Source organism: Thunnus albacares, chromosome 3 (assembly GCF_914725855.1).
Source record: "Thunnus albacares chromosome 3, fThuAlb1.1, whole genome shotgun sequence".
Taxonomy (NCBI): Eukaryota; Metazoa; Chordata; class Actinopteri; order Scombriformes; family Scombridae; genus Thunnus; species Thunnus albacares.
Genome location: NC_058108.1, coordinates 21,636,265 through 21,920,884, shown reverse-complemented (window position 1 = coordinate 21,920,884; position 284,620 = coordinate 21,636,265). Strand labels below are relative to the sequence as shown.

At 37.9% G+C, this 284,620-nt stretch overlaps 25 protein-coding genes, 1 long non-coding RNA gene and 1 other non-coding gene across 34 annotated transcripts in view; 14 read left to right on the top strand and 13 right to left on the bottom strand.

Annotated features, from left to right (window-relative positions):
- The window catches only part of gucy1b1 (guanylate cyclase 1 soluble subunit beta 1), an 18,321-nt gene extending 2,389 nt beyond the window's left edge, over positions 1–15,932 (top strand). The window contains exons 3-13 of the mRNA XM_044346990.1: positions 1,737–1,837; positions 2,112–2,230; positions 3,243–3,440; positions 4,611–4,841; positions 4,993–5,109; positions 5,909–6,042; positions 7,913–8,110; positions 10,234–10,471; positions 11,164–11,304; positions 13,738–13,892; positions 14,228–15,932. Coding sequence (XP_044202925.1) covers positions 1,737–1,837; positions 2,112–2,230; positions 3,243–3,440; positions 4,611–4,841; positions 4,993–5,109; positions 5,909–6,042; positions 7,913–8,110; positions 10,234–10,471; positions 11,164–11,304; positions 13,738–13,892; positions 14,228–14,366 — 1,771 coding nt within the window. The 3' untranslated portion in view covers positions 14,367–15,932. The remainder of the gene's footprint in view (positions 1–1,736; positions 1,838–2,111; positions 2,231–3,242; positions 3,441–4,610; positions 4,842–4,992; positions 5,110–5,908; positions 6,043–7,912; positions 8,111–10,233; positions 10,472–11,163; positions 11,305–13,737; positions 13,893–14,227) is intronic.
- Positions 15,933–21,574: 5,642 nt separating this feature from the next.
- Positions 21,575–23,443, top strand: fabp2 (fatty acid binding protein 2, intestinal). Its single transcript, XM_044345616.1, has 4 exons — positions 21,575–21,692; positions 22,293–22,465; positions 22,772–22,879; positions 23,194–23,443. Exons 1-4 carry the CDS (start codon positions 21,626–21,628, stop codon positions 23,242–23,244), a joined length of 399 nt encoding a protein of 132 aa, XP_044201551.1. The 5' UTR covers positions 21,575–21,625; the 3' UTR covers positions 23,245–23,443.
- Positions 23,444–24,039: 596 nt separating this feature from the next.
- usp53b (ubiquitin specific peptidase 53b) lies at positions 24,040–45,967 on the bottom strand. 2 transcript variants are annotated; one of them, XM_044346988.1, is made up of 17 exons: positions 45,535–45,967; positions 43,060–43,256; positions 42,629–42,789; positions 42,054–42,146; positions 41,825–41,959; positions 40,984–41,097; positions 40,637–40,719; positions 39,586–39,691; positions 38,066–38,212; positions 37,606–37,755; positions 37,336–37,504; positions 33,011–33,133; positions 32,132–32,858; positions 29,853–29,914; positions 28,130–28,208; positions 27,183–28,012; positions 24,040–27,037 (listed from the first exon to the last, which is right to left on the bottom strand). In XM_044346988.1, the coding sequence occupies exons 2-17, from the start codon at positions 43,151–43,153 to the stop codon at positions 26,961–26,963; spliced, it is 3,150 nt and encodes a 1,049-aa protein (XP_044202923.1). In that variant the 5' UTR covers positions 43,154–43,256; positions 45,535–45,967; the 3' UTR covers positions 24,040–26,960. The 2 variants fall into 2 exon arrangements, with proteins under 2 accessions (XP_044202923.1, XP_044202924.1); XM_044346989.1 differs by lacking the exons at positions 41,825–41,959; positions 42,054–42,146; positions 42,629–42,789; positions 43,060–43,256; positions 45,535–45,967 and having other exon boundaries at positions 39,586–39,710; positions 40,984–41,076.
- Positions 27,896–35,585, top strand: LOC122979497. The gene is made up of 2 exons (XR_006402872.1): positions 27,896–27,985; positions 33,885–35,585. It is a non-coding gene; the product is annotated as an uncharacterized LOC122979497 (long non-coding RNA).
- Positions 45,968–50,741: 4,774 nt separating the features above from the next.
- Positions 50,742–55,847, bottom strand: myoz2b (myozenin 2b). 2 transcript variants are annotated; one of them, XM_044346986.1, is made up of 6 exons: positions 55,701–55,846; positions 54,427–54,543; positions 52,684–52,850; positions 52,161–52,254; positions 51,235–51,382; positions 50,742–51,154 (listed from the first exon to the last, which is right to left on the bottom strand). In XM_044346986.1, exons 2-6 carry the CDS (start codon positions 54,506–54,508, stop codon positions 50,923–50,925), a joined length of 723 nt encoding a protein of 240 aa, XP_044202921.1. In that variant the 5' UTR covers positions 54,509–54,543; positions 55,701–55,846; the 3' UTR covers positions 50,742–50,922. The 2 variants fall into 2 exon arrangements, with proteins under 2 accessions (XP_044202921.1, XP_044202922.1); XM_044346987.1 differs by lacking the exon at positions 54,427–54,543 and having other exon boundaries at positions 55,701–55,847.
- Positions 55,848–60,546: 4,699 nt separating this feature from the next.
- synpo2b (synaptopodin 2b) lies at positions 60,547–65,530 on the bottom strand. The gene is made up of 2 exons (XM_044346985.1): positions 64,828–65,530; positions 60,547–63,899 (listed from the first exon to the last, which is right to left on the bottom strand). Exons 1-2 carry the CDS (start codon positions 65,513–65,515, stop codon positions 61,558–61,560), a joined length of 3,030 nt encoding a protein of 1,009 aa, XP_044202920.1. The 5' UTR covers positions 65,516–65,530; the 3' UTR covers positions 60,547–61,557.
- Positions 65,531–70,551: 5,021 nt separating this feature from the next.
- On the top strand, positions 70,552–77,074 carry LOC122979839 (solute carrier family 22 member 7-like). Its single transcript, XM_044347606.1, has 10 exons — positions 70,552–71,023; positions 71,332–71,435; positions 72,810–72,964; positions 73,137–73,305; positions 73,394–73,517; positions 73,624–73,733; positions 75,630–75,844; positions 75,951–76,059; positions 76,174–76,380; positions 76,652–77,074. The coding sequence occupies exons 1-10, from the start codon at positions 70,643–70,645 to the stop codon at positions 76,683–76,685; spliced, it is 1,608 nt and encodes a 535-aa protein (XP_044203541.1). The 5' UTR covers positions 70,552–70,642; the 3' UTR covers positions 76,686–77,074.
- Positions 77,075–79,547: 2,473 nt separating this feature from the next.
- LOC122979490 (solute carrier family 22 member 7-like) lies at positions 79,548–85,534 on the top strand. 2 transcript variants are annotated; one of them, XM_044346981.1, is made up of 10 exons: positions 79,548–80,115; positions 80,202–80,305; positions 81,002–81,156; positions 81,550–81,718; positions 81,969–82,092; positions 82,187–82,296; positions 82,747–82,961; positions 83,226–83,334; positions 83,507–83,713; positions 83,796–85,534. In XM_044346981.1, the coding sequence occupies exons 1-10, from the start codon at positions 79,729–79,731 to the stop codon at positions 83,833–83,835; spliced, it is 1,620 nt and encodes a 539-aa protein (XP_044202916.1). In that variant the 5' UTR covers positions 79,548–79,728; the 3' UTR covers positions 83,836–85,534. The 2 variants fall into 2 exon arrangements, with proteins under 2 accessions (XP_044202916.1, XP_044202915.1); XM_044346980.1 differs by having other exon boundaries at positions 79,551–80,115; positions 83,793–85,534.
- A 3,125-nt stretch (positions 85,535–88,659) lies between these two features.
- Positions 88,660–93,915, top strand: LOC122979492 (solute carrier family 22 member 7-like). Its single transcript, XM_044346982.1, has 9 exons — positions 88,660–89,208; positions 89,316–89,419; positions 89,512–89,666; positions 89,839–90,007; positions 90,509–90,632; positions 90,762–90,871; positions 90,966–91,180; positions 91,357–91,465; positions 93,363–93,915. The coding sequence occupies exons 1-9, from the start codon at positions 88,828–88,830 to the stop codon at positions 93,577–93,579; spliced, it is 1,584 nt and encodes a 527-aa protein (XP_044202917.1). The 5' UTR covers positions 88,660–88,827; the 3' UTR covers positions 93,580–93,915.
- A 633-nt stretch (positions 93,916–94,548) lies between these two features.
- LOC122979489 (pre-mRNA-splicing factor ATP-dependent RNA helicase DHX15-like) lies at positions 94,549–103,016 on the bottom strand. Its single transcript, XM_044346979.1, has 14 exons — positions 102,831–103,016; positions 101,121–101,463; positions 100,799–100,992; positions 100,518–100,677; positions 99,846–100,064; positions 99,580–99,747; positions 99,349–99,435; positions 98,156–98,305; positions 97,886–97,994; positions 97,584–97,775; positions 96,180–96,302; positions 95,406–95,596; positions 95,101–95,270; positions 94,549–95,004 (listed from the first exon to the last, which is right to left on the bottom strand). Exons 1-14 carry the CDS (start codon positions 102,893–102,895, stop codon positions 94,887–94,889), a joined length of 2,289 nt encoding a protein of 762 aa, XP_044202914.1. The 5' UTR covers positions 102,896–103,016; the 3' UTR covers positions 94,549–94,886.
- Positions 103,017–109,238: 6,222 nt separating this feature from the next.
- On the top strand, positions 109,239–112,973 carry LOC122979532 (extracellular superoxide dismutase [Cu-Zn]-like). The gene is made up of 2 exons (XM_044347048.1): positions 109,239–109,365; positions 111,859–112,973. The coding sequence occupies exons 1-2, from the start codon at positions 109,244–109,246 to the stop codon at positions 112,490–112,492; spliced, it is 756 nt and encodes a 251-aa protein (XP_044202983.1). The 5' UTR covers positions 109,239–109,243; the 3' UTR covers positions 112,493–112,973.
- Positions 112,974–114,963: 1,990 nt separating this feature from the next.
- LOC122979487 (coiled-coil domain-containing protein 149-like) lies at positions 114,964–124,309 on the bottom strand. Of its 2 annotated transcripts, XM_044346976.1 has the most exons (13): positions 124,086–124,309; positions 122,262–122,423; positions 122,099–122,137; positions 120,799–120,906; positions 120,456–120,572; positions 119,311–119,483; positions 118,921–118,993; positions 118,146–118,230; positions 117,889–118,036; positions 117,131–117,207; positions 116,588–116,623; positions 116,339–116,404; positions 114,964–116,247 (listed from the first exon to the last, which is right to left on the bottom strand). In XM_044346976.1, exons 1-13 carry the CDS (start codon positions 124,134–124,136, stop codon positions 115,694–115,696), a joined length of 1,689 nt encoding a protein of 562 aa, XP_044202911.1. In that variant the 5' UTR covers positions 124,137–124,309; the 3' UTR covers positions 114,964–115,693. The 2 variants fall into 2 exon arrangements, with proteins under 2 accessions (XP_044202911.1, XP_044202912.1); XM_044346977.1 differs by lacking the exon at positions 116,588–116,623 and having other exon boundaries at positions 124,086–124,308.
- Positions 124,310–125,662: 1,353 nt separating this feature from the next.
- On the bottom strand, positions 125,663–133,924 carry LOC122979488 (leucine-rich repeat LGI family member 2-like). Its single transcript, XM_044346978.1, has 8 exons — positions 133,424–133,924; positions 133,153–133,224; positions 132,877–132,948; positions 132,492–132,563; positions 132,255–132,326; positions 131,186–131,355; positions 129,907–130,071; positions 125,663–128,157 (listed from the first exon to the last, which is right to left on the bottom strand). Exons 1-8 carry the CDS (start codon positions 133,597–133,599, stop codon positions 127,322–127,324), a joined length of 1,635 nt encoding a protein of 544 aa, XP_044202913.1. The 5' UTR covers positions 133,600–133,924; the 3' UTR covers positions 125,663–127,321.
- A 9,083-nt stretch (positions 133,925–143,007) lies between these two features.
- Positions 143,008–161,912, top strand: LOC122979486 (uncharacterized protein C4orf54-like). The gene is made up of 2 exons (XM_044346975.1): positions 143,008–147,523; positions 152,139–161,912. Exon 1 carries the CDS (start codon positions 143,117–143,119, stop codon positions 147,497–147,499), a length of 4,383 nt encoding a protein of 1,460 aa, XP_044202910.1. The 5' UTR covers positions 143,008–143,116; the 3' UTR covers positions 147,500–147,523; positions 152,139–161,912.
- A 2,210-nt stretch (positions 161,913–164,122) lies between these two features.
- Positions 164,123–180,851, bottom strand: LOC122979485 (microsomal triglyceride transfer protein). 3 transcript variants are annotated; one of them, XM_044346974.1, is made up of 19 exons: positions 180,576–180,851; positions 180,011–180,085; positions 177,656–177,855; positions 177,239–177,382; positions 174,511–174,618; positions 174,306–174,422; positions 174,076–174,215; positions 173,843–173,993; positions 172,848–173,005; positions 172,533–172,701; positions 171,707–171,814; positions 171,279–171,491; positions 170,968–171,179; positions 170,718–170,815; positions 170,276–170,397; positions 169,908–170,135; positions 168,471–168,595; positions 165,209–165,379; positions 164,123–165,120 (listed from the first exon to the last, which is right to left on the bottom strand). In XM_044346974.1, the coding sequence occupies exons 2-19, from the start codon at positions 180,069–180,071 to the stop codon at positions 164,973–164,975; spliced, it is 2,673 nt and encodes an 890-aa protein (XP_044202909.1). In that variant the 5' UTR covers positions 180,072–180,085; positions 180,576–180,851; the 3' UTR covers positions 164,123–164,972. The 3 variants fall into 3 exon arrangements, with proteins under 3 accessions (XP_044202909.1, XP_044202908.1, XP_044202906.1); XM_044346973.1 differs by lacking the exon at positions 180,576–180,851 and having other exon boundaries at positions 177,656–177,843; positions 180,011–180,361; XM_044346971.1 differs by lacking the exon at positions 180,576–180,851 and having other exon boundaries at positions 180,011–180,360.
- A 4,518-nt stretch (positions 180,852–185,369) lies between these two features.
- On the bottom strand, positions 185,370–201,123 carry LOC122979484 (tetraspanin-5). Its single transcript, XM_044346970.1, has 10 exons — positions 200,690–201,123; positions 195,379–195,429; positions 193,940–194,086; positions 193,656–193,826; positions 193,388–193,513; positions 189,734–189,781; positions 188,903–189,019; positions 188,751–188,812; positions 187,332–187,384; positions 185,370–187,223 (listed from the first exon to the last, which is right to left on the bottom strand). The coding sequence occupies exons 1-9, from the start codon at positions 200,771–200,773 to the stop codon at positions 187,372–187,374; spliced, it is 819 nt and encodes a 272-aa protein (XP_044202905.1). The 5' UTR covers positions 200,774–201,123; the 3' UTR covers positions 185,370–187,223; positions 187,332–187,371.
- Positions 201,124–203,383: 2,260 nt separating this feature from the next.
- Positions 203,384–219,773, bottom strand: acer2 (alkaline ceramidase 2). The gene is made up of 6 exons (XM_044346969.1): positions 219,377–219,773; positions 218,882–218,996; positions 215,273–215,414; positions 214,575–214,712; positions 205,530–205,667; positions 203,384–204,999 (listed from the first exon to the last, which is right to left on the bottom strand). Exons 1-6 carry the CDS (start codon positions 219,488–219,490, stop codon positions 204,813–204,815), a joined length of 834 nt encoding a protein of 277 aa, XP_044202904.1. The 5' UTR covers positions 219,491–219,773; the 3' UTR covers positions 203,384–204,812.
- Positions 219,774–221,866: 2,093 nt separating this feature from the next.
- rps6 (ribosomal protein S6) lies at positions 221,867–227,165 on the top strand. The gene is made up of 6 exons (XM_044346968.1): positions 221,867–221,973; positions 222,604–222,735; positions 223,475–223,685; positions 224,252–224,398; positions 226,500–226,657; positions 227,033–227,165. Exons 1-6 carry the CDS (start codon positions 221,968–221,970, stop codon positions 227,126–227,128), a joined length of 750 nt encoding a protein of 249 aa, XP_044202903.1. The 5' UTR covers positions 221,867–221,967; the 3' UTR covers positions 227,129–227,165.
- An 801-nt stretch (positions 227,166–227,966) lies between these two features.
- LOC122979480 (perilipin-2-like) lies at positions 227,967–231,760 on the bottom strand. Of its 2 annotated transcripts, none has more exons than XM_044346965.1 (7): positions 231,661–231,760; positions 231,517–231,547; positions 230,984–231,188; positions 229,970–230,052; positions 229,578–229,827; positions 229,324–229,493; positions 227,967–228,416 (listed from the first exon to the last, which is right to left on the bottom strand). In XM_044346965.1, exons 2-7 carry the CDS (start codon positions 231,535–231,537, stop codon positions 228,084–228,086), a joined length of 1,062 nt encoding a protein of 353 aa, XP_044202900.1. In that variant the 5' UTR covers positions 231,538–231,547; positions 231,661–231,760; the 3' UTR covers positions 227,967–228,083. The 2 variants fall into 2 exon arrangements, with proteins under 2 accessions (XP_044202900.1, XP_044202901.1); XM_044346966.1 differs by having other exon boundaries at positions 229,360–229,493.
- Positions 231,761–231,848: 88 nt separating this feature from the next.
- On the top strand, positions 231,849–246,279 carry LOC122979478 (WD40 repeat-containing protein SMU1-like). The gene is made up of 12 exons (XM_044346962.1): positions 231,849–233,362; positions 234,618–234,828; positions 234,912–235,064; positions 235,149–235,265; positions 236,161–236,283; positions 236,860–236,979; positions 237,138–237,254; positions 238,140–238,267; positions 240,660–240,786; positions 241,736–241,897; positions 242,266–242,418; positions 242,682–246,279. Exons 1-12 carry the CDS (start codon positions 233,337–233,339, stop codon positions 242,778–242,780), a joined length of 1,536 nt encoding a protein of 511 aa, XP_044202897.1. The 5' UTR covers positions 231,849–233,336; the 3' UTR covers positions 242,781–246,279.
- Positions 244,669–253,307, bottom strand: dnaja1 (DnaJ heat shock protein family (Hsp40) member A1). The gene is made up of 9 exons (XM_044346963.1): positions 253,208–253,307; positions 249,889–250,040; positions 249,534–249,723; positions 248,772–248,876; positions 248,303–248,530; positions 248,079–248,193; positions 247,625–247,740; positions 246,696–246,796; positions 244,669–246,589 (listed from the first exon to the last, which is right to left on the bottom strand). Exons 2-9 carry the CDS (start codon positions 250,018–250,020, stop codon positions 246,353–246,355), a joined length of 1,224 nt encoding a protein of 407 aa, XP_044202898.1. The 5' UTR covers positions 250,021–250,040; positions 253,208–253,307; the 3' UTR covers positions 244,669–246,352.
- A 4-nt stretch (positions 253,308–253,311) lies between these two features.
- aptx (aprataxin) lies at positions 253,312–258,118 on the top strand. The gene is made up of 7 exons (XM_044346967.1): positions 253,312–253,541; positions 254,976–255,022; positions 255,223–255,507; positions 255,665–255,724; positions 255,825–256,051; positions 257,042–257,145; positions 257,531–258,118. Exons 1-7 carry the CDS (start codon positions 253,412–253,414, stop codon positions 257,683–257,685), a joined length of 1,008 nt encoding a protein of 335 aa, XP_044202902.1. The 5' UTR covers positions 253,312–253,411; the 3' UTR covers positions 257,686–258,118.
- Positions 258,119–259,297: 1,179 nt separating this feature from the next.
- On the bottom strand, positions 259,298–259,371 carry trnai-aau. Its single transcript has one exon. It is a non-coding gene; the product is annotated as a tRNA-Ile (tRNA).
- A 601-nt stretch (positions 259,372–259,972) lies between these two features.
- On the bottom strand, positions 259,973–263,077 carry scpp1 (secretory calcium-binding phosphoprotein 1). Its single transcript, XM_044346423.1, has 9 exons — positions 262,938–263,077; positions 262,514–262,568; positions 262,015–262,062; positions 261,585–261,638; positions 261,429–261,455; positions 261,257–261,298; positions 260,888–260,920; positions 260,722–260,781; positions 259,973–260,625 (listed from the first exon to the last, which is right to left on the bottom strand). Exons 2-9 carry the CDS (start codon positions 262,565–262,567, stop codon positions 260,053–260,055), a joined length of 891 nt encoding a protein of 296 aa, XP_044202358.1. The 5' UTR covers position 262,568; positions 262,938–263,077; the 3' UTR covers positions 259,973–260,052.
- A 3,245-nt stretch (positions 263,078–266,322) lies between these two features.
- sparcl1 (SPARC-like 1) lies at positions 266,323–274,706 on the top strand. Its single transcript, XM_044346961.1, has 11 exons — positions 266,323–266,476; positions 267,500–267,555; positions 267,748–267,813; positions 267,912–269,090; positions 269,707–269,815; positions 270,170–270,291; positions 270,379–270,499; positions 270,601–270,737; positions 271,178–271,326; positions 272,211–272,359; positions 272,830–274,706. The coding sequence occupies exons 1-11, from the start codon at positions 266,341–266,343 to the stop codon at positions 272,856–272,858; spliced, it is 2,253 nt and encodes a 750-aa protein (XP_044202896.1). The 5' UTR covers positions 266,323–266,340; the 3' UTR covers positions 272,859–274,706.
- A 1,408-nt stretch (positions 274,707–276,114) lies between these two features.
- On the top strand, positions 276,115–278,255 carry scpp9 (secretory calcium-binding phosphoprotein 9). The gene is made up of 9 exons (XM_044346656.1): positions 276,115–276,141; positions 276,294–276,346; positions 276,483–276,497; positions 276,588–276,797; positions 277,296–277,364; positions 277,472–277,534; positions 277,649–277,705; positions 277,804–277,854; positions 278,015–278,255. Exons 2-9 carry the CDS (start codon positions 276,302–276,304, stop codon positions 278,069–278,071), a joined length of 567 nt encoding a protein of 188 aa, XP_044202591.1. The 5' UTR covers positions 276,115–276,141; positions 276,294–276,301; the 3' UTR covers positions 278,072–278,255.
- A 1,120-nt stretch (positions 278,256–279,375) lies between these two features.
- Positions 279,376–284,079, top strand: odam (odontogenic, ameloblast associated). Its single transcript, XM_044346221.1, has 11 exons — positions 279,376–279,742; positions 280,630–280,709; positions 280,872–280,937; positions 281,024–281,059; positions 281,159–281,206; positions 281,390–281,641; positions 281,752–281,808; positions 281,900–282,031; positions 283,474–283,506; positions 283,632–283,715; positions 283,857–284,079. The coding sequence occupies exons 1-11, from the start codon at positions 279,625–279,627 to the stop codon at positions 283,890–283,892; spliced, it is 942 nt and encodes a 313-aa protein (XP_044202156.1). The 5' UTR covers positions 279,376–279,624; the 3' UTR covers positions 283,893–284,079.
- Positions 284,080–284,620: the final 541 nt, after the last annotated feature.

Genomic DNA, 284,620 nt, shown 5'->3' with positions numbered 1-284,620 from the left:
GACGATTAATTTTCTGTCAATTGACTAATTGATTAATTGACTAATCATTGCAGCTCTAAAATTTACTTCATTATCTTTCTACAGTTGTAGGTTATATCTTAATGGCAATCTGCCAGCCAGTGGAGCCTACTGTATAGTTGCTGTCCAGTGAAAACCATACATGTCCATATTTGGTGATTTTGAATCTTTCAGATAAAGGGTAACGTGTGTCTTTATGTGTTGAGGAAATTCCTCTATTTCCTATTTAAGAACCACTTTGATTATCTGAAAAATGAATTATCATAAATATGAAAAAAGGGCAGTTTATCTGAGCTCATGAGATTGAGTTTTGGAGATATGTGGTTTTCACAGGACAGTGATGCTATGTATCAGAGCTTCAACAATTAATCAATTACTCGATCAACAGAAAATTAATTGGCAGCTATTTTGATAATCTAATAATTCTTTTAATCTTTTTTTTTAAGCAAAAATGCCAAAGTGATGAGTTTCAGCCTCTCAGATGTGATGATTTAATGATTTTCTTTGTCATACAAGTGATTATCTTTTGGTTTTGGACTGTTAGTCAGACAAAATAAGATATATGGAGATGTCAGCTTTAACTCTGGGAAAATGGGCATTTTTCACTATTTTCTGACATTTTATAGACAAAGTGACTGATTAATTGAGAAAATTATCGTCAGATTAATCGATAATGAAAATAATCATTAGTTAAAGCCCTATTATGTATCATTAAACAATCCTTTTAAAGCAGATCAGCCTTATTCTTAGGTAACTCGAAAGATTTCTCTCTGTTACAACACATAAGATGAATGTAATTCCAATCATCCAGTATAATGTTAACATGCCATTTTTTCAGCATGTTGAAATATTTGGCTCAATCTTAGTTTATTTTTCATCTGTAGTCTTAACTGCCCTACTCCTGACCCGACCTAAAAGAAAAAGAAAAAAAAGAAAAGAAAGAAAAACAAAAGCGAAGCAGCTGCCTTGTGTAAATGTTTTCTAAGTGGTCATTCTCCAGCCTTAAAAAAAAACCCCAAAAAACCTTATTGTGCTCTGGTGCGTCTTATCTTCGCAAATGTAACTCATTGTTAGTTAATGCACAATTTATCACGTTTGTTCTGTTTTTAGACTTTGATGAGTTGAGTCATTTTAAAATGAATTCTTATTTTCTTTGCAAAACCTTTCATGGCTTGGTATGTTTCTTCAGCTGCTACACGTTCTGTTAAAACGCTGATTGCTGATCAGCACTGTAAATCATTTTTTGTTTTCTCAGTTAAACAGTAGTAATCAGAACCTCATTAAGTTCAAATACGGTTTTGTAACAATTGGACTGTCAAATTTATAAATAGCAAAGTGCACTCTGAGCTTGGAGCTGTGCTTTTTTACCAAAGGACCTGCATTACGTACATCTAAACCTGCGTCATTTAAACCCTTCACCAGTGCATGTTTGAAACCACACAAATCACTTCAAAGAAATGTGGAAGCCGTTTTTTTATATTACTGTAATAAAAATCAAGACAGCTCACAATGGCTGGCCATGAATAAAACCCAGCAGTTGTTATTACATTGTTCATGTAAACAGAAGTCCCTCTGTGATTTAAGCAACAATAGAAAAGCAATTCCAAAAAGACAAAGCCACTGTATTGGTTGCCTGAACATGTTGTCCACAGTGGCTGTTTACTCGCTGCTGTGACATTTACAGTGGCTCATGAATAACAGCTTCACTTTGTTTTCAGGAGGGAGGCCCAGCTTGATATTGAGGGTCAGTTCCTCGTTAGAATCATATATGAAGACGGCAAAACGTATGATCTTGTCGCCGCTGCAAGTAAAGTTCTCAGTAAGTGTTTGTTTTTCTTTATTATTATTATTATTATTGGAAATAAAAAAAATCATATGTGGTAAAATATATGATACAAATACACCTTAATAAAACAATTACAACTTTATATTGACAGTTCATTCTTGACCTATCTGGAGCTTTCAATCATATCACACAGTCCTTTTCAACAGATTTGCAGATGTTTAAAATGAAATATTTCTGAGCAGTTAAAGGATTTATTTGCTTAAAAGTCAGAATCTAATAATTACAATTGTTCCTTTCTGTATTTTAGAGATTAATGCAGGAGAAATCTTGCAGATGTTTGGGAAGATGTTTTTCGAATTTTGCCAAGAGTCCGGATATGACACCATCTTGCGAGTGCTGGGATCGAATGTTCGTGAATTCCTGCAGGTAAGCTCTCTCTTCTTTGCATGTAAGTGAGCTGGATTATATATTAACCAAAACCAACCTTAAAGTGGACATATCATGCACATTTTGCAGGTCTTTATTTTAAATCTGGGGCTCTACTGGAATGATTTACAGTTAAAAAAAAATTAGTTATCTTATACAGGCCTTTCATGCAGCCTCTCAGTTCAGCCTCTGTCTGAAACAGGCTGTTTTAGCTCCTGTCTGTTTAAGGCCCCCCTCCAAATGAGCCCACTCTGCTTTGATTGGTTAGCTTCCAGTAGCTACATCACACTCAACTTCCAGCGGCCGCTGAGGCTATGTCAGCAAATCATGCAAAAAACTATAGTAGCAGGATTTCACCACTTTCCCCATTCTTTGCTCGAAATGTCAACTTTTCAAATACATTTGTACATGTTTGAGCTGAAGTCTGACCCGAAATATTAGAGTGGACAACGTGAACCATACAAACCAATGCACGACGAGCTGATGTCAGCTCATCAGCAAGATAGAATAGCATAGATATCAGACATCATAACAGAAAACCAGAAAAAGCACATGTCCCCTTTAAAATTGAAATGTTTAAAAGGCACACAGAGGTCAGTTTACTCATCACAAAGAGCACTAATACTCAGTCTGTGAAAACAGTTGTCTTCAGTAGCTCGGGAGGAGGTTTGTTAAGTCTGAGACATTAACCCTGGTGATGTCATCAGGTCATCTCAGCTTTGAGTTGGAGACTTGAAAGTTTTCACAGAAAGCCTCTGTTACAAACTGGGGTTAGATTTATGGAAAGTCAGGAAATCTCGGCCTCTGCTGCTTCAATCTTTAACATTCATCTTATAATCTGCCTCTCAAAAGCTCCATAATTATGGAAGTGCAATACTAAACATCTGGAGTACCTCTTTAATGTTTAATGTATAATGTACAGTGCCGTCATATCATTTATTACACCTCAGCAGGATTTAATTAGTTTGCTGTTAGTGGATGTTGCATATTTCATATTTACTCTCACTTTCAGAATTTGGATGCTCTCCATGACCACCTGGGTACCATTTATCCCGGGATGAGGGCTCCTTCGTTTCGCTGCACCGATGCAGAGAAGGGGAACAATCTGATTCTTCACTACTACTCAGAGAGAGAGGGCCTGCAAGACATTGTGATTGGCATCATTAAAACAGTCGCTCAGCAAATCCACGGAACAGAGATAGAGATGAAGGTCTGCTTTGCTGTTTTGTTCCCCTTTTTTCTGCGCAGCTCTAAACGCTCAGTCTACTGCTGATGATGAATGAAGATGACTTCACGGTTTTCCAGTTCCTCTCAAATTTATGGCAACAACATTCAGTGAAGTGTTTAAATCCCTGTTATGCTTTGTGTCAGACTGTGTGTGTGTGTGTGTGTCAGGATATAATTGAAGAGGTTATAATTTGAAGAATAAACAACAGAGTTACAAAGTTACGAAATACCCAAATGGGATCAGTGCCGCGCCGTGACGACTGCAGTTCAGCAGTGAGTTTTTGGCTAATGTCTGTGACTCAGAGGATATTTTTAGATCTAAGTTATAGAGTCTCTAGCTTGGAGATGTCGGGAATCTTTCAGGGTGTTTTTTTTTTTTTTCTGTCTTCCACAGTTTTATTTTAACTTCATCTAACTGTGGCTGATTTTAAATTGGCTGCACGTTTATTAGATAATACATCCTGAGAGTGGATCCATAATTGTATATACCGGCTCATTTAATGACCACACTAATCACATTTTGACTCAACTTATATGAAGAATAGCTACATATCATAAACTGTCTGTCATTTGTATTTTTATTTATATGTTAATGTTCAGTCCACAGTTCACAGCCTGTAATCAATACCAATAACTGCAGCATGTTATTCTCCTATAAGACGTCCACTGTACTTTGGCTGGAGTTTGCTCTTCATTTCTTAAGCGAGCGACACACCCCCACCCCTCCCCCACCCCACAGACCTAATCATATTGTACAGACAGGATAATATTTTTCAGCAATTGTGTGTGTAATGAAAGAACAGAAAATGGCAGACACTCCAAATGTGACACCCAATTTCTGGAAATATTAGCCACGGTTGCTGTGGCAACAGGGTGCAGAGACAGCTGCCTGACGTCAGCATGCCTTATGCCCATAAACCCACTGAATAATGTCATTTTATACTCTCCTAATTCTAATAATAGACCTGACATTAATAATATTATTATTGCAATATTATTAATGACACTAATATTGCGACGATAAAATATCTTATTAAGGATGTCTTATTGTTGCAGCTTATGCCACAAAACAGGAATGTTTAACCTAATTTTGGTCAGTTTCAGTAACAATATCATGAATACTCCTTCAATTATTTAACTTCATCTAATACAGATGATCCAACCGAAAAGCGAGGAGTGCGACCACATCAAGTTCCTGATTGAGGAGAAGGACTCGGAGGAAGAGGCGTTCTACGAGGATCTGGACGGCTTTGAGGAGAACGGCACGCAGGAGACTCGGATCAGCCCGTACACGTTTTGCAAGGCCTTTCCGTTCCACCTCATGTTTGACAAAGACCTGATGCTGACACAGTGCGGGAATGCCATTTATAGAGTCCTGCCCCAGGTGTGGATACACATGCATTCATGCCCAAGTCTGTTTTATATGCAGCAAACACTGTTTCATGGGATTTGTAATTATATGCTGCATACATAGTTAATAAAGGAATAATTTCTAATGTTTTGTAACTAAATGCTGCATATTTTGGCCTCCACAGCTCCAGCCTGGCGCCTGCATCCTCCCTTCAGTTTTTTCTTTGGTCCGTCCTCACATTGACTTCAGTTTTCATGGTATCCTTTCCCACATCAACACTGTCTTCGTTCTGCGAAGCAAGGTAGATATTACATTTATTACATTTAATTTACAGCACTGTTGGCTACATTACTACTTTTCTTATATTAGCAGAGATTTCCAGGAGGCAAAAAAGCACTAAAACAGAAGATGATGATATGATCAAAACATGTTTTGATTGTACATGACAGAATGTGTTTATAGTCATATATTAATATTGATGAGCTCACGTATATTTTTAGAAGCTGCATAATAATTTGACTGGATATTGGATTCATTAGCACAGTTGACGAGAATGAAACTGTTCACAGTCATCTGCACAGTAATCTGTGTATGTAAAACAAGTCATTTATGCATTAAAGAGATTGAGATGTAACATTTTGCAGTTTGCAGCAGAGAGTGCAAGAGGTCTGAAAAAAATAAAAACAGTAATTGTGCCATATAGTCAAAAAGTGCTTGGAGAATAAAGAAACTGATAAAAAACTGAGAATAAAGAAAGGTGAAGCAAATAGTTAGAAATCAACTGGAAACTTTGGGACAGTAAATGCTTAAGTGTAAAATAATAGCTGCAATGCCTTGAAAAAGCATTCAAGTACATCTGAGATGCTACGTAAGCCATGCAACAAGAAAAAAAGTTGATTTAATCTTAATTTTTCCTTACACACATACACTCTGAACTAATTATTCCTGATGGCAGATGATGCATTCAAGACTTAAAGCAAAAAAACAACATACAGAATTAGGAATAAAGAGTGAGCTGAACTGGTGCCGATGCAGTTTTGAAGCAGATTTAGAGGAGAACATATAATGAAATATTCATAAATGTGATGTAATTCTTACAGGAGGGCCTGCTGAATGTGGAGACTGTAGAGAATGAGGATGAGCTCACGGGGGTGGAGATCAGCTGTTTGAGATTGAAAGGACAGATGATTTACTTGCCAGAGGCGGAGAACATCCTTTTTCTTTGCTCACCCAGGTAAACCTAAAGTCTGTGCCGTCTGTCCTGAGAGAAACACTGACTGGATATTTACACCAAAACCCAGAACTAGTGACTGACCTGAATGGGAACTCTCAAATTTCTGGTGAAGATAAAAGTCCCAAAATTCTGAATGTGTTAATTTACTTTGATAAATGAAATTGAGCAACAATTTCTATATTTATTTATATGGAAATGAAATATCTGATAATAATATACATATAGGCCACAATATACATAAACCATAATTTTAAGTACATTTTTGGACTTTTTATAATTTGCTACATTTGCTCAAAACATCTTAATAGTTTTTATAGTTGTTTTTGTTTACTGTTCCTTCAGTTCCACTATACTGATGACATTTAGACATGTCACTCAGTGCAACTTTATTTATGTGTTTTTAAAGGGGCAGTACAGCTATTTAGGATTGCACTTTGATGAAGTTAGTATGTCTTAAGCTCCAAAAACATTGGATCCTGCAATTCCACTAATGCAACTCGATAACATGTTCTTCAAATTCAACCTGAGATAACACTGATGACATCATCTGTGTTATTTTTAAGACTTATAAAAAAGCTCCTCCAGAGCCAAAGAACACATTATACAACTGTTTTCACAGGCTGACTATTCCAGTGGTTCTCAAGCTTTTTCACGTCAAGGACCCCTAAACTGACACAAATTAGACCTCTGACCCCTATTTGAACATTTTGTCCCAGGGTCCCCATCTGATAAGATTTTTGCTTTTAGATGTATTACAGAAAGTGTATGAAACCCATAAAATACATTCTGTCATTGTGTTACTTATGGATGGAATTATAGTGAAAATAAATCATTCCCCTTTTGGCTGGGGTCTGAGGACCACTGGACTAGTAAAATGATCTTTATGTGTAAAATTGGTGGAGTGCCCCTTTAATGGAGGTCTGTGACTCAGAGAAATTGGCTATGTCAGACTTTGGCTACACAGATAATACTTGTAGGATAAATTCATTGTTGGTTTTGGTCTTTTAAACAGATTTTTCCTTCAACATCCTTCAACAGTATATTTATCTTCTATGCATGAAAACATCTTTTAAAGGAAAGAATATACAATATTCTGTCCATGTAAATATTGCAACTGCTGTTAATGACAGCAAGAAAATGATGAACTGTTGGAAACATTTTAACATGAAACTATTTCACTGTTTTGCTTTTAATTCAAATATGTTCATAATCACAGTCAAGCCAATACGATTATTCATTTTATGTTGTCATCACACAGTCATTTAATCAAGCAATTAACTAACTAGCAAGCTCAAATGTATTTTGCTTTCAGCTTTTTATAAACAAAACATTTGTAGTTACATGGACGGAGAGAAAAAAAAAAACACAGAGAAGCAAAGGAACCTTCAAGCTGGTAATTACCTTCATTCTTCTGTTGTGACCTCCATTAGCCTCTGTGACCGTTGTGTAACCAGTCATACATATCTAGTGAAATATCGGATGCAGGAAAGCAGGGCTCAAGAGATCTTGTCCTTTCAGATTGAAGGCACTTTGCAGAGGACAAGATCAGTATTTTCACAAAAGGTTACTGCCTAGCAGGAAATAACAGGGGCTGAAACAGAGAAGCATGTTCATTCACCTGACCAGAGAGGACTCACACAGACAACATGACCTCACCACACCAGAGGAACATTTATCTGGAGACAGTAGGCTCAACCTTGAAAGGAGGATGGTGATCTCACTACTGGTGGTTTATACTTTATGGTCTGTTTAATTTATTCTTCCTGACATGAGCAAGAACAAGTCTTCAGTTTTCCTCATACCCACAGACACAAATCACTGTACACACTGTAACACAGGCATTATCAAATACCTTTTGTTTCTTTTACAGTGTGATGAACCTGGATGATCTTACACGAAGGGGGCTGTACCTGAGCGACATCCCGCTACATGATGCCACACGTGACCTGGTGCTGCTGGGTGAGCAGTTTCGTGAGGAGTACAAGTTGACCCAAGAGCTGGAAATCTTGACAGATCGTCTGCAGCATACGCTCCGGGCCCTGGAGGACGAGAAGAAGAAGACTGACAGGTGGGACCCTTTTTCTTAGATTTTTTATTAATTGTTCATTCAGCCTTAAACCCATGTATGATCTGTACCTTCAACTTTTAGTTATTGAGGAGTTAACACTGCTTTATGACAATGACAGTAAAGTAGAGATATTAATCAATATCCTAAGAAATAATCCTAAAATTTACAAGATATTTATTTGACCCAACCTCAGCAATGTGAGTATTTTAAAGTCCCCCTCCAGTCAAAAATGTGTTCTGCTTATTGTCGCTGCACTTGGATGTTTGAGCTTCAATGTGCAGAACGATGAATGTTTGACACTAGAAGGCTGTTTTCACATTCATCTGTTGAAAGGGCAAAGTTTCTCTGAGCTCAATGAAAATCTCAGTTTAAGGGGCGGGACTACAAACATGATTTGTGACATCACAACTAGCTTGGAGGCTAATCGTGCTCTTGTATCAGCATTTAAACTTTTGAAATGAACAATATTTGCATTCTGCATTCTGAATTTTTTTAATGAGCGTGAAGGATTAAATGTAATTTCAAGGTTTTTAATGAGATAATTGCACTTTTACACTTAAACACATATTAGATACTTTTTATTATTCCAAGCATAGTATTTTTATATATCTCACAACATGCCTGGAGGGGATCTTTAAATAACCTTCAAGTTGAACTTTTACATCACTCAAACTATGGCATTTATACAACTACTAATATGTCAAAGTGAGCTTTTTAGTGGTTTCAAAACTTTTTGGCTTGTGACTTCTTTAAACAAAGCAAAAGCAATTTTCAAACCCTCATCAAAGTGGAGTGATAAACAAGTAAAAAGATAAGATAAAAGAAATGTTACAGTGTTAATTACCAGAAATATGTTTTTTTCTTTTTTCCTAATTTATTAATTATCTTGTAACCCCCTTAGATTTATCATGTGACCCCTTGGAGGCATCCCGACCCACAACCACTGCTTTTTATTCACATCCAAATTTAGCTGTATTTACAAGCTTTTCCCTCTAATAAGTTACTGTGAAAAACTCAATTAATTTGTATTACAGTTTTAATTATGTATAATTATATATCAGGGCCCTGTAATTGTCAGTATGTTCTCACTAAAAAATGTATCATAACATTGCTGACATTCTGCAAAATCAGTGGCAAAGATTGTTCATTATTTTAAGACTCTTCAAGTATTCCCTTTTAAGGACGGGCTCGAGACAAGAAACACCAAATATACAGCAGGACATAGACGCCAACAGTCCCATACAGTCATGTTGAGGTTACATGACAGTGGGACCACTGAGGGTCAGAATCTATCGTTATACCACAGCTGATATTTGCCTAAGCTACTCTTCAGCCCCTGTTATGGTGAAAACACTCAGTTAGTCTTGACTGCGGCTTTCAGAAAAGGGCCTGTCATAGTAATTTGGCACAGCAGTGGGTGACAGCTGGAGAGGACCACGGAGGTGGAGCATGGTCTTTATTAAGGCTCTGCTGTAGCGGTCCTATCCTCTCATAGGAAAAGACTTTCACTCTGCTGTTGGATCCCTATATTATTATTCTCACCATTCTCCAGTCAGAGAGCGCCTCGGGCTCCCAGCATTGATTAGAATTCACAGCTCCTCTCTAAATATTTAAGAGAACGGCTGCTTCTCTGTCGTTGAGTTTTCAGATCCATACAACACCGTGTTTTCTGATAATGAAAAGATACATGAATTAACTTTATGCTGTTTTTGCTGCTGTTCAGGTGTGTATCTCACTGAGAGAAAAACACCCTTGTATGTGAATCATTAAAGATATACATATATTCTATATATGTCACCTGGGTAAATATACTCTATTTGTATGTATGGATTCTTGTGTGCTGGTCGCTATCTGTATGTATCGTGTCCTCAAATTATGATGCATCATGGAAGGTATTTTGCTTTTAACAGACAGCCATGATCTAACCAGTTACCATAGAAACACCACCCTCCCATCTGAGAGCAGCTTGCATAGAGAAATGGCCAAAAGGTGGTGGATGAGCAAATAAAACGCTCATCCACCGGATGGACTTCAGTCTGGCAGCCCCAGTCCAGCACTCTGCTGCTCCAGTACAACATAACTACACTTTTGCTCAAAATGTTCGTTCCTCTTGTTCCTTTCAGATTGCTCTATTCCGTTCTGCCGCCATCTGTCGCCAATGAGCTGCGCCACAAACGGCCCGTCCCAGCAAAACGCTACGACAACTTGACCATCCTCTTCAGTGGCATCGTCGGATTCAACGCCTTCTGCAGCAAGCACGCCTCTGCCGAGGGAGCCATCAAGATAGTCAACCTGCTCAATGATGTTTACACACGTTTTGACATCTTGACAGACTCTCGGAAGAACCCTTATGTATACAAGGTTGGAAGCAAGAATTTCACCATGACAGTATATCATGCATTTGTGTAAACAAATAAAAAAGGAGGGGATCCAAGCAGCAGTTTGATAACGATCAAAGTGTAAAAAAGACCACATCTGTATGATCTAAAATGAAGAATTTGAGTGCTTTTAACTACCAAGTTCTCTGCTGGTTGAATGCACCAGTGACTCTCTGGTGAATAATGTTATGCAATTATGCACATACAAGTCAGTTAGAGAGTATTTATATCAATTGAGTTTTTCACCATAAGAAGAGCAGCACTGAGTTCTAAACACAGTGTAGTTTTACAGAGGGACTGCACTATTTTATAGGCCTCATGCAGCAGATTTACACTCCAGGCTTTCAGACAAGAATGCACTTTAAGAAGTCAAACAGACCTCGGCACTTCCAGGGGATCGACTTCAGGCACTGGGTCACCAAAAGAAGTAATATTTACTCTATAAGCTGAATGGCTAGGTGGTCCCAGGGTTTTAGCAGGCCTCAAAGAGGCCCTGAATGCCTTAAAGCTGATGTAAGTGTTTAAGTGTTTATCTCGGGGTGTTTCAGTTTATTTCTGGCTGCACGGTGTATTTAAAAAAAAAGACTTTGTTGCACAGTGGGATCGCATGATTTTACATGAATCAAAAACAAAATGGGTTATGGTGTTGCTCATGTGATGCTTTTCTTTATACAGGTGGAAACAGTTGGTGATAAGTACATGACAGTGAGCGGCCTGCCAGAGCCATGCACACACCACGCCAAGTCAATCTGCCACCTCGCTCTTGATATGATGGAGATTGCTGGACAAGTCAAAGTGGATGGTGAACCTGTACAGGTGTGATATGAATCTGTGGCCTTAGAAAATATTTTCAGTTATTCATAGCAAAAAATAATAAAAATATTGTATGATAAATGATGTGCAACATCAAGCTGTAAAGCTAAATTCTTACATTTTTATTTGTAGATTAGATTGATTGTTCAAATCTGATCTTAACTGACTAACAAACCTAAAAGAGATTTTCTAGCATATTATGCTGCATCTAAAAAAGCCCGACCAATACTGAAGTTTGAGTTAAATACAGATAATGAAAATCTGTATATATTGGCTGATATTGATTTTTCACATAAATACATAACTTAAACAAACATTTTTGATAAGAATTTATTAAATTTAGTTATTAAAGAATTGTGACCAAGACATATATATTTAGAGAGACATTTGACAGTTGAAAAATAAACTTGTCAATGCTCTCTGTTGGAAAACTGTGTAATATCAGTCATATGTTTGACATGTCTGCAATTTCCTCTTCATTACCAGCAGACATACATACAGCAGTACTAAGATATCTGCAATAAGCTAATATTGGCATTTTTATTGGTAGGGCTTAAATATATAATAGTTCAGTATTTTGTCATTGTAGAAATAACTGATAACTAACTTGAGGGAAAGTTGCTTCAATATTCTGGATTCTGGATTGAGTGGAGCTTGCAGTACTGTTGTCTCCTCAACATAACCCCCAGTGAAGAGAATTTGGTCCTAAGTGTGATTAGTTGAGTTTCGAAAAGGGTGCTGACAGTGACACGGGTTCATTGGTCTATAGCAGGACGTCTGGCTTGTTCATAGATTCCAAAAGTGTTTGTAGGTGAGAACACGGTGAAGGTTCTCGTCCTCATTGCTGCACCAGCTACTGCTACCGGTTGGTCGGGGCACCTTCATAATCGGGGCTGATTAGCATGAACATCCCACGCTTTATGTTCTGTCAGTGAAGTTCATCGCTAGCAGGTGATAAAGCGCAGCTGGTGATATCATATATTAATGATGCCCAAAAATAAGAATAAAAAATGAGAAATAAAAAGGGTGGCTGAAAATTATGAATGTAAAATGAACTGAGGCAGCAAAAGTCTGCAACATCACAAAATTAACTACAAGTTTCAGTAATTATATGAATAATCTCAAAGAAAAAAAACACACAATGAAATCTTCTAATATAGTGCACAATCTTTGTGCACTATACTATATGGAGGTCATATCAGTCAAAGTTTTGTGTATATTATATGAGTTTTTTTTATCCCTGTTGCCTAGTTTATGTTGGGTGATGCTGTTTGTGTGTGTTTGGCACATGCAGTCATGATTTTCAGACTGTTCCTCTTCACATATTTAATTATTTTGCTTTTTAGGGATGTGTCTGTTATTTTGGCACAGACGTTTTTTTATTTTTTAGCTAGCTTAGTTAGTTTTCTAATATTGTTTTGTAAATACACAAGTCAAAGTGTTGAGTCTCAGACCTCTGCTGCAGTTGAAAAATATTGCTAACCTAATATAATCTGCTAATTGATTATATAATTGATTATATCTGTGCATATGGACATATTTCCACACTGAAGTCATATGCAGTGAAAAGTTGGATAAAAGACAGCAGACATTTGTTTGACTGACTGTTGGAGATTGTTATTGTATCAATGACTGTTGAGCCTTAACTTTGGAAAATCATGTCTGGTTAACAAAAGGCTGTTTATTTTGGGACATGGCATGGGCTGAAGAGGAGTCCGGTTTAGTAGCAGAAACAGACTCAAATCATCTCACGATCCTGCAGCTAAAAATAGATTCTCATTTGTCCCAGACACTCACAGCGTGTTCATGCCCTGAAGACAACAAGCGCTGAAGAGCCTGCAAGATCAAGTCTAAATATTAGTCTGTAGATTGCTCAGGACTCCTTTTGGAATTGTTACTTTATTGCAAACCTAAAAAAAACATATATATCTAATTTTGTGCATGATGTGATTTCTGGCAAACTTAACTTTATATCCACCCACCATAAGTTACACCTTTCCAGTCGATAGCTGTAAGATTTTGTGCCAACACACTAAGAAAAGCATTCAGCTGGATAGCTGCTTGCAATTTTTTATCCCTCTCTCTGTAGAGCACAAATCATCACCCAGTCCTTGATTTAACATGTAAACAAGATTTTCTTTTCAGACTCAAACTTATTGCCAACATAATTTTGTAATGGATAAATCATAGAGGCTGTCCAGGTGTCATCATTTGCTGCTTTCAGTAATTCATTTACAGCAGATGTGTGTGTTTGAAAAATGATCAGAGTTGTGGAGATCTGTTTGATAATAAATATTCAAACTTGGTTTGCCAGTAATGAGCAAGAAGTGGGAAAATATTGATTATATTTATTTGCAGTTGAGTTAAGTGATAAGCAGAGTGGAATCACAGTGGATTGTGTAAGGGGTGTCCTTTTTTATCCTCCTTTCTTTCCAGATTACTATTGGGATCCACACAGGAGAGGTGGTGACTGGAGTGATTGGCCAGAGGATGCCCAGATACTGCCTCTTTGGAAATACAGTCAACCTCACAAGTCGTACAGAAACTACTGGTGAAAAGGGGAAAATAAATGTCTCAGAGTATACTTACCGGTAAGTACAAGTGCCTCCTTATTTGATTTCTTTGCTATACTTGATTCTTTTGAAGTTATGTTTGGATTTTTATCACTGGCAGTAAAGAAACAAGGCGGGTTTGAAAGGAGCTTTGCAACTTGGTTAAACGGTATTAAAAAGGATTTGTAAGATGATAAGAAAATACCAGAAATAGACATGAAGGACGAGTTGGAATCCATTTATAGCATAAACCAGGAGGTCTATACAAGGACAGAAAGATATACTTATTTATGGTTCTTTCTTACCAAAGATGTAGTGAAAATAAGATAAAAGATTATACAAGCCAAGTGATCTGTGTTGACGTTGTGTTCCAGGTGTTTGCAGTCAGCTGAGAACGCCGACCCTCAGTTTCATCTGCAGTATCGAGGCCCCGTCACCATGAAAGGAAAGAAGGAACCGATGAAGGTGTGGTTTCTGTCCAGGAAGCCCACTGACACAGTCAACCTCAGTTAAAGCTTAACTATCCCGATTCAACTCTAAAACACCACAAGTGTCATCTAGCGGAAGTTCAGTATTTTGACACAGGGATGAGGAGGATCAAGTGGAATAAAAAAAGTGATTATCTATCCACAAACATGCAGATATTTTTAATATGATGAACCACATGAACTCGATTCAAAGTGTATCTGAATCTGTTGTATTAATCTTTGTTTCTGGCCTCACTATATATTTTTTTAGCACACACACAAAGTGCAGTGTTTCATGAATAGTTGAGGTTAGTGATATACTGTAAGGTACACTTAAATTTGATACATTTTTTGACAAATTATTCTCACGTAGTTATTTTATATAACATCGCTGAACAGATTTAGATGATTAGAACATTTTCCGTTTAACTTCAGTGTTTTTAGTTGCTATTTTTGTCGTATATACTGTGTACCTGCCAAAAATGCTGAGAATTGATAGTCTTCACTCTGTGTGCCAAAAAATACTAATGTAGGTTTAGATAAATGAGATATGTTTTAATAATTGTCATTTTCACTTTTAGTGAGTAACGATAAAATTAAATCAAACAGATTTGGGTAAAATCCCTACTGTCTTTATATCATGTTTCTGTCCAAATCATTACTGTCACTATTTTTGTGGGACCCATTTTTGTTCATTGGATATGAGAGTTAAGAGGTTTTACACTGAATATGTTACACTGGCATCAAGGTGACATCATAAAATATTGAATTCAGCTGCACCAGAGCGAACGCAGCTCTGCCGGCTCCCTCCAGTGATTGTGCGGATTGTATTAGTCCTACAGATCCCTTTAGAAAAATGAATTTAAATATTATACCTATGTGTATTTATATAGATCACCATGTTCATCAGCTCTTTGGCACGAAAGTTACTGTGCTAACTAGTTTGATCTATTTCAATTCAAAGATGTATTTGATGTTCAGTTATTTTTTAAAAAGTCACAAGTGATGTAGTGTTTGAGCCATAAGCAAATCTCTTTCATCACATATGTCACTGAAATATTAAAGCAGTCCCACTATAGAGCACTATACATGACTTTATTTAATATACACACCGCACCTCTCTACTTATTATCCATGAAAATAACATTGAATACTGTTTTGAATTCTACTGTTAAATGCTGAGATATTCTTAAAAAATGACATATTTATTGTTATTTGGTATTTATTTTGTGATAAGACCTCTATATTATAAAATGTAGCTATGACCTTTAGAAAACAGAATATACAGTGAAAAATAAATTTTATTATGGATGAAACTAATGTATGTGCCTCCATCATGTTTATAACTAAACTAAAACATGTATTGTATGCGTTGGATTCATTTCTCATGAGTATACTGTATGTATTGTCCTTTTTTTTCACCATATTTTTCCATATTCACTATTGTTACACCTCAGATAACAACCTAGCAATCAATCCAGATCCATGCAGACATAAACAGGTGCCTCTTGTCCCGTAGGAGTGCATTTCTGTGCTTGTAAGACATGATTGTTTTTATTTGAATAATGTTTCTGTTTTGGAGGTCAACTAATAAAAAGTCTTGAGAAGTGTTGGATGCCTGGTATTTACTTTGCACAGCGTAACCTTTGCTTTCAGCCTGTGTATTGTCGCTCTGGACAAGACTTTGCAGATGAACAGAAACAAGGACAGTGTGCTCTTTACTGACTCCAAACTGTAGTTTGTTTTGCGAAGGGCTCTCTCTAGTGGCTAGTAAGAGGACTACAATGTCTAAATCAGGAAGTTGAGAACATGTCACTTAATGATTTAACTGTGCCCTGCTGTCTGTTGTTAGGGCGTGGAACTCTTTTCCCATGATGCAAGACAGTATTTCTCATCAAAGTAACATTTTGTCATATTTACATGCATGTGAGCTACAGAAGTTGCTTGAGTTACATAGTCCATTACAGTGATCTGTCTACTTGAATTCCTCTTGTCAAAGTTATGTTATAGTTGCACTGCAGTAAAAACAATCTGGAAAGTCTGCACTGTTTTACCATAGAACGATAACATAACTGTGACAGAATACCTGTCTCATGCAAGAGTTGATAAAAGAGTTGATTTTAAGCCAAAGCTGCTCTTGAAAAAAACCCTAAAGAAAGAACTCAGAGCAAAATCTCTACAAAAAGAAGCTCTGAAGGATCGAAAAGCAAAGGATGCTCTTGTATGTGGATGCTGACTCCCAGCAGACAAAGGGAGCAGAGAAACTGGGTCTTCTTACTCTTGAAAACCAACAACTGGCTTCTGAGAACACAAGACTACAAAGTAATCTTGAGGCCACTCTAAATGAGAGGCAGGTTGCTCTAAAATGGCTACAGGAGGCCAGAGAAGCTTGCAGCGGACATGAGGAGGCCATTAGGGAGGAAAAGGTCTGGTTCCAGAGAGCATATAGAAAGCTACAGATGCTAGATAAAGAGCTCTCTGAGAAGATTGTGGATTTAGAAGAGAGTCTAACCACTGACAAATGAGATCTTTCCTTAAAAATGAGGACAAGCGCCTCAACCAGATGGTTTTACAAAGGGAGGCTGAAGTCAATCTTCCTCAGTAACCAACTAAGAGAAGCATCTGCATCCTCAGAGCGCCTGATGTACGACATCCAGGCACTGAGGATGGAGAATGCAGACACCATGGAGACACAATATGACAGATTAATATCTAATCACAGCTCTTTCTCTGACTGCCATGATGAACTGATGTTAAATAAAAATGACAACATCTCTGAGAATCAAGCTGCCATTGCTGGGCTCCAGAACACGGTAGATGAACTCAAAGTGCATCAGTCAGACAGAAAGACAAGACAGGCAGAACTTAAAGACGCTCTGACAGAGAAGACAAGAAACTCCGAGCTGCAGCAGAGGGCTGAAACTGTTTTTTGGCTCAAACTGCCAACGGTCTCGAAAAGGAAAAGACCACATGTGAGAAGCATTGTGTTGAGCTCAAGGAAATTTTGACCAAGCGGATAGAGGCACCAGAAACTGGCTGTGGTTCAAGATGGCTACTCCAGGCTCCAGGAACAACAGCTGGTAGAAGCAACGTTTCAGTTCAGTTTTTCTGCTGGTTTAGCTCGAGCTCACTCACACTGAGCTTGAGCTAAACCAGCAGAAAATCATGCTAGATGAGAGCAGAAAGGCTTTACAAGAACTGTAAAAGGATTACACAAATGTAGAAAGGAGGCACAGTGACATTAATTCTGATGATTGTGAGCTCATAAACAGTCACAATGCCCTCCAAGTTAGATATGAGAGGCTCAGCTACAGCTCAAGGTGTTTATTGTTTGTGTATGATGTATGTGTCATACTTTGTAAACACTGTAATTATGCTTACAGTGTATTATCATGAATAAATACTGTATGAATACTTCCTGACTACTTTGTGGACACAGGAGTACCATAGTTTTTTAGGCACATTTTCACGACTGGAAGAAGTATTCAGCTAATTTACTGAAGTGAAAGTAGAAAAACCACACTGTGAAAAGAGTCCTGCATTTAAAATTCAACTTCAGTAAAAGTACAGAAGTATTTGAAATAATGTGTACTCGAAGTAAAAATCTAAAGTCCATATAAAGTGAAAGTACTCATTGGACAGAGTGGTCCCTTGTGAAGTAAAGGTTTAGACCAGTGGTAGGCAAATGGAGGGTCAAACAAGGCTCATGTAAATTCCAATAAATACAAACTTGTAATATCTTAAACTTAGGAGATGTATGACCCAGGTACATAACATAATTTGGCTTATCAGACTAGAACAGATTTGTGTCAATAGCAGCACATTGCTTTAACCATAAATGAAGCAGGCTGCTCTTTATTGTTTGTGGATAAAATATAATTTGCCTTGTAGTGTAACACAGAAGATATGTTTATGTATGAGTCATTTTTTTGCCAAATCATTAACACACGCTGCTGTCACTCTGTTTGCCCTCACTTACTAATGGGAATTATGGCATCTGCCCTCACATACAACCCTAAAACAGGTTATAAATGTTATTCTTGAATTTAACAATGTAATTAAACAAACAAAATATATTAAAACATTTTTTGGTGGTTTCACCACACCTGTGCAATGTCGGCCCCCAATAAGCAGTTCTGAGAAAAACTGTATACATTAGTTTCAAATGTCTCATATGACAGTTCTGTATATACTGTACATTAAATGATGTCCTATAACTACAACTAATGACCTGCCGCACTGCCCACCTAGGCCCGAATTTGAGCCTTAAATCAGCCTGTATTTAATCCTTTTGGAAAGAGTCCCACTGTGGTAGGTTTCCTGATGCAGGCCAGTGATGAAATTATCAAGTGAGCTCGTGACAAACTGTGGCCTACATGATTAAGATCTGTGGAAGTTAATGTTTAATGCAATAAATTATATCCCACAAGGTTTGATGCAAGTTGTATTATCAGTTGTAGCAGTATATTCAAAAGATAAGATCATGAATTAAAGGACAGATATGAAGTTGTAATGACTTAAACTCTTCTTAAAGTAAATGCTGTTAAGAAAACAAATTAAGAGATGAGCAAATAAAAAGTTAATAGATATTTAAGGTAACACTGATACATCAGAATACCTGCCATTAACTATAACTAATGACCTGCTGCACCGCCTACCCAGGCCTGAATTTGAGCCATAAAATCAGCCCGTATTTAATCCTGTTGGAAAAGCCAGTGGCACACTGTGGTAGGTGCCTGATGCAGGCCAGAAACTCACCCCCCAACCTCTCCCAGAGCCAGCCAAAATGAGACGTTTTGGCGCCAAAATCAAGAGGAATGATGCAGCTTTAAGTCCTTTTTACATTTGGAGCATTTTACCATTTTTAAGCCTCTTTTGACCCCTAGTTATGGTTTTACAGACACACATTTCCTCTGTGGTTGAGTCTTTGCTGCTGTTATCAACTGCTGCTGGAAACTGTTCCAAGGAAACAAGCTCAGATGAACCCAAGCTAACAAGCCTCTTAGCATCAAATGGCTAATGAAGTTAAGGGGCCAATATACTCCGTCAGAACTGTCCATCAGCTGGTTGAATAGCTTTGGAAACTCCCACCCCCTCACACCTTTCTGACATTGGATTAGGTGTACATTTCTGTAACCTTCTGATACTGACGATCCAACATCAGATGTCAGCTATGTGGAGGTGAGAAAGCAGCCAGGGTTTGAGCTTCTCTTATCTAGCTCTCTTTTTTCATTCTTTACACAACTTTTCTGTCACTTTTCATGTGAACAACCAAGTGCAACACTATGAATAGACTGTCTGAAAGTATGCACCACAATGCCCATATTTAAACAATATCATGTCTCCCCCCTTTTCTCATGACTTTACACTCTGTCTTCGAATGTAGCTGTTGAGAACAACTATAAGCAGCACATAGTTCGAGGTAGTTCTGATTGAGTAGAAACTGATACTTAGTGAGTGGTTGGTGAAGAACTTTGAACATCTAGTAGCAAATGTTTTTGTCAGGAGTTGGTGAGAACAAACTAGATAAAATGAGAGCTAATATTAGAGGTGGACAGGAAAAACTGCTCAAAGGGAATGCTATTTTTGCTCCAAGTTGGCTGTATGTGCTACCAACTTAGCATCAAATACAGTAGTTAAGGTGGCCAGAAAACAAACTACAAATGAATGCTATTGTTGCTTTGTTGGCTGGTTGAGTAAGTACAAATTGTTTGCTAAATATGAGCCAGAATAACTTTTTAACCGGCTATTTAATGGCAGGTATTCTGACGTGTCAGTATTACCTTAAATATCTGTTAACTTTTTACTCTCTCATCTCTTCATTTGTTTTCTTAACAACGTTTACTTTACATCATTGCAGCTTCATACCTGTCCTTTAATTCGTGATCTTATCTTTTGAATATACTGCTACAACTGATAATACAACTTGCATCAAACCTTGTGGGATATAATTTATTGCATGAAACATTAACCTCCACAGATCCTAATCATGTAGGCTACAGTTTGTCACAAGCTCACTTGATAATTTCATCACTGCGGTGACATTAGAAAGTTCTTTTGTGTGATAAGAGGAAGATAAGATCAGGCAAAGGTCTCTCATGCCACATAGTGAGCTGAGGAGAAACTGATAAAAAAGAAAAAAAGTTGATATGGTGTGAATGTTTTGCTCCATCCTTTGTCAAACTTGACGGGGATATTTAAGAGATGCAGTACTTTGAATAGAAAGTCTAGATGTAATTTGTTTTTATTTGAATTTTTGTTGCTTTCCTTTCCTGCCTGCTAAAGAGAAATACTTTGACATTGACATTCTCAGATAGTTGAGTTAGTTTGTCATAAGTAAATTATGTCTTATATCATTCTTTGTTTGTTTTTTTTCTGTATCCCAAATCGACCTTAAGTGGAGATACATTTTTTTTTCTCCAACAACCAAACTCAAAAGCACAGATTCCCTACAAAAAACATTTTCTCGCTCACATCCAATCATTTTTTATTGCTTTGAGTTTGCAGAGAGAGACTATAAAAGACAAATCATAATCATAATCATCTTATCTTAATGACATGACACACATTGACTAGCAAATAATTACTATGTACACAAGCATTTGTTTGATACTAACTTCAAATATCAAAGGTCTCATTTATCAACAATGGCCAGATGCAGGTCAAAGGTATCTTTGGAAATGCAAAATCACCCACTCTGATCACAACTGTGTTTGAACAATGCAGTTACATTCAGTACAGCAGTATCCAGGCTGAGAGATAAGAGGTTGAGCAAAATTACCCCAGAGACGTCAAGTAGTGCAGAAACTGTACATCCCATATGCTACTTATGCAACAGGCCCGTGCAGAGTAACTTTTTTGTCCCAGGCTGACATACAGGCACAAAGAAATTAGAGCATATGCATTGAAAATACATATTAGTCTTATTTTCTGTAACAAATGCTGCATGCTCAGTTAGCAGAATCCTGCACTGAATACTGTTGATGTGGTTAAACAAGGACCAATGCCCTTTGTAAACACAGGTAGAGGTTAAACCAGGATACCAACCATTATATTACTCAGAAAGTATACAGCATCGTGTGGCATGTTTTATTGGATATGCCATGGCATCTATCCAGAACCATTGGCATTGCCCAATCAACTGCAGCTGTGGATATTTCCTTGAGAAAATATGAACTTTAAACAGCCACATCAGCATTCAGACAGATGACGAGATAGGAGGGTGGACGATTTAAAAGGAGCGGCACAGGCTTTGAGAAAGACACTCCTTACTGCAGAGTTGACCAGTCCTCCTTCACAGCCATCATGACTTTCAACGGCTCCTGGAAAATTGAGCGCAATGACAACTATGACAAGTTCATGGAACAAATGGGTAAGTAATCAAACTATAGAATCCTGATAAAGAAGTTCTTGCATTCAATGCAATTTTAGAAAAATCACCATACCTTGTTTACTCTTTGTGTAATATGATGACCATAATGCAATCAATACTTGATAAGGCAAATGATAAAGAGCTGATAAGGTGCAGCAGTTCATGTTTGTAACATTTTATGAGGGTAATTTGTTTTTAATTCAAAATGTAATTTATGCAGCAAATGTTTTATTTGATCAAATGTATGAACATGTTTTTAATTTGTGCACTCATCAGATAAGTTAATACCCTTTAAGTCTTTTAAATACTTTTAAATAGAAAACAGAACCAAATACTAGAGATAAGGCTTCAACTGAAAACACTTGGTGGCATGGAGAATCAGAATCTGTTTATAAGCCAAGTATGCAAGTAGACAAAGAATGTATGCCGATGACCTACAGCACAGTTGCGATTTAACTTTTGTACCTACTTATCCCCTATGAATACACAAACAAAGGAACTACCTTTGTACCACATGTGCATGAAAAGTGATTAAATCCTGAGAAACTTCCTCTGATTGTTACGAGTCTGTTAAACATATTTTGGCTTGTCTGTTGATAGGCATTAACATGGTGAAGAGGAAGCTGGCTGCTCACGACAATCTCAAGATAACCATCGAACAAACTGGAGACAAGTTTCATGTCAAGGAGAGCAGCAATTTCCGCACCCTGGAAATAGACTTCACCCTGGGGGTCACCTTTGACTACAGCCTTGCAGATGGAACAGAAGTATCAGTAAGCCAAACTGAAATCCTAAAAACTGTCCTTTAGAAGACAAGACTCAAGTTTGTCTAAATTCAAGTCATTATTTTAACCTCTAAATACTTAAAATGAACCTTTGAGCTCCAAGAAAGAGTTCCTTTGATAGTTGAGAAAAAACTCAAATGAAAGCAGGGCTTGTATTGTGTGCCCAGTTGATTTCTACTCACTAGCACAGTCACAGCCATAAAACTGTCAATCAGCCCAACCTGCCTTTGCATTTCTGTGTTTGCAGATATTTTTCCACCTATGTCATGAGTAGTTTCATGTTTCACCCCACAGGGCTCATGGACTATGGAGGGAGACATGTTAAAGGGTGCTTTCACCAGAAAGGACAATGGAAAGCAACTGACAACAACCAGAATCGTCCAGGGAGACGAACTTGTGCAGGTAGGGTGAATTTACAGTATATAAGGGCACCAAAAATCCCCATTTTATCTGAAAAAGAAATCTGAGATAAGGAATAGTTAGATGATGATTGTTAAATATTGTGTATTTGATGCTCCTGCTGTCACTCTTCATCTCAGATAATATACTTTATATAGACTTTATATACTTTATATATATATACACCTGTCACAATGTGATTTACATAGAATGGTCTATGTTAAAGTAACTAAGAAATCAAAACTTCTCAAATATTCAACATTACATGACTATGAAGTAATATAATAAGTGTATCTTACATCTTCTTTCTCCGACAGAGCTACAACTACGAAGGTGTGGATGCAAAGAGGATTTTCAAGAGGGCTTAGAATAAACTGATCCACAACTCCTCAACGTGAGATGTTTGACTTCAGGATTACAAACAGTATTGTGTTGAATTATCCATTTGCTTATATCTGCTTATTCAAATGTAACCCGTAAAATGTGCACTACTTGTAATATACAGTACATAAAACAGTTTTGAATTGCCCTGATTTTTACAATGGCGGTAATAAAGTTATAACTGTCTGTTTTTTGTGTTTTCTATTTGTTCAATTTACAGTGAGAATGTACTCACTGACTGTGGAGATTAGTGCGAATTTAAAGGAGTTACACAGTAAAGCGAAACATTTTAGAGTGATACAATAATTCAACTTTATTCAACAATGAATAAAAATAAATATATATTATCTACAAAAATATAAAGTGTAGACAGATTTTACATGTTTCTTTAGATTGATCTGTACTTACACAAGTCATGAAGCATTCACTGAAGCACCAACAACTCAATTCAGCAGTAACGTCAGGCCAAATCCTAACCATCGACAGGATTGAGTGAGGCATACAGATCCTACACATCAGCCAGTAACTTATCAGATAAAACCAGTGACACAATGTGGAAGATGAGTGTTGATGCAATACAGTGTGATTAGATTATGTCCCCGTAGATTTAGAGCAAGATAAAAGATACGGATTAACGCAATGCCAACTGTGATGTTATGTGACACGGGACAAAAAGACCATTCGTCACACAGGCCTCCAGATTATATGAAGCCTGTACTGAAGGCTATTGATCATGGGTGCAAGAGGAAAACCAATTATCAGCTTCCTTTTTTCAAGCACGCACACTGACAGACACACAGGCATGCACGTTTAATAACCCAATTTTAGCAATGAAAAAAAACTGTTATTATACATTGAAGCTCTTTCAAACTGGGAAGTGCCAAGCTTTTCAACCCAGGAGGTGGTATGAATTTACAAGAAAAGATTTTTCCCATTTTCTGCCAGTGACATTTGAACATGTCAAACTTTTGCCAAATGCAGCTGAAAGCAGAGCGAACTGCTGAGTTTGCTGCTTGCTGCTGTGGTTGTAGTTTCTAAGTCTGAAAAGGCTTTTAGGAATAGTGGACCTGGCACAAATCCCTTCCCCCACCACTCCCACACACACACACACACACATACAATAGCGCACACAGAGGAGTGTCATCAGATATGTTACAATTAGATTAGCACTGCATATTCAAAAGTTTTGCATGACATCCTCCTTTCCCTTTCATTCATCTCCCTCATTTCTTAAACATGGTTTTACTCGCACTGAAAATGTCAAGGCACTCTTGATACAACTGAAGACACAAAAGATCAGGATGAAAAATAAAACTTCTGTAAAAACAATAGATTTGCTTTTTTGTCAGAAAATAATTAAATAACAGAAAAAAAACAGGAAAAATACTGTAAATAATTAAATAGCCACATAATAAACCACAAAAAACACTTGACAGGTGAGAAAACATTGACATAATCTGGTTGATATACTCTAACTGAGATTTATCTAATCCAATAATTCAGTAATTTTGACTTCTTTATCCAATGAATATATTAAATATTATAATTAACAGTAAAAATCTGTCATTTATAATAACTACAGCACAATCAACTTGTTGAAAAGGCATCCTTGTATTATGTGTCATATACTGTCACTGTGTATCAGTGAGAGATTAGACAAGACTGCTCAATTAAAGAAATTCTTAATACCTCAGTTACATTATGTACCGTATTTTTCTTAAATTTAAACAGTACCAATAAATAAACCATGAAAAATGCAAGTAGACTCTGCAATGACAAGTTTAGGTGTGATTTCACACACAAATCTCTAAAACACCATCCTTTTGATGTCAGACAACACAAACACAACACGCACAAACAGCAAATTTAGTGACTAAATATGTGCAGTGAGAATAGTTGAGTAATACCTGGATAAAGGTTATTGTGGATAGAAAAAATGTAAGCGACTGAAAAAATAATATATTTAATGGCTGGATGTTTAGGAAAAGACTTGGCAATCTAGTGAGCACAAACAAATTAGTACAGTACTCATTTTTTAAAAATTGAAAAACTCTGATATCTATGTGTTCTCGGGAATGTTGGATGTTGAATACAAAGCTTTAAAAAGCTTTTAAAGTAATCTTAAAGTGATTTTTAATGAATGCATAGTATGTCTTGGACAGTCTGTTGTTTTGCAGAGCATTGTTTGCATTATACTTTCATATTTACAACTGATGCATAACCAAAAGTGTGTCCTTGCATAAACAAGAAAAGAGAACAACATTCAGGTGTTAAAATGTTTTCAAATCAATTGAAATGACAAATTTAATGAATTAATTTTATTACAATTAAATAAAACCCAATAGAATTTATGTTTGCTGGACTCACAGTCTGGTATTTTCATGCTCATGCTTATGCTGTACACCCAGCTGGTAAGACTTCGTAAAAAAAGGCCACATGCAGGTTTCAGAACATTATTCTAATGAACAAGAGTAATCGTTATGTGTTGTGTTGTATGGTTAATTATAATGTCAGATAGGCGTATTAACTTAATTGGCATCGTTTTGAAAATACCTGCACATACAGACCTGTTTAAATCTGTCTACTTGAAGAGGAAGACTGAAAAAATATGATTTGACATCAGTGTGAATTACAAAACAGGATTACAAGAACCAGCACAATCGAAGGTAAAACACACAAGGTTGCATGATCATATATAGCGACCTACTGAATAACCTGAGGGCTGCCCCATCTATAGATCGCTGTAGTCAACAAATGTTATAATTTGTAGACTGCAGTCATGCAAAATTACATTTATGAGAAACTGTGTCTCTCCAAGATATGTACATATTTATGAGTAATGGCATGAAATCTACTTCTGAATTTTACAAACTGACAATAATCTTTGTCAACAGCTTTTTACAGCCAAACAGGCTGACAGCCCTCAGTCACTCATTAACATATAAATGTTATAAAATAACTGATATATGATAACGGCTGAAACAAATCAGTAACCTAATGTAAATGTTGCAATATCTGTGTCTGGTGACCCGGAAACCCTCAATATAAAGTTGGTGAGCTGCCCAGATATGAATTAAAAATGTTTCTAATCTTAAACAAGTGTATCCTCTGTTGACAGGTGCAAACAAATAAGATATATTTAACCTGATGTTGATGATGCAAACCTTCAGTCTCAAAGTTTTATATTGTTGTGTAGAATGACATCATATTCCCATTAAGTACTATCAAACATGCTGTGATTTGTCAACACAATTCATTCCTTCCTCTTTGTATAATTGCCAAGCACAGTATACTGAGGCTCAGCACAATCTTTCACGCCTTATCTTTAAAATATAGGTATATCTTCAATTCTGCAGCATTTCTGCAGAACTGTAGCACAAATAAAAAAATAACCATTTAAACTTAACATCAGGTGAGTAAAAGAAGACTCAAAAACCTTTTGTGCAAACTTTAAAACAGCCCAGATTTTGGTTCAAACACAGTGGACAGTGGAAGACGGTATATGTGATAGTTGATAATCCATCAAACAATACGTAACAACATTTCAAAATAGGTTTTACTTATGTGACAAGCTTGCATAAATAAATTCCACTCAATTTGGAGGTGTCAGGCTTCAGGCTTCCATTCTGTAAACTCTTTGGCATCCAGTTAGTTCTCTATTGACCTCTGTCCATCTGTGTAAACAGAACTTACCAAGTAACACTCATAAAAAACCACGTTCATCCAGTCCTTTGGCTGTCACTGGGTTCCATTTTGCTGTGGGTTTATTGCTATTATGGCCTGTAAAGAAAAAAAAAAACAGAAGAACAATCTTGTTTTATGAAACTACTCTGTACAGTGACACACCAACAAAGAAAACTGGACATTGTCATTTTGTCCTTTTCCGATAACTTTCAGGTCTTTAATCGTATCTAGAGGGGCTTACTTGTTTCAGGTCTGGCTTTTGGCACATCTTGTGAGTGTGTGTCTGTGGTGAGTGTGTGGCTGGTATCTCTGCGCTCAGTCGCAACTGCTGTCCGTGGCACCGTGGCCGAGAGGACAAGAGGCCTCTGGTTGTGGTACTTGAGACGGTATGTTTCCGTCATACAGTTATCCACATTGAAGTACGTTGTCAGAGAAACCTCTTGAGCTTGTTCAATTCTGCACCCAGTCAGTCTTTCCTCACTTTCACATGATGAAGGGGTACTCCTCTCCGGGTCAGAGCCCGACTTGGAGCTTGCATCTGAGAAGGTTCGGAGGCCTGACATGTCAGGCTTCCTGTGTGGACTTACGTAGGATGCAGTTGAAAGACGGGGACTGGATTGGAAGGGTTCTTGAAGCATTCTTGGGCGAAACACAGCATGACTTGTTTCACCCGGGTGAGGAGAGACCCGCTGGGCAGGTCGGAGGTGAGGCGACCCTGTCGTGCCAATCTGACGCTGATTGTTCAGTTGGAGAGGTTCTGCAGTCACATTGCTGGGAGGGTGGTATGGCAGGGTGATATGAGGACACTGGGAATCGGAGGTGACGGCCTCGCTGTTGCAGGAGCGGTAAGTGCCGTCTCTGTCCTCGGGTTCCGAGAGAGCAAGATCGTCGGAGCTGTTCCATTCTGAGCTGCTGGTTTTTGTAATGTGCCGCAGGGCTGTACTTTCTCCAGTTTGCCCTCTACAGTTTGTCAGCTCCTGCTGCTCACTCTGCCTGTTATCTGAACCAGCGGAGTCCCTCTCTGAAGATACTGCCTTTCTGGAGGTACTAGAAGTGTACTTTGATTTCCGTCTACAAGAGATAAGTGTTGTAGAGAATAATTATTAAATATTATAGACATCCAATTTACAAGTCCTTACATGTGCATATTAGAACAAGTTATAAATAATTTATGATAAAGGGCACTACCTTGAACTTGGACTGCACTTAAGATGTGAATGTGAAACTTGTTCGTAGTTCTTTCCCTGAGGTTTGGGTTGATGTTTACCTATAAGATATGAAATACAGGTGATCAAAGACAAAGACACAATAAAAAATATGAAAATGTAATAACATTACATACTGTAACTGTATTGATTTAATACTCTCTTGATTTAAATTATGCAGAGCAAATGTGCATCACTCCTATTTTGCACAACAGGTAAGCTGATCACAACATAATTAGAAGATACAAATCTTCTGAACTCTGTTTGAAAATAGAAATCTCTAAGAATATTAACGAATGTGAAGATATTCATCATTTAAAAAACAATAAGAGAAAAAGCATTAGAGCTTCATGAAGAAAAAGACTGGAATGCAGAGATTAACAATTTTTTCTCAGAATTTTATGATTAAATTCAGAATCCTGAGAATAAAGTCAGAAATATTTGAGATTTTAGTCTCATAATTCAGATTGATTTTTCTGGGAATTCAGATATTAATGTCAGATACTTTTTCACTTTCCCTTAATCTTCTTCTTGCATACAATAATTAAAGCAAAGTTAATCAAAAGTAGAAATGAAGCACACACAACATGATCAACATAGCCTACAGTACAAGTCTGACTATGAACCTGTTGTCCTCTTCAAACACAAGGTGGCAGCAGCAGAGTGTTAATCTCACTAGACTATATCACAGCTGGATGAACCACTCTGCACGCTCACTCATACACCAGCGCAGCGAGAGGGAGCGTGGTGCTGAATTCCTTCCCTTTAAAAATAGATGTGTTATTTTTTTCGTTGCTGTTGCCCTGGAGAGGTCCGTGCAAGGATAAAAGCGTTAGCTGTTGGTTGGAAACATTGGCTCTAGATGCTCATAGCCTCGATAAAGTATCAAGTGCAGCACACTCAGAGCACTGCATGAAACAGAAAGATATTTATGACAATGCCAGCAGTCATGCCCAGCTGTGCTATCTCAATGAGCTTTGTGGGATTATCATCAGATTAATGCCTGTGCAGGGCTGACCGGGTGAAGAGGTTAAAGAAGCCAGTCCAAGCTCAGAAATCAACCCAGACATTCATCAATGTTTAATTACTCTCACATTATCAGTATGAGAAGCGGATCACACCTTATCCGTTTTGTAACATGAAATGTAATATGAAATAAAGAAAAAGAGAGAAAAACGTGAAAGAAAGAACTACATATATAGAGCAAAAAGTAATAACCTGTCTTCCTGAAATTAAGTAGGACATGCAAAAATGCTCCAATTTAGCACTGAAAGCAACTTTTCAAACACCCCAGTGTGTACGTGTAGTTAATGTGTATAAATATTTACTGAAAATTTGTACTTCTATTTTATATTCATGTATTATAACTACTGGAAGACTAAATTCATATTGCAGATTAGATGTAGTTGAGCGTATGCAGTGACAAGTTCTCTTATGTTCTACATCATGTTTTTGTTAAATCTTGTTTTTGATTCTCTCCTTTACTTATTTTTTTTTGTTTTGTGTTTTTAAAGCGCTACATAAAAAAACACACAATGTTAGGCTACTATAAGATAACTGTAAATTTACTAGACTTATTTGAATTTAATCAAACATCACTGATAGACACTAGACCTTTTGGTTGTTGTTATTCCACATATTGCATTTATTAAGACTTTTACTGTGCCAGGAAAACCTGAGGAGGCCCTTTAAATCTTGGAACTTACCATTGTGTGAAGGTGAGGACATTATACTTGATTTTACATCGCCTCCCTTTTGGTGCAGCAGGCTGAAAACAAAAGTAAAATTATTCTCAGCATGTTAAAAAGAATCTGCACATGAACAAACAAACAAACAAATACACAGTGAAATATTTTGTGTAAGACAGACAAAACACACAGAACTGGCAGAATGACTCAAACAAATACCTTTCCAAATTTACTGTCTGCTCAGGTCCATCTGGATTCTAAGATCCCAAAAATGTGATTTTCTGAGTTTAACCCACATGCAGTACTGAACACTGAGATATTTTATAGAATTGACTTTGCTGTTGTTGTTTTAAAAGGCCTTATCTACAAACCACATACAGTATCAATCAAAAGTTTGGACACACTTTCTCATTCGAGTATATGGGAAGGTGTGTCCAAACTCTTGGTACTGTACACTGTAACTTCTCACTGTAAATGAACTTTACTCAACAAAAGATTCAGTTTTTTAAATTTTATGGCAAGAAGCTACTGATGAAATTAAATCATTTCAAAGATAACAACTAACAATTTTACATATTTTGCAAACATAATGTCCTTAAATTCCCATGCATAGCACTAGAGGAAGACTTCCATTGAACTTTTAAATTCGATACCTGATTGTGCAACATACACACTTTAGGGGGATATGACATGACGAAAAAGTATACAAATAAGTGGAGACCTCAATATCAACAGTAGTTCCTGGTACCCTTTCTATTAACAGACCCCTAAAGTGCATTTTCTTCTGATAAACATAGATTAGTAAAGTTAATTACCAAGTAATACTTTCATATGACATTAATTATTAATGTTCAGCACATTTGAGGAACTCTTTTGTAGTTAAATGTTTCAATTTACCTTTTTAACTACTTTAATATATGATCTAATTAGACAGTTTAGTGAACATGCAGTGTTTTCATAAAAATCTATTCTTACAAATTTTAGATTCAGTTCACAGTAGCAAACAAGGAGAAATGTTTTCTTTGATAAGGCTTTAGGAATCTAATAAAACCATATGCAGTTGAGGTTTGTTTCAACATTTGATATTATATATACTGAATATCTGAATTGTAATCTCTCAGAACGAGCCATGTGTCCTTTTTCAAGCTAAGTTTATCTTTGTTTCCAGGCAAATCAAAGGTATTTCTGAGTGATGATGCATACATTGTAGCTATGCAGCAGACATGAAGCTCAGAATAGCAAACTGGTGCAACACTGCAAGAACGGACTCAGTATGTAAGAAAATGTACCGAGAAATAAATGAAAAGCATGTGGTCTGTCGGTGGACATTGTTAATAAAATCCCCTCAATTGTGTAAAAGCAGTCTGATTGTTTCCATGTGGTGGCCCAATGAGTAATTACTAAATAAGAAAAGTTATTTATAGGAAAGTATTTAAGATCCTCAATTAACTGTCCACAACTGGACCGATTTCTCCATGAATTAATGAGTTATAGGAAAACAGCTCTTACTTAATGTCAATGGAATTAGCCTGTTAAAAACTGGCTGTTGCAGTACTTGAGTTTTAAAACAATTCACTACATACAGCTATAATTAATTGTGATTTATTTAAAGGGAGCATATCATGCTGTTCGTAATTTTCTGTTATTTTTTCTGTTATAATGTCAGATGTCTATATTAAACATAGTCAAAGGTTCAAAACTTGAGGTGAACATACCGTATATGTAAAATGTATAATGTAAAATGTCAGATTGTTTGTGCATGCCCACAAACAGCTGTCAGCTCTGTAGCCTTTTTTGCTAAGATTCTTGCTAAGGTTGGTACATGGGTTGTTCATGTTGTCTACTCACATGTTTTGGATCAGATTTGGGCTCAAACGTGTATGGATGTATTTGAGAAGCTTCCATTTTGCTTAAAGAACAAGAAAAAGAAGTGAAAGCCTACTACTACTGTTTGTTGACATAGCCTCCAGAACTGCCGCAAGTTGGCTGAAACGCAGCTACTGGAAGCTAATCAATCAGAAAAGAGTGGGCTCATTGAGAGGGGAGCCTTAAAGAGACAAGAGCTGAAACGGCCTGTTTCAGACAGAGGCTGAACTGAGGAGCTGCATAAAGGGCCGGTGTAAGTTAAATAAGGAGTTTTTGAACTGTAAATCAAGCAAAGATAGTCAAGTAGAGCAGCAGAATATAAATATAGACCAAGAAATGTGCATGATATGTCCCCTTTATCTCGTAGTTTTTACACTTCTTGAATTTGAAACCTCAGTTTGTCTTTATACAAGAGTGCAGTTGTTTCTTACCTTTGCAACTGTGCCTCTGGTGTTGATCTCTGGTCTTTAACAACAAAGCCATCAACGCCAGGTGAGTCGGGATTGGTGGAGCCACTGCTGAGTCGGTCACTGCTCTCATAGCCCGACTCTGTCCTCTGAATGGTCCAGGTATCACTACGCAGCAGCGTCTTGGGGCCACCTTTAAGTCTGCTGCCCCTCTGTTGGTTGGCCCTGCTCTCTGACTCTACAGAGCTGTGGCTCTCAGTCTCATGCCGCTGGTCATCCTCATAAATTGTCATTAAACACTTCTGCTTCCGATCTTCTCTGTTGCGTACACATTCACGCTCGCGGTCTCGACTTTGCTCTGCGTGCACCCTTTCCTGGGATGAAGGCTTGCTGCGCCGGGGGCTGTCATGTTGCTGTTGACGGCGTTGCTCCAGTTCATTCAGCACACTGTCCACATTTAACACCTCCCGAATGGGTCTCCAAGTGGACTTGGATTTATTGCGGCTTCCTCCGCTCCCACCTTTTTCCCATTGCTCTTGGCAGCTATCCTGATCATAACGACTCGGGGACGTGTTGTTTTTCTTGCTATGCCCACCACCCTGCGTGGTGAGAGACTGTCCACGTGGCTCCTGAGATCCTCTGCTTGAATGGTTTGTTGACTTCTCAGAACGTGGATGGCTTTTACATTTTTGGTCTGCAGGATGCCTCGGTCCATTCTCTGGAGGAGATGAAGATCTTGCATGTGCCATCTCTAAAGAAAGTGGACATGGATCATTTGTAGAGTGACTATTTCAATCTTGTTCTGCTGGACAATAGTTACCTACACTGACTTGACTGATTTGTATGTCTTTGTTTTTAATGTTCCCCTCAAACCTACAGTATGATGCAGACACAATGCTCTACCTTTGTGTTGGGATGGGTCAGTCCTTCGATGCCCTCTGTCCTTTTTTGATGTTTCACCTGGTCTCTGCAAACTCTCCGTGAAAGGTTCTTGAAATTTGTTTGGACTGCCAAGGGGATTTTTCACTGAGGAAAAAAAGAAATTGAAATGGCAGATGAGTGACTCCTCTACAATTCAGAAAATTGTACTTGATGTTTTTTAAATTGTGATTTTTTTTAGCTGTTAAGTAACCTTTTCTGAGTGCTGTTGATATCAGTGAAGCAAACAGTAAATAATTTTTAGTTGGATCTAAATTCCCTTTATCTGCATAATGTATCATAGGACTTTAAAAACCAATCAGTGTGTGACATGAGATGTGCATATCAATGACTATTAATAATTAATAATTAATAATAATGCATTAAAACATGCAATTCTTTCATATGTTGTTACTAGAAGTTTTAAGAGTGTCGCTCTGCATCTTGTGCATCTTCTGCTGGGAAATGAATTTTCACTGTTGTGCACTGGTACTACTGATATTGAGCTTCAGATACTCAAACAGGTCATTACTTGCTCTTTCCTGTTTATTCATTACAAATTTCAGTGCAGCACACAATAGTTGCTTTTGCAATGCAATTCCACCTTTCTTTTGCTGCAGAACGGGCGATAGGAAAACAAAAATGCCACTGCATCATTAACCTTGTTAAAAATACACTACTGCTGCCACTGTTGCCAGCCCTGTGATGTGTTTATTTCCCTCTGTAGTGAGTAGGCCTATATGACAAACAGCAATGATGTGAACTGCAAACAGAAATGGCAAAATGGTAAATGGCTGCATTTACTTGGTGCTTTTATCCAAAGCGATTTACAATGTTTCTGCTGCTCATTTACCCACAGATGGCAGCAAGCTACCAAGCAGGGTGCTGGCACAGCCATCAGGAGCAATTTGGGGTTCAGTGTCTTGCTCAAGGACACTTCGACATGCTGACAGGAGGAGTCGGAGATTGAACCACCAACACTTAGTGGGCGACCTGCTCTACCTCCTGAGCCACAGCTGCCCTAAACATCTGCCCCCAAATCAGCACAGCTGCAACTTTTTCAGTTTTTTTGTTCTTCTAAAAGACACTGCTAATAAAACATGTTTAACAAAAACATGCTGCTATAATAAATGGACAAAGACAAAAACTCCTTTCTGCATGTTAAACCACTTTCTACCAAAATGTTTCCTTCTTTATATTTGATTTTCTTCTGTTAGTGAGTACAGTACTTAAAAAAAGATGCTTAATATTTTAAAGATCTCGAGTAAAACAACAGTACAACACTATAAATAGGAAACAGATGAGTGAAATGCTCAAACAAATAAAGGCATAACACTCTGTGCATCTGCACGGCTGCTGGATGTTACAACAGCGGTGAGTAAGCAGTGAGTAAGCTGTAGTATTATGGATTTTCAGATTTGTTCATGTAGCCTAATGCTGACATTTGAGTGGTTCAACTGCAAAAGGATACTAGATTTGATTAAAGTACACTTAACACAACTGCTGACTAATTAAGCAAAACACACTTCATGATGAAGTTATCAAGAAACTCACAGGCTTAGTAATGCAAGTATGACACTGCAAGGAAGCTGTCCTAGTTAGTCAGAGTTGTCATGTAGACATGAGACAGTAAAAAGCTCCTACCACTACGTACTGCAGGGTAAATCAGTATTACTTAAATAATCTGTCTACATCAGTAAACTTCAATAAAATCTAATTTTAGAAAGATCATAACAGTAAATAATGCAGAAAATACATAGAATATTAAAAAAAACTAAACCTATATTTGACTCTTGAGACAAAAACAAAGAATCAATTACTTACACTTATTTTCACAAACACAAATCTCCAGTCCCATGCCAGTCAAAGTGTCTGGACACCACACTAAAGCAAAACAATCCATCTAAATCGGCGAGGCCGCATTGCCAAAAAACCAAGCAGATAAATTGATGGAGGCAAACAACGGAAATGTCTAGGGGAGGAGTGAGAACTGTACAGCAGGAGCATGGGTGCGCTTGGCCACAGGAGCAGGGATTAGGGAGGGAGGCGTGGGTGGTAATCTGCGTGCAACAGAGGCATCATCCTCATGTCAAGTTCAAGCCAGCACACAGGGCAGGGCAATCTTTCTGCCTGCGGTTTAACAGCACTCTCTCTCTCAATCCCAATGCAAACCATAACTGTAATTTGTGGAGTGAAATCATTGTTGTCAAAGGTAATGGCACTGCTTTATGTTTAATGTCAATCAACGATACTTTCAGAAAAAAATGCTCAGATGCTAAAAGAGATTTTTTCGAAATTAAATTATTAGACAAATTGAAATTGTTCTTCATTCTGATCCCTATCATGGCGTCTTATTAATTGTTACTGCTTAATATCACTATGTTGCTGTTTCATTTCATTTCCCTGACACATCAAAAAAGGATCATCACAATTTTCATGATGACTTTCTGGCAGCAACGAACATCTGTTATCGGAAAAATTCAGACCTACTGTATATAGATATGTATACAATGATATGTTTTGTTGTCCATTTTAATAAATTTGTGGTTTGGAATCAGTGTGAAGCTGTTTCATCTAAATTGATTTCCAGTAGCCTTGCACCTGCATGTGATGTGAGTATCACTACACTAACTCTCATGCTTTTCACATCATCATCTGTGTTACAGTGAGGAAATATCAAAGTCTGCTCTCTATTTTTAGAAAACTTAAACTTGGGCTAGTTTTTAAATACTTAACTAAGTACACTTAATTCACTTAAGATACTACAAAGATTAAGATATTATTAAAGTATACATGAAACATACATTCAATTATGAATTCATAATAGCTTTGCAGGAACACACAAATATTATGCATGCATGTATAATAATATTATTATTTAGTATTCAGTTGGGTAATCTGGACCACACTATTATTATGATTCAGTTATGGTGCTGGTGGGATTTACTTTACTGTTGGTTTATAAAGTCCATGCTGGGTGATCACTTTTTTTTTCTGAACAGCTGGAGGATGCAGCTTTTCTACTACTAGTTAGAGTAGTAAGATAATATTTATTCCAAAGTTCTCAAAGATTGACACAAAGTCTTCATTAAGAAAGCACTTTGCCTCAAAAATAAATAAATTAATAATAATAAATACATTTTGATAGCAGGCAAATAGCCATGCTAATAATCCTCTTCAATACATGTGCTTATGAATAATAACAAACTTAAAAAATGTTCAACAGAATGTGAAGAAATAACAGTTTTGACATTATGTCAAAGACATCTATCTATTGTGCTATGGCGATATCTACTGAAGTTAGCATGCTAACCAGCTAGCCCTGGCCTGTCCTGACTCATAATACCGCTTGTACCTTGAGAGGCAATAGTGAGTCACTGTTGCGTCCAGCCTGCCCTCAGTCAAACATGTGAGGATGAAGAAGTTGCACTTTGTTTTTTAGGTTATATTTATTCAAGCAAACGTTAGCTCAACATTAGCACTAAGTTGATATTCTTATCATACTTAGTCAAAGTCCTACTTACCAATCTGCTAGCTAGCAGAGTACTGATAATACACTATTGATTCAGTGCTAATGTAGTGTAAAGTAACGGTGATATGATATGCTGCCTCCAATTGGTTTGGAGTGTGGAGCATGACTTCGCCAATTCTTACATATTGCACCTTTAATAATCAACTAACAGTTTATGTGATTTTTCAAGCAAAACCAACTTCTCAAATGTGAGTATTTGCTGCTTTTCTTAGTTTGATATCATTAGAAACTGATTATCTTTGAGGTCTGGACTGTTGGTCAGACAAAACAAGACAACTGAAGATGTCCTCTTGGGTTTTGGGAAATTTTTTCATTACATTTTGACATTTTACAGACTACACGATTAATCACAAAAATGAATCAAAATCAAAATTAAGCAGATTAATTGATAATGACAAAAACTGTTAGTCAGCTCTAATTCAACTAACCGACTCATTGACTTCTTTGATTGTGCTTGCAGGTGTTGTCATGTTATGCATGCAAAACTTTCAACAAATATAAGAAAATAATTTACTTAATTCTTTTTGGCGACTGACTGTGGTCTGTGCATGCATGTCTAGGTTTGTGTTTACAGTAGTAAGCAGTAATTTATTGAAGGTGTCCTGATGTAATACTGGATGAGCTGGAGGCAAAGTCCAATGTTTCTCTATATTTGGTTTCAACACCTATATTTTGAGTGCGTTATTACTCCTTCTATGTTATATTTATTTTTAAAAAATGTCTAAATATCTTGAATGTCAATGAGGAGTTACATGTTTAGGGTTACAACTTGTCTTACCTGTCACATCACCATTTACTTGGGCTTTGTACCGGGGACACATAGTGGTTTGTCTTGGTGCATCTTCATTAGACACCGGAGTTCCCTCAGGATTGGTATAAAACAAAAGAAGTGGTTGGAAATGTCCCCTGATACATTTAGAGGCAACATCTTTCCATTTGGATCCAATCTGTGAAAATGAAAAGAGTGATATAAGAGTGTGTAACATGCAGTAACAGGTAGCAGACTTTTGGAAGGGGGATAAAGCAGATTAATAGCAGAGGTCCTAACCTCCTTTACAGTAGCATCGTCAAAAAACATCCATTTTGAAGATTTGGTGTGATAGGCAAAGGCTGAGTAATGTTTACTCGAAAAACAGATCATCCCCACCAGATGCAGCTCACTCCGTTTGGCATTTTCATCAGTGACTCGGTTAAAAAGCTGAAAGAGAGCAAATTGAGACAAGTTTGATCTCCACATATTGCTCTTTGGCAGATGCTAAATCCTATAAGAATAAAATCTATGTGTGTTTTTTTGGATAGCCTGTTGATTTTTTTTTATGAAAGATTACATCACTCTGACCTTCATAGTGTATTAAAGACAAAAGTCAGAAAATAGCTAAGAACTGTGATAGCTGTTCTTTTTCAAGAGTACATGAGTGATTATTAACAGCACAAATGTTCATTCACTCCATAGAAAGTGTCACATAAGATGATGCAGATGATGATACCGCTGTCAAGTCAGCTCTTACCCCACACAGGTTCAAACGTGGGCCAAGTGACCTGATGACATCGTCCGTAAGATCAGACTGCTCGGCATCCCACACAAATCCAATAGTGACAATCTCTGGGCAGTTCATGAGCACACGACGGATCTTGATACTCTGACCACAGTCGCTCTGCAAAATATGAATAAAAATACATGTAGGCCCATATTAATAAATATGTAAACACAAGAAAAAAGGCAATAAGGCAAAAAATATACAGTATGTAGTTTGCAATTTAATATTACAAGAAGCACGGGGCACCATTTTCTTTTAAAGATATGTACTTTTTTGGGAAACATTCTTATTTGCTGTCTTACAGAGGGATAATTAATTGATGATTGATGATGATTTCAATATTATTTTAATATATGTTTAAGACAGAGGTAGTTGACAGTATTTTGCATAGTTTAGCACAATGGCTGGAAGCACGGAGAAACCGCAAGCCAACAATTTAATACTTCCAAAGCTGATATCTGGAAATAAAAAAATGAGACATTTCAATGAGCAGTTAGCTTACCTGCTGTTTCTATTTATGTCTTGACAAACAACAGCTTGTTAAATTCACGCTAAATCTCTCATACTGTAAGTGGAAGTTGTCGGCTTTTTGCAGTTTCATAACTCTGATCAAAACCCATAAGATTCTTTGATGTATTTGTGATAAGTTTGTTCCCGAACAAGATAAAATGTGTAAACAACAGAATAATAGAGTTGTTGGAAGGTGTATTTTTTTCACTTTTGGCAGTGGCTAACTGTCCCTCTGCCTAAAGTCTTCCTGCTTAGGTAGGCTAATCCCCCAGTGGACCAGTCTCACTACCAAAAACACTGAGATAACTGTGAAACTGATCTTTTAAGTCTCAGTAATAAATAAATGACAAATTTCCCCCAAATTTCAGAGTATTTCTTATGGTTGTGGCTTTATCTCGCTCTCCCTCATTCTCTTTCCCTCACACACACCTCGTCAAAACTAAAATAAAACCTCTGACTTAACACTTCAAAATGCCATAACGAAGATAAAAAAAGAGTCGGAGAGCATGTATCATCTGCACATCACAGTGTCATTAAATCAGTACTGCAGCTTGGAATTTTCTGGAAGAATAATTTGTTGAGGGAACAGAGGACTCAGCTTCACCAAACTGATGCATACTGAAGAGGAAGACAGCAGCAAATACAGATGAGAGAAAAACACTGGATAAGCCCTTATTGCTATTTATATCCTAACACTAGTCTGGCACCATCTCCTTCCGGCCGCTTCAAGTGCAGTGTCACGGCAGAAAGCACGGAGTGTACTCTGCATAGTTGCAAGAATCATTTTTGTGTCCATTTTACAGTACCATGATAACTGTTCAGCTGAATGGTTAAATTATTCATTAATAGATGCCTGTAATGAATCATCTGGTTGAATTTAGACAGATGTTTTTGGAAAAAAAGACAGGGAAAGGTATTGGGCCGCCACTTTGTAAGGAAATAATCACCATTAAAATGAAGAATGACATTAAATCACATACCGGGCAGCTTCGGAGGTCACCTGTGTTGTTTGCTGCCTGCAGCAATTCTCCGAACATATCTGACCTGAGCCGCTCGTTCTTCCCCAACATGCGATCAACCTGTTGGCTGTGCATAAACACAGAGACTGTATGGATAGTAGATGGTTGGCATTTTATTGAAAAAGTCAAGACACATTAGCACACTCAGTGAACACATTCCATCACCACAACTTCTATATATTTAATGTACTACATGCCAAGACAAGAACTGTGTTCTAGTAGTCAATATAAACAGATTGTAATTGGGCTTTACTGTATATTTGGTTATATTAAATCATGTATTGCAATGTATAATTCCTCAATTAATTAGAATAATCCAATTTAATAATTATTATTTAATATTTAGCAGTATAAGATTTAATATTTCACATTATCTTGTCTCTATCCAATTTAATTCCTTTGAAAATTTAGAATTACAATAAGAATTAATAAAAGTGTTCCTGTAAACAATCCTCCACTAACAGTTTTGATACCAGTGAATGCAAACACACAATTAAATTCAATTTTTTAGATTTTTTTTATTTACTCCTTATTTTGACCAAATAATTGTATGGCATCTTCAGTCCAACCTTAGTCAAGAGTTAAAATCCACTGATAATTATCAGGTTGTTTTGTAGGTGTTTTTTGTTGAGCTGAATAAATCAGGAAGCATCGAAAAATCGAGCAAGACAAGCGACTGATGGTCATACCAAACTTCCCCTCAAATACAAATGTCATTGATAAGTTTTTGTGCATTAATATATCCATCAGATTCCTTCTCAGAGTCACGTTTCTGACTACAAACATACAAATGTAAGACTACAGTAACAGGGAAAACACTCACATTTACTTTGAGCCTTTAGCTACAGCTGTTGAATGACAGGAAAGAATTTGTAAATTGATCTGAGATGCTTAAAATTCAAATCATTTTTAGTAACCTTATTTAATACTTTGACATTTAAATCAGGATTAGTACTCTGGCCTGATTTTTGTAGCCCATTTTTAAAGCCATGGCAGTAAATCAAGTACTCACCATAAAGCAGTGGTTGACACATAATGTACGAATTCTGTGAATGGGTGGGGGTCTGAAGATGCACCGCAACAACGACACACAAACTTCAGAAAAAAAAGAAAGAAAAAAGTTAACTTTATTTTACAGATTTACAGTTTTAATAAATGGGACGTGCATATTCATTTACTCTTACATTTAGTTATAGCAGCTGTGGGAGTCTTTCTTTATTGTTATTATTATTCATATCTTTTTATTTATTACTATTTCATGTGCTTAACATTAATACATATCTTAGTACAATACTGTGTTGCTTTTCAATAACATTTAGCAGCTAGAATGTGAGTGAATGTATTGAGATGATTAGTTACCTGCTCATAAAGCATCATCGCAAACTTCTGATGGGTGATGCAGGATTTGGATGAACAAGCATCAGTTGCAGCGTCTGAAACTATGTGCAAATGAATTCGCTCCAAGATGTTCTCCTAATATGTGAGAAATAATAGCAGATACAATGCAAACATTGAATATATGCAACAACACAGCAGAGTGCAAAGCAAATGAAGGATTACAGTACACAGTATAACCTTTAAATTCAGCTTCTCTGTGTTTGCTCACTGACTGTGAAGTAATCGTACTCACATGTACGTAAAACATGTAAAAAATTCACATCTTTTTTCGCTAATGAAAAAATTATTTGTGACGACAAAGCTGCCGCTGAGTAGCACTTGCATTAGAACGATTAGCAGAATTACAAAGGATTAAAACTTGCTGCAGATAATACATTTTTAAATATTCTGCACTCATAGCTTGTGATTTTACTGGGATTCACACTTTTTTTTTTCCTATTGACTAGTGGACACAACATGAACAGCTGTGAACAAGTATTTTTTTGATGGTCTAGTGCACAGAGAAACAGCCAGTAATGAAAACAGACAAACTCAATTAAATCTGATTCACAGTTCTAACAGGGTTTTCATATGCTAAAAGGCAAGAGACCAAAATGCACCTTCACACACAGTAGATATAACTGCTGATGACACAGAGCCGAAACAGTTTGTCAGTGTCCTCTGCTTCTCTTTATAGCCATTAAGTGTCACAGAGGAGGAAGCACCATGACATTATTTTAAATCACATTTACTGTGGGGAGGTCTTCCACTAAATATTAATTCTGATTAAAAAGCCAAAACCAAAGGCGCAGTGTCAACATACAAAGCACTCAGCAGCATCATCCATCAGGCCCAGTTGGAAGCGTTGCTCATCTTTAAAAGTTTCAGCGAGGGCGTTACGCAGGCTGTCGGAGGGGAGCACACGCTCTCTGCTCTGCTGAAACTGGCTGAATATACTCTGAAAAAGAAAAATAATCAGCAGTTAATGACTGAACCAAATTACTATTGTATTACCAGATTATTAATTATATATAATTCGTGACCAATTTTACCTTTAATGCACAGAAAATGCAGGCATCACCGAGACAAAAGTGACCTGAGAGCTGCCTCAAACTTCTCCTGAAAATGTCCAGCTGCCAAAGCACCTATAAATATTTAACGACAGCATATTTATCACAGTGCTGACATGAAAGTGATCTTATAGACAATATTTTTTTTATATTACAATTCATTCGAATTAATTCATCTAGTACTGCCAATCCCACTGAGAATGAACACCCAACTCTGCAGTTTTTCTCAGCTTTTAGTCACTTTCAGCTCATTATTTGTGGTTTGGTCCATATGGCGGAGTCCCGACGGCTCTCACTAACCCACCCAAACACAACCATGTCCAGGTCACACAAACCGCTGAAACACTACTAGTGAAAAATAAAAATCTAACTACCAAGTAAGAAGTTGTTCAGGAAACCAAACAAGAGCTAAAACACAACAGATTTTTGGCAGATGGCAAGTCTGTGGAAGTGTTAGAAGAATGTTTTTTTAAGCACTGAGACAGTTTTGTAATTCTTTCAGTGGAGTAAAGTATCTGTTTTTCAGTCATTAAGAGCTGATAGAAAATGGTTCTCACCTGGACAGCACTGTTTAGGAAGCAGCTGTTCTGCCCAGGCTCATTCAGCAGGCCTTTGGTGAGAGCTAGAGACAACATGCTGCCAGGCTGGTAAGATTTCTTCAGGCCTCCTCCAGGTTTTTTGAACATCTTCACCCATGCCATGGAGTTAGAGCCTGCAGCTGATGAAAAAAAATCTTTTAACATGTGTCCTCTGTTTCATATTTTACTGAAGGTCGTTTAAAGCCATTTACATTCAATGTGTCACCGTAAAAAGGTACATTATATCATATAATATGATGTTTCACTGCATTCTCATTTAAGGAAAGTGTAGTGATTATTTTTTCATGGCACTATAGAGGCCCTTTCAGTTCGTTTTGGACCCAATTTTCATTATATCACTAATCCAAATGAGTGATTTGGTCCGATGCCAGATAAATAATATCATCTACCTTCTCCAGAACTGGGGGGAGACTTGCTGCAGCTGGACATGCTGGGAGGTGGGAGCTGGTGCGGTGGTCTGGCCATGGGCTCCATCCATTTCATCCCCACGCACCTCCAGAGCGGTTGGTTGAAAGCATTGTCAGGATCAGCCACAGGGCAGCCTCAGACATGTGCTACTAGACATTGAATGGCAAGTGGACAAAATCTGGGAGAAGAGAGGAAGAAGTAAACCATAAATGTACCGACACAACAGTGCAGCTATAAGCTCAATAGCAGAATAACCACAGAAGTAATGCTTAAAAAGGAGTGCTGTAGCCAATTCCTGCATCCTAACATTAATTAACACAAAAAGTGTGACATGAAAACACACACTTCTGAAAATAAATGCTGAATATACAAGATTAAAGCTCATTTAAGTTATTCTGACACCGTGAATATAAACACTGTCTGTCATCTGTACAGCTCAGAAAAATAGGCTTAAAGACCTGAACTATGAGTCAGTGTCACTTCTATGATTTGCAGCCTTCATAACCCGTCAATCTGTTGCTGAAGCAGGAACAAAACAACATTTATCTGTTTATAATCATTTTGAAAAAAAGACAAACCCTCACTATCTTTGAATGTGAAACCATAATTCCATCGTAATGAAACTCGAGACTTACAGATATTCTGTTGTTATTTGTATGCTGTATTGTACTGCTGAAATTAGCAATTATTTTCATTATTGATTAATCTGTTGATCACCTTCTGGCTTAATCGATTACCAGTTTGATCTATAAAATGTCAGAAAATGGTGAAAAATGTCAATCAACGATTCTCAAAGCCCAAGATGTAACCTAAAATGTCTGGTTTTGTCCTGACCAACAGTCCACAAGAAGATATTCAGTTTACTGTCGTAGAGGACTAAAGGAACCAGAAAATGTTCACAGTTAAGAAGCTGGAACCAGAGAATTTTAGCATCAGTTCTTAAAAAAATACTCAAAAAGTTAACAGATTATCAAAATAGTGATTCATTTTGTGTTGATCAACTAATTAACTAATAGCTGAGATCATTGCTTGTCATTGCTTCACCACTACTGGATTCTTTTGTATTGTTGCTTCTACTGTTTGCAGAAAAAAAATATTAAAAATACAGGCATAGTATAACAGAATAATAATGACAAAAAAATACAATAAAAAAAGATACTGTATACATTTTAATCATTATTAATTATATAAAACCTAAAATGGTCCTGTTTTGCTCAAATTCAAATTTACAGTGAATCAGTTTGGCTTTTTATCATTATTATTATTATTATAACATTTATTTAATCAGGTAATCTAATTGAGATCAAGATCTCTTTTGAAAGAGAAACCTAAGTGAAGTAGAAGAAATAAGACACAACAAAACACAGCAGGTCACACACAAGCAAACTGCATCAGAAACAATCACTGACATCTCTAAAAAGTTCAAGTTTAAATTCTTCCAATCGGACTTACGGGTTTCAAAGTCTTTTGTAATACTGTGCAAAGTACTTCTTCAGTTCAGTATTTACATGTAGGGTATCAATAGTGTGCCAGTCCTGTGATCTGATGAACAGCAGTGTCAAATGTGAGGTTTGATCTAGAACATTGTATTTTCTTATGGATATGATTAATTGCCATTATGCTGCATGATGGTGCTCACATCAACATGAAGTCCTATTTGAAATTCCATTAAAATACATTTTAAGCTTTTGTAAACTTAAACAAAGGGCTCATCCAGATGTAAAAAAAAACAGGATGCAGGTGCTTTAATACAAAGTTTAACACAGCTAAATCAAAGTTTTGATCTTGATCTGTTGCTATACTGATTTGTTTACATTAGTTGTTTTTTAAAATACTGCAGTAAACAAGTATTAAAATCAATATTTTAGATCATTATATGATAAATAGGCAAGATAAAATAGTCCAACGGGATCAAACTTGTACAGACATATAGTAGCTATGTTTTATATTATAATGTGTGAATGTCTATGATTATGGTGAAAAGATGACTGATTACTAGCCTTTCATTTCTTATCAAAATCACTATTTTTGGTCACACAACCACAATTTTTGGAAATATTGTTTCTTTATGTAAAATCATATTTTAAGCCAACATTAGGTGTCAATGCCCACATGTGTTTCTGCACCAACCTCTCTTGACACCATGTGATGCCATTATAGGCCTATACGGTCTGACATAAGCGCCCATCTTTGCTGTAGGATTCATAAAGAAGACATAAATCTAAATACTGAACGTGTTTTTTTTTAATGACCATCCTGCGTTTTTCTGCGTTAAAAAAAAAACAACAACCCAAAGCTCTGTCTAGCGCGCTCCCACAGCAGGAGACATGCTGCCAGCGGCTCCACGGTGAACTGTGTATCTGGGAACAGCGCCCGGTCAGCTACTGTAGCAGAAATATGCCGCAACTTGCATTCAAGGCTCGGAGAGAAAAAAAACAAGCGCTCTGCAGACTCACCTTAAAGGAAGCGCGGAGACTTGACTGCTCGCCTCCAATGAAGGCGCAGGGCGGTCCAGCTGTCAACGCGCAAATCCCCCACGACTTCTCGCCGAATCCTGCGAATATAAAACTGGCTAGAAACGACTGCAGATACGACCAGACGCGTGTAACGCACTATCTGTCATAGTGCAACATTGCCAATCCCTCCGACACGCACACAGGCTGCAGCCCGAGCCTCTGTTTGATGCCACTCACACACAGACACACACAGACACACACAGCCGCTCCGGGACAGTGTTATTTCGGTGGAAATTCGTCCCTTTTCTGTGTACAAACGGGGCCGGTGATGGCCTGTGTCAGAATGTCCGACGCGGATTAGTGATGTTTTGAGACTTGAGGGGTCAAACTCCGCCCCTAGTGTAGCCTCAAGTGCACTGCTGCTGTATTGCAATCTTCAATCCCTGCATGGCAAACTGTGTGCTGGCGGAAGGTCAGACTTCCAACTTCATGATGATGATGATGATGAGAGAAGACATCACATGACTGCACTGGTTTCATAATCATGCAGCACTGTGGGGACTAAACCCTGCCTGTTCTTTGTAAAAGCTCTCACTTAAATGTCAAGTAAGAGAACAGAATATTGTTTTATATTTAGGGAAATATCAAATGTGTAAATATGCCCCGTTTGTTATCACGAGCCACACTGGATAAAGAGGTTTTATGCTTTTTTCCCCCTCTCTTATCATGTGATACCCAAATAAAAAAGCATTTTCAAACACTAGAAAGGTACATTTATTTAATAACAATTATAAATCTAATATTTTTCTCTTTGTGATCCCGGTGCTGCTGTAAACAGGACATAGATTTCACAAAATTGGGGCAGATGGAGGGCCTGGCAGGGGAAAGCCTGCAGAGCTGAGCAGGTTTTAAGTGTAGACAGGACGACTAAAAGGAGCTGACGGTGCATGCAAGCCAGAGTCTGCAGAAATGGCACGCAATCTCTCTTCCAGTTCTTTTATACATAAATTTAAAAAAGAAATGTCAAAATAAGCAAAAAAAATCAAATAAATAATAACATGACATGATGGCGCAGTGGACCTAACATAATGTTTATCATCGTCATATCGTTCATCAGTTGCTGCTTCTCTTTGCTTAAATACAGTTTATCAGTGGGCACTAGTAGATTATTGACAGTACTCTCTCTCTCTCTCTGTGTGTGTGTGTGTGTGTGTGTGTGTGTGTGTGTGTGTGTGTCTACAGTATGTGGGCCAGCCTGTGAAAAATAGTGTAAAATCCTCATCATGAGTTGCTACATTGATTGGTCTTCACTGATTTTGAGACCAAGAGTGAAATCTGTTCAGGAATATTAATCAAGCACTTGTTAGCTCACTATTATTGAGAAAACAATCTCAATTATATACTGAGGTTGACTACAGGAAGTTGTATATATATTCATCACTATATATTTAAGTAAACAAATAGAAATGTATAGACTATGTACAGTCTGGGATGAACATGTGTTTATGGTATATAGCTATTGTCTGGTGAAAAACAACTGCAGTGTGGAGCCTTATGTGAAGCAGAATTTATCCAAAAGTCAATGATCTCTGTGTGCACAGTTATGTTCAGGTACATTACCATGAACTATAGAAACAGGCAGGTTTACTGCTCTGCCTGAAGAGGAAAGACTTTGTTTGCTGTGTGATTTAGGTGAGACTGAAGACAAAGTCCATTTTATGTTTATTATGTTTATTTATTAATGTATATGATGATTTAAGAGTTACACTTTTTAGTAAAATGTCATCAATGTCTGATGAGTATTTTTCTGGATGAATGATTATAAGAAACTTGAGATGTGTTTCAGGAAGGAAACTTTTTGTGTGGCTGATTTAATATGTAGAACTTGGTACAGATGAAAGTTTTTTGTTTGCAATGTAATGTAAGTCTTGTTCTTGTATATGTTTGACTAATGTTCCACCACTGCAATTATATTTGAGTGTATTTTAAGTCCCTGTGGGCTGAGCACATGTATGTGCAGGACTAACTAACTAACTATTGCTTTTCTCTGTTCTTTTCTGAAGGACTTTACAGGGATTTGTCCAGTGCACTACATTTTGCTCCGCTCCAGTGATAGCACTGAAACCTCCCCAGAGACACATGAAGACTTCCTGGTATTATTTATATAAAGTTTGGAAAGAATTAGATGTCTCTCTTCCACAGTTGAGTTCCTTTTGTATGAGCTGTCGAACTCAACATTTTTTTTATCGTATGTTTCCTCCTTGTCCAGTTTCCCATGTGTGTAGTAATGTAGACCCCTGAAGAAAAGTGACTTACATCTTCTGTATTCTGTATGAACAATATTTACATGTTGATGTTAGTATCAGATACTATCCTTGACACGGGGTTAACCCGGGGTTATGCACGCTCGCACGCACACAGGCTGCATAGCCACTTCCATTAATAATTAAATCAAGCTGGCTTGGAGGTGTCTGTGTTGTAGTGTTAGTGTTGCATGATTTCACATCTGTTTGTTAATGTCAGGACCATGGATGTATTATAGGAGTTGGCTCAGCCTTGGAGCCAATTTTTCCCAGTGGCCACTTGCAGTATTGCAGCAAGAAATCCTCCTGCGGCCCAAAGAGCATTTTCCCAATAGACACCACTGTAAAAGAGACATCTGAAAACTGTTGACAGGACACCAAGAACTGCAAACAAGGTCAATTATGACTCTTTCTGTTATGGATTTTTGATCCATGGTAGTTTTATATTTGTAAAACTTTCCTCGAGCTGAGAAAAGCAATTTAAAAATCCATAATGTCACCACGATGTTAAGTGTTTGGGACAAGCGGGAACTTGAGGGTGGGGCCAGCGGGAGAAACACTACTATGCTTATTCAGTGGGCCACATACCCCCAGAAGTAAACCTGGAAGCTAGAAACTTTTTTATCTGCCAGGCAATTTTTATTGGACTGTATAGGCACCATTTTCGGTCTGGTATCTAGCTCTTATAATGTTGAAGATGATATGTTGATAACGTTGAAGAGTTTTTTTTTTCTACTGTGTGTCATGGTGTAACAAAACACACAGAAAGTATTTTTAAATAAGACACAGGGACAAGTCTTTGTACTAAACATTTCTATTTATTGTTAAAAGTGTTTAGCAAGGAAATCCAATTGTTTGTCAGCTGTTTCTCCTCTGCTGTACTTGTGCTCCTTTATTTAGACCCTGAACTGCCAAAACTGTACAGGACGCTGCCATTGGCTTATGAAAAGGGAGTCCCGGGGGAAGGCGCCAAGTATGGTAGAGCTGGAGGGGTGTTGATGTGTTTGTCAGTGAGCAATACTATTTAAATTGCTTTTTGGATAAGTACTTGCCTAAAATGTGTTTTAGTAATATGTTTTTGTAATTCAATTGTAGATGTTTGGATATTTTATGGACCAGGTGTTAATCTCCTGTGGGATAATTGATTATCAAACAGTAATCAATGTTTCTTAGTAGGACCCAGCTGATAAAAAGGAGGCTGGAGTTCCTGGGGGTTCAGATGTGGTCATACCTCAAAACAGAGATAAACCAGCATGGAGAGCTTGTGAGGGAACGAGAGTTAAAGGGGCATTGTCTAGTGCAGAGCGGAGTCTTTTTTTCCCCCACAGTTTTTGCATTTAGTTATTTCTTCTATTTTTTGTCTTTTTTTCTTGCAAATGTTGTTTTTCTTCAGTTATTTTTTTGCCAGGCCTGCACTGTACATAATGCTGCATGGGATTGTCATTTTCCATTGGTAGATAAATACACCTGCATTGCATAACTGGGTTTTGTCTCAGTATTAGTGTCTCGGCCAACCCTTTCAATCCTCTATACACATACTCTGCCGTGTTATATTTTACCATAAAACTCAGTGACCAACTAAGTCAGATTCTCTCACAATTATGTCTCAATACATTTAACAACTCTTTTTGGGGATGAGTCAGAACAGCTATAAAAATGCACAGTTACTATCTCATTAAATCAAAATTAAGTAAAGTGACAATTCTTATCAGGATATCAATAAACAGCTGAAAAAGCAAAACAAAAGTTGGTTCATCTGACTTGATGGATGACTATTGCCTACATACTGTACAGGACTGGTGAGCACACTGGTGTGAATGGTATGCAAATTCTTTGCATTACTGCGGTTTTAAAGAAATGATAGTCATGCAATAAGTTTGTTCATGAAATCCTGCCAGAACTCTCTGTTCTCCAGCTGTCTGAAAGGCAGAGTTTTTAAATTGTTTCCTCATCCAGTGTGAATGTGCAGTTACAGAAGTAGCACAAAATGATGTGTGATAAGTTAGTTATTAAACATATACAGTTTGATATATACAGTGTGTATGAGTGTGTACAAGAAGTCAGATCCACTTAAACTGTATTAGAAGTTAAATACATGAAAGTACAGAGGAGTAAAATCAAGCAGCTTCAACTCTCCAGAAACACAGAAAGCATCAACATCACTCACAGACATTCAGTGTACTTATACACAATATTTCCACTGTAGTTGAGAAAGTGTAAAGTTACAACTTTTCAGTTCATCGACCAGAAACAACAAAGCAAACATTTATTTTATATCTTTCGTGTTATTCCACTCTAGACAAGGCAGGTGTGACTGTATCCATTTTGTATTAATCTGTGTAGAGTATGATTATGTTTGTGAAATACTGTATATTTGCATATAAAGTATTTTGAAGTCCATGAATATGCCTGTAAGCCCAGGATCCTTCATCTTCCCTCTCGAGTGATGTGACCTCTCTTATTTTCTTGAGATGAAATGTTTCATAGTTTCAGTGAGAAATTATCTCTTCTTCTTTTCAACACTCAACAATAAAGCCTCTGTGGAGGATGCAGGACCTGCACATAAAACAGAGCTCTCACTTTTATTTTATTTTCATATTTCTTAGTCTAACACAATTTTTATTTAGATTAGATCTTTATATATGATGATAAATAAATAGCAATGAACATACAATCTGTCTATTTGTGTGTTTTTCTGTAATATTATTCTTTACTGTGGATATAATTGAAGTACTACTACTAAGTATAACTTATTGTATGTTCCAGTTTTGATTGTGTGACATCAATAGATAAGTTGTCTTTATTTACATCACATATTCATCAATTCATTTGAACATTTATAAAATTTACAGTTTTTTGTCAGTGTCAGTGGAAACTCTTGAGTTATATGTAGCACATTCCTTCTGTTATTTACATAATTTTGTTTGGATACAGTTTTTTTTTTTTTTTCAGTGTACAGCAAACATACTGGCCAACTGCAGAATAGATGCGTGACACATTTTGTTGTCCATTGCATGGGAAACTGTAACTGCGCTGCTAATCGACTGCTCAGCCAACATCATGTTTCCAGGTCAGATACGACCCTCTACAGGTCATCAGACTCTGGGACTGGGACTGTGATGGGCTCAAGTGTAATGGTGGGTAGGATCAGATGGGTGCCCTCGGATATCCATCCCTGGGCTGTCCTGTTGAAGGTGGGGCGCTTCATCCCCAGCTCCTGGAGCTCTGGGTATGCTGGTGGGTTCAGGTCCAACTCAGGGAGTTTGAATGTGATTCCTCTGGGAGCTTTGTCAAAGCCACCATATGGAGTGGCAACCCTGTAATTTAGATCAAGGTGTGAATCATATTCTTTCTGAACTCTGCACTAATAGATAGACTCATACAGTAGTTTTCTCACCGGTTAAAGGATTTGTACTCAGGGAGATCTGGTCGTGGGTCCAGTTCAGGCATTCTCAGTTTGAGAGTTTCAGCGAGGTCTGGATCACTGAGCATGGCCAACTCCCATGGAGAGTGATAGGATTTAGGCATCTTCTCTGGAGTCGCATCTGTCAAGGAGCAGACAAAAGCAAAGAGGCACACGAAGGACAAATATCACCATGAGTTCATGTTGTGCAGGAGTGTCTCATCGCATTATAATGATCTGACAGTTTGGTTTGCAGTTCTGCTAAAGATTTAGAGCAGATAGGATTATGAATAGAGACAGTGCTTAGAGAACACTTAACACAGGCAGACTGAGTTGTCCATCATTACGATGGGAAGCCTTAAAATAGCACATACTTGAAGTGTGCACTCATCATATAATGTGTCGACATGGGATGGCACATAGATATAGAAACAGGATGGAACACCACAGGAGTGTTTTAGAATAAGTACAGGGCTTTGTTGGCTATTCAAATAAAAAAAGGAAATGAAAAAATACTAAAAAATAAAGCATTTAAAGCTGCATTTCATAATTTTTAATAATTAGATATACACTGTAGTATATGATATACATACTATTGTATCATGCTGCTGAAATCAGTTGCTATAAAACCAGCTGTTATGACTGGTTTGTCATCTATATTATGACAGAATGACATAATCAGTTGCTCTTATTTGACTGTGCAGCAGTAAGACTTATTTTTAGCATAATGAAGTCATCCATCAACAGTTTGATGGTTGGATTTTCAATGACCAAATATTCACAGTGCTAATGTTAGCACATTTAATTTACAACTATGATTGATTTCTGAAAATATTTAAATCTTTGCTAATGGTGTAAATTTTAATGTTCCATTTTGGACTCGACACTCAAAAGCCTCAACTACCGAACGGCATCATTACCTGAAACTGTGCTGTCTGGGTTAACAGTGTTTTCATCGGCTGGTGCGTCCACTTTAATTTCAACAGGGTGAATGTTCTCGGATAAAATATCACTCTGCAAAACAGAATAAAGAACAGTACATGTATTCAGTTTTGGTTAAAACATCAATTGTGCAACAAAATGTTAAGTTTAGCTGCTCTTGTCTTTCATGCACTCAGATACATGTGCACAGAAAGGACAATGCACTCACACACACACACACACACACACACACACACACACACACACACACACACACACACAATCATATCAACAGACACTGATAAACAGGGAGCAGCTCCTCAGCAAAGTGCCCGAACAGCCTCTTAGATTATTTGGCAGCAGGATGTCAAAGGCACGAGGCACATGTCTCTGTTATCATCCATGTGTTGTAGCACTTTTTTCCAAGAGCACATTTTCTGATAGATTTGAAGCGTCATTTCATGCGTCTGAAGTCATTCAGACGCATGAAATGACTAAATAACATCATACAAGCTTACTTACATTTAGCTGTGCGTTTGCCTCGTTTTGGATACTTTCAAATGTGTATTTGTCAGATCTCCTCTGGCGCATTTTGAAAAGTCGGGAGCCTCTGTTGGAAAGCAACGATAACTCCTCAAACATAATGTCTTTAGGAGTGCTGAGCTTCTTTCCTAGATCCATGGTGTCCCCTGTCAGACAACAACAACAACAAAAATAAGTGGAAGAAAAAACATCTATAAAAGTTGCAGCTTTTGTAGACAGTCATCAATATCAGTATATTGGATGTTCCATAACAACATTTTGCAAAACATGTACTTGTGCCAACATGTATCATTCTGTAAAGACACATTTTCTAAAAAGAATAACCAAACAAAAAACTTGATGTTATAGACTCGGCAAAGTTGGCCCAGGTTTATGGTTTGGCTGTTATGGTAATTTAATTAATTGCAGATGTGTTTGGTGATATACTGGAAGCATATAAAGTGAAATGGTGAGTGTCTTAAGGTGGCTTCTGCTTTTTAACACAATGTTTAGTGATGGGAGAGTAGTAGCGCATTAGTTTTATAACTTTCATTCTTCATTTATACACTGTTGATATGATATGATATGATATGTGTATCATCTAATAATACTCCAACATGAAGAGAGGCATGCAAAGCATACAGTGAATCTCAAATTACAAATACAGGTGGCAGGTGGTGGCAATAATTTTCTGAGGAAAGAACAACAACAACAACAACAACAACAACAACAATAACAACAACAACAACAACAACAACAGTATTTTCATTCAACTATTATTGAAACCTGACACTTTTTTATCATGTCTGGAAAATCTACATGAGTCATTTTTTGCTAAATGATGACTATGATGATTATTATGAATAACAGCTGCTTAAGCAATTAAAAACAAATAAAAATAAATAAATAAATTTGACTCTAAAATGAATTGAAAGAAATAAACTTTGAAAACATACATGCCTGCATTTCTACTGTGCCTGTACAAACTTATCCACCCAATCAACAATGTTGAATGAAACTGGCCCGTGGTTGAACCTGAATGCTGACCCCTGGCCATCTTTTAGAGAGGCCATGTGTCAAAATCTTGTTTTAATGCCTTAAATGCATCCGTTAATATTATATTTACATGGTGCATATTCTTTAAAAAAAAAAAAAAAGTGCATAATCGAATTAGAACTAACTAACTTGGGACGTGGATGGGGGGACAGAGTCTGACAGCTTGTTTTATTTCCAGCGGTCCCCTGGTGGGTTAATCCAGGCTTGCTTTTAGCGCCGGCTAAACAATATAAATATAAACTCAGAAATGTCCCCCATTTTGTCAGCTCAGCATGCATAGGGAGGGTCCGTAGATGACATCAAAGGTCTCACAAAATTCATATTTTCCATTTTGTAATCCCTGTCATGGAAAATGAGTTATCATTGTACTTGAGAATTAGTTTTGGATGTACATGATGCTTCCTCATCCGCCAGTAGTGACGGAATGTACCCCAGCTGTCACAGACCTTCACATTATCCAAACAGCTACATAGTTGGCCCGCACAACTTCCCTCCCCTCTCCCGCCCACCTACCCACCCAGAAATAGCCTTTTGAAAAGGACAACTACAAAGGATTAGCCACTATAGGTAGTAAATCATCCCATTAGCTTATTTATGGCAAGTGCTGGAGAGCAGCCCTGACATTTTGAACTCAGATCAGAATGGATATTCTCTTGCAGCAGTGTGTTTGTCCGCTCTACATCATACCATTGGTACCGTGGACCTCTCGACAAATAGCTGCTGCACGCTTCTTCCTCTCTCCAGCTGGCATTGTACAGAATTGTGACATTGTGGCTTTGGCAAGGTTGGCAGAACGCAGGAGTACTGGAAACACATACAGGACACAGGATGTAGTTGTTCTGCCCAACTCATTTTCCAATCACTGTGAGCCCATTAAAGCAGTGCTCGCCCATCACTTGATAAAGCTAAACATGAAGAGTTTGGTGTTTGTTGAATGTAAGTGTCAGGCTGTCTTTCGTCAGTTGTCAGAGAAAAAGCCCTGAATCTGTAATATTGTGTTACTGTCAATATGAAACAGAGAATATTGAAAAGATGACAAGGACAGAATTCAATATACAGGATATCAGGATACACTTTCTCTTGATAGTATTTATTGCCTTATTTTTTGTTACATAATATACATAATATACAATACACATACTGCTTTTGAGTCTATAAAGTCTCCCGTTTTCTGTCTGCATGTATTAGAATTTGAAGATGAACTGGTAGGTGCCCCCTTAAACCAATCTGCAATGTTAGTGTTTGTCGTGTTATAATCGTCTCTGTAGAGGTTTTATTTAACAGATTACAATGTGTTGCATAATCCCAAGGCCCCATTGTACCAACGATTGAACAGCACACGTAATTCTTAAATCTCTGCTTGTCACTGGACCAGTTTTTGAGTATGTGAGCTAATGTTAGTGGTATCTCCCTTAATGTTGCCACTAGATAAATCGCCTGCGTAAAGGTCAAGGGTGAATATTGTGTCCTGAGCTTTTATTCGTAGCCGGACACAACAAATGTCAGGCAGCCCACACAAAGAGCTCAAACAAATAACTTTCTTACGTTTGTAGTAGCCAGCACAATCACATTTGTATTTTTTACTTTTTTGTCAAATGAACAACAAGAAATCAGACAGTAAGATTATGAATATACCTCTTTTAAAAGAGAAAAAAAATGTCAATCTATTGTGAACATCTGCTGACTTTGCAGCAATGATATTGTGACAATTTTAAAATAATTTATATGCAAAACAAAGAGAAAGCAAAGCAATACAATTATGAAGATAGAAAAATATCAAATTAACCGATAATTTGTCATATATTGAATATCAATTTGATCAAAATGACTCCTATGATATTAACGTAGAGTTTGATGCAGCCGAAAATATTTTATCATAGTACGGTTCTGATGCAACATAAATTAAATTTAAATATACCAAAATTATTCACAAAACACACTCTGACAAGGCTTGTCCATACCTGTGATGGTGTCCCTGGGGTGCAACCTGTATCCTTGAGGGGAAGCACGGAGGCTCAGGGGTCAACCTACAGTAGGTAGTTTGATCTTCCCTGATCTTCACACTCCCAGACACTAAAGCCAAACTGTGAGCGTGTGTCTCTGTGTCTGTTGTGAATGGAATGCAGCTTACATCAATAGGCTAAATTTAACCTGCCAAACACTCAAAACCCCTCTCAAACACCATGGGGCAAGGATAGCTAGCAGAGAGAGAGAGAGAGAGGGGAGAGAAAGAGGGGAGAGGATGGACAACACACGTGCCCAGTGATGTTCTTTGGGGCAGAGACATATTCCTTTCCTTGTGTCTAAATCTTCAAAGTCAACATGTCTCTGTGGGTTAAACCTCCAGGGCACTGTGCCTTCTTCAAGTTTGGAAGGTTGTTCATACTGGGCACAGCTGCGACTTGTGTACTTGTCTCTTCGAACTGAGTTGTATTATTGTCATTACCGTATGTGTGATTACTGAGTTTAGATAATGATATACAGATCAAGGAGGGGAGTTAAAAGTGTGGCCTCAACCTTTAGATGGTGGTCCACCAATTATTTGATTTTATTTTTTTATAAAGCAACATGAAGGTTGAGCCTGTTGTTATACTTGTCAGACATACTATACATTTAATATATTTTGTAATACATGGAACTAAAAGGAAATATACTGTTAAAATGAGAGCAGCTTCTGCGTGAAAGTTAGATTTGTACATTTAACATAATCTTAACTTTGATTTTGAATTTACTGTCATTATTTTATACCAGTATTAACTGCATGTGCGATTTTTCTATAACATCAATGCACCTTCTTCTTGAGTAAACAAAGAAATTTAACACAATCACAGAATGAAACAAAACCATTTTCATCTTCAATAAATATATACACTTCTCAGTTCACAAAATGATGTAAATCCACCTCAAACATAGAAATAAAGCCAAAAAACTCCACTTTTTAAGACAATGAAGCATTTTCATATCTTTTAATTTTTAGTTTGTGTTTTAAAAGTGCAAAAATTTAAAATTTTACTTAAGAAAACTGTCAAACATGGTAACAGCCCATAAAAAAGCCTTGAAGGCTAAAAACATACATCAGTCATATTAAAACACTGACACTAAAATCTGTGATCACCACTCAGTGCAATAGGAAAGATAATTAATGTACACATGCATACAACATTTTTTAGTCTTAACTTGAATATATACATTACATTAATAGCTAAAGATGCTTGTATCCATTTTTGAAATATTGCATTGTTAAAATTTAACTATCATATCCCAACACTGGCAATCAGTGCTGTTATACAGAAAGATAGAAATACGTAAAATATGTGTAACCTGCAGGCACTAGAAACTGCTAGACGTTCATTAAAATGTTCCCACTTTCAATATACCTGCTATCACCACAGCAACAAGAGAGAGAAAAGACAGCTTTATACAGGGCGAGTAACATCCGTAATGGTTATCTCTGTATAAAATATTGAGATATCAATGAATTAGCATAATGTCAACTTAAAAAAAGTGAACACAAAGTCAGTTTTATAGCTAAATATACATGAGTGAAAAGCCTCACATGCCACACGTGCCTCATTTCTCACCAACTTTCCCTAACCAACATTGTCAAAATTACAAGGATTTTCAGTGAGCAACACCCAACTGCATTTTGAAAAATCAACCTATCAAACTTATACCAAATCAGTGTTTCGTCCATATACCTCTTAGATCTATTACACGTTCAGTTTAACTTCTAAATCTCATCACTACTTTGACTTAAATCACTTATGTAGCAGTCACCTTCTGTCCTAAATAAGTCTGTATAACCTACAAAAACATAATTATTCTGAAATCATCACTGGACACAATAGCAAACTCATCCATTAATACTTAGCAGGGTTATATCTCATCAGCAACACAGCACAATAGCTATAGTAGGTTGTTGTGCTTTTCAAACCAAGTGACCACACATAACATGAAGATAGCAATGTTTTTTTTGTGTGAGACCCATCACTCCAATTAAAAGTTGAACACAAATAATGTATTGTCTAAAATAAATCTCTGACCTATTGGATAAGTTTGAACCAACACATGTCAACAACCTTCTTTTTCATTGCTGTGACTTGAACACAAGGTTAATTTTGTGTCCCCCAAGTTCACTATAATTTACATTACCATCATATACCATTTATGTCGATGTATATTTCTCTTTAACTGACGTATTTCTGACTTAATCAGTGGTATTAACTTCTCTGGACTGCACTATACATGGGAGAGTACTGTGTAGAACTGGGGCCTTGTCTCATGTATCCAATACTGGCCCTACGGGCAGGCCCTAAAGGCTGGGCAGGTTTGAAGGGAGGCCCATAGAAGGCTGGTGTCTCAGGTGAAAATGTCCTGCTCATGGACGGTGCCTGGAAAGCTGGGGCCGCATGATAATAACCCTTACTGACAGATGCAGGATCAAGAGACACCCTACGCTTCCATTCATCCGGAGGCTCTGGCAGAGACCTGCGGTGCCCTGCGGATTTGACATTAGAGGCAACCGATGACGGGAGGCTCTGGAAGAAAAAGGCCTCGTCCACTGAACCAATGGGGCTTCTGGATGCTGCCTCCCAGGGTGTCAGCGACTTGTAGGCTCTTTCTTGAAAGGATGTTTGCCGTTGTGGAGGTAAATAAGATGGTTGGCCTCCAGGTGTGCTCAAAGGTGACATATGTCCAGGAAAAGACACAGAACTCAGTTGCCTGGGCAGGCTCAGGGAGCGGCTTCTGCCAAGTCCCTGAAACAAAAGCACATATTAGTTGACTAGAGTGAGAGCAGTGTTGCAGACTTTGCTGCCACCCACTGGATCCGTGGACAACTGGACAACTAGTAATTCTATATTTTTATTACAGTAATGTTTTATTTAGAACTGAATGATAAGTTTTAGTGAAAAAAGGGTTGCAAACAAATGCAGGATAACTGTTTTTAAATAACTTAAAAATGTTCATATTTGTAGTCCAATTAGTGGACTGGGTTATGTTTGATTGATATAAATGTATGTGGTAACCACAATTTATGACATTACAAAATATTTATAATAACTGATGAAGATTTCAGAACTTACCTGCTGTTGGTTCATGAAATGTAAAATAAGCACAGTATTCATCAAATACATAAAAATAATGGTTACAGTTAGCTTGGAACTATAGCTTTACCACCATGTCTTTGTTTTCTCTCCTTAAAGGGAAATACCAGCCAAAAATAGAATTCACATAATTTTGTCAATGTGAACAAGTCTCCTTAAAGGGTTGCTTCACAAAATTTCAACCTGGATTGAAACATTTTTAACACCCACACAGTTTTTTTTTTCACTTATTCTAGCTGATTAGACCTCTTCTCAGGTCAAAGTTGGGTGAATCTATTCTGAGAATTATATGAGGTTGGTCACCAAACCCCCCTCCAAAAAAACAAGCTAACAGGAGGGAGAGGGAGATGTCAATCAAACACAGTCTTGAGAAGACCTCTAATCAGCCAAAAGAAGAGAAATCATGTGGGTGGGTTTACCATCCATCTGGAGGACCTTTACTATTGGAACTATGTATGAAAATCTGACCAAAAAATGCTCTCTACATTATTTATCTGAAGTTGTCAGCTCAAAAACCACTTGTTGTATGTCGTATCTGACCTGAAGTGCAACCTAAACTCTCAAATCTCATGGGCCACTGTTATCTACAGACTAGTTTCACTTGAAACATTGACCATCACATTATTACCTCCTCTACATAGCTCTTTGTAATGGTAATGGTGTGATACAAACTTTTATCATATCACCACAGGAACTGCTGCAGTCCTGTTAGCAGTAGTTGTTTCTTTTGGGTTTAAAAGAACAAATGTGTGTGACAACAGCAGGCAAACAAATTCTCAATTGAGAATTTGTTTAAAGCTAACCTGAAGATAAACCCAGATGTAAGATGTAATTTTTAAAAATACATTTATATGTAATTCAAGAATGACATACTGTACCCTCTACATAAGTGAATTGCTCTTAAAGCTGAACCACTGAGAGACCACCCTGAAGTGATGATATTATTCAGACGCAAACCTCAAAGCTGCTCCATTAACAGCAAATATCAGAACAACTCTGAGGACACTGAGACACCACTAATGGTGATTTTACTGTGATATAGGGACATTTCACAACTGGAAGCCTTAGATAAACCTAATCTGGAAGTAATACTGCCAACAAAAACTCTGTAAAGCCATGTTACCAATCATTATAGGTCCTCATTTAATGCCAGTGAACACAAAAACTAGTCACCCGATGACATAACTTCACTTCTTGATGCTCTGATTTCCAGCTTATGGAGAGAGTTATCTGTCATAATGACTTCTTGTCCACAGTCATTAGAAACAACAAAAATGTAAATTCTGATTTGGGGTGGCTTTTCCCTTTAATTGGCAACCAGCACCTTGAAACAAATGCATGTAGAAAATCTTTTTGGGGTCAAGTTCATAGTTCCAAACTTTTCACATTCAGACTGATGGATATGTTGTGAAAACAAACATACTCATCAGGTCAGTGAAGTTGAAAGATATAGGTCAGTGACAGTGTAGACTTTCAGCAATATAATATTTTATATTAATATTAACTATAAGTTATTGAAAATAGCCAATAATGTGGTGGGTCTTGGAAGACTGATACTGCTGAAGGTGCAACAAATATGAATAAATTGTGTGTATAAAAGCATTTAAGTGTGAGGCAGTGAGCAAGATGGAGGAAAAAGTCGTGATACAGTCGTTCAGGAAAAGAGAAAAGAAGCTCATGACACACATAGGAAGTACACAGGTAGGAGGAAAGAGAAATTTAATAGCATGACTGTGCTGCGTACAAGATGTGCAGAAAAGACAGAGACATAGAGGCAAACAAAACAATTGTTTCCTATTTTCATTTTGAGTTGCTATTGTTAATATGTCAATGTCAATAGCAGAATACTCAAATCTCAGTGATAACTTTCTCATGTTTTACATCAAAGATGAGGATACAGAATGCCTGATGACGTTACTGACAGTTAAATAACTGACCATAACTGAAAAGAAAATATATCCATATAAAAACACAGTTAAAGTAATCAGGGTTAAATTATCACAACTACCATTAATGCTTTTAGCTGTTGTGAGGAATGAGACTGAAGGAATTGCAAATTGTATGCATCCAAAAAAAGAAGTGCATATACAGTTTCTCCCCAAACACAATAAATTATTTGAATTGTATGAGTTACTGTTATCCCAGAGGACATAATTATGAAGTTTATTTATATATTTGATTTAAATGTAATAAATGTTATAGTTTTTTATAGTCTTTGAGTTGATGTGATAAATATGCAAGTGATGCATGTGATCTTATTAAAAAAAACAAAAAAACAAAACTAGATTAAAACTAGATACCTTAGTTGAACAAGGCTCCCTACACACATTATTGCACATATAATAGCACTTCCTGAGAATCACTACACATTATTTTGTCTCACATTTCTTGTTTCAAGCACACCTGCACCTCCCAAGTTTCAGGAAGATGATGTAATGTGCTAAATTACTTATTTATATTTTTAAAGCTACAGTAGCTTTGCTGTACATTCAACTGTCTTCTTATGTTTTCCCTGCATTGCCAGCTAAATATATCCATATAGCTGCATGCTGTAAATGATTTTGGATGTGGCCTACATTTAGACAGTGCAAAAGTCTCTCTACATTTCTCTTGTCAAGTAAGACATTTTGAATGCTGCTAAGTTGCAGATGTAATTGTAGTCTAATGTCCCAGTGTTGACTACACCAGAGCATGACCATATACAGTATTATAACTAATGAATCATAGCAACATGCTTCCAGTGTTTGCCTGTCACTACTGGCTTCTTAGCAGAAAACTTTGGCCGAGGAGCCATTTGAAGTGCGCCCCTAGCAATAAGAGATGCAGGAGAATAAGCTGAAGCTATGCTGTCACCAGTAGATGAATGCTGCGAGGTCGAACTTGCGGGTCGAACGCTCGGTGCTTGCTTGTTGGTTATGTGATGGGCAGCAGGTGTGACAGTGTGCTTTTCATCCAAATGCTTGTCAGTTGCAAAGGGCTCAGCTGATATGGCATTTTGGCGGGCAGAAAGATTTTTGGAACTTACCGATCCAGAGGGCTTAGCAGAGGCTTCTGACTTGCTTTCAACATCAAGCTCAGAGGCAGTATAGGAAGAATGAGAGGGGGCAGATCTATATTTAAGGTTTTTGATGACCTCAAACTTTGATGCTGGAGTTGGTTTAGGGCTGGGGCTTTTATCGTACGTGAACAGTGATGAGTCCAACTGATAAGGCTGATGTTTCATAATATCTAAGGCATTGAGGTGCTTTGGGGCTGCTTTAGGTTTTGCTTTGGTCTTAGGCTTAATTTTGGGGCTTGTGGAAGGGGCTTGTTTTACTGCTGATGGAGGGTAGAAAGGGGCAAGAATGGGATTGTATGATAAAGGGGGTGGAGCACGAACATTGGAAGAATACCTCCAGGAGTTAGGTAGGGACGGCGTGGGAGAATGGGATCTTGTTTTGTTAGCTTGCACTGTTTCAGCATCAACAACAAACTTCTCCATACGGGACTGTCTTTTGGCAAACAATTCTGCACCTTTTCCCGCCATGGTTGGCCCATCACCAGCCCGACTAATACCTCTGTCTGAGTATTGACCCTTTGGAGAATCCTGTGATGTTTTTGATGGGTGGACATAAGACTTCCCTACTTGTGGTGGACAAGAGGCGACTGAGTTTAGAATGCTGTCTGATTTACTCCTTGTGGGTGACGGTGGGTGATGTGGGCTGTAAGTAGGACTGCGGGCCTGCATACTCACAGGGGATCGTGACGGCTGTTGACTCCAGCTATTTGTGGTTGGCTGAAGATGAGGCTGAGAAGAGGAGTTGACTGGTGCCCAAGAACTGGCAGGTGTTTGAAGTGTTGCCTGAGCTTGATCTGATGCCCATCGGCTGGCCATCTCTTGAGGCTGAGCCCAATCTTGCTGTTGTAAGTAATGCTGATTATGAGGCCCCACAGGACTGCGAGAGGGTTGTGAAATCGGACTTCTTGGTGGGATATAAGGCTCACCAGAAGGACCTCTCATCCAAGGTGGGCATTTTGGGTTGATGATAGGTTTTGGGGCTACTGGAGGGGGATTCTTGAGTTTTATTGTTCTGGGTTGCATGAAGTTACAAGCTTCAGCACCTAGACTAAAACAGTCTTCCTCTGCCTCAATATAAGATCTCCTTTCCCCTTTGTTTTGAAGGTGATCTGATGCTTGTTGTTTATTAATGCCTTTCCGTTTTGACTCTGGAAGGATGCCGGTCTTAATTGCTGGCACAGATATTCGCTCATCTCTTGAGGCTATGATGTCACCAGTTGGGGACCACACTTGCGGACTAGTGTTAACAGGCACAGGTACTTTGAATCTTGGTTCTTGCTTCCTTTGCACTGGAGTAACGGCACCAGGCATGGCAGCAGCAGTTGTCCTGTCTTGAAATCCTAGGAAGGGCCTTGCAGTTCTGTTTGGCACCAACGGTCTTGGCACATTGGATAGGTGGTTTGTCTGTTGAATATTTTCTTGGTATTCTACTTGCTGCTTGACATTTGCATCCATGTAGGTGCCTTGATCAGTATGCACATACATTTCCCTATTGTCGTAAATATTCCGTACTTCTGTGTGCTCAGGCTCTGTTAATGCCTCCACAGGTAATCCTTTACTCCTGAGTTCTTCTTGCTCTGACACAATGTCATCCATCCGTTTGCGGCGCTGGGCAAACATCAAAACTCCCTTCCCTTGTGTCTCTGGTAGGGCTTCCATTTCTCGAACACTTCCCCAATTCAGACTTAAATTATGCTGCTGGTGATAAACAGCGTACTCCTCCTCTAACTCAGAGTCACTTTTCGCCACAAAGTTATACTCAGCTGCTCTGACTTCTTCAGCTTCTTCTTCAATTTGGTCTTCACTGTCAAGCTTGTTATCACCAGTCCCGTAACTCACAAGTGTGTACTTCTTGACCCTTTGGCGACGTTTTTTAAACAGCAAGGCTCCCTTATTTTGAGGGTTGGGTGCATCAGTTAGAAGCCGTGCAATTCGCTTACATTTAGACTTTGTCTCCTTGACGTGTCTTTCTGATTGGCTCTCGTTGTGACTGAGCCCTGAGACAAAGGAAGAGAGAGAAAAAGAGAGAGAGAGAGAGAAGGGAGGGGTGAGGAAGATGAAAGCATAAAAAAAACTGTAAATAAACAGTAAGCAAATATTATTTTATTTTGGTATTACGTCTGTCAAACTAAGCTTAAGAAGGTTCAATGTTTGACTGGTTAATATTCAGTAGAGTAAAACAACTATAAGACAAATAGGAAATTACATTTTGGGTTTTTGTTTAAGTTTCATACAATACTTTGATATTATTTCAGCTCAGTTTTTAAATGAAACCAACCTTATCATTATCATTATTTTATCATTGTTATTATATGAAGCAAGCACACTAATAACAAGTAAGAGTAATTTTAAAGCTGCCCCTGGTGAAGCAAGCACACTAATAAAAGCATCATATTTACTTACACCTAACTTAGGGGGGTCCATGAGGCAAGGAAAGTGAGGAGCTCAGTTTCCATTGCAGTCAAGTCTTACGATTGGAAAAGGGATCGGGTGTCAGGCCAGGGTGACACATGCTGTTGTCTGTCAAATCCATTTTTGCCAAGCTCATCATATGGTCATATTTTATTCTTATCCTGCTCTGACTATTAAAGCCATGGGAATTCTCCCTGTAAGTCCACCTCAAATAGACCCCACGTTACAGCATGAAAATAACCATCACCCATAGTGCTTTGCACAAATGATTTATTGATTAAATTAAGCATTTTGCTTCATATAAAATCGAAACAAAAAATAGAGCAAAAATTTAATTTTGTGGCTCTGCAGCTGCATTTAAAGCAACCACAAAATTATATCTTATCTATTAATAAATCATACATAATTTAAATTAAGAAATAAGCAGTCACTAAATGCTGTATATTTTGCACACAAGCTTCAAATGTCCACTGGAATAGAAGATAGATATGAGGACAGAAGATAGATACTTACGTGTGTACCTTGCCCAGTGCCTGTCCCGTCTGCACAGATCTGTGTCAGACTCTGAGTTCCACCTCTCTGCCTGCTCAGCACCCTCGTCTGAAATTCCAAAGAAGACAGAAGCAGGAGGTGCTTCACTACTCCCTCCTTCCTCTGAAGATTCAACCCTCCTGTTCCCAGACTCTGGGCCCTGCCTATTACTGGCTCCCAGTGGCTGCTCTGTGGTCAAGGTCAAGGCCAGGGTCATATCAGCAGCACAGCCGAGAGAGGAGGAAGATGACTGAGAGTGCAGTCGTGATATCTGGCCAGTGTGAGGTTCAGGATCAGGGTGCTCTGGTTGTGAGGAGAGTGATGTTGGTGAAGTTTGGATGTGAGGAGACTCTGTAATTGACTCTCTTGATTCACTAAGGTAGATGTTATCCTCTTCTCGGTATGAAACCTCCTCTTCGCTTCCACTAAGTTCAGGCAGGGACTGTTGCTCATATGCAGACTCCCAGTCTTGTGATTGAAGGCGCTCTGGGGACTCTGGGTCAGACTTTGGGACTTGGGCAGGCTGTGGGTCAAAGGGGTACTCTGCGTCACTGACATCTTCTTCATTGTAGGACTCTGCCAAGGACTCAGAGATGCAAAGTTCTTGGGAACCCTCTGAACCTGACCAAGGGACCAAGTTATCATTGTTTTCTTCGGCTTCTGGTTCCATCTCTAATTTCACTTTTACAATGTCCCGGGTGTCACCAATGATACCTTCATTTAGACAAAGACAAAAAGCTTCAGGCAAAGAGCCCTTTCACCTTGAAAGCATTCTGTAACTATCACATGTTACCTATAAAAACACGAAATACCTCCACCTACTGCCAGTGATCTCCATAAACTGACAGGAGTGTAAATAATAGATTTAATGACTCAAAAATCTCAAAATGTGGTAAAATTCAAATTCTAACAATTATTAGCATTCCATTGATGTGTTTACTGCTCAGATCAAGACATTTCAGCATTAGTACACTACCATGTAACTGTCTAAAATGATTCCTTTCCCCAATAGGAAGTACAGCCTTGCTTTGGCAGTTTCATCAGGGCTGCCATCTCTCTAAATGGAATGGTATGTAATATCATGGGGGAAGCGGCATTCACATCCAAGAGTATAAACAAAACAATTGGGTGGCTGTTTTCCGAACTCCTGTTTATATAGTGAGGTTTCCTTGTCTCCACTGCTTTCATCTATCACTACAACAAACGGTGGTCAGCATTTCCATTTAAGAACTAAATCTGAGAGAGAATTTATTTTATACATAGTAGAAATACTAGGCCTCCTACTACCTCACCTAAAGTCAGTGTTTGTTTTGTCACTGATGTTAACTACATCAACAATAAAGTTTCAGTTTTGCTCATATTAGTAGATCGATATGTGAACTGAAAACTATATCTTCATAAACTAGTAGGACAGTGTAAAATGCAATACTGGCATCCAGTTGAAATTGTTCCTGTTAATGCATACACTGTGGATTTATAGACCTTGGCTCAGAACAGAGGAGCAACCCTCAACTGCTGGGAAGGCCAGAAATTACTCCACAGGACCACAACATTTCCTAAAATCCACCAGAAGGTGTCGCCATAATACTGCAGGCCAAAATGGTTACACTTAAATGAATCCACTTCCTGATTGTTCAATTTAAAAAAAAAAGTGTTATATTCTGTGGAAGCTTCATATTTTGTAGTTTCATACTCATTTATCTTTTGTCCTTTTGGTATTTTTAACATGTCAAATTTCAGCTGTGCGGCAGACATGGACTATATGAGACAAAAAGGTCAGAGGCTACAACATACAAGTAGATCAGTTCTTCACTTGGCAGGTTTACCTCAGTTTAAAAGCTATTGAGGTTCAGGGTAATTTAGTAAATTGGAGTAATTTGGAGATTAGACTGTTAACTGTTGACTGTAAACTTTCTTCAACAGAGTCCTTTCCCAGACCCATAGCAGCCAAAGACTTAGTTTTGCTGATGCCAATACTGTGCTGTGGTACTGTGGTGTACTAAAATATTACAAAAGTTGTTTTTTCCCCACACCTCGGCAAACACATACAAACAATTAAACAATTTAGTAGGACTTTTAAAAGAGCTAAATTGCTAAAGAAATAAACAACCCAATATCATCTTTTGAAGTGTCTTGGCATCATAACCATCGGCAATGTCTTTACTAGCTGTCTAGACCAAATGTCATTTAACTAAAAAGGTACTCAGTGAAAGTATGTTTGCCTAATATATAGTAGAATTAAATAATCAGGATTCAAAGTCTAAAGCCCTGCTAGACACTTTTATAGGCTGGAAAGTTGATTAGGTTACATGACAAAAACATATCAACCTACTCATGGTTTTTCTATTATTAGAACCTCTCCAGTACTGTGGATATTAGTTGAGTGTGACGCGAGGGGAGACGCTATACAGTTATAACAATCAGTAGATTTGATCCCAGTGGGAGCATTAATGTGGTCAGCAATCTGGCAGATTATGAGTTGACATTTTGGCCCGTGTAGCGCTAGAGAGAGGCATGTAGTGTCCTAAATTAACATACATTTCATGTCCATCAGCCCCTATCTATTATTCTATTCTATTACTTATTGCATACCACTAAATATTGTGGCCCTATGGAGGCAGTAGATGAAAGACCAGGGGATGATATACAGTAAGTCCAGTATACATCCATTGCTGAATCATCATCATCATCATCATCATCATCATCATCATCATCATGAATATCCAACTAAATATCACAGCAATCAACAGTTGTGTTGGACAGAAGGAAAGATAAACTCACAGACTGACACTTATTCTTTGTTCCTGCTGCTAACAGAAACATCAGTTGAATATTTAGGTTAGTAACTAGGTAAAAATGTATTATTTCACACCTGAATACATCTGCATTTCACAAAACTAGCCCAGTTTTTTAGAGGAACACAATGAGATAAAGTATGTGGAATAGAAAACATACCTTTCCTTAAAAAATGTATATTTAATAGCCTGCATGCCCCCTTCAAATTTGTTCAAAGCTCTCACCGACTTTATTTAATTTTAATCAAATTAAAGTTTTCTTTAGTTCATGCAAGATCTGTCTTGTGTAAGAAGGACAAAGAAACACAACATGTTTTCCAGAGGGCAATCATTGTCATTTGCAAATTTAACAAATTTGAATTTCATAGTGTGTCCTGTCACGTAGTTACACGAGCACTTGCACTGGGCTGGTGGGGTCAGTAAAGCAGCACAGTGACATAAAAAGAGTGCTTCTGTCTGTTTGAATATGATTATAGGATGCTGTTCCAGAACTTCATTCAAAAGGAACATCAGTGTTCTTAGTATTAAAATTGCAGTTAAAATTACATTGAAACTAGTATGTATCACTGTACACATACATTAACACACATGGATTGTGGCATGTGGCAAACATCACTGGATTGAACATTTAGAAAGCTGTTGAAACCTTAAATAAGTTACATTAGATTACATGACTGTTGTATTTTTACTTTACAGATGCCCCGTGACACACAGGATTACTAAAAGTCATGGACTCTGTGTCCCATGCAGACCTTTCTTCACACTTGGTTCCACTTCATTTTAACACTTCACCATCATCAAGCATTACTTTGGTGCTGCAGGAATTTCTGTTTCCTAGTAAGGCAGTGAGCTCAGTGTGTTTGCTCATTGTCATGGAAACGGAGAGTCAGCATCCCTGACAAATGAGTGAACTCTTGCTCTGAAGCATGACCCCCTTGAGCACTAAGCTCCAGCAGATTAGATGTTTCCATGTTCTTACATAATTACACACTAATGAGAAGCATTGTAATAGAACAAAAAACTATTGCATATACAGCTAACATTTTAACTTATTATTAAATTATTATTATTAAATTGAGCTTAAAACAGATTTTCATCAATTAAATTTACACTATCATTTAAATTAGTGAATCAGAAATTAGAGATTAGCCTACTATTTAAGGTTTTGCTGTAAAGGAAAGAACCACAGTCATGCTAATTACACAGGTTTCAATTAAAAGAACAAAACACTCAGTGTCACTGAGATGATTCTGAATATAGCCCATTCCTATATTATTATTCAAAGAGATGTCAATCAGATGTATATTTAGTAGACTTATTTGGTAAATTAAAAACTCAATGAAATCCACAACAGTAGGGATGAATGAATCATTTAAATATGGCTTCACCAATAAAATATTGTAACTGCTGTCAAGAGGAGAAATTAATCAAGGAATCACTTGCCAGACATCATCCACTACTTACAGTATTCATCCCTGAAGAAACTGTAAAAGACAAAAGTTTGTCCAGAAATCACCTCATCAATTGATATCCAGCATTGTTGTCTTCACATCCAGACTGTTGCAGTGCATGCAGATGGCAAGGAGAATATTAGGACCTGTCATGAATTGCAGATGTTCAGGTTATCTACCAACTTGCTCATAGTGCAGCTGTGTTCATGTAAGTGTGCTATTGTATTTAAAGAGAGAGAAGAAGAGGTGGTCCTGCCCCCAGCACCCCTCAGACACAGCTCAGTTAGCATCATGCAGCTGTAGCAAGTTGACATAATGAACCTGTAGGGATATTTTTGGAGTGATTTGAAATGTGCCTTTAGCTTGGTATCTGTGCAGGTATTATACTTCTGATAATAATTTCACATGTTAACTACTAAGAGAAATACAGAAAAAAAATAACTATACAAAATGAACACAGATTTACTGTATGTTGTTTTTCAGCCACTACAGAAGTTGCATAAACAATCATTTGCTCATTGCTGTCAAAATGGACTTTAAATAGGGTAAATCAAATTATGGGTGAAATTATAAAGCTGCTGTATAGTAAATAGATGAGGTAAGACTTCTGTTCTTGTTGACAGGATGCCTAACATGGAACCAACTTGCAAAAGCAAAATGGAGAAGCTACCCTGCAGCTACAGACATTGATATTCACAGTGTTACTTTTTTCCAAGACTTAAATTCATAGCCTACTAATGTGTTTTTTTAATTTAATAATTATTTTCTCTCCACAAAATACCCTGCTTGTTGAGTTATGATGAGCTAATTGTTGTGAATCTTTATGAAAAGCAATTCCACCTGAAAATTGTTCTTTTTATGCTCATTTCCTCATTGCTTAATTATCCCAGGGGGCAGAAGTATTTCTCTTCAATGACACCACAACATTTTCTGTAGCCCCATCTTCAGGTAAACTTTATATTTTAATCATTTTGCTAGTACGGCTCCACAAATACAAATATCAGTATGACTCACTTTGTTCAATCTTTTATATGGTGGAGTTGAATGAACATCTCGCAGTATAAAAGTGTCATCATCATCAAGAGATCTTCTCAAATGCAACATTATGCATGGAAGAACTACTTGCCCGGAGTCATTTACCAGGCACAAAGTTAAATTTTAAAAGGTGTTAACTGTATTTTGTAGCATATCAAAATGTTACCACTTTCAAAACAACAATTTTATGTTGTTACTTGGAGAAGCCAGAGGCATTTTTTCCATGCACCACTGTTTTTTGCACAGCTGTTTGTGTAAGAGACCAGTATATGACTGACTAAGAAAATAATGATTTATCATCACATACCTCTGATTGTATATTCAATCTCACGCCAATTTGTGTGCTGGTTTTTGTCACAATAGAGCCCCTTTACATTGACAGAGCATCACTTGGGTACAGTGAAATGCAATGATTAACTTAGCGTCAGTAAATGTGTCTTGCTCAGTACTCTGTCACCTTACTTATCCTCACTGTTTCGACATTTATCTTTCTGTCGACTCTGGAGGCACAGCAAAATGAAATTTGACAACATACTTTCAGAAATTAATGGATTTGGAAAATTCCAAATTCGGTTAGTCCTGATTCAGATCCTCGCTCGAATTACTATGCCAGGTCACTTCCTGCTGAATAACTTCATGGCGGCTGTTCCCTCTCACCACTGCAACATTAGTGCTCTGGATGATGGAGGTTTCTTCGGGAATTTGACTCAGGAGCAGAAACTGGCTGTTGGTATTCCAGCAGAGCAGGATGGGACTCCGAGCTCCTGCCTGATGTTTTCAGAGCCTCAATATCAATATCTGTCAGCCTCAAACAGCAGTGAGGATGCATCCATTGTTCAGTGTCAGAATGGATGGGTGTATGACAACAGCACCTTTAAATCTACTTTGGCAACAGAGGTAAGAGTCATTCATTATTCATTATTACTTATTAAAAAGTAAGTTGTATATTACTAATATAAAAATACATATTTCTTGTTATCAGACAATATTTGGCATTCTTTGATGTTGAAATTGTTACTAAGTAAATGTTGTTTATTTATTTTAAAGGACCATGTACAATATTAAACATAAATTTTGCCATTTGATGTATTTTACCAAAGTTAGCTTAACACTAATTTTCATCTGCAGTAAATATAATGTGTGCAAAAGTAAGAAATATTTTGTTATGACCAAGTAAAATTTTGTAATGTTTTCAATGGTTTTAGTGGGATCTCGTGTGCAGCAGGAAAGCGATGAACAGAGCAACGGCCACCATTTTCTTCATTGGTGTTATGTGTGGAGCCCCTTTATTTGGGTTTCTAAGTGACAGGTAGGGGAAGAAAAAACATATGCCTTCCATATTTCAAAAATGCCCCTAAATATTTGTTACAAATGTTATATAATATCAAGTCCTAAAAATTCCAGAAAAAAAGTTGTTTTTGTATTGGTACATACACAACTAGATACAGCAGGTTTAATGTTCACAATGTTCAACATCTTGTAGTTCAAGGAGTTAGCATTCTAATTGGCTAATTAGCACAAAACACAAAGTACAGACATTGTCGAGATATTTCACTCAAAAGCTTGAACTATTAGTCGATTAATCATTTAGTCAATCGACAGGAAATGAATAGGCAACTATTTTGATAATTGATTAACTATTCAAGTCATGTTTTATGTAAAAATACCCCAAATTCTTTGATTCCAGCTTCTCCAATGTGAAAGCCTATTTGTGTTTTTCCTCTATGATATCATACTGGATATCAATAAAACAAGACATTTTTTGTCAATGTCTCCTTGGACTCTGAAAAACCATCTCAGGTGGAAATATTTCACTTTTTTATCAATATTTGGACCCAACAATTGATTAATTGAGAAAATAATCTACAGATTCATTGATAATGAAAATAATTGTTAGTTAGATAGAAAGCAGCCATGACAGATGACAAAAATACATGAAAACACAATAAATAAGACATTAAAACACCAGTAAGGCACTAAAACACGATAAAGACACAACTGATACAAACACAAAGGCTATGGTGATTAAAAAATCAGGTGACTGAGTGAATAAATAAATAAATACTCGTCAGGTTAAGAGTTAAGAGTTAAGAGTCAGGTTAAAGTTAATCCACAGACGGTGTGATGTCACTGGGCCTGTGACCCACACAGGCACAAAGAGCTGCTACAACAGGCTGCCACTTGTACGGCGCCATTTTTTTTTTTTTTTTAGTTGCAGCCCTACTCAAAACTAAAATGTCAATTTTATGGTGGCGCTAAACATAAAGTCAGGGTATATCACAGTCATTAAGATACGTCATCTAGGAACCATGAATGTCTGTACAAAATTTTGTGCCAATCCAGCCAGTAGACATTTGTGAACTTTGTCCTGGTGGTGGTGCTGGGGGGAAAGTCAGGGGATCACCAAATTCAGTATCCACTCTCTTGGGACCATGAACTTCATGTACAAAATTTCAAGGAAATCCACCCATTAGCTGTTGAGATATTTTGGTCTGAACCAAAGTGGTGGACCCTCCATTGGCATCCCTATGGGGCATCCCTACTGGCATTTCCTATAAAATATTATACATAAAATACATTTTCAAAATATCTCCTATGCTGTGAATTTTGAATATACATGCAGAATATTTAACCCAAAGTTTTAAGAAAAATAATTACTCATTCTTATTCTTTTCCTGACCAGGTTTGGCAGACGGCCGCTGTTGTTGGTGTCTTATCTGTCATCCATGATGTTTGCAGTCTTCAGTGCATTCTCCCCATCATATGTGATGTTTACAATCATGAGATTTTTTACTGGGATGACACTCGCAGGAATAAGTATCATCTCTATTGTTTTAAGTAAGTAGACTGATGATACAACAACGTTGACCTTTGATTGAGAGAGTGTAAATAATATGTTCAGGCTTTGTTCATATTGGTCTTACAGAAACATACATTTTGTTTTATATTTCAGAAATCAAATGTGCCATTTTTTTGATCTGAGTTTTCATCTGTGCTGACATTTCTACAGATGTTGAATGGTTTGGCATTGAACACAGGACCTTCTCTGGTATAATTATAAGCCTGGATTGGACAGTTGGGAACTGGATGCTGGCTGGATTAGCATACTGGATAAAGGATTGGAGGATGCTCATTCTGGTAGTGACCTCGCCTCTGATAATGGCCGTCTTTACTTGGAGGTATTCAAGTTTCATATTTTACACTTTGCAGCCTAAAATGCTGAATCTTGTGAGGTGTTGATGAGATGCTGAATGTTTGTCACTTTAGGTGGCTTCCAGAGTCTGCTCGGTGGCTTTTGGCAAATGGGAAGGCCGACACTGCTCATCATTACATTGTGAAATGTGCCGAGATGAACAACAGATCAAAGTGTATGGCCAATATCACACCAGAGGTACATTTCAACATTATTTTTGCTTTTAGATAACTGACAATAAAGAAGAAAATACTGTACAGTAAATACAGATATATTATGAATGAACAGTTTGTTTGCTTTGCAGATGTTACTGGAATCTACTGAAACTAAAACTGATGGCAGGAAGTACACTTTTTTAGATCTCTTCAGGACCCCAAATACTAGGAAAATTGCTATATGCTCAGGGATAGTATGGTAAGTGTCAATTTCATGGGATGTGTTAAAGTAACTGTTTAGGAAATTTGCTTACTCTCTGTCTCTCTGAGAGAGAGAGAGAGATGAGACAATTGACACCACTCTCACATCTGTGTGTTAAATACAGAGCTGTATGGATCCAGGAGGCGATTAGCTCAGCATAGTATTAAAGGATTTGGCTTGCAATTTTCGATTTTTCTTAATGTCAACAAATCTCATGTACAGAGCTAAACCAACAATGACTTTATCTACTTACAAGTATTGTGTGTGTATCCAAGGCCTGATAAATCTTATTTCTCAGTGTCGTAGACCTCCATTGTTGTCCAAAAACTATTAAAAACACATCAATGAGCCACACCGCTACACCTGGTATCATGTTTCTTTGCCCCAGAGATGACTGTCATGTTAGTTACACAGACGCCACTGTGCATGTTCCATAGACTGTATATAAAAATGGACGTAGCGAGGTGTGATTTTGCTCACTGATTTGCATTGGAGCCGGTTTGAAGCCCAGAGTTGCTGCTTACAGTCGGCGCCATCTTCACCTTTTGGAGTCAGGACCTTCCAAATAAAGAGTGCGGGGTGTTGGCTCATATGTTCTGGAAACACACCTTGCTACCTTGGACCAGAGCTAACACTAGCTTACTGGGAACACCAAGCCCTGCTCACTTGGGCAAACATTAGCTAACTAACACAGCAGGTATCATAATCAAGTAATATTAAACTTACCAAAATGTTGCAACAGTGGTCAGACTGAGCAAGTCCCGGAGCCAGAGAGAGCAGGTGAGCCAACTGTCAATGACAACTGTCAATGCCATGTGGCAGACATTAAAACTACTAAATGGCTTTGAATCTTATTAACAGAGCAATAATTTCAAAAATGACTGCCAGCACACCTATTAGAGGGCCAGAGTCTATTGGAACCAAGGATTTTTTTGGTGTGACCATTAGTGGTATTGCACTTTGGGACTTCCGTATTGGCTTCAATTTCAAGCCTTCTTCGTCATTTACAGAGCTTCGCTAGTATGTGCTACATAACACAACCTCTTGACTTTGTACTACATTGTACATTGTAAATAATTTTTGTATAAAGTCAAGAGGTAGAAAAACAAATTTTTGGTTTGGCTATGCACATGAGATTTGCTGACAACAAGAAAACTATGTAAAATTGCCAGCCATATCCTTTAAGGGATAGAAGGGGATACAGCGAGCCTTGCTCATTCCAAAGTTAAAAAATATGCCTACCAGCACCCTCTGAACTTCCTCTAAAACTATAATTTGATGGCTTTACATTTCTCTTTGTTCATGGATTACAGAAACTAGTGAACAATGTGTTAATAAGTGAGCCTCAGAAGTGTTGGTGGGTGGATTTTTGGACTTTGAACAGGACCAGATTAGCTGATTTCACCTGTGTCTGGTCTTTATGCTAAGCTAATAATTGCCTGACCAAGCATACAGACATGTGTGTGTTACACATCTGCTCATCTAACTCTCAGACAGAAAGTTATTAAGTTTATTTGTCAAACTGTTGAGCTATTTCTTTAACATAGTTTAAGTCATATAAATCAAATACTAGGAAATATTGATTATTTATAGATAATATCTTTCTTTCTATCAATTATACAGTATAATATCAATAAGTACTTTTAATACAATATTCTATTTTCATATAATATGCAATGTTAATATTATTTAAATTGAGGCTACAAAAATAGCTTTCAGCAACATTGTCGTATACTGCTATTGCTCACTGGCTTATTCATTATCAGTAATGTGTATCATCTTATCATATTTTATGTCATATTTTTACTGTTAGAGCTTTGTATGTATTCACTGTTCACTCAAGTTAAAATAAACAAGTTGGTACAAGTTTACACGCTTTTTTCCATTTTCTAGGTATGGGGTCGCATTTACATATTATGGGATAAGTCTGAATATCACAGGGTTTGGACTAAACCCATACCTCACACAACTTGTATTTGCATCCATTGAAATGCCAATGAAGATTGGTGTGTATTTCTTCCTGGAGAAAATTGGTAGAAAGCAGGGTGAGACCTGGGCCATGCTGTTGACGGGGCTCTGTCTCCTCATCAACATGTTTGTTGCACAAGGTAATTTTTTGTTTCCATTGAATCTAATTGTAGTTATGTTTTACTTTATTTAATTTGCTGCATTTTCATTTTTTGAGAATTCTCTTGATCAAACATTTTCCCTCAGATAAGGAGATCATTCGTACGGCTGTGGGAGTCCTTGGAAAAGCCTTGTCAGAAGCATCATTCACCATCATGTTCCTCTACACAACTGAACTCTATCCTACAGTCATACGGTTAGTCAGCAGCAAACAGAATGTAACTGGTTTGCCCACAGGCAATGATCTTCTACTCTGTTGTGACTACATGTATTACAGGTTCACATTAACCTCAGTGCTTTGATTTTGCAGACAGAATGGGTTAGGCTATACCGCATTTCTGGCACGTCTGGGTGTGTCCATATCCCCGCTCATCATGCTATTGGAGGATGTGTGGCATCTCCTCCCTTCACTGATTTACTGTGCAGTGGCAGTTGGGTCTGGTTTAGTGGCTTTACTCCTGCCTGAAACATTAAACACCCGATTGCCAGAGTTCATCGAGGATATTGAGAAACCAAGGTAAAGAGAACACTGGAAGATTAATGTAATTTCAATATTAAAGCAACAGTAAATGATTAGCCACCTCACTAAATGCCACTGCTAAAGAATAATCCAGTCAACTCTGCAAAAGCTAGTGGGATATGGGTAACCACAATTTATACAGTTTACATGATATCTTCATGAATACTGTTTTAATCATTTGCCTCAAAAATAAAAATGTGTTCTTGTCCTTTCCTGAACTCAGTAATCCATGCATGATTAAACCACTAAAGTTGTATCTATATTGCAGGGTACAATCAACAAGGAGGAAGGAGATCCAATAAAAAAATCACCCTTATTGATAATGAGTGTGAAAATGAGCCTATCCACTGTTTGTACTGTGCATAAGAGAATAGAAGAAGCCAAGAAAAGTGTAACTGCAAATTTACCTGTAGTTGGCAATAAAACACCAAATGAGAATTTGACTATTGGTTTTATTGGAATAAGACATTTAATGAATGTTAAATGCTTGTTAAAGGACCAGTGTGTATGATTTAGGGTGATCTATTGGCATATTGGAATATAATATTCATAAGCATGTTTTCATACGTGTATAATCACATGAAACTAATAATTGTTGTATTTTCACTACCTTAGAATGAGCCCTTTATATATACATAGGGAGCAAGTCCTCTTCTACGGAGCCCGCCATGTCTAGTAGCCCAGAATGGCCAAACCAGACACTGGCTCTAGAGAGGGCCTTTCACATTTTTTCACGGGTTTTCACAGCAACCGTACATGCTTGAAAGGGGAGGGTGAGGGCGAGGGGCATTCAGTTGGTTGCAATCTGCAATCTCACCACTAGATGCCACTAAATCCCACACACTGGTCCTTTAAAGTGTCAAGTGTTTATTATTTATTATGTCCTGCTGTCATGGTACAGGGTATATGGGCCATTTCATTATCAGGTGTCAGCCCAGTGACAGACAGACTTGTGACCTGCAAAGTTCAAGCGGCTATAGATAATGGCTGGATTGATGGGGTGGTGTCATTTGCCTGCTTGTCTGTTTGTTGGTGTTGACACATTCTCTATACAATGACTCAAGACAAATACTTGACAGAAATTGTACGGTCTACGGTCTTTGCTTATATATTTTTTAGTTGGAATAGGTTCCGAAGTATCTTTAGATCATATTTTACAGGGGATATACTATGCACATTTACAGGTCTGAATGTTTAATCTGGGACTCTACTGGAATATCTTTGCATGAATTACAGTTCATAAAAAACTCCATATTTTTACGGAGATTTTAGGCCGTTGTAGCTCCTGTCTCGTTGTAGCTCTGTATGCTACGCCAACAAATTGAAACAAACTACAGTTGTAGGATTTCACTATTTTCATCATAACAGTATATAAATAACAGAAAATCACAAAAATCATAATATGTCCCCTTTAATGTGGTCTCTGTGACTTAGGCTCATTTAACAGCCTGACAGCAGTATAGAGATATTCCCCTCTCAAGTTTTAAGTGAGCCTCTACCCTCCTAACCAATCAGAGGAGGCCAAAGTCAGGGGTGGGAGCTCATGGCTGTCAATCAATATGTGAATGTACTTCTGGCCTACTACTTCTTGGGAGACTCTTGATGGACAACTATGAAACTGTGATTGGAACAATGTAAAACATTTACAAATGTTTAAACGATGAAGAACAAACTAAACACTTATAGCAGCTAATTAACCTTCCTCCAAAATATGACAAATTAATTATGAATATTCATGTGAATATAACATCTAATTTATCAGATTTTGAAAACCACATTTAAGGATCCTTATGTTTACTCTCCAGTTTCTGTATCATAATTCTACGAATAGAAGTTTCCTGTGGATGGGTCTGTCCAGCAAAACACTTCCATCAGAATGTTTGTTCATAGAAATATCAGATAATAATGAAGACGCTGCTCAATGCCAATGAAGTAATAACACAACAAATATAATTTTTAACAATAAATTCCTACTAAGATGTGTCAGTTGTAACATTTTTATCATAAACGTATCAGCTCACAGTGTTCAGTCAGTAATACAACAAGCTAGTAGATTAGCTCGCTTGCAGAAGCGCTATCTTGACTACCCTCGCTGGTCACATGACCCTCTCCTTGCAGATCATAGTTGTCTGTTGGGAGCAGGGCTGTAGTTGTAAATAAAAAACAGCCACATTAAGACAATTACAAAGTCAGCCTACTATCACCTAAAGAATATATCAAGGATTAAAGGACTTATGTCCCAGCAGGATTTGGAAAAATTTGTCCATGCAAGCATCTACAGTAGACTCGACTACTGTAATGGTGTCTTTACAGGTCTCCTTAAAAAATCAATCAGACAGTTGCAGCTGATTCAGAATGCTGCTGTTTCTGTCCTCACTAAGGCTAAGAAAGTGGCTCATATCACTCCAGTTCTCAGATCTTTACACTGGCTTCCTATCTGTCAGAGAATTGATTTTAAAATACAACTGTTGGTTTGTAAAGCACTGAATGGTTTAGGGCCAAAATACATTTATGATCTGCTGCTACGTTATGAACCATTCAGACCTCTCAGATTGTCTGGGACAGGTCTGCTGTCTGTCCCCAGAATCAAAACTAAACATGGACAAGCAGAGTTCAGTTTTAATGCTCCACATATCTGGAACAAAATCCCAGAAAACTGCGGGTCTGCTGCAACTCTCAGCTCTTTTAAATCAAGGCTGAAGACTTTTTTGTTTGCCGCTGCCCTTTATTAAATCAAATAATTATTAATTTCTTACATTGCACTGTAACTTTTACTCTTGTATTTTATCTGTCTTTTTCTATTTTGACTTTTTAAATTTTCTATTCTCTCAGCTCTTTAATGACCGTTTTTAATTGCATTTAAATGTCCTTTTATGGTGCGTTTCTTTTGTACTTTTTCTCAATGCTTTTAATGTTTTATGTAAAGCACGTTGAATTGACTTGTTGCTGAAATGTGCTATACAAATAATTGAGAATTTGGGAGGGAACTTGTACTAAAAACTAACCATTTAATGGTGCTCCATCTAATATTTGAAGGGAGTATTGCAATGCTTACAGATACATACAGTATCAACTGGCATGTATTTTAGTATTATGTCATTAGCAAATGATTAATTCTAAAAAATGTGTTACTTGTCAGATTACTTATGTACAGTTGAGTGAGCGCACTGTGTCTGTCAGCATTATCTTTCACACAGTCAGACTGTCATACTGTAGCTGACCATTAACCAACAGCTTTTATCAATAGGCAAAAGGCTAGTGGCTCACTTTCAAACTAACATCTAGTGTGCTTTGGTGTATATTCCCCAAGTTTCACTCCCAATTGAAACCTTTGCTTGTTTCAAGATGAAGTTTGAGAATGTGCTGGCAGAAGTGGACGGCTTTGGGAGATACCAATTAAGAATGATCTTCTTGATAGTAATTCCTCGTATAACTTTGCCTTTTCACTTTCTGCTTAATAATTTCATTGCGGTTATTCCCTCTCACCACTGCGACATTAGCTCTCTGGATGATGGAGGTATTTTTAGTAATTTATCCCTGCAGGAGAGGCTCGCCGTTAGTATCCCAGTCCAGGAGGATGGGACTCTGAGCTCCTGTCGGATGTTTGCAGAGCCTCAGTATCATCTGCTGTTCAACTCTTCCTACATTACTGACCTACCTAGTCTTACAGTGTTGTGCCAGAGTGGATGGGTGTATGATAACTCCACCTTCAAGTCTACACTGGCCACGGAGGTGAGTTTTATTTCAATTTACAAAGCATCAAACTTATACAAAGCTACTTTATTCTTCATTTATTGTCTCTGTTTTTCACCCCACAGTGGGATCTGGTCTGTGAGAAGAGAAGAGTGAACAGAGCGACGGCCACTATCTTTTTCATGGGGGTCATGCTTGGAGCAGCAGTATTTGGCTATCTTAGTGACAGGTGTTTGTACCTTCAGCTATGAAATTAGTGTGGTTAGATTACACTGCTTTATCATATCTGTTTTTAGAACAAAAGAGAAATTAACTAATTGCAACTGAGTTTTTACTGCAGTACAATACTTATAATTTTAGGTTGCATTAACCTCTGTGCTGTTTGTAGTATCAGCTGTTTCAGATATCAATTTTGCCATTGCCAAATTTAACTTACGCCTGTATGGAGTCAAGAACTGAGTCATGCATCATTATGCATAAGACAGTCATAAATATAGGCAGCGCAGCTGCACTACAGCCCATGATCTGATGAGCCTCGCCTGTACTGCAGGGTCAGCACTCTAAAAATTAATTTACAATGCAGATAGTGTGCTAATGGACAATCTGATCAGAACATAGATGCACCAAAGAAATAAGCAAATCTCATACTTCTTATTTGGAAAGTGGTTAAATTAGTTAATACTTAACTATTAGCATGTACAGCATAGTGTTACTGAGTGGATCTCCACAGGGTAAAAATAAAACTCTTGACCTGACCTGACTCTATTTCTCTCCTTTACTCCAGCCATTACATTAACACTAACCACACAATGAACATCTATATTTCATTTTACACACTGTAGCCACTTTATAAGACTTCTTAGACAACTAACTAAGGTTTTTACATGACAACCCTGAGTTAATCTCTATTATTTTTGTCTCCCAGGTTTGGCAGGAAAAATGCACTGCTGGTGTCTTATATGACAACCACCCTCTTTGGATTTGCAAGTGCTTTTTCATATAATTTCATCATGTTTGCTGTCATGAGGTTCTTTACAGGATTTGGAATTGCTGGAATCAGTATAATCACCATTGTCCTTTGTGAGTGTTATAATTATAATTATAATTTTTATGCAATTCGAACCATGGTAATACACACATACACACACACACACACACACACACACACACACATATACTTATAGATAGATAGATAGATAGATAGATAAGTGACTTTGGCATTTAAAGTCTTAAACTAACAAAACTCTAAACCAAAAAACTTTTCTTCACACAAAATACCACCACAGGCAGTACTGAACATCACTCCTTAACACTAACCTTTTTATCAACAACACAATAAATATTATAAAATAAGGTAATATAATAAAATACATTTAAAAAAAATATGACATGTTGCATCTGACTAGTCAGTAAACTAGTCATTTATTCTATCATAGTCATGTCTGTTTTAATAGATTTCATTGGTCATCATAGGTATTGAGTGGGTGGACATCAAGCATCGGACTGCAGTGGGTGTTTTAATGAGCATGGATTGGAGTGTTTGTACAGCTCTGCTACCTGTTGTGGCCTATTTTGTGAATGACTGGAGGTACCTGACCGCCACAGCAACCAGCCCACTGTTTCTGGCAATGATCTGCTGGTGGTGAGGAAACATTAATAACTGAGATTTCAGCCATAACCAGCAATTTCCTACCTATCCATTTTAACAATATGAAGCTGCCGTAACATCAGCATGTCATGTGTAATTGAGTGTTTAATACATTTTTTTACAAGCATAAACAATGCTTTTTGCAGTGTTTAAATCTCCTTACTCCCATTTACAGAATGACTTCTACTTTTGAAGTGGCAGATGTGTGACTTAATAACCTTTTTCAAATCAAACTTTGTCACAGGTGGCTCCCAGAGTCTGCTAGATGGCTGATAAGCAATGGAAAGGTCAATACTGCTCATTTTTATCTGAGCAAGTGTGCAAAGGTCAATGGCAGAGAGCAGTTCATGGCTGACCTAAAGCCTGAGGTACAACATTTCACCTAATCTGTTCATTTCTAGTCAGAAATTGATACCCAGTGTGACTCCTTTATCTGACTAAAGTTTCCTTCTTACTCTCCAGATTTTGTCCAAAGTAATACTTGTAGAAAATCAAAACAGAAAATATTCTTGTTTGGACCTTGTGAGGACACCCAGAATGAGGAGACTGGCTCTATTTATTGGCATTGTGTGGTACTGTACATACTTAATTTTTGCCTTTAAACAACTTTTAAATGTGTTTACCTTCTAAATCTTGCAAAAATGTATAATGTGTTGACTCCACTGTCCATATATGATTGCTTAAACTGAGAACAACAAACTTTGTTTAAAAATGGATGAAAAATTTAAACACAGCATGTCCGTAAGTCAGTGGTAAGTGGCTGTGGACACTGAGTCTGTTTCACCATGTAGTGAGTATTGACTTATAGTATATCACAAAGCAGAAGTACTGTTGCTATGGTTACCTGCAGCTTAATATACCATACACACTAATTTAGAACAGTGGTTTGATTTATTAAGATGTCCTCTTATATGATTTTTACAGATACCTGCCAGCCAATCAGAAACTAGTATTGCATTTAAAGTTGAAAACACATATAAATATACACTGATAACATATATTTTCTCCTCTTCTGTTCATAGGTTCGGGGTGGCCTGTACTTATTACGGGATCAGCTTGAATGTCACTGGATTTGGTGTGAATATTTATCTCACACAGTTCCTGTACGGTGTGATTGAACTTCCAGCAAAAGCATTCGTCCTTTTCACTCTGAACAGAATAGGCCGAAGGTTGAGTCAGGCTGGAGCACTTGTTCTGACTGGATTCTGTATATTCTGCAGCATGCTTATTCCTGAAGGTAAATGATAAATAAATGATCAAGTGTGTGTCTCTTTCAAACTGTAAGGTTATTGTGAGACTACTGTAGCTACTGAAACAATAACAGATGACAACAACAACTGAAAAAGCAAAACTTGGAATAAAAGTAAAATTTGCATTTTTGATTTTCTAAAGGAAGAGTATATAAGTAAAGAAACAACCACTGGAGGACGCCAGAGTCATGAATAGCTAAATTCTACATATAGTGGTGTTTAAATGTCCTTCCACAACTTTTTCTTTTCAGATATGGGGTTGTTTCGGACAGCTGTGGGTGCTTTGGGCAAGATGTTCGCAGAAGCATCTTTTACAACTGTATTTCTGTACACAACAGAGCTCTACCCAACAGTAATGAGGTCAGTGAATTAAAAAGAGTTTATTTTACACATTCAGAAACAGCATCTAAATCTATCTGGAGGCAATTTCCAAGTTATTTATGCATGAGTAAGTGTTCCAAATTTTAGGGAATTGTGGTTCCTGAAACAGGCTCCTGATTGTTACAAGCTTGTTGTATTTTTGGTTTCACAGGCAAAACGGATTGGGCTACAGCTCCTTCTTGGCCCGTATAGGTGTGTCTGTATCCCCCCTGATCATGCTCCTTGAGGAAGTGTGGGTCAGTTTACCAAATACTGTTTTCTCCCTGGTGGCCATTGGTGCAGGCCTGTCAGCTTCTTTTCTCCCTGAGACACGAAACGTCCGCCTACCAGAGACTATTGAGGATGTGGAGCAGACAAGGTAATGGGCTTTATTTTTGACTGCAACATTCACCATAAGAGTTACATGTTATAAAATGAAAATGTCTTTTGTTTTTCAGAAGAAGATCAATCTCCACAGCTGATGAGAAATCTCCGCCTTAAATGTTTTCTTCAGTGCAACCAGAATGCCATAAAACTCTGACTTCCAATGATTGGTTGCAGTGAGTTGCAATGAATGTCAGTGGTGGTAGTATGTTTGAATATTAAAAGAGTAAAGATTTAAGTGTTTCTTAAACCTGCATCAATTGGCCACTTGATAGCAGAGTCAAGCATTTATATATTATCATCTTATATGGCAGGTTTGTTAACAAACAGTTGCCTATTTAGGCACCCAGCAGATAAGTAGTAACATTAGCGTTCATTTGGAGTTATGTTTCTGGTGAATGCAAGTCCAATATTCACTGTCTTTTAAGCTCAATTTTTGGTCTTCATTAACTCCAGAGGGAAATCTGGCTCTTCAGCAGATAAATGATCCACTATGTTCACCAGCTATTCGCTAACTTTGTCTGGCCTTTGCTGCTCATCTGCTCACTGTGTCTGGAAACAATGCTGATGAGATCAGCGGAGCCATTGAGAGGGCTGTAAAACCAAAATAATGAGCTGAAAGATGCTGAAATGCTCTGTAGAGCTCAGGGGATTACTACAAGCAACACTGTTCACCTACACTTAATGTGGTCCATTGTTGACGTAGAAATAATGAGTATAGCTGCTTTAAATAAGCACAATAGTATAACTTTCTACAATATAGTATTTTAATAAATGTGATCAAATTTATTACAGAAGGACAAACTGATTAATTAAAATTTCTGTCGTTACACTTCACTAAAAAGAGGAAAATGCATCTTTCAGCATTTTGAGGGTCATACTTTTGGTTTAGCTACTAGACTGATTAATATTTAACATAGCAGACAATCAAACAGCAGTGGCTTCACTTCCACCTAAAAAATTAAGCACCTGACGGCCAGAGTTCGTCAAGAAATCTGAGCTTTCAAGGTAAAGAGAAAGTGTTGTTAAAGGATGATTCAGTGTTTTAATATGTAACAGTAAACTATTATCAATCATCTGGAGGTCAAGATCACAAACTTGGAAATATACAGAAAAACTAAAAGCAAGGCCATCACAGAAATGAGGCAGACTGCAAAGGCTGGACCATATGTGCTCTGAAGGTTTGCTAAGACAGATTCCTCGGGCAAAAGAAAACCATGGAAGACCAGAAGTGACCTGGCAGATGAGCAAGCCAAGATGAACTTAATTTAAACTGAGGCTCAACATGTCGACAAGGATAGGGAACAATGGAGGGAGCTCATCATGGCCTTATGTTGCACAGGAGACAAAGAGGATGAAGTAAACTATGAGCCACTGAACTCCACTGCTAAAGAATAATCTAATAATTCCACTTATTATAAAATTTACAGAATATATTCCTAAATAATTTACATCTGAGTTTATCAAAGATTTTGTTTGAATTATTTGCCAGTGTAAAAATAACAATCTATACTGTAATTTATGTTGATATCTTTTTCTAAACTAAGTAATGTGCACATGATAAAATGATGAATAATAAAAAATAATAATAACAACATTTTGATAATGAAAGGCGGGATGCTGAGTCTGTCATAACTGTAACATGTATTTCCATGTCTTCATGAAGTGGTAGATTAAGTGATTTTGTATTTTGCTCTAAACAAGTAATATGAGTCACATGTTTTTTTCCCTCTTGATTGATTTCACAACAATAATGTGTTTTGTAAAATTTGTTTAAAAAGCGCAGATTCCAATAAATGCTTGAACCAACAGTCAACCACTATTTATGTGTTTGAGGCAATGATCCTACAGTATGTGCATAATTTAGATAGTAAAGAGATACACAGTTTACGCTGTTACATTCAAATCAGTATAAAACTACAGTAGGTCTATTCAGTACTGTCAGTTCAAGATTCTCCTGGGTGTGTGCGTATGTGTGTGTGTGCACGCGCGCGCGTGTGTGTGTGTGTCAAAGTCACAGTCAAAGTCAAAGTATCTTTATTGTGCCTTGAAGGGAAATTTGGTTTACGGCCAGGATATACAGCAACAAACAACAGGACGTAGTGAGCAGAGTGAAGGAGTTAAAGGAGTACAGTCAGCATTAAGGTCAAAGTGCAGAAGTCAAGTAGGCAGTGTGCAAATAAGCAATATCTAGACAACAATAAAATACTATCTACCATTTAACAATTGAATGGCAACAGGGACAAAGGAAACCTTATATCTCTTAGTCCTCATAACGGGCACCCTCAACCGACAACCTGAGGGTAACAGTTCAGACTCTGTCCAAAGGGGGTGATCTTGGCACTCCAGAAGGAAGTAGCCTTTCTGAACACCTGCCTATTATAAAGGTTGGTGATTTTGATGATGCTACCAAGCCTATTTTTATTGGCCAGAGTCAAATTACCCTACCAAGCAACAATGCAGAACATTAAAACTGATTCAATAAAACTTCTATAAAAGAGAGTCATCATCTCAGGAGACATTAAGAGAACACATTTTCCTCAGGACAAAAAGTCACTTTTGGGCCTTTTTTGTCTTGGAAACAACATGAGATTCAAAAAACTGTTGTTGAGAAGAACACCCAAGTATCTATAGCTGTCCACCAGCTCAATGTTAGCACCTTTAATGCTGGTTAGTACAGGACTAGGGAGGGTCTTCATGAATCTGATTATGATGTCTTTAGTTTTAGACACATTTAGTTGGAGAAAGGACTCATCACATCAAGATACAAAATCATCTACCACAGGCCCATGATGTTACTCCTCCCGTTCAAGAAGACTAATAATCACAGAGTCATCCACAAATCTGATAATGAGTCTTTTAGTGTGGTTGCTGCAACAGTCATTGCTGTACAAGATGTAGAGTAGTGGAGAGAGAGACAGCAGCCTTGAGGAGAACCAGTGGAGGAGTGCAGCTGATTGGAAAAAGAGCCATTTACCCTCACACACTGGGACCTATCAGTCAAGAAGTCCAGTATCCAGCCAACTAGATTAAAATCCAGTTTAAAAAGTTGAATTAGCTTTTCTGCCAACAGATGTGGCTGGATAGTGTTAAAAGCTGTGGAGAAATCTATAAACAGTAGCCTGGCATGAGCTTTTGTCCCTTCAGGGTGGCGATACAGAAAATGTAGTAGTGTGATAGTAGCAAATTGCAGGGGATCAAGGGATTTCTCCACCTGTAATAAAACCTCATTTTTAATGAGCTTCTCTAGTGTCTTCATAATTAAAGATGTCAGCGCTACTGGTCTGAAGTCATTTAATATTGCTTAATGTGTGTGTGTGTGTGTGTGTGTGTGTGTGTGAGAGAGAGAGAGAGAGAGAGAGAGAGAGAGAGACAGAGAGAGACAGAGAGAGAGAGAGAGAGAGAGAGAGAGAGAAATTGCATGCATCCAAACCTGAGCGTCATTATTTCATTATTTGTCTGTTTTGGTATATTTAACCTGCCTGCCTGTATGCATAAATCCACATTACAGAGGTACAGTACATGTGTTTGTGTACACCTCTGTGCAGGTGTAAAATTTGTAAAATGTCATTAAATGCACATTTACAGTGGTCTCTTTTTGTATAGTGTGTGTTTATTATAAATTAAACAACAATAATAAACATTATATAATGTACCTTTATTATTATTATTATTATTATTATTATTTTATTATTATTTACTATAAAAGTGAGGCAGTGAGACAGGAAATAACCCAGTGTACAGGGAATATTTAACCCAGCAATAGAGTTAACTTCACTCACTAGTTAGGGTCAAATGAACAACTCAGCATTCTAGGCTAAATGGTAAAACCCAGCAATTGTGTCAAACCAGCCCAGTGTGTGCTCTGTCCCATAGTTACCCAGAAGTTGGGTTACTTTTTAGCCCAGCAGTTTTTTGAGTTCTTCTACTGGCCAGTATGAGCAGGAGGAATGATTCTGGCCAGAACAACCTATTTTAATATTCAATTGGACATCTGACAGTTGTTTTAAGACAGACATTAAAAATTGTGAACCTTTAAAGGCAATGCCTGGGCTGGGCTTAATCAGTTGCCTATTGTATTGTATAACATTTCTCAGAAAATGACTGACAGTCACTAGAAATCCCTCTATTACATAGGAAATCATTTACAGTCAAGTACTGTATCTTTGTGAAAATGTCTTGCTGTTTTTTTAACTCCTCAGTGCTCAAAGACATGGAATTCATAACACCTACATATATGATAAGACATGCATGTCGACATATTTGCTGTTTAAGGCAGTTAATGACCTACACATCATTTGGGCCTGACCCTTTTCACATTGATGCATTTAGGTGTGTAGGGGGGAGCTATACATGACAAATCTTCCACTGTTGGACATGACACAGCTTTGTGTCATACAGTTTAAGTGTCTAATGGTATGCCAGTGACAATAGTTGGGGTAAGACATTTCGTCTGGGGATTCAAACTGACTCTCTAACCTTAACCCCTGAGCAAGCATTGTCAGTTTGTCTTTGTTATACAGTCTCATTGCTGACCATTAACCCACTGCATTTAACAATATGTAAAACTTTCAAACTTACATTGTGTGTGTTTTGTGTTTGGGAATAATTCCTCTCCTCTCTAATGTATTAAGATCAGAGTTTTATAACCTTTGCTGCAGTCATAATGCTGTTTATATATGATTGTAAAACAAAAAATGCTGCGTTCCAGTGTAACAATGCTGAATTTTGCATCCAAAAGTACAAATTCATGGCTTCTTTTGTTTGCTGTAATGCAATAAAGAGATGATATTTAGTAAGGAAATGTAAACTAAATAAAATGATGACTCATTTCACTACATACCGAAGATCCTACTTTAACCATTACCATGAACGCACATTGTCCTGCACAGCTTCATAGACAAAAGTTAGTTTAGTGGTTAAGTGAGGTAAAATATTCACTCATTTCAACTGTAATCCAGCAGCCCTTGGGATAGTCAAGGGTTGTCTCGTTTGGTGGCAAGTTGTCAGTCTACTTCTTCTTCTACTTCTTCTGCTGTCATTGGCGTATGAAGATTATATTTTTTTCAGTTTCAAAGGAAGGTATTTTACACACATTGGGAGGCCACAATGAGGTTTGAGAACATTCTTTCTGATATTAATGGATTTGGAAGATTTCAGAAAATGATCATTGTAATCAACTTCATTGGCCGCTTCACTATGCCCTGCCACTTCATGCTGAACAACTTCATAGCGGCTGTTCCTTCTCACCACTGCGACATCAGCTTTCTGGATGATGGAGGTATTTTTAGCAGTTTATCCCTGTCGGAGAGGCTCGCTGTTAGTATTCCAGTCCAGGAGGATGGGACTCTGAGCTCCTGTGAGATGTTTGCAGAGCCTCAGTATCATCTCCTGTTAAACTCTTCCAACATTACTGACCTACCTACAGTGTCCTGCCAGCATGGATGGGTGTACGACAACAGAACTTTCAAGTCTACTCTGACCTCACAGGTGACTTACATTTCTTTTTATTTGTACAATATCAAACAAACATAAAAGTACCCCTTCTGCCAAAGAACATCATGAACTTGTCCTTTTTCTTTATTTTTTTGTACAAGTGGGACCTGGTGTGTGATAAAAGAGGGAAAAACAAAGCCACTGCTACCATCTTCTTTGTTGGAGTGATGTTTGGAGCCATGTCCTTTGGGAGTTTGAGTGACAGGTATTGCAGCTTGGCTGTCAACTGAAAGATGTAATTACCGAGTGTTTCAACCACTCAATAAATTACATTGGAGACTACGTGACTTTCCACAGGTTTGGCCGAAGGATCATGCTGCTGGTGTCATATGTGTCAGGAATGCTGTTTGCTGTTGCGAGTGCTTTTTCTTCATCTTACGTGATGTTTGCGGTGCTGAGGTTCTTCACTGGGTTCTGCATCAATGGCATTGTCATTGTCTCAACAGTCCTCAGTAATTATATATTTTATTCTCTGGGTTGTTTAATTTCTAAACTAATTCTTAAACACATCCTACATTATGTTGTGTTGATTTCAGAAGTCAAGGTTACCAAATGCAGGTCTATAAAACATAAAAGAAGTGTATTGTGATCCTTGCAAAGCGACAAGCTTCTTGTTCTTTGCAGGTGTGGAGTGGGTCGACATCGAGCACAGGAAACTGGTAGGAGTGATCGACAGCTTATCCTGGACATTTGGGAATGCAGTATTTCCACTTATTGCTTACTATGTGACTGATTGGCGGTGGCTGATTGTTAGTGTCACCTCACCTCTAACCTTGGCCATTATCACCTGGAGGTATGACTCAAAATATCAAAACTTTAAGTCCAACAGAGGCATTTGCAATAAGCCCTTATCTGGAGGGTTTGTGCTTTGGTTGTTTGGTTAACATTTGAGAACCAAGATTTAAGATAAATATAGGAAAAGGAGATAGTTTGCACACTAATATTGCAATTTCAAAATTTGAGTAGTTTCAACCATCAAGGTCTTTGTCTGACAGGCATCGATAGGAAAGTAGGTAGTATATACAGACAAAAATGAAAGCCCCATCTACAATTAGTTATATGATACACTAAGAAAAACATTCAAAAACAACCTACAAAGACAATTTGATAAGGACCTCGATGATAGAAATGTTGCCTCATTAAACTTTGGGATCTTGCAGTATTCAGTGTGTGGACAACAACAACATTCTTCTTTTGCATTCTATCTTTGTCTTGTTGATATGCACAAAATCAACCACATTTGTTGGTGATGTATCCCAAGCATTAAGTAAAAAACATCTTTCCTTTACATTAGGTGGATGCCAGAATCAGCCAGGTGGCTCATTGCCAACGGAAAGCTGGAACAAGCTCAGACCTATTTGAAAAAATGTGCCAAGATGAATCAAACAGAGGAGTTAACCAACACACTTAAAACAGAGGTTAGCGTATTCCAGATGATGGTGAAGTCAAGTAATAAGAGTCAACAACATAATCTTGGACCTGTAAATTATTCTTTACATTTTCAAACATCAAATGTTTTAAGAATAATGTTGCTCGTATTCTTTCAGACACTGTCCACTATTGTTGTGACAGAGAAAAGAGATCGGGCTTTCTCCTACCTCGATCTGATACGAACACCTAGAATGAGGAAACTGGCTCTATGTACTGGTATAGTTTGGTATGTATGCTTTATGATTTTAGGTTGTAAAATATCTGTGTTCATTTTTTGATTACAGCCATTTTAAAAAGGTTTCCACTTTCTCTGTCTTTAGGTTTTGCGTGGCAACCTCATTTTATGGCATCAGTTTCAACATCACAGGCTTCGGGGTCGATATCTATCTCACTCAGTTTATCTATGGTGTAGTTGAGTTCCCAGCCAAGATATCAGTTTACTACTTACTGGATAAAATAGGCAGGAGAAGCACTGAGATGGGAGCTTTGCTGATTGTTGGAGTGTGTCTCGGAATCAACATTGTGGTACCTAAAGGTGGATATTCATTTATTTCCAGACTTGCATCTAAACCTTTTGGTCATTTTGTTGTTTTATGTGATTGTTTCAGGAATTACAATGTCGTTTGTATAATCTTTTTAGGATTATACAAACTTCTGTAACAATGCATTATTGCATAATTTGTTTTTGTCCTCTCAAATTTCTTTTCTTAGATATGTCTGTTGTAAGAACAGTGGTAGCAGTCATTGGCAAAGGGTTTTCTTCTGCATCCTTTGCAACTGTTGTGCTCTACAGTTCTGAGCTATATCCCACTGTAGTGAGGTAACTATGCACGCCTTTCTTTCCACCATTATTCTGTCAGCCTAAAAACTTTTCATGGATTTGTTTTAGTCAGAAAACTATGAAATGACTACACTCTGTACAGAACTCAGCTGCCAGGCTTTTAACCAGAACTAAGATACACGATCACATCACACCTGTTTTAGCCTTTTTACACTGGCTACCTGTTTGTTTTAGGATTGTTTTTTAGATCTTATTGATTAACTTTAAGGCTGTTCATGACCTGGCTCCAGATTATATTTTAGACCTTTAATTCCTCATGAACCTTTGCGAGTTTGAGATCCTTGGGCAGAGGTCTTCTGTCTCTTCCAGAGTCCAGGCTGAAAACTAAAGGGGACAGAGCCTTTGCCATCAGGGCCCGAGGCTCTAGAACGACCTGCTCGAGGAATAAGGCTGTCTGAGTCAGTGTCTTCTTTCAAGTCTCATCTTAAAACATACTTTTACTGGAAAGCATTTCCTAATTTTACCTGAGCTGCCTGCTTATATATTTTTTTTTATTTGATTTTATTTGTTGCTAATGTCATGTTTAATAGTGTTCAAACCCTGAAGAGGTAGAGCCCTTCCTTGTGTTGGTTTATTATTATTTGTCTTCTGCCACGGCTCAAATTGCTGTGAGCTGGAATGAGCTAAAATCATGAAACTTGGCACAATAACTGGAAATGATGTGCATGCGCTTCTCAAGAAATATGAGCCCAATCAGCCAGATGGTGGCGCTGTAATTAACTCAATTTTTGAAAGGCCACGCCCCTCACACTGTAAGTCTAACTGACTTGAAATTCCAGCTCAATGTGCTCTACAAAAAAGCCTGTCCTGATGGACAAAGTCTGCCATGATGGACTTTTTGCTAATTTGCATAAACTGAAAAACAATGAAATGAATAGAACTTTTTGAATTTTGACTGTATCAACATCAAATTTGGTATACAGCCTTGTGGGACTGAGATACAAATTTCTTTAAAAATGAGCAAGATCAGTTGAAAAACATGGCCACCATCAACCAAAACATCATTGCAAATATTGGCCATAACTCATTAACTGATTGTCTAGTCATCATAAATTTTGATACATAACTTAAGTCTGTGATTGGGAACAGGTCTACCAAAGCATTTTGAGCCCGGCCCATAGAGGGCGCCAAAAATACCACAAACGCGTACCTGAAAACCCAGTGGACAGAATTTCACCTAAATTGGTGCGCTTATTCTGGGGGCGAGTATTAACCAAAATGTGAAGCGCCATATTGATCTATGCAAGTGGTTGTGGCCTATCACATATTTGCTCATAACTCAAGATGCCTTTGAGCAATCCTGATTAAAATCACTGGAGATATCCGGCACTATCTCCTGAACATACACACTGAACATACAACTTTGAGTGTGCAATTATTGAAATGCTGCATGCTTTCTGATGATGAAACAAGTCTGAATTGGTCTCACTCCTTCTTTAAACAGAAATAAACTAGCTGAAGTGACTTTGCTCACCTTTGTGAAGCCAGAAACCTGATCATTTTTGCTCACAGCTTTGATTTTGGAAGATTGAGCTGCTCTCTTCAGTTGACTGCAAGAGGGTTTGAACCCAGGAATTGCTGCTTGCAGCTATATTTATTTTTAATTTTGTTTTGTACTCCCTTTGTGTTTTATGTGTGGATTTTTTATGGCTTTTAGTTTGTTGTAATCTCTGTGTTTTAAATGTGATCTGTTTTACTGTAGAGCACTTTGTAACTGTGTTTCAAAAGCTATATAAATAAAGTGCATTATTTATTATATACAGTTTATCAACAGTGTGAGACATGGCATAGATCTGATGTACTTTCTATGTGAAGTAAAATCATATGTCACAAGAGTAGAACCTGAAATTAGTCTCCTGTTTATAATGTCTTTTAGGCAGAATGGTATGGGCTACAACTCCTTCATGGCTCGACTCGGTGTAGCAGTGGCTCCTTTGATCCTTCTGCTGGATGATGTGTGGAAGGACCTGCCACAGGTTGTCCTGTGCTCTGCAGCTGTACTGGGGGGAATGGTAGCAAGAGCACTGCCAGAGACACGCAACAGGTGCCTGCCGGAGACCATAGAGGATATTGAAGAGCAGTCAGTGGCATGAGTGCATATTCAGCTAAGCAAAGCTTTTAGTAAAACAAAAACAGCGATGACAATATGTAGCCAGCAGTGTGTTTTGTGTGATTTTATGTGTTTATGCTTGAAGTAGAAAAACCTTCCAGTTTTATGTAGCTTAGTAGGTTGGAAGGATACTTAGGCAGGTGGGAGGAAAACCCATCAGTAGTACTACTACTAACTTAAATCATATGAACAAAGTTGTTTTATCTTGTGGCCCCTTGGAGGGTCCTGACCACCAAGTTGGAAAACACTGGTATAAGGTGGTGGTATAATATGAATTGTATACAATAGTTACATCTGTGATCAAATAAAGTGTTTTAATGACAAGTGCATTTGACCTGATTTTGTTACCTGAACATTGAACTAAGACAGTGCCAATATTTTATCTTTACAGCAGACTGTTTAATAAACTGGGATTCTTAGGTAACACATAAAAGTCAAGTTGAACTGTAACAAGCTGACTGCTGAGAATTTCTCAAGAATTCAAAAGAACAAATGTGTTATGTATTAAAATTCTACAAAGGAAAAAAAGGAGGGGAGCCCTTGAATGCAGAAGTGTGAAAGTTTAATACACTAAAGATGTGCATAAATGATCTGGATTGCAACAATATTTGGTGCGTTGCAACCCGGAGGAGCTGCTGGTCCAACCCTTCTTTATTTGTATTATCACTGACCCTTTTGGGAAGCTTTTTCAGTTGTTTTTGTAGATTTGTGAAGACATTACGCACACTGAAAAAGTAATATCATCTACTTTTAACAATTTTCATTGGCTGTATTAACCTGTGAATTGATTCATTTATTTTAAATTTACAAACACATTTAATCTAGCAAAATTGTTAATTCTGCCAAATTAGCAAATACTTGATCAGTATCTCAACACAGAAACAAAAACTCCACTGGGGACCAAACTACTTTTGCAATAACAGGCTTTACTAATTAATATATACACAGAAACTAAGTCAAAGCTCCTTTATTAAAGAAACAAAGCAAGCACAAATCTTTTTATGACTCAGTCCCCTAAAGGAAAGTCAACCACATCTAAATGACATGTTACTGATATTCCTTTTGAAAATATTTATAGCCAGGTCTAATATTTGCCGCTGATATTTCATCTGACATTACACTTAGTTACAGAATTAACATTGATGGGAGAAAGAAAAAAACAAAACAAAACAAAAAGCAAACAAAATATAAAAATCAAAATGCCAAATTTTAAACATTAAGATACAATGATACAGAAAGATCTAAAACTATAGTACGCGGCTGTTGTCCAGGACACTTCTTGGCTATTGTTCAGTACTGGGAATACTCCTTGCTCTCTAGTTTGGCAATGATTCGCTCCAGCTGTCTTTTAGCTTCACATTGTGGGAAGTTACTCATTTCATAGTACTGGGGTGCAATCTTCACCAACCTGAAATACAAGAGAATTAAAAATTAAAATTAAAGCTCACCAACACAGATTTATCTGCCTCTGAATTACTCAAATTTTAACTCTCTGCACTCTTACCACTCTGGTTTGATGTCTGTGCAAGTGCGTATGTAGTTCTTGGTGGTGAGGACAAATTCATTGTAGAGCACCCATTCGGGCTTGTGGTCCAGGACTGTAGACGGGTGCAGTTGGACCACTTGGTTGTCTTTGACTGTGAGGTAATGACCTGTGCGCTCCAAGTGAGCCACCTGCAGGATGGAAAACAAGAAAAACAGATGAACTTCAACGAGGCACAGATGGAAGTGGGTCCACAGATATCTCTGGTGCAAACTTAAGATACTTCCTGACATGATGGAGGAATGAAGAACTGAGTGTGTGTTTACCTGCATGAAGAAGCCGGTGCAGAGCGCTCTGCGGATGTTGATGTAGTAATCTCTGCTGGTAAACTCTGTGCTTCGGCGGGGCAGGTTGAAGCGGTCCATGATCCTGGACAGCTGCTGCCGCACGTTGTCAGCAGACATCAGTGAACGGTAGTTGACAAAGTTGTCATAGCACCACTGGTTAGACTCGTGGTCTGGAACGGGGACAAGAAGGATTAATTTGGTTAATTATCATGTCTCTACACTCTTATCTGGCATGAGTAAACACTAATTTCATAACAGATTTAAAGCTGCACTAATCAATAACAATGGATCAAGTTGCTATGTGTAATGTGTATGGGGACGCATGTAAAAATGAACGCCTTAGCACTAAAGAGCTTTTTAGTTTATTAGTTTTTAGTTTGGATTTCTGGCCAGAAACTCAGCTTTAATCAATCTGGTTTACAGCTGCAGCCGTTTTCAGCAAAAAAGCTCTAAAAATCCACTGTACGCAATAACGGCCTAGCACCAAATGTCACACACACACACAAAGTTAGCGACTAGCCAATGAACACAGTGGAACATATGCAAAGCTAAGGACACACCTTGTTGAAGACCAAAGCGTCAGGTGGCCAGAAACATGCTAATGTGGCTCAAACTCTGCAAAATGTGTTAATAAGCAATTGTTTGCACTCCCCCTCAGTTAATGCAGCTTTAACATTCTCAACGCAAGCATTTCAGTGCTACCATATGATGATGAATAAAATAGGGGAACGACGCAGAACTTGTGATGCTCACTTTGTTTGAAGGCGTGGTAGACGTTGAGCAGCGTCAAGTGGTCTCCGTCGATGTGAGCAAACCTCATCTTGGACTCGTCTGCTGCCTTCTTAGCCTCCGTGGGGCGGACAAAACACTGTGGGACTAAACAAGGTTGGTATGGGCCCCAACAAAGCCGCCCATAGGGATGAGTCAAACATTCACAGAAAAATGGAGCAAAGCCTATGATGCTAGGGCACTCGACACAGCGTTGGGAGAGGGCAGGACCACAAGCTCTATCAAAGGGGGCTGCAGTCTTTTCTCATGGTCATTCCAACTGTTTTGGTTATTAGCTCGTAGAGTGGGGGGGTCATTTAACCACATCTGTAAAACAAGAGTTTTCACACAACTACAAAGTGTTAGGGACACCAGCAATATTTAACTTTAAGGTTCAGAAATAACTGTTAGGACTCAAAGAGATGAGATAATTAAAACAGGCTACCCATAATAATAGATAGTTTTAACTGAATGCCTTATTTAAATTATTTAAATGAAAAGAAAATTCTGGTAAATATGAGAAATATGAAAAAATGTATACGTGGTGCCTGCCCTATCCACTTGCTATGGTGATGAAACACTTGTGATAAAGCTCACTTGCTAATCATTTAACATCTACATTACAGCTTTAATAAATTTAAACCTAAGATTAAAACTGTCTGTAAATCTAAAAAGAGCTTTAACATTTATGGAAAGCTGCCCAGAGACAAAGGCTTTCCAACCAAAACTGAATTTGTGGACTACTAATGTTTTTGGTCATATGAAATATGAGTTCACATTGATAAAGTAATAATCATGATTATTTGTGAATACAGAGTATTCTCTGTATATTTCCTTAAATTGAAGGACTATCTGTTTAAAACACTGTCTTACTGCTACTGTGGCCCTTTATTGATATAACTTGTATTTTCCACTTTGTCACTTCTGGGTGTAACTACAATTCTGAGCGTAGCTTCATATACAATCTGTACACGTTTGTCGACATCTGGGTTTAACAAAACTAACATTTTCTTATAACATTGAACCAATACTTTGTTACAACATATACGATAAAGATGAAATCATAAGGTTTTATAGAGGCATCTGCTTCTCCATCTTAAAAAGTTCAAAGGCTTTGACTGCCCACAAGTGCTTGAGATACCACATCAAAACTTTAAAAAGGAAAATAAAAATATTGAACAAATTTAAAATAATTCAAATTAAATCTGAAATTATCTATGATGATTAAAAGTGACATCCTAATTCTATTTTGTACCAAGATGATGTCCACAAACTGGATTTTATAAAGGACGCTTTTTCCAACACCATCAGTGAGATGTGGTGTTTTTAACCAGCGGGAACTTGGCCTACTGAAGGCAAGAAAGATGTCAGCCCAGTCCTGGGCATTACCTGACAGCATGGCAGTAATGGAAAGGATCTCGTTAGAGCAGTTGAACTCGCAGCTAGCAATAACCATCTTCGCCAGCTGGGGGTCCAAAGGAAATTCTGCCATCATGGAGCCCAGCTCCGTCAGGTCGCCATCATCATTGAGGGCTGCCAGGTAGTTCAGCAGCTCGAGGGCCCTCATTAGTGTCTCAGGAGCTGTGGCGGGAAGGAGGGAGGAGACAGACAGAAAGGTCAGAGGGTCTTGCCTGACTAGAGAACAATAGTGGTTTTACTATTAGTTATCAAACTAATCCAGACTGACTCACCTGGTGGATCCATGAAGTCAAAGTGCACAAGGTCATCAATACCAAGCTTTTTCAACTGTAGCACAACAGATCCCAAGTTGGACCGCAGAATCTCAGGGTATGTGTTATCCTGGAGAGAGGGTGCATACAATGTTAAATGTATCTCATAATATAATTCTGAGAGGTTAAACTACGATGCACACAAGAATAAAGACAACAAAACACAAGTACAAGTTTTTGAGCCTGGCTCCAATTCTCAATAAGTGAGGAGGAGAGGATGTGGTCTCTTACCTGCATCTCTGTTTTGTAGGCCTTTTCTGTGTAGAGACGGAAACATTTCCCTGGACGTGTTCTGCCAGCTCGTCCCGCCCTCTGCTGGGCAGAAGCTTTACTGATGGCTGTGACGAGCAACGACTCAACTCTGATACGAGGATTGTACACCTGAACACACATTTGAAAGCACATTTAAGCAACACAGATGACCTGGGATGTACATGTTTTTACAATGTGACCAAGAGAAAAGGGACCACTGGACTAGAACCCTGCCCTGTTTTCTTAATCCCACTCCCGCTGGATTTTATGACCATTACTGCCCGCTCCCACAATGTGCATGTCCACTCCCACCCACAAGTTCCTTGGATTTTGTGTCTTTGCCCGTCCCACAGGGAAAACACATTATTTTATTGTATAGTATTAATTAAAAGATGCATACCTATTGGTAATAACATAGTGAAATGATGTTCTAGTGCAAAATTATATTCATACTATGCAATAATTAGTTATTCTAGTGCAATAAATACACCTATTCTACAGCAAAACTACATTGTATTTTTTTTACTTATTATTTTAGAACATGTTGTTGGCTGTGGTTGTCTATTTTGCTGAGGCTGTTTGATTTTGTTTTGTTTCCCTGTGTCTTTTAACACACTGATCAGGAGTCTACAGCAAAGAGCGACACATTTCTCAATAGTATCCTGTTTAGTATTTGCAGGAAGAAGTGCTTTGTCTTCAAAGGAGAGCTTACTTTGACCGGGGAGAACAGAGCAGGTATGTCGCCTAAACCCAGAGGTGCCAGATTCGTGTCCATTGTAGATCAATACTTTTGCACATTTGTCGCAACTAACAAAGTCCAGTTCATTTCCATCTTTGTCAGTAACAACTGAGACATTTGTCCAAATGTCAGATTTGCCTTGCTTTGGCAATGTAATAACCTGATCTTATCTTCTTTTTAACTTCATTTGTTGACTCCATCCTTCTGGTTAGCGCTAGCTAAATCCAGAGACTTGCAGTTTATTTCTTGACTGGCCGCGCTCCCACCAGCAGCAAAGCTAAAACGGCCTGCTCCCGCAAGATTTGCGCTGGGTCCTGCGGGATCCAAATGCCAATGCAGCCCTCTACACTTGACCCTAATGGAACATGTATGCATCTGTAATACTGATGCAGATTTTACAGGATTACCCAAGATTTGACTGAGCTTTGCCCACCTTTTGTTTGGCAAATCCAGGATCGATGACAAACACCACACCATCAATTGTCAGAGAAGTCTCAGCAATGTTTGTCGACACGACAACCTAAAGAAGAAGCAACAAGCTGTCAGACATCTATAATCAAAATCTTATTACTGGGTGCAGTTGTATAATTTAACTTGTTGCGATATTCCTTTTAGTTTAACTGATATCTCTATAATCTAAACTGGTGAATTATTTAAGATGTACCTTTCTTCCTATTGCACCATTGGGCTTCCTTGGAGGAGGAGGCTCAAAGATCCTTTGCTGCTGCTGTGGTGGCAATGTGGAATACAGTGGAATGATTTTAATGTCTCCAACTTCAGGTCCAAGGTCATCAACCTCACGCTTGATCCGTTTGCAGGCCTCGTCAATTTCCTGACAGAAAAAGAATTAGATTTAGTTTTATGTGTTGAGGAAAAACAACATAATAAGAATTTCCACTGTACCAACAATGCAAGCATCATGTTTCTCACCTCTTGACCAGTGAGAAAGAGAAGGCAGTCACCTTCATCTTCCTCACACATATGAATCTGGATGACAGTGCGGATCGCTGCCTCAAGGTAGTCTCGCTCTGGCTCAGGGGTGTAGAAGATCTCCACAGGGTGTGTACGACCAGGAATAGTTAGCAGAGGACAGTTGTCGAAGTACACCTGGAACTTCCCAGCATCTAGCGTGGCACTCATGACGATCACCTGTGCAGGAGGGAAACGTTGTTCAACATGTTTTCTTTCTACTCATATCTGTTCAATTTAACTTAAAACGCTGCACATGTATGTATAACCAGCTTCCAAGCCCTCTTATTGAGATCACCAAATGAAAGTCTTGGTAAATGAGGAAAATGTGATTTGCAATGTTTATGGGGAGAAACTTATACAGCGTGTCTAATTTAAACATAATTTAATAAACATATTCAATAGCCACACTTACTTTTAAAATTGTTTTTTTTTTTATTTCTGTAATACTGTCTGAGTGGATATTGGGTTAGAAATTTTAAACAGTATTTCAAAGTGATGTGAGTCCTCAGGAGGCAAAAAGATTGATACATTTTCTTATTGTAAAGTACTCGGTTGTAGCAAAACTTCAGATAAACCAAAATAATCGCAAGCAAATCATTTGTCACTGTTATTCCCAAGGTGAACAAATACCTTCAGATCTGGTCTTTGTCGCACCACCTCCTTCAGTACTCCCATCAGGATGTCTGTGGCCAGAGTTCGCTCGTGGGCCTCGTCCAGAATAATCACACCATATCGCTCCAGCAGCGGGTCATTCATAGCCTCTCTTAGCAACATACCGTCTGTCATGTACCTGAAGGAATAGCAGTTGTGCTTCGTTAGACTGAAAAGTTCTAGATTACAGCAAATAAGACTGACTGCTTCTGTGCCTTTAAACAGCAGTTATTGAACATCAGCAGACCTCAATTACTTACTTCAGTATAGTCTTGGCAGAGCTACAGTCCTCAAATCTGATGGAGTAGCCGACTTCCTGTCCAAGCATGACGTCCATCTCATCTGCCACTCTTTGAGCCACACTCATGGCTGCCACTCTCCTGGGCTGAGTACAGGCCACTGCCCGCTTAGGACCAGGCAAGCCCCTAACCATGTCCACACACCACTGTGGGATCTGAAGATCAAAGCAAAGGATGCAATGAATTCAGATAAAAATCAAGAGTATCAAATCACTGTGGTTATTTGAATAGCTTGCATCTCATGCATCACATAAGAGACTGACTGATTTATTGCATTTCAGACCTGTGTTGTCTTCCCAGAGCCAGTCTCTCCAACGAGGACAAAGCTCTGTTGACGCGTGATGATATCATTGAAGCTTTCCTTGTACTCCCACACTGGTAGCTGTAACCTCTTCTTCAGGATCTCGTAGAAGCGCGGTGTGTGCGGCAGGTTGGTGAATGGATTGATCTGCTGCTGCACGGCCATCTGCTTGAGGGGTGGTAAGCCTGACACAACTGGTGTGCTGTTAGATGGCACACTAGATGGCTTCGGGTCTCTGTCCCGGTCTCTGTCCCTGTCCCGATCCCGATCTCGGTCCCTGTCCCTGGAGCGATCCTCACGGTCTCTGTCACGGTCCCTGTCTCTCCTGTTGACATCAGGACAGTAAATTATTACAGATATTTACATTGTAAAGAATCATTATGAAGCTATTTGGCAATTTTCTACCTAAGATACTGTCAAAAACTGCAAATGATAAGTAATAGTGCTTCATCATCAGACAACTTACGATGATTGTGTGACATAACTATGATTTGGATGTTGACGTATACTCCGTATACATTTCCAATATCACAGCATTAACCTGCTCTAATGTGCACTCAGTTATCTGTTTATTTGCCACACAAAATGAAAAACAAATGCTATCTAATACAACAGCCTTGAAGGAAATCCTACCTGCATGAAGATTATAATGTTGTTTTTATTGAAACTGTTTTAGAGAGGCGCTGATTCAACTTCACTGAGTTTTTGCTGTTGAATTGAATTGTCTTATATTAAGGTGTTTCTAATGTTTGTTTGTTTTTTTACACTGTATTGCACTTTCTTAAGAGTTTACACTGGTTTACACTTGCTTAGATATGATGGTATTCATCATTGTAGCACTCACAATGAGGGGGTAATGACAATATCAGCCAGAGAAAAATAGATAAATAAAATATATAAACTTAAAATTTGTTTTGATTTATAAACTGTTGGCCAGATAATATGTTATGCTTTCACCGATGAATCTTCTGTGAACTTTGCGTGGGTAATATTTACACCACAATATTAAAGCAATACAAATGAACGGCACCTCATGCATTACAGCATCAAAAGTTAATAATTGAAGAAAGTTGAACACTAGTTTATGACCGTCATGACATAAAAGCGGGATATATTGCGAGCCTGTTGTATTAAACAGCATCAGTTTGAGCGAAGTGGACAGTGTCTCACTAAGCTAAATAGCTTAAAATTTGTCAGTAAATGTAGATAAAAATATCCTGAAAGTTTCCGTTAGCAAACATGCTAGCACACCCCTTTACTTAGGTACCGTTAACACAATGATTTATTATATTACTGATAACTATTTTGAGAATTAAATCACAGTATTATATTTTGTAGCTTGTTAGCCTGCTAGTCGCTAGCTAGCAACACGCACAACTTAGCTAAGCTACACATACACGTGCCTCAATTGTGAAGGTAACGAATACTTCGTTAGTTAGCTGAAGCTACCTTCAGCAGCTAGTTTCATTATCTTATTTAGCAGCTGGACACAATACATTTAATAATCTGTATCAGAGGAGCATCCACAAGCCGTTAAAGAACCCCAGAGCTACAATGTTAGCTTTATTATCTTGATTCTCATAATACATCCATGGTGGCTATTAGCCAAGTTCACTAACGTTAGCATCAGCTAGCAGTTAGCTACAACCTCAGTGGTTAAATCAGACATGTTGACTGTGGAGTTTCACTTACCCCTCAGATCTCTTCTTACTGGAGGAGTAGTCATCACCCAAATCCAGACGATGTCTTTTGGACATCTTTAGGAGCGAATATAGCTTATCGTTTAATCAATTAACGCGAACACAATCCCACCGGGCTGAATGCAACTACCTCGGTTTCCTGATTCCTGTGCTTCACTGTTTTCTTCTTTTCAAATTTCTTTCACACGCTATTTTTTTCCAGTCCGCATTCTGCGGAGACCCGCCCCTACTCTGCCTCTGATTGGCTCTGACCTTGATATTCTTACCCTAAGCCAATCATCTCACTCCTTATGCATAAATCTGACCAACCTAACCAACGAGGGCAACGAGTACTAGCCAATCAGAGGCAGAGAAAGGCGGGTCTTCACGGAATGCGGGTGGGAAAAAAATAAGGCTGTTTAACAGCAGCTGTGCAGATTTTTTTGTTTGTTTTTCATTACCGCCACCTGCTGGTCTGGAGTTTGGATTGGCGTTTACAGCACCTACAGATGGCGGGACGATTTACTCCGACAATTTCACGAGTCTGGATTTTGGGGGTTTTCGAAGCTGTTTTACAATTAATCTGCAATTGTTGTCGTAGCAACAAATCGTGTGTTTCTATTGTACACCGTATACTTATAATTATATCAAATATTCTATCTATATTTCATTATATACTATGTCATTGCATAATGGATAATAACATTTTTTGTCTATCTCACTACTATGGTGTTCCTCAGCCTTGGTATTGATTCTACAAGTCTCTGAACTCTTCTGGAGGGATGCACACCATTTTTTAAAAAGATATTCCCTCATTTGGTGTTTTTGATGGTGGTGGAGAGCGCTATCTAACACGTCAGTCCAAAATCTCCCATAGGTTCAATTGGGTTGAGATCTGGTGACTGCAAAGGCCATGGAATATGATTCACATCATTTTCATACTCATCAAACCATTCAGTAACCCCTCGTGCCCTGTGAATTGGGGCATTGTCATCCTGGAAGAGACCACTCCCATCAGGATAGAGATGTTTCATCATAGGATAAAGTTGATCAATCAAAACAACTTTGTATTGATTTGCAGTGACCTTGCCCTCTAAGGGGACAAGTGGACCCAAACCATGCCAGCAAAATGCCCCCCAGAGCATAATAGAGCTACCAGATCCCCTCACTGTAGGGGTCAAGCATTCAGACCTGTACTGGTTTTTCCTTTAATTTGTCACCCATCTGTAATTGGTCAACAGTGATAAAAGTGTGGAAACAGTAGAAACATTGTCATGTCCATTAATCTATTACCCCAGTGCATGCTGTGAGGGTTCCCTGCACACCGACCTCATTTAACTGCAATCACATGATCAGCACTCAGCCAATCATATGAAGATCATGGTTTCAACTCTGAACTCATTTTACCTTTGTTATTCAAGATAACTGCATCCAGGATTAGCAAATCAATCCTCATACTGCTCTCAAAGAACCAAATTAGCCAAATGAGAATTCACAGGATTATTTTAGTCTGATACAGCATGTTAGCCTGAATTAGTCAAGCCACATTTGAAGGACAGGGCCCTGGTTTGTGGTTATCTAATTGTTTATGATAATGCACCATTAAATATCATCATGGATATCCTTAAATAGCCACTGACATGATAATAATAGTAATAATAACAATAATAACAATAATAATAATAATAATAATCTTTATTTATATAGCACTTTTCAACAAAATAAATGTTAAGTGCTTCACAAGGAAGTAAAAATAGGACAGATTAAATAAAAGTAAAGAAAGTAAAATAACTATTAAGACAGAACAGCACTAAGGTAGATCAAGAACAAGAATATCACAGAGATAAAAAAAAGGTATCAAAAAAAAATTGTGCACACATGGATATATATCTCACAAGAACATTAATATATGTGTATATAGATGCATACACACACGAACATCAGTACATCACAAGAATGCCATCCTCCCGTAGTAGGTTTTTAAATGTTGACACAGCTGTCAACAGTCTAATCTCTATAGGAAGTGCATTCCAGAGATTGGGAGCCCTGAGAGCGAAAGCCTAATCCCCTCTGGTCACAAATTGGGACCTGGGAACAGTAAGAAGCAACTGGTTAGATAATCTAAGACCACATTCAGGCTCATAAAATGTTAAGAGGTCTATTATACAGTTATGCTTGACAGTTTGAACCCTTTAGAATTTTTTCTACTACTGCATAAATATGACCTAAAACTTGATCAGATTTTTACACAAGTCCTAAAACTAGATAAATGAACCCAATTAAACAAACAAGACAAAAACATTAAACTTATTCATTTATTTATTGTGGAAATTTATCTAATCTTACATATTTGTGTGAGACAAAAGTAATGACCCCTTGCTTTCACTAACTAGTGTGACCCCCTTTCTCAGCAATAACTTCAACTATTCCTTTCCGGTAACTGCTTATCAGCCCTGCAGACCAGCTTAGAGGAATTCTAGCCCGTTCTTCCTTACAGAACAGTCTCACCTTGGGGATGTTGTTCAGCATCCTTGCGTGAACTGCCCACTTCAGGTCCTCCCACAGCAAGTGTAGGATTAAGGTCAGGACTTTCTGCTGCTTTACCCATTCTTTGGTAGAACAACTTGTGTGTTTAGTGTCGTTTTCATGCTGCATGACCCACTTTCTGTTGAGTTTCAGTTCACAGATGGATACCGTGACATTTTTCTGTAGAATCTGCTGCTACAACTCAGAATTCATAGTTCTATCAATGATTGCAAGCTGTCCTGGTCCAGAGGCAGCAAAGAAGCCCAAACCATGATACTGTCACCACCATGTTTCACAGATGGTGAAACATGGTGGTCTTGAGCGAACCATAGATGAGTGGCAATGTTTTTGTTGAAGAGTAGTGGCTTTCTCCTTGCAACTCTGCCATGCACACCATTGATATTCAGTGCTCTCCTATGGTGGACTCATGAACGTTGATATTAGCCACTGTAAGAGAGGCCTTTAGATTCCTAGACGTTGCCCTGGGGTCCCTTTTGGCCTCCTGGACTATTACACGCTTGCTCTTGGTGTGATCTTTGTTGTTCAACCACTCCTGGGGAGGGTAACAATGGTGGTGGATGTCTTCCATTTATACACGATCTGCCTCAGTCGACTGGTCGAGTCCAAACTCTTAAGAAATGGTTTTGTAACCCTTTCCAGCCTGGTGAGCATCAACAACTCTTCTTTTAAGATCCTCAGAAATCTCCTTTGTTCGAACCATGACACACTTCCAAAAACCTGTGTTGTGAAGCTCAGACTTTGATAGTGAAAACCCAGATTTCTCTTCTAATCAAATGAATTGATAATACTAGAGGTTCGCATACTTTTGCCACGCACAAATATGTAACATTGGATGCATGAATGCATTAATGACCATAATCCAGTAATGTAACAATATATAACAATATAACTACTACAAGGCTTTCTTGGCTAATCTACCATTATTACCTCACTCTCTGATTACATCTACTCTGAATACAGTGCAATGTCAAATCACAGGACACTTTGACTTAAGCTATGCTTGCATGTTCAAGTTGAGCTTGAAAAAAACAGGTTTTATAAACTCCTTACAGATGGAATGAGTTGAAAAAAACATCTTATTACATATGAATGTTACGTGTGGCATGTGGGTGCAATACTGCACACTGCCTGTGGGAGTGTTTTCTCTCTCTCTCTCTCTCTCTCTCTCTCTCTCTCTCTCTCTCTCTCTCCCGCTCTCTTGTTCTCTCTCTCGCTCTCTCTCTGCGGTGCTCTTCCTCTCTCTCCCTCTGCTTTCCTTTGTAGGAATGAAGCACCTAGAGCCAATTATTCCATGAGAGAAAAGGGGAGACCTGAGGGGTGGTGTGGACACACACCTGATACCTGATAGCAGGTATCAGTAGGACACAGGTACCGGTATGTTATATAGGCCACAACCTGGTAACACATATGACGGTGATCAGATAATCATGGTCCACCGTTAGGTTATACATACTATAAATACCCACTCCCTGTTGTTACCATGTATTTATAGGGTAACTAGTCTGTACATACAGAGTGAGGACTCGGGAACAGTGTGAATTTAATAATCCAGCCCGCTCCCTGTTGTTACCATGTACTTATGGGGTAAGTAGTCTGTACCTACAGAGTAAGACTGAGAGAACAGCAGGTACGTTGTGGTTTATGTGTAATCAAAGAATAAAATCATTTTTCATAACTTCCTGCGTGCCTTATTATTATGTAATTAAAGATATACTATGTATATTATTACATTACTGTATTGTTATTTTTTCATCCTCGGATGACAATATAAGCCTTTCATAGCTGTGTACTGGAGAGAGGTAAATTTGCCTGTTATGAGCTGCTGCAGTGCTGGACCAACATGGCTGCTAGGAACTAATTTTCAAAAGTATAGACCCATTTCTCGACTTGTTCTATTCAAATTCATACAATGAAGTAGAAGACATAAACATGATAAATCTTTTGAGTGTGGGTGAAGCTTGCCTGTCAAACACACATGCATAAAAAATGATTATCATAACTGCCATGAGCAAAAACATTTGATTTTAGTACACATATACACATGTAACATACTGATTCATACGAGGAAGTTACACCATAAGTTCCGGGAAGTTACATGGTAAATGTTGGGAAGTTACACTTTAAAACCCCAATTTTTATTCCCTTGTTTCTCGTTGTTTGTTTTCTTCCGCTGTACCTACATTTAAGTACCAGTAAGAACCGGAAAGTATTCTATATGTACGGATTCATACGAGGAAGTTACATCGTAAGTTCCGGGAAATTACATGGTAAGTGATGGGAAGTCACACCGTAAAAAGCGGGCTGTATTATAAAGTGTTGCCACAATTCTTTGGTTAAGTATATTCAAAGACGTTAAAAATACATTTATTTTGAATAGATTTCTAATAGATATACAGAAAAATTTAAACCTCAGCTCTAGATGATCATAAACAACTTAATCTAAATACCCAATAAATAGAGGTACATTACAGAAAACACTTCATCATCTATATTCAGTCCAAGAGGTGATAGGGTTCTCAGACGGTGGATCCAATACTGTTCCCTCCTGGAAAGTGTAAAATCCAAATTACCGCCTCTTGGAGGAAGTGATACCTTCTCAATACCAATATATCTTAGAGAGGAAGTAGGATGATTACATTCAACGACATGTGCTGCTACTGGATAATTCATGTTTTTGCATCTAATACTTCTGTGTTCAGCAACAGAAGTTTTCAGTGTTCTGCTCATCTTTCCAACATATGACTTTCCACAGGGGCAAGTGATAAGATAAATGACTGACTTGACATGACATAACTCCTTTACCTGCATGACGATGTTTAAAACTGTTGGTAAGTATAACAGTAAGTTACAACAGTAAGTATAATTACACTAACAACAACAACCACATTGACAGCTGCCCTCGGGGATAGAGGTGCTAACTCGGGCTGGTACTGATTGAGCAGGAGGTAAATATGATTATTCTAGGTGATCTCTGAGGTTTTCACCTTTTTTATATACAATGAGAAGTCGTTGTTTGAATACACCATTGAGTTGAGAATCAGATTCAAGCATCTGCCAATGTTTTATTATGATTTCCTTTATCTGTTCTGCACCCTTAAAATACTCTGTTGTAAATATTATACAGTCATTTGATTTCACTGTTGGTTTATTTTTGAGAGATCAGACCAAGATTTGTCTTTTATTTCAGTGGCAGCATCATTAAGGACAGATTTCTTGTATCCTCTTTGTTGAAAGTTGTTTTTCATTTTATTCATGTTCCTATCAAAATAATGTAATCTGAAAAAACTGACTAAACATGAGGCTATTTTTTTTACCGTAAGGGATGATTGGAGCCCGTAGAAAAGTATGTCTAGCAGTAGGTTTTCTGAACAGATCTGTATACAAGTGATTATTCTCTCTAATGATCCATAAATCTATTAAAAAGGTGTGTTTGTTGTCATAATCCATACTAAATGACAGAAATTCATAACATGAGTTGAGGTATGTCAAAAACGACTAGCTGGGTCTTAGATCCTTTGAACAAACAAGTGTTAGTTGTCGTGCACATATACAACGTTTGTCTCTCCATTTTTCTCTACAATAAGAACAAATTTAAACTTTATGTTGCAATTACGGATCAAACTGACTACAACCACATAATAAAATGTAACATGTCCCATTCTCTCTAACACAGACAACCTTTTAGATGTTACTTTTATGGGTTGCTAAGAGAGGAGCAAAAGGCTGTGGTGGCATGCCCGCTGAAAAAGCTTCAAAAGAACAACAAATACCACCAGGAGTGTCATATAAAACAAACAAACTGACATCAGCGGTGTCGTATGGAGATCTGCTCCACCCTCAGCTAGCAACGCCCACTGACACGCTTATACAAGACTTTTTATGAAACATTTATTTTGCTTCGTCAGAGGATTTACACCGAACGGCAGGAGAGACACAAGACAGAGAACTGCAAACTTCCAGATTTTGCTGCGATTTGTTTTGGCGACCATGCGTCTATACGGGTGGGTGAACTTTGCTCATGTAACGGTGTGTGATGTCTGTGCGTTTGTTCCTGCTGATTATCATTGTATTTGCAGGATATCACTGCGACATCAGGTTTGGCATGTGATGGGAACAGGGAGCTGTTACATTACTGGGGCCAAAGTCAAATACTCAGCATGTTGTCATTATCTGTAGTTTGGTAAAGGATAATTCACAATAAGGGCCAATTTTAACCATTCGTGAGTTTTAACACGATGACAACATACTTGAAAAGTAATAAAATATAATCACTGAAGCAATTTTGAGGTACCTAATTATAAAGCATGTGGAGAAATATACCTTTTACTAAACTGCATCCACAGTGGTAGGAGGTACATTTACTCAAGTACTGTATAAAGTTTAATCTTGAGGAATTCAATTAGGTATTTCCATTTTTTGATACCCCATTTTGTTTATACCACTATGTTTACTCCACTACATTTATTTAACGGCTATAGTTTGCAGATTATGATTTTACACAAACATATTATTATAAAATATTATAAAATGATGCATCATAAGGAACTACCCAACAATATAGCTAAAGAGTAGCTAAAATTAATCTCCACTAGCTACAACATTAAATATCTTCTTACATGATATAATGTAGGTCCATAATATTTATCCCATAATATAATATATTATATAATAATATAACACACTTACTTTTAATTAAACTACACTTTTGATATGTTAAGTGTACTTTGTTGTCAATATTGCTGTACTTTTGCATAAGTGTATTTTTGAATGCAGGACCTTTATACCTTTAATCTGTTTAACTCCTCTGTTTTTTTGGTTATATTTTACATAGTAGTTGAAACATGTAATCAGGTATCTTGGCATGGGTTATCAGTTCCTATTTACCAGTAAGTACTAATCAAACAGGCATTATTATGGATCGCACTGCTTTTCTTGGTAAAACATGGTCTACTCTGCCTCTGATTGGTTTACCCCAATATTGTAATCCAACCCAACGAAGGCAACAGGTTCTAGCCAGTCAGAGGCAGAGTAAAGCAGTTGGATCCATAATAACACATCAAGGTAGGGCCAGTCAAAGTTTACACACAATAACCGCGTCAGTTAGTTCCCTCTGGAGTTTATCAGTCAAAGGACCAGTGTGTAAGATTCAGTGGCATCTAGTAAAGATGTTGCGGATTGCAACCAAATGAATACACCTTCCCCCACCCTCCCCTTTATGGATGTATTATAAGAGCTGGATACGGCACCTCAGCCTTGCTTCCAATTTTTTCCCAGTGGCCACTCACGGTATTGCAGTGAAAAATCCCCTTGCTGCCCAAAAAGCATTTTCCCCACAGACCACCACTGTAAAAGAGATGTCTGTACGACTGTTGACAGGACACCTTGAATTGCAAACAAAATCAATTATGACTCTTTCTATTATGAATTTTTGATCCATGGAGGTTTTATATTTGTAAAACTTTTCTTGAGTTGAGAAAAGCTATTTAAAAATCTGTAACGTCATCACAATGTTAAGTCTATGGGCTAAGTGGGAGAAACTATTGCGCATATTCAGTGGGCCGCATACCCCCAGAAGTAAACCCAGCAGCTAGAAACTTTTTTAGTGTATGCGCCAGGCAAGCAATTCTTATTGGACTGAATAGACGCTATTTTCGGTCATGGATGTATTATAATACATCCATGCTCCCCTTCCAAGCATGCAGGAGAACCTATGGTGGCCACGAAACTCACAAAAAATACCAAAGGCCCTCTCAACAGCCAGTGTTTCGTTTGTACGTTCTGGGCTACTGTAGAAACATGGTGGTGTAACGTGGCGCCTCCATGGAAGAGGACCTGCTCCGTATGTAGATGTAAAGGGTTCTTATTTTCATGGGATAATTCACTATTTAAAACATACTTATAAATATTATATTCCACACACACACTGGACCCCAGAGGAATGTCCATAGTTGGAAACAAGTCTGTTCTCAGTATTTAATACTTAGCTACAAGGCACATCCAGTCATCTAACCCCATATCGACAGTTTTGAAGTAATAGCATCACCTTTAGTTATTGCTGCTTGAATTTTGTTTTTGTTTTCATAGATTTAGTTTTCTCTTTACGTCGTGTTGTTACATGTTGTCTATTATCTCTGGTGCTGTCTATTATGGTGGTGTTACAACATGTGAATTTCCCTCAGGATAAATAAAGAATCTATCTATCTATCTATCTATCTATCTATCTATCTATCTATCTATCTATCTATCTATCTATCTATCTATCTATCACTCTATCTATCTATCTATCTATCTATCTATCTATCTATCTATCTATCTATTTATCTATCTATCTATTGATTATTTTTAAAGTCTGGTATTGCTACTTTTACTGAAGTAAAGGATCTGATTACCTCTTTCATCTGTACAATTATTTATTTAGCCTACATAAAAATTGTGCCTGCAAAGTTTATGATGTTATGAATATGATAAATTGTCCTATTATTTTTGTCTTCCAGGTCAGTAAGTATATGGGTCACAATACTGGTGATGGTTCTGTTGGCAGGCCATCAACTACGTGTCTCAGCTGACAGTGACACTTTGGCTCCACCGGAGGTCTCGCAGCACAATGGCAGTCTGTATGCAGCCTGTAAAATGAGACCCAGCACCTCACTAGCTGAGGGTCTGCCCAAAGTGTACGGTCAAGTGCTGTTTAAGCAGGATTATCCTCAGGGAAAGCTCAAAGTCCTTCTCCGGTTCAGTGGCTTCCCCAGAGGGAGCGATCCACAGCCCAGAGCAGTGCATATTCATCAGTATGGAGACCTGAGTCGGGGGTGTGACTCTACTGGTGGCCACTACAATCCATATGACGTAAATCACCCCAACCACCCTGGAGACTTTGGTAACTTTGAGCCCCAACAAGGAAAAATCTTAAGGGTGATAGAATCCGAGGCAACATTGTTCGGAAGGATGTCTGTGATTGGAAGAGCAGTGGTGATCCATGAAAAGAAAGATGACTTGGGGCGTGGTGGGGACGCTGGGAGCCTGCAGCATGGAAACGCGGGCCGGAGGCTTGGCTGCTGCATTATTGGGATTTCCTCCCCCAATCTCTGGAATGTGCACTATAATAATATGCGGCTGAGGAGAAAATAATCCCACAGTAATGGCAAACACTTACAGATTTTGCCTTTGTTGTTCATTCATCCCTTGTCTGACAATGACTAAATCAACCCTTGTTCTTTAAAGCAGTGGTTCTCAAACTTTTTCACATCAAGGACCCCTAGACTGACACTAATTAGACTTCAGACCCCCATTTGATAATATTTTGTCCCAGGATCCCCCATCTGATAAGATTTTTGCTTTTAAATGTTTTATTATAGAAAGTGTATGAAACCCATGACCATTATTCTGTCATTATGTTACTTTATGTTACTTACCCATTTTGCTGGGGACTCCTGGGGGTCCTCAGACCCCACTTTGAGAAACACTGCTCTGAACATTTAAACAGTAACTAGATTTTGGAAAGAGGAAAAGCATGACAATCACAGCTTGTCATAGTCTGTTGAAGCTACTTGCAACCACACCTAGCTGTGATGTAGCGTGGTGTAACGCAACGCCACATCACTGCTGTGCAGAGTCTGGAAAAAGCATGCCATTGCATGTTGTCACTAAACAGCAGGGCAGGTAGGTTAATGAGACTGGCTGCAGTTACCCTTTAAACGCCGTGAAAATGTATTTTCTCAATCAGGTTCTTCATGCGAGTGATGAGGTCTCACAAATCAGTATTGGGAGAGAGATATCTGTGTTTGAGTTTTGCTTGGCTTTTCTCATTGAAATAATCAAAAGATCTCTTTTTCTTTTTAATTGTTGCTTATTTAGTCATGAATATTTAATGTTATAGAGAAATACTTAAGTTCTCAGGGGCCCCAGGAGACCCAGCACCTCACTAGCTGAGGGTCTGCCCAAAGTGTACGGTCAAGTGCTGTTTAAGCACCTGAGAAACGTTCTCAGGGGCTTTAAACTGAGGCTCATCAAAAGTAGCAGAAACATAAAATGCCTTAAGAATTGGTTTAAAAGTGGTCTGTCACCCTTGGCCAACTTAAAATATTTTATATTATTATTATTTTCTCAAACTAAAACAAATTAAATGTCATAATTATGATATTACATATTATTTGACAATGCTAAATGCCAACGTCAGTATGCTAAACGCATCCATGACACTGACATGCTGATCCTAAGCAGGTGTAATATTAACCACAAACACCAAGTTTTGCATCTTAGCATGCTAACATAATTAGCATTAAACACAAAGGGATCCCCAAGATGCTTACAATTCATTCTGTGGGGAATATAAATAATACTCAAATTTGGCAATATGGCAGTCCATCTCATAGTTGTGAAGACATTTCACTTAAAATCACAAATGTCATGCTGCTGTTGGCGCTAGAGGAAAAGTCAGGTGATCATCAAAGTCAGTAGGATACATCAAATCCTGATGGACATGGTCTATTTTATCTAACATCTTGTACTTAAAACAGTCACAGCAAACCAGTTCATGAAAATGTATTTATTTTGCACAAATAAATCAATTTTATACACATTCAACATAGACAGTTTACACATATGGCTTTATGGAATTTCTACATATCTGGTGAATTAATATTTTTCACCACAAAAACAAGATCAGGACATCAGTGCTGGTAATCTAGATATTGCGGCTTCATTGTGTTACAAACTAAGAAGTTCAGTAGATATATTCTTTAACAGGTGTGCTGAGATCTCTGTGGATGGATTTAAAAAGAAAACACAATTATCTTGAATTAATTAATAGTACAGCAATTGTGTGCAGCTTTTGTTTTCATGATTAATCTGTTAGCAAAAACGGTGGAGGAGTAAATGTCCTCCAATATATCTTATGACAATAATAAGAACTGAAACTGTTTGGTGTGTTTATATTGTTTTAAGAACAAAATAAATTTGCTCAATTAGTTCAAACACTGTTAACAATCGTGTGATGTCTCTTTGTTGATTTAATGATCAATAAGAAATAGTAGGTTTCCTTTAACACCAAGGTGGAAGTGTGGACAGAGGTAGAAAGGTGAAAGAGAAGTTCTGACAAGCAATTTCCTTTCGAGGCAACACCAACCCGTCTCTGTAGATAGTCAACTGACAGCAGAGCCAAATGAATTCGAGGTTTTAATTGTGCTTTATGCCTCTTAGTTTTTCATCCATTTTCCATGTGAGACAAAATCTGAATCATAATCGTATCAGCCACATAGCTGAAGACTTTCCATAGCCCTTGTTTGCTACTTTTTATCACCATATATCACAGTTTCTCTTTCTAAACCTTCAATACCTCAACTACACACAACTTGTTTGGAAATGGTCCTCTTCAGTTTCAACATGGCAACATCCCTGTGCACAAAGCCAGGTATATAAAGAAATGGTTATCATAGTTTGACTACAGCTAAGCAATATATCGATATTATATTGATATCGTGATATAAGATTAGATACCGTCTTAGATTTTGGATATCGTAATATTGTGATATGGAATAAGTGTTTTCTTTTCCTGGTTTTAAAGGCTGCCTTACAGTACAGTGATGTAATTTTCTGAACTCTATTATTACATCCAAATTACTGATGATTATTTATCAAAAATCTCATTGTAAATATTTTGTGAAAGCACCAATAGTCAGTCCTACAGTACTGTTGCAATATCGATATCGATATCAAGGTATTTGGTCATAAATATCATGATATTTGATTTTGTCTGTATCACCCAGCCCTAAGTTTGGCTGGATGGTAGCGAGACAGGCCTTCTCGCCCAACATCTGTGCCTGAAACCCTGTGAAAAGCCATTATAGCAGCATATTAATGTCCATGGTTTTGGAATCAGATGTTCAACAATCACATATGGTTGTAATGTTGGTGGTGTCCAGATACTTTTGGCCATGTAGTGAAAATGGTCATTCAAAAAAGTGGGACCAAGTCAAATAATCAGTTAACAATGACCGGTAACACTAAGATGTCTTCAGGTTTGTTATCAACCTTACCAATTTCTCAGGCGTGTATTTATTAAAAAATTGCCAAATAATTGGCACAAAATTTTTAAATACTTTTTTGGGATTCTCAGTAAGAAGCAGACTGTGTGATCATATAATCATGTAGTGATCATTACAATACGATATCACGCCATTTCTCAATCGTAACAGATACATTTTGTGTCTCCTGATATTTCTTAATTATTCATAAAAATAAATAAAGTAGCATTGTATTATATCTCAGTTTTTTAGATTTTCTCCTGATGCTCTGCAACGTGTGAGAGGCATCTGGAAGACTTCATATTTCCTAACTAACACAAACATCTGTCCCGTCAGAAAGCTCTGTCTCCTGGTTTGACTGGACGTCCTCCTGCTCCTCAGCAGTGGGAGCGGAAGCAGCGGTGGTGGAAGACATACTACTGATGTTTTCCTCAATTATAACACACTCAGTTTCAACAGTTTCCACTCCCTCAGTGCATGTATCATCCTCTCTTCCTCCCATGGGGTCAGAGTTCTCTGAAGCTTGCTCTGAGTGGCTGGTATTTGATGGACAGAGTGTGTTCTCATCGATCACCGTGGGAAGGGAAACGCTCAGACACCCCTCGTCTGTTGACTGGTGACTTGTTAAAGCCGTTAAATCCATTGTGATCGGTGACTGGTTGCTGTCATGACACTCTTCACCGTTTGGCGTTTCTGTTTGAGGCTGGGATGTGGGGTTCTGTTGGTACGTGTCTTCGCTGGACGGTGACTCCTCGTTAAGTTCCTCTTGACAAGCCGACACAGCCGGTGTTTCACTCTCTTGGTTTACAACTCCTGGGGAGCTCTGCTGATCAACAGGTATACTTTCAAACCCCTCTTTACCTGTAAGAAGATTCAACAAACGTAAACAGAGCAGCATACAAAACAATAGATAACGCACTTTGACAGGAGTAGAGCCAAACTGAATATTCACCTTCCTGTGCATCAGAACCTGGTGAGTCAGCCTGCTGAGAGCTCAGAATGATGGTGTCTTTTCCTCCTATTATGACAAAATGTTAGTAAAAGTAAGCAGTTTATAAAAGTGGTAAAAGTTCAGTTACTGTATCTCTATGCCATTACTTAATACTGTTGGATTGGACAGAGAGGAATAAATGTAATGTGGGGAGATATTAGAAGTAGAAAATGATGAAGTTCAAAGTTTGAAAGCAGTAGAGAAACATACTTCCATATATTCCCAAAGACACATTATAAGTCAGGCCTCCAGGTAGCAAGAAGCAAAAGGACAGAAGAAAAGATAAGAGGGGTAAATTATTGTCAGCGGTATGTTGAATAAAGGTTACAATGATTACACTTAATAATACATTTTATTTATAGAGTGCTTTTCAAAATACTCAAAATCGCTTTACACAACAAGTTAAAAGGATCCTAAACTACAAAAACACACTAAAAGCATTTCTAAAAAGGTGAGTTTTATTTTCATTGATTAATCTACCGATCATTTTTTCAATTAATTGTTTCAGTCTGAGGTAACTTCTTCAAATGTCTTATATTTTCCAAACCCAAAGATATTCAAATTACAATGATATAAAACAGAGAAAAGCAGCAAATCCTCACATCTGAGAAGCTGGAACCAACACATTTTTGGCATTTTTGCTTGAAAAATGACTGAAATGATTAATCGATTCTCAAAATGCTAATTAATTTTCTTTCAATCAATCACTAATCAACTGATCATTGCCACTCTAATTAAGATAGTTATATCCACCTGGCAGGCTCCATAATCCAGACATTTCTAGTGTTTTTAGTTTCTTCTCCAGTTCTCCTACTCGATTTCCAAGAATCCTAAAGACAAAAGACACATGTTTTGTAAACAATGTAAAATAATTCATAGGTTCTGCCCAGCATTAATGTCATTTATCTGTACAAATCTGAATTTTGCTCTTAGATCAGTGTAATTCAAGTTAGACCGTTTCACAAAAACAAAGACTTGCTTATTTTAAGCCTAAAAACTTAGCTACCTGCCCCCAGTCTGACTCCATGGTAACAACCACACACCAAATGACAGAAATAGAGCAAAACATGGCTTATAATTTGTGGTTATAACAATGTTGTGGAGAAAGTCCTGAGAGGGGAAAGAGTTTTTACAGACTGCAGTAACCTGTTGGAAATCATGAGTCATTTCCGTTTTTTTACCAAGGAAATTATCCTTACTGTAGGAGTGAAGCCACAGCATCAAAGCTCTACCACTGGTCTGCACTGCACTAAGATTTTATGTTATTGGAAGCTTTTAACTTCATACACTCTTCACTGAATTTTCACAGTAAAAAGTCTTTGAAACTTTTGAATTTTTCCTGAAAGCAAACATTTTCTGCTGGAGTGAATGGAGCTGGGGGAGGTGTGTGTGTCTTAATTTACCCAGCACTCATGGATAATTAGTCCTAGCATAGATGTCTATCTGAAGTCTGACTATTAGTTTGATCTAACCCACAGTGTTAAGACAGTGTTAAGGATGAGATTCAGTACTTGTTGATTTGGCGTTGGTGCTGAATCACCATGTTCTTCTCATGGATGGTTTCCAGCAGAGCAGTGGCCAGAGACTTGAGGTCTGAGATGGACTGAGGAGTCACTGGCAAGCTGCAGCCATTTTCTTCAGACAATAACAGTTCCTTCACTGCACACACATATCACCATATCTTCAATGTAATGGTTTACAAAAACACACATGCCTTTTCTTCACCATCATCATCATATGAGGGTTTTAAAAATATGATCTCTCTAACCTTGTTTAGCGGAGAGCACGCCGGTGAGTGCACTGCTGTTGGGTTTCCCACTGATCTTGGAGTTCTTCCTGCACTCCAGGGCACTCTGAAATCAGTTAAAAGCATTAGTAATGGGTCTCTGTTTCAGAGGGAACAAGAAACTGTTGTCTTTTTTAATAAATACATATCCTTTAACATGGATCTGGGATCTTTAATTGGCCCTGATTTCATGGTGCTGAGAAAATAAACTATCAAAAAATAATTTTATCGAAGAAACAGACATTAAAAAGAGGCACCTGCTACAGCTATGGAACCAGTGTAATAATTTACTGACTACTGACATGAAAGGAGATTTTGTGCCAGTAGTCCACAGGCTGTTGGTCCGGACTGGTTTTCCGCGCTGACAGTAGTTTTTTTCCATTGGTACATACATTGTTTCCAGAATTTATTGCCGGACCTCTTTTAGACCACTAATTGTGCAATTTTTACCATCACATCAGGCATTTTAGTGCCGTTAAAACGGGATATTTTTACTGCATTTTACTGTTTTAACCCAAACCATGATCTTACCCTAACCAAATGGTTTTTGTGCCTAAACCTAACCATTTCAACCCAAACCATGGGAAGGACTGGAATATCACCTGCAAGCAAAAACGTCCCTCCATTGTGAAACAATCTGAATTTGATCACGTGATCTTGCGCAATCAATACCAATACACATGTCTAATAAAAATAGACGGACTATTGATATGGAGGAATCGGTACCAATGGGCACTTCTTTAAAAAATGTAGTTACCTTGTACTTCAACAGATTTGTTTTCAGCAAGTTGACCTCTTCTTGAAGTTGACTGAGCCGTTCATGCAAATACCTAAAAAAACATTTTTGATCAAAAGCCCTGATTCAGAAATCATCAATCTGTTTACATGGAAAAGAAGCCTTCAACTTATGACTAAGTCAAATCCAAAAGTCATTATGTTACAATCTCTTATTTTACAGCTAAGTACACATGAATACATTAATAATATAACAAGACATTCTGTCATTGAACTAGTAAAGTAGGATAACAGTGTTTCAAACAGAATGCTAAACTTAGAGATTCTTCCTTTAACTTTGGAAATTTCTGATATTTCTAACAGTGAGGCACAGAAGCACCAATAAAAATCATTTTAATAAACACAAACAAACCTGTTCTCCATGCAGAGTGCATCTATGTCTAAAATCCGAATCTCATCATTCCCCACAATGTGGTTCATTTCCATGTTGAGACGATGAGCCTTCTGCTGAAACACGTCCCGCTCCGCTCGCACGTCCTGAAGCTCGTCTGTGAGAGATTTCACACTGTGCTCCAGCACCTCGTTCTACAGCAGCACAAATCACACAAAGTAAATATATGAACTGTGACTGTGTTTTGGTTGTTAACAGGAATAATATTTAATCTGTTCATACTTCTCTATAATTTTGACTATTTTAAGAAAACAGCGGTTCCAGACACACTATGTGCAGCCTGTTTTATTCCTTTATGCAGAAAACATATATCTTCAGGCCATATTTGACATATTTTTCTATTATTAAGACATCTTATGCTGAATTATCATGGCCACAAATCTGTCATAAATACATGACATGGCGCTCTTGTGTGTCTGAAATTAAAATAAGAGAAGACAGAGTTAATATCACTGCTTGTCTTGCTAATCAAAAAATACATTTTAATTGTTGTCTTTTAACTACATTAACATTAACATTGTTACTATATTTCTGCTTAGAAATGCTAATTAGGGCCACTTAATGTAAAGTGTTACCATACCACAGATATGTTAAAGTTGTGTTGCCAATCAGCTGTAACAATGGGAGGTTTAATTAATTAAAGTTCAGCTCATGACATGCAACAGTTATCATTTAGAAAAGAATAAAATGGATCTCTCATGTCTCAAACACTAACATAAAGATGCAGAGTACATGTGTTTGTCATAGTAGCTGTAATGATGTCACATCTTGTACATGTAGTCAAGTTTCCAGTATGAATATGCATTCATACAATATTTTCGTACTGGTTGCGTGATATCCAGTACCTCAAATAACCGCCTGTATGAGGCACATGTTATCTTGTATTGGGAGGAAGTGGAAGCTCTTACTGTAAAGACACAGGATGTGTTGTTGTTGTGCATGAAGCGTGTTGTGAAAATGGCCATCCCTGATTTTTAGTTAACAAGATCTAAAACGTCATACTGTTGTCCACTGACTACGAGCCATTAACTGGATGTCACCTGAACAACCTGAATTATTGCATTTAAAGACAAAAGACAGAAACCTGAACAGCGGCCAGTCCTCACCTGTTCTCTGGCTCTTTCTAACTGTTTGACCAGATCCTCTCGCTCGTGTGCTGGAAAGTGTCGAGCACCAACCTCCTCGTCTCCCAGCCTCTGTTTGGTGATGGTCATTCGTAGGAGCTGTGGGAACACAGATCCGCCAGTAGTAAGGTAACTTTTTGGATAATTTCTGTTTGTATGTGTTAAATATATTGTTTTGATCCTGGTTTATTTAATGTTATAATCTATGATTTATAACTGGCAAACATTTGATGTGCTGGAGATATATTCAAGATGTAAAAGACATAAAGTGAAATAAACATACATCATAACCATATTTGATATTAAAGGAAGAATGACCTGGTACCTTGTTATCACCCTGAGCTTCCACCAGTCGTTGTTTCAGCTCCTTCACCTCTTCAGAAAGTTGGTTACTTTTTTCTCTGGAGTCTGTCAGTAGCTGAGCTAAATTCACCTGAATAAGACATGAACTTGATGAGCCAGATCACGTTGATTTAAGTCACTTTAGGGCTGTAAAAAACAACAAGGGTTTTATATAACAAGAACATCAGCATACTAACATGCTCACAATTATGCTAACATCATGATATTCAGCAGTTACAATATTGACCATGTTCACCATTTTAGATTAGCGTTTTAGCATGCTAACATTTGCTAATTAGCACTAAACACAAAGGACAGCTAAGGCTGATGGGAATGTCATTAGTTCAGCAGGTATTTGGTCATAAACCAAAGTATTTGATACGAATGATGGCGCAAGAGGAAAAGACAGAGGATCACCAAGTTATTATAATTCACCCTGAGGGGGGCGTGAATATCCGTAGAAAATTTTTAGGCAATCCATCTAATAGTTATTGAAACAATTCTCCCAAAAACAAAAACACAAATGCCAGCTTCATGGTGGTGATGTGTGTTGTTGAGATATTTCTGTCTGGACCAAAGTGGTGGACTGACTGACACTGCATGACAACAAATTCCCCATCTTTTAACCTAAAATCATAAATGGGGCTGCAGTCGTGAGGAGCGTCCCATCAGCCCTGGTGAATTGTTACTGTTTGCCTAAATGAAACACAGAGTTGTTACAGACACTGGCAGGAACTGTCTACTGTCCACAACAAACAACAAACAGTACCACCCAGACACAGCTGGACTCACTGGCATAAGTATGCTGAGTGAGTCTTGTTTCATGATTTCTGGGTATTAAAGTCGAGATGAAAAGAAAAATGCTTTTTAAACCCTCTCAGATCACATCCCCGGTCATATTTTGCACCTATTTAATAATATATGCCAAAAACAATACAAAAAAACAATGTCTTTTTATTCTTATATCAAAATCCAATCATGTGTTCTTCCTGTAAAACAAAATATGACGTGTGCTTACGTGGGCTTAAACCAACTAATTTCAACCAATAATATCATAAAATCCACACATCAATCAATCTTCAAGTTTTAGTGGCACAGAGCTGAGATTCATTATGTAACGCCCTCTTTTCAACGTTCAAATCAAATTCCTCCCAACATTATGTCCCACCGGTCAAACCCGTTTCACTTGGAAATACGTCAAGATACGGAAGTAAAATACACTCAAAATGTCATTTCATCTGGACTTTAAAGTAAAAGAACATCAGCAAGTGAAAGTCACTTACTTGATTTCGTTTCTCTGGAGGCAGAGACAGATCTCCATCCTATTGATTATTGAATAAAAACATAGGAAATCACCATTAAACACAATATCTACAATATTCTCCATTTTGATGTTTATGTTGTATTTTCAGATCTGTAGACGTTCAGCACACACAGAGGTCTTACAATGAGCTCCCTGTACTTCTTCTTGAGTCCTTGGTGCCGCTCGCGAAGCTGGTTGGCCATCAGTTTGTACTGATCTCTCTCCTGCTGGCAGGTGTCCAGCTCTTTAGACAGAATCAGAAGAGCTTCTTTCTTGCTCTCCAACTTCCGCTTACAAATCAGGAACTGCACGTAGTAAAAAAAATAAATAAATGTTTTGAATGATTGATAAAAGAAGATTATGAATATGAAAATATGAAAAACAAAAAATATCACAATAAGCAGATGAGACCTCTTCTGATGTTAATATATGACATCTGTTAAGGTAGGAAAATCTACCCATCTATTACCACCTTTAAATCCCGGCTGAAGACCCACCTTCAATTGCCTTTGAGTCCCCTTAATTTTAGTATCATGATATAGCTAATTGTTTTAATTTTGTCTGTTACACTTACTTACTTAGTATTTATTTTTGTTTTGTTTAAATTATTTAACTATTCGATTGCCCAAATTAAAGTCTCCAAAGAAGCTGTGATTAAAAAAAGAAAATTAGTTTTTGTCGTATATATGAAAGTCTTGGTCTCAGGTAAGGCACAACACATTTCATTAATTTAAACATTAGCTTCATACATGACTATCATGCTTTACTGTACACATCAGAAGATATCTTTATTAATATTGTGATAGTGATTTCAAACATACTGCCCAGCCTTACATGATATTATGGGAGCTGCAACAAATGATTATTTTCATCATCATTTAAAAGGTGCAGTGTGCAGAATTTAGTGGCATCTAGCAGAACGTACTTGGCAGAAATGGAATATAATATTCATAAGTACGTTATAATTAGTTTATAATCACCTGAAAATAATAATCGTGTTTTCGTTACCTTAGAATGAGCCCTTTATATGTACATAGGGAGCAAGTCCTCTTCCACGGAGCCTGCCATGTTACACCGCCATGTTTCTACAGTACCCCAGAACAGACAAACCAAATACTGACAGTTTTGTGGCCACCATAGGTTCTCCTACATGCTTGGACTGGGAGGGTGAAGTGTATTCATTTGGTTGCAATCTGCAACCTCACCACTAGATGCCACTAAATCTTACACACTGATGCTTTAATCTGTTGATTATTTTCTTGATTAATCAATTAGTTATTTGGTCCATAAAATGTAAGAAAATGTTGAAAAATGTCAATTAGTGTTTCCAAGAGCCCAAGGTGACGTTCTCAAATATTTTGTTTTTGTCCTCAACCCAAAGATATTAAGTTTACTGTCATAGGAAACTAAAGAAACCAGAAAATATTCACATTTGAGAAGCTGGACTCAGAGAACTTCGACATTTTTTCTTAAAATAAAACAATAACTCAATCAAAATAGTTGCTTATTAATTTAAGAGCTGGCAACCAATCGATCAATCGAATTGCAGCTCTACATATTATACTGGATCTGTGTAATATATGAATATGGGGGTGATCATAGACCTTGAAGTGTCATCTACAGTTATTGATTGTAACTGATTATCTGTAATAACCTATGAAAACTAAAACACCTGCAGTGTGCAGCTTGCTGTTTTACATGTCAGTAACTTTGTAAGATAATGGGCTCTGCAGGTACAAGGAAAAGGACAGAAAAAAATCCACTTCCTCATCTACTCTACAAGCCCTGCAGGCTCTGAGACAACGCAGCTGATTTAATCCTGTTTACTCTCTTTAATCTGAACTGTCCGTGAGTCAAAACAGGAGGCGACAAACTGAATTCACAGACACATTTTACTGTTGAGATTATAGTGCAGTAGTTACTCCAACATCAGTGCAGGTTGGTGGGCAATTTCAAAGCTCTCTCACCTCGCTGATCATCCCTTGCCAGTCACTCTCGCTCCTCCTGCTCGGATCCATCTCTCTCTGAGCTGCAGACAAAAGCTACTGACGCCGGCTGAGGTTCAAACAAGCATCACCGAGCTGTGTTGGTCCTGTTGGACACATTCAGAGACATTTTGCATCATCAAGACGGATTAGATGATCCAGGAACGCGAACTACATCATTTCCGTTCGTCAGACGTCAGAGTAGCGTCACGACGCGTTTGCAGACCCTCGTAAAACTGGGAACAGAGTTTAAGTTCATGATATGAACATAAATTTTGTTTTAGAAATACTACAGCTGATGGCTCAGCTGTAAATACTTTTGACAATAGACTATTCTTCTTAGACATAAATGTTATTAAGAAGAAATGCCTACATAAATATATAAGGAATATACATGGATCAGGATTCTACTTGTTCCTGGCCACCCTTTTAGGAACAACTGAACTGGCATGAAATATGGTTGACTGATGATAAATATTGTGTTAATAATAATTTAAAAGAGATACTTTTTTTTTTTTTTTTTTTTTTTTTTTTTAGGATTTTTTAATAGCCATCAGGACTGTGATCATCAAAAATGTCTTGAAAACCTGTTTTAACTCAAATATCTGTACTGCATGTGCGCCTGCTCTTTTTTTTTTTTTTTTTTCTGTTTACTTGTTTATCTTTCATGGTTTTGTAGGACTTTGTACAAACCAAATAACGTTGGAAAAATGGAAATCTCCTGATATAATACTGAGCTGCCAGAGGTGCTTTATGCTTAAAAGTTTATACCGTAAAAATTAGCTCAGCCGCATTTTTATGCATGATGTAATTTAGCGTGGATCCTTAAAAACATACTGCGCAAAGTATGTGAAGGTTGGTGCATTAAGAATGACTGCATAGACTTAACACAGTGATGAAAAATGTCACATCAAAAGGAGCCACATACTGACACATTTGGTAATTTCATTCATTGTGTTGATTTTGGACAGGGTTTACAATTATCATGTTTGTGCATGAGATACTGTGACCAGATTGATCAGTACATAGGCTACTATTAATAGTAATGGACAGGAGGCATCTGTACTTGGCAGCAGAGTGTTGTGCAAAATAGCTCCAGAAATTCTGCGGAGCAGGTGAGGAGAAATTTGTGTCTACCCCAAGAGACTTTTTCCATTAGAATCAAATCCTGTCCCCAATCAACACTGAATGACAGTAGTAACAAATGATAATGTCATCTGATTGATTAAATACATCCTCAAATAGGCCATGTGATTTTGAACATTAGCATCTTCCTCGAGAGACTAAATAACAAATAAATGTACTTAAACAAATTGTAATAGGCCAGTAAAACACTTTTTAATTCCACCGTTCTTGTTCTCTAAAATAAACCAAGTGATGACATCATTTGTCCTCTGCTGCAACTGCAACAAAATGCTGTCTCAGACACCAGATGCTGTCAGCACTATCAGTTTCAAACATGCTGTCTGAAGTACTTTGCCTTTGCTATACGGCCATATTTCACTGTTTGTACCTCTGCCACAAATAGAGCACTGAGTGAAAAACAAATTAAGACCATTCATATGGTTAAATGTTCTTTAATGCATTTTCATTCTCATTCTTACATAAGACTTCAGATTGTAGATGTGAAGGTGTGTAAAAGATCAGTTTTTAATCAGTAAAGTGGAAAAAATTAAATTAAATTAAATTGTATTTAATTTAGCTTTTTCAAGAAATCTCAAAATGCTAACAAAACATATTGCTAATAGATTTTCTTAGCATTTTGTAGTTTTCATTTAATTAATTTCAAAGATTAACACAGGCCTTAATGTATTTAAAGACTGTGGCCTAATTTACACACCATTATTATGCATGTGAAAAAGATTTCTGCTCTAAATCAAATGGACTGTAATTAAATCTGTACAATACATGAAAAATATCAAAAGATCATTAAAGAGAAGGTCAAACATTTGTGTCTCCCAGAAAGCATTTCAAGTCAAACAGCAGGACACAATTTACCTTGTAATTGCAATTCAGAGCAACACTTACATTTTGCATAGGTATTAGGAATAAATTATATGATATTTTGTTTTGCTATTAATCAGGCACTCTCTTCATACAGTAGCTTGCTATAAATGTTGTGCAGTTAGTCTTAAGCTTGTGATATCTAGCGAATACATTCTGCTTTGTTTTTGGTGATTAAGAAAACCTCAGCGTCGTGCACATTAGAAATCAGCAGTCATGACAGTTACTGGGATGAGATGGCATCGGACTTCCTACTATAATTGGCTGCTCAGACAGACAAAATTGCCAAGAAAACAACATCAAGTAGAGTTATGCTTTAGGGTAACTTCAGTCACAGAGATCAGTGTCTGGTTCAGTTTTGTTCCCAGTAGAGTGACAGAATCACTATTTCAGGTTTCTGCTGAATGATCATCAGGTTTACAAGAACACCATTAAAATCATATGTAATGGGCTTTAAATTGTATGTAAACCTTAAAGGATTTTTTAAAAGTCTGTCTTAAAACAATATGCACTTTGAAACAGTTTTTGCTTGGTGTAATCATTCCCCCTGTTCATCCTGACTGTTGACAGCCCTTCTTTTAAAAAAGTGAACATACCCTTTAATAAATAGAAGTCTACCTGTGTCAGTGGTCAGTGGGTTTATGTTAACTACTGACCGCCAATAGCCTGGCTAACAATGGCTAGGCTGCCTGTTTTTCTAATGTTGAGCCAACAATTTTAATGTGAAACTGTTATAAACAAACTACTTGAATATTTATTTCCAACTTTCAGAGCAGAGATCACAGTTCACATCAACTCTTCCAGAATAATCTTCTAACTCACTACCATGGGCAAAAATCTAATGCCATGCTGTAGTTTATGGGACCATTGCCACCCTTTGGCTCAGCCATTGTTTACTTGATAGAATTATGGTAAAAGACACCATTTTAGATAATATCTAGCATGCCATTCTGTTCATGCTGTTTACACTTCAAAAGTTGACATTGTTTTACATTTCTATCACCCTTCTGGTCAATCATTAATCGTACCTCAACAGCTGCTAAATATGCATATGAGTTGCAGAAACTTGCCAGACAAAAATGTCTCAAACCAGGAAAGATGAATCTAGTTGCATAAGGAAGCCATACAGCATTTGAGACTCCTTTGTAGCGTACACACAATATCAGTATTGGGAGACCAACACATAATGTTATTAGTGGTTATTTTGCTTAGAATTACAAGCTTAAATCTACAATAATATGCTCAAAAACCATTGATTTTCCCTTAAAGCTGGATGAGAAGATGAAATTCCTCCTGTCAGTGGTCATCGCAGTAAATGACCGTGGCGACTGCACATAAATGTCCTTGAACTTGTGAAAGGTTTTGGTCTCCACATCCCAGAGGTAGATTTGTGTGAAAGAGTAATCGCTGCCGAGGGCAAGGTAGTGTCTGTCTGTAAAGGTGAAAGGCTGGAGGATCATTGCTCCTCGAGAGGGCAGAGGTTGCACCTCAGTGAACTGCTTATTGGTCCACCTGAGGACTTTGGAGTCACCAATGTAGCAGGTCAAAGCTAGATACAGCTCATCTTCTAACCGGAAAGCTTTCACTGCCACCACGTCATCAGCATTTGGGATTTCCCCATGAAGTATGAACTTCTGGGTGCTCTTGTTCCAGAGGTAGATGACAGGTGACTGAGAGCGACTGGCTAAAATAATGTAGGACTTCCCATCTTCCTCGACAAACTCAGCATCTGTATCGCGGAACCATTCGTGGAGAAACTGATATGAAAAGAAACCAGTTTCGTTGTGGTCAGGTTGGTCGTTCCACTTGTACAGAGTAGACAGGCCTGCTTTGGAGCTGTCCACAATCATAAAGTACCACCCACCGTCCATTTGGAACACCTCAATGTCATTTGGCTTTGAGATGTTGAAGACCTCAATAGTTTGAAATTTTGTGAACTTGTTTTGTTGATCGTCAAACTTGTAAATGTGGGAACCACCAAATAGCTGGGTAACAATTATCAAGACATGGTTTTCAACCAGAACTGACCTGCACCCAACAACAGACTTCCCTGTGAAGAAAAAAAGTTGTCAGTGGTAATAAAACACGGAAAATTACATTTAAAGGAAAGGGCTGGTGATTTTCTATAATTTCTTATTGTCAACAAATCTCATGTCCAGAGCCAAACTAACGATGAACTGATCTGTACTGTAACACATCAATGAGCAACACTGTTGGATTGGTTGTTCCTTCATCATGAAGAGTTTGGGCACAGCAATTTGTTTAGGAATGGCTCCAAAGACTAATAAAAGCGATCATGTTTTCAGTCTCAGGAGAGTAGTTGCATGTAAGGCAGACACCACTGTGCATGTGTGGAACCGTGGTTCCCTTTACAGCGCTTCACGAGCTTGTTGTGCTACATATCACAACCTCTTGACTGTGTATGTGCTGTGATATGTTGCAGGGATATGCATGTCCATCACAAAACACACTTTGACCTTTCACAAACAGGCCTTTTCACAAGTCCTTTGTAGAGTATTGTTCTCAGTCTCATATTTACATGCATAGGCTCCATGACCCAAACAATTACTGTCAAAATAGTTTAAAATCCACTTACTCTGAAGTGCGGCACAATAATTCTAGAGCACAAGTTCCTCCTGGAACGTTTCGGCATCGCACCACTTAGCTGTAGCATGCTAGCATGCTTGAGAAACAGTTAAGAGAGGAGGAATCAGTCTAAATATCAAATTATTGGTCACAAATTATTGGTTACATTTCTAAATAATAAAGGCATAGGGCCTACTAATAATTATATATACATAAATTGGATTTTACCCATGCAAAGATGTTAGAAACGATGCATCGCGAGTGTATCCCAAATTGTATCTGCTGCACACTTTTTTAATTGGGGCAATTGCAACATGAACGTTTATGCCAGTGCACCAATGCAAATCGGTGAATCTTCCCAACCCCACTGTGTCACATAACAAGTTAGCGAAGCTATCTTCATACTCTTTGTGATCAAAGGAACATGTCACCCAGTGCTGTGGTGTGACTCTCTGACACGTTTTTAATACTTTTGGACAACAACATGGGTCTACGGCACAGAGGATTATGGTAAATCAGGCTTTGGATACACATACAATACTTGTAAGTAGGATCAATTCATTGTTGATTTGGCTCTGCACATGAGATTTGTTGACAATAAGAAAATTATAGAAAATCGCTTTATCCTTTTAGTGGATCAATAACTGACACTAAAACAATAATTTCATTAGTTATGTAAACAAAAAAAGGCTGGTTACAAATTTAACTTTATTATGACAATACTCAAAATTTTTATTGTCAATACATCCTTTGAAAAGTCTAAAACTGTCAATATATTGATCTGTCTAAATGTGGAAATCTTTAAAAACAGGTCACAAACAGATGATTACATTTTTCAAAAAGTGCAAATCAAACTGTAGTTTAACAAGGTTAGCAGTTACTCACACGAGTGAATAGTGTATTTGTCTCTGCTGCTGATGGTGCTCTATACTGAGTACTTCCAGCAGCAGGACGGTGTTTGTGGGATTGACTCAAAATAAACTACAATGCTCTTGTTCATTGTATTGACGGAGCATGTCACCCTGTGCAACAGTGTGGCTTACTGATGTGATTGTTGTTGTTTCTGAACAACAATTGAGCTCTGTGGCACAGAGGAATAAGATATATCAGGCTTTGGCTACAGAGATAATACTAGTAGTTGGTTCGGGTCTTTTCATGGGATTTGTTGACAATAAGAATATCACAGACTTATCCTTAAAAAAATATTTCAAACCTGTTATATTATCAAATTTTCTGAAATTCATTTCAATGTGATCCCACTCCATGACCACACAGCTGTTGGAGTTGGGTGCTGCCATGGCCACATAGATGTCCTCTTTAAAGGAGAAGATGTCCGCTGACATGGACTGAATGGGAATAGACTGATGACGCACAAAGTCTGTGAGATGCAGAAAAAAGTGAGAGAGTTAACATTTAGATCCTCACCGCTTAAATCACTTTTTTATCCTACCAATTCTGCCAAAGACTACAAGACAAGCACAAAAATGAAATTAATGTGATTTTTGTGATAATAACATTTAAAATTTAAAAAATTACATATGCTGTAATATATTTTCTATGGATGTCCTTTTTTTAAACAAAACAGCTGAAAGTACTGAAAAAAATATTTTTGATAACTAATAGTTTAACAACATAGAGACATTAGGCATATAAATGGATGGATTGTGTATGAAAATCAATTTACATATACAATATATAACAACTTAACCACAATATTATAGTTAAGACTTATTTTAACCTACATTAACTGAGTTTTTGGTTTTTGGTCACTTTGGGGCAGGACAACAAGCACAAAACACAACATTGACATCTTATCACCTTCTAATGGGCAACTTTATTATAAGTGTGTTTACATACCCTGCAGATGAGAAACAACATAACCATTCATTTGGAGTCATGTTTCTGGCCCCTTGATGGATGTAAGTGCAAAAGTCACTCTCCTATTTGTTTTGGCCTCCACCAACTCCTGATACTAAATGCTCCATTTACATGCTTAATATCTCTGATGCACTATGCTCACCAGCTGGTTGCTAATTTTGTCTCTCCGCCATTTGGTGCTGGACAGTTTGTGCACAGTGGGTTTAACAGTGCTTTTTTGCTGAAAATAGCTGCCTGCTGCAGCCGAAAACAACGCTATGAGAGCAGTGAGAGTGAACCAACCGGTGATTTGTGCAGCTTCGAAAATATAGAAAATAGACTTTTTTTTCATTTTCATATTTGTTTATGTTTTTGATTATATGAGGACATGTGTGCATTGATGCTACTGTGTTTGTGTGCATACATGCTGCATGTTAGCATACACATGTTAGCAGGCTGGGAGTCTATTTGTTTTTAAGTACAGAATAGTGCATGGTTGTGTCCTGTTGAATTATTGAACAGTTTTATTGATTTCTTTCTCTCTTTCTTTTTTTCCATTTCTTTTTATACATTACATCTTTAGCTGAGCCTGTAAGTATTCATAAATGCTTATGATAATGCACTCATCACTTTACCTGTAGAGATGCACTCGCCCGGTGGAATAGGAAGGTCATTGAGCCGCTTGCCCTTCATGTCACTGGGGCCTGCGCAGAAGACATCTGACACTGTGGCGTTTGTGTTTTTCAGCCATGTCATCAGCCACTTGTTCTCGCAACTGCACTGGAAAACGTTGCCTCGCAGATCCCTGATGTATGACAAGAGGAATCAACAAATTCTAAAAAATCAGCATTGACTGGCAGAAATATTAAGATTCAGTATATTTTATATTGATAAGAGGAAAGAGTTGAGAAAGTTGAGAAGCTACAAAGACTCAATACACTTCACATAATGTGCAATAGGTAACAAAACTACTGATGGCCTGGTAGTTATAAATGCATTACAATATCTTATATCTTCAAGATTGAACTTTGCAGAGGCAGTTTTAGCTTCATGATCAGGCAAATTTGATGTACCAGGTTTTTAAAAAGGTTTCATAAACACAGGTATTACAAAAGTTTCTGAACAGACACTATAGCTTGTTTGATTCTTTCACAATTTTAACGTGTTAAAACATGAAAAGTCAGCAATGACGCACTGCAATTGAGGAGGAGAGAGAGACAGATTTAATATTTGCACCGTCCGTATCATTTTTGTGGGATTTAATGCTGCCAAACACAAAGCACAAAGCACACACTGAGTCAGCTTCACTTTGGAACACAGTGTGAAATAAAAGAGAACACACACACAGAGACACACACACACAAGTTTGTGCAGCTATCCTTGTTAGGACATTGCACTGACTTCCATTCATTGTGGACAACCTAACACAAACGCCCTTAGCTTAACCATAACCAATTCATGCCTAACTCTAACCTTAACCTAACCTCAATTCACACCTTACCCCTAAGAAAGGACATTTTGCCTCATTAGGACCAGGCTTTGGTCCCCATGAGGACTACTGGTCCCAACAAGGCCACTGTTTATACCGGGAATGGTCTCAATGAGGTAACAAAAATGCACACACACACACACACACACACACACACACACACACACACACACACACACACACACACACTGCTGACACCACAAGTGCTTACTCACAGTTCCAGCAATGAATCCAAGTCAAAAAAGAGATCTCTTGGCAGAAATCTCATCTTGTTATTGGCAAGTGAACTAAACCAAAGCCACAGGGAGACAAGAGAAAAATGCACATTTTTGTCATTTGCAAGTCTTTTGTTTGAGTTCTAACATCAGCTTTTTCATTGTAATAGTAAGATATGCTGCATACAGTAAGTCTGAAGTGGAACTCTTTTCTGATTTGTAGAGAGAGACACTTACAGATGAGTCAAATCTCGCAGACCACGTAAGGCATTTTTGGTGATGGTTTCAATTTTGTTTCCTTCAATGAATCTGTTCAGCAAATGACATAATAGTAGAGGTGTGTCAGTGTGGACAGGCAGAGAATATGAAATTATTTAATATATTATGTATTATATAATATATTATTATAGACGTCTGATAGGGGGGTATTTGGAGATTGGGATGAGTAAACTGGGGGATCTGCAGTTGTATTTACAGCATTATGTAATACAGTCCTCCAATTGTGCTTATGTGGTATGTTCAAGTTAACTATGATCATACTCATGCCAAATTGTATTTAAAATCATTATTTAATGTAATATGTTACACTGAGGAAGCAGTGGGTTTGTTGAATAATACTTACAAATATTCTAGATGTGGAAGGCCAGAGAAAGCATCATCTTTGATTGTGGTCAAAGAATTTGCATTTAGAAGCCTGTTAAATTAAAAGAAAACAAGACAAATCAGTGAAGTGAAAATCAAAACTGTCACTTTGTCACTTTTGCTTCTTTTCTGACTCCAGGTGAACACAATAGACAGAAAATGTTTGCTTTGTTGATACTACATTTAGTCTTGTGTATGCTGCATTGTCTGTACAACTAAGCTCCTTTAAATGTCAATAATCAATAGAAGCACTTACAACAACTGAAGAGAAGGCATAAGTGCAAACATTCCCTCTGTGATTTCAGCAATGGATCCATTCACTATGCTCCTGTTGGAAAAACAAAAAAACAAAAAACAAAGTCAAAGTCGGATTGGGGCGTTTTAACACTCTGTACCAGACACATCAAGTGCCAACCCTGCAGGGAAGCTCAGAATAACAAATTGCCTCATTGAATGCAGTATTGATTGTCCTCGAGGAGATAATCCTTCTCTTGTTATAGGCTAAAGAAAGACAATTTGTTACTTACAGCGAGTTAAACTCAGCCGGTATAGTCCGTGGGATCTGTGAGGTGCCGACGCAGATGATTGTCTCCTTGGAGCAGGAGCATCCTGAAGGACATTTGAAATTCCTTTTAGATTCAGCTGCTCCATAAATGCACAGTAGCGCAAAACCGACCAGCAGCCACCGCTTAGTAGACGTCATGTTGCCTCTTGAGCATTAATGATAATAATATCAGTAATAAATGAGACTGAGGTCGGTGCTAGCAGCAGCAGCTTTTATGCGCCTGGGCGACATCAAAGTGCAGCACTAGTGAAAAGCCCTGACACAGGCTGATACTGCTGCATCTGCGTCCCGGAAGGCTGCTTCAGTTTCGGACAGGGCAAAAAAAAAAAAAAAAAAAAAAAAAACGTCATCTGGCCAGTAATCACAATGGTAATTTGTTAAGGGGAAAATACACTAAAATTAGAGTTATAGGTATTAAGGAATTATTTGAATTAATGTGACAAAAGGTAATTGTAAAGTGTTATTCAAGGGGAGGAAATCAACACTCAAATGCCCCCAAAAGTGTTTAGTTCAGTACCACGGAGCGCGTTAAAATGTGTTAGCAGCACGTTTTAGTGATGCGAGTTTATCACGTGACACATCTGCACACCAGCACACTTTGACTTCATTAACACATAAAGAAGAAAATACACTAACAAGTAACACAGCAAACAGACTGCAGGTCATACAGTATATTATCTCTCTTTTACATGTATCATAAACATCTCCAGGCTACAGTCACATGACTGCTGTTCACTTCAGTTTAGTTGGGATAGATGTTATTGATATTTTGATTTTCTATAAAGAAATAGAAATCAAATCTCTGCATTCAAATACTGGATCAAACAAGAGCACCATGTGCATGTCTTTACATGAATAAACCACTAGAGGGAAGCTCCTGATAAAGAAACTCCACACAGTCTTTCAACACAGCAGGTCATTTTACTGCTCTGAGAACTCGAGAACATTTTCTGTTCACATTTTCACATGAATGTTTTTATGTGATTATACCATCATTCAAATTATTATTAAGTTTTGTTTGTAGAAAAAATGTTCAAAACTCTTCTTCTAATAGAAAAATTGTTCATTGTTAAATTATCAAATAATTAAAATTTATTATTAAGTTTTGTTTGTAGAAAGATAGTCAACTCTATTTCTAATTCTTATTGAAAAATTGGAAATAATTAAATAATTTAAAATTATTATAAAGATTTGATTGTAGATAAATAATCAAAACTAATTTTCTAATTTTTTTTAGAAAAAAATTAAATAATTATTAAATAATTTAAAAAAATATTTTTGTTTGTAGGGAAATGCTCTCTCAGAACTAATTTTCTAACTTTTGAAGAAAAATGAGAAAATGCTGAGAAAATAGGTGCAAAACATGCAGTATTTTGATTTTAGTCTCATGTCACCTTGCTCAGATCCAGAGTCCTGTATTAGCAAATCCTTCACATGGAGGCTTTAAAAGATGTAATTTGGGAGCATTATATCTTGAGACATTAGATCACCTTAAAATTTGTTATTGCCCCTTTTGTTCCTTTCTTTAAAAACTACACAAACATACATTAACTTCTTCTCTAATTAAATATATGTGCTATATATAGTCTATAATATATAATCACTTCTTTCTTTCACTTTTGTATTCTACTGTATTTTTATAATTATTTTCAATTTTACCATTAGAATTTGCACTATTATATCTACAACTGTAAATACATGATGCATTGTGGGAGTTATGACACCAGCAATTAAATTAAATTAAAATTACAGTTTAGTAATCTAGTAAAGTGATGATGAAGTATTAAAAAACTGAATTAATAATAAAGTACTGAAAACTAAAAACATAGAAACAGATTATGAAGACAGCAGGATCCCTCAGTTCCGGCATCAGGTTGTGTGATTATTTTTTAATAAAAATGGCTGATGATACATTTTATTTATACATTTATTTATTTGGCAGATGATTTTGTTTTTCATGTTTTTCCCACATAAACACCGGAGAAAATTGAGTTTTAGTGCTTGAGGAAAATTGAAGCGCTAACAGCTCTCACGCTTGAACTGAGCCCCGAAGTAGCTGAAATTATCTGTATTTTATCAAAACCATCATCATTTGTCTGTTAAATAATCCCATCTGTGTTATATTGGTCACATCCTGTAAGTCAGGTTTCCAGTCTGGTTAACAGCTTTCACAGTTACACTTTGTTTCACTTCATTCTTTCCATTTCCAAATCACAATCATGCGCTTAAATCTATGAAATGAACTTATTTACTCTGCTTTAAATGCAACATATATCACATTCATAGAAAGACACATTATACAAACAATAGGGTTATTAGTTGTCCCAGCAGGCCCTAACAAGGTGCTGACCTTTGCTGGAGGACCAGTAGTCTATGAGCATGAGTGAAACCAAATACCCATTGCCAGAAGGGAGCAACCGTACATGTCTGCCATTGCTGGCATAATTCATGACAGCTCTGCATCTAGCATTGCTGTTTTTAGGCTAGAGTATCCCTGAAACACTCACGACACGTGCAAGCTGAAACCAGATGATGCCACAGAAAACATCTCTTTGCTATTTCTTTCTAGACAAACATCAAGATGAAATTAAGGATCAGGAAATACCTGCATGGAAAAAAAATTACACTTGTTTTCTGTAAAATGCTGTTAAGTCTTTTCATAAACATTGAAGAGATGTCTGTCACTCCTGACCTCTGACAGTGAATGTCATATTAGTACATTTTGCTCATGTCTTGGATGTCTGCACCACTTTATGAACACAATAAAAAAAGTGATTTGTTTACTTTTGGTTATTCACACCAACTCAAAATGCAACATCTGACAGTGATGGGCTGCCTCTGCAAATGGTGATGTCCAAAATAAAAACAAGAGACACTGTAAAAAAAAAAGTTGAGACACTGAAAACTGTGGAGTAAACCTACAAAAAGAGTCAGTTATTTTTGCAGAATGAATACATTTAATGTTTTTAGTAGAAAAAAAATGTCAGAAGCTTCTTTTGTTCTTCTTGTTCATGTGTAATAAAACAAAGCTCCCAGTAATCGAATATATAATAATTGTAAGATCACTTGTATATTTACACTAAGCAAACTAAACTCATCCTAAAGTATCTCTGAGCATAACATTACTGGAAAGCATGAAATATTCTAAAGAGGCAAAGAATAATTTAGTAAGTGAATAGGCAGACAACCCGTACACTTAAATTTAGGAAGCTTGTATGTGGTGATTCTATCCAATGCTAATCAATAAATAGTAACTCAATTATATTCTATTAAAGCAACATGTGAAGATGTTTTGTCGCCTTTCAATGATTGTATGACGAATGACACTGAAATGCTGCACTTTTAACTCTTATGAAGAAAATTTAAACCATTTCTAATAAGGCACACTTTGTAGAAAATGGTGTAATTAATAGTTAATAAATAATTTACTGATGATTTATAGATCAGTCATAAGCTATTAATAAGAAAAACATTTGGATTGCAGGGTTGTGAAAATCCCTTTTTATAGTGTTAATCGTTTCTATTTGGCAGTACTGCAGCCATAGATATTTGTAATGCATTCATAAATACATGTTTTGTTTTGTTTTTTACTTTCCAATAAGCTGACAATTTTGTAGGTAAAATGTGAATAGGTTGTAGAGTTAGTGGTTGAATGGTCCACTGGAGTTGTTTTTTTTTTTGTTTGTTTGTTTTTTTGTTTTGTTTTTTGTTAAATATAGGAGCTAGATTTAAAAAAAAAAGACAGTCATGCTGGAGGACTGTAAGATTTTTCACAACCCAAAAATTGTGAATGGCTTATTAATGATCTAAAAAGCACAACTGAAAGATTTACGAGCCATGAAGTTTTACAGTGACTCTCTACTGCAAACTCACATGTGACAGTTTGAAATTCAAACATAACTTTTCACACTTTTGACAGCTGGAACAAATCAAACATACTCAGAGGTTTAAGGTCAGATGGGTGTAAATGTTGTGCAGATTTCAAAGCTCTTTGAGACACATTTGAAATTTTTAGATTTATTTTGGACTATATAATTGGTAAAATACCAGATCTCAGCTGAGCACATAGAGACAGAAATACAAATTATCTACGTCATTCTCATATTAATTTTTTTTAACATCCTAAATACACACAGTTTCATTGTAGTCCACATAGCATCAGCCAAATGCCCTTTATACTCTGAGCAAACACAGATTCTCTGAACAAATGTTGAGCTTTTATTGCATATCATCAAACCAGAGTTGTAGAACAATGTGCACATCTTTTAACCAAGAACCAATTATTTGTTTATCCCAAGTAAATATCTGTCTTGTCAGCCTGCTTTCTTCCATATCAAGTAATCATTTCCATAACTGAGCTATACATATCTTCCAACAAGCCTCACATGATTCCCATTGCATGTATACATAAAAATGATTTTACTTAACATGAAACAATATGGCAGGTTCTCCTCAAACTTGTAAACAAATGTTTCTGCTGCATTTTGCTATGAATGTATTGCATCTTCACATCTGTGATATTAAAAACTTGATAAACCTGCTGAACCTTTCACCAGGAGGTCAGTAAAAGTGACCTAAATACTCACAGAGATCATTTATCCTCCTTAAGTGAATTGTCATTATCAGAGGTTTAGGGTAACGCTCTAATCCCTAACATCCACTAAACTAGCTCATATACACTTTCAAATCCAAAGACGACCTTTTACCCTTTGAACCATGAAGCCTTGAGGGTTTGGGGTGGGAGGAGGGTAACCTGGAGAAGAGCAGCGTCTGGCTGCTGGTGACTGCTCCACAGCAGGTGTTCAAGCGCTCAAACTTCTCCAGTTCCCACTCAGGAGCTGTATGAGGCTCAGCAGTCGGTATCAAGAAACTCCGGTAGATGCTAGATGGCACGATCTCCCAAGAAACATCAATATATTATACAGGTACTGTATGCTGCTTACAATGAACCAGTCTGCTAATCTACATTCAACTTCTGGGCAAATTCTCACATCTCAAACTGTTTGGGTTTTTTTCTCTTCATTATACAGCGATACAGTAAAAATTAATTTTAATTGACAAAAAAAAATTCCACTTAAGTGGCCTTAAGGTTTGAAAAATCTTTGACAATATCAGATATATTCTTAAACAGCTTGGTTGAGCTCTAATCGAAGTTATACGTTTACACTGACTGAAAGACTTGTTCATATATTTTGTGTATTTTGTACTGTAGTAAGTGTCATAACTTCTGTTTTTACTGTTTACTGTTTTACTGTTGTCAGTTTTAAACTATAATTTATTATTTTAAATTAAAGACCAAAAAAAAAATATATATATATATCTCAATTAATGATTTTTGTGGCTGTAATGTTACATTGTATGTAAATATTTTACATACCTAGAAATTTGGTATTTTTACCAACATATTCATCAACATTTTATTGAACATATTTGGTATCTTTATAAACTTTCAGATCTCTACTAGATTTCAAAATTAAGTTTTGTAGGTTTGAACAATTTCTGGTTGCATAGTAAATGTGTGAGTTTGCAAGAGTTTGTAATGACTGACCAACCAACAGGTCAGTGAGTTTGAAAAGAAAAAAAAATGCATAGAAATGATTCATGGATATTAGTCATTATAAAATGTATATTTATGTTGAACTTATCAAACTCAGAGATTACAAATTGCTCTCAGTTACATTAGTTAAATACAGTGGTGGAAAGCAACTAAGGACATTTACTGAAGTACTGTACTTAAGTACAGTTTTGAGGTACTTTTACTTTACATGAGTATTTCCATTTTACACTACCTTGTACTTCCACTCTACTACATTTCAGAGGGAAATATTATATGTTCTACTCCTATATTTATTTGACAGCTTTAGTTACTTTTCAGATCAATATTTTACATGTAAAACAGATGATGTATTTTATATTTTTTTTGTATTTATAATTCATTTAGATCACTTTGTGGACATCTCTTTTCATCTTTACATTCAGATTGTTTATTTATTTTTATTTTGAACATGTTAAAATAACATTCATGTTAAAATAACATTCAAGTATTCAAGTATTTTCTTCTGTTGATCAGTGTAAAAAAAAATCCATATTAAACCCTTTTTGATTCAATGTTTTAAAACAAAACATGACAAATCCAAGAGTGGTGAATACTTTTTACAGCCACTTTATATCTGTATACAGTATATATAATAAATAGAACACTGAGTGAGGACATTTTGCATAATGGGTTCCAAAATTTCATAATTTTACTTTAAATACTTTAAGTAAATTTTTGTATCTAATAATTTTATACATTTACTTAAGTGATATTTGTAATACAGGACTTGTAATGTCCTACATTTTTACTTGTAATGGAGTATTTCTATGCTGTGGTATTGTTACTTTTACTTAAGTAAATGATCAACAATACTCTAAACTAAATTGACATTTAATTACAACTGTAATCATTTTGATGTAATTTAATGGTGGAAATCCAGTTTCAGGAATCCAAAATGGTTTTGCATACATATATTACATATATGATGGTATGTATAATGTAATACATCAAGGTAAGGATTTCTTTTTACTTATAATAGTAATAATAATGTAATATATGTGTGTATCCTGTATGCAGCTATCAGGGTTAATCAAACACTTTTCGAATAGACCCTTGTCAGCTCTGTGAGCAGACATACAACTGTCTGACCAACACATGTCAACTCTGAAAATCTGTCACTGTGAAATTAACACTTGTTAACACTGTAAGATTTGCTGTGTTACTGTTCGACTCATGCCACACACTCTAACAGTTATTTTTAGAGCAGGTACATATTGTGTATCAATTCTCAGTGGCGACCCTGTTCTGTATCAACATCTGATGTGTGAGCGAGGGTTGAAAAGGTCTTCACGTGGACTATTCATGGCGTTGATTAATGGTGCTCATGATTTAACACCTGCTGTTTTAATGTAGCCACTGTAAGAAACTGATCTCAACATGCTTGCGTGAGCGGTGTCCCCATTTTAAATAGCTACCTAAATTTATCATCTTTGTGGAGGTCAGTTGAACCTGTGTGTGTTCACATTTGGGCACAGATAGAGAAAATGTAATCTTTAATAGCTCAGCCCTTTAGAAAAGACGATATATGACAATATATTCAGTTGTATGAAGTGTAATGGAGGTGTTTAATTTTCATTTTAAAGTTTATTTTCAGTTGTTTTACCACAATCAACTAAGAGGTTTAACTGCAAACTGAAAGAAAGATTTTTATAGTATTTAAGCACTGTTATGTCATTCAATAGGAATTATAGGCTTGAGTCATGTCATTTAGTAGTTACTTCTGTTTGTATTTGCAAGACAGTAGAGGCACTCATACATGGCAGATATCAGGCTTCACCATTTGGATTAATACTTCAAAAACAGCTTATATCTAAGAGGCGACACCCCATTAATGACACAGAGGGTAAAGTGGGATTTGAGGGTGACAAAGGCTTTATACTGGTGGCCTTTGTCCTTGATATTGCTATCAATGTGCCCTCCACATGGAGCAACTGTTGGCCCAGCCCCTCCCTGCTGCATACCACCAATCTGGGGCCCTGTCCAGAAACCACACTTGTGTCTTCAACACTTAGACATGCATAGCTTTAATAACTGGATCATTATTATGCGCGAAAGAGCAAACATCATTATCAAACACACATAACCTCCATTTACTATTGTCCAGCCTTTGAACTAGCAGTTCAGGGTGCAAAGTTGGAATTAACTCTCAACAGAAAAGTCGTTCTCATTCTACATCTGCAGATGAATGGATGAACTTATAGTAAATTCTTTTCACTGACTGTCACCAGCTGCTGTTGAGTATTTTTCTCCATAAAGGGTAGGCAGCTGTTTCAATGAGAGGGCAGAGCACTGATGGCATTCTCATATCCGCAAATATTATCAGTGCCAATATCATATGTGCCGTTATTTCATCAATATTTTTCAGCTGTCTAGTTGTGGAGAGTTTCACACATTTCAAATAATGTACTTACAGAGTACAGAGGTAGAATTTACTCAAGTTCTATAGTTAAGTACAATTTTGAGTTACTTGTACTTAGGCATTTCCACTTTAAACTTCTACTCTACTATATTTCTGAGGGACATATTTCACTTTTTACTCCACTACATTTATCTGACAGTTATTACTTTCAGATTAAGATTTTACATTAAAACATACAGTATATAACAAGTTTATAAAATACAGTGCATTCTTAAAGATTAAACTACTGGATCCCAGCCTTTTTGGGCTGTGACCCCTTACAAAACAAGTGTCTGGTTGGGGCTCCTTGTTACATTTCAGATGTTTATGAGTATTTTGACATTTCCCCTCTAAACTTCTCAGATGGTTTTATTTAAATAATAGTTTGAGGCCCCATTAATCATCTCACAACCTCTCAGATTTATTTTGTGACCCTTAGAAAGGTACCAGACCTCTTGGTTGGGAAGACCAAACTACCGAACTTTATACAGCAATTAAAACTATATCTCCACCTCAACCAGCAGTTAAATGCATTAGTATTAGAAATCTATTAATGTTATATTTAATGATTGATTAGTCACAGAGGCTTTTTGTGAGTAAGTTTACTTTCAATAGTAAATGTTGCTAATAGCACTATTTGAATCCAGGACTTTTACTTGTATTTTTACATTAATGTATTGATACTTGTACCTTAATAAATGGTCCGAATTTGGACTGCAACAAACAGTTATTTTCATTATTGATTAATTTACTTTCAAGATTTATTGTTTAGTTGGTTTATCTATTAAATGTCAGAAAATAGTGAAAAATGCCAATTTCCCAAAGCCCAAACATATCCAGGTCACTATGTATGACAAAGTAAAGTAGGCTATAAAATAGATTCACATTTAAGAAGCTAGAGCAAGGAAATGTTTGACATTTTTATGTAAAAAATGACTAAAATGATTAATCGACCATCCAAATGATTCATTGTCTGTCTATCGATTAATTGACTGATCAACTAATAATTTCAATTCTAGTCTGAGTACATCTTCACTGAAAGAGTATAGGCTAAGTATTGTCAGTATTAGCAATCATCTGGTTTTACATTCTGCACTTTCTGCATTTTTACATTGATAATATTGAGTAACTTTTGCTCTGATCACATTTTAATTGTACCACTTTTTTAACGTTTGCTCAAGTAGATTGTAAAATTTAAACATTTTAAGTAAAATAACTGCTAATTCTACTTAATGAGGATATTATAGCTTTCTATCCACCACTACTTATGAGTGTATGTATAATGTAAGCCATTTTATTGGACTCATGGAGAGGAGCTGTTCTTCCAAGAAAGGTGCTGAATCTCGACTTTTTGGAGGTTAGTTTCATAGGACCACGTGCTTCTTGTAGCACAGCGTTACAAAGACTTTTTTACTTTGTAAAATTTGGAGAGACTGAGACTCACATTAGAGAGAAATCATCATGGGATTTTCCTCGGGACTCCCCCCCACCCCCACCCCATATCTATAACCTCCCTCCCTCTCTCTCCCTCCCTCTCTCACTCACTCTCCCTCCTCTCTCTCTCTCTCTCCGTCCTCCCGTCTCTCCAGCCTGCAGAGTTTTCCGTCCAGTGTCAGGATAACATCGTAAACGAGGACCACCTGACGGTAAGACCGGACTAAATGGAAGCAGCGGAGGAAACTCTCACTTACCGAGATGACACCGGACTTCACAGGAAGCTGCTCCGAGAGGACAAGCATAAGGACAACACGGACAGTAAGGGACACGCCGAGACTAAAAGCGACGAGTCCAACTATGTGGATCTGGACATGAAACCGGACGGCACAAAAACAGTGAAAGTCACTTTCACTGGCGAGGGAAACCAGCTGTCAGTTATCAAATGCGACAGTGCGAGGCAGGGGGAGCATGGCACGGAGGGTAAAATCATTTCAGAGGACTTTGTTGAAGAGCAATCAGAGGACAAGCGGGCCACCGGCTGCGGCCCTCTTTCGGGTGAGTCTCTCTTGGAAACTCTGACCAAACTTCCCAACACTGATCCGGACTCAGAGAATGAGAAGCAGCGCCAGCAGGCCGAGCTCGACGCGAGTGACTGCAGTGAACATGTGTGCAGTGAGAGTGATGAGCTCCAGTACACGGACATGTATCTGAACAGCAAAACGGAGTCGGATGACGGTGCCAGCGCGGTGCTGTCCGACCACTGCGGCTCCGACACCTTGGAAGACGAATCTCACTATATCACAACGCACGAAATCCAGCTGACCGAGCTCGACCACGACGTAGATTACGACCTGGGGCGTGGGACCTGTTGGGATTTTGAAGACGATAACTTGGTTTATTCCTTTGTGGATTATGCCTCGTTTGAAAGCGATGAAACACAGGAGGGGACTTTGATACTGGAGGGCAGGAGCCAAGCGAAACTGCAGTCTAATCTTGGTGGAGCAGTTGTCAGCACTGAGCAGGAGGAGAGTGATCTTTGTGACTCGGACAAAGGCGCCAGCTCAGATGAAAGCGTATGTAAAAACGAAAGCGGAGACGCCGGTGCGGGGAAAATTCATTTATCAATAAAAACCTCCTCCAGGGCAGTGAACGAACCTGGCAATATCTTTGACAACAGCACGTGTGGATACACAAAACACTTTGGGGACGGGAGCCACTTCTCCTTTGTGAGCTCTGGCGCCAGAGCGGGGCCCTTGTGCGACAGAGCCCAGTATTTCATCCCTGCTCCGGGCCGTCAGCACCTTGCAACCAAACTAAGGCGGAAAGATATTAATGAGTATTCCAGTGGAGCGTCCAGCTCCATCAGTGAGCTGGATGACGCCGATAAAGAGGTGCGTAATTTAACCGCCAAGTCTTTCCGGAGCTTGGCATGTCCATACTTTGATGCCATTAATCTTAGCACCTCCAGTGAGTCCTCTATGTCGGAATATGGGCTAAACAAGTGGTCAGCCTATGTGGACTGGAATTATGGAAACATATCGCGGGGAAAAGAGCGAAGCGTAATTGCGCACAAGACTTCCAGCGCAACATTGGAAATGAATAAGACTGTGGACAGTAAGAGGCATGGTAAGACCATCGCCAGCTCGAAAGCATCACAAACTAAAACGTACGCGCCGAATAAGAGAACAAATTCTCAACAAGCTTCATCATCTAGCAAAAAGATTGAACTGAAAGATCCTGTTCATCCAAAGCAGCGCGGAGTCACGCTGAATTTCCGCTGTAATGTTGCACCTGAAGGAGCGAAGCGTCCAAAGTCCTCCAAGAACGCACGGTCCGGTGAGGTTACTGGGGCCGTGTTGGCCAGGTCAGGGTGTAAGATGCAATATCATCACACAGACAACACGGGGGATACACAGAAAAGAGCAAGTTTTGCATCAAGTCTACTGAAAAATGTGATTTCCAAAAAGATGCAATTTGAACAGGAGCGCAAAATGGAGAGGGGTGAAGTTTGCGACAGATACCCGATGAAAGACAGGAGTGTGGGAAGAGGCTTGCAAAGGCAAACCTCAGAATCAGGCTCAGGATTCACTGTGAATTCTGCTGATGATGAATATTTGGAGGGCAGCCGGGCTAGTTCCTGTGAGCCTGCAGAGGAGCAGAAAAGCAACAAAGCGCCGGATGATTCAGAAAAGGGACAATATGAGAAGAAGGAATCTTGTGATCCTCCAAAAGCACAGCTCAGCCACAGTCAAAGTAGTGCATTTAATTCATGGAAAGAGGATGAGCTAGATCTTGTAAAGGAGGCTGAAGTCTCCACAGCTGTAAGCGATACAAAGGAAACCACTGCAAAGGATGAATTAGATACCAGCAGCATGCTAACAAAACTCCTTTTTGTTCCAAGCTGCCAGCTTCTTTCAAAGGAGAAGGAATTTACACAAGACTTGTCAAGAAATACACCTGCCACAGGCATGCCTGCTGGCCCACAGAAATGTGAGAAAGTGTTCAAAACGGGCAATAATGGAAACATAGTAGGCAAAGAAGAAAACGAGCAGGGTGGGAAAACACCTGAGATAAAAATATGCCTGAGAAGTGTGAAAGAAAATAAAGGGTGCACACTGAATATTGCTAACCTGTTAACGCCTAAAATAAGTTACAACACTGTTAACACATTTAGAGCAGCAGGTGAAACCAAATGTCACATTTTGTCTGCGTCAGATAAGATCCCAAACTTTACTGTTAGAGACATAAGAGACACCAAATGCAAGTTTCAAACTCCAATATATCATGTCAGAGATGTGCGTAAATTAGTAAAAAGTTCATATCGCTTTGTTTCTTTGGATAATAGTTCCACTGGGCCTTCAGCAGCAGGGGATAAACTTGATGAGAAGGCCAAAAAGGAGCCTGTAAAGCATTCATTACCATCTCCTATTGTGATTAAATGCCACTCTGTAAAAACAAATGTCAAACCAGAGATAAACGAGGCATCACAGAAACAGACAGAGGGAGATGTCCCGTCTGAAACACCTCAAAGTGAAAATACACCTTCACATTGCACAACTAACAGGGTGCCAACTGTTGTAGCCAAGCAGCTAAATCCTGACCAATCAGAAATTCAAACGAATACTGACAGCAAAGTGACAAAACAGAGGCAGGAAAAGTTTTCAGGTGAGACAGCTGAAAGGAGAAATGAGCCTAAAATACCAAAACAGGCGGCGTTAGAGAAACTTAAAGCTGCAGTAAAAACAATGGAGCAGCTTTATGTTTTTGACAGAAATGAATGGAAGCGCAAAACTCAAGCTCCACAACCCATCACCGACAGCCATGTGCTTTCACTTATTGCCCGTGAGGAGCAGGGAGCAGAGGAGCTGGAGGCAACAGCAGGGAGACTAACAGAGCCCGACACACACACTGACAGGATCCCTCAGTCTTTGATAAATGCCACAGAGACAGGCAAATCACAAGAAGTTAAAAGGTCTCTGAATATCATACACGTTCCATATAACGATGACACGTTTAAAACACAGCAAAGTAAAACATTCAGTAACAAAAGTGTCCTTCATTTTGGCAATGGTAATAAGGCACGTGTATGCATAACTTCAGTTAGTAACCCTGTTCCTCAAAGCTCTGTGCTGCAAACATCAGCGACTATGAAAAGCTCCAAGACACCGGTGGCTCCCCTGTCAGTGAAAATAGAGCCCCAGAAACACGGGCAGGTGGAGCAGAGAAAGGTCAAAATCAGCCCCACTAATCCCACAGTCACACAGGGCAGCTTGGACTCTGAGAACTATTTAACCATGCCCGGGCTGGGGTACACGAATGAAATCAAACTACTGAATCGAGAGCCGGTTTCCAAGGAGGCGAATTCAAACAGTAGCCAAACACACACAGGTGACAGCAAGAAGTCTCCATTAATCATGGAGTACCCAGCTTCAACCGTGTACCACCACCCAGCAGCAGCAGCAACAGCAGGCTCACAAACACAGCAGGTGTTGTGTTTTTCTCCCACTGTCACTACTGTGTCACCCACACCTTCAACTGGAGAGACAATTTCAACATCACAGCGCAAGATGCTTTTGGACCCAACTACAGGACATTATTACCTGGTGGACACTCCGATACAGCCAACCACAAAGCGACTGTTTGACCCCGAGACAGGCCATTATGTGGATGTACCCATGCCCCATTCACCTGCAGCACCTGTCACCCCTGTGCCTCTCCCTTTGTCCCCAGTGGCACTGAACCCAGGAGCATACGCCCCCACATACATGATCTACCCAGGGTTCATCCCCTCACCGACTCTGCCAGCTCAGGCGGTGTTGCCACAGTCAGCATGTCACTCTGAGGATGCAGGTGGGGAAAAGGTGAAAAACGCCAGAAGCACTAAGCATGAAAGTAACGCAACAGGCGGCGAGAGCGTTTATTACAGCGCAACAGGAGAGGCTCCACTGCAGCTACCTGTGAGTTTGGGACATGTGAGCGCCAGAGGAAGTGCAGCGAGCACTGACAGGAAGCCAGTTATCAGCATCACAACACAACAAGGTCCAAGAATCATCGCCCCTCCTTCCTTTGATGGAACAACAATGAGCTTTGTAGTGGAGCATCGGTGACCAAGAAAACATCTCATTATACATGTAAGTTGATACATTTTTCACATGCTCAGTCAGAGTGGCAGCCCAGCCCTCCCCAAACCCCCGTCTAACCTGATGAAAGGATAGGTTCATTTTTTCAAGTCTGTCTTAAAACTATACGCACATTCCCGTGAGTTCCCATGCATGAAACAGTTTTTGCATACTGTAATCATTCATCCTGTTCAAACTGGCCATGAAAAGATCTCATTTTAATGTGCTTCCAGTGTAAATTATAGAAGACAAAATCCTTAGGCCTCAATCTGTGCAAAAATGTATTTTCAAAAATTGAAAAATTGTGAACCTACACTTTAATTACACCAGATAAAGTGTGTCTGTGAATTTGTGTGAATGTGCTTTCATCTGTTCAACATTTGCATACACACTATTAAAAGCAGATAACTAAAACTATCCATCCATTCAAAATTCAAGATGCATTCAAATGCACAAATAAGGTTTGCAGTTCAGTTTAGTTCAATTTAATTGTCTGACTTATTGTGAAACACTGGTGGAGTGAAAAGACTTAAATGTTACTCAAGCAGAAATAAGTAACTTTATTTGAAGATATGTCTTCTTCCTTTATTTTTCTGTGTATCACCATGAAAATATAATTGTTATTTAAGCGCCAATTCAGTATCTTAATATGATATTCAGTACCTAAACTTTAATGAAAACATACACACACATTTTTTTTTAATTATTTTTTATTGTTTATCAATAAATTGTTTTTCTGGCCTGGACAGGGTTAAGGTTAGGGTTAGTTAGTTAGTTGTTATTCTTATTCTCGTCTCTCCAAATATACATGTATCTTCAAATTTGTTCATTTAGAGTAATTCAGATAAACGAAATGATGAAATGCAAAGTCTTTGGATTATCTAAAAAAAAAAAAGGGGGCCAAAGGATATACTGGATATACATGAAAAAATAATTTACAATTACACGATTAAGAATAAATGTAATAGGCTTTTGTTAAGGAAGACATTTTGACTCAGTAGCAAAAGCACAGAGGTAAATAATAAAATTATTGTTCAATTTCAGCTTCCTGGTATTGTGGTCTTATTGGGACATGAAGAGAACAGAGCTATCGTTAATGTTATTAGATACATCTGTGCTTTTCCTACCATAGTCCCATTTCATAAAAACATTACCCGCACACTGAGGAGTAGAGGAGGCTCTTGAGATGCAAAAGAACATTTCGTAAAAAGATTACCCATACACTGAAGAGCAGAAGAGGCTCTTGAGATGCAAAAGAACAAATTTATTTCATGTGCAAAAAGTGAACATTTCAGTCAAATGACCATCGTCAGCACACAACAGCATCTTCTACTCTTTTATTTGTTTGTGTTTGTTTTTGACTACATATACCTGACACTACCTTTTGAAAAGCCTGAGTTCAAGAGCACAAACCTTGATACTATTCTGAACTTTTGCTACAGTGACAAGTCAGAATGTCTGCTGTGAAAAAGGAGTGTTTGTCACTTTCCTTGAAATTAATAGTTTATGTTCCCAGTGGACGTCAGGCATCATTTACACAGTTAAATATTGAGGATATTGTTGCTAAAGCATGTGGTCTCTGGGTACAGTTGCATAACATGTACAGAGAGACATGTGAACCTGTGTGGAGGTCTTGATGGGACCTACACGACTTTTTACATCATTTTTGTGTCATAAATGTTGCTAAAGCAGCAGTCCAGCTTGGCTGCCTTAGCACTGGCATGTCAGTGTTAATAGACATGCAGTAGCTTCATGACAGGTAACCCAACTCCACTGAGCTCTGGCTGGGATTGCTGGGAGATTGGATTTTCAGCCACAGTCCTGGAGCGAGTCGGTTGAGTTCCCTTTTCTCTGCATTACACATCGTCGGGCTATTTTGATAGTGTGAGACGAGTTTGTTTACATGGTTTATTCTCAGGGTTGGAAAGTGTCACAGGAAACTATTTCTCGATGGAAGGTGTCCAGTCAGTGACACCTTCCATCGAGTTATTCTTAATCAGTGTTATAAATGCTTTAATTACTCGGATAACATTACAGTTCATTAATGTGTTCGTTCCTTGTTCGTGACATTTCATGAAACTTTCTCCCTGCTGAATGAGTTGGAGCAGTCCTTCCTGTACTACATACAGGTTGATGATTTTAGACTACTTAACTATGCATTCACACCAAAATAATCAAATAAAACAATGAGATTCCTAATGAAAAAGAAGCTAAATATCAACACCTCTTTCAAAGAACAAAGTCGTGTACAGAACAAAACTAGAAATAGTAAATCTGTCCAAAGTGAAACCTGTGGACCATCCTGGGTAATTGTTTTTGAAAAGTGACGCCGCTATTGTGTTTTTCAGATGAATTTTAAATACTTTAAGCAGTGGTGAAAGAAGTATTTACAGTAGATCCATTACTTAAATACAAGTCCTAATACAACAATATAAAAGTACTTCTTTACGAATCCTGCATTTAAAATTTTACATATGCAAAGGTATGCATAAAGTATGAATTATCAGTAAAATATAAAGTATAAGTACTCACTAGGTGGATTATCCCCTTTAAAAAGATTGACATTATTACTATTACTAACACAATAATGTGTAAGCAGCATTATAATATTGCAGCTTGTTGACTACTATACAATTGGATAGTTTAACTGATAATAATGCTTCATAAATTTATATGTCTTTGAAGATAACTAGTAATTATAGGCTAGTTGTTGAACACATATTGTGAAGTAAAGAATTACCTCCTGCTAAAATGAAAGTAGAAGTACTTCAGAATTGTACATTTACCTTGGTATGTTTACTTGCTCTCCGCCGCTGGCTTTGGGGACCACAAGTCAAATGCAATTCAGCTTCTTTGCTTTTGTTTGGTGGCATACGTAAGTGTCAGTGGCAGCGATCTCAAAACCTCAGTAAATATAACGTACAGTGGCCATTTTAGGACATCTTAGACTAAGCTTGTCAAGCTCAGCTCTATGTTTTTACACTTAGCTCATGTTTTCTTGGTCTAAGATGCACTTTGTCAGATTAGTTGCGCTTTGTGAGTGTAAGCTTGAGCATGAAGCAATTATTCTAGCATTCTAATGCTTAATCTTGTTGTTTTTTCCATAACTCTAGCATGCTGTGAAAGCGGAACCAGTCTAACAGACGTTATATTTATCACTATAAAAAACATGCATTATTTGCATGAAAAGTGCTGTTTTAAAGGTACATATTCAAATGCCCTGCAGAGCCACACCAGTGCTTCACTTGTGACTGATGAGACCTCTGCTCAGGTTGAAGTTGGGCTGTATACTGGGGATAACATGACATCACTAAACTCCATATACTAACAAGAAATATTTAAGTGTAGATTTTTCTGCCTACACTTTGTTAACTATTTAAGTTAATTAAATTATGTATATATCCACACAGTCCTGAAAAGTCTTTGCAGGCAAAAATGTTACATCACCAGTGTGGATGGACCACGTCATGGCTCACATGGATTCGTGTGTAGGAACTTTAATACTAACTCAGAACGTCAAGTGAAGTGGAACTCGCACAAATTTTGAAACCAGAATTTGGTTTATTCTTTTCTCTTTAGCTATCACCTCTTAACTCTTTGCTGTCACAAGGAAAACTAAGTGTTATTTTCCAGTTTTCAATGTCAGGTTTACAAATGTATTCACTTGTATTCACACTTTATTAATTTTTAAATCAAACTCTCATCACTGAAATTATTCTTTTAAGACATTGAGTGATTTTGTTAACTAGCAGCCACACTTGAAAACCTGTGAAACTACTCGAAAATCAGTGTAAATCTGCTGATTTTTGTCAGATTTCTATCCTCTCATTTGATTCCATCTCTCTTTATTCTGTAACATCCACTTTCATATAGAGTTGTCTATAAAATTTGTCTATAAAGTTCTTAAATTAATTTAATCTTTCTCATACACTAGATACACACTTACAACCAGTCACAGTCCATTCTCAGCTAATGTGTCAGAGTAATAATACAACTCCATGAGCATGAGGGATACATGTCAGCTGGGTGCGTGGCAGGCAGGGGCCTAGCATGGGGTTGAGTAGTGGTGTGAAGGGGAACACAGGATGTGTGTGTGTGTGTGTGTGTGTGTGTGTGTGTGTGTGTGTGTGTGTGTGTGTGTACGTGTGTGTAGCTGATGGTGTTGGTGGCAGCGGGGGTGTTTGGGGCGGAGGGACGCAGGGGCATGGCTGGGATAGTGATGCAGGAGGAAAAGGTCAGGCAATGTAAAGTATTTGTTGTGCTGATGCAGGGAGAGGACAGCTGCTCGGAGAGATCAGATGCTGCTGCTGCTCCAGCTTGGAAGCGAGTCTGCGGGGCTGAGATGGGGTCAACTTTTTATAGCCCCCTCCCCCTCTGCTTTTTCCTAAACAGGGAGAAGGAGGTGGAGAGCGGTGCCGACCTCCAGCACTCCTACGTAAACAAATCAAGTAGCGTGCCCCCGGTAGTGATCTGACTGAATCTGGTCAGCTGGTTCAGAACCAGGAACTGCAGCCTGAAAAGTCAATGGCTTATAACAGTTGCTTAAAATCTCATTTTGTGTGTATGGCATTCATCTTTGTTGAACACTTTTATTTCTCATTTTTCATTTCGTCTTTTTCACTTCTAGAAATCCCCACTGAGGAATCTGCCTTCATCCACTGTAAGTGCAGTTTTCATCCCCATCACCCCACCCTGTGATCTACTCCCCCGGACAACTTCCACCATCAACAACTTCTCCCCCATTCTGTTGTGTTGTTTACCCTTGCAGCAGACATTACTGTATTTTGTATGCATTGCAGCACTTTGTAGGGTAAACGCATATAGCCACGTCCGCTGGCTGATGCTCTGCCATGTCGACGCCTTAGAATTATGAGGTTCTATCTGCATTCCGAGTGGTTTTGAGTGATTGAGGTTCAAAGTTTGACATCCTAGTTAGCAAAACTGATATACAGTAGAGTTCTAGTTTATTTGTCAAAATAACAGACACCCTTAATGTTCTCTAAATACAGTGTTGTGCATGAATGCGCTAAAAGAGCGTGTTGATTGATGTTTTTGGTGAATGGTGAACTAAACATATCCGTTTGCAACTAATGAACGTGAACGTGAGCATGAGCATCATTAACTCTTGTGGGAGTTAACGACGCTCACGCACGCACTGTGTTGTACGGCACCCGGGGATTTATGGCACCCGGCATGGCTAGTGCAACTGGCAATTCAGACGCAGCTACAGTACCAGTACTGCTGAAGCCAGTTCATGTGAATATTTGAAGGAGTTTTATGAATAAATCCGTACAGAGTCCAAATGGAAAAATGTCACATTTTCATGCAAATTTTGCCCTCCGAGAATGAAAAAACAAGAGCCTGGTCTTTTTTGCCATTATTGCTTTCTCTAAATTGTGTGTTCTGCAGAACTGAAATCATAGCGCATCTTTCAGCTCACGACTGTAATGAAGCCAGTGGTGGCTCGCTTGGAAGCATATGAATCTATTTTTTTGTTCTTGAACTGCTGCATAATTTGGTTCATGCAGGCTAAATAAAATTTCCATTGCATCTACAGTATACCTTTACTGCACCTCTTTTTTGACTTTCTGCATAATATGACACATTGTTTAACTGGTAAAACATATATTCACATTGGTTTTTCTTGGCTTTTAAAAGTAATCTCTGTCTGTGATTCTATAGTAGTATACAGTAATTCATTTAGATTGGGAAGTAGGCAGTGGTAGTGATTGGGGCTGGGGATGGATGAGCAGGAGGAGGTTCTATTGAAAAAGAATAGCTCGAAGCAGTTTGTTTAAAAAAAAACGGAAGAAATGAATGTGAACTAATCTGTGTGATCTGAACTTTGAGCTAGCTCTTGTGAAGTGTGAACTTGCACAACACTGTCTAAACATATGATGTCAAAATCCTATCACATTTTTAAATGGGGTTTTTATGTTCAGGTGATTTTCAGATAGAACCTTCTAACTCTGAGAACTCACTTTTCATGTGGGATTATAAACTTCTATCTGCTTAGGCTTCACAGAAAGCTGTAATTTTGATGAAAAAAGTAAACAGATTAGTCTTATTTTGTTTTAATACACACGATCAATGTATGAACTGAAGGGAGTTATGATTTAAGATAATTGGGCACAGACAACAATTCACCTGCATGTTTTAAATTTAGACATAACTACACTTTAACTGATAATACAGTTCATAAAGTTTTTCCACCAACAAAATTCAAGACAATTAGAAAAAACATTTTTAAATTTGCTGATATTTTCTTTCCTTGCTCTGCTTTGTTTTGTTGGATTTTTGCTGCTCTCCCTTTCATAACTCTTCTTGTCTGTTTGTGCTCCCAAAGTTACTTTTTTTGCTTCTTTCTTGACAGACTGGGATCTCTGTCAGTGTCTGAGCTCTGAATGTTCCTCTGTCATCACTGTCTGCTGCAGGGCTCAAGTTATAATGTTAAAGACACACAAACCCAGTTAGCAACAGGCAGCATTAGCATTAGCATCAGCAACTAGCAGCCTGAAATTATCTCATATTCTTACATATTAACATTTTGGCTTTTATTAGTAGTCAGATTAATTTAAGTCACTAATAATACCATTAATAATTGATAGCAAGTGTGCTAACTGGGTAATTAAACTCAGCAAACCAGCTGACTATCATGCTAGATAAAAGTAAAAATTAAAAAAGACTAAAAACTGACTTTCAGCTCAGTTGGTTTTTGTATTAGTGTAATACATAATTATTTTTGAAAAAATAATCAATTTAGAGGTTTCAAAAATTAAGATTGAGCAACATTTCATGATCTTTTCAGCTCCTTTAACCACAGTCACAGAGCAGTGAGGTCACATGGTAAAGAGGTGGAACCTGATTGGTCCTCCTGTCTACATTCCCAGCACTGATTGGTGCTTTGCAGATGGAACCTTATAGCACAAAGTTTGAGATTGTTTTTTGAGATAGAACCCTTTCTTCAGATTTTAAGGGCCAATAATGCAGAAATCAAAAAATAAACCTACACCAAATGTCAGTAACTTGCAAAGAATAGTTTCATGTGAATAACTAATTTTTGACAAAAATGTGAGATAGAACCTTATTAATTCTAAAGTCACAGTGTTGCTTTATGAATCTGCTTTGTAATGCTTTCAATTCAGCTGCTGTCTTGATCTCTGTTGAAATGCTGTTTCACTGCAACTCTATTCAAAAGGAAACAAGGCAGGTTTTCTATTAAGAGTTCTGTGTAAGTCATTATTGGCAATGACTTGTTTTATTAATATGAATTTAATTTTATCATACATTTTATCATACATTTAAAGCAAAACTATGTAACTTCTGAAAGAGATAACACAACCCTCAGTTATCCACAATACACTTTGCTGCTACAACCTTTCTTGTTCTGGTATGACCATGTTAGCTAATGTTAGTAAACTTCAGATAGATCTTAGTGTGTAAATGACTTGATAGAGTCAGTTTACTGACATTATGACTATCATCTACATGTGCTACTGTTGCGTTCCTGCTTCTGGTCCCGCTACTCTTAGATACATCACAGCGAGTTGGGCTTGCAGCCAGTTTATCTCATTGGCCAAACGTGGTACAGCAGCAAAAAAAAAAAATCCCCCCAAAGAAGAGTATTCCAACAAACATGATTACAAAAGAAATAGAAGATTTTTTCCAGCATCCCGAGGGAGGATGGGGACATGGAATCCATGTGAACATGTTCAAGGCCTCCATTGCAGAAACAACTGCTTGGAGTTGTGGCCAGAAGGTTTCTGTGCTTGTCATATGCGGCAATTAAAGAATGCACTGGTGTACACCAGCAGTGAAGGAGGCCTTCAAGCTGGAAAAGGAGTCCTTTCAGGCTTGCTTGGCCCAGGGGACTCCTGAAGCAGCAGAAAGGTATCAGGAGGCCAGAGGGACTGCAGCTTCTGTGGTTGTGGAAGCAAAACTCAAAGGAGGACTGCTGACCAGGGGCTTCATTTATAAAACAGTTTGTAAGATCCAAACCAAAAGTGTACATGCACACAAAAAGCCAAAAATAGCGTGCGCCAAATAATAATTGGATTTATAAAACTTTGTGCATGCACAAATGCACATATTTTTCCCTTTATAAATCACAATTAACTTCAAAATGTGCACACGAGGAAGAACCTCATATCCCACCCCTTTCACTCCCACAATTAACCATAAATGCAATCAATGTCAATGTCAATGCAAAAACCCTCATGAATATTGATAAACATGCTGTTCCTGTGGAGAACAGCAGCAGTATAGCCAGGCATATTTGCGAATTACTCTTTCAGACCAAAAGACATACAACCAATCAGAGCAAAAAAAAACGTGCGATGTGTGACCTTTCAGATCTGGACCGGTGATGCTCCTCTGTACAGTCAGCGTATCAAACCCACCCCATATTAGATAAATGGTTGTGATTGGCCCGACCGGGGCCAGATCGACTGGAAATCTGTCTGAACTGGAGGGTGGCCAGATGTATCTGCCAGAGCAAATAAAACATGAGCTCGCAGATTTGTCTGGCTCCCAGGCTGGCAGCAGTACTAAAAACAGAAGAAAGTTTGAGAGGCTGATGGCTGCAACAGCTGATAATGCAGTCGGTGCAACAAACAAAACAATTCGTGAAATTGAACAAAGTGGTCAGACATGGAGGTGCCAAGAGGCACATTGCTGCACACTGTCAGGGTATGGACTAGTGGAGGCACAGGGACACCGAAGCTCACCTCCTGGTGTTTGTTAAGCATCTACTGTATATAGACACATGCATGACTGATGAGACCACGCACTCAACATCTAAAATACAATAAACACTGCATCCATTTATATTTACTCCAAAATCCAGAAAAAAAAAATCCATACAGGTGTTTCTCTAATTTACACAATCCATGTATGAGTGCAGATGGTGAAGATGTGAGATGAGGTGACTGGAGAAGGCAAAATGTGTGTGGCAGCCACTGCAGTGTCTTCAGTGCACTCTGTGTGCCTGACAACACAGTCACGTGTTCACTGCTGCGATTTTACACATAAAACATTATATGAAAACTAAAATCGTACTTGGTGATTTATGCACAGTATTAGAAGATATTATTAGAAAGCTATCAGTGCTCCGTTCTGCAATTCTTTACAGTTATTTGACGTCATCTTGGATTTCTATAACAGATGATGATAATTTAATCACTTAGTTAACGTGATTGAGGTGAGGATCAATATATTTACGCTTAATATCGGGGAAAGGCAAGTCAGACTTTCCTGAATCTTGCCACTTGCCACATTCTGGCATCATCATGGCATGTCAGCAGCGTTGTGCTGCTCCACAACTGGCCAGGAGTGTGAGCAACATACAGCCCTCTCCTCTGCACTCCGGGGGTTGGGAATGTGATGGTAAGACCGCATTGAGCTCAATGTTTCAGTGATAGTTCAACAATAAATTACAGATGTAATTGGTTATCATTTGAGTTGGCTTGCGTCAAAGTTGAAAGGTGCTCATGGAATAGTTATGACTCACTAGCACAAGCAGAAGTAACATTGCTGGCTTGAATGTTTATGATAAAGCGGATCTACAATTAACATTTGGTATTAAGTGAAATTAAATGTGTGAGAGGAATCATTATACAAAGCTTCAATTCACCACTTCACCATCTGCGTTGCCAATTTCACCTGTCTCCAAAATGTTCGTATGCATGGGTCAGAGTTTCCGTACAGGTGCGCATATTCTCCCATCAAGTTTATTTTTATAAATCTCAACTTTTTCGTGGGAAATGACATACGTATCTTTCAGGCCCCGTTTTGTGCAACACAACAGTTACAAATGAGGCCCCTGGACTAAGAATGTTGTTGGACAGTGGAAGGAAAACTTTGAGGAACTCCTGAACCTGACTGACATGTCCTCCATAGAGGAGGTGGAACTGGAGGGTTTGGGGTAACCAAGTCCATTTCTCTAGTGGAGGTCACCGAGGTAGTCCAAAAGCTCTGCAAAAGCCAGATGAATGAGATTCACCCTGAGATGTGGAGGTCTTTGGACATTGTGGCATTGGTTTGGTCAGCATGCTTCCTCAGTGTTCTGTGGAGGTTGGGGACAGTGCCTGTGGACTGAAAGACCTTGGTGGTGGTTTCAACTTTTAAAAAAGTGGACCAAAGGGTGTGATTCAATTATCAGGGGTGACACCCTTAGCCTCCTTGAGAAAGCTCATTTCAGGTTCTGGACAAGAGACTTTATTCAATTGACCGACCTAGGATTCAAGAGGAGTAACGCGGATTCCATCCTGGTTGTGGAACAGTGAACAGCGGAGAGGTCACAGCCCATCAACTGTTTTGTGGACTTGGAGAAGGCTTATGACTTCTGTTGGATAGTGCAGGAGTTTGGGGTACTGGAAGCCAATCGATCCTTGTATAACCAAAGTAAAAGCTATGTTTGCATTCTCAGCAGGAGGTCAAGTGCATTCTTAGTGGGCGTTGAGCTCCACCAGGGTAGTGCCTTGTCACCAGTTATGTTTGTGATTTTCACGGACAGAATCTCAAGGTGCAACCAAGGTATGGTGAGTGTCCGGTATGGTGGCCTCAGGATTACTTCTGTTTTTTTATGGATGATGTGGTTCTGCTGGCTTCATCACACTGTGACTACCAGTGTTTACTGGGACAGTTTGCGGTCAAGTATGAAGGGCAGGAAGAAGGGTCAGCACTTCCAAGTATGAGAACAAGGTAATCTGTAATGTAATGGTAGATTGCTGACCTCGGGCTATGAGTGAATCACTGCCTCCAAGTATCTTGTGGTGTAGAGAGCATGAGATTGACAGGTGGATTGGTGCTTTGTCAGCAGTAATGTGGACACTGTACCAGACTGTTGTGGTGAAGAGGCAGCTGAGCCTGAAGGCGAAGATTTACCAGTTGACCTCTGCTCCAACCCTCATCTATAGTCATTAGGTTTGGATAATACAGAAAGAATAAGATCACAGACACAAGCTGCTGAGGTTAGTTTCCTTTCCAGGGTGGCTGGTCTCCCGAGGAGCTCAAATGTTCAATAAGGCTGAGTTGGAGTTGAACAGATGCTCCTTTGTGTCGAAATGCATCACTTGACGAGGTTTTGGCATCTCATTTGGACACCTCCCTTTGGAGGTATTCTAGCACATCCACTTGGGAGGAGACCACAAGGCGGACCCAGAACATGCTGGAGGGATTACATATCCCATTTTGACTGGAAATGCTTTGGGATCCCAATAGGAGGGGCTGGAGAACATAGCTAGGGAGAAGGATGTACGGGCTACCTTGCTTAGCATGATGAAACAGTGACCTGGATGCAGATAAATGAAGGAAAACGAATGGATGGGTGGATATCTGTAAAACAATTAACAGGGCACCACAAAGTCTAAACAAAAGGAGTCAATTCATCTTTGTATTATAAATGTTTAACCCATGCAGGCATCACTTTTGTAAAACTTTCAGAGAGCCAAAAGAAGCTGTTTTAAAGGTCTATATGGGGTGGGCCCGCACAGTAAGAGAAAGAAATGATTATGTTCATGTGTTATGGGCTTCACAATGCAGATACAAATCAAAAAGAGAGAAGCCTTTTTTCCCACAGTATGCACTGGATTAGCAGCTTTCACTGAAAGAATGGCTAGCAGCTTGGAGTCCAATATGTAATTCTCATGATAAATCTATGGCTCAGAGTCAGATTGCTAATGTCTTTAAGGAGCCTTGTAATTATCACTTATTGCCAAAATGGCCGCTGTTCAGCAAAAGTTACATAGTCTTGCTTTAACTCACACAATGAGGTAATAACTTACAACAAATAAAACCTATATTATACACAGATTCATAAGGACCATTTGTATGCACTGAATTTCAAAAACTCACAGATTCACAGATGATGAGGTAATGTTAATTCACCTCATCCATTTCTTCAGTAAGCTCTGTCAGAAGAGAAATTAAAATTACAGTATGTATTTTTAAATAATATGTTTCAGAGCTGTCCCAATTTACAGTAATTAAAAATATTGACATTGCTGTATATCGTATTACTACCCTCCAACACTATTTGTCCACCTTCACAACATCTTTTCCATATTTTCCATAAGTCTCATGTTCTACTTGAAGTATATACATCCTGCATGTCATGAGTCACAAAATGCTGCTAATACCTGCATAACTGATGTGCTGTATGTCGTGGTGTATTTTTATATTTTGAAAGCACGCACCTTGACTGTTATATTGAGAAGAAAAGAGAAACACTCACAAGAGTGTTGCTCAGATGAAGCAGAGCTGGGACTCTGGTTCAACAGTGTACTTAGGTCAGTGTTTCCTAAGTAGTGTTGGGCCTAATGAGTCAGTACCAGCTGGGATGTTTAGGGGATAACTTCCTCTATCAGCGTTTATTTTACACTTTTGTGTAATGAGATGGGAGTTGCGTGTGCATCTGAATGTGTCTGTGTCTGTGGCTGTAAGTTATGCACAGCATTTCGGGATTTTGTGAGCATACAACAAGGAGTCATGTTACTTCACAGTAGACAGGAGCAGACAATACATGTGTTGGGTGTGTCTTTACTCTTTACAACGCAGCAGTGTCAGTTTCTCTTGTTAAAACACCCTTTTTTCTGCTTAAATGTGTATTAATTGAAGCTTGCATAAAAATTCTATATTAACTGATCACATCCAGACTTGGATTGGTTCATTACTGCCTTTTGTGTAGTGAAGTTCTAGTGTTATTCACTTTTCTCTGTCCTGTCTCTTGTTTCCTTTTGGATATGCAGTGAGGCACCATGGGTCGTTGTGCTTTACCTGGCTCAGTAATACCAGCATCTTATGTAGAAGTTATGCAGATAATAGGCTGCTGTTTTAGCATGTTTCAAAACTAAACACAATATTAAAGGTATTTGGAGCTGCTGGTCAGTCTATGTACCTTCATTCTGTAAAATATGTGTTATTGTGCCTCTTTATGATGATTTAGACTTTATGTAAATTGCCCTATGAGTTGATTTCATTATAAATGATGTGAATTCATGCAGTGATTTGGAAGATTTGTTTTTGACTGTGCAGTATATTGGACATGGTTTGCTCTTTAGAGCAACTTGATGTTGCATCATTTAATGCATTTTGAGGTGAAATGTAAGATAAAATTTGTACATGTAATTCACGACACATTGTATTTCTTAAAATTAGCATTTTAATTCATAATTTTAAGGTAATTTGCCCTTGAGGCATTTGAGAGCAGAGCGAGTAAAACAATTATTTATTTAAAAATTTCAAAATCTGTTGAAAAGAAATTACTTTTCAGACATTTTTGGAAAAAAATGTTTAGCATCTAAATATTAAATATCAAACTAGTTACTGAGAAACTTAGTAACTACTGATAGGTCCAAATTATGAGCTGTAATATGCTACCTCCTGCTATAGAATATTAAAATATGAAGTGTTATGGTTCAAGAGCCCCAAAACATTACTCACCAGAAGTGAAATCTCCCCACAGCTTTTCCTTTTTCTCTTTGGTTCTGGTGAAAATGGGGCAAGTGTGTGTTTGACCAGCAAGTTGTGCAAAGGACGCACGTAATAAAACACAGATCCATTTCTATCTTAATTTCAGATTATTTATATTAGCACATAGATTATTTAGTCTACCTATCATTTTTAAACCCTGTGAAGAATAATATAAATCACAACTCTACTTCAGTTTGTATGCTCCAGTAAAACTACTATTCTAATGTTGTCACAAACATGATGCTCATAAATACCATTTTATCCTACATGCATATTTTCAGTCTCTTGTATCACTTTTATCTGTGAATAATTATGTACTTAATGCACTTGGATCGTCATTATTTGGTCACCAACACTGACAGCAATGAATGGCTGTAAACATTGATTGGTGATAGCAGGAGCACTATGTGGACTTGTTAATTGTAAATTTAAATAACTGTAATTGTTCTGGTGAATTTTGCCCAAAAATGCAATGTTACATAGATAATATCATTTATTGAAAAACATTCTTCAAGATGTCCCTCAACAAACCTGCTGACTTTGAGGTTAAATATGATAAACTGACTGTATCAATGCTTGCTTTTGTATAAAGAAAGAGTGTCAGCTGAAGGTGAGATGGTTTGAGATAAGTGCAAATGTGAATGTTCAAAGAAAAAGGGCGTCTATTGTTTTTGAATGAAATGCCTAATGGTCGTGAAAAAAGTCAAAAGTCAAATAATGGCACTGTATATGTTTTATGCATAATGTCAACTGTGTTACGTGGCTGCCCCAGAAAAAGACAGAGGTCAGGATGACAGCGGAGAGATACTTTGAAAGGAGAAGTAAGTGCTGTGTTATCACTTACAAGCTTGAAAGTAATGAACATGATGAATGAGTGTAATGTAGACTGACAAGCCTACATATGTTTGCAATAAATTCAAAATGCAAGCTACTGAATATGTTTGTGTCTATTTGCATCAGTTTAAGGTCTAGTTATGTTTGAATGAAACACTTTTACTGCTGTCCATATCAAATGTGACTCCCCAGAACAGGTGGGCCTTTCATTAAAGACATTAAAAAGTATCTGTATCATCAAGATACAGAAAAGTAATCAAAATATAATGGAATATCAGACTTGTGCAGCCACCTCCTGGTGCAGAATAGCAAAAACTGTTATATTTTCTAATAAATAATTTATCAAAAAGTGATACCAATAAATAAATAAATAAATAGATATCATTTACTCTTTGAAAATCAATTCAATTTAAAACAGCACTACACATTGAGGTGTCCCCCAGTGAAGCTAAAATAACAACCTGTGACCAATCATGCAATTGATGTGTCCATACCATAGGCTACTTACTGTGCATTTGCTGATTTTCCTTATCTAACATTTTTCTACACATTGATTATGACTATTTGATAGATTGTTTCTGAACATTGAGGACCTTCTTTTGATACTTTGATTCTGTGCTGCCCATATTTGCATCTTATTCAAGTCTATCTCCCTGTCCTGATTATTTCAGCAATCTGCAGTCTGACACGTGGCTGATAAAGTTTCACCACTGAAAACATACAAAAAAGAAATGACAAGGGTCAAAGGGAATCAAACAGATTTATGCCAACAGAAGTACACATTTGGCATCTGCCAGCATGCAAGGTTAGCTTTCTGGTGACACTGAAACATCACCCGGGCTGAGGCTTAAGTTTAACCTGACAGTTTGCTGCTGTGTTTACTTGGTTGCCGTGGATGCAGCAAGACTGGCAGACACTGGTTTGCCCCCAGCTGCTCTCAGTGGTTTCTAAAGAATCTACATTAAGGCCCAGTTGTTGTGTTTGGATGCCAGTAGGGGCTCTGATGTCACAGCTGTGACACAAGAAAAGTCAAGATTTATTGCCTCACCTGGATCAACAAGTGCGCATTGCATTTAGGACACTACAGTACATTTTTGTCTCCTCACACATACTTGCACATACAACAAACTAATGAGGGCTATGGGTTAATTAAACTGTGCAGCTAACAAAAAAACATGTTAATGTGAACACAAACTACATAGTATAGAGTGGAAAGAAAACCTTATCTTACAAAATCCACTCTGGTAGATAAAGATTCAAACTTAGGAGAACACTAATGGCTCTATGAGGCAATTAGATACAGTGGTGCTTTGAGGAGAAACGCTAAACACAGCATGCTAGCATGCTCATCATGACATGCTAACATGCTGATGGTTAGCAGGTATAATGTTTAATCTGCACTGTCTTAGCTTAGTGTATTATCATGCTAACATTTGGTAATTCGCTTTAAACACAAAGTCAAACTGAGGCTGCTGGGAAAGTATTTGGTCATAAAGCAAGTACTCTGACAAAAAAATGAAATATTGACCTGATGATGGTAAGGTGATCACCAAAGTTATTGAGATACATCTTCAAGAAATGTTCATGAAAGTCTGTGCACAGTTTCATGGCAATCCATCCAACAGTTGTTGAAATATTTCAGTTTGGACCAAAGCGGTGGGCCGACCAACAGACTTACATCGCCATCCCCAGAGCCATGGCGCCAGCATGGCTAAAACGGAACAAATACTGAATTTGCAATTTTTTTTTTCTCTGCTGGTTAATATGCCAATAGACATACCGCAGTATGGATATTCAGCTATTGTTTTCCAAAGAGTTGTCAAAATGAAGTATGTTTGAGATCATTTTCCCATTTCCCACCATCTTTATATCAAGGTTGCGTTACCAACTGGGAATTGACCAGGCCTTCGGGATCCCTGAAAACCTCAAGCTCATTGTATGCCACTTAGTTTGTGGTTATTTGATTAATTGCTAGTTAGGAACATGCACAACCAAAGCACATAAACTGAGATGGGAAGGGCCTGAAGGTACCACACTTTTTTTCAGCTAATTATGAAGCCCTGACTTGTGGTATTTATGTTAATAGTGGTGCAAATTACTAAATCAATTTATACTTAATCAAATTACCACAAACTAATTGACATACAGCAAACCTGCTGCAGATTAGTATTCCAGTGTAGGAAAAGTATGGCTCTGGGCAAAATATTATCATCACACAGCTTAATTTTGCCCAGTGGCCTCCAGAGGGTTGATCATATTGTACAATTGTTTTGGTGAATCTGAATCCACAAACTAAGTCAAAAGGCAAAGTGTTTCCAGTGCACATTTATTGCCAGTCAATTACATATCCAACAAAAAATTATCTGTAAATATGGAAACACGAGTTCAGAGTCTTGAAACTCCCCAAACATTTTCAGACATACAGAGCAATTATGGCCAGTACAAAAAAATATATTCAAGTGTTGATGGTTTCACTTTTGTAGATTTGATTGTCACCTCAAATCTTGCAAGTACAAAGTAAAAAGACAATGCACACGCATCGTTTCTGTAGGAACAATTTAAAAATTACCAATATTATCATGAAAAATGGAACTGATCAATATCATTACTCTGGTACATAAGTTATTTCAAGTGTGTGACCAGTGATACAGTGACATACAGTTAAAAAAAATGCTCCTCTTAAGAAAACATATTTAATTAAACAACAAAGGGATTTTGAAAGAAAAGAGCGTTTATATTCATGGGAAAAGTTAATTCACGCTCTCCAGTGTGATATTTACATGTACATCTTTACTGCAACTGTGTTGGGGGAAAATTACAGAGATACTACTCATGTTGAGTATTACCCATCAAACAAAACATCCATACTGTATGTGCCCACCATAAATACATTTTCAAAGAAATCCATAAAAAGATAATGCAAGAATTCCCAATTGCAAACAAAATGTCAAATTGAAATGACTTAAATACTCACAGGAATGTAAACATTGCATGTGTTGTTAAAAAAAAAAATACATTCGCTACTTTCCTCTCTTGCAGTCTTTCACTGCTTAATGCTGAGATTTGATAGCTGGTCCCTGAATGCAATGAACATTGAGTGACAATAACCTGCCCAAAAGAATGAAGACTTCCTCCTGGAAGTTCATGACGTCTCCTTTTACCAACTGGAGTCAAAAACCTTCTTGCACATGTTTGAATTCTCCTGGTGAAGAGGGAATTCAGAGCCGGGGACGAGCTGCTTCCTGCTCTTTTGCAACCTAACACTCTTCCCAGATGACAGGCTCTCATACTTCCTCAGGTATTCACTGAAAGCAGAACATAAGGAATAGAAAATTAGGTTTTTGTATAAGCTGATTCAACAATACAATCCAAAAGTCAGGGGTCTCACATTACCTGACAGGGAAGGTAGTTTTGTCCATCTGCATGCACACCAGGAAGGGATAATTGGAGAACTGGACAGTGGTGATGAAGTCCAGTGAGGCCTCTGTTTCGAAGCTGACCTCTACACCCGTTCTCATAAAGTCCAGATCCACAGTAACATTACCAGTGACCACTAACGCTCCCCTGTAAACGACAACAAAGAGAAAACCAAGTGAAAATGTGTTTAACAGACAAAGCTCAATACACCTGATTTCATCCAAGAAAATAAAAAGCATGGGCGGCCTCGTAGCCAAATGTTTAAGGTGCATACTACATAACCACAACATCCTCAGTTTGATTCATGTGCAATTCTCTCTCTATCCTCATGTTTCCTGTCTATCTCCACACTGTCAACTATCAAATGAGGGAGAGAAATTTGATAATAGAATAGTCCTTGTAGTCATTTTGTAAGTAAAAATGACAAAAAATTAGCTGGTTGAAGCTTCTCAAATGTGATTTTTTTTTGTGTCATACGTGATTGTAAACTGAATATCTGGATTTTGAACAGTTGACTGGACAAAACATGACATCAAAGACGTCACATTTTATAGACAAAACGATTATTAATTGAGAAAATAATCATCAGATTAATCGATAATGAAAATAATCATTAGTTGCAGCCCTAATGTGAAATTTATGTTTTCACATATGAAGTATGATGTCCCAGAATGTGAATACGTTACATGCAAAAAGCAATTTCACATCTTATCACATGTAATATCATGTGACACGTGATACTACAGGTGATTTTTTTTCACATATGAAATATCTAAAAATAACAGGTGCATTTATCATTGTAATTAATAATGTTAAAAACCTTATGTGTCTACAATTAAATATCAAACATTTTTAATCATGTTCCACATGTCATAAACATTTTTGTAAGGCCAATGTGGATGTCAAGACTGTCCATTATTATTATTATTATTTTAAGAGTCCCTTATTTTCTATAAGTCCATGTATCAGAGTTCAGTTGCTATTTCTATTTCTCTTTCTATATCTATTACCAGAGCCACCAAAAAAAAAAGGAATACCATTCATAAAAAATGTGTAGTTGCTTTAACGCACAATTATTCAAGGTCTTAAGTTAACAATTACAGGTGTGGCAGTCATGGCTGGCAATGAAATGCTTGGAAAAAACAAAAGTTAGATTCATCAATAAACTGTTAGCATACAACCATTTACAACCATTGCTATGGTTACCAAAGTTTAGTATACATGTGTCAGAGACATCCAAGCTTGGTAACGACTGCAGCATAATATGGGGCTTGTTTTTAACCATGTATTTGCCAGTTTGTTAGTGGCTCTAACGACAGGTAAAGCTCAGCCACTAACGTGGAGTTTAACTACTGTATAACCACTTCCCCTTATGATTCAAAGTGTGTGCCAACCAGCTGAAAATCTGACGTCTGTAACTTTGCCCGTGGAGACATGCCTTGGCAAAGATGCCAGTGTGGTTTGTTCTGCGGCTATAGATAGCCTGCCAGTCTATTATCAGAGTGGAAGAGGTACAGCTATGCTGATCCATTCACCTGCCTCTGCCATTCCCCTGCACTCGCAGGTCAAATCATCCATTTACGATGTTACTCTTAACAGTGGTCTATCAAAATCAGAAATAAAGCAGTTCTCAGATTTAAACAGTATTCTTTCTTCATGATGATATCCAAGGGAAGCATTAAATGCACAGAATCATGTGTTTTTTGCACCCCAATCTAAATCCCCATGAATTCCTGTTTTAATCTTTTCTGAGTCGCTCTGAGAGGAGCTGGACTGTGCATCAGTATGTTACTAATGTGAGCTTAAGTATATGACATTTAGGCTGGTAACTGTTTAAAAAGTGACAGTATGAGAAATTTTTGTATCGATACCAAAACTATACTTTTTTTGAAAACTTACTTTGCTATCTAAAGTATAAAGACTGTTTTCTTGCAGAACTTTTTATTTCCTTCATAAAATGTTCCTTCCAGAAGCAAACCAATCAGAACAGAGTGGGCTCATCAGGATGGGGGGCCTTAAAGAGACCAGAGCTAAAACAGCCTGTTTCAGACAGAGGCTGAACTGAGGGGCCTCATAAAAAGCCAGTATAAGATAAATAAGTTTAATGAGTTTTTGGAACTGTAAGGCCCCGATCAGACAGAGCACTTTTTAGCGGCCTGGGGCGTCTTTTTGTAATTGTTTTCAATGAGAGTGAAGCTTTTTGCTTGCTGCTTTTGCGTTGCTGAGAGCCTTGGATTTTTGCACGAGCGCCCTGAACGCCTTGAATAGAAAAAACTCTGAGTGGAAAAGCGCCCGACATCATTAGCATTTTCCCCATTGTCCAGTCAAATGAATTGAGAGGAGGGCCTTCTGTGGTGGTGACGACAACAAGTGGAAATAACAATCATGGAGGACAAACTAGTGGTGGCTGTTGTGGCTCGCGTTTTGCAACCTGCAAAAAGCGCTCTGTCTGATCAGGGCCTAAATCATGTAAAGATATTCCAGTAGAGCCCCAGAATATAAATATAGACCTGGAAAAGTGCATGATACGTCCCCTTTAAGGTTTGATATCGAGCCTGTCTTGCACAGGAAAGTTTCGTCATATTTCAATCTTAAAATTCTGTGGCATTGCTCTTGAAATCCTGTTTCATCACCACATGCCACAAGATATCTGATTCCAGCATGATGATGTGCTCCATGTTCAGCAGCCACTGTTGTCTATGGACTGTAATGATTTAAAATAGAGAACCAGACAGAACTGATGTCATATTCACATAAAGCTATAAATGAGATAGGTGTAAAGCACAATACTGGAGCATGTCCAAAATGCCTGTGGAACAAATGAATCAGACAACACTTATAGACCATTTAAAGTTCACATGAATCCAACATCAACATGGATCTATTTGCAGTGAGGTGACACGGCTGGAACTTCTGAAACAACTTCCCTTTCTGTCACAAAGGTTGTTTTCTAAGAATCGTCTGTCTATTATGGAAGCCCTTGCCCTGTGAGTGGGTTACATCATATTGCTGTACAGTAGGGTCCAAAAGTCTGAGACCACCTTAATGGGAAAGTGGTCTCAGACTTTTGGACCCTACTGTACATACAGTACTCAGTGAGATAATATATCATTCAATGATTGTTTTTGAGGCTGTGACCTATATACATTAAGTAGCACATATTATTATGTAAAATATTTGCTGCTGGTCTGGCTTAGCGGAAAGACAGTTGTTTTATTGTATTGTCTCTTGACTGTACCTGTTGTTGACGCTGGTCTTGGACTCCCTGTACCACAGACTGATCTCCATGCCTCCAGAGATGTCGATGGCTAACCCTCCTTGGAACTCAGCACTCGCCTTCAGACCAGACTGCAGCTGAATGACCTGGAAGACCATAGATGAGCAGGAAAGAAAATGAACAAACACACAATAGAGAGTAATGTCTTACTACAGTTTTTGACATGAATGATTAAGATTCCTTTTACCAATGACTGTACGCTTAAAAGCAGTGCTTAAAAGGCATCAGTAGCTGTAGTATGAGCAATCAGAAATCCTTTTATCAGCTGTACACATTTAGAGCCTGTCCACATTCACATGACTGCATTCAACAACTGTTATTAACTATTAATAACGTGAGTCATTTAACTATCTGTGCCTGCACACACATACTGTATGCGTCTGAGAAAGTCAAGAAGGCCTCATGGCTTCATGACACACACAGCTGTGAGTCAGTTTCTTACAAAATTGCTCATATGAGCATTTTCTGATCTCTTTTATGGTTAAGGTATTATTAAGTTTAGGCAACTAAATCTACTTGGTTACAGTTCCATATCCACATCCTCCTTATTAGCTCGCTTTCATGACAGCATAATAACTAGTTTGCTGCTGAATATAAATGTTGGTGATTTTAGCTGTTTGAACAAACAACAAATACTGCCATTTTTCTTGAGATGACAACCTTGACCAAACTGGCAGATTATTAGACAATGAGCCCCTGGGCAGAGATGTGTATAAGCTCCCCCTCTTAATTACAAGAGCTTCCTTCTGCCATCGCTCGTGATTTTTCAACTTTTTCTGTGGAAGTTTGCAGATTAATCTTAACTCTAAAATTCAGTTGGTTAAAAGTATTTTGTTCATGCTGGTGATAACATCTTGTCCAAAGCTTTCTGTCACACCAGATCTCCACTGACAATCCTCTCAACAGATATCACAGAAATCAAAATACTATAGCATAAAATACAACATATTGTACGAAATCATCAAAGGAAACCTGTGATGCAGGTTATATTTTCTTCAAGCACAGCTATTCCACTGTGAAACATATTTAAATGAAATTGCTTCACTAATTTTAATGTAGGCTAACTGTTGCTAAGCATTCACTGTGCAGCTAATTTAGGCAAAATGTAATAAAAATACATATCATATCAGACTCAGAGGATACACAAATACTCAAGATTAAAAAAATATGATCAGGACATCCTTTCTTTTGACTAAGCCCTATGACTTTCAAATGAGAAATCCTAATAATACAACAGCTGTCTCTGGCTTTGAGGCCCCCGGTCACCATTACTGACTGTTTCAAGCAGGACTCATCACTATTGTTTGTCACTCTCATTCACAACCTTTCTGAATGTGAACTTTAATGATGAGGTTCAACCACCACATTTAGCTCAAGTGTGAATGATGTGTTGCTTACCTCAGAATGATCTGTCAGCAGGATGAGACCCTTCACTACATTCATGGGCTCCCCGGTCATGGAGAACATTTTGGACATGAGGTCACTGTAGCCCTTGAAGAAGGTGACCGGCCTCAGTTGGACATCGAACAGCAGAGCTGACATCCCAGCGAACGACTCCAGGTCTTGCTCTCCCTCATCAGGTGTGGCAGCAATTAGCGACTCCAGACCCTGTGCCTCAATCGCCACCTGGACGACATGAAGAATATCCAGATTAGCCTTTTGCTCTTTACTGATATTTCACTTACCCACCTTGAACATTTCAAATTATCTAAATTTCTGTTCCTGCAAAAGGCCTTTTTTTTCCTGCAAAAGGCGATTTTCCTCACCTGTAGTCCATGTAGCATTGCTCCTTTATTAGCACCATAAATATTCATGTTGCTTCTCCTCAGGATCCCAGAGCCTGAATACAGGATGTCCAAACTGTATGTGGAGGTGACATCCATAGATTCTGTAGGAACGTGATTATTTTTAGTTATTTGTTCATGAACTCAGGCTTGTCATTAAAAATACTCAATTAGCTTGCATGTAACTGTTGATTTTAGTGATCTTATTGCTGAGGAATAACATTAAAATGGTGAATTCGAAGAGCCACATGGGCACCAAAAAAGCTGCCAAATGTCAAAGATGATTGTTTTCTTGACTGGTTGTGGCAGCCGCAGCAATACATTTAAATAGTTTTTCCACATTTTATCTCAGATTGTAAATGTTTCAACAAAACTGCAAAATTCTTCCTTATTTTAGATTTGGAGATTGGGGTTGATTACTTACGTGCCATAAATCCTGAGTATGCAGATGATGACCCAACTTTTGCAAAGCGGTCATAGTTGTGGGAAATCATGTCCTTCATAGCTTGTCTCAAAACTTTGCTGAAAAAGAAAAATACAATATTATAGCACAAAATTGTAATTGTAAATAACTTCTCTTTCTATGTCCTGTCGGCTCAGTAATTCATTTTGTCAGTTTTGTCTGTCCCTTTTTAAAAAAAATATATATATATTTGTGTTGGTCCATAACACACCTAGCGGGCATCTGGAAGCGCAGGATGTCCTGGATCTTAGAAAGCATGTACTTGTTCATTTCATGGGGAAGGTTTCCAATGGACAGAAGTAGATTCTTGACCTCTATGTATGAGGGGTTGCTACTGAGGATGACGTCAGCAGCAGCGGCTCTCACGTTTTTCTCATAGATCCGTCGATTCTGGTGGTAAACCCTGTTCACTGTCCGTTTTACCTGAAACAGCAGAAAAATATTTGGTTTCAATTTCAGCTAATGCTAATGAGATTGACATGTTGTTTACATCAACATCAAGTTTTGTACATTATGGTTTACCTCATCAGTCATGAGATCAACATTGTATCTCTGCAGGGCGGTGAGGGAAATGGTGTTGTAAGCTCCCACCTCTGACTCTGCATATCTGGTAAAGATAGGAATGGCCTCGGGGAGCAGAGAGTTTTTCAGAGCCAGAAGGTACATCTGGACTTCGGACTCTACCTGTGTGCTGTCAGGACCTTCTAAAATCATCTTCTTCACCTGCATCACTGTCTGAGAGGTAAACAAACATCAGAAGATCATCAGTCAGCTGCTGCATTCATTCAAGCTTGATTCAGTTTCCCAAGTACTTAATATAAAAAAAAACACTTTCACATCTGTGAACTGCCAATTCTAAATAGTGTACATCCTGACATAATACTAAGACATGTTTTATAATAGAAAAAGCATTTTCAGTAACTTTTGTTTTCAATTTTATCTTGGCTCACCGGTAAATTGCACCCTCCTTTCTGACACAGCTTGTGGACCAGTGCTCCCATAATGATCACCACTGACTCCTTGATTTCAGTGCTGCCAATCTTTCCTTTAGAAATGTCCTGAAAAAGAAAACAGTTCTCATTACAATTTACTGAAAACATCCCCTGCTGGCAAATTTAAGCAAAATATGAGCTGGTTTTGATGAGTAAAAGACTACATTTCTAACTAAATTTTTTTTGAGGATAAGCAATATATAAAATACTGTATATACTATATATAATACAGCAATTTGTAAAGTAAGTATAAGTAATGTGTTTGTTTCCCCAAAACAAAAATGTAGCACTCCAATATAGAGCTGCAACCATTAGTGGATTGATTGATCAACAGTAAATTAATTGGCAACTATTTTGATAATCGAATAATCTTTTTATTCATTTTTTTAAGCAAAAATGTTAAAAATTTGCTTGTGGCAGCTTCTTAGTTGTAAGGATTTGAAGCTTTTGTGTGTCATACATGATAGTAAACCACATTGATCATACAAAACAAGACATCTGAAGATGTCACCATAAGCTCTAAGAAATTATAACAGGCATTTATCACTATTTCTGACATTTCATAGACAAATCAAAATCAAGAAAATAACTGGCAGATTAATCGATAATGAAAATAATCATTAGTTAAAGCTGCACTCCAGCTTTTTGAGGACCCAAACTGCATTTCAGTCCTCTTATGAACCACTCAAATATTTTAGATGACAACAGGTCTTATATTCTACTTAAATAAACAAGGAAAACTGCCAATTCTGTTATTAACTTTTGACCACAACCAGGTACACACCAGCAGGGCCTGGAGCATCCTCTCATTGGGATGTGAGGAAAATCCACATGCATAGAGAAACCTCTCCTGCTGAACCAAACCTTTGGCATCAGTGAAGTTAAGGAATTCAAGCATGGCATCCAAAGATGCAGAGGTCTGGGCGGAGGTCACAGCATCCACCACCTGAGGTCTGGGACAAGAAGTAAAACCAAGCAATAGTGAGTTGAGCTCACTGGATCTGAACATCCTCAATTTTCAAAGTTATACTAATTCAATAAAATGAGTGATGGAGTCAGTAAGAGGAAAATAAGATGTAGGAAGGAAGAGTCTGCTTACAGAGATGGCTTGCTGGCACTCTTCAGCACCTTGAGGATCTCGTCCTTGGATGCCTTCCTAATGCTCTGGATGAGAGCCAGGAAGCTGCGAGGAGCCGTGGCCTTGGACAGGCTCGCTGGCTCCAGCTGCTTCTGTTGAGCCTGCCAATGTTCAAAAAGCTGAGAGGGACAACACAGGGAGAGGGGATTAGAAGACAGATGACCTTCTTCACTCAATAATTACAGAACAAAAATAAATCTGTTTGCTAATACAGTGTTATTTAAGAGTCAGTTTGTATTAATGACTTGTACAACTCGACTCAGACTTTAAAAAGGTCTGTAGGGATTGAAATATTAGTAGTACTGACTCAATAAATGTCTTAAAAGCAAGAGCAAGAGCAGTGTGCAGGAACCTTGATGCACCTGCATAAGAAATACTAGATGTGCAAGTTTTTTTCTTTACCTGCTCATAATAATAAATCATAAAACTTCATAAATACTAGTAAGCAAACAGTCTCTTTCTAACATCCATTAGAGTTTAAAGACCGACTTCCTGGTTGAACTTTGACCTACTGTGTTTGCCATAGTCATGCAGGTTTCCTGTGCTTTCACTTTTGTGACCAAATGAAGTGGTTTTAATCATTTGATATAACTGTGTCTCATCTGATCACTAATGCCCGTTTCCCTTTCAAACTTCACTGTTGCAGTGTCACCATGTTTCCAGATCTTAATAATTACTTTGGTGATTACAACAGAAACAATTGCCAAAACTATGAAAATAAAACTGAGGTTGTTATAAACTGGAATTATCATTTAATATGCATCATTTTAATAACTCACACTTAGGCAGCTCTAAAATCTATAAAATTGAAAATAATATCATCTTCTATATGAGGTAATCTGTGGTGTAAAGATGAGTTTTTTTCTTTTATGAAGCATGTGTCTATAGAAATACAGATGCCACCTTTTAGTTGAACGAATGTAAAAATGGACATTTGATGTGTGGAAATGACTCACTGATGGACAGCCTTTGCACTGGGGTTTGACCTTCTCAGCCACGACACCGACAGCAGCCAGTTTGGCATCGATGGACTTGACAACCCCTGTGACATCTTTCCCTGCGGCCTCCAGCGGTCCAGCCTCTGTCCCTACTAACGTGAAGGTTTGCCTGCGAAGCAAGAAAATATAAATTTTTAGTGTGCTCATAGACGACATGGCACCACAGATTAATTTAATCTTAAGGCATTTACCTGGACACAACTTTAGCTGCAGTGGACCTGCGGGAGTTAACAGCCAGTGAGTGAGTTTCTTCAGCCACGGCTGACTGTATGAAACCGTCTTCGAGTGTGAACACTGTAACAGAACTGGACTTCTTGCTCACACCCAAGACCTGAAGTAGGGACATATTGAGGCGGGATGTGTTAACGAGTCAATTACATTTATATTTTAGCGTTGCGAGTTGTTCTGGACGTTGACTAACCTGACTGTGTGTGGTGAATCCAGTCTCAGCAGTCTTACATGTCTCCAGCATCTTGGTTCTTGTCACTTGACCCTTTACTGCCTTGTACTCGATTGTGCACCTTCCAGACACGTCATTCTGTTTCCAGACATGAGTCAAGTTTGTTATCATTACTTAAATGCATTAAAATCAACAACTGTGATGGGATATTTATCATGTAATTTACCTCTATAACCTTCCCAGTGTTGAGCTGTACTTGCAGTAAGCTGGCAACCCCTCTTTTCATGTTCTTGATGGTTGCAGGCTCTGCCCGGTATGAATAAAATGCTTTCACCTACAGTAGACATGTAAAAAGAAAGAAATATGTTTAATAGAGTTGCATGCTTCAAACAATGGATGGCAAGAAACTCTGACTAGCGGATAAAGCAGCTACTTGAGGCAGGCAGCCAACAGTACGTGCCGCAGCTCACAATGGCTTTCATCAGGGTGTCACTTTTCCTTTGCACACTTGTGTACACAAACATGTGCATGACATCAGAAACTATTTACATCACATACAGAATTAAAATGTATTCTTTGAAGTGCAGGTCAAAAACAAAACAGAAATATTTTGCTATTAGCACATTGGAATTAAGAATAGTCAACCTCCATAAATTGCCTCCAAATATTTTACACCAACCAACTGTGAGGATGGATCAGTGATATGTTTACCTACATTCCTGTTATCCTATTAGAGTAATGGAACCAAAGCTCACGTGATTTTAAGGAATATCATCAATGATATAAAAAGTTTTCCAACGGGGCTTCAGTTTGAATCAATAATGGACTCGATGTCCCGGTCATGAGTGCAGAAAGCAGCATATTACATCATCCTACAGTGTCTCCTATACAGTATGTAATTTATTTGTGGCGCCCAACCACAATATCAGATAGGACCACCATAAATAGACGATCCACTGCTACTCTGTGTATTTTTCCTGCCCCAGCTTGCCATCAGTATAAATAACCTTACAACACCAGGGGAGACACAGCTCGATCCTGTTTCACACCATCTAATGCCTCTTTCTTCCAAACTGTACTCCACTAGATTAGCATGAATCCCAAGGAAATGTCTGTGTAATACTTGTCAAGCTTTACCGTAAACTACTTTTAAATCAGTTTTAGTTTCAGTGGGTGTACAACAGTTACACAACACACATACAGTATTTATTATATTACATACAGTCTGATGCATTGAGTGAAACCAATATGAAAAACAACCAAGTTCACTGCAATCATACAGGATATTAAACTACTTTCTAATAAGGCACCTTTTATAAGTTGTTTTTATTTATGGTTAATAAAGCATTTACTATGCTTTATAGGTCAATTTTAAGCCATTAATAAGAATACATTTTAGGTTGCCAGATTGTTGAGAATTACTTTCGCTAATGATTATCTGTCCTATTTGATAATAAAACAATTATAAATGTTTGTAATCCTTTAATAAATGTTTAATAGAATTCTAGATTAACCTTCCACCAGAGATTTGACTCAAATTTGACTCAATCAACTTCAGTGTCCTCTTCTAAATCTCTACTAAATACCTCCTTTTATAGATTTGCTTTAATTTAATTTAATTATTTTATCTTATTTATTCACATATTTTCTCTTATAAATCTATTTATTTAACATGTATATTATCTGCTCCCATGATTGTTCATATTCTTATTTTGAGAAGTAAAAGAATAAATAAAGATTATTATTATTATTGCCCTTAAATTGTTAATAAAGGGATTATGGTCCATATCCCTTGCAAAAACACAGTAAGTTGTAATTACAGTCCAATCAGTCAAAGTGTTTTTTTATAACCTGTCAACTCAAAAGTTGTTCCTGTTTATGGTTTGATATAAAGCTTTGGTAAATTATTTCTTGATAATTAGTCACACTAAAATCTTTACTGTGTGTCTGAACAGGTAATCAAAATCACAAAACGTGCTCCTGTAAGCAGTTTTCTTCAGCAGTGTTTAGCCATAAACCAGCGCCAGTTTTAATGAGATACCTTTTATGTCTATTATACTTAATAGTAAACAGTCACAATAAAGTGATTGTAAAGAAGTAGTATGAGCCTTATCCACGCAGTACCCAACCCGCAGCTGTTCTTTAAGTCAGGCTTGCTCGTTCATTCATTGACCCTCTGAACCCGCTGACCTTTGCACGCACACACATCTGTTTGGTATTGCCCCTTCCAGCATCATCACTCCAGCACAATGAAAATAAGCTCATTAATGCTCTCAAGACAACAACAGTGCTGTCAGCAGTGTGCTGGAGGTACACCGCTGACTCTTTACATTACTTATGTAAGCGTCTCTCATATGAATGAGATTATAAATCAGCAGAAAGCAATTCACATCATATTCAGGAACTGCTACTGTTGATACTTAGCTGGAGTAAAAATAAAGCACTTTAAAGTTTATTTTAGAGCTGAAACAATCAGTCGATTGAGCCATTAGTCTTGACAGAAATGCAATCATTTAAATCATTTTTTCAAGAAAACAAGCCAAAAATTCTCTGGTTCCAGCTTCTCAATTGTGGGGGTATACTGCTTTTCTCTGTTTTATATCATTGTAAACTGAATATATTTGGGTTATGGATTGCTTGTCTGACAAAAGAAGCCATTTGAAGATGTCAGCTTGGGCTTTAGGAAATTACGACGGGCATATTTGACTGTTTTCTAACAATTTAAGTAATCAAGAAATGAAAAGAATCAATAATTGTAGCCTTAGTTTAGACCATAATAAAAAGTGCTCATTTTCCTTAAGTATGACAAAAAAAGCATTAAAAAAGACTTGAAACTGTCAGAACAAGTGTGGCGACTGACCTTAACTTTTACAATATAAACTGCTAAAAAATTATGTGCTGGCTAAAAAAAAAAAAACATCAAGGAGTGCAAGTGGTTATGCTAATGCTCGTACCTTTCCATTTTTCAGATGCACCAAGAAAGGTTTCGTCAGAGCCTCTAGTCTGGTTTTCCCCAGGAGACTTTCGGTTGTGGAACCATGGAGGATGTTCTTCTTCTCTGATTGTTTGGACACAGGGTCAACTCTCACATTTGAGATCTATTGATGAGAGACAGGAGACAGGTCAAAGATGTGTGCAGAAGCCACCAGTTGCAGAAAGAAAGCCTCATTTATTAAAAACAGAATTTTCACTAGTCGTTGATCAGGATCTAACTAACTACATTTTAGTGCCATATTCATCAAAACTGTATATTCTAACCTTAACCCGATTGTTCTGTCTAATAACTTATTAAATTGGTTAATTAAAAGATTCATAAAGGCACTAAGTAATAACATCATCCTCTCCCTCTACGTGTGTTTGGACCAGCATACCGCCAGCTGTATCAGTTGGTCATCCTTGCTGCTTGGATCTCTCCAAACTAGGTGGACATCCACATCACTTGAGATCCTGCAGCCGGCACTGCCCTCTTTTGACCCCCTGGCCCTGTCCACCAGCACCTCAGTGATGTAGTTGAATTTGTACAGCTGGTTGTTATTCAGCCGGGGTCCCAAAGCAGCACCTGAAGAAACAGCTGGTGAACACACACAAGCAGAGAAAGTGAGAGTGATCTACAAGAAGACTCTCAGCTATGTTCATACTACATACTGTACGTTGAACTAACAATGTCATACCGCTGATGTGCTCATATGTAACGCTTTACATTAAAAAATAAAATGTTTTCCAAAGCATACAACAGCTTTTTAGGCAGACAAATGCATTTTCCTGTCTAACTTCTGGTTTCAGTTCATGGCAGTTGAACATAAATATCCAATAGCAGAGGCTTGAAACTTGAGATAGTCAATCCATCACAGGGAACATTCAGTGAAAGTTGTAGTATCATCGCATGATGATACAGTTGTTAGCAGCAATTCTTCTTTATTTGAGCATTTAATGTCCAAAATCCGAGATTTGGCTGCAATGAAGATGTGTTGTCAGCAACATTACGGACATCATGAAGAGGATAATGTGATTTTGGCAGCTTCTTAGCAAACACTCAGATGTCAGAGTTTTCCACTAGCAAAGGGGCACACATCTTAAGAAACTTTTCAAAGCAAACCAGGCTTCTGTTATTAATGACAAAGTAACTTTGCCACGCAGAGATGACTAAATGTTCACTGTGATGAATAAACTCACATCAGACTGGAATTTCAGCTCATTTTAACAAACCAACATGTTGAAACCACTGACTAAATTCTGGAAAAAGGCAGTCAAAATGTTGAAATAAAATAATGTACAAACTCAAACATGATATTTGTAGTGATTCAGAAAAATAAGTTATATGAACTGTAAGTAATTGATCTTTTCTATAAAATCAGGACGTGTAATAACAGGTACCTTTATAACCTTTCAGGTGGTCTATTTAGCTTCCCAAAGACATATGTATCGACATAAAACCATTTCAAACAACTTCCACTGAACTGATCTTTCTTTTCTTTCATTTTTTCATTTCCCCCACAGTGCTGAGGTGATTCAGTCAGCGGCCATTTAACTGGGTGTGTTCAACAAGAGAGGAGATAAAATGCTCTCCTCTGCTCTATTAATGACAGAGTTTCCGTTGGATATGACATTTGGCCACGAGGGAAGACAGACTGACGTGTCAGTATTTGATTTCATCACCGGTCAACTAAAGTAAAAACTCTGGGTCATTGCTGCATGACTGACAACTGACTGCAATATTAGAGGAACATCACAAGCAAAACACCAACCTGCCACCCAAATAATATTTATATATGATGATTTATATAATTATAATTTTTACTCTTTCACCTCTTATCAGCGATGTCACCAAGCAGCACTATGTGAGGCTACTCCATTGACAATGAATAGAAGACTGACATTGTGGGCTCTGTTATATCACCCAGCGTGATTTCCTACCAGGATCAATTCATTTTGTGTCTCAGCGACACAGTGCAAAGGAAGCTTGAAACCTTATGAAAACCCAAATAAACAAATGAATCTGTAAAAGAAGTTTGTTATCTGTCAGCAAAGTTTTAGGTGTGAAAATACTCATTTTAACCTTAATCCTACCGACTGGGACAGACCCCTGAGGTTTACTTTTTGTCATATCTCACAGGTGATTTATTCTATCATTCAAAATGTTCACACTTTGTCAATCAGTTTGTTCCCAATGACTTCATATCATTATTTTCTGTTCCTGTTTTAATTTGTGCTTTTTAAAAATACCAATGATTTTGGGGTCCTTGGGGACCACAGTCAAAAGCACCCAATTCTGCCTCTGCAGTTGTAATAGATGGAACTATTTATTGAGTTCATGTTTGCCATGGGTCCTAATTGAAAGTATCACACACTATCAGGGGAGGGAGGTAGGGGCACTCTGACAGTCATTTTGAAGGCTTTGTGGAAAGATTGTACTTGGGATAAAAGCTGCAATTTGTATTAAAGAAAAGTATATATTTTTTTGTTTGACAGAATATGCAAATGAACTGTAACTTTCCTAAAACAATATTAATCAGTTTTTTTCAGATGACATTAATTACATAACTAATAATGTTTGAGGGTTAAGCTCTTACGTCATTCTTGTCCCATTAAAAGAGGACATACTACATTTCATGCTCCAAATGAACCAAATCAACCATCATTAAGCGATCTACTGGAGGCCCTTGATGGCCCCAAACATCTCAACTATATCTACACACATTAAAATCCACAACAACCAATCAACTCACCTTTGGCAGAAGTTGAGGCACAGGAGGCTGCACAAAGCAAGAACACAACAAGAGTGAACATTGTGTGTCCTCTCTCTGCAGCCATATGGATCAAAACAGACACAAAAACAGGAGTCAGTGGCTGAAGTGACACTAAAGGGCCAAAAAGAAAAGGCAACGCGAGTCCAAGCGCCTCCTATTATGTTTTATCTGAGGGGAGGGCAGACTCCAAACTCCACGCTCAAGTACTAAGTACGAGGTAACCTGCGAATCATTAACCTGAAGAACACAGATTTGTCAGGGACTTCTGCTAGTAGTATTGATAGGTACAACCAGGTGCCCTTTTTTAATACAACGCGGCTCTAACTGCGTCTGCGCGCGACCATGTGATAGGTTAATCAATGAAATGGAATTATCTGATTGATTCAATTCATCACGCGATAAGTGAGACTTGTCGACTGAATTTTAATGTGAAAAAACAAGCCCCGACATGTCGGTAAACAGCAGGGTAATGTTAATTTGGTAGAAAATGCTCCAAATTAGCACATATCTGAATTAACACATAAGAACATTAAGTTATATTTACCAAACTGTGGCGCAGAGACGTCTTCATGTTAGACACCTTTCACCTCATTTCTTCTCGGGATCAACAGTAGGTACTTTGTGTCTTGGTTTGAGGAAATGGGCAGTCTGTCAGTGAAACCAGCCCCTGGCTCATATTACAGCATCTCAGTGAGCCCAAAAGATTTTGCAAATCTCAGCCGTGAATCAGTCACAAATATGGGATATTTTCGCACAATATAAAATATATGTGGATTAGTTATTTAAGACTGCCCTTTAAGTTGATGTATAAGGTTTTGGACACACAAAAACACTGTTTATTTTCCCAAATGCAGTCTATGTGAATCTATAAATCATTATGTTACAGCTATGTAAGATGTTGCAACCTCAGCCTGTTTAATTAAATTATGGTACATATTATATGGCCGGTGTGTGTGTGTGTGTGTGTGTGTGTGTGTGTGTGTGCGTGCGTGCGTGTGTGTGGATGAGGGTTAAGGAGGGGGTTAGAGAGACAGACTCTCAGGGGCCATTTTAATCTCAGGGGCCTTTAATCATTTTCGTCAGCAGGAATACTTCACACTCTCTACTGTCTTTATTTGGATGAAATAGATTAAATGATATCTTACTCTTATAGGATTTTACACCATGTCTTATCTGATGACGTGTCTTCATTTTATTGTACAGTAAAAGTGTAAATTAACTTTATGCGTCTTGACATCAGCTTGATGATTAGCTTTTGTTGACTGTGCAATAGACTCAAAACCAGTGATCCAGTAATCTTATACATAGTTATAAATTACAACTGTGTGAATACCATGAAGGTTACTAATAACATTTTTCAACAAGCACATATACTTTCATTTTAGCTTACTAATGTTTATCTCTTAGGTAAGCACACAGAACATTTTTAATCACAAGTGAGACAAGTTTGTTTGTGCTCAGACTGACAGGCGACGGTCCAGCTGTGAGCATCATCAGCCCAGATGTACTGAAAATACAAGACAGTAAAGGAGATATACAATAGGGTCAAGTCAAGTGAATGGGAAAGTGGTCTCAGGCTTTGGGCCCTACTGTACATAGTTATACATGCTTATAACAAGATATTCAGTCTGTCAAATCTTTTACAGTTAGAAAAAAACAAACAAGGCGGTGAAACACAGCTACTACTGCTGTGACTCTTTCATTGGCATGAGAAGTATCCAGAGTCTAAGTAAAAGTGATGAATCTGAGTCCTGAGTCGTACTGAAAACAAATACTGTGAGGTCACGTCTGACGTGTCTCTGCCGAAGGTTTGTGTCTTCAGGTTGAGATTGTGTAATCCTTCTCAGCACATACAGTAGACATCATCTCAGCTCATCTTATCTGATGATTCCTTCACTGTCCTGATGCTAGACGTCTCCAACAATTAGGAAGCTGGTCCGTTAGGAGATAATAGTTCTGGATGTCAATATCCAACTTAAGCCAACAGTCAGGAGTCGCTGCTGGGCTTCTGCAGTATTTGTCACGAATCATCTTCCACAGATAAAGTATCAGGAAGTATGTCATAACCTGTGACACACTGTCTTTTTTATCAATGAAAGAGATGAATAGTTTATCTCTACTTTTAAACTAACTTTTAACTACAAATACTGGAAAAAGACGATATTTTTGGTCATAATTACAAACTACAGTAGAATAACTTCACCAGACTTCATCATTATGTATATCAGCACATGTACATGTACCAAACAATGCAACAGAGTACAAAACAAACAGATTCAATACAAAACAATAAATTCAAAACATATTCACATTCAGTTTGTCAGATAAACACGTACATGATGCCTTTTCCTTCACTGAAGGTGTAAAGAACACAAACAGATGTAGTACACTAGTATGAAATATAAATAAAAAACACTTGAAGACAGTAAGACAGGCAATTGAAAAGACATACAGCATGTATAGATACAGTACACCATCTTTGTGTCCCAACTACTTTAACAAGTAGTGTTGTATGTTCATAAAAATGTAAATGTAAAGCACAGATCAGACTGGGGGACTTTGATTGATTCAGGTGAAGGAGCTCAACAGATATTTACTGTGTAAAAGCTGCTGTTGAGCAGTTATCAAGGGAGTCAAGCTTTCTAACAGCTTCCCTGGTTGTGTGCTAATTAATGAAATCAACTCCTATAGTGTATATCTAGCGTGAAAGCTTGATCGAGGAGTGAACCACAAACAAAACAGAAAATCTTTTTTTGATGTTTTTTTGTCAGAAACACCTCCTGTGTAATATTTGAATAACAAAAGGATCAGATGGATAGAGAGTATTTAGATGCTGACAGACTAAATAACTTATTAGGTGTACTCAAATGAAAAACTAAATTATTTAGTGCTGATGATCAAAACTGGTTTATGAATGGAGGTTAAGTGGATGTGTTTGAGAAAGAAGAGGCTGATCACATCAGTGGGAACGACTCTGTCACTGTACTGTGACTCTGCATCCCAAGAAAAGGCCTGGAAGTGACACTGAGACATCTGATCAAAGGTCAGATCAGAGGTTTGAAATCAATCCCTGATAACACGGCAAACAGATATGCTTATCAAAGCTGAGTATCTTAATTACAAATTATCTGTGATGTGTTGAAAGAAAAGTGTATGTGTGTGTGTGTGTGACCTTCTAATCTGTGTTGGTCTCTCTTAGACGATGAGGTTTACTGAAAGAGAAAAACAGCAATGTGGCTTTTCCACTCTGACTGTAGCCAGAAAACCCCGACTCAGTCTAATCATCAAATTAGGGAAATGAGAACAGTCTGAGATGACAAATGGAAAGCAGAGAGACAATTTCCTGCTCAGAAACTAACCTCAGTTCTATGTATTTCCCATATTATTTTCAACAACTTTTCAAAAAAAATCTTGTTGTTAATCAAATTTTCTGTGGAGCTTAGATTTCATAGTGCATATTCTCTTGAATGGATATCTGATGTTATTCTTGCTAACAACATTTTAACATCTTGTTGTTTAAGTTTCTTTATCTTCTTTCATAATAGCTAAAAGTGGATTAAAATTATATTTTTACTGTTTTTTTTCACTGTCACACCAAAACTGGTGAACAACTAAGAAGCTGAAACTTTCTAGAGCAACTAGAGAGAGAGAGAGACAGAGAGAGCGAGAGAGAGAGAGAGAGATAGAACATTTGTGTGTGTGTGTGTGAGAGAGAGAGAGAGAGTGTGTGTGTGAGAGAGAAAGAGAGAGAGTGTGTGTGTGAGAGAGAGACTGTGTGTGTGTGTGAGAGAGAGAGAGAGAGAGAGACCATGTGTGTGTGAGAGAGAGAGAGAGAGAGAGACTGTGTGTGTGTGTGTGTGTGTGAGAGAGAGAGAGAGAGAGAGAGAGATGGCACCACTTTTGTCCAAACTTTTATGTCCTAACTACCTCATTCTCTCTCTGGCTTTTTGAAGCTGAACAATGAATCAATTAATGCCTTTTGACATGTCGTAGCAGTAATAGCACAGATGTTAATAATAAAATGAATGATGGCTGATGATCAGTGATTAGCTGCTTCAGTTTCAGGGTCCTGATATTGTGCATGTTTTGCTCACTGACACTATGTCATGACTTACTGGGACACTTGAATACAACAGAGACACTTTTAATGATGTTAGCAACACCTGTGCTTTTCCTGCTATGACGAGTCAACATGTCGACTATGAAAAGGCCCATACAGAGGCGATGACATGATTATTATTATTATTATATTATATTGATTTTTACAAAATAAACTTATTAAGGTTAATACATGCTTGAGAATTGACTTGATCATGTAACTGTCCATAATGTCAGTTAGGACTGCTCCTATTTAAAGCAATTTATTATGTCATCAAGTTTAAAACATGAAGGTCAGGCATGAACAGAACAAGAGGTACTAGAGGGGGATCCATTTGAAATTAAATCCTCTGTTTGCAGGAATTATCAGTAAAAATGGATGTCAAATGTCATCATACACAACATGAAATAAAGGTGAATTGCTTTTCCTCTGTAGAGAAAAGTAAACTATTTTGTTGGCAGAGGTCACTAATATTATTTGCTCAGACTTCCAGTGCAGCAACACTATGAATGATACAGTAATATGTTAGAAACAAACACTAGGTGGCAGTATTTAGCAATCTGTCACCTGATGGCAAGACTGTGATGATTAAACTGTGCTTGATCATACAGTATGTGGCCTCAATTTACATTATGGATAAATGTATAGCATGTATTCACTGAATTTGACAGGAAATGTTGCTCTCAGTTTCATTTAATTAATTTGTTTGATATTTTGTCAAATTTTATATTCATAAATTAAAATGTACAAGCAAAAAGCCAAATTTCTTTGAACCGTCTATCAAACATTTCATCTATAAATTAATGTACTGACATAAAAAAGCTGTGAAAACATACAATACCTGTAAGCTTTACAAGGTTTTCATGTAAATATTCTTATTTCCTTCTTTCACTATTTTAGTCCTCCTGGTGAATTTATCAACAAAGCTGTATACATGATGTTTGTTTTTTTTACTTGCTGTATATTTGCTATACCTGTTTCAATAAAGCTCTTTGAAAATACAGATTAAACTATGTGTTTCTCAATAACTGCAATTCTGTAAAGCATATTACAAAATAAGCAAAGATGGGTTACTCACTATCAACTAACATCTGTGTTTCACTTCTTCTGTGAGAAAGCTGTATTTAAAAGTAATATTGTTTTTACTTTTAACTGTTAGTAAGCTCAACAAAAACATTAACCAACAGTCTATATATGGTATGTACAGCATGCTCACACAGTGACAAGACAGACACAAAGTATAGAAAGAACCACATTTATTCAGATATATATTTACAACTTGTCACAATCCAGTTATTTACAAGAACCAGGAGTACACATGAAACAAAAGTAAAGTTATAATCAGGAATCAGGAATATGTAGAAATCACAAGTATGGCACTGAGCGGTAAGAAAAAGTGTGATCAGTCAATATCAACAATCATGGGATGTTTTTAGTGGAAAAAGGGATATTTGACACCATCGCTGCTTTATAACGTAAAAAAATGTAGAAATTAATTGTAGGACATCTTGTGTGAGGATGCTGAGTTCAGTTCATAAAGGCTTCAGAAGATTTGACTGCAAAGGATACTGCAGGTTCACATTGTCTTTAAATGAAATGGCTGCTTTTAATTCCACTAAACAGGTTTTTTTTGTTTGTTTTTTTTAAATATCACGCTAAATTATATGCTTACAGGTAATGTCTAAAAGGAAAAACCTACACATTGTAATCAGTTTGCATTTTAAATAATGCTGGTGATAGAGTCTGTACTCTACTTTCAAGTACTGCATGTATGATAGCTATAAATTATTTCTAAATTCAGTTAAGTGCCTCCAAGAAGTACCAGCATGCCATTCGTTATAAGCCTTGGAAACAGCTTGTATCCTCATTTTCCAGTGAAAACTTACAGGTTAATACAGAAAAAAATTCAAACACAACCAACAAAGGTTCATCATCAATTAGGCATCAAAGAAACACATTGGCAATGATCAAAAAATAGAGGATAATGAATGAATAAACACTGATTGACATTAAGATAATGTGCAAGGAATGAACCAAACAATAGCGTGTGAAAACACATTTTCTGTCAAGCTGCTTTTGGACAAAGTCGAGATGTTTCTGACAATTATGGAGCACCAAGAAGTTACAGATGCCAGTTTTAAAGAAAGTGGCCCCTCCAGTTGCCGTCTGCTTGACTAAAACTAACAGTCCACCATGACAAAAGCTGTGTGGCTGCGACCAGCTTTCATCACTGTTCTATGAAGATTAAAGTGCTTAAGGCTGAGTTTTGATTTAGACGCCATATCTTCAGGTTTCTCCCAATATATTTAGACATTATTTTAATGTCACTGCCAAAACTCATACAAACTGCAACTTTAAAAAGCCCACCACATCCATCATGTGTCTTTATTATACTACATGTTACTATATCCACCTCAGCCCCACAAAACTCTGCAAACAAACTGTATCTGTATGATATAAGTGTGATCTCACAGATAGAAATAAATCTAAAGTTAATTTTTTGTAGCTTTGAGTAGATCCCATTAAACATTTCACAAAGTGCTAACCAGCCAATTCACTCTAAACTAGTGACTATTTTACAAATATTTTTAAAATACTTAACATTAATGAAATACAGTTAGGAGAGCCAAATGTCCTACCAGTAGACAATAGGCATGCAGTGCATTTCCAGAATCACTTGATCTTTGTACACAACCCTTACATGCAGCTTTAAAAACTGCAGTTGTGAGACATATAAAATCGAGGCTCTTTTCTAAATGAAGCACTTACTCTGAGAAAATATCAAATCTACTTTATGACCTTATGGCTGGCTCCTCAGCTACTCCTACCACAGGACTGTGGATATATGTCATGAGCAACTTTACTATCATAGCTGCTTATATTGCAAAGAATTTGCATCTGTTTAATTTTGTATTGTACTGTATGAGGGATGCAATACTTTTCAGAGGTTGTGCTTCATTCAAAAATAGGGCCACAAATAACTCTAAAAATAACTCTAAATTTATTATTTACACAGAAATGAGGCTCTTCATTCTGGGCACGTCAGCTGATTAATGTATTTCCCTTCATTGCTGGCGCTCGATCTGAAGAGTCCTGCAGAAAAATGCATTTCAGTATAAAAATGTACAAAATGCATAGAGGAGGGAGAGGGGATCCATAGTATATACTGTAATGTTAATGATGAAATCTATAAGTGCTAACCTGGTACATCCTTCTTGCCTTTGGAGATTCTGTGGTGGTCTTAGGTAAACAAACTGCATAAAACAAGAGACAGATTTAAGAACAGATGTCATTTAAGCTCAAGGCATAAAATGGACAATTATGTAACAAGACTTGCTAGTGGGTTCTGTGATGTTGTGCTAAGGTAGAGTGTGAGTTTCTTGCACAACTTCGTCTGCTTGCAAGGTGAATGGACCCCAAGGAGGGCCAGAAGCCAAAGTACACTGGTCTCGCAATAAAAGTGTTCTTAATACTACAAATGTTGCTCGATTTTTATATCCCTTAAACCTGCATTAGCTGACACAAGTTGTGAACACAACACTATCATATCATAACCTTTTAAGTTGATATGGTGAATGTCTTAGTGAACAGTTGCTTATTTACACATTGAACAATTATGGTGCAACATTATCAATCATTTGGAGTTGTTTTTCTGTCCACCTGATGAATGTAGATCCAATATTCACTCTTCATTACCTCTGCTTTTGGTCTCTATCAACTCCTCGAGGAAATTTACATTTACAGAACTTTAGCTGCTAAATGCTCCACTATGTTCACCAAGTAGTTGCTAACTGTGACTGTTTGCCACTCGGTGCTAAGCAGAAGTGTACAATGGGTTTTTAGAGCTTTTTCTCTAAAAACAGCTGCCTAAAAACAACACCATGAGAGCCCTGAGAGTGAACCAAAACAGTAAAGTTGCAGCCTTACAGCTAAACAATGAGCTGAAACTCGCTATAAATCTTTGTAAAGCCGAAGAGAGCCGCAGAGTCTGGTGATAATTCTCTCACTATGAGGGACACCTCTGACATTACACATTGTCATTTGATACATTGTTAATATAAAAAATATCAATTATAGCCACTTTAAGAATGTTCATAGGCACAGTAGTGCTTTGTGCTAATGTCAGCAGCTAACATGCTCACAATGACAATGCTAATATGCTGATGTTTAGCAGGTATAATGTTTACCATGGTCTTAACATAGTTATATCTTAGTTTAGCATGTTTGCATGCTAATATTTGCTATTTAGCAGCACAAAACACAAAGTTCAGCTGAAGCTGATTTGACTGTAATTAGTTTTGCAGATGTTTGTGCATACACAAAACAACTGTATACATTGAAATGTTGACCTGCTGATGGCACAAGATAAAAAAAAGTCAGGGGATCACCAGTTATTGAAAGTTATTTCAATCATATAGTGAACATTTATGTTTGGACCAAATTTAATGTGAATTTATCTAATTATTCCAATCCAGTTGCTGAGACATTTCAGTCCAAAAAAAGTTGAAACCATGCAGATAAAGTTATCTTATCAGTTTCATAACATTATCACTGATTATTAAGAAATACTGTTCCTCCCTAATGAAGTTGTGTTTGGATTAACAAACAGTCACCACCTACCAACTCTCTCTAACTGCTTCAATGTCGCTCACGAGATTCTGCGCTAAACAGATGCCAAAAATCTAAAAGAAACAAGAAAAATTGTACGTTAGGCAAATGAAAGGTTGACGGAGATTGGACAATAAAATAAAACTGCTCACATTGTTCCTCACCTGTAGTAATGCAATCCCAATAAATATGCCTGCAACCACTGTCAGGTTGTCTTGAAGCCACTTCTCAAACTGTGGGACACACCCTTTAATGTAGATGAAAGTCCTTTGCTCAGAGTCCTGGAAGTGCAAACAAAAGACACATTTAACATTATAAGATTGGATTTTTCTGGTTTATAGTTTGCTATTTCTTTACATTTTTATTAATCTTTCAGTCACTGTACTGGATGTAGTCATGCTGAGAATCACTTGGTTCTACAACAAATGTCTCCACAGTTATTTTTAATGGGAGCACATGATTTTCCTTTTCATGTTGTGTTCTCCTCAGAAACTCTTCGTGATAAAATCTCTCTGAACTTATGTGACCCGGTTGTTAACACACACTCAGCTCACTGTTTTCCTGCTCTGGCCCTTGTTAAAACTGCTTCACTTTGGCTTCTTCTTCACTTTTAAAGTCAAGAAAACAAACACAGCCTTTTCCTTACATTATGCTACTATGGAGTAAGACCAAAGCTAATGATGGGGGAGGGGTTTCAATACCCATTGCATTGCTGCAGCATGAGTAATACAGCACGGCCCAAAAAGTACTGATGGGGAGCCAGCTGCAGTATTTTGAAGAGTGAGGAGTTGGGAAACATACTGAAAGAAGAATATTTTCTCCAGGGTGGAGTACCTGCTGACTTCATGCAAAGTAAATGAGTCAAATAAATCTGACTGAGGCAAACTAAGTAAGAGCAATTCACAGTTTCTACTCCCCAAACTGTGGTTTTGTTACACAACAACATCTTACTTTTAGATGAGGATCTCTGTTGTAAGTTTCTGTAAAGAACTTACCGTTTTTGCTCGGATGTCGTATCCACACTGAGTGTTTATGACATCCTCCTGGGAAGAGAAGATGGTTCATATTTATACATTTTTCAAAAGTTAAAGGTATTTGCTTGAACAATTGTGGTTGGTTAATTGTTTATAAACTTTTGTCACTTTTTATCACTGTTGTGATCATTAAATTCTACCTTAAGTTCACCAAGAGCACTGCTGTCCTGTGCTTCAGTTAACTGAACCTGCATAAAGCTGCATATAATCATCAGATCAAAGTCACAAAATTGAGGACTTGAGACTTGACTTAAGTGTTGACCGGGTAAAATCCTGTAACAATAGAAAACAAAAAGGACAGCGGCAGGCCTTGCAGAACCACAAAGCTTGAATATTTAATTACTAGTCCTATGCACTGAAAGGTCTTTGTCAGCTACGTCAAAAACACCATTATATATTCATTTTTTCTTTTTATTGTCAACAAATCCCATGAAAAGACCAAAACTGAAAAATGAATTGATACTACTAATAAGTAGCCAAAGACTTCCAATGTTGTCCCAAAAACAGGAAAAGGAGTCAATGTGCTGTTTATATTCTATTCATTCCAATTTGAGAAACGTTTGCAAAACACTACAGTGCCCCCCTAGTTCAAAAACTTTCATAGCCTTCTTTAAACATGAAACTAAATATTTGTGACCATTTTTTAAGATTTTGTCTACAGTAGGAACCAATGGACTTGGGGCTGAGTGCCACAAACAGGACGGGGAAGTCAAAAAGTATTGAGAGATAGACTAACATGTTGTTGGTTTTGGTATTTTTGTGGGATTTGTTGACAGTAAGAAACACAGAATAATTTCAGCCTCATCCTTTAAATGTGGTGTCAGTTTAACTGTACACATTCAGACACCTAAAAGACTTGCATCTGCAAATTTCTTATGAGGGCTTGTGACATGAATTTGCCTCAAGTGAAGTCAAGTCAATTTTATTTGTATAGCACATTTCATACACAGTTAAGCTCAATGTGCTTTGCAGTACAACACAGAAAACATTAAACAAATGAAATAGAAAACACACATAAAATACTCTACATAAATAAAATAACCTTTCAGCCACCAATACAACACACACACACATACATAAAATACAGTTTTTTTATAACCGCTGTCGTATTTCTACTACAGCACTCACACATGGACTACAGCAGGCACACACAAAGGCACACACACACGCCCACACACACACAGTAATGTGTTGTATTTTCCTAGTCCCAGTTAGCACTCTGGCTGCAGCATTCTGAATGAGCTGGAGCCTACTATTGTCTTCTTGGGAAGTCCTGCAGAAAGGGCATTACAGTAATCTAATCTGCTGGAGATTAATGCATGGGACAATTTGTCAAGAGTAAGACCGAGAGAGGAGGCTCCTAAATTTGGAAATGTTTTTTAAATGGTAGGAAGCGGTCTTCGTAAAAGTGGTGATGCGATGCTGGAAGTTAAGATTGGCATCAAAAATAACACCCAGGTTTCTGACATGCTCACTTAGAGAAAATGATGATAACATGGATATGATATCCTGCTTTTGTACTTTTGGGTTTTCTTTGAAGTAAGTGGCAAACTCCTTACATTTACCTGAAGAGAGGAGAATTGATCTGGTGGGATTTATCAGTTTATCAATTGTGGAGAACAAAAAGCGAACTTTATTTCTATTGTCATTTATCATTTGTGAGAGGTAATGCTGTCTTTTTTGTTATAGCAGTTAAGTGTACTTTTTATAGATTTCATAATCTACCTGCAGCTTGGTCTTTCGCCATTTACATTCAGCCCTTCAGTAGGATACTGTCAATGATCTGACTTACAACAGAGTTGAAGTTGTCCATCATATCATCACATGGTGACATGATGGGCAGTGTATGCTTTGTGTATTCATAAATAAAATTATCTGAAGTATTGTCATGGATAAAACGCTTCTTTATGAATCTAACTACATTGTTATATCTGAGATCGCAACATCCAGAATGGCAGTAACTGTTACATCAAGGCCTTTAAAGATAACCAGGTTGAGGGTGTGTCCTTGTTTATGTATGGGCCCCATAACATGCGGTGAAAGTCAAATGTTTCTAACACATTAAGAAAGTGTTTTTGTGTCTGAGTTAGTGGGATTGTCAATATGAATACTGAAGTCACCAGAGATGATAATGCAGTCATAGTCAATGGAAATTTTTGACAGCAGCTCAGCAAATTCATCTAGAAAACCTTTTTTGAGCTTAGGGGGGGTGATACACTGTAAGTAGCAAGGTAGGAAATACAGATTTAACAACCATAGCTAGACATTCAAAAGTTGAAAGATCACCAAGAACTATTTTACAGTTTAAGTTTCAGTATAGAGAGCAGCTATCCCCCCGCCCTTTCTATTACTTCTTGTGCAATGTGAAAATTTAAAATTAGCAGGTACTGTTTCAATCAGCTCTGTTACCTGTCTTGTCAAGCCATTCTCTCAGTGAGCCAAATGCAGTCAAGTTTATTTGCACATATGATGTCATTAACAAGGAAAGTTGTGTTATCTAAAGATCTCACATTGAGCAGTGCCATTTTCAAGGCTTAGATGTAGCAGGTTTAATATGAATAAGATTTTTTAGGAGTGCCATGATGGTTTACAGATTGTATAGATTTTACAATCTGCCTGCTGTTGATCCTGACTGGGATTAACCCAGGCAGAGAACAATCTGACTGACTGGCAGATTCAAAAGAGTACGATTTAAGAAGCCAGACTGGCCTCTTGAGTGGTTAGAGCAATCTATTGTGTCCATGCAATGGAGATGAATAATACAGTTACCTTGTGGGGCTCTGGTGGGCATTTTTCTATGTCATCCAAGAGGGCAAAGTTCATGTTTGCAGAGAGCATGCCTGGATGAAGGTCATCATGTTTATAGTAATCACTATGATTCCAGGATTTAAGACTTTACTTGAGACTGACTTTGACAAGACCTGAGTCTTGACTTGAACCAAAATACTTAGCTTGCCTCTGTGTAGAACTCAAAGACTGAAAAAGTGTGGTTTTTTTGAACAAAGTCTGATGTTTATCAAATTCTGAGAATCCAGCCTTCAGTGCAAGTCATACCACTGGGAACATCATGCAGTATTTCACTGGAATTTCTTAACTACAGTATGATATAAGTTATTCATTCTTGCTCTGAAAGAGGATGACCAGAACAGCATGTCCTAGGGTCAGCAAATAAAAAGGTCTCTTGTGCAACTTGCATTGCAGTGAAGCAGCTGTTTTTCTGAAGCAGAGTGCTGTCACTGCTTTGCACAGAGTGCAGCAGTTAGAGCATTTTTCTGCCAAAAACGCCTTGGTCAAGATAACTCCTCCCAGCCGCATTCAAACTGTGCTGTGCTGGCAGAGTCTGAGAGGTCTAAGCACAGAGGCCTCAACGTCCTGTTGGAAGCCAGCCATGATAGTTGACAGCAGCAGCCAGCCTTCTGGAGGACACAGATAACCGAGCTATCTGTCACTGGGAGGACCTTCACGACCTCCCCACCAGCTACCAGAAGTTTAAAGGTTTCAACATTCATCCTCAAGTAACCTACGCATTTTGAATTTCAGCTCTTGTTGTGTTTTAACATGAATGGGAATGAATTGGCTGTAAATCAAATGTGGCGTGTTTTTGGGAAGACATACCGCTGGATCTTTGGTGCAGCAAGAAAAGGGCACTCCACATTTCTCACGACTCGGGTTTGAATCAGTGCAGTTGAAGTAGATGTTCAAATTCCAGTCGTCAGCTCCAAAAGCTCCACAACACTCCCACTACAAGGATAAACAGATAACAAATCCTCACATACTGTATGTGTCAACAAAATTCCACAGAAATGAGCAACTATGATCCTCCCAAAGTAAAAAATACACTAGAGTGAAATGAGTGGTGTGGATGAAAAAACATAATTCTCACATATTCCTGAGTGAAGTCTATCAGGTTCTGAAGATCAATGTCATCTCTGTAGGCTCGAATGTTGTTGTTAATGAAAAAATTGAGCTGGTCTTTGATCCAGTCTTTGAAGACAAAAGCCAAGACTCCTGCAGTCAGCTCCAGGAAGAAGATGATACCCAGGAACACGGAGAACTGAAAATACAAAAAACATTCACAGTTCTTTGTTATTATGAGACCAAGGAAGACTGAAAAATCTCTGAGAACAGCTTTCTTATTCCCTCACAATGTTTGGTTAGGAAACCTACAAATTTGAGTAGGAAAGAGTTTTCTCGCAGCGCTCCAATGCAACCAGCGAATCCGAGGATGAACATTACACCGCCCACCACGAGGAAGAGCCACACAGGGTCAAAGCCCCCCAGGTCTGTGATGGACGAGATGTTGGACAGAACACCCTGGTGAAGAAGCATAACGAGGCAAGAGTGAGGGGTTAGAGGCTTGAAGTCTGAAAATCTGTCCACAGATTTTAGGTAAATGTGTGTAGAACAGAGAGAAAATAAACAATAAGATAACATTTTGAAGCACAGTAAAAAGGAAAATAAAATGATAGATAAATAGACAAAAATATAATAGAACAGAAATACAGCTGTAGTGCAGAAAAACATTTGAGATCATCTGGAAGTTGGTTCCATCTGTCTGCAGCTTTATAGCTAAAAGCAGTTTTACTCTGTTTGGTTCTGGCTCAAGGCACTATCAGCTGACTGCTTCCTAAAGATCTTTAGGGTAGGGTTCATATCCTTCAAGCAGATCAGAAATGTATTTTAGGTCGAGGTTGTTAAGTCATTTATAACCCACAGAGTTTAGGTCAGTTTGAAGGGACATAACATGCACATTTCCAGGGCTATATTTATATTCTGGGCCTCTAATGGAATATCTTTGCAAATCTGATCTGAAATATGCGAGTGGATAATGTGAACAAGCAATGGAACAACCTTAGCAATAGAAAGGCTACAGAACGGACAGCCATTTGTGGGCATGCATGAACGATCTGATGTCACTTCGATGGGGAGGTAACTTTGCAAACTGAGTGTTCAGACCAGGTTGAAGCCCTGGCTTTTGACTTGAAGGAAAAATTTTTAAATACGTTTACCTGAAGTTTTGGAACTTCTGTTTAACATAGACATCCAACATCATAACAGTATATAAACGACAGAAAATCACAAGAAGCACATTATGTCCCCTTTAAGTAAGTTATTTGAATAAGCAAAAATGCCAAATATTCTCTGGTTTCAGCTTCTCAAATGTGAAGATTTGCACTTTTCTCTGTTTTAGATTATTATAAACTGGGTATTTTTGTGTTTTGGACTGTTGGTCGGACAAAACAAGACAATTGAAAACATTGCATTGGGCTTTAGGAAATTGTGATTGCTATCTTCAGTGAAACTGAAAATATTTTAGAACTCACTAGACTTTCTGTCCCCCCACCCCCAGCACTCAAAGAAAACAGTGAATGAATCTGTGAAATGCATCAGATTCATTGAGTCCATTGTTCAGAAGGGCGTCCCACCGGAAAGTATGACATTCCTTTCTAAGTCAGTAAAGTCACTGTGCAGACAGATGAGTGTAAATGACAGTGATTTATGTAACTGAACTGCTTGGTTTATGGATTATTTGCAGACATCAATAAGTGAAAGGATTCACACAATTAAAATGACAACTTCTGATCCCACAGGGGCATAAAACTTACCTTCTCGCTCCATGCCCACAACCCAATGCCAAGGAACGCCACACCAAGAAACTGACAAAAAGAAGAAGAAAGAGACAAGAAAGGAAGATTATTCTGCTGTAACTACAACATGCAGTCATCACAGAGAAGCACCAGAGAAAGCCACAGAGATTTTCCTGGCAGTGGTCCATTACTCAATATTTCTCATCTCAGTCTACAGTATCAGCAGGAGACTCCAACAATAGAAAGCATCTTTAAACAGCCTGAACGCATTATGTACAAGTTTCAACCTACATTTCAACTACAGTGCAACAGTTGAAAAGTTAATCAGTTAATCATTGTAATTAACTTATTATAAATGTGTAATTTGTTCTCATTTGCTAGTTACAAATGCTAAAATTTTCTTACTTTTCTGGTTCATATTGTAGTATCACAAATAATGACAATTTTCTTGTGACAGACATGCATAACTCATTTTTAAATTTTATAAACTCATTGATCAATTAATGATGCAAAAAATATAGTGCTTGGTTTGCTATTAGATATAAACTACAGAGATAAGAGAGAAACTCAAATATTTTACTGTAGGTTTGTAAAACTATAGGTGTAAAATTTTTAAAAAAGTGTATGTAATTTGCATGTTACATATCACACACTAGAGGATTAAGGGTGATTCAAATGGGTGTAATTTCCACAGTGGACATGTTTTTTAAATCCCAGTTTTGCCCCTCCACCAATTTATATAATTTTACAGTTGTAGTCTAAATGACTTCTTAAGGTCTCTGGAAACAACATCCTTTGTTCAACTGTCAGAAAACAGGCTGATTAACTGGTAACTTAATATGCTAACAATAGGAACCAAAAGTCTGTTTCTGAGACAAGAACTGATGTGTGGTGCCAAAGCTGTATTTCAGATTAAAAGTAATTGCATGCTGCATTTATTCTATGTGGCTCAAAATGTAAATATGGCTGCATCTCAGTTTTCTATAAATGCTACTAAATGTAATTTTTAGTATAAGGTTAGTAAATCCTGGTAGAAATACTAACAGGGACCTATTATGCTCATTCCAGCTCTATATTTTTTTCTGGGACTCCAATAGAGTAGCTCTGCATGATTCACAGTTCAAAAAACTCCTTATTTATCTTATACTGGCCCTTTATGCAGCCCCTCTGTTCAGCCTCTATCTCTTAACAGCTCCAAACTTGCGCGCTATGTGTTGAGCAGATGACCATTTAAAGAAATCTGTCATAAGCTGACGTCAGCTCGAACTGAAAGTAGAAAAAACCACTGGAAACCGAGCATTCAGAGCAGTCTGAACCCAGTGCTTTTTGCTCACAGGAATTACTTCTACATATGTTTACCTCATTATTTGACACTTTGGCCACATTTAATAAGAACATCCAACATTGTAACATTGTATAGATGACTGAAAATAAGGAAAAAGCATCACAGGTCCCCTTCAAAGATATTTGAAGCATTTTGCAGATAACTGTTCAAGCGCTTACTTATGAAACAGCTGCAGAGGAAGTTTTGTTTTTGACAGCCAGCTTCCTCCAAAGATATATGAATGGAAAAGGGGTCAGAAAGTCATCGCACGGTTGGCTGTGAGCCTCTGTATGGCCTGACATATGGCCTCCTCAACCCTCTGAGGTCCATTACAGGCCACAAACACATGGTACACACGGTATTTATGGTACAGATTTCAAATAGGGATATACCATATATATGTACAGCATATATACATATACTGTGTGACAATGAAACTTTGTTAATCATCAGAGATTTTTCTATACAGTTTATAACGTGATAGCTATCTCTTTACTATCTCTGGTTGTATGAGTCTATGGGCCTTTTTCCCAGAGGACATTTTGACATGATACAGTAGGTAAAGCACTGACAATTAAAGAAGAAAACGTACAATATCAAGATTAGAGCTGCAAAATTTAATCAGTCAATTGACAGAACATCAGTTATAAAGTAAAAATGCCAAACATTCTCTAGTTTTACCTTGACATATGTGATGATTTGCTGCTTTTCTCTTTGTTACATCACAGTAAGTTAAATATCTTTTGGTTTGAACTGTTGCTTGGACATAACAAGCGATTTGAATATGTCACATTGGGCTCTGGGAAATTATGATGAGCATTTTTCATGTCAGAAAATGATTAATTGTAAAAATAATTTATATATTTATTAATATTGAAAAAATAATGTTTAATTGTAGCTTCAATCATGATACAAAGTGACACGACAGAGTGCTTCTTGTTGGCAGCACCATTTAATTTACATAATGTAATACAAAAAGTGCTAGACAAATATACAATAATTTAAGACTTTTAGGAGGACACCTACATGTTCTGTTTCTGTTTTCAACAGCTGCCGTCACCACGACACCCACAACACATTCCCCTGAAAGTCCACAGATCACTGGTCACTGGTTAAACTGAAACACTGGCTGGGATGCTAACCTCAGCCAGCCGCTTTAACTTCCTGCTCTGGCGTCACACGGCCACAAAAACTCTGAATAACAGTAACTGCTGTGAACTGAAGTTCTTAGAAACAGGAAGAGAGGACAGAAAGATTTAAAAGATTTATTAATAGTGCAACTAAAAGTGTAAATGCGACAATTGTTGCTGACAACAAAACAAACACTGCAACTTTGGTTTCCGTTAGGAGCAGCAGAGATACTAAACAGGAGATGATGTCTCACTTCACGCTAAATCTAGACACCACAAATGGACAAAAAAAACGTACAAACGAAGCGGGAGTTTTTTTTCTTTCCTGTGGATTTTTTTTTTTTTTCCCGAGCCTCGTGGGCCCTTTCACGTCATTGGGCCTGGGGCTTGAGCCCTGGTAAGCCCCTGTATTAAAATGGTGTTGATGCCGAATTCTCCTGGGGGGAGGGGGCAAATTCCTGGATGGTTGGGCCTGGCCCCCTAGGGCCCGCCCATAACGCTGGAACTGTCTTTATTAGCAAAATTGACACCTCCACCTAAATCCAAGACCAATCAGCCTCTGTTAGAAGTGTTAATATGTCCTCTTCTTCTGTACCCAACTCCTGTGGAGTACCACAAGGCTCCATATTAGGCCCTATTTTATTTTCCCTATATATGTTTCCTTTGGGGTCTATTTTCAGAAAATATAATATCTCCTATGATTGTTATGCCGACAACACCCAGCTGTACCTTCCACTGAAACCTTGTGATCCATGCAGTGTTAACTCCCTTACTAAACTGCATTGAGGATGTAAAATCCTGGATGGCAAAAAACTCCCTTCAGCTAAACCAGAATAAAACTGAGGTCCTAATCTTGAGCCCACCAGACAACTCTGCATCCACAATCAATGCCTTCGGTCCTCTGTCACTGAATGTAAAGTCCCACGCAAGAAATCTCAGTGTTATCTTTGACCCTTGTTTAACATTTGATAAACAAATCAACTCAGTTGTCAGTACTGGCCTCTTCCATCTTAGATCACTCGCAAAGTGTAAATCATTACTGTCTGTTAATGATTTGAAGACTATAGTTCACACTTTTCAAATACAGCAACTCTCTCTATAGCCCCATTCACACATGAAATGTTCAGGAAAATTTCCTGCATAGGAGTCATGTGTGAATGGGAGCAGGGATCAATATTCAGGGAACTCTATACCGCTAATTTCCCACCTCAAGACCTAGTAACATTTCAGGTCATGGTAAGGCTGTGTTGTGAATGAAAGCAGTAACATTGCAGGGACAAGCACGTAAAGGGTTATGTCAGTGAAATGAAAGACGCTTTCACGTGGAACGAGCAAACGAATCACAAGACATGACATGTGGGTGACGTACTGTGAGTTGGGCGGTGCTTGGTTTTGGCTTGTCTGTTTTCAACATGGCTCCAGGTTACATCTCTGAACTGCTCATTCCCTATTCCACCTCCAGACTCCTCAGATCTACTGACCAATCACTGCTCTCCATTCCATGCACTCAATTAAAAATCAAAGGTGATCAAGCATTCTCAGTTGTTGGCACTAAATTGTGGAATAGTTTGCCACTAGAAATGAGATCTTCCCCCTCCATTGATATCTTTAAAACCCGTCCAAATACCCATCTCTTCTCTTTAGCCTCTCAATTGTCATCTTGAAAACATGTCTGACCACACTCTGGCTTTTATTTGTTTGTATTTTATCTGTTGTTTGTACAATGCTGTTTGTGTTGTGATTTTGACAATATATTCTATGCTTTCATTGATTTTATTTAATTATTATATGCTTTCATTAATTTACTTATATCCTTTTATTTATGTCTGTGTTTGATCATTCATGTGTTTTTCTTTGATCGTAACCATCAATCAAATTATTCCATAATTTAATCTCTCTGTGACGCACTTTGGTCAACGTTTGTTGTTTTTAAATGTGCTCTATAAATAAATTGACTTGACATTTGTTATTCCTAATAACCCTTTTTAAAGCATGCCATTCCCCATTTCCTTACTAGTGTTGACAGTTTCAGAACAAACAGCTGACCAGGTATAATGTTTACTAAACTGGTAACTTGAGATCATTATCTCAAAGTGGGATGTCTAGAGCAGTGGTTCTCAAAGTGGGGTTTGGGAACCCACAAAGAGGGGAATAATTTATTTTCACTGTAATTCCATCCATAAGTATCACAATGACAGAATGTATGACTATTTTGGTCATGGGTTTCATACAGTTCTGTTATAAAACATCTAAAAGCAAAAACCTTATGAGATGGTGGCCCTGAGAAAAATTCTTATCAGATGGGGGTCTGTGGTCTAATTTGTGTCAGTTTAGGGGTCCTTGACATGAAAAAGTTTGAGAACCACTGGCCTATTGATGCTTGATGGGGTCACTGGTGGTCCAAAGGATGAGATGAGGTGTTTGTTCTGGCTGTTCACTGCACAGGAGAAGGAGAGGCGACGAAGATGTTCTGATCATAGTTTGCCTCCCTTGCTCCACCCCCCCCCAAAAAACACAAACACAACATCACAGAGACTTAAAAATGTCCTCACATGAAGGTTCCTTGATGTAAACAAGTGGTGTATCTGTGATACCTAACAGTCAGGAAAGCCTTTTATCTAAGCTCCTCACACACTGATGCTGTCCACACAGAAACAAAAGCGTGCTGATAGGTGACAGAGGGAGCAAGTGCGCTGGAGCGGCGAGTTTTTATTGCAGGGATGAAATCATCGAGGAATAAATGAACAACCCCACGACTATCACATAATTAAATTAAAGCCATTGTTAAAAGAGGAAACACAAAACGTGTTATGTCAATGTGTTCAAAATGCGGATACACCAGGCCTGAAGTCGAAAACAGCAAAAGGGGACTTACCCAGAATATGATGTTGAAACCGAAGATGAAATACTTGATGCAGCAGCTCACTTCATGAGCCTTGAAATGCTTTCCGGACATCATTTGGATGGATTTTTTTTCTCAAACACCGCCCGTAGTGGGAAGGAATAACATCTATGGTCTTCTTATGTTTGACAGCCTGGTTGTGGAAACACCCTTTTTATATTTTAAGGCTCGACAAAACGCGCCGTCAATTGTTTCAGTGTCTAATAATAAACATCATCCTTTTTTTCCGCAGACAAAAAGGCGCAGATGAGGCCGGAGAGCAGCGTTTAGTCTGTCAGAGTGTCTGTCAGATGTCAATGTATCCCTGGTATGGCTCTCCAGAGGTATAACGGTGAAATAAACCCACAGAAATCAACCAGATTAAAGCCGATGGTCTTCTATCTGACCCATAATCTAGACATGGCTGTTAGTCATTGACTGGTGCAGGAGCCAATGAGCGTCTTTATTGGTCAGAAGAGGCGGGACTTCCTGCAACGGAGGCTCCATCTGCACTCATGATCGTAATTAATACAGTGTAGCATGAGATTCAATCACTTCTGATATAATTTATTCATCCCTGCCTAATTAATTCCCCCTATAATAGAATAGAAGACTATAAAATTCAATCTTAATAGACCTATAGAGACTCAAAGTGTTCAACGCTGAATGAATTATGGAATAAATAATCATATAAATAAATATAGACGACACATCTGATATAAAAATGGAAATGTGAAGTAATTCAATACATTTTTAATGCTTTTCGTTTCATAGAGTTCATTACTATTAACAAGATTAGAGTTTAGATTTTCCCATTTTCCCAAGTGTTTCAAGACTGAAACACTTTGAAAAAAGGACATATTTAAAATAATATAAACTACAGGAATAAAATTAAAATGGCCTGCAATAATAAACTATGAAAATAAGCAGAACACAATAACATTTTGTAATCATGAACTAAGATTTAATGGATTATTTCACAATTTCATTGATATATATTTTGTCTGCATTCATTCATATGATTATTTATTTCATAATGTCATTTATTTATTTTATATTGAATCATTTGAGCTTTTTTTTAATGTAAAGCAATTTATCTGTAATCAAATGTATGCTATAAATATAAAATTGCCTTGTCTTGTGTTTATAACACATACAGGGTTCAAGACCCATGTTGTCGAGACAAATAATACACATATAGACACATATAATGTTCTACAGTCCGATTCCAGCAGGGGACCTTTGTTGCATGTCTCATTCCTGCATTTTCTCTCAGTATCTCTACTTTAAATATCAAATAAAAAAGGTAAAATGTAGAAGGCATTGTGTACCTCTGTCTATGCGCAGACATAAAGAAATGCTGTATGTTTCAAATCTGCACATTTGTATGTGTAAAACCTCAACGGCACTGAAGTAGAGTGTTTGGTTTTGTAAATCAATTTGTGAATGAAATCCATTTTTAACAGTTGAAATTATCTAATGCTGAGAAGTGAAGATTGTTTTTGGGGTTCTCTGTGCTGCAACTGCTAAAATTAAGTAGAAGTGGAAAAACTTTGCCCCCTGGTGGCACTGTCACCTGCATTATGTAGTCACAAATCTATTCAGCACAAGTCAAAGAAAGATAATGCTGGAAAAAAGTTATAAATCGTGTTTAATGCTTTTGATTGATACATTACTCCACGGATGTTGTCTATGTCTGTAACTTGGGTGATTAATAAAGAAAACAGCAGTAGTCATTGAGAGTATTGGCTTGGGTTTATTGCATAAAATAAAATACTAATGTTATAATCTAATACAAATTTGTTTACAAAACAGGATAAATTATGAAAATAAATACTTCTGTGCAGTTTATTTGTATTGTCAATGCAGGCAGAGAAAAAAATTGAGATTTATATACACAAATGTCCTTTTAAAAAAGACATAACTCACTGTTATGTGATCATAATTATACCTCATGCCAAGACAAATATCACAATTAAGAGGGTTAGCATTAAACAGGCTGCCCTGTTCGCACAAAGTCGTTAATTAAAGTTGTGCACATTTTCTCTGCATCATAAGAACAACCCAATATCATGGATATCTTGTAATAATTTGCAACACAATGTTCTGTTCAATTACACTGTTCAAACTGTAAATACTGTCAAAAAGTTTCTTCTGAAGCTACAATAAAAAAGAAACAGTTTATAAGAAGGTTTGGCGATACAAAGGTAGTAATAATAATAATAATAATAATAATAATAACAATAATTATAATAACACATCAAAATGATTCACCCTTTAGGCAGTTGCTTTAATTTTGGCAGATCTTCACTTGCAAAAATATAAATTGTTTTTGGATTTAACAAAATACTTCAAGTAGTTAAAAAATAACACTTCAGAATATCAGAAAATTTGCTGTTTTCTTTCTAAATCCTGATCCTTCATTTGACCCTTGATGTGTGCACAAGTTATTTTATCGGTTTCAGAAGCTGCTGCAGGAAGACAGGTTTCTTTCCCTGGCAGTAAAATAATATTTGTTGAACAGCTTGAGGCAGTTTTCACGAACAACATGTGCAACAATGGTTTGAAAAAGCTTTGGTGATCCTTGTCTTTTAGGGGTACTGTTTAGCTTTGCAACACCCAGCATAATTCCCTTTTAAATTCTGCATACAGAATCTCGATCCATTTTTCTCTTTTTTTCTAAATTAGACCTAAATTAAACCTAATTTCTATAAAACCTACACCTTACATCCATTTGTTACTTAATGCAATCAATATACAGTATTTCCCCCTTTAGAGCAAACAGTTTGCTTTGTTACTCCATCATCCTTTTTGCTTAAGGCTTTTTGCACAGTTTTTATAGTTTAAGCATAAAGTCTACTGAGCCTGGAATAAATAACCCTGAAGATCATTTTGAGAGTTGAGATGTCTGCGTGAAATAAAAATCAGCAGGGAAACTTGTCAGCGGTTAAGGGTTGCTGTACATAAGGAAGCAAATTTGAAAAATTTAAAACAGTTAGACTGTTAAATTATTTCAATTATCATTCATCTGAATTGTTCTGATAGTGCTATGCACTGTGCTCTTAGCCAATGGCTCTGAGAACTATTCTTTATTCTGTGCAAAATATGTAACTATTTCATTGAATTGTCGGTCATATTTCAATATATTTTGATTTTTACATTCATTTTTTTTTACTTTGGGTTTTGGCCAATATCAAAGGGTACCTGTTCATTCAGTAACATATGAATGACTTGCTTTTCCTCGGAAAATTACACTATGAGTTAACAAACTATATACAGGAATATATTAAAACACATTTTTCAAAAACTATCCTGAACAATCACAGTTGCATGCTAGAAATACAACATAACGCACCAATCACAGAAAGAACCCTATTATATTTATGACTTTTTCACCAAACTGGTCGTTGACACAGATGGCAGGTAGAACAGCTTGAATCTATTATATATTTAACACACATAAGGCTTTGTGTGAATTACCTTCCTATAACATTTCTGTAACATCTTATGAACGAGCTGGTTGTTTCATTGAGCATAGTAAAATTGGCTGCATTATGCATTAATCACAGTTAATGTATCCAGTGCTTTGTATTTTTTCTAAACCTGGGTTTGAAATGGCCAGACTGCACCTATGAGATGCTATATTTGTGTTTATAAAGGCAATCTAATGCTTTATAATGAGGTTTTCTGAGTTACTATAAAATGTACAAAATCTTGTCTTTAATAAAGCATGAAATGCATAATACTAATACTTTCATTCTTAAAAGATTACATGATTCCCTTTGCAAAGCCTGAGAACATGTTTAGTACACTGAAAAAGGTTTCTTGGCTCTGATATGGTGTTATGTAAAGAGTCACCCTGTGTCACCAAGCCAGATAAATTTGTGACACCTTTTGCTCTTTGACAGAGTTGCATAAACACTGTTGAGTAATGAAGACCAGACCAGGGAAGGAAAAGGAAAAAGTAAATCCTCATGTTTGACCAAAATGTGCATCGCCCACATCTTTCAGTCACTAATGGAGGCATTTTGACTCACAGACATGGTGGTGTTTCTTGCTGGGACACATCCTTGGGAGACAAGTAAAAGCACAACCAGCAGAGCAGACCCGGGTGACCTTAAGTCACCTTGATAGCAGACTTCTTGTGGACACAGAGCAATGAAACATAGGGCACGCCAATAAAAGCCCATTTCTCGTTGGGCCAGAACATGATGACGGGACCTCGCTCTGGGGCCTCAGTTGCTACGTCAAAGTAGGCGAAGCAAACGCAACCCAAGTAGGAAGCCAGACAAATGAGGATGTGCCTGTAAAAGCAAAAGGGGTTTGAATGAGCCAGACCACCTGGGAAATGGCTCACTAAATATATGCATGTACAAGTATAACCAGCAGCTGGTTAGCTTAGCTTAGCATAAAGACTGGAAATGGGGGAAACAACTGGCCTGTTTTACTCTTTGTTTTTTGTACTGATTAAACAAACCAGCTATAACTTGTAAATAAATGAGCTTTAGAGGTGCTGGTAGTCAGATTTTGTTACCTGCGGACAGAGCCAGGCTAACCGTTTTCTCATCTCTAGTCTTTAGCTTAACTAAGCTAACCGGCTGCTAGCTCCAGTTTCATAGTGAATGGACAGATACAAGTTGAGTGGCATCAATCTTCTCACTTAACTCACAACTTAAACTACTGAACTATTCCTTTAAAGAAGAAAACATATGCCTAAAAGCATGCACTTTTAATAATATTAATTTCCCTTTTAATCCCACAAAGTGCATCTTAAGTAATAACCTCCACAGTATCCCATTAAATGCAGAGTTTTCTGAGTTGGCTTTGAGCTTACCAAGCACAGTGTAAGTAGGGAAAGTTGACAGATGACCACATTTCACAGAAGATCCTGTCACTGATCCAGCAAAGCAGAGCCAGTGCCCACCAGATCCCTGAGATCAGGCCCAGCTTGAACACACGTGGGTTTTCACACCTGCAAAGACCAAACAGAGCATCGAGAAATATTCACAACTGTGAAAACACACACAGTTTTTATAACTGCAGAAAAAACAAAAGTAGACTTAAAGTTAACGTGTTACCTAATGTTTTTCATTCACTCTTACATACTGTATATATTTTTATCATCTCTGTTACCATATAATCATCCTCCAACCACATACTCAGTACATACAGTATACTGTTTTTTGTACTTTTCCATTTACTGTGCTCAGTCTTGTGGATGCAAAGTTTTAGTGCATGTGATCCGTGTATGCAAAACACACAAAACCATAAACTTCAAGACAACAAATTTCTTGGCATCTCTAATGGGCAAGTCACAAGAGCAACAAAACAGTCTTTTATCTTAAAAAATTAAATTTAATTAAAAAATAAAACAACTGTGAAAACACATTACTTTTTAACATCCTTTATATTCTGTAAATCTACAAATAAAGTTAAATGCATTAAGACATAGAACATTAGAAACAACATTTGAAATGTTATTTATTTTTAAGCCATGGGTACTCTCCACCAATCAGCTGATACATGTGAGAGCATGGAAAAAAATAACAAAACTGTAAATAAAACAATAATCAAACTATGACATCATGTTTAAAGTTCCAGTTGCGTTGGCCCATTTTGCAAATATCTTGCTCAAGGCATCATAAAACGCCTCCCAGAGGCAATCCAAACTGATCATACAGGGGGCGGATGATGTGTTTCACAATGCATCTGGCTTTGTGTTCAATTCTGATGGCATACAAATCTCCCAGCTGGTTCTGAGGCTTACCAATGAGTTTACAGTCTGTTTCAGTCACTGTGGAAAGGGTGTTTTTATATCTATGAGATGTTCAGACCAGGATGTTAAAACTGTAGGTTAACATATTTCTCTTTAGATAACTAACAGAAATGTGACCATGTACCAAGTACTCTGGTCTACTTCTCTGCAAAAACATCTCCTAGTGGACACACCACTGACCTACAGAGACACGTGCTAATCCAGAATGCTGCTGATAAACTATTCTTAGTCTTGTGCTCCTTGGACATACCAGTCACAGCCCTGCTGCTGGCACAACAGTGTGGTCACTGCGACACAGTTTGTCACCCTCCCTCAAGACACAGCATGCTATGAAGTCATCCCACTTTACAAGCCTTTCATTCGGGCTACCATTGTTCCAAAGAGAGAGGAATGTTGGAATGACACAAACTCAACTTCCAGAAGAACTACAACAAAATAACAGATGATTAACAGCAAGTATTGCTCAGCTATGGAAAGGCGATGGAAATTTTTAAGTGTAGCCTTAAGTTACGGAGGAGCAGTAATGACGGCTATGTGGCAACGGAAAGAGAAGCACAAACATTATGCCAGGTTAAAGCTAGCCTATGCAATTTTTAGTGAATAGGAGTCACTGTGGCCACAAGCAACAACTAGGGGACAATGGTTAAACTTGGATTTTTTGGCCAGATGGGGGCAGCGTAACAAGCTGAAACAGAAAGAGCCAAAGTTAGTTCTGCTCCACAAGTAAGGAACCCTCATTCCCAATCAAACTGGCATTTGTAATAACACAGTTAAGTAAAAATCCATCTTTAGAAGACCTCCTCAACTGTATGTCTTGTGTTTCGCTCCATTTGTCTACATTTTAAACAATATTGTTGTTTATTCAATATTTCTGTTTTTCCAACATTTAACAAACTGCATTTCCCGTAAGTCCTAAACCATGGCAATCAAATGTCACTGCTCAATCAATAATGGTCAGAAAATGGTGAAAAATGTTGATTACAGTTTTCCAAAGTCCAAGATGCAACCTAAAATGTTTTCTTTTGTCCCGTCCAACAGTCCACAACCCAAAGATATTCAGTTTATTATCATAGGGGAACAAAGAAACTAGGGGAAAAAAATCATATTTGAGGAACAAGAGAATTCAAAATTTTTCGTAAAAAATGACTCAATTATTAATCAATTATCACAATAGCTGACTGAACACTGTAGAAGTTTTTAGTCAGCACAGACTACAGCTAATAAATTGGGGGAATGACTTTAGAAGAGATTGTTGGTAAATTTTATAGATACAGACAAAGTGATTTTGATGTACAAGTGTAATACACATGCTGCCATACGGGTAAATTTTCATGGGAGTTGTAGTTTTTAGCATCTCACAAGGTAATCGTTGTTTAACAACAGTTTCACTTATGAGTGCTGTAGTGGATGCCAATTTGTCCTATAGTATGGAGAGTAAAGCCCATGAACATGTTTAATTTTTTCTAGATAGACCAATGAAAGAAATGCTCACTGAGAGATTGCAGTGAGTTACAGAAGTAGATGGATCAGAGTCTTGCCCCGTCATGATATCATGACCTTCGACTTCCTATTATCACCCTATTAAGCTGTTAAAAGCTGAAGGGAACTGCAGTGTCAGGTGGTAATTCGCTGAGTGACCCCTTTCAGATTACAGTAGTCATCTGATCTATTGTTGATATTAAGAAAATATTGATGAGTGCAGCTTTAGTGCTAAAATGTAGTGTAACAGTATAAGTAGATAAGAGGCATAAAGACAGCAAACTGTCTAAGATATATAAATTAGACAGCAATATCGAATTCAATTTGCTAACATTAGCCGCCATATTCTACTGGCAATAAAGACCAAGTAAGGCTGAGTAAAGGTGCGTTTGTTATGAGTTAAACTTTTTATTTGTGGGAGAAAGATTTCTTCTTTCAAAAGTTACATGGTCTCAGTTTTAGTGAAGTTAGTCAATTAATGAAGCAAACTAGAAAACGGTCTCTATCTTACATAATTGGTCCAGAGGGTGAGAGGAAAAAAATCTGGTGTCACGTCTACTCATCAGCCACGGGAAGTGCAAAAATAGATGGCTAATGATACCTACTCCCAGAAGGAAACAGGCTATTAAAGTGTCATCAATATTATATTAAAATTTAAGTGTTCCAATTGATTATACAGCACTCACATGGAACCAAATCCGGACTTCCTGTGCAGCAGGTACTAAGTCACCTAACCTCAGTATCTGCCTTTACATGCACACAGTTTTAAGTCATAAGTCAGCCACCACCCCTTCCTGCCTCCAACAAACGTACACTGACAAGACCACTGCCATACAGCCGGATATCTGGAATACTGTGACTATCAGCTTAAACAGAAGCATGTAAGATAAGAAACGGCATGAAACCGGGACTTCTCCTTGAAGACCCTGAGGCAAGTGAGTGTGATGGGGAGTTTGACTGTTGGAGGAAAAGATAAGTGAAGGAAAGGGCCTGCCTGTCTGTCTGGGGTGGAGTCCCGCTAGGATGCTTCTCTCACTCAAGGGAATAAAAAGGAAGAGGCTCCATAGGATCATTGACACAAAGCCTGATTCTCATCAGACAACACTGAAGACAGCTCTTCACAAGGTCTAGCTTGCATGTTACATGTCAATACTCCAGTAGACAATATCAAACTGGATTAATGAATACCAACACATCACACAGTGCAGTGTTATTTAAGTTAAAACGATCATCAGCTACATTATGTTTCTTGAGGGATGCACTGATCCAATTTTTTTTCTTCCCACACAAATCCGATACCTCTTCTCAGGTTATATGTCAATTCTCTATACTACACCAGACTACCAACAAGCTTGGCAAATTTTGGGAAATTTGGAACATTTTCTTTATCTTTCTGGATAACAATAATATGTCTAATGCTTTGAGTGCCTTGAGTATGATGAAGGCTGCTGTGCCTTTTGTTTTTTTGTTTTTTCTTTACTTTTTTTTTACTAATTTATTTACCTTTTAAATTTCTATTTATTTTTAACTGTAATGTTTACTTATTGCTGAGTTGAAGGAATCTCTTGCGCTTCAGCCACTCCACAGGCGGAGGTCGGTGCTCACAGAAAAGGACAAATTGTAACAAACAGTTCAATGGGCCACTTCTCAAAGACTGCACCCAAAGAAGATACTGGAGCACACAATTCACTTTAGCAGATTATTAAGGTGCAAACGACTAACATTTCAACATGCACAGCGTCTTCAGAGTCAAACAGTAATAGTATAGATTGAAAAAGTTAAATACCCTCCTCCATACACAGAAAAGTCTCCCATTGGTTGTGTGGAACTTATTTGAATATTTTTTAAGTACGGTAACACAAGGCCAGGGATTTTTATGGCACTAAAAATTAAATGCATGTAACAAACTGCATGTAACTGATGGACAAACTGTATTTATTGTGGATCGTTCACATCACCCAATCTGGTTAATCAGATCATAATAATTAATCCGTATCTGCACCAACACCAATCCAGTGGATTGGATCGGTACGTCCTGAGTTTCTTGTTTGGTCAGACATCTTTTTAGGAATGTCACCACATACGCAGATCTCAGCAGTAAACTTGGTGTTAATTCTTATCACTATTGATATAGTTACTGATAGGAATTATAGCCAAAACTATGAAAATAATGCCTATGTTGTAATAAACTGGAATTATGCTTGAAGCACTCAGCACTGACAAAATATGAAAAACTTCGGTGTTATTTCCTTTTCCACTTGTGCTTTTAAAAAGCCAGAGTTGAATAATGAGTGGGACTTGTCAGTTATTTCAATCTAAGTTTTACATAAATAAACAGATGTTTTCATTTAGTCTATGGATGGTATCACCGCATTATTTTATCTATGTGAAAATTAACTTGCTCTCTCAATTTTAACATAATCGCTGTATTTGTATTACATTATACCTACTGTTCATGAATAATACCTGTCATAGCATGACTGGTATTAATTCCCCAACAATTCCACTGAATGGAATTCATGGAATTCCACTTTATGGAATTGTTGGGGCAACTTTACTGGATATCCTACATACGGGACAAGTTGTTTTTGTACAACTGGAAGTGACTTGAATAGGGGCCAGCAGCTGTACTGTACAAAAAGCAAACAACAACAACAAAATAGTCTGTCCTTTTTAAGGGCAAAAGTCCATCAGCCGGGGCTGCAGGAATTCTCTCTCACTTAGCAGAACAAAAACAAGCGGCCTCTATAGATAACTGGCACCGACAATAATGTCAAGAATTACCAACAGGTTGAACAATAGATGACTTAAGGTTACAAGACTAATGGTGGTGAGTAAGGGTTGTGGGAAACGGAAAGCAATTGAGCGTACTTCCACATTATGTGACGGAGGAAAACATTAGAGACCAAAACACACACACACACACACACAATTGGCTTGTTGTGTGTTTTTAGGAACATTCTTTCACATCATAAGTCCCTATAATTAGCTTGGAACAGACAACATGTCATCAGACAATGTAAGTACAAAAGGCCAAATGTTAATGTTAATGTACTGTGGACGACAGACATTACACGCTTCCTTGTTTCTTGTTAACTACTAAATATTGCAGCAGCTGATTTAACTGAGTAGGCAACTTTTAACTGCAGACATAGAAAAGAATCATTGATATCTGCTGCCGTACAGCTGTAAGTTCAAACTAATATTCTACTAACTGCAGGTGTAACTGTTGTGTAGCTAACTGAACCAACTAGCTTGCTTACATATGACCTGTTTAGATTACCTGTGTAATAACAGTGTAAATTAGGAAGATCTGAGATTCCAACATGTTACACCTCAAATTACAAAAACAACAAACCACCAACATACCAACAATTTTAGACTAAATGTCTGAATAAAATCAGTTAAGTTATGCAGTACAAGTCAAAAGTTTGGACACACCCTTCCCATTCACATGAATGAGAAAGTGTGTCTAAACCTTTGACCGATACTGTAAGTAGGCCTATAAAGTTAAGTATAGTTAATTGGACATTTACCACTAATTCTAAACTGCACAAATACTGTTAACTCTGAAACACACACATTTCTCAATTTAAGTATAAATAAATAAAACAAAGTCATACCTACATCTACAAAGTATTATCTGGTAAGTTTAAAGTAATCATTTGGCTTCCTAGATCTGTCTCACTAGAAAGGTATTTCACAGCTTGTGGAGCCATTTCAAGTGAAATAGCTAAGGACAAAGGGACTAAGGAACTGTGTTGTGTTCTGGATAACTATGGACTGACTCAGCGTGTGATGGAGCCCGTACGCAACAAGGGGCATGCTCTGGACATCTCCAAGGGTCTGAACATTTCTAAGGTTGTGGTAACTGCTCTCTCTGATCATTCCTGTGTTTTCTTTGAGAGAACTATCTCTGCACACACAAATGTTCTAACAGAGGTAATCACAAAACGCCATATCACTGAAAACAGTGATATGGCGTTAACAGCCTATCACTGTTTTCTAATGTCAACAGCCTAACAAACCCTCCTGTGTCAGTAGTCTCTGAACTTTTATCCACCGGAGCCTGCAGTGAATTTGCCTCCTTCTTCACTGACAACATTCAGAAAATTAGACAAGCAGTCAGTGCCTCCATATCAGGTAGAGGATATGTGTTGTCCTTGTGTCACTTAAAATCAATTCAAATACCATGACGCTATTTTCTCCGATCATAGAAACCTGGAGGACATTATACAAAATCTGAAATCCTCCTCTTGCTGCCTTGATATTCTGCCAACAGGCTTTTTCAAAAATGTTTCTAATTGCATGGCATCAGACCTTCTACAAATTGTAAACACATCTTTTCTCTCTGGTTTATTCCCACAGGCAATGAAAACTGCCGTCAACAAGCCACTCTTAAAAAAGAACAATCTACACACCTCAGTAATGAACAATTATAGGTCAACATCAAACCTCTTGTTTTAAAGTAAAACCATTGAAAAATCAAACAACTTCTTGACAGTAAACAATTGTTTTGATGTCGTCCAGTCAGGATTTCAACCACACCACAGCACTGACACTGCTCTTGTTAACATCTTCAATGACGCAGACATTGACAAAATTTTAGTCTTATAGTATTATTATCACTAGTATTATTGGATCTCAGTGCTGCATTCAACACAGTCGACCACAACATATTACTAGACTGACTGGAAAACTTTGTGGGACTTTCTGGCACAGTACTAAACTAGTTTGAATCCTACTTAAAGGACAGGGACTGCTTTGTGTCTATAGGTAAATACCCATCTGAGCAGACAAAAATAACATGTGGAGTTCCCCAAGGCTCCACTCTGGGGCCTCTTCTGTTCAATATCTACATGTTCCCACTAGCTCATGTTATGGAAAATAACCAAGTATTTTACTATAATTATGCAGACGACACATAAATTTACATAACCATATCACCAGGGAACTATGGTCCAACACAAGCACTGAGTAAGTGCATTGAACAAATCAACAACGAGATGTGCCAGAATTTCTTCAATTAAACAAAGACAAAACTGAAGTAATTGTTTTTGGAGCCAAGGAAGAACAATTCAAAATCAGTGCCCAGTTTTAAACGATGTTAAAAACCACAAACCAAGCAAGAAATCTTGGTGTAGTCATGGACTCAGACCTGAATTTCAACAGCCATTTACCTTCGAAGACTCGACAACTGCAACACTGTCTTTACAGGTCTCCTTAAAAAAAAATTGACAGCTACAGTTGATTCAGGACGCTGCTGCTCGAGACCAAGAAAGTGGATCACATCACTCCAGTTCTGAAGTCTTTACACTGGCTTCCTATCTGTAAAAGCATACTGCTGTTGGTTTATAAAGTACTGAATGGTTTAGGGCCAAAATAAATTCTGATCTTCTGCTACATTATGAACCATCCAGACCTCTCAGGTCATCTGGGACAGGTCTGCGTTCTGTTTCCAGAGTCAAAACTAAACATGGAGAAGCAGTGTTCAGTTTTTATGCATCACATATCTGGAAAAACCCTCCCAGAAAACTGCAACTGCTGCAACTCTAAGTTCTCTTAAATCAGGGCTTAAGACTTTTCTGTTTGCTGCTACCTTTTATTAAATCAAATTTAGGGCTTTTGATTAATTTCTTGCACTGAACTGTAACTTTTACTCCCCTGTTTTATCTGTCTTATTCTATTTTAGCTTATTTGTATTTCCAATTTTACATTTTTTAATTATATTTAAATGTCTTTTTATATTGCCCTGTGTTGTTTTAACATTCTCTCGATGCCTTTTATGTTTTATGTAAAGCACCTTGAATTGCCTTGTTGTTGAAATGTGCTACACAAATAAACTTGCCTTGCCTTACAGCGACTTTCTACAGTACATCATTACATAGTTGACATAGTCAGTAGGATACATCTTCTGGGAATGATGAATGTCTGTAGCAAATTTCTGGTAGATGTTTCACAGGATAATAAAGCTTTCACCGGCTGAGAGGATTACCAGTCTTCTGACTTTTCATCCTCTGGAGACCTGTATTAAGTTTCATGGCAATCCATCCAATAGTTTTTAATTCATTTCAGTCTGTACCAAAGTGGTGGACAAACAGACCAACATTTCCATCCCTAGAGCCTTGTTGCTAGCATGGCTACTTGATTGAACCTAATTGCTGACCCTGGCTCAAAGCCCTCCATGGCCAGGACTGGCGAATAAAGTGATGAAATGACAATGAAACATCTCACAGTCACTAGCCCTGATCCAGGACTGTCATACTATGTATTATGTAGAAAAAAAAAAAAAAAGACGTGTGGAAGAAATCCTGCACCACCTTTGGTTTTTACTATGCTTGGTTTGTACTGATTTACATTAAAAAGATCCTTCTTGGTAAATAAGTAAATCATATTTTTTGTTAATTTTCACTTGTCTGACATCTTTTGTATTCTTTTACCCTTATAAGTTGATTACATGAGACGAATTTCTGTTTACAACATTCATCTCATTACATGTCCATTAAATGTCCAGGTTTCGAGGGGATGGCTATCCAAGACTTACATACTATGTGTACTATGACACTAATGGATCAGGGCTACATATTCACCCCTGCTGTTTGAAAAACAAATCTACTAACTCACCTTTTAAGCTCTGTAATGAGCAGTGCAGTACAGGGGATACCAAGAGTCATGAGTGACAATGAGTTCAGGACAGGTTTGACAAAGGCCAGCCCCGTGGTGATCCCTGACAAGATGCCGATGACCACTTTGAACCTTGACCTAGATTGAAAAGCAAAACAAGTTACAAAAACACCATTTGCAGCACTCTATGAACTGCATTATGAAATGCAGAAAGAATGTTGGGATGGCTCAAAACAGAAAGTCCTTTAACACACTAATAATAAACAAGCAACACTCAGCTACAAGGAGAATTGTAAGTGTCAGCCTGAAGTGAAAGGGCAGCCATGATGGCTCTGTGACAATGGAAAGAGAAGTAAAGACATGTGATGCAGCTTTTTCTGGTGTCAGCTATCTTGCACAGGCCTATTATTAAACAGGAGGCTCGCAGCAGTGAACACATTGTATGACAAAACAGTGGCCAACAGTGAGGTCAAGACACAAACTTGCTCAATACTAATACTGTATGTCTACCTGATGATGTTCTCCGATCATATGCTGGAAACTGTAGCATTGCATTGTTGTACAGTATGAAGGGCATTAGCCTGATATTTCACCTGATTGAAGACCCATAACTCAACTAACACGTTTATACACCTACACACCAGTTTCAAGTTCTTAAACCTAGTTATTCTGAAACAGTATCATACTGGTCAACATACCGATCCCTCCTGAACATCCTGGGTAGGTATCTTTTGGGGAACCACATGGCAATGGCACACATTAGCACCCATAATATGGCCAACTCATCCAGCATCTGGCCAAGGAAGCTGAGGGTGGCATGGAAGTATGTAGAACCAATACCTGAGAAAAGAGAAGAGAAAAGAGATCTAAACTGAAGATGTTCAGTGTGTTAAGGAGGCTGGATTAATGAGATTGCGTCTTAAAAAAAACACTTGATGTGATCAGTGTTTGATCTTATTAAATCTTTTGGAAAATGAAGGAAAATCAAAAAGATCTATTACTGACAACAGTGGACAATTGATGTCACAAGCTAAAAACTTTTCGTGCCACCATGAAGTGTCCAAGTCTGCATATTTTATCCAGTATACAGCTGATATGTTCTCATTTCCATTTATCGAATGGAAAAATGAACCAAAACAATGTAAAGCTGCAACGATTAGTCAATTAATCAATTAGTTGAGCAACAGAAAATTAATCGGCAACTATTAAAATAATCAAATAATTGTTTTAGTCATTTATTAAGCAAAAATGCAAAATATCATAACATTTGCTGGTCGCAGCTTTTCAAATGTGAGAATTTGAAATTTTTCTGTGTCATACATGATAGTCAACATTTATATTTTGGGGGCTTTGACTGTAGAGCAGACAAAGCCCCCAAAATATAACATTTACAACATATAAACATTTGAAGCTATCACAGGGACATTTTATAGCCAAAACAACTAATCAGTTAATCGAAAAAATTATTGGCAGGTTAATCAATAATGAAAATAACCATTAGTTGCAGCACTAAAACAATTAAAAATGTCTAGAAAGTTACAAATTTCACCTCTAAACAAGACCAATTCAAACAGACATCATGTATAATAGGAAACATCAAATATTTTGGGCAGACAAATAACTGACTATAGGGATGTGAAGGACAGGTCATCTCTAATGTAACTGCCAAAAACAAAAGCAGCTTAGTAGCTAATACAGAGAAATGCTGCTGTTTTAAGCAAAGAGCCAGAATGGAAATAACACGTTCATGACAAATACTATAGTTACCTTGAACTCAGCTTTAATATAAATGCAAGTTTGGATCATTCAGTGCTGCTTTGTTATCAAGGTCCAACAGACCTTCTATTATCAGTACAATCTGTTTTCATAACAAGCGCTCCAGGAGATTCCTACATTTCAACAAACTTCTTATCTAAAAGGGACTGCCGCTCTTAGTCTTATGTTACTAATAATGACAGCCTGTAAGTGCAGTTGTATATTATTGTCAGTCACAACAAAACTAATACAGAGACCATGTTAATTTTCTCATGGAAACACTGTACATGTAGACTGGTGGTAGTCAAGACCGTCTTTCCTAACTGTATGAACACTGGGAACTCACCACTAAGGCAAAGGCAAAAGAAAAGCAGCTGGATGTTTTCATACCGGAGCCTATAAGTTTGTTTTCCTGCTCAAGTCAAAGGTCATCCCAACCACAGAGACAGTGGAAGAGAGATGAAATCATGTGACCCGACACTTGTCAACAGTATACAGATTCTTAAAAATGGATGCAGTTCAAAGCTCTTGAGTCGCACACATAAACATTTGTGGCTTGGACCAAAAACTGCTGGATGTCAAATGTGCTGCAACAACTTAAAGGAACAAACAATCTGATCTTCTTTCCCTTCAAGTTTCATCACTAGATGCCATATAAAATTATCTGAAAATGTTAGAAAAATATTTCTTATCTGACTCATACTTTCGGTTCAAGTGACCAAGACAGTTATGCAAATGATTTTCAACTGCTACTCTGTTTTTTGTGTGTGTGTGACAGTAAGGTCACCTCTCAGGAACAGTGGGAGGTCTGTCAAGTTATCTTTGCTGACAGTGCAACTGCTGTTTTGAAAAAGACAGCAGTAAGGGAACAAGGCACTGTAATCTCTCTATTACTATGCTGTCCATTTCATACAGTAGCCCCATTTAAGACCAACATACTGAGTCAAATCAAATGAAATCTAGGCAACAGGCTTATTCATTCAACCAATGAATAAGCCCAGTCATGATCAAATGTTTTTAGAAGGGTAAAATGATTCAGGATATCCTAAAGCTATGGCTAAGGACGGAGGAAGAGGCTACAGCTGAGGAAACCTAAATCTGAACACTGTTTAAGAATGCAGACTAGCAAGTGTGAGCACCTACAAGTGTATAAAATGTATAACTTGTGTACTTATATATACTTAAAATGTTTGTGTATTTAAGGCTGCAACTACTGGCTATTTTTACTATCAATTAATCTGCAGGTTATTTCTAAATTAATCCATTTATCACTTGGTCTACAAAATTTCAGAAAATAGTGAAAAATGGTCTTTACACTTTCCGTAAGCCCAAACTGGCACATTTAAATAGCTTGTATTGTCCCACTACTACTAACTATCCAAAAAACCCAAAATATTCAGATTGGTATCATGAAGACTAAGAAAAACAGCAAAATATTCACTTAATTTTAGCTGAAATCCCACTGTGCCAAAGTACAGGCTGTACTTTGGCACAGTGGTGCTTTGAGCTAAATGTTAATGTATAAACATGCTAACAAGCTCAAAATGCTAGCATGATGTTAAGCAGGTGTAACATTTGCCACGTTACCCATCTTAATTTAGCGTGTTAGCATGCTAACATTCGCTAATTGGCTGTGAAGTGAATGTCATTAGTTTTGCAGGTATTTGGTCATAAAGGTATAAAAATACTGAAATTATTACAATTCATCCACTGTGGACCATGGATGTCTGTAATAAATTTCAAGACAATTCATCCAATAGTTGTCAATATATTTAAATGACAACCAAAAATGTGGACCTGCTGGTGTCACTCGCAAAGTCAGAGGGTCACCAAAGTCTGATTTATGCGCTGGAGAGCATAAAGGTCAGTACAAAATTTTGTGCCAAACTTCAAACTTTGTCCTGCTGGAGTAGCCAGAGTCAGAGTCAAAGTCATTAGGATTCATCCTATCAGGACCTTGAATGTTATGTAGAGAATTTCATGACAATCTAACAAATACTTTTCAAATACTCCACCCTGAACCACATGGTGGCACTAGAGGAAAAGTTAGAGGGTCATCAAAGTCAATAGGATTCATCCTCTGGGGACCATGAATGCCTGTACAAAATTTCATGGCAATTTTTCAAATAGTTTTAAAGTTTTGACAGACTAACATTGGCTAGAGTCATGCCACTAGCATTGCTAAAACATGAAAATGTGTTGATTCTTGATGCTGATTAGTTTTCTGTCAATCACCTTATCAAGTAATTGTCTAAATTGTTTCAGCTCAAGATTTCATGCATTAAAATAAGCTTTGCATTTAGTTTAATACCAAAAACAGCACATATGCCTTAGGCTATGTTTTGTAAATGATAGTCTATTAATTATCATGAGACTATACAAAACACATATACCAGCCTAATAGTGCAAAATCAATAAAGTATAAGTTTCTATATGGCTTGTTAGCTAAAAGAAGTTGAACTGAGATAATGATGGTAAAGCTGAACAGAAAGCTGAGGGGTTAAGAGGTCATCATCAAACAGTATAAAGACAATGTCAGTCAGCCAACTTACCAACCACAACTAGTAGAATCCATATGAGGTAAATCCCACTGTTGAAATGTGTTGCATATTCGCGAAACAAGCACATTAATATGGGCGGCAAAACAAAAAACAAGATGTTGCTGATCTGAAATGATAAACAAAGGAAAACCATGAGCCAAAAAAACATATCACCGTTGAACTGATCGTGTAGTTACATGACAACATGCTTATAAAAGTTGATCAGTGTGCAGGCCTCAGTGGTCGTTAAACTCAACATCTGTAACTTGATGCTAAAGCACAAACAGTAAACATCATGACGCTGAAGCTGAAAACCAGCCAAACTGATATAAAACTCAGTCTAATTTGTAGCTAGCTATCTTGACAGTGCAACCTATAAGACAGCAGTGCAAGACAAAGAAAAACAAAGCCAGAGAAGCTGTGAGGAATTGCACACGAAAACGGTATTATGCAAAAAAAAAAAACAACAACATCTTGAGCTTAAAAGTCGAGCGACTTCAAACCGACCGTGTTGTAAAATTCAGCGATGCTGGGGTAAATAAGGTAATTGCCTTCGCACCAGTCCACCTCGGAGCTGCCAGCCTGCAACTGGTCCCAAAAAATCAGATTAACGTTACTCATGTCTGGACTGGTTCAGTCGGCTGGACCATGCAGAGCAGACAACACTCCACCGTCAGCTTTGGAGACAACAAACACTCGAGGAAAAGTCCGTATCTATCGGCTGCTAGTTCAAACTCTGAATCTTAACGATGCAGACCCGACACACACGTATTGTTCATTACTCGACGTGGTAGACCAGTGCAATCGTAGCTGAGCTGCATTTTAAGCCTCCGTTCCCCCACAAAGCCTCCTGCTTGTCGTGACGCTCAGCGTTGTGCATTGACAGCTGCTCCGTCTGGAGTCAAAGAGTGTCGAAGCTCAGAGAGGATTCACTCGCGCTCACTTCCTGGTTTGCTGAAACGCGGCAGGCCTGGGGCTGCTGAAGTACACATGCAGGTTATTTCCACTTGTGATGGATGGATGGATAGATAGATAGATAGATATGCATGATTTTAGTTATAACATATATATCCCTGTAGTGTATGCACATAATTCTGACCAAATTATGTGAAAAAATTTTTGAAAAAGTTGCATCACATACCTTATATTTCCTGTTTTTGCTTCAAAGGTCATGTGCAGAGGTGGATAGATGGATGGATGGATGGATGGATGGATGGACGGACGGACAGACGGACAGGTAGGTATGTAGGTAGACAGATAGACAGATAGATAGATAGATAGATAGATAGATAGATAGATAGACAGATACTTTATTAATCCCAAGAGGAAATTAAAATGTTACAGCAAGCCAATAATGAGGTAAAGGATACAAATGCAATTAAAGGCTCAATTATGTATAATAAATAAATAGAACTGCATAAATAAATAAATAGAACAGAGAGAATAGAATAGATATTGCTGCAGTAGTGAGGTGCATGATTGTCCATGGATGTCAGCATTGAGTGTACAAGATATTGATTACCAGAATAAGCTACACATTATACATATGATAACAGCAGCAAAGATGATCAAAATATGACTCTGAAATACAACAGATGTGATGGACAATGTAATGTAATAAAGGTCCAGGTGAGCAGGATTTCTTCACTGTCAGGGGACTTCCCTCTCCCAGCACAGAGGAGAGTCATTGTGCAGAATGTAATATTCTCCAAATATTCTGCTAAAAGAGGAATTGTGTTAATACAACAATAGAAATTGATAATTAAAAAAAACACATGAAAAAGCATGTTTACACCAGTGATGAATTACTAACCCCATGTTTCAATTCAAATGTCAATCAATCTATCAATAGAAAAGGAATCGTCAACGATTTTGATAAACAATGCTGCCTTCAGCTTCTGAAATGTGAGGATTTGCTGCTTTTCTCTGCTCTACATTACTATAAATTGAATATCTTTGGGCTTTGGACTATTAGTTGGACAAAACAAGCAATTTAAAGATGCGATGTGGGGCTCTTCGAAACAGTGATTGAATTTATCACTACTCTCTGACATATAGGCTAAATGCTTAATTGATTAATGTTAAAAATGACAAAGTAATGAAAAAACAATTAGAGCACATTAACTGGTACCTTAACTCTGTGAACTCACTCCCTGATAAAATTAGAGATTTTGTTCAGCTGCTTTCATTCTCAATGCTTAAATATAGAGGAACCCCAGGAATAGCCTCTGTTTTGATTAAACTAATGGAAATCCTTATAAATTAAATTAAGTCGGCTATGACAATGTCATCAGATCATTGCATTTGTTAACTGATAGATGGAAATATGGATTTTATGGATTTGTCCAGTAGACAGTTGTTTTTTGTTTTTTTTTTCTCAAACTGGAGTGGGATGATAACTATCTTTACATCACTCTCTGGCTCTCTGGACGACGCATGCTCAGTGACTCAATAATATCCTTAATGTATTGTTAATACTCCCACAGCTATAGCCATTAATGTAGCCTAATTAATCACTCGATGTGATTTATAATCTTGCTTTGAGTTTTAGGACAGCTCTTTGGCTCGCCACATTTCCTGCACGGAGTTTACTTTCTGTTTTCTGTTCTTTTTTTTTCTTTTTACTTTTTAATGAAATTCAAATAAATCAAATTCATAATTTTTTAATTGAGCGATTTTTATTTTTTTATGAAATGCAAATCAACGCTAATTTATCCTTATCTGTCCACTGATCTTTATGTGTTGTGTGTGTGTGTGTGTGTGTGTGTGTGTGTGTGTGTGTGTGTGTGTGTGTGTGTGTGTTAGTGAATACAATATAAAGAAATAATAATAATTTAAATTAAAGAATAAATTAAAGCAGGAGGGCATAACTATTATTTTTAGATAATTATTTTTAATGACGTTGTGTTGGTTGACGTCAGTATGTCTGGTTCGATTTTTTTTTTTTTTTTTTTTTTTTGCCTTTGCCTTTGCTTCAGCTTGACTAGAAAACTACAGCGAGGCAGTTATCGCGATAACATTTCAGGCCTATGTGAGATCACGGCGCGGATATCCGGTCTCTTTTCCGTGGCGGACCGTCGTTGGGTCGGTTTGGCAAAATGAAGGTACAATGTTTCCCTCAAGATATTTCTTAAAGTAAAACCATTTTCTCTTAAATAGTCCTACATGTTCAATGCCTTGATTGTGAACAGTAAAGCGGCTTAGTTTGATGTCGCATTTACGGCTCTGTTGCTCAGGATGAGCTTTGATTATGATGAGAGCTAAACGCTGATGGACGCTGTCGGCGAGTGAGTCGTAGAAACATGGCAGACAAATGTGCATGGAGCTAAAAGTCTCTGTTCACTACGAGAGAGTTTTCAAACGTGTGTAGCCAATGATATATGAACGTCACATGTTATCAACGTTATCCGGTTGAAACGTTAACCGTTAAACTGGCTGTAACTTCTGTAAACTTTGATAGCCGGCAGGAAAGCTAATAGGCCTCCGTGGCGGTCTGTCACCCTCTGACCGACACATTATCCCGCAAACGCAACGTGTGATAGTTACTGTTCTTTTGTGCGTTTATTAAGTCTTAATGTTGAGAAACGTTCATCAGCAACTCAACATTTATAACCTGTAAGCAGTTAAGCACCTGCTAACGTTACCTGCTACATCTAGCTTGTGCTAATTTGACAGAGGTGTGTTTAACTGAGCTTCAATGAATAACGTGTGATTTCAACCCTTTTGTGTTTCAGCTGAACATCTCATTCCCCGCTACTGGCTGCCAGAAGCTGATTGAAGTTGATGATGAGCGTAAGCTGCGTACTTTCTATGAGAAGCGTATGGCCACAGAGGTGGCTGCTGACCCTCTGGGAGATGAGTGGAAGGTGAGCGTTGAAGTTAACACTTGTGATCTCTTTTAGATCTGGTGTCACCTTGTCCAGACTTCAAGGAAGCAGCGCGCGGACTTGAGTTTGACATGTTGTAAATGTGTTGGATTGTAATGTGGCACACCAGTAGACCCTTTCTGATTGGTCTGTAGTCATTAAGGGGGGACAGCGTGTTGCCAGAGTAACAGAGGAGCTGCTTACCAGATGCGACCAGACCTGTAACCATGGATGGTTGAACTGCATTGCTCTCTCAATTCTCTACATCTACAACTAGTTACTTTACTAAGTTTTTATGAGTGTTCAAGAGATTTTGTCACATGTACAGCAACACAGCAGTTGGCAACATTGAAGGCTTATTAGAGCTCTAGTTCCTATTAGAGTAAATAACAAAATGAAAGAAGAGGAAGGTAAGAGATGAATCAAAATAGACATTATATTGCACGTAAGCGGTAAATAGATTAATAGTGAATTGCACTAAAGTGATGGGAAGAAATGCTAGAAGTAGAGAAGCTCACAGGCCTATGTGCTTTGCTTCTTTAGACTACATAATTATTGAAAGGCAGTTGACCATGCAGTCTTAATCATTAGAAGCTCAAATGCTTTAAGCTTCACGTGTGGTCAGCATTTGCAGAAATGTCAAGTTTAAATCAGTAAAGTTTGATCTAAATGTTCTGTATCACTTGTCACTTTGAATCATTGCACGACAGTTGGATAACTGCTTTCTCTGCTTTTGCAGGGTTATGTGGTGCGCATCAGCGGAGGCAACGACAAGCAGGGCTTCCCCATGAAGCAGGGTGTGCTGACCCACGGCCGTGTGCGCCTGCTGCTTAGCAAGGGCCACTCCTGCTACCGTCCCCGCAGGACTGGTGAGCGCAAGCGCAAGTCTGTCCGTGGTTGCATCGTTGACGCCAACCTCAGCGTTCTCAACTTGGTCATCGTTAAGAAAGGTAACATGTTTGTTTTTTCTGCAGGGCAAAGATTGGACCCAGAATTCAGCTGCTAACCAGTAAAACTCAAATTTTAAAAATGTCTCTCAATGAAAGATGTTGATGGCACACCAGTAGACCCTTTCTGATTGGTCCATAGTCATTAAGGGGGGACAGCGTGTTGCCAGAGTAACTGTGGAGCTGCTTACCAGATGCGACCAGACCTGTAACCATAGATGGTTGAACTGCATTGCTCTCTCATTGTCTCATTGTTCACAGTATTGAGTTTACATTTCTTTTACTGTCCCTTCAAATGTGCTCCATTTGTCAGGGGTTTGGCAGCATTATGTTTATTTCTTTGACACTATGGCAATTTTCTGTTGTTGCATATAGTGAACATGAGAAACAGCTTAAACTTTGCTGAAAGCAGCAGCCCCTCTTCTTCTTTGGAAAGAAATACTCTGCTTGTCTGACAATTACATAATTTAGTGATTGTTGAAAATAATCTTAGTACTCAAGATGTAAGCAGTGTAAAGTTTCAGGTGAAGTTTTCCTTCATTGAACTGGATTGATTTGGTTTTTCTCAGGTGAGAAGGACATTCCCGGGCTGACCGACAGCACCGTCCCTCGCCGTCTTGGTCCCAAGAGGGCCAGCAAGATCCGCAAGCTCTTCAACCTGGCCAAGGAGGATGATGTTAGGCAGTATGTTGTGAGGAGACCCCTGTCTAAAGAAGGTAAGACTACAGATGTTAATACTAAGTCTACATATTTGTCATTGGGATGATTTTAAATGTAGGCAGCATTCATTGGCTATGGAGTTGGCTTGCACTTAAAAACAGAAGTATTGCGCAAGTTATCCAAATAAGTTAAAGTTTCTCTCAAAGATGTACCTGGTTGTTGCCAAAATATACTCATAAGATACTTCAGACAGTGATTGATGATGAAAGCAGTGGAGAAATGATAATATAAACACTACTTGGCTTTTAGCTTTTATTTCGTCTCTTGGTAATTCAACTCTTCTGACTTAGGTTTAGGTTTGTTAGAGAAAAATATTGATCTTTGGACATTCAAAATACAGTTTGGTTTGGCTTTAACAGTGAACAGTATTGATGAGATACAGCCACATTCTGCAAAATATTTACACATTATGTATTGTGAAAGTAAAATCACTTTTAAAGTTATGTATCAAATCTAAATATTTTTAGTTTTTATTCTAGTATTCATGATTTCACTTGTCAGTATTCTCTCTCACAGGAACACTTGACCTGTCAGATTCCTCAAATCCTGCATATATTGACTCAGAGGAGCAGATAGAAAACATTTTTAGGTCCTACGACCCAGTAAATTGAGTTGAAAATGTAGGATTTGGGATGAACAAAGCCATCTTACAAGGTGTAACAAGGACAATACACTATATGAATTAATGTTAAGGGTTTAACGGTACACACAATTCAGTTTGGCACGTATCTTGGATGTGGGGTCAAGGTTCTTTGTTTTCAGTAAAGCAGGGAATAAAAAGAAAGGTAGAAAATTTTGAAAAATGTAAACCTCTAACAGTGGCTCATTGCCCGTAACTATTACTGAAGCAGATTAGTTTTGCTGCAGTCGAATCTGTTACTGAAATAGTTCACTTGTGCTGCAGTGGAAAAGGAAAACAACCTTTGTTTCCTGCAAGGAGTCAGGACACCTGCTGACAGCTGTTTTATGCTGATTTATCTACTAGCTCCACCTCCAGCAGTGATGTCGTTTCACTACGGAACATATTTTAATAAGTGTTGCACTTACCGGTCTTTTGTTTGTCATTCTGATTGCAGTGACAATACAGGGTAACCAAGTTACCTTGGCTAAGCTGGTTAACATAAATCCATGAGCATGCTACAGCTAAGTGGTGCCATGCCAAAATGTTCTGGGTGCAACTCGTGCTCTAGAATTATTGTTCCGCATGTTGGAGTATGTGGACTATTAAACTATTTTGACAGCTACTGTTTGGGTCACGGAGCAATCCAAACAAAGGAAAGTCACGTACTGAATATCCTCTACCGAACGGTTCAGAGCGACTACATGAACCGTTACACCCCTGACTAATATACACTGACTATTTGTTAAGCAGTATTTGTAATATTAGGCTTATACTCTGTTTTGGGGCCAAATCAAAATAAGCTGCTTTTTATATTTTTTACATCAACAATGTAAGTACTGCTAGGCAAGAATGGCATCTGACAACAGCTCTTCCTGACGAGTTACCTGTCCTCCTCCTCGTGACGCCTGTACACTGCTGCTACAACAACAATACAAGCATTACAGCCTTGATTCAGTATTACAAACCTTTTCTATACATATTGCACTGTTTACCATGGGGACGGCTTTTAGCTGTGGAGCTAGCTTTGGAGACTTGTTTTGTATACTGACTTGAGCAAGTTGCTGAGCTCATTCAGGACTTGTGGCAAAACAGTGAGCTGGGTACTAAAGTCACATGAGGGCCATACAACATACTGTAGACAATGTCGAGGCTTCCTGTACATAGTCAGGTGTATTGTGCTGTGACTGTTCAGCACTGCTGAACCTGCACACTAGAAAGTACTCCACAGTGAAGTGGTGACACTGGAGCATCAGTTACTGATGCTGATGGCCCCTCTTAAGTAATATATTACTGATCATTGTTTATGGCAAAAGATATTGTCTCCTCTTGGGGCTCATGTATCACTGCTGATGGCACACAGTATTGGCTCCTTGTGTCAAATTCACCCTGAACACCCTGTGCCTCACCTTGGTAACCTCACCTGGTTTTTATTTGCATGATCAATAAACAACAACTCTCTTTCCTCTGTATGGTAGGCAAGAAGCCCAGAACTAAGGCTCCCAGGATCCAGAGACTGGTGACGCCCCGTGTGCTGCAGCACAAGCGCCGCCGCATTGCCCTCAAGAGACAGCGCACCCAGAAGAACAAGGAGGAGGCATCTGAGTACGCCAAGCTGCTGGCTAAGAGGATGAAGGTAAGTTTTATTGTTATCCTGTCTTATTAGTGCTTAGACATTTAATAAATATTCCAGAAAACTGAAGCAGCTCTTAATTTTAAACACTTCTTATAAAAATACTACCCTACCTTTGCAACTGAGCACTAACAATTAAGGGGGTTTCAAATTGAATGAAATGTTACCATTTTACTGTTTAACGTTTAACTTTTAAGTTCAAGTACAAAGTCGAGTTTTATTTATTTTTGAAGAATTTCCTTGCATTGTTTAGCTGTCATTAGCCCTATTTATTAAAAAATGTGATACGGATAAAGGGGGGTTTAACTTGTTTGGGTGTAAAAGGCTGTTACTTTGATAGTGTTGAAACATGTCTGACACATTTCTTCTTGCAAACAGGAGGCCAAGGAGAAGCGCCAGGAACAGATCGCCAAGAGGCGCCGCCTTTCTTCTCTGAGGGCATCCACATCCAAGTCAGAGTCCAGCCAAAAGTGAAATCAATAAGTCAAATAAAGTAATGTTTTGCTGAAAATTTTGTGTCATTGTGATTCATTTTTAATTGAGTCCAAACCATAATTTTTTTTTTTTTTTTTTTTTTTGTCATCTTTGTTTGAATATCGTAGTTTTGATTGTTGGAAGCCAACTTATTTTAGGCAGTTGCCACAGTGCAGTTTGATAAATCACCATCTGGAATATGCCTGAATCAATATCCAAGGGCCAAAACATAGTTTAGCAGAATGTGTTTTGCCTCAGACAGTATCTTGCCTTAAAATTTTCTTTTATTAAAACTTGTGAATTATTGTCAATTGTCAAATTTTTGCAGTGAAGTTTCACAAGCTTATTTGAACAGGTTCATTAATAAGTCACTACTCAGTGGGCTGCAGATTGAGCTCAATGCACCTTACAACTGCAATAGACCTTTTTCACAGCTGATGTTTTGACATGTCAAAGAGTATTTTATATAAGTTGAAGTGTTGATACCTGCATTAGGTGGTAATAGTGAAAATAACAAACAGCATATAAGATAAAATTGATTTGTAGTGGAAAATGTTCATCGCAGCCATAAGCAGTAGTGATTCAATAAGGTCCATGCTGGTCACAAAGATCCTCAAAGTAGCAGGAAATGGAAAGTTGTTGGCTTGAAACTGGTTTGTGGCAAAGTCCTACTGGTTTATAACACCACTCATCTGTCTTACTTGTAATTTTATACTATAAATTCAGTATTTTTCTCACACAACTGAGGTCTGGAGGAGGTGGTGTCATGTTTTGATTCATAAGTCTGAGTCACTTGATATTTTGGTGGTGTAGTTGTAAATAAGATGAGGAAGTTAAGTTCATGAATCTTCAAAAAAAACTTTATTGTACAAAACAATATTGAGTTTGTAAACTTTTCTGATAGCTGTGTTAATTTAGCACACAGACGTATATCAAATAATTACAGCAGCCTACATCAACGATGCAGACATCCTTTAATGTTAGATCCATTTTCAAACACAGACATCTTTGCAGGCCTTCTCATCCGGTAGTTAGGTGGAACCTGTGGGGGGATTTTAACGACGTCCTTGTGAACCGAGGAGGCCTCTGCAGCCTTGAGGCAACTCCTGTCTTCACTGGAGTGGTTTTGTTGTGATGAATGGCAGCCTAAGTTGTACATCTGGGAGATAAAGAAGAACACCTGATGCTGGAGGTACTGGGGGAGTCCCTGGAGGCTCCAGGCCAAGGCCAGCCAGCTGATTTGAAGGTCCTGAAGAAGACCTGAAGACCTGGACAAAGTCTCCATGACCTGTTAATAAAAGGACAAAAAGTACTAATTCAGTAAAAGTTGGATATATCGAAGACTATTTCTCTTGAGCTCATAATCAACAGGAAAAACAGGTGCTATAAGCCTTTTTTCCCCCCACAGAGGACATTTTGACCTGTCACAGTAAGAAAAGCACAGGTGTAAATAATAAAATGAATCATGACTATTGCATTTAGCTGCTTCATTGTCAGGTTCCTGGCATTGTGCACGCTGGCTCACTGTCACATTGTCATGGCTCACTGGGACCATTGAATAAAACAGAGCTGTTGTTATGTAATGTTATTAGTAACCTGTACTTTTCCTGCAAAATGTCAGTTGTGAAAAAGATCTATTTAGTAGTCAGTTAATCATTTGATTCAGAACAAAAGCTGATCTGAATACAAGCATAAAATAAAGACAATTCTAATACTTATATTTTCTTTGCAAAAGTTACATGTTACTTTTTGAACTTGAAGAGAAAAGGAGAACACGTCACATAGGATTATTTCCTATGAATATTAAAGAAAAAAAAAACTTCACAAGTACTGCACCAAAAACATGCGACTGCAAAGATTATATGTGTTAATGATCATGCCAGATTTGGTGAGTAGTTGATTTCAATCTTTTAGTTGTTGTGTGCAACACCAGAAATTCATATTGACAGGTGCATCTGATAAAAAACTAACTGTGAAAGACCAAAAAACATTGCACACTGTTGATCATTTATGCAGCTATTTATGTTGTTTCGGTCTTTATCTTCCTAAATACAGAGAGTACAAGTGATCAACAGTGTACATGATTTCCTGGACACAATGATTAAATGACTCCACAATGAAGTCAGTATCATTTTGAATAATTTGATGATCTGTTAGAACCACACATGCTAACAGTCTGCTTTAGACACACCCACCACTCTATCTCTTGTGAAACTGTACTGACAGCACACCTCAACAGACTGCATCTTGGCTCCAGCCTTGTGATAGGTTCTTCTGCACAGCTTGGCAGTGAATGTCACCAGTCGCACTGGGTAACTTCTCCTGAGTGCAGCTGCCTCAAAACCCTCCAAGCGGGCTTCTTCCTCTATAAAACCACCAAGAAGGTATTTTGAGGGACAGACGGTGGCTAGTGTACATATTGAATGTGACACCGGTAGCATCTAATTACCTTTTTCTTCCTCTGTAGGAGGAAGCACTCGGTCCATCAGAGCCTCAGATATGTTCAGAGCGGTGTCCAGTCCCACACTGACCACACTGATGGCTCGTTCCACTACTGCATGGTTAGCCTGCTCATCAACCTGCTGCATCCTCTCGATAACCCAGGCGACAGTGTGCTGTACACACTCCATAGTTCCATTAGCTACAATGTTCACCACATCTCGGATCTCAAGCATCTTGTTCTTGGCACCAACAACAATCTTAGTGAAACAGACAAAACGAAGAGAGCACAAAGAGGGATCTGGCTTCTTTTACACTTCCAAAGAATCTGTGTAATTTGTATTTTTTGTGCAATTTGTGTGAATTCAATATCGAAGGATTAAAAGGAAAGGAAAATGTTACCTGCTCTGTGGGCGTGTGAAGCACTGGGAATGTAGTCTCAAACCAGTCAAGACTTTTACATGCAACATCATTTGCAATGGAAACTATGGAAATATTACAGACAGTGAATCAATACAACAACAACTGGCAGCTGCAGCCCCTGTCTTCATTTAGTTAATATGTTGACCCATTATGCATCATCTGTATCTTTTGTTGTCTGAAAAGCATAAAAAGTTATTATTAACACTTGATTTTAATTGGATATAAATTATTCATATGGATACTCATGAGTTTATGTATGAAACATATTTTTTAGCTGCATGACCTTACACAGATTAAGTGATCATCACTTATTAGTGATGGGGTTGTGTAACCTTTTGAAATAGGTTCAAGTTATATAATTTACAGTTTTTAGTTGATACATTATTGATCTGAAATTTAAAAACAAATATTAAAACATTTCTTCACTGCTCCATCCTGAGTTTTTTTCTGTTATGGATCACAGATTTTGGAAAGCTGTGATACAGCCCCAACAAACATTTTATGAACATTACAGTCAAAACAATTAATCAATTAATTGACTTTGTCATCTGATGAAATTCATGTTCAACATTCATGATAATCAAGTAATTCTTAAAGGAAAAACTCCAAATATTTGCTGATTCAAGCCTCTCAAATGTGAGAATTTCCTGCTCTTCTCTCTTTTATATGAATGTAAGTTTAATTTCTTTGGGTTTTGAACTGATTGTTGGATAATACAAACAATTTTATGACATCACTTTGGGCACTAGGAACTTGTGATGAGAGTTTTTCCACTATTTTCTGACACTTTATTGACTAAATTAATTTTAAAAAATTGATAATCAAATTGTTAGTTGCAGCGATGATGCAAACTTACTGGCAATATCTTTTTCCCCTTTGCCTCACATCCACATCAGAACAGATTGGCATGTATGGATGAATATAAACAGGGAATATAATAAATGACAATAAAGCCTAAAAAGTCACACAGAAAATGGTTCCAACAACACTCACTTTGAGGCTCCAGTTTAACAATGACAGGTGACATCCTATCTGATGCCACTGTGCCTAAAGCTGTCACACTGTTCTCCAGCACCTCACACACAGACCTCAGGCTGGGGTGGCTGCATTTAGTGTCAATGTACAAGACTGACAGCTTGGCACAAGCGGAGCGAACCATGGGCAGCTTGGCCAGTCTGGCAGCTGCACTGGGGACCTTCTGTACGAAACCAGCAGAGACAAAACCTCAGTTCAGATCCAGCTTTTTGACTTCCACCTCCCCACCTAGTGCACAATTATTCTTTACAGTGTAATTCTAGTTATAACCAACCAAAACACCCAAAGGTCCTGGAGTGAAATATCAATATGGGAGTCCTTAGTGTTAAGAAAATACTTTTTATTTTTACGTTTGGGAACTTATCTAACAAAATATGACTACAGAATTCAAACACAAAAGAGATTTTAAGCAACTCTCTGGGTAAAAATAAAAATGTAAAACATTCAGCTGTTGATGCAGCATGAGGTTAATCTGACTCCATTGTACTCACCTGGTTGTTGTTCGTCGGCATATTTCGTGCACTTTGATGGAGGGGGAAACAGAGATAGGCCTTCATAAATAGCACGTTCGAAATGTAAACTAAATGTAAGTTTATTGGCATAAAAAAGGAGATTGAAGAAAATACAACACTCACCCTGCAGAATGCTGCTTCTTACGAAAACTGTGGTTCACATAGCGTGCTCAGTCAATTAGCGTTCACCTGTTCTCCTCAACGGTAAATGTTAGGTTGGATCAGGCGCAAGGACGAACTCTCGCGAGAGAAACAGTGAGCCAAAAAATCAAATACTTTTAAATCTAAATTTCGTATAATTATTATGGGAATCAGTTGGGAAGATGTCGAGTCCCATAAAACATATAGGTTTTAGGAGGTGTTTTGCTCTCTCTGTGATGATTGTCACAAATTTTAGGAACAATTCCTCCCAGCTGACATTACTCCCCACCAAATTGCACCTGATTTCTGTAGCACACAGAGGATTTACTGACCGCAGAGCGGGCCCGGTGTTTTGTTCCAGACCTTTGAGAAGTGATGCACAATGAATGCTGATTATCACTCCAGAGAAATTAAGAAATGCAGGTAGAGATTCATGGAACAGGACCAAATAGTCTTCCTATAGGGGCATTGGCACTATACCGGTCTGTGAACAGAACTGTGAACCTCTGCAGATATAAACATGAGGAGGAAGAGGAAGAGGAAGCTCCGTTTGCTCTCAGTGACCAGCAGTTTGGATATAAAGTACAATATCTCATATTCCAGATGTTCCTTGTGGAGATTAATACAAAGTATCATATATCAAACCGATACATCTTCACACCTGAGTTGCTGAATCATAAACAAGATTGCTATATTTTGTCATTAGAGACCTTGTTTAAATTTCACTCCCTGGTGTGGGTGTGACTTTTCTTATGTATGGCAATTTATTGTGTTAAAATGTGGTACCATGCAGGTGAAAGTTAAAAATAAACCTAATTTACAGTATAGGCCTGCTCACATAATGCCTCCTCATATGTAGGCAGTAACTATTAATCCAAGCATCTATTTTTGTATGTGTAATTTGCCTCCACACTGGTTTGACAACAACGCCTTTGCAAGGTTGTTTTTCTAATGCAGGATTAATGCCACATGATGTCATGAAACCTCTGTTACGGATTCAGGAGGCAGCTGTTGTAGGCCTACAAGCAGGCACGCAGATGAAATACTCTTACTGAAGTGGCAAACAATTTATCTGTATGCTAAATACTCACAAACCACTACAGCATCATCCCCGCAATGTGTAATGAAATGAAAAGACAAGTAGTGGTTCTTAAGAAAATGATGCTCAAGGCAAATAAGGCACAGACGCACTCAGATCTGTATCTGCATAATGATGACTGGTACTGAGGTGATTTTCCGTTAGAGGACGTTGGGAGCAGTGGTTTTGGCTCCTGTACGATGGTTCCTAAAGGCGAGCACGCTCTGAGCCACGAGGGCTGTCCGTGGTGCTGATGCTGCTGTTGTCGTGGCTGAATGCCGCTGCAGCATCTCGCCGCGCAGTCGCGTCTGCTCTGCTGCACACAACGTGCCCAGAAAATGTTTCTATGTATCGGCATGCGTCAGGGAGGAGGAGGAGGTGTAGCTCCAAGAGTTTGTGTGGCGGCGGCAGTCTTAAGGTTTGGGACTGCTGGCCGACGCAAAAATACGAGACACAAGAGAAGCACGTGTAGTGGGTGGTCCTCAGCACACGGATTTCACGTGGCTCTAGCGAGCGCCGAGCCCGAGCCGAGCCGCCACACAGCCAGTCCGGTGCCGCAACAGCAGTGGAAAACATCAGCATGGCTGTGGAGATGGAGCCCGCGGAGTAAGTGCGCTTTTTTGAAGTTTTCAGTGATAATTAATAATGATAACAACATCTGTGTTATGATTTTAAAGAAAAACATTAGTTTTTCTCAAATGCTGGAAAGATGTGTGGGTTTTTTAATGGATAGGAAACTGTAGATCACACCTTAAGTATCTCCTGTGGTGCATCACTGACATTCCTTAGGGAAATTATAATTTTGCTGCGATGTTATCTAAAAGTTCCTCCTATCATGAGTGTTTAATTTAAAGAAATAGACAAATAACTCTAAATGACGCCGTTATTTATCATCTATTATCTGCGCAGTCTGTGCGCCCATGTGGCGTTTGTTTAATCGGTTGTAGAAGCTACCATCCAATCACAGATACGCTTTTATTATTTACTGTATATCCTGCATATTGTGGCCAGTCTGCTGTACACATGGCCATTCTTGCCTGTGAGGCTGCTTTTTGAGCCATTTTAACCTCATGTGCTGATTGATTATGCTGAGAGAGAGGAGGGTCCGGGTTGTTTTGCAGTCTCTACACAATGTCTGCTTCATGTGCCTGTTGATCTAATACCATCTCCGCCCCTGGCCAGCACGTGAGTGTGCTTTTGTATTGGTTGATTCCTTAGTCTTCCTGTGGGGACACATGTGGGTGGGTTTTCTTATGGTGGGGGTTAAAAGGGAGTGAGTTTAAGCATAAAAAGTGCTTTTGAGCATCAGTGGGTGATGTTAATCCAGTCATCAGGTAATGTCACTGATCCATGCACAAGAGTGTGCGTGAAAGCCCCTAAAGCATAGTCCTGCAGGGTGATGCTGGCAGAGTGGCTGCATGTGATTAAGTTGTGAAAATACCCAGCAGTTGGCTATGGGTGGGACAAAAGTCCACATGAAACTGGATTCCTGCCATGATCCTTTCTTTTGATGGTTGTGCCAGAGAATCTATGACCACATCAGGAACAGCATCTGAAAATAAAACAGTTTTTTAACAGTGATCGCTCAGAATGACCAGAGCGTGACAGAAGGTATTAGTACTGACTTTGCCCTCTACATGCAAAAACACCCCGTACCAATAAAATGCCACAAAGAAATTGGTTGGTGTTGCTTGAATATTACGAAATTACCCAATTACCTGAACTCTCATAAAACAATGCCAGTGTTTACCTGAGTTCACACTGCACTTATTAACACTTCAGATATTATTCTACACAGTCTTTGTAGATATGATTATCAGTCAACGTGTGGTTGTAACATTTACCCTTTTTGTCCCTGTAGCGTGATCCGCCTGATAATGCAGTACCTGAAGGAGAACAACCTCTACCGAACACTGACCACGTTACAGGAGGAAACCACTGTCTCACTCAACACAGTGGAAAGTATCGACAGTTTCATTGCAGACATCAAAAATGGCCATTGGGACTCCGTCCTGCTGGCGATCGAGTCCCTCAAGTTGCCCGACAACACGCTTATTGACCTTTACGAGCAGGTGATTTTCACATTTCTCAGCTGATGGTCTTCGCTTGAATGTTTACATTAGCAGCTTCTGATGAACAGCGACCTCTCCAACAGGTTGTGATGGAGCTCATTGAAATGAGGGAGGTGGGAGCAGCACGTTCACTCCTCAGACAAACTGACCCAATGATCATGCTGAAGCAGACCCAGCCAGAGAGGTACATCCACTTGGACAACCTGCTAACGTGCTCCAACTTTGACCCGCGTGAGGTGAGACAATAATAGTGTGTACATTCAAACAACTCCATGTGTGCTTTATAAACCTTTATAACACCCTTTCACCCCCCGCTGCAGGCATACCCGAAAGGCAGCAGCAAGGAGAAGCGGCGCAGGGCAATAGCCGAGGCGCTGGTGAGGGAGGTCAGTGTGGTGCCCCCTTCTCGCCTCATGGGGCTCTTGGAACAAGTTGGCGTGAGTAGGCTGATCAATATCTTCATCCGTATGAAAGTCTCTTATCTGCTCCTGCCATGTTAGAGGTTTTTAAAGTGCTGGTGACTGGTGGACTGCATTGTATAGATATAAGTCCAAACCATTAATGTTATTATGTTTTTAATATTTAATGATTTGTTATAGGGTCTTTGTGTATGATAAAGTGAAAGATGCTAAATGTCTTGTGCAGATGATGGCCCCCTGTGTATTTTATACCCTCAGTTATATTCTGACGTTTGAGTCTAGCTTGCATTAAATATTTTAAGACTAAGCTTGTGACTGTTACATCACAGTAACAGAAGTGATTCCAAAAGAAAGTCCTAAAGAAAATCACACTTATGCCATATATATATATAGAGAGAGAGAGTACATTTTCCCCAGGGGAACGTTCTTGGTGATGACTAATTCCATGCAGTATAATACCACTAAAAAGTATTAATTATATACTAATGTTGTAGTAAGAAATTATTGTACTTGAGGAAAAGATAAAGCTGCCATTTAAAAGGGAGACTTTGAATCATTACTGCCAGTGTCAAATTAGAAAACTAATCAAAAAACAGGTATATTTGCTATGATTCATTATATATTATAATTATAATTCTTAATTATAATGAATTATAATTCATTGCTTTATTTGTTTCGGGAGTCGTTACACGAGTGCAGCAACGCTATTCACAATTTGTTTTTACTATTTTCCAACTGCAAATAGCTCCTCCATTTCGATTGTTCATTGCCTAGCAGGACAACAACTCTTAAAAATATCCATTTAAAGATGCTGCTAAAGTTGGCATTTCTTAGCATTCTTAAACTTGATGGAGTAAAACAACCACAACTGCTTTATGTTTTCAGTTGATTGTTCCTCATTTCTCTTCCACAGTCAATGAGAATACAGCAGTTTGCGGGTCATCTCTCCCCTGACAAGGCCATCGACACATGTGGCAACAAGGAGAGACATGTCGAGAAAGAGAGCTTTCCCACGCAGCTGTACCGTCACATTAAGGTAGACGACCACAGGTTCTTATTAACATATAATTACAGATTATATACTACACTCTACATAACAGTGTTCAGGACTGTTTGCTTACTTTCACAGTTTGTTTTTGTAATTGTGAGAGTTGAAAAATTACATTTCTGTAGTTGTAAAAAAGTGGATTCACAGTAAAAAATAACCTTTTTATTGATGATTCGTTTCCAAATATACTGTAGTTTATATCTCCCTGCTCGTTAGCTCCACAATACATTTGGCAAACACATACATGCACACACAACTAATTGGTTTACTCACCTGAAGGCACTTGTCTTAGTCTCTGGCTGTGCTCTCATCTCCCGCATCCAGATGGAGCTGCCTGAGTTGCTTGTCCTTGCTTTTCTCTGCCCAAGGTTAATGTGAGCCTACACAACAGTAAACAGCAGCATAGTGGAGAACTTCATGCCTCCTTTGGGTCACCCGATATTAACTTGTTTTTTATATCTTAGTACCTCTGGATCACGGGCTACAGTCCGTACAGGCAAGCATGTGTTCTGGAGGGTGAAGGAGTGTTAATGAGTGGTTTCTTTATGTCATTTCAATCTGCAGTTTGGACGACGGTCACATGTTGAATGTGCCCGTTTCTCTCCTGATGGCAAGTATTTAATCACTGGATCAGTGGATGGGTTCATTGGAGTCTGGAACTTCAACACCGGTAAAATTAGTAAGGTAAATACCATGACATGTGATGACATCGCAAGTATATAATTGCAGCTCATTAAGAAATGGAGACGTCTTAATGATCTTTTTTTATTTGGTGTATTTCACTGATTTTCTTCTCTCTCTCTCTCTCTATCTGTCTCCCTGCGTATTCATGGATGGATTAGGATTTAAAGTATCAGGCTCAAGATAGCTTCATGATGATGGATGATGCTGTTCTGTGTATGTGCTTCAGTCAGGACACAGATCTACTGGCCACTGGAGCTCAGAATGGAAAGATAAAGGTTGGACCATCTTTTAATTTCATAATAACGTTTGTCAGTTATCTTTTGTATATTTGTCTACTTGTGCAACCAACTGTTGTGTCCTGCTTTGATTGACTACTGTTATTACTAAACCTGCAACAATTAGTTGATTAATGGAATAATTCACAATAGACATAAAAACAAGACTTGTAATGATTTCACCTCAATATTTATAATATTGTGATGGACATTTTCTGTTGATTTATACAGACTAATTGATAGTGAAAATAATCATTAGCTGCAGCCCCCCACCTTCTGCTGCTCTACAAAAGTATAATTCAACCCATGTTAATTGCCTCCATTAGGAACAAACTCATGCACATCATACACAATGCCTTCAGAATTATTTGCCTTCCCACCCCCAACCTCTCAGACCTCAACCACACAGCCATCACACGTAGAGCAGGCAACATAGCACATGACCCCAGGCCCCCCCTCTACCCATTCTTCACACTGTTTCCATCTGGTCGCAGAGCACATCCCTGGCCTGGAGATGGGCATGTTATAGCAGAAGTTGTGTCCCCTCTACCACATTACTGCTAAACAAAATAACTGTAACTTGTGTATATATGCTATCTATGTGTGTATAAATGTGGATTAATCCTTTTATAGATGTCTTTCATGTTATATTGTGGATGTGTACTGTATCTATGTATCTATGCGAAGCTCTGTACAGACTGTGATAACACATTTCTTTGAAGGACAATAAAGAATCTATCTAGTTATTACTGAATGTAAATGATGCCACAACAATGTCAAAACATTGAAAAAATGTTATCAGTTGAGTTAATAGTGAGCATTATTCAACTAGTAGTCTCATAAGCTTTTCTCTCCCAAAAATGTGTGTGTGTGGTCCTGTGCAAGGTGTGGAAGATCCAGAGTGGTTTGTGCTTGCGCAGGTTTGAGCATGCTCACAACAAAGGCGTGACCTGTCTGAGCTTCTCCAAGGACAACAACCAAATCCTCAGTGCCTCCTTCGACCAGACCATCAGGTGGGATGTAACGTCATCACACTTTCACAGTTAACACACTGCAGACTGCAGCTCTTGTTAGCCAGAGGATCTGCATGTGTATTTATTTTGTGAGACTTGTGGCTCTGTGTAATATTACTGAAAATATTTTGAAATTTGCATGAATGACAGATTGACAGGCTAATAATTAAGAGTACTCATATAAGCTAAAACTGATGTTCAGATGTGTACACATATATTCTATGGTGAGGACTTAGAGAACCTCTATCAACTGCTGGTTATTTTCACAACGTAATCTATTAACTGTACAGTACACAGAGAGATGAATGAATGACTTCAACGATGAGTAAGTCACTATATATATATATATATATATATACATACATAATTGTATCATATAAAAAGTTATTTATACATGATTACATAAAATAAAATGTATTAAGTACATGAATTAAAATTAGATGAAAACCTATTACAGTAAAGCCATAAATAACTGAATTTATAAATACATTTAGAAATATATTATTAAAGGAGAAACAAAAAACATGATGGGAATCTTCTTCAATTTCTTGAGTTTTGTTGTGGCAAAACTTTGCTCGTTCACTGTGGGAGGAAGTAAGATCTCTCACTGACCCCAGACATGATTCACAGAAGTTTCAAAGGTGCACACATGGGCGTGAATTCAGCTGGGAGGTCTTTGTACAACCCACATTGGATTTGCAAAATGTTGCCACCAGTGGTGGGTCCTTTACTTAAGTAAAAGTACCAAGACAACAATGTAAAAATACTGCATTACAAGTAAAAGTCCTGCATGAAAAATCCTGCTTGAGTAAAAGTACATAAGTATTAGCAGCAAAATGTACTTAAAGTATTGCAGTAAATGTAGTGGTTTGGTCCCTCTGACTGATATATTATTATATATGACATCATTAGATTATTAATACTGAAGCATTAGTGTGTAAGCAGCAGGTTGCTGTTGTAGCTGCTGGAGGTGGAGTTAGTTTGAACTACTTTATATACAGTTAGCTAGTTTAGTCCAGTGGTTCCCAAGCTAAGGGTCAGGCCCTACCAAGGGGTCATCAGATAAATCTGAGGGGTTGTGAGATGATTAATGGGAGAGGAAAGAAGAAAAAACAAAGTTCTGATAAACAAATCTTTTTTCAGTTTTTGGACTTTTTCTCTAATCTTTGATTTTTGGTGAAAAAATTGATAATTTCAACATTTATTGAAATGAAACCATGTGAGAAGTTTAGAGGGAAAAATCACTATTTGGTGGAGCTGTTAACAACTCACAGACATCTGAAATGTGAAATGCAACCTCGACTACACACTGCTTTTTGTAAGATGTCAAAAGTCAAAAAGGTTGGAAACCACTGGTTTAATCTTTAACAATGTGTTGTATTTTAAAAGCTTGTTATATTATCAATTGTGTCAAAAAAGTAACTAAAACTCTCAAATAAATGTAGTGGAGTAGAAAGTACAATGTTTCACTCTGAAATGTAGTGGAGTGGAAGTATAAAGTAACATCAAATGGAAATACTCAAGTAAAGTACAAGTACTTCAAAATTGTACTTAAGTGCAGTACTTGAGTAAATGCACTCAGTTACTTTCCACCACTGGTTGCCACAACAACATGGAAAAATACAATCCATTGATTTTCCTGTGTGGGACCATTAAAGGATTCAATTCTGATGCTTATTTAGCCGGCAATCAATATTTTCTCTTTCTTCATTGTCAAATGAAACATGAGTTAATTGAAAGAGAACTTAACTGCTTTTTAAACCTTTAGAAAGCTTCATAATTCCAGATGCAGACAACACACATTAGCAGTCAAAGCCTGATATCACATGTTGCTCACACACATAGTGCACCTGAGTGTAAATATGCAATACCGAGGGTGAGGAAGTCTTTCTTTCGTTTGCTCTGACACACACACTCAACTCACACTGAATCCCCATCATAGTTGAGGAGTCGAATATCTATTTCTGACTCCGGGGGGTTGTGGGCTGTGTCTCTCTGCTGTGTTGGAAGCACATGTGCTGTGTGGGTGTAGCTGAGACACCATGTGTTCAGGCACAAAGCTGCAACGTGTTCTTCTGCTTGCTATTCCATGAGCTGGGAGTCTGAATTGTTTACATGCACTAACTCATCCTCCCAGAGACAGAGTCAATCAGTGAGCATTAGGCATTTTGTCATGGTTTAGCTAATCTGCACCCAGTCACACAGGAGCTAAAAATAACACAGCTCTGCGGCTCAGCAACACGTTTTTGTCTGCTCTCAGGAAAAAATCCCTTCTTCTGTTAAAAAAACCCCCTTGGTTTTATAAATGAGTCAGAGCTGCTGTTTTATTTCATTTTAGTATTTTTTTTTGCAGCTTTTATGTCAGTAAATTCTCCAACTGTGTCATTTTCAGGATCCATGAACTGAGGTCAGGCAAGACACTAAAGGAATTAAATGGCCATTCATCGTTTGTAAATGATGCGTCTTTCACTCAAGATGGATTTCACATCATTAGTGCTTCATCTGATGGCACTGTGAAGGTATAATAACCAGATGAAATATGTTGACAAATTATATGACTATAATTTATGTCTGTGCTGCATCAGTCATATTATGTAGCTGTAATATACTGACTTGTCTTTCAGTATTTGGCAAGTCTGCACATTTCAGTGCATCAATAAAAAAAACTTACTGGGTACAAGAGAAGGAAACGAGAGGTCAGAGATTGAGGGGGTTACAACTTTGTGTTAAAGAGGGACTTTTAAATGAATTACACTGTAAGTAGTATTTTTAAAAATACTGAGAATCTATTCAATAACTACAGAGTACAATAATAATATTTAATATAATACATAAACAAGAAAGGAGAAAACTGATTAAGAGTGCCAATACTGTAATGGAATTAGTTATGATATCCTTTATTTTCATATACTGACATAAATCCCACAATACTGGGATTTGGGAAATTACATTGTAAAAACTGTATAAACTATATATATATAAAGTAGTGTACATTATTATTGCTTGGGGACAAAACATTAGGCTAAGCCCGGGAAGAAGGGTGAACCTCTCTAGCTTATGATGAAAGAAAGGGAACAGAAAGGTAGTTTTGGGATCCAATGTAAGATTTATCTGACAATTATAACTGATGTTTGAGAAGAACCTAGACAAGCTTTTATATTCTGTCTGTTTGGCTCTTTTTCATGACATGCTGTATAGGATAAGCCTATTGGTCCCCTGTCTATATCCTGTAATTATTTAATATGTACAGGGTAATTAATAAAGTTTTTACAGTGTAATCGTTTTATAGATCCCCCCTTAACACCCTATAATACCCCTTATTCCCTGTGCTTCTTCCCTTGTACCTGCCAGTAGGTACCTTGCAAGTATTTCAATGGTACCTTGCATGTACAAAGTATTTACAGTTGGATTTGCATGCTGTAATCTAAAGCGTATTTATTAAAATATTATTCTATGTGCACATTTTAGATTTGGAACACCAAGAATTGTGAATGCATCCACACTTTCAAATCTCTGTCCCGGACATCAGAGGTCCCCGTCAACAATGTGATTCCTCTACCACAAAGTCCAGAGCACTTTGTGGTCTGTAACCACTCCAACATGGTGGTCGTCATGAACATGCACGGTCAAGTGAGAGATCTCTGACTTGTAATCCATTCATAATCAATATTCAAATCTAGGTTCTGGTTCTCTGATATAAAGATTGATTTTATTGACAATCCCATTATTCTGCCATATTCTTTGTTAAAGGACGAGTTAAACATTTCTTTCTGTTAGATGAAAAGATCAATACTGCACTCATGTCTAAGAATGGTATTGATCTTCTCATCTAACTCTCAGCATGAAAACAAATAAGTGTATGTCTCAAAGCATCTTCAAACTTGCATTATTTATGACACAATCTTTTCCTTGTTGTAAGTATTGGTATTTTGGTTATGCTTGCACCCACACTATACCAGAACATCTTTGTAGAAGCTTAATACTATCTTTCTCCTCAGACTGTGAAGACCTTCAGTTCAGATAGAAAGGAAGGAACAGACTTTGTGTGTTGCACCCTTTCGCCCCGCGGGGAGTGGATTTACTGTGTGGGAGAAGACTTAGTGCTCTACTGCTTCAACTATACGGCAGGAAGGCTGGAGAAAACGCTGACCGTAAGCTCAGCTGCTAATATTCACTCATCAAAGTCTGCAAGAGGAGGCGGTTTATCCACACTCATGTGAAATGTGATTTATTAAAAACTGCGCTGCCAATAGTTTTCATCTAGTTATTTTGGTCTCACTTGATATTCAGTGACTCACTGTGCATGAAATGTCACTGCTGTTGTGTAGCAATCCTAGAGAAGACTAATAAGGAAACAGCATGGGTGATGGGTAATGGAGATTGTGTGCTGATCTGTGTTCCTCTGCACCCACAGGTTCACGAGAAAGATGTAATCGGCATCGCCCACCACCCACATATGAATCTGATCGCCACATACAGCGAGGATGGCCTCCTAAGGCTGTGGAAACCTTAGACTGTCGCCTACATCGAAATATGGAGGACCTAGAGAGCCTTACACATAGTTATAAAGCATTTTGTTAACTCCTATTTAAAAAAGATGAGCTAACACTTTACAAATGGAAACAGTTCTCTCTCCTCACTTCAAGGTCCCTTTAGTAGCTGTTCTGTAGCTTTTGATCATATTACAAGACCTTCATCAGCAGATGGAGTTGGCCCAGTTGTCATTAAAATTGTAGCTGTTCAAATTTCAATTTTTCCCCAGAAAGTACAGTTGAGGAATTGGTTGGTGGGGATCAGCTTAGGGGTTTGTAGGTCACAAAACAAAGTGTTGAACACATTGGAACGTGACTTCATGAAGGCGTTAGATGAAAAGTTAGGGGATCACCAAAGTTAATACACTTCATTTCAAGAGAACCATGAATTTCTGTACCAAATTTCATGAAAGTTAATTGCACTTAAATCAAAATGAACCATGGTAATTTCTGCTAATCATTTCAAAGTATCAAGTTCTGGTGGTAACAAAATGAGAACATCTGTTTGTGGGTTAGAGGGATTTTGCCACGTTGTAGGAAAGGCTGCAAAATAAAAGAGTTGTCAAATTAAAAAGTTAATAGGGGACTGTAAATTAAAGTGGAAACTGGTATAACAATAAAAAGAAAAAAAAATATTGTTAAACCAATTTACAAACATTCCTTTCTTTTTTAATCTGCGTTATTGATTGATTGATTTGTAAGGTCTTTGCTTTATAAGCTTTTGCAACACTATCTAGGTCCTCCATACTGTCCACACACTTCCTCATGGATCCAACTTCAACAGTGCAGTTTGAATCCCCCATTTTCATCTCTTCTGTCTTTAGACATGAAAATGCATGATGGTGAACTGTCGTGAAAATATTTATAATAATAAAAAAATTTAAAAAATGCCTCTTGTTTGGGCATAAACAAACAATATCAGGTATATGATTTGTCAGCTTTGGTTTATAATGATACTTTTGTAACTTTGATTCAATTACACAGATGTAATGATGTGTTTTGTCCTGTTCCCTGCATGCTACCTCAGTACACTGTCTAAATGTACAATAATTTTAGTACTTCTTAAATATGCATGATGTCTACAGATAAACCTCAATGGAGCTCCAGTGACACATTCTGTATCCTGTATGTTTCTATAATTAATGTATTTAACGTTGTCACATTACTGTCATGTTGTTGCATTGACTGTAACCAGTGTATCTGTGCATCAGTGGGACATGTTCGCCAGAAAGAAACAGAGCTACTGACTTGACCGGTAATTATTATTTGTACTATCTGACACTATCGTCTTTCTGTGATATCAACCCTCTGTCATTGTTGCACAATAACAATTAGTCATTACACTCTATTTTGTATATGATGTTGTATATAACACTGCCAGCCACTGTCAAGATGATTATCAATAAAATTCAAAAACTTTTACAGTCGCCAGTGTTTATGTGCCACTTTAAAAATAACTTTCACTTGTTATTTAAATGACAAAGTTATAATTTGGTTGTAGTTCCAAAAAAAAAACAGATTTAGAGACATATGAAATCAATTTGGAAATGAATTAAAAAAAAATGTATTAAGAAAATCAATAATATCTTGTAATAAAATAAAATGTAGATTGATTATAAAGTGCAGACTGTTAAAATAAGAGTTAATAAGAGACAAAAATAATAGTTACTCTAAAAATGTACAGAAGCATTGTTGCAGTTTGAAGGTTTTTTGGTTTTACTTTAAAACCGTCATCAGGAGAAAGTAAAACTGAAAGCTTCACACTGCAATAATGCATGAAGTAATCCCACTCATGTTTTAAATACATGAGTGGGATGGTGGATCTCCTGGTTACAAAAGTAAACATCGCTCACACACAGTAAGACGACATTTCAGAGAGACCATCAAACTATTTAATTAGAAAACGTGAGCATAAACAGTAGATGATTGGTCCTAAGATGCGCACATCAATTAAGAGCTTGACAACACTTGACAAATATTATCTTTTAAGGATGAACCTTGAAATGAATTCACCTGACATCATGATTACTCATAAACTTGCATCTGCTTCAACAACAATTGTGAAACAAGTTAAGGAGCTCCCATTCTGGTGAGCATAGTTTACAATATCCAAGGCAAAAAAAACTGAACAAACTGAAAAAAAAAATTGCATCATCAAGTAGCTTCAAAACAGGCAGACACTTTAATGAGGTATCAGGTGTGCCTCCACAACCCCCCACCGACCCCTTTGGCATTTACAGTTAGCGCTAGATACATGACGAAAGACACACTTAATAGCTTGTGGGACAACAAGTTTAACTTGCTACGTTGATTAAAATTTGTCATTTAAATTCCAAATGTAGGTCCTTAGATAGACCAGGGAAATATTTCCTCATGTTTTTAAAATCTCCAACAGTGAACAATCAGTGACAAAGCAAACATTAGCCAATCTTTTTTTATCTCTCGCATAAAGAGGGAAATCATTTGCCATCAAGGCAGCAGGGGCCTATTATAAGAAGCGAGTTGTCTGGATAACTTTCTGCTGAGTAAAACCCAGACAAATTTGTTCTGAGTTTAAAGTCAAGTTATCCATATAATCCTCTTCTTGATCTGTTAATCTTTTTTAAAGAAGAGTGGCTTCTTACTCATGTTTGACCATTTGTTTCTAATACCTACCCTGCAGACATTCTGTATTTGACTATCAAAATGGGTTGCATGTATCCAGACAAGGTTTCCAAAACAATTATTTGACATCACCACAGAAAACTGATGGCAGCTCAGAAGTTAAAATGTTAAAACTAAACTCAAATATTTAAAATCAAACTTTAAAAAAAATTAGTTTGAACAATTACTTTACAATTTTGTGGCTTGAACCTAAATAGTCCTACCTGCCTGAATCACTATTACCTTCACTCACAACTCACACCTTCTTGTCACATTTTCAAGATTGTTTAGAAAATAGCCCTTGAAAGGGTAAAACAGCATAAATGTTTTAACTCAAGTCTCAATGCACATCTCCACCACCATCTGAAGATTGGGTGTTCACACATTATGGATTCAACAAGTCATTAACAAGTGATTTACAACAACTGTTGATTTAGTAACACTATAAAAAAAGGTTATTTTAATATTAATATTGGCATCAGTTTTAGTGTAACTGCGTAAAAAGCAGGGAGTCCTTGTTTAGACAAAGAAGTTTGTCTTTCTTCTGATGCTTCTGTGACACCAGCCCTCGTCTTTAATCACAGTGTGATTGGAAGAAAAAAAAGAAAAAGAAAAGAAAATAAATAGGTCCCAGAGATGACGAGGAGTCCCACTCACCTGGATCCAAGTTTACTCCTGGAACTTTAAGATACTCTACTCCATCCAAAGATTATTACATGGTGCTAAAAACAATCAGGAGGGCGTTGGGACACAGTTTTACAATTCAGCTTGAAAGAAAACTTCAACAAGTAAACAGTAACGATTTTAAGAAAAGTAATAAAATAAAAAGTGCGCAAATTTCCAAAAAAAGGTGCTTTGTTTTAAAAGATGAGGGTTTGGACTTATGGAATAAGAACAGACCAGCTGTGATTTAAGACGTCTGGCACTGAACGCCTCCAGTGCTGGCGTAGTCATCTTCATCCATGTAGTAGTGGTGGTGATGGTGGTGTCTTTTTCTGTTGTCAAGGTCACAGTCCTCCAGGTCGGCGTAGATGTAGAGGTCGTCGTCCATACTCTCTGGCTGCTCTGCATCCATCTTCTCTGGGAGGTAGCGCTCCAGCTCCTTAAGCTTGTGCTTTGGGAGGAAGTTGGCTTGTGGGAACACCACCTAATGGTAGCAACCATTAACAATTTAATTACAACAAGACTATAGCAGTGCAGCACTATGTCTAGTCAGTAAAATATTTTCATGTACATGTTTAAAGATGCCTTACAGAGAACTGAATGATCAGGCGTCCTTTCTCAAATGGTCTACGATGCATGGGCATCCCTTCATTCAAGACGCACTTTGTGTCTCCAGGCTTGATCAGTTCCCCTGTAGAGAAAAAAACTCTAGAGTTAAGGTTGCATCTTGGGCTTTGGGAAAGGGATCGTCATTTTTCACCATTTTATGATATTGTACAGAGCAAACAACTAATCGAGAAAATAACTGACAGATGACTTGATCATGAAAATAATCATTAGTTGCAGCCCTAGTTCTCTGACAATCTGGCCAAGTCCTAATGTATGTGTACGTACAAGTAAGTTTTAAGTTGAGTGTTGTTTTGACAAAACACCCTCCACTAATTGTTAAGTACAGCCTTATAAAAAAAGGGTAAATTATATTGTATTGTATTTTATCTGGTACAGAATTCAATACAGTACAATACATGTAAATACTTTTTCACAGATTTCGTAAAGGACGCATTGCATATTGCCTGGCCTTGTCTGTGGCACCAGTCTTATGCATAAGTTTACAAATACAGTGGTTAAATACATTATGGCTGATTAATAAAATGCCATTAATGTTAGCAGTGTAATTCTCCCAAATGTTAGTGTATAAATATTAGTGAGGCAAGCATGTCTATACACTGGAATGTACAAATATGTACACTGGCAAAAGCAAGCAACCCCCCAGAAAACACAACATCAGGTCAGGACTCTGCAAATATATTTTGTGTGAAATGGTAAAAGATGCATTTGTAGTTTAATAGTAGATATTTGTTATCTTCCAAGAGAGGGAAAACTTGCTCTTAATGACACATTATAAATAATATCAAAACGAGAACACTCAAAAGAACACTGTCAGGCATTAAGTCTGATTGCTAATAAATATTAAACAAATACATGGGGAGCTGTGTGGTTAAGCAAATATTTGAGTGACCTGGATGCGAAGTGACGAGGAGAGTTCTGTTATCCAGTGTCTGAACGGGCTTCTGGAAACCACACAAAGCTTCAACCAGCTGCAACTCCATCGACATGACCAGGTCCTCTCCTCTCCTGAAGGCAACAGCAAAAAACGACTTCAAAATAAAGATCATTTTACTGGGCTGACTGGAGGATTTAATATAATGTAGGGTAGTGTGTTGATAAAATAAAAAAGGGTGAAATATCAAATTGGACTTTGAGTAATGATTCAGATTCTTACTGACCTCTACTGACCAGAACTGGTACTTCTACTTCGGCTCATTAAGCATTTCTGTATTTAATAACATGCAATATATCCCCAATAAATACTGCATATACTACGTACACATATTACACTAATTTCAACAGAAGGGAATCATACATTCACTACATGAGTCACAAAAGACCCTTAATAACAGAGAACATGTTACCTGGTGAAAAGTGGATGTTCTCGCTGGTCCAGGACAATGATGATGTCACCTGGTTCAAGTCCTGGCTCCTGATCTCCCTCTCCATGGAAAACTATCTTCTGACCATCTCTCATTCCTGTGGCAGTTAAGTGACGAGGTGATGTATGTGCAATATTTGTTTGCTTTTTTGTTTGATCTTCAAGCAATCACAGAAGCATTTAGATAAGCTTTCCCTCCACTCTCACCCTTATCAATGTGGACCTCCAAGATCTTCTTCTGTCGCAGGATCTTCCGGCCTCCACATGCTTTGCAGCGGTCCTTCTGGCTGATTCTCTGTCCTTGGCCCTGACAGCTGTGGCACACTGTGGACACTTGCTGGACCATACCCGGCGCTAGTTGGCGCACGTGAACCTGCATGCCGGTGCCATGGCAAGACATGCACATCTGTGCAGCTCCTTTCCGACTCCCACGACCTGTCAAGAAAATAAAATGTCAGTTCAGAAAACATAAACTTAAACGAACTGGTAAGCAAAAACTGGGTCACATTTACAAGAGTGATGCATTTTGTTAAAGGACAAAGAGCCTTTTAATGACCTGCTTGGATTTGCTTGTGCTGAAAAGCCTGCTTGGATTACCAAACGAATCCGGTGACAAACTCTAACAACAGCATGTAAAAGTGATAAAAAGCATGTGGCTGTACAGCTAAAGACGTACCTTCACATCTCTCACAAATTGTATTCTTCTGGACAGAAAGTTTTCTTGTGGCTCCATTATAAAGATCGTCCAGTGTCACTGAAATCTGATGAACAATATTCTTCCCTGGAGGAATAAAACATTGCAATGTAAGACAAATCACAGATTTCAACAATACTATATCTAGGAGTAAGGTTGTCAGTTGGTAAGATTCTATCAATACTGATTACTAGTTTCTTGATACCTTAAAATCCATTTCCTTCCATAAATGATATAGAACATGTTTATATAAACAAACCTAAACTTGCAATTGAAAATATTTTGCTACTTAAACATCCAACCACTCCACAATGAATGTGAATAAAGAATGAAGACAGATATGGGCTCTGGGTGGGGAGCAGTGTGTGTTTACTTTTTTTTTGAGGATCAGAACAGTTTAAGCAACCAAAGTGTAAGGAAAAAAATCAAATGTGGTATACATACAGGTAAGACCTATTCTCTCTAAAATTAGTCAATATATATACTGTTATTTCTTATAAACACACTGCAGGTAGAATGAGGAGAAGATTCATTAGATCATGAGAAATTCTTGTTTTGTTGCATCTAAAAAGAACAGCTAGGAGAAAATGAAAGGCCTCAGTCAGAGATGTTGTAATATGATCAATAGATCAATAGAAGGCCCTGGCTCAAGATATGTAACCATCAGCAAAGATGCATTTTTGATCTCCAAACTGTCAAACCAATCATTTCAGCAAAGTGATTATTTCTCTAATATTTACGTACCTCTTCTCTCTCTGTGCATCCGACTACCTCCTCCGAAAAACAAGTCAAAGATGTCCATGGGTGACGCAAAGCTCCCACCGCCACCACCACCAGTTCCTCCTTCCTTTATAGCTTTTTCACCTCCACGGTCATACAGCTCTCTCTTCTGGGCATCTGACAGCACCTCGTATGCCTGTGAGATCTGCTTGAACTACAAAGAAACAAAAATACATACTTCTTTTAGGAAGGTATATGACACAAATTAGCCTATTTCAATGTTATGAGGAAATTTCCATCGCAAATCTACCATTGCTAAGTGAGGAAAATTAACCTGCCACTGTTAATGCTGTTTAATGAGTGAATAGCAGGTTCTTACCTTCTCTCCTTCTGTAGGATTTTTGTCAGGGTGATATTTCAAGGCTAGTTTGCGATAGGCCCTTTTCAGTTCATCAGGAGTGGCATTAGGCTTCACACCCAATATGTCATAGAAGCCCGTTTCCTTGACCATGTTTGCTTTGGAATGATAACCTAACAAAAGTAAAAGAAAAACACAATCTCAATATTAAGTTCCACTGAAGTTCTACAACACTTCTAAAAACTACTTCACCAATGAATATCCTTTCAGAATAACCCTGCCTATAAATATTTAATCTCTGAACAAAGGATGAAACAACATGGTAAGAATGTGAATATGTTGCAATGTGAAAAAACAATCTGTAATTTGTTATTATGGCAAAAGGAAAGTGAATAATAAATACAAAACCAAAGCATATCATCATGTGGCCGAACTCCAAACTGCTGTGTGAGAGTGTTGCTGGTTGTGGAAAAGTTAGGCATGGGGCCTCGTTTCAGCTCAAAACCATGTTAGATATGAATATGATCTTTCCCTTAGTAAAGGAAATGAGAATAGAGAATTCTTTCAAATATATAAAACACCACCACTAACTACAATCTAATAGTTTATCACCAATATATAATTGATTAATCAACTAATTGTTGCAGCTCTAAAGTATAGCTATGCAAACACTTACAGAAAACCAATCTACCTTACTATCCACACTACATTATAGAGATATACTCATGCTGCCACTACCCTTAAAGCATGGGATGCCAATTACCACAGTGTCATTCGATTCATTACTCAAGACAGCTATTGCACTCATCACTGTGATATAAAGTACCAGTCAAAAGTTTGGACGCACCGACTCAAGGGGTTTTCTTTATGCCATAATGTGCCATGTAGGTTCAAAGATCACTGATGTGCAAATGAGAGATTATGGTGTGTTACGTTAATATAACATGTAATGTCCATGGGGGACATGCATCCATCTTCACTGTTTAACTCTAAGTTGTTTTGTCCGTTGTTTTGTTACCAGATGGTCAATCTCCCACCTGTAGGCAGGTTCATCCCCACCAGAGATGAGCCTAATGAGGGCTGTGTCATCCACAAACTCCAGGAGCTTGACTGACTGGTGACTGGAGGCGCAGCTGTTTGTATACAGGGAGAAGAGTAAAGGGGAATGGATGCAGCCTTGAGGGGAGCCGGTGCTGATGGTCAGGGAATCAGAGACATGTTTCCTCAGCTTAATGTGCTGATTCCTGTCAGACAGCAAATCTGTGATCCACCAGCAGGTAGAGTCGGACATGTGCAGCTGGGAGAGCTTGTCATGCAGCACGGCTGGGATGACGGTATTGAAAGCAGAGCTTAAGTCCACAAAGAGGATCTTGTGTGTCCAGATGTTGGAGGATGAAATGGAGGGCCATGTTTACAGCATCCTCCACAGACCTGTTAGCTCTATAGGCGAACTGCAGGGGGTCTAGGAGTGGGTCTGGGATGGATTTGAGGTGGGACAGTACAAGGCGCTCAAAAGACTTCATTACCACAGAGGTCATGGCAATGGCGTGGTAGTCGTTGAGACCTGTGGCCCTTAGATTTTTTGGGACAGGGATGATGGTGGAGGTCTTGAAGCAGGCTGGTATGTGGCATGTCTTCAGGGAGGTGTTAAAAGTCTCAGTGAACACCAGAGACAACTGGTCAGCACTGTGCTTCAGGGTTCTAGGGTGAGGCAGAGTCTGGTCTGGCTGCTGGGGTAGGGGTGGGGGGGTGCTCAGAGGTGGGCAGTTGTGGGAAGGCCTGGGCCCTTTCTGAGATGGGGGAGGTGGGGAAGGTGATCTGGGGTTGACGAATGGAGTAACTGAGAACGGGGTTGGGACTGTCCCATTATGATCTTATCCTCACCAAGTTAACTGCTGAGATGTTAGTTGAGTTCAGAGCTGATGACACCATGACACCAGATCACAGAGCAGGTTGGCTTGAAAAGTTCCTCATACAAACTCTGACCTGGGGAAGACTGGTTTCTGGTACTATGCACCTTACTACTGGAATGAACTGCAACACAGCTTAAAGACACTTGTTGCTCCAAGGGACTTTGCAGTTTAACTAGCTGTTATTTTCCAGAATGTTTGTGATTGTTTCAAGTAGTGTCTATTATGATCCTGTGTGTATGTGACCTGTTCTCAAGCCTCTCTTGCAAAACAGATCTTGACCTCAAAGAGATTTCTTGAATAAAACAAGCTTAATAATGATAAAATAACATGTGTCGTGTAATAAGCAAAAAAGCATTGAACAAACCAAAATATGTTTCATATTTTAGATTCCTCAAAATAGCCATTGTTTGCCTTGATGACAGCTTTGCACACTATTGACATTCCTCCAACCAGCTTCATGAAATAATCACCTGGAATGGTTTTTAATTAGCAGGTGTGCCTGAAGTTCTTTCCTTCTTAATGCAATCAGCTACCTCATCAAGCTGGTTGAGAGAATGTCAAGAATGTGTGAAGCTATTGTCAGAGAAAAAGGTGGCAACGAATACAAATGAAGAATCTAAAATTTAAAATATATTTTGACCTGTCACAAATCACAGGTCATCACTGACATCTAGAGTTGAGAAACCAAACAACCTTAGTTTAGTTCAAAGAGAACAACCAGGACGGCAGATCACAGAGTTTCGCTTTAAAAGTTTCCTCATCCTGGGGAAACACAGTGTTCAGTATTATGCACATGTTAAGTGCAAAACAAATTGAAGATGGGACACTTGAAGATAAGGTAGAGAGCGCAGTTAATCTTACTTCAGGTGTGGTAGTTTATTTACCTACATTGTAAATAAATAACGCAAACTGATAATGATGTTGATTATTTCCTGTGACATGGATGATGATTGTTTGTAATCTTATCTATATTTTCACCCTGATCAATATTTTGACCATAGGTCTGAGATAAAGTGAAATGACTAAATAGCAGATAAAGGAAATAAACAAACAAACAAACAAAAAACATACAAAGAGGTTAATTTATACTTTCACGCGTCATGCTTGTTTCAGTTACATTAGTTAGTGAATTTCCCCAGATCAAAGCTATCAACCACGAACCGTATGACCACCGCAGATTAAATTTTTGGCTGACATGAGTTTTAATCAATGTTTATACCTGAGCAACTAGCTGTTACTATATGCTCCTGATGAAAACAACAACATGGTTTCATCTTTCAGGCCCTACGTACGTTAGCCACTTAGCCATGGCTAATGCTAACAGGCTAGGCTACCACCGGCTATCTATATTTCTGACGTAAAGCCAATAATTTGACTGTGACACTGGTATAAACAAGATACGTAAAGTTGAATTAATATGTTCTAACCTGTATAAAGACAGTAATTTCAATCCTCAGAAGTCGAGTCAGACTTGAGCTCCCGGTTCTTCCAGAATCTTCGTACTAAGGGCGAACATGTGACTCAGTGACGTCAGTTTCGTGAGACGAGACGAGTCAACAAAACAAGCGTGGGGGCTAGCGGCCACAGCTTTGTTAGCTCTGTATGAAAAAAAAGCTACAAAAGATGTTAAAATGCCAATTTGCTGGCTTATCAGCGAGGAGGGAAATCATAAACCAATTCAGCTGCCTCACCTACAGACAGTCGTCCTGGGTCGAGGTCCAGAGACGACTATTAAAGACAAAAAATGCTCCCGGCAGCAAGGTAATCTAAGGATACATTGTATATTTGATACACTGTGGGCAAATACCATACTCATACATCAAAGTGGAAAGGCACCAAACCCTTATTTACTTTGTTATGGATTTATTTTGTTAATTATTTTAAATCACTTAAATGTGTAACAAACAAAAAACAACAACAAAAGCTCTAAAATTATTAAGGCTATGACTCCATGCAGCTACAAGACATTGGTGTTTCCAAGTCATATAAAATTAGAGACCAAAAAAAGAGGAAACAATTGTTACTGATACAAATTGGTCATATAAAAAAATGATTATCAATACTGATAAAGAAAATCATTATACATCTTGTGTCTACACTTTATTTTATTACCATATTATTTATTGTACACAACATATTTTCATGTATGTTTATAGAAATATCTCTCACATACTGTTCATATTCTGACCTTCAGTGTCCCCTCATAACTAGCCTCTCTACCAAACTGAACCACAAATCTATTTTTCATTCACACAGTAAATACCTTATCACTAATAAATAAATGGGTGATGAGTCCTTAATTCAGCTTTCAGAGAGCAGAGAGAAAGTGTGTTTTTAGGTTTTACGCCATTTGTTTATGGACAATAAACATGCACAATCACATTATAATATTGTCATATGTTACCTAAAGCAGGAGAACATAACAGCCATCATGATTTCAATTAATGTTATTGAATGCAACAACCCTTTTTTGAATGGCGACCTTTGAATAAACACGGGTCAATTTAACCTGGAACACCCTCTATGTACAGATATTAAAAACATTTTGTATATTCTGGGTCACTTTAGGTAAAGTCAGAAAATTTCAGGCTAAAAGAATTATGTTTAGGGTGTTTTTACTGCTCGTAAATGTAAAAATGGGTGAAATTTGACCTGAACAGTGTGTAAGGGTTAACATCCAAGTCTGATTTTACAAATACTGTTAAGTCAGAAGCTCATGTAATGTAATATATACAATAAAATACTATCAGAAATTACACATAACTTATACATGATGAATACCAAATGTTAATGTCATTATAACATGTTGTATTGGGTTTATTCTCTCACACACAAAAATAGGCAATAAGTTGCTAGATTTATTTATTTTTTATAACGTTTGCAGTGATTTCTCACAGTACTTCTATAATGTGATGTTTGGTTTCCACAATCTAAAAATACACAAATTTATAATGTAAAGGTAATTATGTATGTTATTAGCTAAATACCATGTACTGTACATAGATGCAAATTTCTTGATCTAAACCTGAATTCTTTGTTTTCTTGAAGACATTTGAACATTACAGGACTTTTTAATCTGCTGTTAACTAAAAATCTTTTCTTCTAACTTTTAAAGTATAAATAATAAAGTTTAAACATTGAAAGAGTATTAATAACAAACTTTAACCTTTACAAATTTCATCCTTTCTCAACCAGTTGAATTGAAAGCAGAATGCAACAAAGGTTATATCAAAGTTAAACAGGTAAGAAAGAAATTAAAGAACATTTTATTTGCTTTGTGTGAAACTAATAATGTATTGATCTTGAATAAATACCTGTAATTCACTCTGCTACTTTGGATACACATTGTTTTTGGACCCATATGCTGTTTCTTTTAAGGGTGCCTGCAATAATGACGAGTTATTTACGACACTATGTCTCATTTCTCGTCTCTATTCCACAGCTGGGCGTGAACCCCACCTCCATAAACTCTGTGGTGGTGGGTAAAGACAATGAGGTCAAAATGAAGCCCGGACAGCAGCTTCATATTGTCAATCAACTCTACCCATACACTGTACAGTTCAAGGAGGATCCCAACGGCAACCACGGCGGCACCAAAAGACCACGAGAGACGGCTTCAGAGGATAGAGAGAGTCACAGAGAGGCTCCGAGCTTGAAAGCAGCCAAACAGCCAGAGAGAGAGAAGGCATCTGAGTCTGTCAGCCATGGAGAAGCCACAAAAACCAGCGTAAGAAAAGAGAGAAAGTTCAGCTTCATCTGGAAGGGCTGTGTGGATGTGCTCATATTTAAAATGTTCTTTTTATGATTTTGATGCTTTCAGGTGTAATTATTTTCTTGCATGGCATAATTATAGACATGAAACAGGTGATTGAAATCTGTTGCAGGAAAGTTTTGGACATTGGAGCCAAGGCCTGAAGACGTCAATGCAAGACCCCAAGATGCAGGTAGCTGTTTTAAAAAAAACTACCATTGGTTAATACGCACTCATTTAGATCACAGCTGAATTTTTGACTGTTAAATGTCCATATTTTCCCATATTTCCAGGTGTATAAGGATGACAAAGTGGTAGTAATCAAAGATAAATACCCCAAGGCTCGCTACCACTGGCTGGTCCTCCCGTGGCAGGCTATTCCTAGTCTGAAGGCCCTGCGTGATGAGCACTGTAATCTGGTGAGACACATGCAGAAAGTTGCTGACCAGATGGTTCAGCAGTGCCCACATGCTGCCACGCTACGCTTCCGCTCAGGTTACCACGCCATCCCCAGTATGAGGTAAGTGATAACTGTTTGAGCAGTGCTTTTGCACCAAAAGATCACACTCCATTCAGTGCAAATTCTGTATATTTTTTCATTATTTTCATTATTGCTATTTATAGCAAAAAATATACTTTTTTTAAATGGATGGACATGCAGTATTTATCTACCTTTAACGGATTTGAGTTCAAGCTTTTAGAGTATGAAAATTAACTTGAGTGACTTGACACTTGGTTGACTAACTCAGAAATGATCTTGTTAGTGCAAGAAAAGGTCAAATTCACACCTTTCTTTTAATTAAAATCCATGTTTGCTTATTGTTTTTCTTCTTGTATTAAGTTTCAGACACTATAGCTTGTAAATTAATTTTTGTGTTTGTTTGTCAGCTCAAATCTCAAGTGTCACCAAAAAAGATGTAAAGGATAGAGGGAACTTCCTGTCTATCTATACAGTAATTCAAGTTATAAACTTTTGTATCTAACAAAATCTGATCTCAGAGGTCAACTTTCATGTTCTCCGCTGTGACTGAACATAAAAACAATTTTCATTATCAACCTTGGACTTACATGTTTGGCTGTCTAGTATTTATTTCTGTTTTTATCTTTGTAATGTATAGCTACTCTGCTGCTTTCCATTGTGTTTTAATATTTAATGTTAGTGTTTAATTTTTCCTGTTTGTTTTAATGCATAATTACAAGTGCAAGTAAACTTATCTTGCCTTGTCTTACACAGTATAGTCAGAGTAAGTCCCTCGTACAGTGGAATTAAAGGCAAACTGAGAAAACTCTATTTATTACCACCCTGAACTCAACACTGCTTCAGTCTCTATAGTTTCTATAGTGGTGACTCTGACCTTTACTGCCTCTGTGTTAAGAGTCACAGGCTTGATAAAAGAGAAGTGAAAGTACAATATACATTGCAAAATGGAGTCTGAAGCTCCTGAGGACACGTATGACGGACACACACACAAATAAAAATAACAAATGTTGTGTCTGTACTCCTTTACAGTCATGTACACCTGCATGTTATCAGCCAAGACTTCGACTCACCTTGTTTAAAGAACAAAAAGCACTGGAACTCATTCACAACTGACTATTTCATTGAGTCTCAAGGTGAGAGAAATGTCTGGAGGGGTTTTTGTTATTGTTTCATACACTAACTTTCCAGTTTATCAGGTGCACTTAGATACAACTATAAAGCAGTATTTAGTCTACCCTAACTCATATCATTTGGATGGACAAAAGATTAGAAACATCTGTCTGTATAACCTTCAACTTCAGCCTCCAAAATGGCGATAAAATAAATCAACACGTAGAAAACATTACAACCTTCATAAAGATAGGTTTTATTGCAGGGCTGTTTTATATTATACTGCATTCGTTTTATCTAGGTGTACCTAATAAACTAGCAAGTGAGTGTAAGTAGTTGATTTGAAGTTTACACTGCGTCTGTTTTATGTGGGCACAAACCACACTATGCTTTTTTTTTTTCTTGCAGATGTCATTGAGATGCTTGAAACAAATGGAAGAGTCACCGTCAAAGAAGGAACGAGTGAGTTGCTGAAACTACCTCTCCGCTGCCACATGTGTCGCAAAGAGCTTCCCACTATACCGGCGCTGAAGGAACACCTGAAGTCTCACTTTCCCAGCTGAAGACGTGTCTTCAAATTCAAAACAATGCCACATGGGTTCAGGACTCTTGATATATTGGTTATTATTTTCTGCCAGTTAGTTATGATTCATGGCTATATAGAAAATATAATGTATTTCATTAAAAATTTAATTATGGTAACACAATGTCCATCTACAGGTTTACTTGCATTTTCAGTGTGTTTGTTTGAGAGCAGTGTCACTGTGAAGATATACAGTGTATGTCGATTATGTTGGATGTCATTTGTTTTATTCAACATGTCAGGGCAAGACAGTCCTGAGATTGCACCTATTGTTCCTACATTTTCAAACATGTTTAAATATGTTGTATGAAATGTTTTGTAAGAACTAAATAATGTTTTTTTTTCTCCACAGTACAATTTTTGCTCAATTTCAATGCATATTAATGAAAAAATGTCCCATATCTCTTTTCAAATATAGGTCTACGTTTCATTTTTATACAGCCTTATGTGAAATGATCATGTAAGGTGTTACAGTTATAGTAACACTTAAAATTTGCCACTCTATCATGATTTCTGCATGTAGTAATAGAAAAAATAGCTACATTCATTTGTTTCAAATGAGGCCTTATGACCATGTGTTTGTATGTTTACATTGAAGACAGTAAGGATATTTGTTTCAGGACTCTTTCAAAACTTGTACTGAGGGTGGCAACTATAAACAAGAAAAACTTGCCTCATAAGTAAAACTTAATTGATGAATTAACATGATGTCAGCCTGGAAACAGAAGTGGGATGACCAAGTGGGATGCTGTAGACATTACACATGTTACTTTTCCACACAAGTGGGTTTGGAGGAGCTGTCAGACTTTTTGTTATGCTGTGAAAACAACATTAATATTTAAGACATTTGGAAGAGTTGGAGCATTACCTGACAGTCAAAACAAAGAAAATGACCACTGTTATAGAGAAAGGTGCCATTATATAGGCTGGTAGCAAATAAGCCTCTCAGCAACAATGCTTGGCAGAGTATTCATCTATGTAAATATTAAAATGACTAAAATTGGTACACTTAAAGCCTCTACACCCACAGTGCTTATCCCTCCCTGTCACATCTCTCTTGCTGTAGTTTATTACACCTGTAAGGATGAGACGACTTTACTTTTATCATTCTTGTTAGTACAAAGAGTTTGATGATTTCTTGTAATTTTCACCATAGCTGTATCAAACTGAAAATACAGGTCTAATCATCCAAAATAGTGAAAACGTGTGTGGCGGTTTCCAAGGCTGTCAGTAAAATGAACAGCTCAAAATTTAAAGTCAATACGGCATCTAGTAAGGTATCTAAATACATACTTAAAGAGTAATAAAATATTTTATTTTCGATTGTGTTTCAGTCACATTTAAAATATTAATATGAAGAAAATGTCAGTTCATTTGTAGTGCAGGAAGTATTGACTTGTGTTGGTTAGTTTTGGCAGATGTGTTGCCTTTGTCGCCATCCAGTGTGAGTTTTTATACAGGCAGAGGTACAAAGCTCCAGGATTTAAGCTTCGACATTTAGCTTCTGCATGTTATTTAATGATAAGTAGTTGAGTTTAGTGTATTAAAGCGTCACTTCACAAGTAAAATGTCAAGAGGGAAAAAAAGCTAGTTGGCCCGTACGGGGATCGAACCCGCGACCTTGGCGTTATTAGCACCACGCTCTAACCAACTGAGCTAACCGGCCATATTTGTGAGTGTGAAAATAAACTTATATATCCATGATAAGTCATACCACATACTTTTATGTGACTAATTGTTGTAAAGCACAACATTACCACATGCAAGAATTACTTAAAACCTTTACCATTTATTTAAGCATCTTGAGTTCTTCATCATCACAGCTAAAATAGCTAACGTTAGCTAATGCTATTCTGTCTGCAACTGAAGCACAAACTCGTTTTTTATTATCTAACGTTCCCAAATCTAATCATAGAAAATATGCAACCACCCATTATATGATTATCATTTTTTTATTTATTATTATAAAAACAAAGTAAAGGCTTTGACTACATCATAATTACAATAATAATCACACACACAAACCAATCAACTGCAGGTAACATTATGTTGCCAAAATCAACATTCAGAAGCAAGAGGCAGGAGCAGATTTGTCAACCTGAAGTCCTCAGGTAGGTCATTTAACCCTCATCCTACCAACATATTTAACATACAAGGCTGGTGTCCCTGAGGACCCCAAGAATAAACTATTGTAACAACCATCATAAAATATTAACTTATTTCTTAAAAAATTATTATTTATATAATTCATTGGAATGATAGAATAAAGCACCTTTGAGATATGACAAAAAGTGTAATGGTGTTTAAGTTCATTGTGGGAAATGTAACATTGCACAAGGTCATGTCATCATCTCCTGAGGCTGAGCTCTCTGTCATCCTCATCTGGCACCATCAGATTGTCTACTAAGTAATGGGCGTCATCTCCTATATCCTGGAAGAAATACTCGTCACTTTCACAGCTCTGAGTTCCATTCACACAGTCTTTGGCTTTGATCTGATTCAGCTCGTTGCTGTCACTGGCGTTACTGTCCTCTGTGCTTTTGCTGGAATCACTGCTGTCACTGGCCTCACTGGTCTCCTTGCTTTCACTGCTGGTACTCTCACTGCTGTTGTTGGCGGCAGCCATGACACCAGTAATGTCACTGGTGTCTGCGCTGTCACTGGTGCTGTCACTGGTGCTGTCACTGGTGCTGTCACTGATGCTGTCACTGATGCTGTCACTGCTGTCAGTGGGGTTGTCCACCAGCGGCAGGTTGGAGTGACCCTGAGCAGTGTTGGTCATCTGTCTGAAAGTCGTGCTGGTGGAGGTGTGAGTGGACTGATTCTCGGTCATGTGCTCTGACTGACCTTTGACCTCTGTGCTGCTGTTGTCCTCTGCACTTTGGACTTTGATGACACTTGCAAACACTCGAACCCAACTCTGATGTAGAGAATAAAGAGGATAAACTCACGTTTAATCTCAGCTAAAGTAGGACATAGATTTAAACCACGTGAGTGTGTAAAATGTTTATCCCACCTTTCGAACATTCTCCTCGCTGCCCATACTGTTATCTCTGGTTTCAGCCATAGCGTCTGTCTGTGGAAATAGGGTGAACAATATGAGCCAAGTGGAAACCAGAATGACGACGTACCACATATTAACAGTTGGCAAATATAAAATATTCAGTTTCATTTCATCTTACCTCATCTGATTGACTGTTGCTCTCCTCAGAAGTCTGTTTGTGGATAAAAAAGGAAAATATGTGAAGTTTTCTGGAATCATCAAGTAAAGCAGCAAAAGTGCTGACACTATAAGAATGTACATATATATTTCTTTATACTATCAATGTATACCGTATTACTGTATTAAAGACACCTTTTTTCTTTCTTTCCTTTTTTTTCCTGTTCTATCTTACTACAGTTATTTGTTTGCACAATTACACCCTTAACTGTAAGAAATATGATAAAATTGGAATTTATGAGCCTAACAATAACATGTTTAAAGGAGTAAATTGAAATATAAAGTTTAAAAAATGCATATAAAATACATATATATATATATATCAACCCACCTTGTCCTCTGATGTGGATTCTAGTGAGTCAGACTCTGAACTCTGGAAAAAAGGCACATTTGATAGAGTGAATTCAGATGCATTTACAGCACATGAACAGGCTTATTAAACCTGTGTGATTAGATTTTGCTTCTTGTGTCAGGCAGACGACTGACAAATCAAAAAGACTCACTTGATTTGATGAATTTTCTTCAGAGCTCTGCAACACAAATAGGAATACATATACATAAGATGAAAACCAGCTATCAGAAAGTAATGCAATCCTCTGCATCAGAAAATGATCATTTACTAATTACTAGATTAAATATATAAATGCAGTATTTGTTACCTGAATCTCTGAGGTGTCATTTTCAGATGATTGTGAAATAGACATACTTTCAGTCTGGGAGAGAAAAAAAAAAAAATGAAGCACACACCACAATAGATTTAATGATACCTTTCAACTGTAAACAATCATCACATTCATTTAAGATGTCAACCATTGCCATGCAGGCACGCTATTGCAGTAAGAATGGGTGCAGACATTATAGTAAACAATAGTCTCCGACAAGGGAATTGTCAGAGACATTGAAATGTCTGGAGAACATTCAAGTAACCGCACCTATTGTTATGTTTTCTGCTGACTGTGTCAGAGGAACACAGCTTGACTGCAGTTAAATTATTTATGTGTAAAGCAGTTTTTGGTTCCTGCATTGCACAGCACCACTGAAAGTCAAGTGAGATTCAAGGTTTGAATGAAGGACTGTGATGGCACTCACCGTGTTTGCATCAAGCTCATTTGATTCCAAAATGGCATTAAATGAAATCTGTCAAAGAGGAAACACATAGATGAGCGTCAGTACAGAAAACACCAGATTTATTAATATTTCCATGATGGTGGATGTGCACAAGATTACTGTGGATCAATAGGTATTTTGTATTATATTATTTTGTACACTCATTACAAAAGTCACATTAGAAATGGACAGAGGTGATACTTTTTATTTCTTATGCTAACATGAATACAAGTGGAAAGCCTGAGAAATCACAATGAATGTGAGAAGAAAAGGAGGCTGCTGTTTAGTTTATTTAATCTCCACACAATGTATGAATGTCTGCGCTCATACATGTTTTTATGCTGTTAATTGTGAGAGAACTGATATTTGATTTCAGCTGTAAACTAGTAAACAAGTACCTGAACTTCAATGTATATACTATACTGTAACTATCATATTATGTAAATAATATGAATCAAGTAGAGATTTTTGAAATACTTACCGGGTTGGCAAAAACTACCCCGATCAGGCAGAATGTTATCATGGTAACCTTCATTCTGTAACAGAAACATGTAATAAATATTGCTACTAATTTAATTCAATTTGAGATAAGATGGTTTGCAAACATAAAAACACAAGAAATTCTTTCACACACTTAATACAATCTAAAAATACAAATATGTTTATGTAAAACTAAGTTAAAATGTTCTTTACATATTAGTGTGCACTTGAACTACTAAACATGTGGAGGAGAATGTAACACAAACCAAAAAACATGTTTTATTAGTTAAATAAGTTTAAGGCTTTTAACAGAAATATAAGCTTGTAAATACTGTAACAAAGAACAAGCTGCTGTTACACAACTTATGAATCAAAGCAAAGAGTGTAAAAATGATGTCATAATCAGTCAATGAATAATCAATTACCTCTTGGTCCGTAAGGTGCAGAGCTGGTGTAAGAAGCTGTTAGTGGTCCTTGTTCAGTGTATATAGCGACAAACAGGAGAACCCAGAGCCTTATTCTGACCCACGTGTGGACGCTGGCTGTTGAGACAGTAAGAGCACAAAGTGTGGATATGCTGAATGAAACTCAGACTGCCTCTGTATATAAGTAACTTCAATTAAGGTGGTTGCATCACTTCCTTCCGGATGTCTCTCTTCTGTCGACACATGAAGGTGTATTTTTTCCGGAGAGCGAGCTCAAAACAAACCCATATTGGCAAGATGATGATTGCATATACACACTACAGACACACACACACAGTTATTTCATTCACTCCCTACATTTCCTCCACCCCCTCCCATGTCTTAAGTGAAATATAGTTTAGATTACTGAACCATAGGGTTTGTGGCCTGCTGGAAAACAAACTCACCCACTCAGGGAGGAAAAGAAGGCCTGGCAGGGTCATGCTTGTTTCCGGTGCAATGGATGTCTTTTTCTTTTTCTCTCTGTAGTTTACCAATTGCTGCAGCTAATTGTTTTCTCTTTATCAATCACCAGGAGCAGAAAACTTCACTAACTAAGTCACTGTCAATGAGGCAAACAACACTGAAAATACTCTTACAATTAATGACTGAAATCATATTTTTGTAACCTGTTGTACCTCAGTGTTCTCACTGTTTTTGGAACAGGGCATGTACAGTAAAAATCCTAAATAAAGACCTCTAGATTTCCTCCCTGGGGCTCATAACTGTTTCCTGGATATCCATATATGGTCAGGCTTAAAATAAGATTACAGAATTGCTCGTTTAACCTCACTTTGGATTTCAACCTTGCAAAAGAAACATGTAATTAGACTGGGAATGTTCACTAGTCTGGAGCTGTTCGCCAAAAACCACAGCTACCAGTTTGTAAGGTCCTGCTTTAGAAAGGGGAGGAGTAAGGAGAACATGATTGATGCTTGTTGTGGCAGTCAAAAATGTCTGCACATTCAACCTAAGGTTACTTAAGTTTTTATGATATATTGACCATTTCAGCCAGGCTTCAGATGCACTACTGATTTTCTTAATGTGAGTGGACATTTACAAGAGTGGTAATAGAGCAGAGGAGCTCAAATCTGACCCTGGAGGACCAGTGTGCTGCAGGTTGTTTTTCCTCCTCGGTGTTCAATGAGCCACAGCGGGGCCAACTGTGGGTTATTAGCTATCAAGAAGGAACAGAAATCTGCAGGACACTCAAGGGACAAAATAAAGTGCCTTGCCCTAAGCTGTAAAGAACTTTGCTTGAATATTCTAAACTTCTATAGCTTGACTTAGATGTAGCACTACAGTTTCTCTAATAATAATATTGAAGTAATCCATGATGGAAATATTCTGATTGTACTAAAAGCCACGTAATGTCATTGATACACAAGTAGTAGCTGAGGTTCAAAGTTCATTTTTGAAGTTGGAAACAGCGATTCCATGCCAACTAATGAAGATGCTGTAATGTGATTGAAAGCCTCAGAACAGCCACTTTTAAGCTCACCTTTTAAGTCAAAACATGGATGAAAAATCCTTGAGTGCTCCAAAAAGAAAAAGGAAAAAAAAGAAAAAAGCTAATTTGAACATCTATCATGGGTAAACTCCACCTTCTGATGAAGATCATGTCATATGATCAAAAGCTCCAGGACAGCTGCCAAATTGGCCTGGAGGTGAGATTGTTGTGTCAAATGTTTTATAATAAGTGTGTTTTAAAATGTGTTTAAAAAGACAGATGATGCAAAAGTGAACTAATAATTACTATTAGTAATCTGCCTACCGTCTTGACTTGAGACAATGAGCCGTCATGTTTTTACTCACTATGTCACTATGTCAAAATGATTAAGCTTCATTAACATTTGTCATTGGTTTTATCAGTGGCTGTCGAGGAATTGCTGGAGCTGGTTAACTCAAAGTGAAGAACTCATCAGCAGACCAGGAATGTCTTACGCAGGAACATTTATTGAAACTCAATCAAGGAGAACAGAGTTACAAGTGAAACACTGTGCAATGCCACTCAATTGTGCCGTCTACTTCTGGACAATAGTATTTAAACCCTTCACCAAATCCTTACCCTTACTACCTCCAAACAAGGTTATTCTTCACACATCTATGCCTCTATTGATTATTGAACTATAGACAAGACACTATGCCGATTAAAGTTAACTGAAGTCACAAAGTCTATACAAAGGTTACTTGCTACCTTGAGATCAGTCTGACCGTCACAGAAGCACAGCATATCTCCACTTGACCTTGGTTGCCACGGGAGACAGCTAGCCTTATCAAGACAGCTGCATATCTGAGCAAACCTCAGCAGACGGAGAGAAGAACTACTCTGAAATAAACAGGTCATGACCTACTGCTCTCAGGATAGAAAATGACCAGAAAATGACCCGTGGAAGACAAATATTTCCCCCACAGTGGCTTTAAGAACAAAGATTTGTGAGCATAAATGTGACTTGAGATTGACATTAGTGGCAAAACAAAATTATTGATCCTGCTGTGAAACCATGTTTTACTGACAAGTTTACTTTTAATTCATGATACAGAGAGGAGGTAAGGAGTAATATTTATTACACTCCTTCTGTCCCTGTCCTTCCAACTGGGTTTACTCACATCCAATGGAGCTCATTTATGAATTTACCTTTCAAGCTTTTCATCTATAACAAATCTAAATTTAATTAACCTCTTAACGTCCACCGGGTTGCCGGTGACCCGCTTAAGCCAGTTGTCAGTGGCTTGGTATCACACAGTAATGAATAAAAGCAATTGGCACAATTTGGCCACATGGAGACGTTTTGGAGAGGTTCGGGGACACCAGTGACACCACAAACTGAAAACTCCCTAGCTCCCATAAGGTTAGGCCTAGAGGTCTGGAATTTTATACAGATGTGGTTGACAAGATGTAGAAGGTATCTGGTGATTTGCATAGTTCTGGCATAAAGCATGTCTTAGTTATTGTTATTCAAATATGACTCATTATAGACAAGGACAAAAAACACTTTTTTGAGCCATATTTGAAGTGTAGTTTTGGTTGTGTTTTAACCACATGCTAAACAAGCACATTTCCAGAAACTAGAAGATGTTATATTTCAAATGAAGCCTAATACATGCATTTTGGCCTTACAGTTCTTCTGTTATAAGCTTTTCCATTCAGGTATGCCAAATAGGCAAAAAATTTAAAAAAAAAAAAAAAAAAGGATGTTAAGAGGCTACGTCTGCTCAGGAATTTTGTTTTTTTTGTTTTTGCACTGCACTATCTTTCTGTCTTTCTCTCCCTCACTCTGTATCTGTATAGCCCAAAAGACCCTCCTCCGCCTCCAACCCCCAACAAAATTGTGTGTATGTGTGTGTGTGTGTGTATGTGTGCATGAAGCATGCCAGTTTGAGAGGACAGTGTGAGCGCTGTCTTGAATACAAAAGGACATCTTCACATCAGGTTCAACACAGGCACACACTGGTATTTTGTGCGGAGTTCTCATTTCTCTTGCAACTATCAGCCTCAGGTAATATCCTCATTACTGGAGACTTTTCCAGTGTTTTGACATGTAATATATTAATGACCAAAAGAGATATGTGTGACATCTTGTTTACTAACTAGTTTGCAGTTCAACCTTTTTTCTGTGTGTACAGGGACTACTGGTTTTGCTCGTATTGTAGCCCCTTTTGTGATCGTTGAATGTTTGCTTTGATGCTCTGATACTGTCATTGATGCCTTCATGATTTTTGTACATATCAATAGGTAGTGACTATTAATATGCTGTCTGTATTGAAATATACAAAAATACACTGTATAGACAAATTAAAATGTTGCTTATTTACACCTGCCTGTGCATCATCTATATAAGAATGCAATTTATACAATTATATAATATCCTCAAACAAGTTGAATTGATTGTTATTAAAGTGTAAGAAATACATTGATGCCTGTTGTGTAATATTGCTAGTATATAAAGCTGAAATGTTTTATTGTCTCAGAAATATAAAGATAAAAAAATATTGAGATAATTATCGCTTATTATTAATTTTTATACATACCCCTCCTGCCTGCACCTATACTGGGTTTACTGGGCCGAACCAGAGAGCTATTGTTCCACTGGACAGGCCCAGTAATGTCTGTTTTGTTTCCGTCCAGAGAGACAAAAAGTTTGTGGACTTAGTCAACTTTTTCCAGTCTGGTAGCTTCTGATGTTTACTTTAGCTCTGAATGTGACTTTTGAGAGAGAGGCGCATCTCAGAGGCCTGTAACCTTGGCAACAGTGGAGGCCAATCCTGCAGCTCCGCTCGTCACGAATGTGTTGGCAGCATACAGATGCACTCGTCTGTTTTAACTTTGAAAGATGTGCCAAGTTCAAGTCTTTGTTGTGACTAGTTAGAAATCAGGATATAATATATTTATTGTTCATAATGTGTTTTAAGCTGTTTGTTTTATCTGTTTATCAGATTTTAAGCCCTGCAGTGATTCACAAATATGTAAATTTGCAAAATATTTTTCTCCAATGTTTAAATTATTCATTTCAATGTTCCAGGTATGAGGGCCTGCTTAGTATTCATTTGCTTACTGGCAGCAACATTTGCCTTGTCTGTGAGTAGCAATGCTATTAATGTTTTTTCTTAGTTTGACAAGTAAACTAAACTTAACTTAACAAGTAGACTTAAGCAACTAAACTTTTGCATGTAAGAATTTCCAGACAAATACATATCAATATCTTTGTTTACTGCAGTTTTGTCAGTCACTTAATGGATGATCATTATTTGTTATTCCTGTTGTATCCAGGTAAAAAGCAAACCTCATGGAAAACACCATGGATTGCATAAGACTTCCCACAAAGCCAAAGAAAAGGTAGAGCAGGACTTTTAAAATTATTTTAAAAGTTTTATTTGAAACATCACATGATTTTATATTGTGAAATGAATATTTTTGCTTTTCTCTTGACTAAGGACATTATCACAGAGGAGGCCAACAAGGCACAGATCTTACCCACTTTAGTCACGTTTGAGGCCAGCAGCCAGGAGCAGGAAGATGAGGAACTGAGCTCTGAGGACAACGCTAATGCTAAGAAGGATGGAGAGATTGAGATGAGAGAAAGGAGTGATAAAAGTACAGCAGTCCTGCTGAGTGAGGAGGAACTGGTAGACCTCCTGAAGAAGGAGGCAGAAGAAGAGGAAGAAGCAGAAAAAAGAGAGCTGGAAGAAGATGTGGAGGCAGACAAAGGCAAAAAGGAGTCTGGTGAGGCTGTGGGGATGACTGAGGATGAGGAAGCTGAGGGGCAGGAGAAGAAGTTGGGTGACAACTTGGAAATGGAGGAAGACAGCGAAGAAGTGACAGAGAAGGAGGAGGTGAAGGAAGAGAGCGCGGAAGATGCTGAAATGTTGGAGGAAGAAGATCAGCTGGAGGAGGTGGTGGAGAAGATGTCACCCAAAGAAAAGGAGCAAGAGTCTGTCAGCAAAGTGGATGATAGAGAAGAAGAAGAAAGGGTGTTGCTGGAGGAAACAGATGGCAGCACAGACTCAGAGATCCCAGTCGATCTCGACTACGCTGCGGATAGCGGCATTTTACCTTTACATATTTTTTCAGCTAAGGTAAAACCCCACAATGATGACGACCAGCCTATTTCAAAAACAGATGTTCCAGATGCTAAAGACAAGGAAATCAGTGAGAAAGGACTCCCTCACCCACCCTCCATTGCAGATGATTATGAACAAGGCATACAAAACACAGAAGCATTGGACAGTGAGGAATCATCTGACCAGGATGACCTTGAAGAAGGAAAAAACGACCATGGCAAAGACTCCCAGGCTAAATCTGAAGAAAGAAATGGTGATAAGAAAGTACCAAAGGTGGACATGGACTCTCAAGAACCAAAGAGCAGCATGGACCTTGAATCTGGGTCACGACTGGCTGGAAAGGAGGAAGAGAAGAGTAAGAATGACAGTGGAAGTCACACCAAGGGAAAGACAAGGAAGGAAAAGAAGAACCAGAGGGCAAGGAAGCACTCACCACAGAGGGAGGAAACACAATCAGGACAGGAGCAGAGCGAAGAGGATCCTCAGGAGTCTGAGGACAGCAGCATCGACAATACAGTCCACAAGGCAAAGAGAAGGAGGGCAGGAAAATGGGTACAACATTTATAATGTGTATATTTATTTTCTTTAAAGCAGCTATAATCCGTTGGTCGGGACAAAACAAGACATATTAGGTTGCATCTTGGGCTTTGGAAAATGGTAATTGAAGGTTTTCAACATTTTCTGACATTTTATAGACCAAAAGACTAATCAAATAATTGAGAAAATAATCAACAGATTAATCGCTAATGAAAATAATAGTTAGGGAAAGCCTTATAAAGATCCACATATCCCCCATGAGTTGGTGGAGACCAAAAACAGAGCTAGAAGGAGAAGGAATATTGCACTTACATTTGCCAGGAGGCCAGAAACAAAGCTCTAATGTTGCTCTGTATCTGCTGGATGTGTACTTTTTGCTAATAAGTTAGCCATATGAACAAAATATGACAATACTGTTTATAATACTGCTATAGCTTGATTCTGGTGCCCCCATGTGGCAAAAAAAAAAAAAAAAAAAAAAAAATCAGTTATTGCAGCTTTAACGTTCTCGTTAGGGAAATGTGAAGTATCACTTTTGCTGTGTTAATACAGCTGCAATCAGATGTGGCCAGTAGTAGTTGGAACATTTTTTATGATTTTTTATTTACATGTCTCTTGTGTACTTTTCCAGGGTCCTTTAGTTGGTATGAATCCAGTGCAGATAAGAGCCACAGTGGATCTCTACCCAAGTTCCAGGCCCTCTCTTGGTGGAGGCATACATCACCCAGAAGCCCCTGCCGGTTGGTGTTTGGTTAATTCAGCAGCTGCAGCCACATTCACCATACTGACTAATACACTATCCCAACAATCTCACAGAGGAATCTGCTGACTGGATTATTTTGCTAAAACTTCCGCATGAATAGCACCACTCTGCTTCACAGTCACAACCAAAACACAGCTCTGCAGGCTTAAGGAGTGAATAAGAGAGATCAGGTTGAATTTAATCACTCTACAAACTCAAATGGCAGTGGAATGTAGGGGGATGATGTGTAGTGGTCCGGTTATCACACTGTAAATAAATAGATTATTGACGCTGACAGTTTTTGAACTTCACATAGGGCAAAGGTCATTGCAGTGTTTGTTTCTTGTTTTAGATCCATGTGATAACTTCCGCTGCAAACGTGGAAAGACGTGTAAACTTGATGCAGACAATAAGCCAGGCTGTATGTGTCAAGAACCATCAGAGTGTCCTCCCAGTGTGAATGAATTTGATAATGTAAGTATGAATGACCTGGAATCCTTTTCAAAAGCTGCTGTATGGTATCTGTCTGTTGCACCATTGATTATTGTTCAATTTCTGTAGGTCTGTGGGACAGACAACAAAACATATGATACATCGTGTGAGCTCTTTGCTACCAAATGCAACCTGGAGGGCACCAAGAAAGGACACAGACTTCATCTGGACTACACCGGGCCATGCAAATGTGAGCGTTAACTGCAGCATAGAATATATATTAACACCAACATTTGTAAATTAAGTATAATGCAGGAAAAAATGTATTTAACCCTACTCTTTCTCTATCAGTAATACTTCCATGCGTGGATACTGAGCTGGTCCAGTTCCCTCTACGAATGAGGGATTGGCTGAAAAACGTGCTGCTGCAGCTATATGAACATGACTCCATGTCTCCTGGCTTCCTCACTCCTAAACAACGTTTCAGAGTAAGTTGAATGGCTCAAAATGAATATGAGAAATATATTTAAACATCAAAGAGCTGTCATGGTGTCTTGTTAATCTGAGTATGACTTTGTACTTTTGTTTATGAGCATAGGGACAGTTCCACATGAGTTTTAGAGAAATGATTATACATTTCAAATGCTTTTATCCATAATTAAATACATCAATCGAAGTAACCCCAAGATTAAGAGAAACACTGCTTTTAATAAATCTTAAAACTGTATATTTTCTACAGCTTAAAGCAAACATACTGTATTATTTGTCCACATTTTGTTGTAGAAATCCAATCAATCAATGAATCAATGAGTCAGTCAGTCACATAGCACATTTGGGTAAAGAAACAACTGTATAAAATGTATGTTGTCAACATTGTAGTGTTTTAGGTAATAAAAATCAACCAAACTGTACCGACTGTATTCTGTAGGTGAAGAAAATCTTTGAGAGTGAGAGGCGTCTTCATGCAGGCGATCACTCTGTTGAGCTGCTTGCACAGGACTTTGAGAAGAACTATAACATGTACATCTACCCAGTGCACTGGCAGTTTGCTCAACTGGACCAACACCCTTCTGACAGGTACATGTTATTTGAATGCATTGTGTTTCCATTTGCTCAAGCATTATGCTGAATAACATCCAAAAAACCCTCATAGAATGGTTACCATATAAAGTTTCAACAAAATCACTGACTTCAATATTAATCCTTGTGAAAGGTATCTGAAATATCACATGTGGAACCCATTCTGATGATATATTTTTTAGCTATTAACCAAAACATCCCTTTTTTCCTGTTGGTATTATAAACCTGCCATAGAACAGATAATGGGAGATTCCGATTGTACATCCGTGGATTAGATTTTGCACAGGCTTTAGTGATGATGGAAAAATAATATGACCACTGGATGGATGATTCACAAGACAGGACAACCTAGCCACCCCTGACAGAGCACTCATGGATACATTATTTCAAAGAATGTGATATATCAATAAGCTCTGTCAACAATTAAATATATTAGAATAATAACATGTGCAAAGAAAGTGAAATTGCATCTGTCATATTGGAGGTGGACAACAGGATTAGGTAATCATCAGGGGGCACTGGCACATCCTTGAATGATTTTACCAATAATACGATGTAAAATGCCCACACACTGCTATCTTGTTCTCAGGTCTTCTTGCATGCTACACGTACATGGAAACTTTTTGATTGCTGGTATTTGAGGTTGAAACATTGTCAGGTGCATGTAGGATAAAAGTACAACTGGGAACAAGAATGCAGTGTATAGGTTTTTTTGTGTCTTTTCAGACAGCAGGACTGACTAATCATTTTACAAAAAGCCAATACAAGTCCAGTATATCAAGAAACCTATTATAAGCCATATCAGTATCATGATGCACACACACTGTGTATTTATGTACACTGATCAAAACATGATGTTTCTTTTTTTTTCTTGTATGCAGATTCCTGTCCCACTCAGAGCTGGCACCTCTCAGGGTCCCTCTGGTGCCAATGGAGCACTGCACCTCCCGCTTCTTCCAGGAGTGTGATGCTGACAAGGACAAGCAGGTGTCCTTTACAGAATGGACTTCCTGTTTTGGTATCAAGGATGGTAAGACAAGCAGCATTTTACCAACTCAAACATACACTGATAAACAAATTGTTACAACACTAAAACTTTTTTGTGCATTGAGAAAAGATGGCTTTAACATTTACTTGTTGACAAAACATTCTGATTGAGACTCTCTATATCCTCACATAAAATATATACTTAGTTAACTATTTAGGCACATTCTTTATTTTAATGTGTCATTATTTTAACTGATAGCAGCAATTTAAAACCTCTTTTTTCTCACAATTATGTTCGATAAATGTTCCATTCCAGTAATAATGTAGCATTAAATACTAGCAATTTGTTTCTGTAATGGATTTTCAGTGAAAATACATGACTAATTAATCCATAATTTATTTGTATCTGTCAGTTTTAATGATAATGCATTTCTGTAGCCTAGCAAACTGTATCATAAAATGCTGTCAGTTATTTCTGATCCCATTAATGCCTACTATCTGTTTTCTCCACAGATGATATCGATGTCAACCTGCTATTCTAAAGTTCATTTTGTACCTCATCCATTACACCAGCTTGTGGAAGCTGCTCCAACAGGGCAGCTTGAGACAGAAGCCTCTGTGTTACTGGTACAGATGAAAGAAATTCATTTTTACCTCCTGCTATAGAGGGCGAGTGTTGGTGGTCATTGGTGTTTCTTTATGTCAGGCTAAGCTTGGACATTTGATCCTGTTCTATAATTTAGACGCAGCTGGTAGAAAAAAAAATAGAATATCAGAAAGAGTTATGTTTAGCCAGTTTTATATAAAATCTGTTTTCTAAAGCATTCCAAACTGGGGAAAAGTTTACAACAGCTCATTAGTTGAAATAGTATTGTACAGTATACAGTACCAGGCTTCACATGAACTGTTCATGTATGTTAGAGTGATTTAGTGCAGAATTACTCTTTAAATAAAAGTTAAATGGATAATTTCAGACCCCTGTGTTACACTAGAAAATGTAAAACAATAACTGTGTTGCTTACTTTTGTTGCGATTGCTGTAAATGTTTGTCTTTGCATCTTGTGTTTCATTATAGCTCTAATTAAAGCTCTATGGAAAGCAATGGATTCACAGTATAATGACATAGAATATGTTAGTGCACCCTGCTGTTAATGATGGTTATGACCTGTGTTTCTCTACAGTCCTGAAATAAAGTTATTACATCATATTGGTGGATCCCATAGACCCCCAAAAGGCCCTGGGAAACATCAGTTTGTGCTTTAATATCATGTTTTATTCGCGGGTCGGTCTCCCTGATGTCACCATGACATGAAGAAAAATGAAAATATGACACTTGCAACAATGGTTTTGAAAATGCAAGTCACTGATACCTGGTTTGGGTTAGCCACATAATCCTGAATAATGGCCCTCTGTATGGCAACAAAGCAAAAAATAGCCTAGCAGCACGGTCATGATGATTACAGTGACTTGTTGTTCTGAGATAAAGCACTGGACTCTGATTGGACCTGTCTTAGAGATGGTTGAATCTGACGCTCTCTATATAAGCGAAGAGAGGGACGGCTCTTCACCTGTCGACCGTCTGCTGTTACATGAGATCAAACATGTTTTGCATACTGTGGGTGATCCTTCAGACTTTGGCTGTTGTGGTGGAGGGTGGTGTGTCTTCAGGGAGTGCGGAGGCACTCACCAATGCAGGAGTGAATAATAATGGGGCAGCAGGTGGCAACAATGCCAACCCTGGTGCTCAAAATGGGGTCCCACTGAATGGTGAACCCCTTTTGGCACAGTTAGTCCAACTTGATGGGTCATTTTTCATCCAGCCAGTCAGGAACCAAATAGGTCAGGCACCTGTGCAGCAGCTGATTCCTACTGGAGCTCTCCAACAAGGTGGGCCATTTCTTGTGGGTCATGCAGTTGGAGCCAATGTGAATCCACAGGGGCAGGTGGCTCAGGTTGCCGGGGGTGGGCCGGTCATGCTGTTTGCTGTGCTGCCACAGAGAAATGCTGCAGGAAACCCACAGGGTGCCTTGTTGACTCCCGGCCAAGTGCAGCTGATCTTGGTACCCGGACTGAACAACCAGCAACAGCCAGGCGCTGCTGGTGGAAGGGCGGCTGGCAGAGCGAGGTTCCAGCGTTCAGTGGCAGCTCGCCTCAGGAGGACACAGTCTCCGGTGATGAAGGTGAAGGCAGCTGAAGAAGAGGAAGAATGCTCTGGAATGGAGACTGAGGACAATCAAGCAAAATGAGACCACACAGCTGTCAGACATCACAGATATCTCATGATTCATTCTTCAGTTCTGATCCTGTCTCATTACTAACTGTTCATGCATGTGTGTTATCTTTGTGAATCATTGTCATCATATCTAATCACCAATAAATGGTTGAAGTCATTCATTGAATCTTTCTTCAGTCTTTTACATCAGTACATTACATGTTTGATTCCACATGATCTGAAGCTTAAAAGAAGCAAAACACTGAGCAACAGTAGCCAGCGTCATGGGTGTGGCTCCTCTGAAGGCAGTTATTTTTGTATGAGATTGTGGTACAAATATGTACACATTTCTGTTTACACTGCACTGCTTGTAACGTGGTAATTTAGGTCTCTAAATATGAAAAACATCCTAAACACATTACTCACATGTCAAAAGGAACATATTCCTATTTATAAAGCCTTTGACATAATGAAATAAAAGACCCCAAAGTCCTCTATAAAATGAATCAGACATGTAAAAAAGCACATATTTAGACATTAAGAAGTGTCATTTGTCTTGACAAGAAACTGCAAACAGGAAGAAAATCTTTCTTAATTTGAACTGCATGACAGTGTGTAATTAGCATAAAACCTCAGACCAGACTACTACAGAGGGTGTCTACCTGGTTGGCTGTACGGTGCGTGTCAGCGGCAAAGAAAAACCCTTTTTTCCCCAGACACCCTCAATATGTGATAACATACTCAGCCAACCACACTGGGAATGAATGTAATGGCTCCAAACATCTTGAGAAAACATGCCGATGAAACATGACAGACACATATCTGTGGCTGTCTATCAGTAATACCAGAGGTTTTTACTTTTAATTAAAAGATGTCTGGAGTTGTTGCCTTCGTAGTCTTCATAGTTGAGTTGGTAGCAGGATATGTGTAGTTATTTTAGGGCTGGTGACAGTAACAAAATCTGCTTGAGTCTGTTATCAACAATGTAAACCCGAGACAGATTACAGTTGGGCCTCCGGTCATGCCTGAGGCAGCAGGAAACATGAAATTCACAGCAAGACATGATGCTGTTTTCCTGATCTCAGAATCTTTTCTTCAGCCCAGACAGTTTGCTGCATGCTAGGTAAAATATTTTAATTAAATTTAAGAGCGGACAGCTGTTATTCATAGTTTGATCATCAAAAGCACTTGACGATGATGTCAGTTGTTTGTCTCCCGGTACCACAACCCACAACATTTAGATGGTTCATACTAGATTTAAATAAGTGCCCTCTAGAAACCCCAAGACACTGAATCATTCTGTTATTGTTTGTGGTCACCTAGCTGTATCGAGAACAATATGATAAATGGCTGAACAGAATGAAGCATCTTTGAAAAGAGATAGCTCACTATGATGCATTTCTTTGAATCTCGTCGTAAAAGGAGAAAAGAAGATGTCATACCGCAGGTTCCCATGACATGCAGGTGACAAATATAGTTTGTGAACAAGTCAGTCTTCTCCTCTCTAATTGGCTCATAATAATCTCTGGCACTGATAAAAGCTGTCTAAAGTCAGAGAGCAACCATAGTCCACCTTGGCACATAACGTTTGAAGCAAGAACAGGCAATATAAGGTATGGGATGCAACTTTCTCAAGAGTTTTTATATAATTTGGTCAGAATTATGTATATACACTACAGGATTAGATCTAGTTCTAACTGAAATCATGCATATATGTGTAGATATTTTTGAAGCAAAATGCATCTTTCGTTATTTTACGTTTCAGACGGCAAGATGAGGCTTCTTCTTCTCACAACATTTGTAGCCACCGTCTGTTATGTGAGTGTACTTGTTTATCTATCTATCTATCTATCTATCTATCTATCTATCTATCTATCTATCTATCTATCTATCTATCTATCTATCTTACATACAAAGCAGTGAATTTAACTTCTTGTCCCTTTGCTTATTGCAGGTCAATGCAGGCAAGGTAAGAAAAATTCAGACTAATCTATGTGTGATCAGTGCAATACTATATTTTAATATATAAATAACACATAACACACTTTCCACTCCACAGAAACAGCGGATGATGGCAGCTTTGAATGGAGGAGGATTGCTGGGAGGTATGAACGGAGGAGGATTGCTGGGAGGTATGAACGGAGGAGGACTTCTGGGAGGTATGAACAGAGGAGGATTGGGAAACCCTGGGCTGATGGCTGGAGGCCTGAACCCACCCGTGGTAGCTGGTGGTGGGGCAGGTTTGATTGGGCAGCCCCAGTTTGCTCAGGTTAGTCCATCAGGTTATTATTTTTCATGACTTCAGCTCAGTGTAAATGGAAATCATGTCATTCACTACTGTATTATGTTTATTGTGTGAAATACATAAATAAATAAAAAAGTCTTATTTCAGTTTCTAATGAACTAAAAACTAAAAGTAAGATTAAAACTGGCTGCAAAAACATTTTTGTAGACAGAAATACAAATGACACTTTGGCATTGTGAGAACAAATGTGCTTTCCAAACACACCACAAGATGGTGCTCTCCTGTTAACTGACTTGTTGGTTTCTGATGTCTTCATCATGAGCACATGGCATTATTTTAAGCTCAGTGGTCTGAATTCAGATTGCTGTTATGTTATCCAGCACTGATTATATTATCATTATACAACAATATGTAAGAAATACCTGATCTAGACTTTTCATGTAAACTTTTTGCAGTAATACTGAAATACAATAATCCTGATAAGAAGAATTAAAGTTGTAATCTTCTGTCTTCCTCTCCAAGTTTGTTCCTGGTCTTCCTGCTTTTGGTGCCCCCATTCCAAATATGTTCCCTGTACCTGCAATCAACATGGTTAGTGTGGCACATAGAGTAGTTGTGCTAAAAAACATCACAGCTCCTTTGACATTGTTTCAGGTTTAATGAGTGAAATATCTGATTTCTGTCTGTTTATTTACCAGCAACTTCCTTTTACTGGAGTCCCTCAAATGGCACCAATGAATCCTGTCCAGCAAACTCTGATGGTAATCACTCATCATCTCTATCACTGACTTTCAGTCCACAGCATCCTTTTATTACGTTACATTATGATTAGTAAAAAATTTAACAAATCCTGCTGTCTTGCTGTCTTTATTTAGGCGCTCACAGGTGGCGCCGGGCAACCCCCCCAGCCTGATCTGCTCCAACGATTCAGGGTAGGAAACAAGTCATTTACTAATTTAACTTTTACATCAACTGTATGTGACTATTGATGAAAAATACATTTTCTAATTGTTGTTCTTTGGATCTCCAGCGTCAGCTTATGAAACAGGAAAACACGTTGAAGACCACTGTGGATACTCAGGTAACAATGAGTAATTTACAAATATAAAGAAAGAAGTTTCAGTGTATGAGATTGCAAACATCATCAACACTGTGTAAAGTTTTTCTGTGTGTTTTTGAGCCTTTTCAAATTCTCTTAAAGGTTTCAATCATTCACTCACGTTACCTTTTCATTTCCTCAGATTCCAGCTCCTCCTGAAACGACAACAACTCCCTGTGATGATGATCATAATAATTAAGATGCCACTGTTAACAACAGCTTTTAATGAAATATACAAGAACTATACAATATGATAATAAACCTGCCTTAAATGATTTTGCCTTTCACAAATGACCATGGATGCTGCGTGTTTTATGCACTTTGTGATGTATTATATAGAAACTGAGCTGTGGCATTAATCTCAGTTAAAACCAAATCATGTATTTTCTTGTGTTTGCTTTATAATAAAATTAAATCTACTTTAAACGTAAGCTTATTTTGTAGAATTCTGATTTCACAACAGATCATTTTCATCAGCAAACTACGCTCTGAATGCAATTGACAGTAGATCTCTGCTGCCATCTAATGGATAACAAACAATAAAGTCATATGCAGTATAATGAAATAACATGAAACCACAACTAATGTGTCATGAAGCAGAATAAAAAGAGGTCAGTTGGTTCACTGCGCTGAGTGAAACCTGAAACCCTCCTAGTTTTGTTCAAGGCCTGCAATAAGACGAGCTTTTGGTTTCTGCATCAATAATTCTGATTGATGAAACATGCTGGTGGACTTAGAGTACATCACTGACCCAGATGTGACCTCTGCTGATGCGTCATAAAAAATTATAATTCTGACATGTCACAGTAAGAAAAGCACAGGTGTAAACAATATTGTTACTGATGGCTGAATTTTGAATTTAAGCTGCCTCAGTGTCAGAGTTGGACTTGCTGGCTCACTGTCATGACTTACTGAGACACTTGAACACAACTGAGACGTTGTTAATGTTATTAGCAACACTTGTGCTTCACTATGAAGGGTCAAAAGGTCGGCTGTGAAAAAGGCCTATTGGGCACATTTAAAAACAAGGTAAAGTTGAAGTTTATAGTTCTTCTCAGTCACTTTGGTACATTTCACAGATCAGAATTCAAATTCTCAAAACTACTTGTTCAACCTCCACATCGTCTAGTCACTTGTGCACATCATAAAAGCAATTTCTCATTCTTTTGAATAAATTGCGAATGCTTTGGCACATTCATGCAAATTATTATGTACAGTTGTCCGCCGTTTCCTACATTATCAATGGCTTATGTCATGTTGATCAAAATGTATTATACTGGTTCTCTGTAGAATAGTCTTACCACCCCCTCCCCCCAAAATGTCTAGGCATGAGTTCATTGCATCAGTCATCACATGCAAAATGGTTGAACCAGTTGTCATAATATATCAAGCATATTTTCTACACATTTCTATTAGACTTTTTATGTAAATTTGTCCTGAATTGATTAATTGCTCTCAGGTGAATCTTGACTTTCACTAATGAAGGGGGAATGTGTGAAGTGTTAGATCAACCAATGATCAACCAGTTCTCTAAAATAACTCAGAGGTACATATCATGAACCTTCAAATAGACAGAGCACAACACAGTGTTACAATTTTTGACAATGGAAGTGAACAAGGAAATGTCCAAGGTCAACAGTCGGGATGAAGAAGAGGAGTAAGGCTGCATGGAGAAGGGTAGTGAGGCCAAATAGAGGAAGAGGTAGAAGAGGCCAAGGACATAGGCACTGATGAAATTCATAAGGGCCACATATGTGGACCACGTTCTCAATCATGGCCTTACAATGGCCGAGGCTGGTCGAAGGATGCAGCCACATGTTGGGAGAACAACCATGTCCTCAATCATTCAAACATTTCGTGGACAGATCGGGTATGTAATCCAACAATGTGCACTGTACTATAATACTTTATACTTACTGTAATGCTTCGTATTACAGTATTTCACTTGCATTTTACAGTATACAGTAAATATACTTTATACAGATACATACTGTACATATACTGTAACACATTAACACACACACACACACATATGTATGTATACAGCAATTGTAATTTCAACCTTAAAAAATTAAAGCTGAGCACAAAAAACATGAAAACTTTGAGGATCAAAAAAAACCAAAAGTGCATGGGTGTATCAAAAAAACGCACTGCAATAAAACATCTGACTTAGTCATGTGTATTATTTCAAATGTCAGTCTAAAACATTTAAACTAATAAACATGCAGCTCAACTTCTCCAGATTGACTCACAAAAACACATTGCTGGTTTGCTTTTCCAGCTTTCTTGCTCAACGTAAATCTCAACCATTGATAGGCATAATTTACCAACGAGATCTCAACACCAGTCTGAGCACGATGAACAACTTGTGACAAATGTCTGATTATAAGCTCCCGGCTCCTGTTTTCCTTTTTTTTCTCATGACATGCCAAAATTCCTGTTGTCTTAATGTCTGTAATTACATACTGAAGCGCAAGACTTTTAACACATCAACATAAACTTTACTTAATACACCAGAAACTGAAAGTCATTCAGTTGTGGCTTATAAAAGCAAAACAGTCCATAAAAAGTTCACTATAAGCCTATACAATAATAAATTCAGACACTTGACCAGACCATGTAATAGTGTTTCGGAGACATGATTTACACCTAATAACATACTTACCTGACGCATGTTGTAAGTGTCTGAGTCTGTTGATTCTAACACCATGAGAAATGTCTGTCACACTGACCACAAATTGTCTGGATGGGTTGGAGGTGGACCATGTAGAGAATTTAAAAGGGATGCGGACAAGGTGAGGAAACACACAGAAAGCGAAAACTGTACCAGAGAAAAGGTAAGACAATTTTGTAACACTTACATTCAGCGAGAGTTTCACTCTTGACTTGCATGGTTAATAAAGATTGAAGTTTTTTTTTTTTTAACAAGACTGACAAAAATGTTTTAAAATACTGGATGTTTTTTTGAAAGACCTGCCTCATCTTTTTACACAATGTAGGACATCATGAAGCTGCAGACTGCCCTTCTGTTGATCTGTCTTTTCAGGACAAGCTTTCCTCTTCCAGTGAGTTACATCTCTATGTTGCTTTACTGTATAGCTCATATAATGAAAAATAAGAGAGACAAAGTGTTGTTCTTTTTGTTTTACAGTTGCAGATTGGAATTCTTGCAAGCAACAGCAATGAAGTAAATAAAGCTGCTTTAAAGTCTTTTGGATGACAAGTCAAATCTTTGTCATTTAGGAACAATAGTTCCAAATCTAATCCAACACTTTTGTGTGTTCAGATCCTGGGACTGAATGGACTAACTCTTGCAGCTCTTGGACAAGCACAGGTACAGGCAGTGCTCAAAACTCTTCTGCTACTGTGATGCTTCAGGCTAACCATCACTTATCCATTTACTACCTCCAGTTATTGAATTTATCAAAACCAATATTATGTGTCTTCCTCTGTCAGATTATGGTAAAAAGCCTAAAAAATATATAAAAACCGAACCAAATCCCTTCTCACTCTCCAGGCATCTTCACTATTACCACAGTTTGTGCTGCAGCAGCAGCAGCCTGAGGTGCTTCTCACTCCACAGGTGGTGAACTTGAACCCTCAAGTGGCTGGTCCGTTCGGCGGCCAGGGACCCCAGCTGCTTTTTCCCGCACAGGGCGGCAACCAGCTGACACCTGCGCTTCTCCCCAACGGTCAGCAGGAGCAGCTCGGGCCTCCACAGGACCCCAACAATCCTAATGGCCCCCAGCAGGCCCAAAACCCTGTGCAGGTACACTACAGTGATCGAGTGGTGCAATTATTTTGTTTAATCATTAGAGCTGCTGCAAGGCTCCTCATAGTAATATGGAGAAATGTGTCATTGTTTTGAATCTCCTACAGACGTTTCCACAGTTCCACTACCGTGCTTATGGATTTCCTCAGTTTCCCAGACAGCAGGTATGAAGTCAAACATATTGACCTCAATAAAAATATCAATGTCTCTATTTAAGTGCCCTCTGCAGATTTTAATGGATTCTGTCATCTACAGGGCTTCCAATACTTTGTGCCTTCTTACGGCTACCCCCAGCAGAGGAATAATGTGGTGCTGCAGCCCAACAACGGTCAGGTGGCTCAGCAGAACCTGGAGAAAACTACACAGAGGCCACAGCTCCCTCTGCAGGTGAGACATGCAAGATGACATGAAGTAAAGAAAAGAGGGTTTCTTTGTGCTCATTGGTAAAATATAAACATTTATTGTATTCTGAATGTTTAAAGACACGGGGAACATCCACTATGAAAACGTCAAACTACTGTGCCTAGCAGAAGCTTTAAATAAAGTTTAAGAACTGATCCAGCAGACTGTGGTGACTGAGGTCGAGACTTAGTGATAATAACATATCTGCAAATGTTGATTCATGACTGTATGGACGTGGTCACTGTGATGTAATGATGACTGTCTGTCATTTTGACCACATGCAGTCTGTCTGGCTTAACGGTGGGCTGCTTAAGTCTTGTCCCCCCTGTTCCTTTTGGGTGTTGAATAATTGATGAAAAACCATAAGCTGTGTATTGATATGTGTATTTTTTGTCATCTCTCCGTATTACTGACACTACCTGTAATAGAGATGTAATAGGTATGATTTTGTGTTGCTTATGTGTGTTTTAATATTATTTTATAGTGATTTTTTAGTAAGGCTTTATTTTACAGGTCCTTTCATTTTATATTGATTTTCTGGAAAGGAAAGGTTGACTTTTAGGACATTTTACAGAGAGGGTAGTGCAATTTGGAGAAAAAAACAGATAAAAGTGTTGACTTGGTTAGTTGTTAAGTGCTGATTCATTATATTTGGGTTCATAAGTAGTTAAAGTAGGTAAAGTAGTAGCAAATATTCTTAATAAATTAGACTCTTAACTCTTTGACTGACAGAAAAATCTTAATTTTCAGTGAGTAGTCTTGTTTGTCGAATTACATATCAGCATATTAGGTTGTTTCTCAAAAACTATACTTTTTATACTATACTGCCAAATTGCATAACCCTTTCAAAGAAATGTTCCAAGAATTAACAGTTACAGAGCAGCTACTTTCAGGAAATTATACTGAAACCACCTAAAATGCTAATATAGTGTTTGACATACAAAAGTACACATTGAAAACTAAGCATTTTCTGTCAGTTAAAGAGTTAAGAGTCTAATTTATCAAGAATTTTTGCAAGTTAATCAATGAATCATTAATGAATCAGCACTTAACAGCTAAACCAACTTAACATTAATGTTTTTTCTTACAATTTGTACCACACTGTAACACCCTCTGTAAAATGTTCTACAAATTAATCATTAAATTCCTGAAAATTCCTCAGAAAATTTCCAGAAAATTTGCATAAAATAAGTGTTACTGATTGTTTTGTTGTTGTATATTTATTCAAGTTTAGTTTTTATTGTCTATTGTCTGAAAACTCCTTCAAAAACAAGATGGGGTTAATCTTCAAATTTAAAAATTTGAAATACAATACACTTAGTTGATAAATAATATATATATGTATATACTATATAATATAGTATATACTTAATACATGGGTAAATTATTTTTGGAATCTAATTGATATGCATTTCATCCCACTGCAGCAGGGTTCCCAGACAAAGGTACAAACAGAGAAAGTGAGTGAATTATGACCATCACTTATTTTTTATAATTCAATTAATGATGCAAGAAATGTGAGGATTTTGCATCAGTTTGGTCTGACTGCTATGTGTTAACTTTGTCTTACTGTGATCTATATCAGACATGGCCAATGGGGACACAGAAAGAGTCCACTACCATTCCTCCTGATCCTCGTGGTGACACCTCTGGTCCTGGGGTCGATGAGGTATGACTTTATATGATGACACACAGCCTTTATAGCCTTCATACTTTCACACAAATGAACAAACTTTGATATGTGTTACATTATCATTGTCATTTCATACGCAGGATGTGATTCTAAATATTATTTTTTATGTTTCTCCAGGGTCAGTCCAATTTCCCCTTCCTGTTTGAGCCTTAGATTTCACCTGGGAAATAACAACAAAGTGATTTGGCAAAAAATAATTTCTGTGTGTTTGGCCACAGTCGCTGCAATCTCCTCCAGCAAAACACGCTGTAGGGTGCAATTTTTCCAAGTGCTTTTTATTTGTACTTAAGTGCTTCTTGTATATTAAACAGAAATTATCTGACTTTTTTCAGGAGTCTGCTCCTCGCTGTAACAAAACATCTAATAAAGAACTTTGCCAAAGTGAATTATTTAATAGAAATTTATTGTGCTGCACAGAACTTTGGGTTTTCTGGGAAAATACAGAATTACATTAATGATTTTCCAGAGACTTCCAGTCTAAAGTAGATGGATCAAACTTGGAGCTGTTTGTTTCCCCCTGAGAAAAGTGTGAAATAAGAAATACAGTAAGCATCAGTAGCAAATTGATATTCAGGTATAATAAGCATTACTGTATTGACACACTCACCTTTTATGGTCAGTAATCTTCTTCTAGATTGTCTTCCTCTCTGAAAAGCTTATCAGGATTTGTCTTAAATATAAGAAAAATATTCAAATTAATCCCACAATGCAGATCTCAAGTTAATGAAATGTCAGTTAATGTGCTGAAAATGACTTTTTGTCACTTGGCTCATTCCAAATCACGTTCATTATATTCCAGTTCAAAAATTACAAAATTGCATACTGCGTCTATGACTGGCACATTTACTGGTGATTGAATGCCTGCACATAATAACAGAAAG

Coding starts and splice junctions, on each gene's coding strand:
- fabp2 (XM_044345616.1), top strand. CDS start 21,626: ATGACTTTCAACGGCTCCTGGAAAATTGAGCGCAATGACAACTATGAC. Junction 21,693..22,292: donor CAAGTTCATGGAACAAATGG/GTAAGTAATCAA, acceptor GTCTGTTGATAG/GCATTAACATGGTGAAGAGG. Junction 22,466..22,771: donor CAGATGGAACAGAAGTATCA/GTAAGCCAAACT, acceptor TTCACCCCACAG/GGCTCATGGACTATGGAGGG.
- usp53b (XM_044346988.1), bottom strand. CDS start 43,153: ATGAAATGGATGGAGCCCATGGCCAGACCACCGCACCAGCTCCCACCT. Junction 41,960..42,053: donor GCATTTTCTGTGCATTAAAG/GTAAAATTGGTC, acceptor TTTCTTTTTCAG/AGTATATTCAGCCAGTTTCA. Junction 37,756..38,065: donor CACGTTTGAACCTGTGTGGG/GTAAGAGCTGAC, acceptor GCTCTCTTTCAG/CTTTTTAACCGAGTCACTGA.
- myoz2b (XM_044346986.1), bottom strand. CDS start 54,508: ATGTCACAATTCTGTACAATGCCAGCTGGAGAGAGGAAGAAGCGTGCA. Junction 52,255..52,683: donor AGGCAAACGCACAGCTAAAT/GTAAGTAAGCTT, acceptor TCTGTTTTGCAG/AGTGATATTTTATCCGAGAA. Junction 51,383..52,160: donor CCCAGACAGCACAGTTTCAG/GTAATGATGCCG, acceptor GCTCCTTGACAG/ATGCGACTCCAGAGAAGATG.
- synpo2b (XM_044346985.1), bottom strand. CDS start 65,515: ATGGAACCAGAAGCCGAAGAAAACAATGATAACTTGGTCCCTTGGTCA. Junction 63,900..64,827: donor GCACTGGGCAAGGTACACAC/GTAAGTATCTAT, acceptor CCTTTGTCTCAG/GGCTCAGTCACAACGAGAGC.
- LOC122979839 (XM_044347606.1), top strand. CDS start 70,643: ATGAAATTTGACAACATACTTTCAGAAATTAATGGATTTGGAAAATTC. Junction 71,024..71,331: donor AATCTACTTTGGCAACAGAG/GTAAGAGTCATT, acceptor CAATGGTTTTAG/TGGGATCTCGTGTGCAGCAG. Junction 75,845..75,950: donor CAACATGTTTGTTGCACAAG/GTAATTTTTTGT, acceptor ATTTTCCCTCAG/ATAAGGAGATCATTCGTACG.
- LOC122979490 (XM_044346980.1), top strand. CDS start 79,729: ATGAAGTTTGAGAATGTGCTGGCAGAAGTGGACGGCTTTGGGAGATAC. Junction 81,719..81,968: donor CTGGCAATGATCTGCTGGTG/GTGAGGAAACAT, acceptor ACTTTGTCACAG/GTGGCTCCCAGAGTCTGCTA. Junction 82,297..82,746: donor CTATTTATTGGCATTGTGTG/GTACTGTACATA, acceptor TTCTGTTCATAG/GTTCGGGGTGGCCTGTACTT.
- LOC122979492 (XM_044346982.1), top strand. CDS start 88,828: ATGAGGTTTGAGAACATTCTTTCTGATATTAATGGATTTGGAAGATTT. Junction 89,209..89,315: donor AGTCTACTCTGACCTCACAG/GTGACTTACATT, acceptor TTTTTGTACAAG/TGGGACCTGGTGTGTGATAA. Junction 90,872..90,965: donor CTATGTACTGGTATAGTTTG/GTATGTATGCTT, acceptor CTCTGTCTTTAG/GTTTTGCGTGGCAACCTCAT.
- LOC122979489 (XM_044346979.1), bottom strand. CDS start 102,895: ATGTCCAAAAGACATCGTCTGGATTTGGGTGATGACTACTCCTCCAGT. Junction 100,993..101,120: donor GCTCTGGGAAGACAACACAG/GTCTGAAATGCA, acceptor TTTGATCTTCAG/ATCCCACAGTGGTGTGTGGA. Junction 95,005..95,100: donor ACAGACATCAAACCAGAGTG/GTAAGAGTGCAG, acceptor CTTGTATTTCAG/GTTGGTGAAGATTGCACCCC.
- LOC122979532 (XM_044347048.1), top strand. CDS start 109,244: ATGAAACATTTATTTTGCTTCGTCAGAGGATTTACACCGAACGGCAGG. Junction 109,366..111,858: donor GCGACCATGCGTCTATACGG/GTGGGTGAACTT, acceptor TTTGTCTTCCAG/GTCAGTAAGTATATGGGTCA.
- LOC122979487 (XM_044346976.1), bottom strand. CDS start 124,136: ATGGATCCGAGCAGGAGGAGCGAGAGTGACTGGCAAGGGATGATCAGC. Junction 122,138..122,261: donor AGAAGTACAGGGAGCTCATT/GTAAGACCTCTG, acceptor AATAATCAATAG/GATGGAGATCTGTCTCTGCC. Junction 116,405..116,587: donor GTCTTTGGGAATATATGGAA/GTATGTTTCTCT, acceptor TTGTCATAATAG/GAGGAAAAGACACCATCATT.
- LOC122979488 (XM_044346978.1), bottom strand. CDS start 133,599: ATGACGTCTACTAAGCGGTGGCTGCTGGTCGGTTTTGCGCTACTGTGC. Junction 133,225..133,423: donor CCGGCTGAGTTTAACTCGCT/GTAAGTAACAAA, acceptor TTTTTCCAACAG/GAGCATAGTGAATGGATCCA. Junction 132,327..132,491: donor CTGCGAGATTTGACTCATCT/GTAAGTGTCTCT, acceptor GCTTTGGTTTAG/TTCACTTGCCAATAACAAGA.
- LOC122979486 (XM_044346975.1), top strand. CDS start 143,117: ATGGAAGCAGCGGAGGAAACTCTCACTTACCGAGATGACACCGGACTT.
- LOC122979485 (XM_044346971.1), bottom strand. CDS start 180,095: ATGGCTGCAGAGAGAGGACACACAATGTTCACTCTTGTTGTGTTCTTG. Junction 173,006..173,842: donor AGTGCAAAGGCTGTCCATCA/GTGAGTCATTTC, acceptor TGTCCCTCTCAG/CTTTTTGAACATTGGCAGGC. Junction 165,380..168,470: donor AAGACCAGCGTCAACAACAG/GTACAGTCAAGA, acceptor TGTCGTTTACAG/GGGAGCGTTAGTGGTCACTG.
- LOC122979484 (XM_044346970.1), bottom strand. CDS start 200,773: ATGATGTCCGGAAAGCATTTCAAGGCTCATGAAGTGAGCTGCTGCATC. Junction 193,827..193,939: donor ACTCTTTCCTACTCAAATTT/GTAGGTTTCCTA, acceptor TTGTATTTTCAG/TTCTCCGTGTTCCTGGGTAT. Junction 193,514..193,655: donor TAGACTTCACTCAGGAATAT/GTGAGAATTATG, acceptor TTATCCTTGTAG/TGGGAGTGTTGTGGAGCTTT.
- acer2 (XM_044346969.1), bottom strand. CDS start 219,490: ATGAGTAACGTTAATCTGATTTTTTGGGACCAGTTGCAGGCTGGCAGC. Junction 218,997..219,376: donor TCGCTGAATTTTACAACACG/GTCGGTTTGAAG, acceptor TTATCATTTCAG/ATCAGCAACATCTTGTTTTT. Junction 214,713..215,272: donor AGGATGTTCAGGAGGGATCG/GTATGTTGACCA, acceptor TTTTCAATCTAG/GTCAAGGTTCAAAGTGGTCA.
- rps6 (XM_044346968.1), top strand. Junction 224,399..226,499: donor GAGACCCCTGTCTAAAGAAG/GTAAGACTACAG, acceptor TCTGTATGGTAG/GCAAGAAGCCCAGAACTAAG. Junction 226,658..227,032: donor TGCTGGCTAAGAGGATGAAG/GTAAGTTTTATT, acceptor TCTTGCAAACAG/GAGGCCAAGGAGAAGCGCCA.
- LOC122979480 (XM_044346965.1), bottom strand. CDS start 231,537: ATGCCGACGAACAACAACCAG. Junction 230,053..230,983: donor TGTTAAACTGGAGCCTCAAA/GTGAGTGTTGTT, acceptor ATATTTCCATAG/TTTCCATTGCAAATGATGTT. Junction 228,417..229,323: donor GTTTCACAAGAGATAGAGTG/GTGGGTGTGTCT, acceptor TTTTATTAACAG/GTCATGGAGACTTTGTCCAG.
- LOC122979478 (XM_044346962.1), top strand. CDS start 233,337: ATGGCTGTGGAGATGGAGCCCGCGGA. Junction 235,065..235,148: donor CCAACTTTGACCCGCGTGAG/GTGAGACAATAA, acceptor CCCCCGCTGCAG/GCATACCCGAAAGGCAGCAG. Junction 240,787..241,735: donor CATCTGATGGCACTGTGAAG/GTATAATAACCA, acceptor TGCACATTTTAG/ATTTGGAACACCAAGAATTG.
- dnaja1 (XM_044346963.1), bottom strand. CDS start 250,020: ATGGTCAAGGAAACGGGCTTCTATGACATATTGGGTGTGAAGCCTAAT. Junction 249,724..249,888: donor ATCCTACAGAAGGAGAGAAG/GTAAGAACCTGC, acceptor GTTTCTTTGTAG/TTCAAGCAGATCTCACAGGC. Junction 248,877..249,533: donor GATGCACAGAGAGAGAAGAG/GTACGTAAATAT, acceptor TTATTCCTCCAG/GGAAGAATATTGTTCATCAG.
- aptx (XM_044346967.1), top strand. CDS start 253,412: ATGCCAATTTGCTGGCTTATCAGCGAGGAGGGAAATCATAAACCAATT. Junction 253,542..254,975: donor AAAATGCTCCCGGCAGCAAG/GTAATCTAAGGA, acceptor TTTCTCAACCAG/TTGAATTGAAAGCAGAATGC. Junction 255,508..255,664: donor GAGAAGCCACAAAAACCAGC/GTAAGAAAAGAG, acceptor AATCTGTTGCAG/GAAAGTTTTGGACATTGGAG.
- scpp1 (XM_044346423.1), bottom strand. CDS start 262,567: ATGAAGGTTACCATGATAACATTCTGCCTGATCGGGGTAGTTTTTGCC. Junction 262,063..262,513: donor GGGTAGTTTTTGCCAACCCG/GTAAGTATTTCA, acceptor CCTCTTTGACAG/ATTTCATTTAATGCCATTTT. Junction 260,921..261,256: donor AATCCACATCAGAGGACAAG/GTGGGTTGATAT, acceptor ATCCACAAACAG/ACTTCTGAGGAGAGCAACAG.
- sparcl1 (XM_044346961.1), top strand. CDS start 266,341: ATGAAGCATGCCAGTTTGAGAGGACAGTGTGAGCGCTGTCTTGAATAC. Junction 269,091..269,706: donor GAAGGAGGGCAGGAAAATGG/GTACAACATTTA, acceptor GTACTTTTCCAG/GGTCCTTTAGTTGGTATGAA. Junction 269,816..270,169: donor TCACCCAGAAGCCCCTGCCG/GTTGGTGTTTGG, acceptor TTCTTGTTTTAG/ATCCATGTGATAACTTCCGC.
- scpp9 (XM_044346656.1), top strand. CDS start 276,302: ATGAGGCTTCTTCTTCTCACAACATTTGTAGCCACCGTCTGTTAT. Junction 276,798..277,295: donor GGCAGCCCCAGTTTGCTCAG/GTTAGTCCATCA, acceptor TTCCTCTCCAAG/TTTGTTCCTGGTCTTCCTGC. Junction 277,365..277,471: donor CTGTACCTGCAATCAACATG/GTTAGTGTGGCA, acceptor TTTATTTACCAG/CAACTTCCTTTTACTGGAGT.
- odam (XM_044346221.1), top strand. CDS start 279,625: ATGTGGACCACGTTCTCAATCATGGCCTTACAATGGCCGAGGCTGGTC. Junction 281,642..281,751: donor AGGCCCAAAACCCTGTGCAG/GTACACTACAGT, acceptor AATCTCCTACAG/ACGTTTCCACAGTTCCACTA. Junction 281,809..281,899: donor CTCAGTTTCCCAGACAGCAG/GTATGAAGTCAA, acceptor TGTCATCTACAG/GGCTTCCAATACTTTGTGCC.